The sequence below is a fragment of the Schistocerca americana genome, chromosome 2 (genome assembly GCF_021461395.2).
Source record: "Schistocerca americana isolate TAMUIC-IGC-003095 chromosome 2, iqSchAmer2.1, whole genome shotgun sequence".
NCBI lineage: Eukaryota > Metazoa > Arthropoda > Insecta > Orthoptera > Acrididae > Schistocerca > Schistocerca americana.
Window position 1 is genome coordinate 499,335,693 of NC_060120.1, and position 243,793 is coordinate 499,579,485.

Here is a 243,793-nt window from a genome sequence, read left to right on the forward strand (position 1 = left end):
ACAGGTATGTAGAGTAGGGTAGAAAACAGACATATTAACATAATAATCATAATGTTCGCTAACAGTACTATCAACAAACAAGCAATCTCATAACGTATTTCCCGTCAACGTACATTCTCCATAGATCAGCAGCATTTCTACCATATCTTCATGTGTGTACATTATACTGTACAGTATAAGTTCCACAACACAACGTTTATTCACAATGTGTTCTACCTCCGTGCCGTCACTAGATTACTCTGATGCACGACTACACTGGCAAGCGGTGTACTGCACGCCAAAGCAACAACAAATGGGATGCTCGGAGGGTGGTGGAGTACAGGAGTTTGCATGGGTCGCAAATCATAAACAAGGCGAAGTGGTAACTGTGGCAGTAGTGGGAACTACGTTGGACACTTGACTAGGTAGAGCCAGGCCCTGCGCGACAGGCACAATGGATCATATAACGCATTAGATAAACCTTATTTTGGGTGTGCAGGATAAATAAGACAACCTGACGGGTGTACACCGATCGGTACTGGTTCATATTGTCTACGTAGATACGTAAAACGTGCAAGAGGGAAACCATTATGTGCTTATGACAGTTGATGGCAGCAGACCGTATTATTCGTTTCGGACTTCTTGATAAGTATGGAGGTGTGATTACACATGTCAATCACATCGCGATTACGGGCAGCATGGGGTTCACGCCTGAGCCTCAGGAAGTGCGCTAGCTGCGCATGTCGGGTGTTTCAAGCGTCAACTTCGCGTCTCAATGTCTCGGGATGTAATGGGAATATTGGGATGCAATCAACGCCATTGTGTATGTGCTTTGTCATGCTATGGATTGCTGAAGAAAAAATATAGCAGGTCCATTTAAAAAAACATAAGTTAGTGTTAAAAAACACATACGCTTTCGGTTTAGAATGTTTCCAAATATGTACATTCATGGGCCCCAGCCCTACATTGATACCGGTGAAAGTCGTTTTCCAATAGCTATTATTGTTCCAGAGATATTTTGGGTGGACAAGATAGCTGGGACACCCTGTATAATCATACGATAAAGGATCCTTCTTGCTATGTATTCGCAATACATTACATTTGTCTATATTAAGGGTAAGTTGCCACTCCCTGCACCAAGTGCCTATCCGCTGCAGATTTTCCTGCATTTCGCTACAATTTTCTAATGCTGCAACTTCTCTGTATACTACAGCATCATCAGCGAAAAGCCGCATGGAACTTCCGACACTATCTACTAAGTCATTTATATATATTGTGAAAAGCAATGGTCGCATAACACTCCCCTGTGGCACGCCAGAGATTACTTTAACGTCTGTAGACGTCTCTCCATTGATAACAACATGCTGTGTTCTGTTTGCTAAAAACTCTTCAATCCAGTCACACAGCTGGTCTGATATTCCATAGGCTCTTACTTTGTTTATCAGGCGACAGGCGGAACTGTATCGAACGCCTTCCGGAAATCAAGGAAAATGGCATCTACCTGGGACCTGTATCTAATATTTTCTGGGTCTCATGAACAAATAAAGCTAGTTGGGTCTCACTCGATCGCTGTTTCCGGAATCCATGTTGATTCCTACAGAGTAGATTCTGGGTTTCCCGAAACGACATGATACGTGAGCAAAAAACATGTTCTAAAATTCTACAACACATCGACGCCAGAGATATAGGTCTATAGTTTTGCGCATCTGCTCGACGACCCTTCTTGAAGACCGGGACTACCTGTGCTCTTTTCCAATCATTTGGAACCTCCCGTTCCTCTAGAGACTTGCGGTACACGGCTGTTAGAAGGGGGCAAGTACTTTCGCGTACTCTGTGTAGAATCGAATTGGTATCCCGTCAGGCCCAGTGGACTTTCCTCTATTGAGTGATTCCAGTTGCTTTTCTATTCCTTGGACACTTATTTCGATGTCACCCATTTTTTTCGTTTGTGCGAGGATTTAGAGAAGGAACTGCCTTGCGGTCTTCCTCTGTGAAACAGCTTTGGAAAAAGGTGTTTAGTATTTTAGCTTTACGCGTGTCATCCTCTGTTTCAATGCCATCATCATCCCGGAGTGTCTGGATATGCTGTTTCGATCCACTTACTGATTTAACGTTAAGACCAGAACTTCCTAGGATTTTCTGTCAAGTCGGTACATAGAATTTCACTTTCGAATTCACCGAACGCTTCACGCATTCTGGATAGAAGAATGTTTCTTCTCTCCATTCCCCTATAAAAAAGCCATCCAAATTTGGTTATGGCATATCCTGTTCTCCTTTGCTTTCGTTTAAATTAACATTTCCCAAATCGTTCTTTTTTATTCCATAACTATTTGTTCCACTAACTTTATATGCTAATATGATGAATTGTGTACCATGTTCTTCCTTATTATTATGCAGTTTACTCATCACGAGATAGTATGCCCCATTAATTCTTCTGCATATACTGCATATACTTTTATCAGCAAGATGTTGTTTTCTCCACTTGTACACAAAAAACAGAAAACCAATACTCCGAAGACTCCCTTCATCAGTATGTCCATTTTCAATGTAACTTTGTGAATGTTCTTGCGCAAGAAAGTTTCTTCTGAGATGACAACAAAAATGAACACCTGAAAAAAGATGAACTGCTAAAAGATAGAACAAGAATTAACAGCAAAAAACCATCTAATATAAACAAAAGCGGACAACCGGAAACTGACATTGATTATCAATTGTAATCGATCAAACAAGAAACGAAAACAAAAATTTGAGCTGACCACTGTACCAAAAATGAAACATCCGTAAATCAACGTACTGTTTATTTTCAAAATAAAAGTTTATGTACATTAAAAAGAAGAAGAAGAGGTCCCGTAGGAACTTACCACAACTTTCCAACTTTTACAAGACAACCTTTCATAAAACAAAATCAGTCTGTTACAACAAACTTCCTGTCAGATTAAAACTGTGTGCCGGATCGAGACTTAATTTCATCGAGGCAATCAGTTTTTATGCATGGTCAATTATATGTTGCATCACGTTGCGTTAATTCTTTCGATGGTTCGAAATTTTATATTTCTGAACATAGCGAGAAAGATCGGTTAGCAATTGATGAAAGAATATTTACGAAAAAAATTTTATACTGAAGTTTTGTATCGTTAAATTGTAAAATAATGTAGTTACTTTCCTAATTTGTGTCTTTAATTTATTAATTTTTTTAATATAGCCTGTTGTTTCAATTCAGATACTCAATGAATTCATCCTTACATCACCTCCTCCTTACCCTTACTCTTGGTGTGTAGCGTATACTCTAATTGAAATTTTCCCTAAGCTACTTGTTATATTTGTCAATACAGGCAGCGTCTGTAGATAGCTGAGACTTCTTTACTTTCCTCATTCTCGTATTCCCTCCACTTTCCCTTCTATTACAGCAACGTACAAGAACAAGTGAGGTAGTAAAAATCCGATCCAGCTATTACGTTTATTTTCAATCATTCTCATTAAAGTAAGTACTTCTTCCTTCATTCCTACGTGCGGTTTTGGCTACCGGCATTGTATCTCAAACGCCTCTAGATGTTTATCATCCTCCTTCAGCCATGTCCATGTTTATGATCCCTATGTTGAAAAGTTTAAAACAAGCGATGCTAATGTGGGCGTGTCCTTTACTTCTTCCTTCAGAAGAAATAGAACTTCCTAGTTTATGAATTCGTTTACTTCTGTTATTCTTCCCTTGCAAACAGTTGTTAACACCCTGTTCCTTTTTATATACGTACATTTCATTATTTTTATCTTACTTTCATATAGAATTTACGGTCTGATAAGTCAATCACTTTCTGTAGTGAGGATTCCACATCTTTCTTAATTTCTACTGTTATCGCTGTGGCGGCTGTTAATCTGATAGTGCTGCAGAAGTTTGCGTTAATGTAAACACCATGGATACTTAGGGTCGAAATTCTTTAATCGATTATTCCCGTTACTAGTGATAAATTGTTCTTAATTCGGTTATTTGCACTATGTGATCAAAAGTACCCGGACACCTGGCTGAAAATGACAAACGTTCGTGGCACCCTCCATCGGTATTGCTGGAATTCAATATGGTGTTGGCTCATCCTTAGCCTTGATGACAGCTTCCACTCTCGCAGGCATACGTTCAATCAGGTGCTGGAAGATTTCTTGGGGAATGGCAGCCCATTATTCACGGCGTGCTGCACCGAGGAGAGGTATCGATGTCGGTCGGTGAGGCCTGGCACGAAGTCGGCGTTCCAAAATGTCCCAAAGGTGTTCTATAGGATTCATGTCAGGACCCTGTGCAGTGAGACCATTACAGGGATGTTATTGTCGTGTAACCACTCCGCCACACGGCGTGCATTATGAACAGGTGCTCGCTCGTATTGAAAAATGCAGTCGCCATCCCCGATTTGCTCTTCAACAGTGGGAAGCAAGAAGGTGCTTAAAACATCAATGTAGGTCTATGCTGTGATAGTGCCATGCAAAACAACAACGGGTGCAAGCCCCTTCATGAAACACACGACCACACCATAACACCACCGCCTCCGAATTTTACTGTTGGCACTGCACACTCTGGCAGATGACGTTCACCGGGTATTCGCCATACCGACACCCTGCCATCGGATGGCCACATTGTGTACCGTGATTCGTCACTCCACTCAACGTTTTTCCACTGTTCAATCGTGCAATGTTTACGCTCGTTACACCAAGCGAGGCTTCGTTTGGCGTTTAACGGCGTGATGTGTGGCTTATGAGCAGCCGCTCGACCATGAAATGTCATCTCCCGCCTAACTGTCATAGTACTTGCAGTGGATCCTGATGCAGTTTGGAATTCCTGTGTGATGCTCTTGATAGATGGCTGCCTATTAAACATTAAGACCTTCTTCAACTGTCTGCTGTCTCTTGTCAGTCAACAGACGAGATCGGCTTGTACGCTTTTGTGCTGTACGTGTCCCTTAAGAGGACCACACCACAGAATCATCATTGAAAAACAATGATGATGATTCTCAGTCTTGGTGTGACACCTCACGTCTCTCTTTCCTTGTCAATCCGATTTAGTCCTCAGAGAATGTCAATCCGATTTAGTCCTCAGAGAAGCTTTTCTCAGCTTCTTTCTCCATATGGTGAAACACTGTCCTACGTACACTGCCAGAAAAAAAATTAGTACACCCTTTTAGAGATTTCCAGTTCACTCAAGATTTATTGCTGCAACATGGCATTTGGAGTACATGAAATGTTCACATTTACGGCTCAATGGCACAGCAGTTGTGAGGTACCAGGTATCGACTCTTTCTGAAACATCCATATTAGCACATGGCATAGTCCCCATGGGTGACAATGCAGGCACTGACTATAGCATTCAGTTGATTATGCAGACGGCAAAAATTGCCCTGGGATACGTTATTCCAGGCTTGCTCGACCTGTTCACGAAGTTCTGTAAGAATTGTTGGTTGCTCTGTCGTTCGAGTCACTTCAGAGCCAATCATATCCCACACGTGCTCGACAGGAGACAAGTCTGGAGATTGTGCTGGTTATGGAAGCTGTTGCACGTATTGCAGAGCATGTTCAGTTTCACAGGCAGTGTGTGAGCGAACATTATCCTGAAACTTCCTGGCAGGTGAAAACTGTGTGCCAGACCGAGACTCAAAACTCGGGACTTCGAGACCTCTCCCGAGTTCGAGTCTCGGTCCGGCACACAGTTTTAATCTACCAGGAAGTTTGATATCAGCGCACACTCCGCTGCAGAGTGAAAATCTCATTCTTTGAGTATTATCCTGTTGTAATATCACATCACCTTCCTATTGTATGAACGGCTCTGACAACATCCTGCATCTACTGAGCGCTGGTGGCGTCCTCTCCAGACACATCGAAGGTGAATGAGAGTTGTAGCTTATCATACGTTAGATCATAAGGCCAGGTGTGGGGCCAGCGTGTCTTGGATGAATGCACTCTACGAGACAGCGCTCACCGGGCCTGCGTGGTACTTGCAAACGAACATCACTTGTGTGGAGGCAGAATCTGCTTTCATCGCTAAAGACCAGTGCACCATCCCACCGTCCAAGAGCCTCTGACCGCACCAGAGGAGTCTGCACATCGATGCTGTGGCGTGAGTGGGAGAAGGGCTAGAGGAGTGCATGCCTGTAATCCCACTGCTAATAACCAGTTTGCAACTGTTACTATTGGCACGTCTGATTTCATAAGCCCTTTTCTCTGTGCTGTGGTAGCTGCACTGTCTGCCACTGCTGGCCGTCCAGTGCAGTGACCCTGGCAGACGTCTGTGTTGCCTGGGAGTCCAGATCTCGGGTGTGAGAAGGTTCACTTGACCACTTATTTCAGCATCATTGCACAACTGAAGCAGCATATCCAACCTTATGGCAATTCTCGAAAAAGGACCATCCTGCCATTGGGAAGGCCATAATTTGACTTCATTCAGACTCGCTCATTTGGTTGTAGGAAGTACGAGTGTGTCTCCATGGCATGGTTGCCTGCTTGCTTCACACCTTTGCTCCACACTGAGCCTTCTGGCTGTGAGCATTCCTTATTAAAGAGTAGAGACAGATGACATTCTGTAGCTGGCACTATGTGAGCCGTGGCGGGGTCGCTGGCGTCGCCTTACGAATTCCTGGCGCCATTAGCTCGATCTGTTGTGTGATGTCCCTTTGGTTTAGGCCACTAAGATCTTTGCTGAAAGTTGTTGATCGGGGACGGGGCGTGTTGTGGCGTGTTGGGGAGTGGTAACGGAGCGAGGAGGGCGGTGTGAGATGTCCGCCCGGCAAGTGAGGCGAGCACTTGCGCAAGCGTCTTGGGTACGAAGTCCGGCGAGTGGTCTCTGGGCACATTTGTGGGCTGATTTGAATCCGTGGCTTCGAGTTGCCTGGCCAGCCAGCTCAGGGACACACCGATGAGAAAGTTGAAAACAGTTTCGCTGGGCTGAATTCTGTGCCCCCTTTGGAACTTCAGCTTCGATTCGTGAACTCCAGTTAAGTTTTGAAGTCTTAGCTGTTATTATTAAAGGCCTGCCTGTTTTGCATTTGGTAATTTTACTTAATAGAAGCTCTTGTTATTGAAGGCTGCCTTTTCCCTTTTAATTAAAAGTGAGAGGTTAGCTGAAACTCTTATTAATCAAGGCCTACCTCTTTTATTGCCCTATTATTGAGGCCTGATATCTTACTGAATCTGTGTTGTAATTAACTGAAATTAGTATTTCCAAAGGCCTACCTGTTTCAGAGGAATTTGTGTCAATAAGGTAGTAACAGGAAATGACACATGATGGTACATGGGCTCTCACCTTTCGCCTTACATCTCTTTATCCTTAATTGTAGGTTTCAACTGCTATCAGAACTGGTAGCAGAGCGTGGCTGCATTCTATTGACAAGAGGGTTTTAGAATTGTCTATCTTTTCTCTTTTTCCTTTTTTACAATTCAACAAATTACAGTGCAAAAGCTGCAGAGCAAGGATATGGCCAAGGACACCAGCCATTAACACGTAGCTGACCAGGTTACGCACGTAGACGGCACTCGAAGTCAGCCACGGATTAAAATCGGTCCACAAATATTCCTAGCCACCAGACGCCATGCCCAGGACGCTTGCACAAATGCTCGCCGGGCGAACCTCCCACATCATCTTCCTCCTCGCTCCGTTTCCACTCGCAACTCGCCACGACACCACACGCCCCCGTGCCCCATCAACAGCTTTGAGCAAAGATCTTAGTGGCCTCAAACCAGAGGGTCATCACACGACAGAAGGGGCTAGTGGCGCCAGGAGTTCCGAAGGCGACGCCAGCAACCTCGCCATGGCTCACTACGGTTATCTATTGGTGGACGAAGCTGAAACCATTAGCAATACTTCTACTACTCCCCAGGTGGCATATGCCGTCATAAGATCAAAACCGACGTCATCTTTCCAGGTGTACTATTTTTTTTTCTGTGCAGTGTATTTACTACTGCTAAAGGTTAATATTCTATTATCACCGTTAAGTGTATCCACTGCTACTGTTGCACGACAACCATTTTAATTGACTTTAGTATTACCCACCACGTTACTGAAATCGGTATCAACACTAGTAACACAAGATTTTTGTATGCCACATCTAACAAAGAACCCATGGCTACCGCTCCTTATATGCACCCTGTGTTCGTTGGGTATTACGGAGAGTGTTGTAGTGGAGTCTCCCCCTGCAGCTGTGTTCTGGCTCCCTGGTTGCAGGGGGAACTTCCCTTGCTCGAGAGAACATCGTTGCTGTCTGTGAGGAGTACCACCACATACCAGCTCACGTCTCCGCGGTCCTGGTTCGCGAGTGATAGCCCTACTGCTGCGCTTCTGCTGTAGTGTTGTTGGGTGGGACTATTCGTACGCTCAAGCTGCCGACTTTAGTCTTTGATGCGTTACGTCGTGGTCACTCGTTGGGAAATTGTGTCGGCTATATTATCCAGACCTGCAGTGTGCTCTCTTCTTTACATCAGATATCTTACGCCAAATCTGTTATCAGACAATATCATCCAGATATAGATACAGAGGGCATCTTCGAACAGTATGTACAGATGTAATTTTCTCTCGCAGGAGCGTTGCAAGGATTGTCTTCTCAAAATTTAATATCAGCAGTAACATAAAACATGGGCACCAAAAAGAGTGTCATTCCTCTTGCCGAATTCATGTGCCTCCATCCTTAGTTATATTTTTGTGTTGGCAAGCAATCTGCGCGCCTGTTAGTTTGTAAGATCATCACCCTACCATTCCGGTCACAGGAGGAGTTTGTTTTTCGGCCAAAACATCGTCGACAGATGTATTGGATTCGAAAAACTTTTTAGATTTTCATTGATTCTATTAGGCGTTCAAAAACTTTTTTTTTTTTTTAAGTAGGTGTCTTCTTGATTTAGCAGATGCCACGGTTTTGCTGGCTAAGGGTTCAATGCGTATCAAGAAAGCAGATCTGTCTTCAGTAATTGCTCGAATAAAAGTAAATTCAAACTACGTAAACGTTGTACTTTATTTGCGCTTTTTGTCATGCTAAGACGCAGTGTCTGTAGTTACATCTATGTGCACGTATCTGTTATAGCTCCATTGCCCAGTGCTGCAAGATCTATATCTTCAGTAATTATCTGTTGTCTTGACCTTTCATAAATTTCAGCATGTTTGCATTATTTGATAGTTTTTGCCCCTTAAACAATGATGGCTCTTAGCTCGACATTGTTTTTGTCATTGTACGATATGAACACGAGACTAGATTACATAGAATTGTATGTACCGTGCACTTATCTTCCAAATAGATGAGCACTGTGACTGAAACTAAGCAACTTACTGCATCACCAATCACAAGTCACAGACTGTTACAAACCGTACGGACGCAGACGCTGTAAATGTCATCAGAATTATGAGAAATGTATGGCATACCTAATTTCAGATTATTTGTATGAGATGCAGACTGTGAAGCGATTTTCTATCGCCGTGGAGCGCCGAGCACGTGCTGGCTACCTGCAAACAAAACTTTTCACGACAACGTCGCAGCTTCGAATCTTAAACGTCAAGTGGTAATTAATTTAAATCACTCCGTAGCACGTGAGCACGATTGTTGGAGCGTGACGTGAGTTCCCCATACGCAAGTATTTAAACGTTGGCCAAAGTAGAGATATCACAATGGGCAAACGCCACAACAAACGAACTGGAACGTGTATTATAACTGATGACTGCGAATACAATAAAATATGGGCAAGTGAAACGATAGCTGTAAACTGCAGGTGTTTACTGCTGTTCGTGTTCTAATGCACAATTTTCGAAAGCGAAGGGTAAGATAAAAATTACGAAAAAGGTTTTCTGATCATTCTGTACAACCCCAGGTTATCGCTTTCCTCATTTTGAGAAGCGATGCTCTATATTGTAATGATTGCTGTGTACTTTGGTTGCTGCAGTTATCTATTCTTCATATTCGTTTGTAATATACTGGACTTACTGCCGCGCAAACTCTACGAGACTGCCAAGTGAAGCATACCTGTATCGGATTCGCTCTGCCGACTAATGACGGTTGGTACAGTGAAATGCCATTTATATTCGGCAGTTTCCACGTCGCTTGAGGTAAATGCGGGAACAATACCTAAAAAACGAATACGCTATATACGTAAAGGTAAAGCTACCATCAAACCGAAGGTTTACTCAAATACAATGGTGCTCTACTAGGTATTATCCTATTGGAGGTTGTGTGCCACTGCCTGCCTCCGACTTCTGAAGGGGCATACCCAGGCAGTTAAAAGAGGACGTACAATTTATCGTGGATTGCGAAACACTGCGCAACTCGATATTTTCACCATTAAGAAACGCGAACAAGATGGAAACTGATAAATTATTGTTTAAGTTTCCTTTAAAAGTTAACGCACACGTTTGCTTCGCTTGGAAGCAATTTTCAATTGGTAAACTGCCTTATTGGTACTGCTCCCGGGGAGTACAGAGAAACAAAGGACACAATCAAAACGAATCGCAAAAGTTACTTTCCAACAGTAACTGTCCTCCGAAGCTGACGAGTACAGATCTGTTGTAGCAGAGCGATATAACAACGGTGGGCAGAATAGTATGCGCCACCCACAACTTCCTCCGGTTGTTGTTGTTATGGAGGATGGTAGCTTTCCTGTAAACAAAAAGCTATCAGTCACTGTGTTATTCTGATTTGGCTATAAATTGAGTTGGAAGCCGTGGAATGAAGATCTTACGTTAATCGTTGACTAGCACGTAATTCATTTCTATATGCTGTTGGATATCCACAAGTTTTTTCCGAATTACGTAGGTTTGCGTTTAAGCCTGCGCATAACGCCATCGTTCTCATAGTGAAGAGAGACACCGGCAAACGTTGCACCAGACTACACGGGTCTAGATGGGTAGTGGGGATGACGGGTTTCTTTGAGTACGGCTGCTGGCTTCCTTTCCTGCCGTGGAGCCATTGTCTGTGTGCGTGACAGAGGGCCGCACTGAGTCAAAGGGGCGGGTATCTATTTGGAGCTTCGCGACGTTTCCACGAGGGGAGCCCAGCTGCCCCACGCGGCAGCAGATGGCTGCGGCGGGCACGCGCCAGCTGCGTTTCCGGCGAGAGAGCCCTCTTCCGGAACAGGTGAGGCCGCCATTACACTGCGATGTAGTTCCGGCCAGTGGCGGAAAAGGCCTGGCCGCTCATTACCCAGGCGCCTGGACCGTGTCTGCTGCCGACCCTCTGCTACCGCCTGTACGGCGGACGCTGCGTGTTGCAACTTGGATAAAGATAAATCAGATGTTCTTCTCGGATGTCTGTTGGGACAGTTCCTGTTAGTGTTGTATATTAATGATCTTGCAGAAAATATTAATAGTAACCTCAGACTTTTCACAGATGATTAATAGAAACGCCAGATTTTTTGCAGATGATGGAGTTGTCTGTAATGAAGTTCTGATGAAAAAAAGCTGCACAGTGTCAGATTGAATTGGATCCTGATACAATTTGAGTCGTACAAAGACTGGCGTCTTGCTTTAATGGGGGGGTAGGACGTCAAGCGGGCCGACTTGGAGCAAGAGAGGTATCACAGGACATTTTAATTTCCAGTGTCTATAATTTTACAAATAAATTCAAAAAACTTTGTCATCAACACCAGGAAGGATTCAGGATTCACACTCATTGCAGTGGAAGTTCGAAAACATAACCAAATAAATTTTTTTTTTTTACGTGCGAAATTTCATCATTTTTTCACGTACGAATGGCTGTATTTGTTGCTATAGGTACACTTTTCTTCATAAGTTAGAGAGATTCTTCGATGAATTTTGTACAGCATATATACCATACTCACAGGTGTATGAAACTATAGAATTTATTTAATTTATGAAAAAACGAATGAACTGTTATATTTTAAATTTCATGTTTAGAAAAAACACAAAATTCATCGAAGAATCTCTCTCAGGTATGAAGGAAAGTGTACCTATAGCAACAAATATTGCCATTAGTAAGTGAAAAAAATGATGAAATTTCACATGTAAAAAAAAAAAAAAAAACATTTCGTTATGATTTCGAACTTCCACTCCTATGAGTGAGAGTTCAGAATCCTTCCCGGTCAAGCTGACAAAGTTTTATGGATTTATTTGTAAAAGTATACACAGTGGGGAAAAAAAAGTCCTGTGATGCCTCTCCTGCTCCAAGTCGGCCCGTTTGACATCCTACCCCCCTTAAATGTTCGGAAGAGTAAAACTGTGCACTTCCGCAAAACGAAAATGTGTTACCCCATGACTGCAGTGAATCACAGTAGTAAACGATACCGCGCTGCTGCTACGGTCGCAGGTTCGAATCTTGCCTCTGACATGGACGTGTGTGATGTCCTTAGGTTAGTTAGGTTTAAGTAGTTCTAAGTCTATGGGACTGAGGACCTCATGTTACGTTCCATAGTGCTTAGAGCCATTTGAGCCACCAATCAACACATACAGAGAATTATGCTAAGACCGTTAATATTTTCTATATACATAAATGATCTCGCGGGCAAGGTGGGCAGCAGTCTGTGTTTGTGTGCTGATGATGTGATGTACGGGAAGGTGTCGAAGATGAGCGACTGTACGACGTACAAGTTGAATGGCAGCTGGCTCCGGCTCTAGATGTAGAACAATGTAAATTAATGCAGATGAATAGGAAAAACAAACCCGTGATGTTCGTATACAGTATTAGTGTGCTGCTACGTCACGTCGTTTAAATATACGGGAGTAACGTTGCAAAGCGAGGGTGTGAGAATAGTGGTAGGGAAGGCGAATGGTCGACTTCGGTTTATTGGGAGAATTTTAGAAAAGTGATGTTCATTTCTAAAAGGAGACGGCGTATAGGACACTAGTGCGACCTATTCTTGTGTACTGGTCGAATGGTTGGGGTCCGCACGTGGTCGAATTAATGGAAGATATCGAAGCAATCCAAAGGCAGGCTGCTAGATTTCCTACGCGTATTTTCGTGAATCCAAAAGGGAATTCCTCTAGGAAAGGCGACGTTCTTTTCGAGGACCACTGTTGAGAAAATTTAGAGAACCGGCATTTGAAGCGGACTGCCAAACGATCCTACTGCCGCCAACACATTTCGCGTAGGGACCACGAAGATAAGATACGAGAAATTAGGTATCATACGGAGAGCCGCTTTCCCCCCCCCACCATTTGCGAGTGGAACATGAAAGAAAACAACTAGGAGTGGGACAGGGTACCCTCCGCCACGCACCGTACGGTGGCTTGCGGAGTTTGTATGTGGTTGTACTTGTAGAAATACCATAGTGTAATATGCTTGCGGGTATTCGGAAAGGAACAAAGGAATTAGCTCAGTCGTAAATAAAGCAGGTGTCAGACTTTGGTTCAAAGGTAGTATACTGGGAAAATACAATCATTCTACAAAGGAAACTGCTTACTTGTGCGAGCCATCCTAGAAGATTGTTAAAATTTGTCAGACACTCAACAAATGGGACTGTAATACTAGACCATATAGAATATACATAAAGAACAACAGTACTAACGCTCAGAGGTTTGTTTGAACCATGGAAGAGCGTCATGGAGACGCTGAAAAATTTGAACCGGTAAATGCTCGAGGATAGACACAAACCATTCCGTGACACCATAGTTAACGATTTTTCAAGAACAACCTTTATGTGGTGAATCTTGAAGTGTACTACAACGCACTACCTATTAGTCGCGTAGGGATCGTGAAGACAAGGTTAGACTAACTACAGTGAGCACAGAGATGTTTAAGCAATCATTCTTCCCGTATTCCATCGTAGGTGGAAAGGGAAGACATCTTAGTAACTGTTACAACTGGAAGTACTGTCTGCCAAGCACTTCCGGTGTTTTTTTTGTTTTTCAAACAATAATATTGTCCCCTTCAAAACAGTTTCCTTCGGGGGCTATACTTCGGCGGAGTTGCTCCCAGTCTTCGTGAAATGAAATGATCATATGGCATTTATTGCACAGGATATCCCCTTTAGGGGTTCGGGGGTTAGGCCACCTAGTGCAAGTTTTTTTTAAGTTGACGACACTTTGGCGACTTGCCTGTCAATGATGGTGAAAGACAAACATCCAGTCCCCTGCTGGGAATCGAGCTCGGGCCCCCTTGCGAGGTAAGTGGTAATGCTACCTCTGCGCTATAGAGGCGGACCCATTCTTGGTAGTAGCGCTAAAAGGCTTCAGGTGGTAGGCCCTACAAAATGTCGCTCACATTCTTTTGAATGTTCTCCACAGTCTCAGAATGGCGCCCTTGTAAGACAATTTTCAATTTTGGGAAAAGAAGAAGGTTGCAAGAACTCAGACCAGGTGAATAGTGGGGTTTCGATAGACGAAATTCGTTTCAGAGTATCCACATATCTGCAGTGTCCGATCTCACTCGAATCACCCTTTTCCTGAGCCTTTCAGGAGTATCTTTTTGAAATACTTGGTTGTTCATTGTTAAAAATAGTCTGATGTCTCAAACGCATGCACACGTTTTCGTCGGTTTTTGAGGCTGAAGGTCTCCCGTGATTCATCTTCAACGTTTTTTCGATCTTCCAAATATGATATGTGCCAGCGAAAAAGTTGTGCTGTTGATAAGGAAAGTTCCCCATTGGCCTGTTTCAACTTTTCGAAGATCACACTCGTGGACTCCCAAAGTTTAACACGAAGCTTGATGGCATAACTTTGCTCTAAATTCCGCTGTTCCATTTTCGTAACACACTACAAAAACACAATTTCACTGTTGGCGCTCTCAAAAATCACTGATGGCTGTACGAAGTTAAAAATCGGATTGAGCATCTGGAAGGGATGATTACATCAGTCTCGTAAGTAGAACCACACAGCATGTGGCCGAGCGGTTCAAGGCTCTTCAGTCCCGAACCGCGCTGCTGCTACGGTCGCAGGTTCGAATCCTGCCTCGGGCAGGGATGTGTGTGATGTTCCTAGGATAGTTAGGTTTAAGTAGTTCTAAGTCTAGGGGACTGGTGACCTCAGATGTTAAGTCCCATAGTGCTTAGAGCCATTTTGAACCAGAACCACACAGCGCTGTCAAATCGCTTGCAGTGTTGTTAGTATCTTTACTTTTCTCACACAATTTTCTCGCACCAGAACGAGGTGTGCATGTAAGTTACTGGCTACAAAACATAAAAACGTGGCAATATACACTGTAGCTTCCACACATGAACATCACTATATGTCGAAATGTAAACTCAACATACAGTTATGTTCATGTGTGAACACATCGTTGTATATTGCCACGTTTTTATGTTTTGTGGTCAGTAACTTAAATGTACATCTGGGTGTAATGCGATACCTATGTTCATAGATGATCTGATAATGGACAAGCCGTCCGAAACAAGTCAATAATAAATAAGACTCCCTACGCAACTTAAGAGGATTCCTCTAGCAGTTATGGTAATCACTTGTAAATTGCAGACTTGTTTCAACCCCAGCATACTGGAGACACAGGTATAGATGAAATCTCACCTGCTAATCATTTCAGGTAACAGTGATATCAACGAGAGTAATATCAGCAGAGTTTTTCCATTCTCACCATGAAAAGATGTTAGGACTTCACAGTTTAAGTAACAGCATAGAAAAGTTATACTTTCATAATTTTAACTATTATTAAGAAGTTTATTGTTCAAATGCGTGTGAAATCTTATGGGACTTAACTGCTACGGTCATCAGTTCCTAAGCTTACACACTACTTAACCGAAATATCCTAAGGACACACACACACCCATGCCCGAGGGAGGACTCGAACCTCCGCCGGGACCAGTCGCACAGTCCATGACTGCAGCGCCTAAGACCGTTCGGCTAATCCCGCACGTCAAGAAGTTTATTAGCAACTGATTCGAATGAATTTCACCTCAGTCGTCTCCACAAAAAAAATCTCTCCCGTTATGTATAACGTAACTGCTCAATATTGAACCTGTTTATGTTGTTTCGCTACTCATTTTCCAGGCCTATAACATAGTTTTCCAAACTTCGATTACACGTATAAATTTTATTATGCTAGAAATAAGAACCAACAATGATTAGAGAGTGTAATATTAATTATATCGGACAGTCGTATCAAAACGCAACAAACGGTAAAAAAACTAAGCCAACTGTTTATTATTTCAAAAGTAATCGCTATAACTATTAATATGTTTAACTTATTGTGAGAGAAGACGGTCGTTTCCTTCACGAAAAAACGTTTGCGTTTGCCTAAGGGTCCACGATTGTACCTCTTCGTTCGAAGCAAATCGTCAGCCAGGAATGTCTGTCTTCAGGGTTCCAACAATACGGAAATCGCGTAGGGAGACAACTGTAAGGAGAATGTGAAGGCTTCACTTCGAAACTTCTGCAGCGTACTCGAAACAACCTTGGCAATATGATTGGCGCTTGGGTACAATTCTGGTTGTGTTGTTGTTGTTGTTGTCTTCAGTCTTGAGACTGGTTTGATGCAGCTCTCCATGCTACTCTATCCTGTGCAAGCTTCTTCATCTCCCAGTACCTATTGCAACCTACATCCTTCTGAATCTGCTTAGTGTATTCATCTCTTGGTCTCCCTCTACGATTTTTACCCTCCATGCTGCCCTCCAATGCTAAATTTGTGATCCCTTGATGCCTCAAAACATGTCCTACCAACCGATCCCTTCTTCTAGTCAAGTTGTGCCACAAACTTCTCTTCTCCCCAATCCTATTCAATACCTCCTCATTAGTTACGTGATCTACCCACCTTATCTTCAGCATTCTTCTGTAGCACCACATTTCGAAAGCTTCTATTCTCTTCTTGTCCAAACCAGTTATCGTCCATGTTTCACTTCCATACATGGCTACACTCCATACAAATACTTTCAGAAACGACTTCCTGACACTTAAATCTATACTCGATGTTCACAAATTTCTCTTCTTCAGAAACGCTTTCCTTGCCATTGCCAGTCTACATTTTATATCCTCTCTACTTCGACCATCATCAGTTATTTTACTCCCTAAATAGCAAAACTCCTTTACTACTTTAAGTGTCTCATTTCCTAATCTAATTCCCTCATCACCCGATTTAATTTGACTACATTCCATTATCCTCGTTTTGCTTTTGTTGATGCTCATCTTATATCCTCCTTTCAAGACACTGTCCATTCCGTTCAACTGCTCTTACAAGCCCTTTGCTGTCTCTGACAAAATTAAAATGTCATCAGCGAACCTCAAAGTTTTTACTTCTTCTCCATGAATTTCAATACCTACTCCGAATTTTTCTTTTGTTTCCTTTACTGCTTGCTCAATATACGGATTGAATAACATCGGGGAGAGGCTACAACCCTGTCTCACTCCTTTCCCAACCACTGCTGCCCTTTCATGCCCCTCGACTCTTATAACTGCCATCTGATTTCTGTACAAATTGTAAATAGCCTTTCACTCCCTGTACTGTATACCTGCCACCTTCAGAATTTGAAAGAGAGTATTCCAGTTAACATTGTCAAAAGCTTTCTCTAAGTCCACAAATGCTAGAAACGTAGGTTTGCCTTTTCTTAATCTTTCCTCTAAGATAAGTCGTAAGGTTAGTATTGCCTCACGTGTTCCAACATTTCTACGGAATCCAAACTGATCTTCCCCGAGGTCCGCTTCTACCAGTTTTTCCATTCGTCTGTAAAGAATTCGCGTTAGTATTTTGCAGCTGTGACGTATTAAACTGATAGTTCGGTAATTTTCACATCTGTCAACACCTGCTTTCTTTGGGATTGGAATTATTATATTCTTCTTGAAGTCTGAGGGTATTTCGCCTGTCTCATACATCTTGCTCACCAGATGGTAGAGTTTTGTCATGACTGGCTCTTACAAGGCCATCGGTAGTTCTAATGGAATGTTGTCTACTCCCGGGGCCTTGTTTCGACTCAGGTCTTTCAGTGCTCCGTCAAACTCTTCACGCAGTATCTTATCTCCTATTTCGTCTTCATCTACATCCTCTTCCATTTCCATAATATTGTCCTCAAGTACATCGTCCTTGTATAAACCCTCTATATACTCCTTCCACCTTTCTGCCTTCCCTTCTTTGCTTAGAACTGGGTTGCCATCTGAGCTCTTGATATTCATATAAGTTGTTCTCTTCTCTCCAAAGGTCTCTTTAATTTTCCTGTAGGCAGTATCTATCATACCCCTAGTGAGACAAGCCTCTACATCCTTACATTTGTCCTCTAGCCATCCCTGCTTAGCCATTTTGCACTTCCTGTCGATCTCATTTTTGAGACGTTTGTATTCCTTTTTGCCTGCTTCATTTACTGCAATTTTATATTTTCTCCTTTCATCAATTAAATTCAATATTTCTTCTGTTACCGAAGGATTTCTATTAGCCCACGCCTTTTTACCTACTTGATCGTCTGCTGCCTTCACTACTTCATCTCTCAGAGCTACCCATTCTTCTTCTACTGTATTTCTTTCCCCCATTCCTGTCAATTGTTCCCTTATGCTCTCCCTGAAACTCTCTACAACTTCTGGTTCTTTCAGTTTATCCAGGTCCCATCTCCTTAGATTCCCACATTTTTGCAGTTTCATCAGTTTCAATCAGGATGTGGTAACAATGCTCCGCGCCTCCATGTGCTCCTACCGAAGAGTCCATGCTGAAGTAATTTCGAATAGAGATTACTCTACATTAGTAGTTCCAAATCTGGGGGTAATTACCCCCAGAGGATAAAATAAAATTTTCTGAGGGGTAAAAACCAAACGATTCGAATCTGTTTTCACGAAACTAAATCATTTTCAAACGATTATAACTATTATCACAATTTCGAAAGATTCTAATACTGATTATATAAGTTACCAGTAATTAATTTTTCCTAATTACTAGCATTAATGTGACTGAGGTTACATGTTCCTCACATAGTTCACCCACTACACACATACGTAACAAATGCTAAAAATCTCAAGAAAATATCTTCTCCAAGTTGTAGATAGTAATTGCAAGAGTCCAAAATTGCTTCATTACTCGCTTCGAGACAAATAAATGAATGAATTGACAGCACAACACGGCAGTAACTACAACAGGGCTGCTATAGTGCTGTACACAGTGTTGTTATTATTATTATTATTATTATTATTATTATTATTATTATTACAGTGGTTAGACACAAAGCATAAACAGCTTGAAGTCGTCCAGTTCCTGCCGGTTCAGAAGTAAGGAGTGCAGCAGTCAAGTGATTTAGAAGCAGTAAGTATAGTGCGCATATTATTTGATTGTAAGTGGGGTTGCAGTGTACAGGTGGAGCAAGTGTCGCAATGAGGAGGAGTAATTCAGAGGAAGAACGTTTTGTAACAAGTGTCTACTCTCACTGTGAACATTTAGCTCTCTTATCTGAGGAGGAGTTGCGGGTAGCACTTACGATGCACCACGAATTCCTTTCTGTCGTTCATTCTAACACCCCCGTCCTACGCGCGGGCACACACACACACACACACACACACACACACACACACACACACACACACACACACACTAAATATCATTCATCTTTCATAATTTTAAAAATAAAAGTCTTTCATTTTACAGTTTAGGGAGGTGCTAAATTTACTGTTAATTTGGAGAAGGAAATGGAGCAACAGATGGCTCAGAGGGGAAGGGGGGCAGGAGTGCTATCTCATGTCTGATTGCACTCAATGGTAATGGTCTAAGAAAGGTTGGGAACCACTGCTCTGCATAGAACGGTTGCATCACAAGTTTTTCCCTGTGAGAGAGAGGATGCGTCGTGGGAAGAGGAGAGCACCATTGTAAGATGTCATGGTCTCCTGACCTTCATTGCTTACATATTCCGCCCTCACAATCATATTCCGCACATCAAGACGCTTCATTCGAACCCAAACTCGATAAGATAAAGTCAGTGTTGTATGAATTCATGTTAACGATATGCAATTAACAAGTACACGCACAGTGGTTGAAATACTTGAGGTTGGCGTACACACATACATTCCAGACATGACGGTCACAGAAGCTTTTAGTTTGGGAGAGAAACCGCACAACAGGACACCGGTCCCTTCAGAGGACGACCCAACCTATGTCGGCCGATGACCGCCAGTGTAACTGACAGCTTGGCCCGACTGAAAGGGGGGAACAACCCCTTGTTCGGCTTAAAAGCAAATTCTGCTACAGTGTGTGGGAGCGGCCAGCCTACGCATTCTTTACACATAGCATGCAGTTTCAGAGATTTTCACAGGGAGACAGCAAACGCCAATGCTACGTGCCTTGAGCTGAAGGAATAATGGAAGAGACCGAAAGATACACCCATTCACGGCTGGCGTGGAGAGGCGCCATTCTGTTGTCGCTCTTGGAGTGAGGAACAAGTCTCTCCTCAGTACTTCACTGGGAGAGCACCTCTGTTGAGAGCGAATCGAAGTGCTACTCTATATTGAGTCCTTGCGATTAAGCATGTTCACTGTGTTGGCCGACACAATTATTGTGCGGTGTGAATGGACAGAGTTATAGTTAAATGCCTGCAAGCGAATTTTGAGTGGCATCGCGGTGGACTGGTTTTCTGACCGGTGTACCACGCCAATAGTTATACTAGGGGCGAATAGGAATCCTTGACTTCATCAAGGCATAGGGAGAGTTTGATTGGCGAAGGTCAATCCAGATAAAATGAGAGTTACCTTATTTGTTAGCAGCAAGCGGCGCAGACAGCAGTCATCGCAGCTTACAGTATTGTGCGCTACAGCTATTGTGAGTCCCATATTTCCTCCACAACAGTACACTTCACTGCATTTCACACACGACAGCCTCGACCGTACTTAGCAACATTCTAAAGGATAATATTTCAAGTTGAGTAGGCGCACCTCTCAGCCATTCTGCCAAGTCTACACCATCTTAAACTTTGTATAGAAATTTCATTAGCGAATCCTATCCTTGAGAGGTAACTTCACATTCCGAAAAGAACCAGGATATAACTTGTTCAATTCATAACTAAAAGTGCCAGTGTGATTTATCAGAATTTTTGCAAAATAAATAATAACTTTCGTTAGTTTCATGATTTTCTTACACTAAATAGCACTACTCCAGTACCCAAGTATCCCACTAGTTACGTAAGAAATTTTGTGAATTTTTGTGTCATTTCTTTACAGCGGATGACCCCAGAAGACATTTATTGCTGAAAGTTTTTCAGGCATTTCTCTTTAGAACTTTAGGGGCGCCTGTCTAACTTTTGTAGTGGTGTGGGGGTGGAAATTACATCTTGCAGGAGCCACAGGGTAAAGGGTACATCTCAGATTAATCCGTTGTGCAGAATAACAGATCAACCCCAGACCTCAGACCATGTGCAAATGCGTGATACGAGTGGCAAAATCCTGGCGGCAAACGCCAGCCATGTTGTTTTCAAGAAGTTCCCAAAACAGTTTTCGTAAACCGATTTCTCAATAACGCTTCCGATTCATCGTGTAAACATTCGAAAATGGACTGTGGAAATGCGGTTGCAGCAACCGTTCACTATCTGCTTGTGCTCCCATTTAAACGCTCGGCCATTTTTGGCGCTTAGGTTGTCAGTTTCTTACTTGTTTTAAAAATATCTACTCTGGACGGACTGAGTTTTTGTTCAGCTTAGAAATAGAACAAAATTGGACTGACCAGGAACTTGCTCACCTATATTTAACTGAAGAGAAATAGCCATCGTACTGACCAAATCGCAAACCATTACAGCGTATCTCTGTAGGCCATATGTATAAGACATTGAAAGATCGGAAAATCGATATTCGACTGGTCTACCAAAGTATATTCAGAGCTCATATGTAAACACAGCAGCCAAAAAACGGTTTCCAAAACTGAGTTTTCGTCTTCCAGGAATTGCCACGTGTAAACGTAACGATTTTTGCTGTGGGAAGTGGGGCTAATATTCGTACAGTATTTCAGGCTGCAACGCCGGCGGCAGCGACTTCTGATGCACGTACAGTACATCGAAGCCACAGTACAGTGCGTAGCTGTACAACTGCTAGTAATTCCCTTTTCTACACCGTTCGCAGACGTAACAGGAGAAAATGTATGCCTTAGACGAATAGTAAATGCTCTTATTTGCAAATTTTATGCGACATAAACGCTCGAGGAGCTTGAATCGCTCTGCAGTCTGTCGAAAATGCTTGTTCTTTAAATATCCTCAATAGCTTTTCCCTAAAAATCCGTGTCTTCCCTCCAATGTCATAAGCTCAGGGAGTATTACCGCAACACTACACAGTTATGGTAATGAGGGAACAGCCACCTATATTTTTGTCAAAATATTTGGATAAATGTTTGTTGGCTATAGATCGTTCAAAGCAAAGAATTTCATGATGCTGCAGTTTACACAAGTGAACGAAATACACACATCTGAACAAATAAAACTCTTCAGCAAATCAAGTTGACGTTTGACTTAAGTTATTGCATAAAACGTAGTAATATTATACAGTAAAAATTACATCTGTATCATTTCAGCTATACTTTTCGCTTTGCCATTTTATCTAAAAACTTTATTTTTTAAACACATCAAGGTCACATTTGACCGTAAACACTTTTAATTCATAAAATGCGCTGTTGGAATTCCGGCCGTTTGGCAGTTTTCAAGTGGGATACTGTGAAATGTTTTTGCTTCAATGTGCTTAAAAAATATGACATTTATATATACAACTATGTACATATGAATTTTTAAAAAAATATTTTTTTTTCTTGTACTGAAGCACAAAGTTTCCGCGTTCCTGCACTAGAAAATAGCCAAACTTCCATAGGCGACCGTGACGTCCTTTAAAAAATTTTACATGACTGTGAACCCATACCACGAAAATTTATCAGCATGACTTTTTTTTTTTTTTTTTTTTTTTTTTTAATTTCTACCTGTCTGGACAGTTACGTGCCACTGATTTACATTGTCCTTATTCCATCATACATCTGATGGGTGATGAAATTCGCAACTGCGAATACATTTCGTAACGGCTGTAGTCGCCGCAGTGCCTCTTCATGCGTGCATGTCCGAAGGAACTTCGGAACACAATTCGGAATGCCACAGACACTGCAATATCGTACTTATCTGCCGACATCGGGCAAGCGAGTTTCACGTAAAGTGTTTCTCCTGCACGAGATTGTGCATAATGGATGTATCAATACAAGTTACAGACACATGGTTGTCGACGTAGAGAAGTTTGGGTCTGGCCGTGAGTCGTGCTCGGATAGGCAGGTGCTGAGGCGGCTGCTCGCGATAAGCGGGAAATCCGCGTTCGACTCCCTGTCCGGCGCATTCCCAACATTCCATTGTAAAGCTGGTGATTGAACGTATTCTCAACTGCGAATATATTTGATGTAAGCAGACTAAATGCTGGTCATGTCTCAGCGGTATACCTTAGCTGTAGAGAGTAGAGTATCAGTACGAGAAAACCGATTAAATAAAATAACACGTAGGTACAGAGACAGAGACTGAATCCTTATATTCTCCTGAAAATATTGCATAGCGTGTTACTGATCGTATATAACGCGTATAGTGATTAAAGGTTTGAAAAAGCCTTGACCCATTCACAGGGTATAAGCAATATTCCTAAACCAGGCCCTGTTGCTAGACATGTGACGAAGCAAAGCGTAGAAAAAGCAGCTCATGTTAATCGAAACGCACTTCGCTACTAGAAGAACACGATCTTCTGGGACATTAAATAAAAATCATTTCCTTTCCCAAAACTACTTGGATACTAAGAAGCATTCTTGCAAGTTAACGACTTCAGAGTACAAAAATTAATGCCCCTCAATTGTTAAAACCAGTATCGAGACAGGCAACTACGAAATGAAAGCCGAAATAAATTCCTCGTAGGAACGACAAGTAGTTGTGCCACAGAAGCATTTTGCGAAGTACACAAGAGGTGTTGATAAGAAGCTGAGGTGGACGAAACCTATCAACATTTTGGTGCCCAAAGGAGTGATGCGTTCTGTACCGGAGCTCCGACTGAATTGTATCGGCATTGTAATTACAATTCGCACCTAACTCCTTGCACAGAAAACTATTTCAGGGCTCGGAAGAGGTCTCAGGCCAGACCGTTTGCAGAAAGATTGACAGAATTGAGCCACAGAGCTACCATTCTCTACAACTCTTCATTTATGTGTAGCGCAGTTTGAAAATATTGTTTTTAATTTAACCTAATGATTTGTTTGTAACGGAAATGGCTTCTTCGAACAAGCAGCACGGATTCTTAAAAGAAGTCAAGATCCGACTACAAAAATGCTGTAATATTTTAAGGAAGGTCATTAAAATGTTAAGATGAAAGAAATTAAAAATGCAGGAAAGATAAAACTAAATGTGAAATTGTGAAATGAGAGACAGGATAGCCAGTCAGTGTATAAGATACGTACCATAACCATTAAACTAAATGACAATGTTGTGACACGATAACTCAAGACTTACGAGTCATCTAACGATCAATTTCTAAATGTAGCAGTAAAAATAAGACTAAAAGATTCAGTTAACGACGCAAAAGTGTGTGTTACAAATGTCATGCCATTGAAATAAATATAACTACAAAAATTCTAAAAAAACAAAAGCTCATATGGCACTAATGGAATTTCAAACAGAATTCAGAAACATCGTTCTGACTTAATAAGTAATCTTCGTGTGATGCATCACTGGCACAGAGAATTTTTTCAAAACAGATTAAAATATGCTAGTGTTAAACCTATTTGTAAGAAAGGTCACAGAAAGACTTCAATAATTATCTTCCAATTTTCTTAGTGACATATTTTCCCAAAACATTAAAAAAAGTAATATACCCAAGAGTAACAAAGAGAATGCAAAAAATTGCGCTGAATAATTCAAACAATGTTGAAAGGGTGAAATGCATAGGAGACAAATCACAAAGGGAGTCCCACAGGATTCCATTTTGGATCGACACCTGTTCCTTAAACAGGGTGAACATTAATAAAATTGGCAACTGCAGGGACGGATCCCTGATAGGAAATGGAGGACAAAACGTTCTATGAACGTGTCCTGAAAACCATCGATGCCACTGTGGATGGCGCTGACGAACGAAAGTTTCCTGACCACGTGCCCTGTGTTCCCTGTGTGATGCAGGCTGTGTGGTTGCGGCAGTGTACTGCAAGCAGCACAGTTTGAAGATATTGCTGAGTATGGGCTACCATCTTCCTCAATCAGCTTCTTCTCTTTTGTGTACTAAAGACGTTCGTCTATATAAAGTGATCGTTAACTTCATCAAGAGTACTGGTCACAATCTGTAGGTTTTAATGGTGTACCTCAATTATAAATATGTCTTGCTGATGAAGATATTTCAGAATTGGTGTGAATTGTAAGCCAAGACACTTTTAATTTTTTTTCAGTTCAATTCAATTTTTAAAACTTTAAGTACAAAACTGTAACAGTTAAGCTTTTTATTCTTGTAAATATGCATTTCTGTATTTGTTTATTCAATTATGTGTACATTGTCACTGTGTTGCCGATGGCTAAATTGAGTACACACTCAAAGGCCAAAAAAAAAAAAAAAAGCAGCACAGTGGCCCGGTATTCACGTCGGGAACAAGCCGAGATGGTATATGCGATTGCAGTCTTTCTCGGCGTATTCCACTGATGAATTCTTCTCGGGTTATGAGCCGAGTGGTTGCGTCGTCTTGTCGCAACGTTTCAATGAGTTCCGTACCCATCATCTTCTGGCGAATATGATGGGTACGAAACTCATTGAAACGTTGCGACAAGACGACGCCACCACTCGGCTGATAACCCGAGAAGAATTCATAAAGCCGAGATGGTGTTTGTGTTCGGCCAAGCAGGTGGAAACGGTCGAGAGACAGCGCGGCTGTAGCTAAACAAGTACCCTCACAGACACCAGCCTCATCTCACAACACGGTGTAAGCCAAAGTACGTTTATGTGTATATACATAATCGTACTTTAGCTTACATCATGTTGTTGGACCGTTTTCCTAGAACTTGTACTAGGTGTCGTCTTAATATCCTGTAGAACCCGGTCCCACAGATCTGGTGTGCGCACAGTCCACCACCTCCCTACACGTTCGTCTGTCTGAAAGGACACATAACGACAGAACGCCCAGAAAGGGATTGAAATTTGTGATGCGGTTGGTGTCTGTGAGGATACCTGTTTTGTTATAGCCGAGATGCCTCTCGACCGTTCCCATCAGCTTGGGCGAACACAAACATTATCTCGAGTTGTACCCAACATGAATACCGGACCATTTTGCCGCTTACAGTACGCTGTGTCAATCACACTGCATATAACATGCAGGGAACACACGACACGTGGTCGGAGGGAGTATAATTCATCGGCGCCATCTACCGTGGCAACGATGCATTTCCGGACACTTGTTGATAGTACTTTTTTTCCTCCATTTCCAGTCAGGAATCCGCCCCTGCAGTTTGTCGGTTTTATTAATGTTCACCCTTTATATGTGAATGGCCCTCCACTTAACATTCAGCTGGTACTTTTTGCAGACGATACTTAAGTTATAATGAACCCCATTTGAGAGAAAATCACGCAAGAGATTGTTAATGATGTTTTACACAGAATTATTACGTTGTTCCCTGAAAATGAACTGTCCCTAAAATTCGAGAAAACAAACTATATTCAGTTGTGTACAACAAATAGGCATACCAACAATTGATGTAGCACACGAACAGGACTCATTAAATGGGGAAGGACGCTCCAAATTTTTGGGTGTACGTGGTGATTAAAACTTTTACCCGAAGAAAAATGTTACTGAGTGGAAATATACAAATTATGTTACGAGGTTTAGTCGTCTGTTTCCAAGATTAGCAATTATACTAAGAACAAAAGTAGCTGAACTTAATTTTTTGAGGCGCTCAGTAATACTGCAAAAAGAAAAAAAGGATAATGCTGATACATGGTGAAACAACGCTCTGGTAGCCGGTATGCGGGTTTAAATCACCTCGGGGTATGACCATGCGGTGCATTTGACCCGCGGTCGTCGCACGGTGGCGCTGGCAACAGTCCACATACGCAGAGGTGTGTTGGTGCATGTCAGAGTACGGTGCAGCGAGTAAGTGTGCAGACGTTTTAAGACTGGCTAATGGTGACTCTGTGTTGAAAATGGCTGAGAGAACACATACTGATGACGTCATGAGAGGAAGAACACTAGGGCGATTGGAGGCTGGTCAAACACAGCAGATCGCAGCACGGGCCCTCCGTGTGCCACAAAGTGTGATCTCAAGATAATGGCAACGATTCCAACAGACAGGAAACGAGTCCAAGCGCAAAGTACGGGACGTCCACAGTGTACACCACCACAAGAAGACCGATATCTCAGCATCAGTGCCCGCAGACGGCCACGGAGTACTGCAGGTCGCTTCGCTCGGGACCTTACCGCAGCCACTGGAACAGGTGTCTGCAGACACACAGTCTACAGACGACTGAACAGACATGGTTTATTCGCCCGGAGACCTGCAAGGTGCATTCCACTGATCCCTGCTCACATTAAAGCCCGTAAAGCCTGGTGTCAAGAACACTTACATGGTCACTGGAACAGTGGTCCCAGGTTATGTTCACAGACGAGTCCAGGTATAGTCTGAACAGTGATTCTCGCCGTTTTTTCGTGTGGCATGAACCAGGACCAGATATCAGCCCCTTAATGTCCTTTAAATGGACCTGTTACGGAGGTCGTGGTTGGTGGTGTGGGGTGGGATTATGATTGGTGCACGTACACCCCTGCATGTCTGTGACGGGGGAACCGTAACAGGTCAGGTGTATCGGGACGTCATTTTGCACCAGTATGTCCGCTTTTTCAGGGGTGCAGTGGGTCCCACCTTCCTCCTGATGGATGATAACACTCGGCCACACCAAGCTGCCATCGTGGAGGAGTACCTTGAAGCAGAAGATATCAGGCGAATGGAGTGGCCTGCCTGTTCTCCAGACCTAAACCCCATCGAGCACGTTGGGATGCCCTCGGTCGACGTATCGCTGCACGTCTTCAAACCCCTACGACACTTCAGGAACTCCGACAGGCACTGGTGCAAGAATGGGAGGGCTGTACCCCAGCAGCTGTTAGACCACCTCATCCAGAGTATGGCAACCCGTTGTGCGGCCTGTGTACGTGTGCATGGTGATGATATCCCATATTGATGTCGGGGTACATGCGCAGAAAACAGTGTGCATTTGGTAGCACATGTGTTTCGGGACGGTTTCTCAACTTACCACCAATACCGTGGACTTACAGATCTGTGTCGTGTGTGTTCCCTATGTGCTTAAGCTATTAGCGCCAGTTTTGTGTAGTGCCACGATGTGAGGCACCACATTCTGCAGTTGTCCTTAATTTATGAGTATGAGTGTATATTCTCTAAGGAGATTCATGACAAACAATCCATCATAACTTCAGAACAACAGTGATATCCATATCTACAACACTAGAAGAAAAATTACTTTTATTACCCATTACGAAAGCTGGCAATAGCTCAGAAACGAATTTAATATGCAGCAGCAAAATTTTTATCATTTGCCAGTAACGTAAAATGCGTGACAAGTAGCGAAGCAGGTTTTAAATCTAACCTAAAACCATTTCTCCCGGGAAATTCATTCTATTCCGTGGACGAATTTCAATTTAAAAACTGGGACCATGAAAAAAAATCATGTTTTTAAATGTAGTTACATGAATAAGACTAAAAAGTAATGTGTTCATTAATGTTAGCACTAATAACGTATACATGTTCTGTGAACTGACGCGTTCCACAGCATTTCGATAAGAGAATCATTGAAATGATCTACGAAACATGTAACTGACTAACGAACTAACTTACCAACTATTGATTACGGGAAACCCAACTTCTGCCCTTCGCACATGATATCTGGAGAGCCATGGATGCAGATAAGTGTGGGTTCACTGGTTCTTGACGTTCCCAAAAGCTTTTCGTTCAATGCTGTACACGCTCGTCTCCAGGCAAGTCTTACTGAGAACTAATAAAATAGGTAGAACATAGTATTTTATTGTTCATGGAGAATCATCTACAGCCGTGGAAGTGACATCGACATGTCCCGTGGAACTGTGGTTTCGTGACCGGAGAAAAGATGTCCTATTAAAGATGTAATAATGTCCAGTCAGATCTTGTGCAAATGTCAACCTCAGGCTGAGACGTCGAACTAGCTTGTGGTTTCTCCCCAAATAAAATACAACAACAATTAATGAGTCACAATAGAATCTGGCCTGTCACACAAATACGTGGAACTAACAGTGTCTGGATATACGAAGTAGAACGATGACAGACGTGCAATAAGTCCCAGTCAGCCTTATATAGACATTATAGAGGCTGGGCAAATAAAAGTGGCCCGAAGAACAGAGTTCCAGGGTAGAGAGAAACACAGCATAGGAAAGGAAATACAGTACTAATCTGACTACAGAAGATGACTGTATCAGATGGAACTTTTGGGTCCTGGTCAGCAAATTGCTGAAGGTGGATCGACGCTGGAATTACTGCAGCCTCATCCGAAATGTTGTGCTGCAGTTCGAAGGCTACGAGGGTCGTTGCGATACACCTTAGACTAGAGAGCTCCTCATACAAAGTAATCGCACACTGGCAGACCTGGTGGCCTGGGTGGCCAGCTAGAACGACGACAAATCTTTGCTAACAACTCTGTCAGACGTAAAGACTGTGTAAATGTTCTCTAGTATTTGCAGTTGATCACGTGACGGGCGTGTACGTGGTGTGCGCTTCACAGGGCGTGGTTATCTGCACCCTTTCCAGTCGTCCGATCCCTTTTTATTTGCCCCACCCTGTACAGTGAAACTGCAATGTCTAAAAATCGATTGATTATAAAATCTTTGTTAGACCAAAACTGGATTAACCTACTGCTGTGTGAGACCATTATCAATATCAACATCAATCGTATACAAAGGAGGCCACAACTGTTCGTGTGAGTTAATGAATGCTGAACAGTAACGTTCTTGTGTGGCAAGTTCTAAAGGAAAAATATTTAATAAAGCGCGAATATCCCCTTGGGAAATGACAAGAACCAATTTTCACAGTGAAGGCTATGAATATACTTCTGAGTTTCACATACCATTTCCATAGGGTCTGCGAGTTAAAGGGTACTAAAAATACACCCACAGAAGCATTTAAGTCGCCATTATTACTGCGCCATATCTGCGAAGTGAGTGAGAAGTAATAAATGGTAAAATAAATACTCCTCACTAGATACACACAGAATCTAGAAGTAGATAAGCAGTCGCTTTTGCTCAAGAGACCACAACAGAATGTTATCCATGCAACAAGTTATCCTCTAGTTCGCGTTTATAGTTTGAGTAAAACTCGTTTTTGTATAAACTCGTCAGACGGGTCTCGCAGTGTACAATAACATACTGTCAGTGCAGAAGGGAATAAAATGTCGAAAGTAGATAAAATTCTGATAACTACTTACGAAACTTGCTAACAAATTATAACTGTGTCCAGGCTAGGACTGAAAAAGGCCGAAAGAGGAACTGTGGTTCACATGTCCGAGCATCGTTTATGGAAAGGAAATATCTTGTTGCGAATTATAATGCTACGATCTTTCCGAGTATCATGATATTTCGCTAATAATTTCAGACTGAAATATTCATCTCATCGTAAGTTAATTCTTCAAAGCAAGAAGTATCTCTATTGGCAAGTTCACTGATAAAATGAAGTGACACAATGGAACAAGAATGCACTCGTACTTTCTTTCGTACTGAAGGGATACAAGTTACTCTTCGGGCTCATCAAGTTTAGTTTTACGTTGTTTCCAAATTTAGGGTGTGCGGCAACGACCCATCGGAATGATTGTTGTCATTCCTTTTGTATCCATATTGAAAAAACTTATTGCTTCTGATTTTTACGTATCTTCTTCTCTTTAGCGTTCAAACATGACGTTCGTTTGCAGCAGTACACCATTCCCCTCTTCTCTCTGCCTAAGTAGTACATCTCACATTATTTATGATCTGCTGCATGTTTGACATTCCTTCCTTCTGCTGTTGTTTCATTGATTTTTTTCGATATGCTTCCACAGAGATCTGGCTTCATGTACTCTTCTCGGCAGTTCTTCGTTAGTAACTGTGCCACTTCAGCTGGTCATTATCCTCCTGTAGCGCCAAAGCTCAAGGGCCGCTAACTATCTTGTCTCTTGTTTTCCTATTGTCCAAGTTTCACGCCACTAAAGGGCTACTTTCCAAACAAATACTTTCATGGTCAGTTTCCTTCTTTTCAGACTGCTTGTGATGAAGTCTCTGTTGTCCTGGTGAGTACAGACCTATTTGAAATGTAAGCTTTTCTATCAAGTTCTCATCCAGCTGCGTTGAAATTTCGTTGCATGTTACTGTTTACTGTAGACTCACACCTGTTAAAGGAAGTGTTCACGTGTCATCGCATTTGGATGTAATACTGCATTTGTCTCTCAAGTAAGTAACGAATTCTTTCAAATAACCCCATATCATCCCGTATTCGTGACACTGGGGTACAGCTCCCTGATCCAGATCTTGTGGTCTACTGAAATACCACGCAAAGAGAGTTTGTGACAGTTGGTACCAGAAGTACGGTGGACGTTCGGCTCCAGCTGCTCGCAAACCAATCACGCTTCCCGCGATAATCACGCCCCCTGTTGCGGCAGGAAGAGAGACGCGGGCTTAAGTAACTGTGCGTGAGCAGAAGTTATCATTTGCAAGTTGTAAGTCAGTCCACGTTATGCTAAATCAGTCCAAGTTTCGCTAAGGAATTAGTGCAGAACGTTGGTCGTGTCTTAAAGTCGTCGATTGAGATAGAAGCCGGCCGCGGTGGCCGAGCGGTTCTAGGCACTTCACTCCGGAACCGCGCGACTGCTACGCTTGCAGGTTCGAATCCTGCCTCGGGCATGGTTGTGTGTGATGTCCTTAGGTTAGTTAGGTTTAAGTAGTTCTAAGTTCTAGGGGACTGATAACGTCCGATATTAAGTCCCATAGTGCTCAGAGCCATTTGAACCATTTTTGAGATAGAAACAGTGGCCGATAGAGGGACTGAGGTTAGTCTTCAGTAGAAGCAGAAAATTGAATAGAATTACCGTGTATGGCCGGACACCGCCTTCCTAGAGGTTTAACCGACTACTTGTAGTATGCAGTTGTTTGTCGCATAGTACATCAAGGCAAAAGATTAGTTTTCTTCCGACTTCAGTTCCGAGACCATTGTTTAGTTTGTGTACTGGAACTGTAGTCAGCGTAAGACGGACAGGTTAAACCTGCATTCTACAACTGTTGTAAACAGCGTTACCAAAGTTGAGTAACATATTTTACTATTCCCTATTCTGTATTACTTTCATCGTGTGTGTGCTACCCTAGAACTCACGCATCAATCCTTCCAGGACACCTATATTAGTGGTTTTGAACTGCAGGGAGATTTTGATCAAAGTGGTCGCCCCAGTCCACAACATATTTTCAACCTTATCAGCGGCAGCGCCAGAACGGCTCACTTTTGAGATGAACGCTGATGGAAAGATCCAGAGAACTCTGACGAAGTGGAAGCCAGAGTACAGGACCTGCTTCATCTCATACCAAACTTATCTAATCCAACGCAAATAACGAAAAATTGTGAAAAAAAGAAATCCAGACAAAGAAGAAATTTTGGAAATTTGCGGTAAGGTCTTATGGGATCAAACTGCTGAGGTCATCGGTCCTTAAGCTTACAAACTACTTAATATAACTTAAACTAACTTACGCTAAGGACAACACACAGACTCATGCCCGAGGGAGGACTCGAACCTCCGACGGGTGGGAGCTGTGCGAAACGTAACAAGACCCCCTTAGACGATAGCCAATATCGCCTTACACCTGCACCAAAATGTGTCGCTGCCACATCATGCGTCTACCAGTCTCTAGTTCTGATACATTTGTCCTCACCAGAAAAATATTTCAAACTGGAGTCTGTGGTGGTCTGTAGCTACGCATTCAGAATTATCTCGCCGCGCGGGGTAGCCGTGCGGTCAAGGCGCCTTGCCACGGTTCGCGTGGCTTAAGGCGCATTGTCGCGGTTCGCGCGGCTCCCCCCGCCCCACGTCGGAGGTTCGAGTCCTCTTTGGGGCATGGGTGTGTGTGTTGTCGTTAATGTAGGTTAGTTTAAGTTAGATTAACTAGTGTGTGACCTTAGCAGTTTTAGTTTAAGTTAGATTAAGCAGTGTGTGAGCCTAGGGACCGATGACCTCAGCAGTTTGGTCCCATAAGGGTTCAAATGGCTCTGAGCACTATGGGACTTAACAACTGTGGTCATCAGTCCCCTAGAACTTTTTTTTCTAGGTGATCATCAAAACTTTATGACGACCTCTCGTACATCCCTTCCTGGGTTCCTCAGAAGCTTTACGTTGTGTAGATGGAATCTTAAGCATTTACTGAACAAAAGATCAATAAGAGAATAGTTCATAACTTATCTAATACAACGCAAATAACGAAAAATTATGAATGATAACTTTACAAGCGCAGAAAAAAATAAATCCAGACAAAGAAGAAATTTTGGAAAATTGTGGTAGGGTCTTATGGGACAAACTGCTGAGGTCATCGGTCCCTAAGGTTACAAACTAGTTAATTTAACTTAAACTAACTTACGCTAAGGACAACACACACACACACACACACACACACACCCATGCCCGAGGGAGGTCTCGAACATCCGGCTACCCAACGCGGCAAAGAAGAAAGCCACATACATCGTTCACCCGAAAACCTTGCCTCTAGGACAGGAAGCTGTTCCGCCAGGAGAGAAGCGCCTCCGCTCTCAACGCCTGAGGGCATCCTTCCATCTCGGCACTGCTCGCCATTAGAGCGCCAACTAGAGCGCAGACCGTGAAGGCCCGCCGGTGTCAGTGGCTGGCCACAGCACGCGCCGCCGCGAGACCGTTCATTATGCCCCGGCTTGGTGGTGCCGGAAATACACACACCATTCATCGGCCAGCGGAAGCCGCTTGCGGCGCGCTGGGGAAGGCGCTCAGTTTATAGCTCACTCGTCCCTCCGCCCCAGAACGCGGGTAGCGGGGTGGCCTTGAGGCGATGCTGTTGAAGAAATCGTATGTCCGCTTCCTGGCGCTCGCTAGACATCAAAGAGCGAGACGGTCACGGGGCGTACGCGGCTTCCGGGGCACGCGTCCCCTGGCAGAAGCCAGGCCTCTGGAGGAAGCACGCGTCTTGTCGCCACGTGGCCAGGCCGCCATCAGTTCTGCCAGCTTCACCTCCCTGCTCTACCTAACCACCTGTCCAGTGAAGATTTTCTGACCTTCCGACCAGGCGTCAGCAATGGCATGGCGAATTCCTCATTCAAACCGAACTTCAGTGTTTAGATGACACAACTTTTTTATAGTCATTTAAACTAATTGGTACCTGATGTTAGCCTTAGAACATGGTCTCGTAAATGTAATAGTATGGGATTAGAAATAAGAGGTGGAGTTCACCTACATCATTTATTGTTTGCTGATGATCAAGTAGTCGTAACACAAGATGGGGATGATGCTAACTATATGTGCAATCAAATAGCAGTAGCATACAAAACTTGGGGTTTGGAGATTAATTACCAAAAAAACAGAAAACTTGAGTAATGATTCAGATGAGCTATACATTGAAGGAAAGAAAATCAAAAAGATTAACACTTTCTGTTATTTGGGATCGCCCGCATCTCGTGGTCGTGCGGTAGCGTTCTCGCTTCCCACGCCCGGGTTCCCGGGTTCGATTCCCGGCGGGGTCAGGGATTTTCTCTGCCTCGTGATGGCTGGGTGTTGTGTGCTGTCCTTCGGTTAGTTAGGTTTAAGTAGTTCTAAGTTCTAGGGGACTGATGACCATAGCTGTTAAGTCCCATAGTGCTCAGAGCCATTTGAACCATTTTTTTGTTATTTGGGATCCATTTTAGAAATCGAGGGAAAATCAAAGTCAGAAATCAATAAAATAATTAGTAGCGGACGGAGGGTCATTGGGATGCTTAACTCAGTCTTATGGAGCAGTAATGTAATGAGCAGAACTAAAAAATTAATATACAAATCCCTATTAGAGAGTGTGGTTCTGTATGGAACGGAGACCTGGACAATTAGCATGAAGCACATTAAAAAATTACAAGCTCTAGAGATGGACTTCTGGAGAAGTTCGACAAAAATCTCCAGGAAAGAAAAGATAAGGAACACCGAAATAATAAGGAGAATGGAAATAAAAGAAAGAATATATGACGTAATGGATAGGAAGAAATTACAGTGGTACGGGCATGTGTACGACGAATGGAGAAAACCAGAATACCGAAATTGATACTGGAGTGGGAACCGGATGGGAGAAGAAGAAGACGACCTATGACCACCTGGCTCCAAAATTTACAGCACACAATGAGGAGAATGGGCGCAGAGGAAGAGGACACACAAGATCGAAACACCTGGAGGAATATTTTGAAAATATAGTTTAAGAACGTTTATTGTTTGTATTGTAATTTCCAAGTAAATTATTATGTTGGAGATAAGCCTCTGTAATGAGGAAAAGCTCAAAATAATAATAATAATGTTTAAGGTCCAAAGTTGCGCCAGTGTCGCGACAAGTACTTCCTGCAGGCAACTGCAGTCCTCTCTCCGCATCGATAGAAAATCGCTCTAAAGGCAAAATCTTCTACAAAAATCACGTGAAAAGTCTGAAACCACATACCGTATAGGTATCCGCAATGCCTCTAAGCACGTAAAAGATCAGCTCTTAATTTTGTTTCTTTTTTATATATGTAGTATTAACAAATAGGAATCGAGATTAGATTTTTGCCCGAGGTTACACACGCGTACGCCCATGTCACGTACGTCACGCACATAACGGATTTCCCATGGGGAATGGTCAGTGTTCTGGAACATGAACGAATGGTAAACGTGGGCTCTAAACGCATACCTTACGAGCTATGATCACTACTTCATTTTCGATACTGTGAAACAAATGCAGGGGGCGCTCAGTAAGTAGAGCAACACATTTTTTCTCGACCAGTGTCAGTTGAAAAAATGCAGAATTTATTGTGGGACATGCTGGAATATTCCCGCTTCAGCACCCCCCACCCCCCCTAGTTTCTTGAAGTTCCTATAGATAGCGGAGCAATATGTAGCCTTCAAAATGCCATCTGGAACAAAGGTGCGTTACTAGGTGGGAGTTGTCTTTCAGTTTCTTTTGGCGGAAAACCAGAGCATCGCAGATTTTCATACGTCTACACGGAGACCTGGCAGTGAACAAAAGTGCGGTGAGTCGTTGGGCGAGGCGTCTCTCATCATCGTAAGAAGGTCTCCCAAACCTGTTCGATCTGCGGCTACTGCAATGTTGCAACATGCACACATTATCATTCGTGGTGACTGACAGATCACAAACACTTCACTGCACAACAGGACGTCTGTTGGTAGTGTTAACACACACGTCCACCAGTTGAGGTACTAAAAGGTGTGAGCCTGCTAGGATCCTCACCAGTAACATAGGACCATAAAGAGCAACGAAGCACCATCTGTGCGGAATTGTTTCCACTTTACGAGGCTGATCGTGACAATTTTTTGCCCAAGAACGTTACAGGAGACGAAGCATGGGTTCGTCATTTCGAACTGAAAAAAAAAAAACGGGAATCCATGGAGTGGCGCCACATCAGATCTCCTCCAAAGAAAAAGTTCAAAGCCGCACACTCAGCCGGTAAAGTCATGGCGACTTTCTTCTGGGACTCTAAATGGGGTTATTCTATTTGATATCCTCCCTCGTGGTGCAATAGTCGTCCCTGAAGTGTTGCGTGCTACCCTCAGGAAATTGAAGAAACGACTTCAGCGTGTTCGTCGCCGCAAAAACGCAAACTAACTTCTCATCCTCAGTGACAACACAAGAATTCACTCAAGTCTGCACACCCAAGAGGAGCTCACAAAGCTTCGTCGGACTGCTCTGCCTCATTCACCATACGCTCGGATCTCACACATTCTGACTTCCAGGTTATTGCTGCAGCAAGACTTTGGCTCCGACGTAAACCAGTAGAGTGGTACCATGTGTCTTCCACGGTATGTTCTTTGGTATCCATATTCTGGGAGCTTATGGCCACTTGTTCACTACATGCGTTTTACATTTGCGAAGATAAAAAAGGGCTCAAAGCTCTTAAGATCCCATGTTTACTTTACATTTTTTCTAGTTTTGGACCATACTACCACCTCTCAAACTATTGAAAGCAAAGTGCCTCTTTCACAGCATGAGAGATTTAGTGCTCATAGCTCTTAAGGTGTGCAAACAAATAAGTTGGGCACACACAGCCAAAATAGTTATAGATAAATAGATTACCTCTTTTGCTGTTGCACAAGTCCGATACAACCAGTTTTGAACCATGCAGGTGCGTACTCAGGTATATTTAAGGTCTTATGCCCCATGTTAAGTAAATGGTTTAATATGTGCTTCAAGGCACAATGAGAAGCAGTACTGACGCAACCAAAAACGGAGGTCAAACTTAATAAAGCCAGTTGTCACAAATAATTTACGATCGGAGAACGCCAGTCATCCGTGTCGTAACGTGCAACAGTCTAGACTATTGAACCTCTGAATGTTGAGATGACAACGGAAAATACACCAGTGTCTGCCGCTCCCATTTGGACACCACCTATATGTCATCAGACGTGTTCCTAAAATGAAAGACAGTGATGCTGTTACCAGGACTACACAGTATGTTCGTCACGGAGGCTACCTAATCCTTTAACCCAGGAATCCAATTCTGACGCCCTTACTTCTACTATGCGGAATGAATGACCATTCGTCACACAAATGTATAGTATCGCTCTCTGACTTTCATTTTGGGAGCACACCTAATAATACATAGACGGTAGACACGGATGTATTCTCTTCTGTCATCTCACTATGGCTCCAATATGCCACTGTCTTTCGAACACCCTCCCCCCCCCCCCCCCACCCTCCCCCGCACCTAGAGATGAAAAGTCTTCATGACCAGTAAGTATAGTGACCCCTAAAACAATGGATTTGTTGCTAATATGACCGTTTTCGAATATTTTTATATTTCACATCTTCTCACACCCACTCTTACCCTACGGGAGTTAGAATATTTTACCCTCACAATATTTTTATAGAAATAGTGAGTCGTGTATCTATTAACACAAAATTTGATTGAAATTGCTCCAGATCTTCGTGGGTAAAGCTTCCATGTGGCCCCCTTTTCACCCCCACAATTATAGGTGGTATGTGGTATCTTACCGCCATAGAAGCCTTCCCAGGCGTTAGCACAACAATTCTTCAAAGTTTATCGTAACTGGATAAATGGTACAGGAACGCATAGAAGAAGAAGAAACAAATATTCGTTTTTATGTATTAGGTCTAATGTTAACCAGTTTGGGAACCACAATCGTCTTCCGATGAAGGCTCGAAATGAGTTAAGATGAACTTTCTAATCACAGCAAATTCAATAATACTAGGAGTCCTGGAACCGACATTTAACTTATTACTAGTGTACGCACTTAGCGTTGCTTCTGGCCTTACACATTACTGTACCAAGTCACTGCTCGAACATGATTATGTCAACATGGCCGCTTGGGGGATGAATTTCGTCTAATAGTAATGTGTAAGAGAATGAGCGAAAAAATGGTTCAAATGGCTCTGTCCACTATGGGACTCAACATCTGAGGTCATCATTCCCCTAGAACTTAAACCTAACTAACCTAGGGAATCACACACACATCCAAGCCCGAGGCAGGATTCGAACCTGCGGTGGCCCCTCGTCCACACCGGCCGGCGAGAATGAGCGACACTGAGTCTGTGGACTAATATTGAAACACACGCCAGTGTCAGGCCTCTTAGCAGGTTTTAGCTCGTTGTGATTAGTATGTTTTTGATTGCGGAATGTTCCTGCTTGTGTTCGAACTTTTCACGGGCACTCACACAGGAACGGTACAGAATAAGTGCATCGTTTTAAAACAAGAATACGTCATTAGTACTAAAGTTCACACGCATTCCTAGTAAAAAGCAACTTTTTCAGTTGTTTTTATGTATGGCCTCCTGCACGTAGCGAGAAACTGTTTGTGGCAGCGAGTGAATTAACGACGCCCCGGACGGTTCCTTCTTAAACGCAACATTAATTATTACTGTGTAGTGAGTCCAGGAAAGCTGTTAAACTGGTAACTTTTTCCGGGCGGGAGCTTGCAAGTTGATGAGAATATTTGCTCTTATATGTTAGCATGACGAGACCGATATACTAGGAGTAAAGTACAGTCATCAGCGATCAGCAGGCAAGTCATGATCCAACCAAGAAGGCGAAAGACCGTGAATGTGACCAGGGTCCCAGACACCTGTTTCTGGTTGCTGAGCCTGAACGTAGCTGCTCGTGACGAGGAACAGACACTTATTTTAATAGCAATGTGAAGTTGCTCCAGATGTTCGTGGGTAAAGCTTCCATGTGACCCCCTTTTCACCCCCACCATTATAGGTGGTATGTGGCAAGATTTGTTTTTTTTTTTTTGGGGGGGGGGGGGGAGGGAGGGGGGGGGGGGGCGGGGCGGCGGAGGTTATGTGGCAAGTAATGGATCCAGGTAGTAACCGCGAGAAACGAGCGCCAACATCACACATCAGCGAGAGGCTCATACTTCGATTATTCTGCAGGCTATAATACGAAAGCAGCGCATAACAATAAACCGCCACTAATGCATGTAGACAAAAACTCTTCCCCCCCCCCCCCCCCTCCTCTCCATGGTGGTTAGCACACACTGGGCTCACAGCCGGGAGGACAACAGTTCAATCCCGCGTCTGGCCATCCTGATTTACGTTTTCCGTGGTTTCCCTAAATCGCTTCAGGAAAATGCCGGGATGATTCCTTTGAAAGGGCACGGCCGACGTCCTTCCTCGCCCTTCTATAATCCAATGAAACCGATGACCTCACTATTTGGTCTCTTCCACCAAATCAACCCAACCCCCTCCTCCCATGGACACAGATCGATCTATTAATGTGCCCTCAACTGATGAACACGATTTCATTATTTTATCCAACATTCGGACATAACATTAAATGGTGATCTATTTAGGTCATTAAATCTCAGATTGACATTAACCAGCAACAATAACAGCAGCAGCATCAGTAGCACGAGACAGCACTAGAAATGCCCTAACAGGAGGCAATGCGGAAGGTTACTTGAACAGCAAGTCGTGTTCTGCAGGCTGAACTACGTCATCTGAAGGACTGATTGTGAAAATGAAGCTTATCGCAGCTAACTATAACTAGGTAAACCGGAAACATCAAAAATGGACATCCAAGGCTTCGATCTAGGCGATGGCTTTCGATCCACTTTCGTATACAGTAGTTATACCGGACGCCAGACTTATAACATTACAATTCTATGGGATTTACAAAGTACCTCTTTGCAGATGCACAATGTGTCGTCCTGCATCTTCCGTTGGTGCAAGATGCCATTGCACACTCTATGCACCGTGCGGAACCTGTTGAGCTGCGCACAGATGCTTGGTCAAGCTGAATCCTTCGTACAGGGATCTGTGTCATCTCTCTGTGTAGGGACTCCACTCCCCCCTCTTTTCCCGTTATGTTCCTGCCTTTATGTACAGGGCCAGGCTATAGTGCTAGAGGGACTTCTCGCATATTTCAGTCGGGTTTCCAACCGGTCATGCAGCCATTATCTGCTACATTCACATCCAGACTCTGCAAACCATTGTGGACTGCATGACAAAGGATACTTGCCGTTGTATCACATATTGAGGTCTCATTCCATTCGCCTATGGTGAGCCGAAAGAATGACTACTTTGCTTTCTTTGGTGTGCAGTTAATCTCATCTCCGCCGTCCCTAAGGGAACAATAGTAGGTGGCTGTAAAATATTCCCAGATTCCTTAATACTGCTTGTTGAAACTTTGTAAGTAGGCTTTTGCGGCGTAGTTGGCGTCTGTCTTCAAGCGTCTGTCAGTTCACGTATTTAAGCACACCAGTGACTCTCTCCCGCGGGTCAGATAAGTTGACTGATTCCAGTTGCGATTCATGCCTATTATAGTCATAGGATACCACTTTTTTCAGAGGTGTACAATTTTTACATTTCTGAACACTTAAAGCAGTGTTGTCAGTCTTTGTACCACTTTGGAATGCAATGAAGATAAGACAACTCTTTTTGAGCTTCTGTCATACAGTATTTCGTTATTGATAACTGCATTATCCGAAATGTATACAGACATTTTCGTTTGTTGTGTCCATCGTATTGTGAAGAGCTGATAGGGTACGAGACTGTCGCAGAGCACTGGGAAATCAAAAAAGTTTTAATCATGTAGCGCCGCTTACAACTCACATTGTGACGGTCATAAAGTTTATTGGTACGGATGCTGTTGAGCAATACAGGTAATGGTACTCCGTGGTTCTGTACAGTAACCACAATGTGTAAGAGCTGTCCATCCGCTCCCCACGTCCTCGTGCTCTCTGGTGACCCAGCCCCGCAGTGCCCTTGTGGTCAGGCATTAACGGTGCGCCATGTTTTATTGTCGTGTCCCCGTTTTAGTCAATTTCGTGTTATCCTGTCCCTGCCATCTACCTTACCGGATGTTTTAGCTGATGACGCTCGAGCAGCTGCTCGTCTTCTGCGTTTTATAACTTTAACTGGCTTGACCAAAGACATTTAACCTTTTTACTTATTTAATCTGCATCTTTGTCAGGTCCTTTTGATGTCCCCCCATCCCCTTGAGTTTTAGCAGGTTCCTTGTGCTCTAACACCAGTGACTGGGCGCTAATGACCTCAGCAGTTGAGCGCCCTTAAACCCTACCAAAAAAAAAAAAAAAACCCACGTCCTCGTGGCTGCGATTTTTTTGAACAAGGTCGTACTCTTTCAATGATCGTGAGATTCAGCTGAAATGCGTATGCCTTTTTTAGGTCCAGTGTCGACTGTTCCCCACGCAGAGGCTTGACAGGAGTGAAATAACTGTTCAGTATAGGCGTAAAAATTATCGTTATTAAAAAATATTAAAGCAAACACTAATACCTGCTGAAAGAATTTCCATTTTCTGTGAGGAAAGGTACATTTAGAAGTGTTAATTTGAATGCGTAAAGTAGTTAGCATAATGCTGATTAATGAAATACAAGGTATAAGCTATAGGAGTCTGTAAAAGAAATAACACATCTACAAACCATGGAAACCGGAGACTATTTAAAACCGCCTACTTGTCGCTAGTGTCACGTAGCAGCTGTAGTCGCTGGCTGGCGCCGCGTAGGTACTGACTGCGGCAAAAAAGCAATATAATGTCAAAATAGTATACAATGTAGGGAACAAAATCAAAGCAACGTGTAATGCCATCAAACAGGAGGCAGCGAGAGAGAAACATAAGCGTAATAACATACTGATAAGAGAAGCGGTAAAGTAATAAATTACACAGACCAACGAATGCAAAAACTTATTTTTAAGTTTTTTTAGGGTGGGAAATACAAATATAATACTTAAAAAACTTGATCATCCACCATTTCTTCACATTTTACAGTTAAATTTATTAAATTAAGCGATTTTTAAAGAATTTAACAGCTTTTATATAGTTCAAATAATTTAAAAAGGAGGTGTAATGAATATAGATGGCGTTGGTAGCATTGCTGAAAAACATTTGCTGGCAAAAGAAGGTCGATTCTATTTTTGTGTTAATAGATGGTGTTTTGTTTAATGTCAACCTAACCTCACTGTCCCGTTTCCTGTACGTGTGCCCAGTACAATGCCTAATCGTGGTTGTAAACGCTCTGCTGACAGTTTTTGTTATATTTGTGGTGAGCTTGTGATTAAAAAACACCAAAGAAACATTACAGACTTCGTAAAAAAGGTTTAGCTATCATACTTTGGATCTAAACTTGGTGATTAAGATAAATCGTGGGCGCTGCAAAAGGTATGTTACGTGTGTGTTGAAGATCTGAGAAAATGGTCCAAAAAAGGAGAAAAAAAGCCTGTAGATTTGCTGTACCTGTGATATGGAGGGAGCCAAGAAATCATTCCGATGTTTGCTACTTTTGCAGTGTTGATATTTCTGGTCATAATTCGAAAAAAATCCCCCTGCGGGTTCGGGGGTTAGAATAGGCCCGCGGTATTCCTGCCTGTCGTAAGAGGCGACTAAAAGGAGTCTCACACGTTTCGGCCTTCTGTGATGGTCCCCTCTCGGGTTTGACCTCCATCTATCCAAATTATTCCGAAGAGCGAGCCAATTGGGGAAGGGCACCTTACATGGTGCACTGTATCCTTCGTGCAATTAGACCTATTGCCGTCTTTCTCGTCGTTGCGATGGTGTCCCGCTCGTTTTCGATCTCATGGGCGATTACCACGCTGCACTCTGCAGTGTTTCTTTTAACTGTGACGACGACCTTGGCCATTTTTGCACCTAAGATCCAGCACAGTAGCCAGTCCGTTGTGGTGGGGTCGCCATGTACCCTCTTGGTTGTAGCCCCCTGACAACACAGGGATCGCTCTACTGATGCCTGCGCCGTTCACTCCCCACGTATGCCAAGGAGTAGATGCCCATCTCCCTGGGGCATCGGGACTCCCGGCAATGGCCATCCTGCCAGGTGGCCTTTGCTGTGGCTGGGTGGCGCCCGTGGGGAGGGCCCTTGGTCGGAGTAGGTGGCATCAGGGCGCATGACCCGCAATGAAGCGTGGTACATCATCTCTTGCTGGCGGCCAGCCGTCAGCAGTCTCTAAGCGTTCCAAGGCTCAATTCAAGGCTAATGTGTATGACCCCAAATCGTTCCCCTCCCTGGCCACACCATGGGAGGAACGAAGGGCTATGAATGAGAGCGAAAGATACTCGCCCCGGTATCTCGTCTGTACCAGAGCTGACGGGGAATCTTTTATGTCCGTGAAGCCTCAGTTCTTTGTAGAGCATTTAGAGGACAAGTTTGGGGAGGTGGAGGGCTTGTCTAAAATGCGCTCTGGGTCAGTACTGATACAAACGGCATCCTCCGCCCAGTCCCGCAGGTTACTTGCTTGTGACAAGTTGGGGGATGTTAACGTTTCTATTACGCCACATAAGAGTTTAAATATGGTCCAGGGTGTTATTTTCCATAGGGATCTCCTTTTGCAGTCTGATGACGAGCTGCGCGCCAACTTAGAACGTAGAGGTGTTCATTTCGTCCGGCGCGTTCATCGGGGTCCGAGGGACAATCAGGTTGCTACCGGTGCCTTCATCTTGGCCTTCGAGAGTGATACGTTACCGGAAAAGGTCAAGGTGATGGTCTACCGATGTGACGTCAAGCCCTATATCCCTCCCCCGATGCGGTGCTTCAAGTGCTGGAAGTTCGGCCATATGTCTTCCCGCTGCACTTCCAGCCTCACATGTCGAGATTGCGGACGCCCGTCTCATCCCGATACTCCACGTGCCCCGCCTCCCATCTGCGTCAACTGCGGGGAGCACCATTCACCTTGCTCGCCTGACTGCACAGTCTTTCAGAAAGAGCGCAAAATCATGGAATATAAGACCCTGGACCGGTTGACCTATACTGAGGCCAAACGGAAATATGACAGACTCCATCCTGTGAGAATGACATCTTCGTATGCAGCTGCTACAACAACTGTGCTAGCTCCATCAGTTGCGAGACTTCCAGCCAGCTCGATAAGCAGTACGACTCCTTCTGCCCCCTTGCCCGTGGGGGGCTCTCCCCAACCGGTTGCTCCTGCACCACCTACCTCAGGAGCAACCTCCTCCCACCCGTCGGGGACGTCCGTCCCCGCTTCTCAGCCGGAGAAGCGCCTAACTTCTTCGGCTACTCTCGCCCGTAAGAGTTCCCTTGGGACGCTCCCTTCCCAGGGTTCCCCCAGCGGGAAGGATGACGGCCACCAGTGGCATAAGTCCTCACCAGCAGCCGGGCGTAGGGCTTCACGATCCTCCTCTGTCCCGGAGACTGAATCGGTGAAGCCTTCCCAGCCGGTGAAACCCAAGGTTCAGCGGGAGAAGTCCAAGAGAAAGACCTCTAAGGCTAAAGAACTTGCGGTGGCACCAACCCCACCGCACCTTTCGCGCTCTGCGTCTGAGGATGAAGTCGAGATTCTAGCGTCCGCTGAGGACCTTGATCTCGCTGGTCCCTCAGACGCCATGGATGCCTCTCGTCCGGGTACTGAATCGGTGGCAGTGAGTGAACAAGCGGCGTAAATTGCCTTCCCAGTCCTTTCACGCCTTTCTCAGCCATGGACAATACCATCCTCCAGTGGAACTGCGGCGGTTTTTTCCACCATTTAGCTGAGCTCCGCCGACTTCTCAGCCTTCGCCCTTTCTTCTGCATTGCTCTCCAGGAAACTTGGTTTCCGGCGATGCGAACCCCCGCCCTCCGTGGCTATCGGGGTTATTACAAGAACCGAGCAGCTTATGAAAGGGTGTCTGGTGGCGTCTGCATTTATGTCCTTCACACTCTGCACAGCGAGTCTGTCCCTCTCCAGACGCCTTTAGAGGCTGTCGCTGTACGCGTGTGGACGCCACAGGCTGTTACCGTCTGCAGTCTTTACATTCCACCGGATGGTGATGTCTCGCAGCATGTCCTGGCTGCACTGGTCGCCCAATTGCCGCCACCTTTCTTGCTATTGGGCGACTTCAACGCTCATAACCCTCTGTGGGGTGGGTCAGTGGCAACAGGTCGAGGCGCCATCGTTGAGCATTTATTGTCGCAGCTCGATCTCTCGCTGTTAAATGATGGTGCCTTCACACACTTCAGTGTGGCGCATGGCACCTACTCCGCCATTGACCTTTCAATCTGTAGCCATAGCCTCTTACCGTCTGTCCAATGGAGTGTGCATGACGACCTGTGTGGTAGTGACCATTTTCCGATCTTTTTGTCACTACCACAGCGCCACTCTTCTGGGCGCCCTAGCAGATGGGCTCTGAATAAGGCTGACTGGGACTTGTTCTCCTCCACTGCAGCTTTTGAGCCTCTCTCTACCGATGACATTGATGCGGTGGTTCAATCGGTCACCACCGGCATCGTTACTGCCGCCGAATCTGCCATTCCCCATTCCTGTGGGTCCCCTCGGCGGAAGGCTGTGCCTTGGTGGTCGCCTGAGATCGCTGAAGCGATTAAAGATCGCCGGCGGGCGCTCCAGCGTCACAAGCGCCACCCCTCCCTCGACCACCTTATCGCCTTCAAACGGCTGCGTGCGCGGGCCCGCCTCCTTATCCGCCAAGGCAAGAAGGAGTGCTGGGAGCGGTATGTGTCCACCATTGGCCTCCATGTCACTCCCTCGCAGGTCTGGGCCAAGATTCGACGCGTCTACGGCTATCGGCCACCTGCCAGCGTCCCTGCGCTCTCACTGAATGAAGCAGTTTGTACTGACTCCGACGTCATTGCCAATCGCTTAGCAGAGCATTTTGCTATGAGTTCCGCTTCTGCGAATTACCCCCAGGCCTTCCGCTCCATTAAAGAGCGGATGGAACGTCGGAGCCTTTCGTTTCGCACCAACCACCCAGAATCTTACAATGCTCCATTTAGTGAGTGGGAATTTCGCAGTGCCCTCGCTGCTTGCCCTGATACCGCTCCTGGGCCAGATGGCATCCACTGTCAGATGCTGAAACACCTTTCAGTGGACTGCCAGCGGCGCCTTCTCGATCTTTACAACCGTCTTTGGGTCGAGGGGGAGTTTCCGTCGCAATGGCGGGAAGGCATTGTCATCCCCGTTTTGAAACCTGGAAAGAACCCTCTGGAGGTGGACAGCTACCGTCCCATTAGCCTCACCAACGTTCTTTGCAAGTTGCTTGAACGGATGGTGAGCCGGCGCTTGCATTGGGTACTGGAGTCTCGGGGCCTTCTGGCTCCGTCTCAGGGTGGGTTCCGTAAAGGCCGCTCCGCCACCGACAATCTGGTGAGCCTGGAGTCGGCCATCCGTACTGCCTTTTCCCGCCGTCAGCACCTGGTCGCTGTCTTTTTCGACATGCGGAAGGCGTACGATACGACGTGGCGTCATCACATTCTTTCTACGCTCCATGGATGGGGTCTTCGGGGTCCTCTGCCGATTTTTATCCGCAATTTTCTGTCGTGTCGTACCTTCCGCGTGCAAGTCGCGGCCTCGTATAGTTCCTCCCACGTCCAGGAGAACGGTGTGCCACAGGGCTCTGTTTTAAGTGTCTGTCTGTTTTTTAATAGCCATTAACGGGCTTGCTGCGGCCGTGGGAAATTCTGTCTCCGCTTCCCTGTATGCTGACGACTTCTGCCTTTATTACAGCTCTACTGGCATTGCAGCTGTTGAACGTCAGCTACAGGGCGCTATCCGTAAGGCGCAGTCTTGGGCTGTAGCGCATGGGTTTCAGTTTTCGGCAGCCAAGACCTGCGTTATGCATTTCTGCCGGTGCCGAACAGTCCATCCTGAGCCGCGGCTTTATCTTACCGACGAACTCCTTGCTGTGGTGGAGACGCACAGGTTTTTGGGGGTGGTTTTCGATGCCCGGTTGACTTGGCTGCCTCATATCCGGCAGCTGAAACAGACGTGTTGGCGGCATCTAAACGCTCTGCGATGCTTGAGCAACACCCACTGGGGCGCCGACCGCTCTACACTGTTGCGGCTCTACCAGGCGTTAATCCAGTCCCGTCTGGATTATGGGAGCCTGGCTTATGGCTCAGCATCCCCATCTGCGTTACGGGTGCTGGACCCGATTCTCCACAGCGGGATACGCCTTGCCACTGGTGCTTTCCGCACCAGCCCTGTGGACAGCGTACTAGTGGAGGCAGGTGTACCTCCGCTGCGGTTCCGACGCCAACGTTTGCTGGCCGCTTATGCTGCCCATGTTCTAAGCTCGCCCGGGCATCCAAACTATCGTCTCCTGTTCCCGCGGTCGGTCGTCCGTATGCCAGAACGTCGGCCCCGGTCTGGTTGTACAATAGCGGTCCGCGTCAAGGAGCTTCTCTCTGGGCTCCAGGGTTTCACTGTTCCACCTCCTTTCCGGGCTACTTTGCATACACCCCCATGGTGTGTTCGTCGCCCTAGCCTTCGGCTCGACTTGGCACAGGGCCCTAAGGACTCAGTCCCTCCAGAGGCCTTCCACCGCCGCTTTTATTCTATCCTGGCCACGTATCAGGGCTCTGGTGTTGTTTACACTGACGGTTCGATGGTTGCTGGTCGTGTCGGATATGCGCTCACTCTAGGGGACCTTTCCGAACAACGTTCCTTGCCGGATGGCTGCAGCGTTTACACTGCTGAACTGGTCGCCATCTTTCGTGCCCTAGAGTATATCCGCTCCTGCTCAGGCGAGTCCTTCGTTATCTGTAGCGATTCCCTGAGCGGTTTACGAGCTCTCGACCAGTGTTTCCCTCGTTCTCGTTTGGTAATGGCTATCCACGAGTCTCTGCATACTCTCGCCTGTTGCGGCCGCTCTGTGGTCTTTGTGTGGACCCCCGGTCATGTCGGTATCCCGGGTAACGAACATGTTGACCGCCTGGCGAAAGAGGCCACCAGTCAGCCATCTCTGGACGTTGGCCTCCCAGAGACTGATTTGCGGGCAGTCTTCCGCCGCAAAATCTTGGCGCTATGGGACGATGAATGGCGCGAACTGCCAATGCGCAATAAACTCCGTGCTGTCAAGGAGACGACGGCTGTGTGGCGGTCATCCCTGCGAGCCACTCGCAGGGACTCAGTAGTTCTTTGCCGGCTCCGCATTGGCCACTCCCGGCTGACACACAGTTATTTACTGCGCCGGGAGGACCCTCCTCTCTGTCGCTGTGGGGCAGCTTTGACAGTGGCCCACATTTTGCTGGCCTGCCCCCTTTTAGCAGTGGTCAGGCAGACATTTGCGCTGCCTGCTACGCTCCCTGCCCTTTTAACAGACGACTCCATTATGGCTGACTTAGTTTTACGTTTTCTTCGGGCAGGGGGATTTTATCATTTACTCTGAGTGTTTCTGTTTTATTTTATTGTTTTGTGTTGACTCTGGCCTTTGGCCTATGATTTTCCACTGGTTTTTTAATGTGTTTCTAAGTGGTTGGCTTTTCCTTATTTATTTCTATGGTCGGCCAACCACCGTCACACTCTGTGTGGTTTTAGTTCGTTTTGTCTTGTCCTTGTCTCCGTCTCTCTTGTTCTGTATCGTCTGTGATCTCTTCTGTTCCTCTTTTTTTATTCTCTGTGGGTGTTCTTTGTCTTTGGAAAAAGGGACCGATGACCATGGCAGTCTGGTCCCTTTCATCCCCCAAACCAACCAACCATAATTCGAAAAACAAGAAGGTAATAAGCTACCTTAACCTTCCGTCCGCCATTCGACCAGTAGGACATGGTGTAGATTTGCCGGTTCCTAAACCACCAGATGATTTAAATTCTATTGCAACAGAAGTATTTTCTGATGTACAATCTGATTTACATGAACCAGATGATGATGAATTCTACTGTAATAAAGTAAGTCGAGAGCCCAAATTGTTTACTCCGACCGAGCTTAACGATTTGGTTGGGGATCTGGGCTTAACGAAAGAAAAAGCCGAATTGCTTGCCTCTAGATTAAAAGAAAAGAACTTACATACAGTTGGAACCAGCATATACTTGTGTAGAAAGAGAGAGCAGCAATTTTTCAAGTTTTTTCGACAAGATGGTGATTTAGTGTACTGCTCAGACATTCCCGGTCTGTTGAATGAGTTTGGTATTGAATACAAAAGGCAAGACCGGAGGCTGTTTATTGGTTCATCCAAAACGAGTTTAAAGGCTGTTTTATTACGCAATGGTAATCATGTATGCATCTATACGTGTTGGATATTCCGTACATATGAAAGAAAGCTATGAAAACCTAAAAATAGTGCTAAATAAAATAGGCTATTCTGCTCATGGTTGGATGATATGTGGCGATCTAAAAGTAACATGCATGCTCCTTAGCCAGCAAGCTGGCTTTACCAAATTTCCATGTTTCTTGTGTGAATGGGAGAGTAGGGCTAGGGATCAACACTGCTGCAGAAAGAACTGGCCTGTGAGGGAGTCTTTAAAACCTGGTGAGAACAACATTCTACGCAGAAACCTTGTAGATCCAAAACACGTACTCCTACCACCTCTACATATAAAGTTAGGCCTAATGAAACAGTTTGTAAAGGCTCTGTTTAAAGATGGACCATGTTTTAAGCATCTCTGCCAAAAGTTTCCACACATTTCAGAAGCTAAACTAAAAGAAGGCTTCTTTGTCGGACCTGACATTAGGAAATTGATGTCAGCTTTGAATCCACAATGACTTTAAATGAGAAAGAAGCATGGGTATCATTCCAGCAAGTCGTTGCAAAGTTCTTAGGACATGAAAAAGACCCATAATATGTTTCTGCTATAGCTACGATGTTAAAGAAGTTTAAAACTTTAGGATGTTTCAAGAGCATGAAAGTTCACTTTTTGAACAGTTACTTTGATTACTTCCCGGACATAATGGGAGATGTTAGTGAGGAGCAAGGAGAGCATGTTCACCAGCACATTAAAGTGATGGGAAAACGCTACCAAGGCCGCTGGGATACCATCATGATGGGGGACTACTGTTGGTCAGTTCACCGAGAAGTTCAGCAAGCGACTCATCGTAGAAAAAGCTACACAAGAAGCTTCAATGAAAAAAAGAGAAAGAAAATACAAACCAATTCCATCTGACAAGGGAAATCTTTATTAACACATATCATTGTTTTAAGTAGCTTACTGTATGTACAAACCATGTTTATGTTATAACAAAGCGTTTCATTAATTCCCAGTTTACCGTGTAGCATAGGATTTTTATACTATATAATAAAAAGCATATTGCTCATAAAGTTGGGTGATACAAAAAAACTAAGGCTAGATTTGGATTCAGCTCATAAAAATCTATAAAGATCAGTTTTCAAAAAAAAATAAATAAATAAATAAATAAAAAAAATCGTTGACCTGTGCTATCCACGCCACCTAGTAAACGATGTAAATGGGAATTTTTTCATGTATTGCAGAGAAGTTAAAACAAAAACTCCCGTAAACAAATGTAACACCTGAAAATAATTATGCACTAAATACAATGATATTATCAACCACAGAGCATGAACTCAGTGAAACCGTATAAAACCTAAAATATAAAGTCAGCAAGCTTTGATGGAGTTAAGTACCAATCCATGTGTTGAAACAATGCATACAAAACATACAAGTTCCCTTAACAATCATAATAAATGAGTCATTCGCATCAGAAAACTTTCCGGAGTATTTAGAGCAGGCAAGTGTTGTGCCACTGCTAAAGTAGGCAATGCAAAAGATAGAAAACTACCCGCCCGTTTTCCTGCTGTCATTATTCTCAAAAGTAATAGAATCAATTATGTAAGACGAAGTAATTAATTACGAATGAGTATAACATTCTAAGTGAATCACAAATGTGGTACTTCATGCTCTTCATAACGATACAAGCATATGCTTAAATATTTCCAAGGCTTTTGATATTTTTGGCTATAAGATTTTGCTAAATAAGCTGGAATCGTTAGGAGTAAGAGGCTTGGCCAGTGACTGATTCCGGTCATACCTAGCAGATGTGGTACAAAGATTAGAGATAACACAAACCTTACACGATACTGAACTTTCACTAAAACACTTACTAGAACCAAAATACATTAAAATAGGAGTTCTTCGGGGTAGCATATTAAGACGAATATTGTTCCTGATATACGTCAACGACCTTCCCAGTAGCGCTAGTCGTGCAGGAAAATTTCTCTTAGCTGATGATAGCAGGGAAATCCTTTGCAGAGAAAGCAAATAAAACTCCGAAGGAAGTTTACAGTTGATTAATATGCAGTAAAGTACGAGCACATAAACGTTAAGAAAACAAAATCCACGACAGTTTGAAGAGGTGAAATGATACTCTAAATTAAATATGAGTGACACCTGTACAGACTGCGTAACAAACAGAATTTCTGATGATGGATGTTGATACACCGTCGAAGTGGTGTGAATACACAAAGATACTTGCAAACAATATGATCAGCACGTTATGCTGTTAGACCTCTGTCATCAATAAATAACAGCCAGTGTCTTTGAGTTACCTGCTATTCATACGTACACTCAGTTCTTAGCTATGGAATTCGTTTTTGGGCCACAGATACAAAAAATTGGAAGTTTTCCGACTACAGAAGGTAGCTGAGACGTGGTACTTAGGGAAAGGAAGGATTGGGCGTGTACGGCGTCGTACTCAGTCACCGTTGATTGCTCAGATTTAAAAAAAAAATCACGTACACTTTATTTGAAAACAATCGCAATAAGGTTGACAATAAGCAACAATTATCAAATTTGACTTTTAAGACACAATGTCTATGTTGTTGTTGTGGTCTTCAGTCCGGAGACTGGTTTGATGCAGCTCTCCATGCTACTCTATCCTGTGCAAGCTTCTTCATCTCCCAGTACCTACTGCAACCTACATCCTTCTGAATCTGTTTAGTGTATTCATCTCTTGGTCTCCCTCTACGATTTTTACCCTCCACGCTGCCCTCCAATGCTAAATTGGTGATCCCTTGATGCCTCAGAACATGTCCTACCAACCGATCCCTTCTTCTAGTTAAGTTGTGCCACAAACTTCCTTTCTCCCCAATCCTACTCAATACCTCCTCATTAGTTATATGATGTACCTGTCTAATCTTCAGCATTCTTCTGGGGTACAAAGAAGGAGCCTCCTTGAAGATTGTGAGGCTAAAGACTGAAGACAGGCACAATCGGGCGTACCCTGGAAACGGTGAAAGATTTCACCGGCTAATCCTTTTAACACCAGATCAAGTTAAAGTTCAAAACCAAATTAACATCAAGATGCAACGGCCTTTATCAAGACCACCCCTTGTGAGGAATTCTCAGGTCATAAGAGTGTTTTATTAGCAGACATGTGCTATAAGCATAAATGCGACGTATTGTTGGTGCAGGAAACACACCGGGGAGCCACCAGCCACAGACCTAAAATAGCAGGAATGGATTTGGCCATTGAAAGACCTCACGACAAGTATGGGAGTGCGATTTTCATCAGACCCGGGCTCAATGTAACATCAGCCGCAATGACAGAAGTAAATAACATTGAAGTACTTACCATTCGCGCCCAGAAGTTCTCTGTGACGTCTGTTTACAAACCACCAGATGTGGACTTTGTTTTCCATGAACCAAACAATTTTACATATGACCATATTAACTTTGTCATAGGCGATTTCAACTGCCATGGTGAAGCATGGGGATATAATGAGACTGATGAGAATGGTGTATAGCTTGAATCTTGGGCTGACACTAATGACCTACAACTCATTCACGACCCAAAACAGCCAGCATCGTTCAACAGCAGAAGATGGAGAAGGGGATATAATCCTGAGAACATCTTTGTGAGTAGGAAGTTGGCAGCACAGTGCATGAAGCTTGTTGAAGAACCTATCCCAAGTGCACAACACAGACCCGTCATTTGTGTTGTGACTGCCATGGCTAAACCAGAGGAGGTGCCTTTCCGAAGACGGTTTAATTCCAAAAAGGCAGACTGGCAGAAATTTAAAGAGCAATTGGACGAAGAGATTGAGAAAATCCCTCCTCGACCAGATGAGTATGGTAGATTTATCGAGCTTGTGAAAGGGATCTCAAGGAAAAACATCCCAAGGGGTTGCCGTACCCAGTACATCCAGGGTCTGACCGGCAGCAGCAAGGTCTTACTTGACAGGTACCAAAAGCTGTTCACTCAGGACCCCTTCAGCGAAGATACTATGGAGGCTGGATAGGAACTAATGCAGGCTATTGTTGAGGATAAGAGATCACGGTGGTGCAAACTAGTCGCGAATCTTGACGTGAAACAAAACAGCAGACGTGCATGGAAATTACTGAAAAACTTAAGTGGGGACCCAGCTGACCACCAGCAGAAGAACAAGGGGGTAACAGCAAATCAGATTGCTAACCAACTTCTGAAGAATGGGAAAACCAAAGGGAAAAGAGAAAGGGAAAGAGTTATAGCCCAAGAACGAAAAAATTACGGACTCCTCAATGCTTCATTCACAGCAACCGAACTGGAAGACGCCATTCAGAGTATGAAACTGAATAAGGCCGCTGGAACTGATGACCTTAGAACAGAGCAGATAAAACAGTTTGAGCCCAAAGCTCGAAACTGGTTACTACAAATAATGAACTCCTGTATTAAAGAGCTGAGTATTCCAAAACTATGGCGGCAGGCGAGAGTGGTGGCTTTACTAAAACCAGGCAGAGAGATAAAGGACCCCAAAAGTTACAGACCAGTGTCACTTCTATGCCATCTCTATAAGATACTGGAGCGGATGATTCTCAACCGGGTGGCAGAAACTATAGATGGAAAACTCATAAAGGAACAAGCCGGTTTCAGACCAGGAAGACCTTGTTGTGGCCAAATACTTAATCTGACGCAACATATAGAAGATGGGTTTGAAAAAAAATTAATAACTGGAGCAGCTTTCATAGATCTTACTGCTGCATACGACACGGTAAACCACAGAAAGCTATTGCGCAAATAATATCACCTCACAGGGGACTGTAGGTTGACGATGGTTATTGGTAGTCTTCTGCAGAATCGAAGATTTTATGTCTCCCTAAATGGTAAGAACAGTAGATGGCGACTGCAGAAGAATGGCTTACCACAAGGAAGTGTACTTTCTCCCATCCTTTACAATGTGTACACTACTGACCAACGTATACCTCAAGATGCAAGACTGTTCGTATATGCTGATGACACAGCTGTGGTGGTCCAGCGGTCCAATTTTGATGCAACATCTGGAAATCTCTCTAGAGCGCTTGAAGAAATGGCTCAATACTACGACGCCAATCACCTCAAGCCAAACCCTGACAAAACCTAAGTATGTGCATTCCATCTGCGCAATAGAGATGCTGGAGTTGAGCTCGACGTTACATGGCAAGGTAAGAAGCTAAAGCACTGCCCAACACCTAAATACCTTGGGGTTGTACTTGACAGAACGCTTTCCTTCAAGCAGCATTGCCAAAACACCAAGGCTAAAGTCTGCTCCAGGAATAACATCATCCGCAGGCTGACAAACTATGAATGGGAAGCTCAACCATCAGTACTGAGAACATCAGCACTTGCTCTGTGTGTTTCTGCAGCAGACTATGCAGCGCCAGTATGGGAAGCATCTGCACATGCTCAGCAGGTTGATGTAAGTGTAAATGAGACATTGCGAATTGTTACAGGCTGTCTCAGACCCACACCAACGGGTAATTTGTACCTACTTGCTGGAATTGCCCCATCCAAGATCAGAAGGCAGGTGGCAGCAGACGCTGAGAGAACAAAGAAAGAAAAAGATTCTAGACACCCACTGAATGGGCACGTCACTCAGGCTCGGAGGCTTAAGTCTAGAAATAGCTTTATCGCAAGAACCAAGATCCTTGACAGTTCACAGGAAGATAATAGAGTCCGTAAATCGAAGAATGAACAAACCGCACTGCAGATAATACCAAAAGAGCAAATGGCACCTGGAAACAAACTTCCTTATACAGTGTGGAGAACACTAAATAGGCTGACGGCTGGTGTATCCAGATGCAAAACTAATCTGTGCAAGTGGGGACTGCTGACTAACGATTACGACGTTCTTTGCGGATGCGGAGAGGTACAAGACGAGGCACATCTGCTCATGTGCCGACTACTGCCGGACCCCTGTAGTTTTAGTGACCTGCTACAAGCCAACGACAAAGGCGTAGCGGTGGCTAACTATTGGAAAAATAAACTTTGATCTGGACACGGAAAAGTGAGATAAAGTAAAGCATTCTTCTGTAGCACCGCATTTCGAAAGCTTCTATTCTCTTCTTGTTCAAACTAGTTATCGTCCATGTTTCACTTCCATACATGGCTACGCCCCATACAAATACTTTCAGAAACGACTTCCTGACACTTAAATCAATATTCGATGTTAACAAATTTCTCTTCTTCAGAAACGCTTTCCTTGCCATTGCCAGTCTACATTTTATATCCTCTCTACTTCGACCATCATCAGTTATTTTACTCCCTAAATAGCAAAACTCCTTTACTACTTTAAGTGTCTCATTTCCTAATCTAATTCCCTCAGCATCACCCGACTTAATTCGACTACATTCCATTATCCTCGTTTTGCTTTTGTTGATGTTTATCTTATATCCTCCTTTCAAGACACTGTCAATTCCGTTCAACTGCTCTTCCAAGTCCTTTGCTGTCTCCGACAGAATTACAATGTCATCGGCGAACCTCAAAGTTTTTATTTCTTCTCCATGGATTTTAATACCTACTCCGAATTTTTCTTTTGTTTCCTTCATTGCTTGCTCAATATACAGATTGAATAACATCAGGGATAGGCTAAAACCCTGTCTCACTCCCTTCCCAACCACTGCTTCCCTTTCATGTCCCTCGACTCTTATAACTGGCATCTGGTTTCTGTACAAATTATAAATAGCCTTTCGCTCCCTGTATTTTACCCCTGCCACCTGTAGAATTTGAAAGAGTGTGTTCCAGTGAACATTGTCAAAAGCTTTCTCTAAGTCTACAATGCTAGAAACGTAGGTTTGCCTTTCCTTAATCTAGCTTCTAAGATAAGTCGTAAGGTCAGTATTGCCCCACGTGTTCCAACATTTCTACGGAATCCAAACTGATCTTCCCCGAGGTCAGCTTCTACCAGTTTTTTACATTCGTCTGTAGAGAATACGCGTTAGTATTTTGCATCCGTGACTTATTAAACTGATAGTTCGGTAATTTGACATCTGTCAGCACCAGCTTTCTTTGGGATCGGAATTATTATATTCTTCTTGAAGTCTGAGGGTATTTCGCCTGTCTCATACATCTTGCTCACCAGATGGTAGAGTTCTGTCATGACTGGCTCTCTCAAGGCCGTCAGTAGTTCTAATGGAATGTTGTCTACTCCCGTGGCCTTGTTTCGACTCAGGTCTTCCAGTTCTCTGTCAAACTCTTCACGCAGTATCGTATCTCCCATTTCATCTTCATCTACATCCTCTTCCATTTCCATAATATTGTCCTCAAGTACATTGCCCTTGTATAGGCCCTCTATATACTCGCTCCACCTTTCTGCTTGATAAAAAAAATTCTTAATCAAGTTGCTTTCACGGCTGAAGGCCTTATTGACCAGAAATTCAACTTATTTGACGGCTGAAGGCCTGGTTAGCAAATTCTTAAGAACGAATTAAACTTCTCCAAGAGATACTAAAATATTATTAAAAAAGGACAATCATCAAATTTCACTTTTACGAGACAATATGTAATTAAAAATTCTTAAGACAAATTGTATTCACGGCTGAAGGCCTTATTGACTATCACAATCTGACCAAATCAAGAGAGGTGTGGGCCTCAGACAGTGCTCCAAGGATCGACCTGGGAAAGTCGCTCAACTTCGTAAATGATAAGTAGCCAAAAGTTATATTCACTTAGTTGAATGGCAACTCAAACTAGTGACAGTTTAAACGCAGGCCAACACTCTTGCAACATCTACCCAACGTCTGATAACCAACACAGCGATGGAATAACTCAGGCACGGTGCAACCGGCGAACATCACTGCGTCTTCAGAATCCGGTGTTTAGAACATCCTGAAGCAGAAGGACCCACTACGACCAAAGTAGTCCAAAAGAAACAAATATTCGAACCACAATCAAGGAGGCTGTCGAACTACACTCCTCACCGGACAGCAACGGCAAGGCGAGGAAAGGTACACTGCCACGAAAATACGCTAATCTCCAGGGCAGGTAACTGGGGCGTTAGCGGCCACTTGACAGAGCGATACCCCTGGTTAAACTTCATCAATAACACAAGGAATTGAATGATTAATAATAAAAGGTGGACTACGGCTAATTAATTTCGCTAGCTCCAAACACTCCACTCGTTTCTCTTCTTCTCAGAGACCCTGCGAGCAGTAACGCACGAACAAACGGCGTGATCCCAAAATAGTGGAGTTTTCACTACTGGGTTAATGTTCCCTCAACTCAAACGTTCTGGGTCCGATGGAAAACGAGGTTGTCGCCTCGCAACTACAGCCCCTCTATCCGACAGTGCCTCCATGCCGCCAGCGGTCCCGGCATGTCCTTGCACTGCTTCTCCGTCCCAACCGAACTGCCTAACACACTCCCATCTGGAAAACACTTGACGCCCTTCCAAAGATAGTACTAGGGTACTAGATATCGATAACCGCTGCGGCTGCCACTCTCGGACAGACAACGCTAGCAAACGTAGTGGCGCTAGTAAACACGAGAAGAAAACGAGACGCCACTATCCCTATTACACGATGCCAACCTACCAACACGAGCGGCAACGCGGCTCAGGAGCGGTAAGGATAATAAACAAGAATAGCTATGTATCCCACTGTAAAACTCTGTTTAAAACACTGATGACTTTACCTACACCATGTGAGTATATTTACTAGTGACTTACGCCTATTAAAATTAACATGGATAATTACTACAGAAACAGATTAATCCATGGCCATGCAACAACATCTAGAATGAACTTAATTTACGAAGATAAAATAAACGTACAACTCGAAATGTCCTTTTTTACCAAGTCATAAAATTGAACAGTAAACTGCCCATGAAAATTAGAGCGATTACTAAAACGAACGTATTTAAAAAAACGCAGATTGAGTTTATGAAATTCTACCAAACTCACAGTTCTCAGACTAACCCCAAGTGTTTTACACTGTACCTATCATAGCATCAGTGGACCACCAACTTATTGTCATCGAACATTTGAATGAGATTTGTTCGTACTTATTTTATGTAACAGGAACACACTTTTCACTATTTTATTTAGCTCAACGGCGAAAAGATAGTGTGGGAAACAAATTGCACCTGATGGTGAAACCACAGGAACACAATAAAGCACGAATAGCTATGACTAAAAGCTTTGTTTGTTGTACGTCTCGTGTGTTAAGTAGTCACGAATTGTAACATAAATTTAAAATATGGGAAGGAGAGCTCACCTGCAAAATCATCGTTCCACCGATGCTTGAGGTGTGCCGGCGAACTAAGAGTGAACAGCGTAAGGAGAGACGAAAAACTACCCTCTGTCATATTGCTGCCTTATTTTTATACCTTTGGGTCCTCAGTCGTCTTACTGGTTTGACGCGTCCCGCCATAAACTCCAGTCCTATGCCAACCTCTTCATCTCAAGAGTAACACTTCCACATAACGTCCTCATTTATTTATTGGATATATGCCTGTCGCTGGCTTCCCGTACAGGTTTCACCCTCTGTAACTCCCTCGAGCGACACGAATGTTATTCCCTGATATCTTAACAGACGTACAATCATCCTTTCCCTTCTTCGCGCTTCCACATATTCCTCTCCTCGCCGATTTTGCGGGGAACCCCGTCAATTCCCATCAGTGCACATGATTTTCAACATCCTCCTAGAGCACCATATCTCAGAGTATCTTCTTTTCCAGTTTTCCCACAGGCCTTCATTCACTACCATACAGCACTGTGCCCCAAGCGCACATTCTCAGAAATTTCTTTCTCAAGTGAAGGCTAGCAGATTGCTTTTACCAGGAATGCCCTCTTTGCATGTCCTCCTCACTTCGTCCGTCTTACGTTATTTTGCTTCGAAGATGACAAAATTCCGTCGCTTCGTCCGCTTCCTGGTTCTGAATTTCAATGTTAAGTTTATCGGAGTTGTCGTTTCTGCTACTTCTCATTAGTTTCGCCTTTCTTCGATTTGTTCTCATCCGCATTATTCTGTACCCATTTAGACAATTCCATTCAACGCATCCTGTAATAATTCTTCTTTTTTTTTACTGGGGATAATGTCACCGGCGAATCTTATCATAGGTGTCCTTTCACCCTGAATGTTAATCCCACTCGTCGACCTTTCTTTTATTTCATTGTTTCCTCGATGCACGGAATGAGCAGTAGGGGTGAAAAACTTCTTCCTTGTCTTACATCATTTCTAATCGAAGCGCTTCGTTCTTGATCTTCCCTTCTTTATTCTCTCTTAGTTCCCGTACCTCTTGCATGCACCTATTTTTCTGAGAATTTAGAGCATCTTGCACCAATTTACGTTTTCGAACGCTTTTCAAGGCCGACGGTTCATACAAGCATGTCTTAATTTTTTCTTTCTTAACTGGCGCTTCTATTATCGAGCCCTACGTCAAAACCGTCTCTTTGGTGGCTTTATCTTTGCTAAACCGAAACTGATTCAACAGGTCCTCAATTTTCTTACCGGATTACACTGGAGAAATGGCCAGCAAGTGGTAGACAATTTTTTTATTTATTATTTATCATTAATTACTGAAATAAAAGTAATCTTTTAGAGCTGGCTGTATAGTTTTATTAACTGTGTCGATAAATACTTAAAATCATCCAGCACTGATTGGCCCATTTTGCAGCTGAACTCCGAAAGTCACCGTGTGGTGTGTGGTAGCCCCAGTGTCGCTTTCCCCTGTCCTGTTCGTGATGAGACGCAGGAGGAACGACCGGTGGTATGCCGCTGAGAAGTCATTAGTTAGGTTTGTGATTTCGTAGAGAGAACGGTAATAAATGTATACAGGATGGATGACATATGAAACATAATTTGTTGGTAGTGTCGAATCTATTTAGTTTAATGAGCTGAAGCTACGGCGCAGAAAAGAGAACAGACAGCGTCACATTAGTCGAAAATCATCCTGGGTAGAGATCCAGGAACAATGACCGTCCGCCTTTATCGACTCAGTTGCGAAGTAAGATAAAGTGTGGGATTTGGGGATCCGCCTTGATGGAGGACAGATGTAAAAAATTTATTTCCATCATTTTTTTAATTATTTATTTTATGGCCTTCATTGGACCACTCTAGTCAAAAGTACAAAGTTTTAAATGAGTTGTTACACAGGGATACAATTTGGCTCAACAATAACTTAATATCATATTTAGGTAATATAATTATTAGAGTCTATTCTTATATGAAACGTGCTTTGCTCTTCTGTCTGCCCAATATTTCATCATTAATTACATTTAATTCCGGAAGCACGGCAAATTCAGACGGTGCATAGCGAAAATAAATAGGTAATTTTTTTTGCTAATTATAACCCCCCCCCCCCCCCCCCCCCCCCCCCCCCCCCCACGAACCATGGACCTTGCCGTTGGTGGGGAGGCTTGCGTGCCTCAGCGATACAGATAGCCGTACCGTAGGTGCAACCACAGCGGAGGGGTATCTGTTGAGAGGCCAGACAAACGTGTGGTTCCTGAAGAGGGGCAGCAGCCTTTTCAGTAGTTGCAAGGGCAACAGTCTGGATGATTGACTGATCTGGCCTTGTAACAATAACCAAAACGGCCTTGCTGTGCTGGTACTGCGAACGGCTGAAAGCAAGGGGAAACTACAGCCGTAATTTTTCCCGAGGGCATGAAGCTTTACTGTACGATTAAATGATGGTGGCGTCCTCTTGGGTAAAATATTCCGGAGGTAAAATAGTCCCCCATTCGGATCTCCGGGCGGGGACTACTCAAGAGGATGTCGTTATCAGGAGAAAGAAAACTGGCGTTCTACGGATCGGAGCGTGGAATGTCAGATCCCTTAATCGGGCAGGTAGGTTAGAAAATTTAAAAAGGGAAATGGATAGGTTAAAGTTAGATATAGTGGAAATTAGTGAAGTTCGGTGGCACGAGGAACAAGACTTCTGGTCAGGTGACTACAGGGTTATAAACACAAAATCAAATAGGGGTAATGCAGGAGTAGGTTTAATAATGAATAGGAAAATAGGAATGCGGGTAAGCTACTACAAACAGCATAGTGAACGCATTATTGTGGCCAAGATAGATACGAAGCCCACACCTACTACAGTAGTACAAGTTTATATGCCAACTAGCTCTGCAGATGACGAAGAAATTGAAGAAATGTATGATGAAATAAAAGAAATTATTCAGATAGTGAAGGGAGACGAAAATTTAATAGTCATGGGTGACTGGAATTCGAGTGTAGGAAAAGGGAGAGAAGGAAACGTAGTAGGTGAATATGGATTGGGGCTAAGAAATGAAAGAGGAAGCCGCCTGGTAGAATTTTGCACAGAGCACAACATAATCATAGCCAACACTTGGCTTAAGAATCATGAAAGAAGGTTGTATACATGGAAGAACCCTGGAGATACTAAAAGGTATCAGATAGATTATATAATGGTAAGACAGAGATTTAGGAACCATGTTTTAAATTGTAAGACATTTCCAGAGGCAGATGTGGACTCTGACCACAATCTATTGGTTATGTCTTGTAGATTAAATCTGAAGAAACTGCAAAAAGGTGGGAATTTAAGGAGATGGGACCTGGATAAACTGAAAGAACCAGAGGTTGTACAGAGTTTCAGGGAGAGCATTAGGGAACAATTGACAGGAATGGGGGAAAGAAATACAGTAGAAGAAGAATGGGTGGCTTTGAGGGATGCAGTAGTGAAGGCAGCAGACGATCAAGTAGGTAAAAAGACGAGGGCTAGTAGAAATCCTTGGGTAACAGAAGAAATATTGAATTTAATTGCTGAAAGGAGAAAATATAAAAATGCAGTAAATGAAACAGGCAAAAAGGAATACAAACGTCTCAGAAATGAGATCGACAGGAAGTGCAAAATGGCTAAGTAGGGATGGCTAGAGGACAAATGTGAGGATGTAGAGGCTTATCTCACTAGGGGTAAGATAGATACTGCCTACAGGAAAATTAAAGAGACCTTTGGAGAGAAGAGAACGACTTGTATGAATATCAAGAGCTCAGATGGCAATCCAGTTCTAAGCAAAGAAGGGAAAGCAGAGAGGTGGAAGGAGTATATAGAGGGTCTATACAAGGGCGATGTACTTGAGGACAATATTATGGAAATGGAAAAGGATGTAGATGAAGATGAAATGGGAGATACGATACTGTGTGAAGAGTTTGACAGAGCACTGAAAGACCTGAGTCGAAACAAGGCCCTCGGAGTAGACAACATTCCATTGGAACTACTGACGGCCTTGGGAGAGCCAGTCCTGACAAAACACTACCATCTGGTGAGCAAGATGTATGAAACAGGTGAAATACCCTCAGACTTCAAGAAGAATATAATAATTCCAATCCCAAAGAAAGCAGGTGTTGACAGATGTGGAAATTACCGAACAATCAGTTTAATAAGCCACAACTGCAAAATACTAACACGAATGCTTTACAGACGAATGGAAAAACTAGTAGAAGCCGACCTCGGGGAAGACCAGTTTGGATTCCGTAGAAATGTTGGAACACGTGAGACAATACTGACCTTACGACTTATCTTAGAAGAAAGATTAAGGAAAGGCAAACCTACGTTTCTAGCATTTGTAGACTTAGAGAAAGCTTTTGACAATGTTGACTGGAATACTCTCTTTCAAATTCTAAAGGTGGCTGGGGTAAAATACAGGGAGGGAAAGGCTATTTACAATTTGTACAGAAACCAGATGGCAGTTATAAGAGTCGAGGGACATGAAAGGGAAGCAGTGGTTGAGAAGGGAGTAAGACAGGATTGTAGCCTCTCCCCGATGTTATTCAATCTGTATATTGAGCAAGCAGCAAAGGAAACAAAAGAAAAATTCGGAGTAGGTATTAAAATCCATGGAGAAGAAATAAAAACTTTGAGGTTCGCCGATGACATTGTAATTCTGTCGGAGACAGCAAAGGACTTGGAAGAGCAGTTGAATGGAATGGACAGTGCCTTGAAAGGAGGATTTAAGATGAGCATCAACAAAAGCAAAACGAGGATAATGGAATGTAGTCGAATTAAGTCGGGTGATGCTGAAGGAATTAGATTAGGAAATGAGACACTTAAAGTAGTAAAGGAGTTTTGCTATTTAGGGAGTAAAATAACTGATGATGGTCGAAGTAGAGAGGATATAAAATGTAGACTGGCAATGGCAAGGAAAGAGTTTCTGAAGAAGAGGAATTTGTTAACATCGAGTATAGATTTAAGTGTCAGGAAGTCATTTCTGAAAGTATTTGTATGGAGTGTAGCCATGTATGGAAGTGAAACATGGACGATATATAGTTTGGACAAGAAGAGAATAGAAGCTTTCGAAATGTGGTGCTACAGAAGAATTCTGAAGATTCGATGGGTAGATCACATAACTAATGAGGAAGTATTGAATAGGATTGGGGAGAAGAGAAGTTTGTGGCACAACTTGACCAGAAGAAGGGATCGGTTGGTAGGACATGTTCTGAGGCATCAAGGGATCACCAATTTAGTATTAGAGGGCAGCGTGGAGGGTAAAAATCGTAGAGGGAGACCAAGAGATGAATACACTAAGCAGATTCAGAAGGATGTAGGTTGAAGTAGGTACTGGGAGATGAAGAAGCTTGCACAGGATAGAGTAGCATGGAGAGCTGCATGAAACCAGTCTCAGAACTGAAGACCACAACAACAACAATTATAAGCTCGTTTAATTCAGTACTGTGTCTTTCCTCAAATCCGAATCAACCTACATGAGTAATGCAACTTATTGAACAATAGTTTCGCCTGAATACTCCACTACCTTCGTAATGCTGATTAACGTCGATCGGCACAACAAACAGTCTTGTTACAGATGGCATCCTGTACCATAGAAGACCTTCTGGAACGGATCGGTGACATATGAGAGAAGTTAGATATTGAACTCTTCTAGTATACGTGTAACTATCAACTACAATCATCGTAAATCGGTTTAATATAACTGTTCGCCCCCAAAATCTTTGTCAGTATTATGAACCCAATAATGTTGGTAAACCCATGCTCAACCGAGTATTTCACTTTAGTCCACATTCACAAATGCTACATTGTTTTTATGTATAGTAAGCGAGATAAGAACGGAAAGCCTGTTAGAATGTGACAGAGTTCCACTTTAAAATGTGCCTTGTGGTGAGAATATGATCTGTAGCGCAGCACGAGGTCTGTGTTCGCCCCATATTTAATACACTTTTCCATGTAAATAATGTCTGAAAGTGCTAGTTAATTCAGAACAGCTGTGTTGTATAATCATTACACGAGTGAGATTGGTTTATTGCCTGCCACCAATGTTTATTCTTTGGGAATAGTAAAAGAAACCAAGTAGAAACCTGGACAGGAAAGACAGTTAAAATTCGGGCAGAAAAAATAAAAACTTTGTATACCAGTGACGCTATTATTTCGCTGCAATTTTGTTGAAATAGCGGTTAAAGGGAATGGATACTGTCTTTAAAAGAGGTTATAAGATGGATATCAGCAAACGTAAAAGAAGGCTAATGTAGCGTAGTTGAATTAAATCAGGCTGTGCGGAGGGAATTAGATTAGGAAATCAGCTGTTAACAGTAGAAGATGAGTTGCAACAGAGAATACCAGAGATTAGATGGATAGATCGTATAATTTAGAAGGGATGCTGAATCAAATATAGAAGAAAAGAAATTTATCACACGATAATGGAGGGAAGTGTGGGGGATAAAAATTGTAGAGGGTGGTTACGTTTCCACTGTAGTAAACAGGTTAATATTGCGGTATTTATGCAGAGATGATACTTTTGCATAGGACAGACTAACGTGGAGAGCTGCATCAAACAATTCTTCGTACTGAAGAACAGGGCCGTTGCTAGGTATATTGCCGCCCTAGGCGAGAAATGAAAAATGAAGCTCCCTCTTTTTTTACTACCATCGCTCTCCCCGATGTACCCTCCTCCACCATCAACAACATCCAATGGCTCAAATGTGTAAATCTCCTATTATACTTTTAAATCATTAAACTAGGGTGATAAGACGTCCTCATTTTCTGGGTACAATCCTGAGTTTAATACTTCTTTTTCATTTGCTTTAAAACTGATTGAGGACAACAAATGTCCCCAGTTTCCTATTTTTTGCCCTCAGTTTTTGATATTTCCCAAAATAACTGAAATAGGAAGATTTGGGCTGAACATTCTAGAACTCAAGTGATTATACCAGCGCAACCAAATTTGGCATCTACATCTACATGATGACTCTGCAATTCACATTTAAGTGCTTGGCAGAGGGTTCATCGAACCACAATCGTACTATCTCTCTACCATTCCACTCCCGAACAGCGCGCGGGAAAAACGAACACCTAAACCTTTCTGTTCGAGCTCTGATTTCTCTTATTTTATTTTGATGATCATTCCTACCTGTGTAGGTTGGGCTCAACAAAATATTTTCGCATTCGGAAGAAAAAGTTGGTGACTGAAATTTCGTAAATAGATCTCGCCGCGACGTAAAACGTCTTTGCTTTAATGACTTCCATCCCAACTCGCGTATCATATCTGCCACACTCTCTCCCCTATTACGTGATAATACAAAACGAGCTGCCCTTTTTTTGCACCCTTTCGATGTCCTGCGTCAATCCCACCGGGTAAGGATCCCACACCGCGCAGCAGTATTCTAACAGAGGACGAACGAGTGTAGTGTGAGCTGTCTCTTTAGTGGACTTTTGCGTCTTCTAAGTGTCCTGCCAATGAAACACAACCTTTGGCTCGCCTTCCCCACAATATTATCTATGTGGTCTTTCCAACTGAAGTTGTCCGTAATTTTTACACCCAGGTACTTAGTTGAATTGACAGCCTTGAGAATTGTACTATTTATCGAGTAATCGAATTCCAACGGATTTCTTTTGGAACTCATGTGGATCACTTTTCGTTGTTTAGCGTCAACTGCCACCTGCCACACCATACAGCAATCTTTTCTAAATCGCTTTGCAACTGATACTGGTCTTCGGATGACCTTACTAGACGGTAAATTACAGCATCATCTGCCAACAACCTAAGAGAACTGCTCAGATTGTCATCCAGGCCATTTATATAGATCAGGAACAGCAGAGGTCCCAGGACGCTTCCCTGGGGAACACCTGATATCGCTTCAGTTTTACTCGATGATTTGCCGTCTGTTACTACGAACTGCGACCTTTCTGACAGGAAATCACGAATCCAGTCGCACAACTGAGACGATACCCCATAGGACCGCAGCTTGATTAGAAGTCGCTTGTGAGGAACGGTGTCAAAAGCTTTCCGGGAATCTAGAAATACGGAATCAACTTGAGATCCTCTGTCGATAGCGGCCATTACTTCGTACGAATAAAGAGGTAGCTGCGTTGCACAAGAACGATGTTTCCTGAAACCATACTGATTACGTATCAATAGATCGTTCCCTTCGAGGCGATTCATAATGTTTGAATGCAATATATGCTCCAAAACCCCACTGCAAACCGACGTCAATGATGTAGGTCTGTAGTTCGAATGATTACTCCTACTACCCTTCTCAAACACTGGTGCGACCTGCGCAATTTTCCAGTCTGCAGGTACAGATCTATCGATGAGCGAGCGGTTGTATATAATTGCTAAATAGGGAGCTATTGTATCAGCGTAATCTGAAAGGAACCTAATCGGTATACAATCTGGACCTGAAGACTTGCCCGTATCAAGCGATTTGAGTTGCTTCGCAACCCCTAAGGTGTATACTTCTAAGAAACTCATGCTAGCAGCTGTTCGTGTTTCAAATTCTGGAATATTCCATTCGTCTTTCCTGGTGAAGGAATTTCGGAAAACTGCGTTCAATAACTCCGCTTTAGCGGCACAGTCGTCGGTAACAGTACCATCGGCACTGCCCAGCGAAGGTATTGACTGTGTCTTGTCGCTTGTGTACTTTACATACGACCAGAATTTCTTCGAATTTTGTACCAAATTTCGAGACAATGTTTCGTTGTGGAACCTATTAAGGTTCAAAATGGTTCAAATGGCTCTGAGCACTATGGGACTTAACATCTATGGTCATCAGTCCCCGAGAACTTAGAACTACTTAAACCTAACCAACCTAAGGACATCACACAACACCCAGCCATCACGAGGCAGAGAACCTATTAAGGCATCTCGCATTGAAGTCCGTGCCAAATTTCGCGCGTCTGTAAATTTTATCCAATCTTCGGGATTTCGCGTTCTTACCTCCACCCATAACAATTCGCACGGAGTATCTACTTCGACTTCACTACAAGATAAACCACTACTGACAGACACAAACACTCCACCACCAATTCTGTTACTTATTTAATTGCAAGGAAATAGACTAATAAAGATGTGGAATTATTTTTTGATGCGAATGGATTTTTCCTTGAATTTAGAAATTACGCAATACTGATCGGAGACATGCCGAAGCTTCAGACTAGGTCACCTGGATAATAGTAGCGTTATTTAGTTTCTGTTTTAATTGAAATATTTTTAGAATGAGGAATAAATCTCATCTTTTTCAGCATCAACTTTCCTCAAAGTAACTAAATACTCATTAAGTAACTGTTCGGTATGCTTTTGAAAAAGATTCAGTGTTTTAATTTTTCCTGTATTTCATTTTGCTCCTCATTTGCTCATTATTTCGCTGTTTGATTTGAAATTAATTTTTTCCTCTGTTTGCCGCCCTAGGCGGCCGGCTACTCTTGCCTATTGGTAGAAACGGCACTGCTGAAGAACGTAAACAACATCATAGCAATGCAAGGGACAAACTCTCGTTTGCAATCACGTCCTGTCGAAACTTTCATGGAACGCCCGCCGGGCTTCAAATCTTGCGCGGAGCAGGCGCAGGTGCGCGGTAGCTGGGTGTGCGCATGCGCGGAGTGGGGGTAGCAGCGGGCGGCCTGTTGCACCCGCCAGGTGGGACGCCAGAGACCGGCTCGGCAGCTGCCGCCGCCGACGCCGCCCTGGGGGCTCAGTTGGTGTGGAACATGTGCGCGCGACCGACGTCTCTGCCGCTGCTGCTGGCGTCCCTGGCGCTGCTCACCGGGCCGGCGGCGGCCGCGGCGCAGCACAGCGTCTGGCTGGCGGCCGGCCGCCTCTGGCTCAGCTGGGAGCTCCACCTGTCCGCCGACGCGCCAGCCTCCGCCGCCGTAGAGCTCGAAGTCACTTTCCCTGCGCACTTTCAGGCCGCCGGGGTGGGCTTCTCACCCAAGGGCGGCATGGCAGGAGCCGACATGGCCCTCGTCTGGTTCGACAGCCGCGGGATGCCCTACGTTGCGGTGAGTGGCTACTTACCGCTGCCTCGCCGCCTGTCGGCGATGACTCATAAATAACCATCATATGGTTATATTGGAAAAAATGAAATAATAATTTTGGAGTGACAGCGAAGTAAACCAAGTCACGGGCTTTGGAAGGCCCGAAGGCTTTGAAGTTTCGGGAAACAGACAGCTAGCCAAATTTTTATGGTAATCCTTTTAATATTAAAGCAACACGTAAGAAATAGATTTGTAGATAATATAAATGACAGGAACAGGAAGACGGCATCTTCAGGCGCTGGTTCGCAACATGTACATTTACATGGATACCCTGCAAAACGCTATGAAGTGCATGACAGAGAGTACGGTCTGTTGTACCAGCTATTAAGGTTTCTTCCCTTCCCATTCACGTATAGAGCGCAGGAGGAATGGTTGTTTAGATGCCTCTGTGTGAGCTGTTGTTAATCTAATCTTCTCCTCACAATCCCAGTGTGGCAGTCATCATTGAAAGCCGGTTCTTGAAACTTTGCAAGCAGACTTTGTCGGGATAGTCTTTCTGTCCTCAAGAGTTTGCCAGTTCAGTTTTTTCAGCGTCTCTCTGACACTCTCCCAAGGGTCAGACACACCTGTGACCATTCGCGCTGCCCTTGTCCGTATACGTTCAATGTCTCCTGTTAGTCCAATTCGGTATAGGCCCCACTCACCTGAGCAGTATTCCCAAATGGATCGCACGAGTCATTTGTAAGCAATCTCCTTTGTAGACTGACTGCATTCTTCTAGTGTTCTACTCATATAACGTGGCATACCGCCTGCCTTACCCACAACTGAGCCCATGTGATCATTCGATTTTAAGTCCATACAAAATGTTTCACCCACGTATTTGTAAGAGTTGGCCGATTCCAGCTGTCACTCAATGATATTATAGTCACAGGACACTACGATTTTTCGTTTTGCAAAGTGCACGGTTTTACATTTCTGAACATTTAAAGCAAATTTGTCAGTCTTTGCACCACTTAGAAACAGTGACTGATTATTTATGCAGCTTCTATTAGACAGCATTTCGCTATAGATTACTGCGTCTTCTACAAAAAGTCTGATGTTACTGTTAAGGTCATCAACATACAATAGCATGAACAGCAAAGGTCGCAACATCTCAGCTGGACTCTTTGGATATTGTAAACATACGGTTTTCTATTAAAATCGTGTTGCTGCTACAGTGTTTCATTGTGCAGTGTTTTACATAACATGTACTTGAATTACTTCCAGAATGTTATACAAACGATTAAAGAAGAAAGAACATTGTAAAAATTCAATTCAGAACAGCCAGGACCTACTGATAAATAAACAATTTTAACTACCAGTTTCGAACAGCCGATATCTTCAGGTATCATAAAATTATTTATAACTGCCTGTATGGCAGTGGTCTCACTGTGGTGTCAAAATAAAAAATAAGAGCTGTCTTGTCTGAGTGCCATCAATAACAAATAATATTGTAAATAATTTTATAATACCTACATATGATCAGGCAATGATAGCCTTACAGCCATTCCCATTGCGTCACCAAAGTGCTGTCAGGCTTGCCTAGCAGTTCGACGGGTGACCGTCCGGGTCTGCCGAGCGCTGTTGGCCAGTACGGTTGCTCTCAGCCATTGAGAACAGAGGAGCAACTTGAGTGAAAAGTAGCGGCTCTGGTCGCGGAAACTGACAATGGCCGGGAGAGCAGTGTGCTGACCACATGCCCTCTCCATATCCGTTTCCAATTATACCCACCGTCTGAGGATGACACGGCAGTCGGTCGGCACCGTTGGGTCCTCTGAGGTATGTTCGAATGGAGTGAATATGTTGAGATGAACGAACCCGGTAATTAATAAGTACATATTTATTAACAGCTTCTGGGGCTCTGAATTCCGTTTTATGGCATCACCTGCACAAAGTATGTTGGATTGAACGTAACAGTAAACGTAAACAATAGTTGCGGCATCGCCATTCTGTCTCCCCTAATAGCCTGGTTTTTTTTTTATGGAATTAAATTTGTACTGGCCCGTTTCCCAACTGTTAATTTTTGAGGAACAGCATTTGATTATTTTTATTAAAATGTTCTAAATGGCTATTGAAACATAAAACTGAGGAAATGGACTCCATGTAAGTTTCTGAGCGTCTTATTCAATAACATTTCTTGCTGCTACAAAGTATTTCATGGTCACTGAGTAACTTACACGTATTGGTAAAGGATAAAAGAGACATCGAAAATCATTTTCTGGATACCTTCCCGGAATTAGGCTCATAGTTAGATTTTGGATATTTCCATTTGTTATGGAACAAACGTGAAAAAGTCATTCATTGGTAAAAGGCATTGTGGGAGATGAAATATATCGGAAGCATAAATGAATTGTCTCGTTATTACATTCAGGGAGAAAACAGCGATGGAAGTGGGATATTGCGAAAGAGGTCTCCGTCGTACGGAGAGATTAGGGCAGATAAACAACCAGTTTTCAGCAAAGCTTCCAAATAACAATTCTCTCGAATATAGGTATTCTTTTTGTGTACTTTAATGATCATAGCACGTCAGCGACAGAAACATGAAGACATTATTGTCTTTGAATATTTGCTGTTAATGACTCTCAACGTAATACTCAGATGTTATGTTGACTAAAGTGTTGGGTGATCTTCGTTATGAATAGTTTAACAAGACTGCTTTAACAATTCGAAACGAATTTTTTTATTGAAAAATAATTGTTCTTTACCTAAGCTTTTAACCCACAATGGCTTTTAATCCGCGTCTTCGAGTTAATATGTGTTTTAATGTAATAATTTAATATAATTATTAAAATTTTAATTATTAGATAATATAGCCTCATTTCAACTGAATTGCTGTTTCTGGGCAATTCAGTTATTGTGACGTTCAAAGTTCGTGAACAATTGAATAATTCGTAACAGATGCTTCCTGTAAGATACACCCCTGAACTAATGAATAGTGAAGTACGCCAACAGCAATGCAGCGAAGACTAAACTTACTTTTCATACAACTGTTTAACAAATAGTTGGCTTGTTAAAAAACTGTAAAAGTGTTCAACGCTTACGTTCGATTTTTATTTCTCCGTGATGCAGATATATTCTCCGAAAGAGGAACAATATCGATGTGTCTCACCTACGTAGTGCACATGCTGCGTAATTGTTAAAAAGAGTCAGCTGATGTTGGAATATCAGACTATACTTATTACGTGAAATGTTCGCTGGAGTAATGTACCGTAAATTTCAATGAAAAGATGAGAGAGACGGTGCTTGCAGATGAATCAGCGGAAAGGGTGGCCGAGTCACGGGAACGCTGACTAGCTGGCTACGCCGGTTGCCTCCTGCACTTGGTGTCCTGTTGCAGCTGTGAGTGTAGCAGCTAGACTGCACTTGCAGTGGCGCTGGCGGGAGAGTAGATTTTCATACATTTTTCTCGTGCGAACTGCTGTTGTACACGAAAGAGGTGGTTAGAACTATGGTTGTTGTGATCTTCAGTCCACTTACAACTCCCCCCCCCCCTCTCACACACACACACACACACACACACATACACACACACATACATCCCTGCCGTACAGAACTGACTGTTCCTTGATGCCTGAGTTCCATGTGATTCCGTTCAGTACTTGTTCATCAGTAGTCTGATCTATGAATTCCCTGATTTTTTATGTATCGGTATAATTGTCATTTTGTTTTCGTAACCTGATGTGCGAGTATAGTAGCTTTGTCGATGTTTTACCATCTTACTACCGTAAATGTTTCGCAAAAGGCAAGGAAATTGTTGAGTGAATGTAAATAATAAAGTGTCTTGTTAACTTATTATTGTTTTTGTTGTGATCTTCAGTCGGAAGGCTGGTTTGATGCCACTCTTCACGCTAGTCTATCCTATCCAAGCCTCTCCTTCGAAAAACTGCTACTACTTACATCCATCTGAACCTTTTTACTGTTTTCTACAATTTTTCACTGCAGCACTTCCATCCATCATCAAACTGGTGATCATTTGATGTCTCAGGATGTGTCTTGTCATCCAGTCCATTCTTATATTCAGGTTGTGCCACGGATGTATTTTTTCCCCAGTTAGATTCAGTTCGTCCTCATTAGTTATTCCATGTATTCATTTAATCTTCAGCAGTTTTCCGTAGAATAGCACTTCAGAAACTTCTCGTTTTGTTTGGACTGTCTATCGTCGAAGTTCCACTTCCGTACAAGACTGCTACTTTCCTTCCGTTTTTTCGTACTCATGTGTGGTCCGATACATACCTTCCCTTAGATTTATCCCTTAACCTCGCGTACACAGTCCATCCATTTTCCTCACCAGTCACCTTTCGCTATCATTTCTCCCATTCTCTTGTCAACATAGGACTCATCCTTTCTCATGACGTGTCCAGACCACAGCACACTTCTCTCATTAACTCTACAGAGAACTATTTTCAGAAAATACTCCATAACATTTAAACTGACCTTGGATAACAAATTCATATTTTCCGAAATGCATTTATGATAGGTCATATTTACGACGAAGTACAACACCTTAAAGATGTGTACGGAAATATAAAGGAAAGAGGGACTTACCGTCCAGTCGGCGAACTCAACGTCCAGTCGACGACGAGATCGTTAAGGACGGAGTTCAAGCATTGGGGAAGGATGGGGGAAGGAAATTGACCGTATCCTTGTCAAATCAGCCATTCCAGATTTGCCCGAGTGATTCAGGGTGGCCACAGAATCCTAGAACTGTATGATGGGACGGAGAATTGAACTGGCGTCCTCCGGAATGTAAGTCCAAGTGCCTTACGACACGCAGGATCTAGGGAAAGTTCGCCTTATCCTCTGAAGCTGCCATCTGCGATCATACGCAGTCCCTCGCAGTTTGCAACGTCCTCCGAAATACAGATTATGCTCTCACTCGTTCTGATGGCTACGGCGATATCTCTCGTCAAAGTTAATGCACAATCCGAACTCTGAGTCGAATAAAATACTCTTTCTACAATCTGACGTGTAAAAGATGCATTGTGACGTAAATGTGACGAATAAATGCTTTCGTGTGTACTAAAGAACAGCAATCAACGGAAATCTGTTGTTAGGCGTGAACATATAGATTGTGTGATCAGTAGTTGCGCTAAACTTTAAGTGTAAACATACATACTTCCAGTTTGTTAAGGGATTGGATCAGGGCAAAGTCTGTCCCGAAGGTCAGTTCTCCCCACAACCCTTTTTGGATCATAAATCGTAGCAACTCGTAATCTACAGCTATGCGGCCTATTTTAAAATGTTCAAATGTTCAGCTGCTTCTTATTTTGGTAGGAAGTGACCATGTGTGTTAGAGCTCGTCATCAACCATTACTTTCCTGTGCAACAATGATTATCCAGAATTCTCTTTGGAAGTAGTATTTCAGTCGATAGAATTGCCCTTTCCTCTCTTTTACTTGCATAACTAAAATCTGTGTATTGAAAAACTGGGTTTTCTGAGTACTTTCACACTGACCTCAGTCATAAATACGTCTATACACTTTTCATATGAAATATGCCGTACGATCTCTTTACACGTTGCAATAAAACTTTCACGAGTTTCTTGCGGCATAAGATTGCAGTATAGCGCCGCTACTCTCTCTATCTCTATCTATCTATCTATCTCTGTCTATCTATCTCGAATGACATGCTGAGAAAGTACTGATAAGCACATTTAAACATTTTATCTTATTCCTTGTGCTTTTCCTCTGCTCTTCCTCCTCCTCCTCCTCCTCCTCCATTTCTTCTTCCTCTTCCTCTTCCTCTTTTCCACATGTCTTGTCTCGGTAGCTATTCTGTTTTCTTCTTCTTCTTCTCCTCCTCCTCCTCCTCCTCCTCCTCCTCCTCGTCTTCTATAGTCAGTTTCTTATCTCCCTAACCACTCTACTCTATTTTGTACTGATTTCTTCAGTTAGCGATAAAGAAGTTTTGTTTCCACCGGCAGTCTTCTTTATATTTTACAGTTGCCTGTTTTAACTTTTATTATTATCGAAATTGTTCGTTAAAATATATTTAAGTTATCTCATACGGAAAAGGAAGAATTGGCCAGTTCTTTTGCGTGCACCGTCTGAAGATACGCTTGAAAAGGCTCGAAAACAGGTCTGTGAAGGAAAAATAACACCTATTTTACAAGCGACGGCTAGCAGTTATAATAGTATTACATTAACGTACTGCGTTCTACAGTATCCATAATGGACAAGCTTAATGTTTTAGCAGCATGGCGTGCTCCGACCTGAGAGACGTGTAGTTCGATGCTCGCTGGGGTCAATCGGCCGTAGGCTTCCCACGGTGTGCACAGTCTCAGGCGAGAGCAGCTCGAGATTCCTCAAGAAGTGTGGTTGCCAACTGCTTCGCGAGCCAGATTTGCAGTGGCAGAGGCACTGTGGTGGTGGTACGAACCACACCCATCGGCTGCACCCACACTTCTGTCGTGGTTGCAAGTAGAGTGCGCGGTTAAGTCCAGTCGCTCGTCCTCTCTTTGTCGTCAGTCGTTAAACGATTCGTCAGAACTTGCGAGGGACAGAACACTGTGTCGTTTAAATACCTGACACGCCACGAAACGAGTTGACACTGCCGTAAATCACCGTAAGCTGGCGGATCAGCTAACTGGCTTCTCAGGCACCTGTCTTCCGTTTCGCTACGGATGTCGACTTTGTTTTGTGTCGCCGGGTACAGATGGCAGACCCATTCATCACTTACTTCTGACGTTAGACGGGCGGCTTCTCTGGACTCCATAGCTGGGCAATTCAAAGATCCAAAGCCCGCTTGAAGTCGGCTTTACACACATCCATAAGCGATCTTCTTCTCAAAGAAAAAATTATGGAGCCACCACAAGACGCATACAATTTTGTTTTATTACCGGTTTCGCCCGTCAGCCGCGAACATCTTCAGAAACTGTTAGCAGCCACCGGCCAGACGTTAAATGTGTCTAGCTAATGTACAGCGTCAGTGTCTGACATGAAATGTGTGGCTGCTCCACAGGTTTATTTCTTACAGTCGCTGTTCCCCCTGCAGGCGATGGCTACTCTTGCTACTCTGTGTAAATCCTAATAAGATTTGTTGTTGTGATTGAAATTTGCTGTTGTAGGAAGCTTGTTAGTGTTAGGTGATGATGCCCAGTTGAAAGCTCTCACGCGCTTAACTTTTAATGACTCGACGATTATTGATGGAGAACGCAACCAGTTCCAAATACCGGGTGGTTGTAATTAAAGTGCAGATGCTTATGGAGGTCCAATGTGGACTGTAATTGTCGTATGGCAGGGAAACTATGTAGGTGCAAATCCGACGCTGTGAATCCAAGAAAGACGAATAGAAATGTTACCATATGTGATGGATTGGGAACGGGACGTGTGCAGAAAAGGTCAAACAAGTGAGAAAGGCATCGCTTACACATTTGCTCAATATGAACACTGGAGACGTCGACGAGATGCGAAGATTTGCACTTGGTGGCTAGAATTGGATTTTTTTTTTTTTTTCCTCAACGTAAACCGGTTCCGTATTAACGTTTAGCATATCTACCAAGTTTCACTGCCATAAGATAATTGCAGCCCATGTTGAATCTCCGTGGGTAGCTGCAATGTACTTGTAAGAAGTATGTCAACGCAGTCCTAGAATTGCACATACGAATTGTGGGAACTGCACTTACAAGAAACTTTACAGCTGTGCCGGTGCTATTACGCCCATTTTCAGTTGGCTACACGTGTATTGTAGTTGAATCACAGTCGTCAATAGCACGACGTCTGCTCTTACAATTTATTCTACTGAACGGTGTTTTGTCTCTTTTCGATTCTACCGCATTAATGGAAATAGTACAAACAACGCGCATATATTTTACACAGTTAGCCGCGGCACTCAAATGCATCACAGAATTCTTCTTGACAGTTGCATCTTCGAACATGTATACACACAAACATTATGTGAAAAAGCACGTGTGAAACACAAACATTACTTGTAAAGCACATGTCGGAAGCTGCAAGTGTCGTGTAGAATGGTGTGAAACGTTAATATGCCACTGTTGATTGTGTAGTATGTGTGTGCTGTTTACCCTTACGTGCTCTTTTACGCTTCCTCCCAGAAATGCACGAGGACCGAAATGAGACAAAACTTCGTCCTCTATAACAACTGCAAGAGCGGAATACACTCTACTAACGATTCTGATACTGTGTCAAGTATAGCCATATGAGCATGTTGTTGTTGTCTTCAGTCCTAAGACTGGTTTGACGCAGCTCTCCGTGCTACTCTATCCTGTGCAAGCTTCTTCATCTCCCAGTTCTTACTGCAACCTACATCCTTCTGAATCTGCTTAGTGTATTCATCTCTTGGTCTCCCTCTACGATTTTTACCCTCCACGCTGCCCTCCAATGCTAAATTTGTGATCCCTTGATGCCTCAGAACATGTCCTACCAACTGATCCCTTCTTCTTGTCAAGTTGTGCCACAAACTCCTCTTGTCCCCAATTCTATTCAATACCTCCTCATTAGTTACGTTATCTACCCATCTAATGTTCAGCATTCTTCTGTAGCACCACATTTCAAAAGCCTCTATTCCATATGAGCATATGGCACTAAAATATTCTGTGCCAGTATTCGTGGCCGATTGTGTTCGCCAATCAATCCTCAACTGACTAACATGATTTTAAAACAATCGATAAAATCACCTTTTTTAACTTTTTTAACCAATATGTTGTACAGCTGGACCTTACACACCCGGTTCTTTTTTTTTTTAGTGAAGTGAGATACAAATATGATTTTGCACTGTTGGCTGGTTGTCCCCTTGACATGACCCGCCGAAATCGTCGGAAACGTTTTTCTCTTTCACGCCCAGTAGGCACCTTTTCATTGTGAAGCGTGTGTTTTGTTTTGTCTCAGACGTAATTATTTGGCGTAGCTGAGGTGATGACTGTCTTTAGAGTGCACAGTTGTGTGTGTTTGGGAGGCAAAGGAACTCAGTGTCGGCACCTAATCTATGACCTTCGTGTCACCGTCCGACGGACGGACAACCATCGATTGCCATCAACAGCGCCTTCTGCTTCCGCTGTACGAAACCTCCTTGCAACTCCAGTATTCCGAACATGCGACGGGTCGAGGGAAACGCACTGGCCACCTCGGCTACCCATGCAGATGTTCCTCTTCGTAATGAAAATGCCATGTGTTTTATTGTGACCTTAAACTTTTTGGACCACCGGATAAATAAGGAACGCATTTGAACATGAAAGTACGCCACATTTTGAGGAAGCGTTTACTCATTTGTCATAAGTGGCTCCAAATTGTAAGTTAACTACTATTTTCTTCTTGCGGACCACTATTTCCATTATCTTATAATTATGAAGACTGTAAATTATTCTGTTTGTAATGATCATGGAAGAACCTTCAACGGATAAAATTCAGACAATATGTGATGTAAAGTGTCGCATTAATACTAAGCTACTTGTAAATGGGGATTGTTAATGGAGCAACGTATCACCTCATTGACATGAGATTCATTGTTAATTGAAGCGTAATGCTATTCATCTTACCTAGAGACCTTGCCTTGCAATTCTGCAGAGGTCAGTATTTTACAGAGAATTTACAAAAAATTTTCAGAATCGTTTTTGAGTCCATCACATGTTGAAGTTTTTGAGGGATAGGAAACTAATTTTGTAAGACAAATTTGACACTGTCTGAGCCCATCTTTATTCCAACAATCTTTGTTATCCATCAGGAAGACTCCAAGAACAGACTAATTTTAGGGTTTACCGATCGGCGTATTTAAAACTCATATTTAGATCTTCCACAAAAACTGTAGGCTTGGGAGATCTGATTTTTTAAATTGAAATTAGCAATCGTAGAAAAGCTCTTTATTTATCATCGTCCTGACGAATAATGAATACTTCGGATACTAAGATGATGATGTTGTTGTTGTTTTTGTCGTTGTGCTATGAATAGACTAGCGTGGAGAGCTGCATCAAAACAGCCTTCAGACGGAATATTATATCTCCGCATAACTGTTGCAGCCTATATGCATTGCGGTGTGCGTAACGTATTCAAGCATTGGTCTCCCTCTACAATTTTTATCTGGTCTCCCTCTACAATTTTTATCTCCCCCAGGCTGCCATCCATTATCAAATTCAGTACTTATCAATACATCCTATCAATCTGTCACTTTTATTAGTCAATATGTGGCATGGAGCTCTTTTCTCCCCTATTCTATTCACTACCTCGTCATTACTTATCCAATCTACCCTTCTCATCTCCGCCACTCTACTGTTACTCCACATTTCATAAGCTTTTATTCTTTTCTTGTCTTTCTCGTCCACATTTCAGAAAAGTCTTCGTATCATAAGTTCCTATTAGACGTAAGCACATATTCCTTTATCAGAAAAGCTGCCCAAACAGCAAAACCGTTCTACTACGTTTAGTAACTCATTTCCTAATCTAATTTCACCATTACCACGGGACTTGATTCGACTACACTCCATTGCCCTTGTTTTAAGATAATCGTAATAAATAGTGTTTTTGAATAAACGGAGATCGTGACATTCTTCTCCACTGATCATCCAGAACATTAGAATGCGAAGGCGCGATATCTGATTTTTAACGTGGGCAGACTGTGATGGCCCAGAGGCTCGGCACAAGCATTTCGGAAACTGCACGACTTTTCGGTGTTTGAGGAATGTTGTGACGAGTGTCTTCAACATGGGACGAAACGAGGGTGAAGCGAAGTCCAGACGTCATGAGGTTGGCCCACCACCCCTCATTACAGATGTCAGACGGTAGGCTGGGCAGACTGGCAAAACGTGACACGAGGCAAACTGTGGCGAAATTAAACATCAGACTTTAATTCTGGGCAAGAGTGCCTGTGGGTCTGAATACACAGTAGACTTGTGGCGATTCGTGAATGAGTCGTTCATTTGAACGACTCTAAATAAAGAATCGTAAGTATCGAATCGTGATACGGACGAATCGTCGTTCAAAAGAACCGTAAGAACGATTGCATGTTTCTGAGTCGTGACAATTCCAAGTTCCAACGATTCATCGATTCTTAGTTCGCTATGCTTCGAAGGCACCTTCCGAATCATGCCGAGTCGTGCCGAATGATTACGACCGCCAGATGGCAGTCAAGTGGGGGATGCGTGTGAAAAAAGGAAGCTCGGAACGAACAAACGAAGTTCTTGGGCCGTAATATTACTCGTGAAAAACCAAGCTGACACTTGGCGGTGGCTGACGGGAACGAGCGTGAAGGCATTTCCCATTTACTATCGATACCATCAGCCACCGCGCCGACGTCAGCTTTCATCAATTAAGGCACTACACGTATAAATCGAGAATCACACTTGTAACGTCATATTCATGTTTACTCATAAATAAACTTTTTCTGGCATATCTTATCACGACACAGTTCGATTCTAATCCAATTGACATCTGTGAGTAAGAAGTAGAACTTTTTGCATTCCGTAAGAATCGTGCCATCGCAGACTAGAATGAATCGTGAACGAATCGTAGGAATCGATTCGCAACGTGAGATTGAATCGTAGGAATCGAATCGGGAAAAAGAATCGTGTTGCCCAACTCTAATACACAGTGTACCGAACACTCCTAACAATGGGCCTCCGCAGCCGACGACCCTTGCATGTGCCATTGTTAACACTACGACTGAAATGGGCATGTGACCATCGGCACTGGGCGTTGTCGCAGTGGCAGAGCGTTGCACGATCTGATGAATCCCGATACCTTCTTCATCATGCCCATGGGAGGGCGCGAATCCGTCGTCTTCCAGGGGAACAGCTCCTTTGACGCCTGCACTGCGGGACGAAGACAAGCTGGCGGCAGCACTATTATGCTCTGGGGAAAACTAACGTTGGCATCCATAGGTCAGGTGGAGTTGTGCAAGGCACCATGGCAGCCAAAGAGTAACGTACACTGGTTGCAGACCACGTACACCCCTTCATGACAATCGTTTTACCCGGCGGCAGTTGCAATTTTCAACAAGATAGAGCGCCAAAAGAAGGTTGTATACATGGAAGAATCCCGGAGATATTAAAAGGTATCAGATAGATTATATAATGGTAAGACAGAGATTTAGGAACCAGGTTTTAAATTGTAGGACATTTCCAGGGGCAGATGTGGACTCTGACCACAATCTATTGGTTATGAACTGTAGATTAAAACTGAAGAAATTTCAAAAAGGTGGGAATTTAAGGAGATGGGACCGTAGCTCTGAGGGATGAAGTAGTGAAGGCAGCAGACGATCAAGTAGGTAAAAAGACGAGGGCTATTATAAATCCTTGGGTAATAGAAGAAATATTGAATTTAATTGATGAACGGAGAAAATATAAAAATGCAGTAAATGAAGCAGGCAAAAAGGAATACAAACGTCTCAAAAATGAGATCGACAGGAAGTGCACAATGGCTAAGCAGGCATGGCTAGAGGACAAATGTGAGGATGTAGAGGCTTATCTCACTAGGGGTAAGATAGATACTGCCTACAGGAAAATTAAAGAAACCTTTGGAGATAAGAGAACCACTTGTATGAACATCAAGAGCTCAGATGGCAACCCAGTTCTAAGCAAAGAGGGGAAAGCGGAAAGGTGGAAGGAGTATATAGAGGGTCTATACAAGGGCGATGTACTTGAGGACAATATTATGGAATTGGAAAAGGATGTAGATGAAGATGAAATGGGGGATACGATACTGCGTGAAGAGTTTGACAGAGCACTCAAAGACCTGAGTCGAAACAAGGCCCTCGGAGTAGACAACATTCCATTGGAACTACTGACGGCCTTGGGAGAGCCAGTCCTGACAAAACTCTACCATCTGGTGAGCAAGATGTATGAAACAGGTGAAATACCCTCAGACTTCAAGAAGAATATAATAATTCCAATCCCAAAGAAAGCAGGTGTTGACAGATGTGGAAATTACCGAACTATCAGTTTAATAATAAGCCACAGCTGCAAAATACTAACACGAATGCTTTACAGACGAATGGGAAAACTAGTAGAAGCCGACCTCGGGGAAGACCAGTTTGGATTCCGTAGAAACACTGGAAAACGTGAGGCAATACTGACCTTACGACTTATCTTAGAAGAAAGATTAAGGAAAGGCAAACCTACGTTTCTAGCATTTGTAGACTTAGAGAAAGCTTTTGACAATGTTGACTGGAATACTCTTTCAAATTCTAAAGGTGTCAGGGGTAAAATACAGGGAGCGAAAGGCTATTTACAATTTGTACAGAAACCAGATGGCAGTTATAAGAGTCGAGGGACATGAAAGGGAAGCAGTGGTTGAGAAGGGAGTAAGACAGGGTTGTAGCCTCTCCCCGATGTTATTCAATCTGTATATTGAGCAAGCAGCAAAGGAAACAAAAGAAAAATTCGGAGTACGTATTAAAATCCATGGAGAAGAAATAAAAACTTTGAGGTTCGCCGATGACATTGTAATTCTGTCAGAGACAGCAAAGAACTTGGAAGAGCAGTTGAATGGAATGGACAGTGCCTTGAAAGGAGGATATAAGATGAGAATCAACAAAAGCAAAACGAGGATAATGGAATGTAGTCGAATTAAGTCGGGTGATGCTGAGGGAATTAGATTAGGAAATGAGACACATAAAGTAGTAAAGGAGTTTTGCTATTTAGGGAGTAAAATAACTGATGATGGTCGAAGTAGAGGGGATATAAAATGTAGACTGGCAATGGCAAGGAAAGCGTTTCTGAAGAAGAGGAATTTGTTAACATCGAGTATAGATTTAAGTGTCAGGAAGTCATTTCTGAAAGTATTTGTATGGAGTGTAGCCATGTATAGAAGTGAAACATGGACGATAAATAGTTTGGACAAGAAGATAATAGAAGCTTTCGAAATGTGGTGCTACAGAAGAATGCTGAAGATTAGATGGGTAGATCACATAACTAATGAGGAAGTATTGAATAGGATTGGGGAGAAGAGAAGTTTGTGGCACAACTTGACCAGAAGAAGGGATCGGTTGGTAGGACATGTTCTGAGGCATCAAGGGATCACCAATTTAGCATTGGAGGGCAGCGTGGAGGGTAAAAATCGTAGAGGGAGACCAAGAGATGAATACACTAAGCAGATTCAGAAGGATGTAGGTTGCAGTAGGTACTGGGAGATGAAGAAGCTTGCACAGGATAGAGTAGCATGGAGAGCTGCATCAAACCAGTCTCAGGACTGAAGACCACAACAACAACAGAGCGCCATGTCACAAGGCCAGGCGGTGGATGGGGTGGCCCGAGGCGAGTGGCGAGTTCCAATTGATGTGCTGGCCCCGCATCTCGCCGGATCTGAACCCTATCGAACACATCTGAGATGTGATTGAAAGTGGCGTCAGAGCTCATCGTTCCTGTCGCCGGAATTTACGGAAATTATGTTAATTGTGCGTGCAGGCGTGGTGCTACCTTCCTTCTGCCCCAAAGGCACCTTGCTTCCATGCCACAACGCGTACCCGCTGTTATTCCTGCCAAATGTGGACATACCCGCAATTAGGTTAGTGGTCATAATATTCCGGCGGATCAGTTTAGGCACACTTGATTTTGGGTCGGAATATTAAATAGTATCCAGTGCATTTGCATATGGTCCGCAACTTGTCCGTTGGTAAGGATTCTTCAAAGTTTTTTCGTGTTTTTTAGTTCAGCTAAGGAATGATTAAGAACAGAAGCCAAAACATTGCATTGAAACAAGCGTTCAGTTCATAGTGCTGTGGAATGTGGGGAAAAAGCCGCAAATTGGCATTCATAAGAAGAAGAACAACACCAAAAATGCAAAAGGAGTGTAATATGTAAGAAATTGTCCAGGCAACCTGCCACTGATTATGCATTGCAGAAAATAAAGGCGAAATTCGTATAGCACTAAAACTGTGTTTATTCAGTTGCTGTCAGACGCTCCATAAGTAAAAATTATCAGTATTCCGTAATGATTAAGGAACCTATTTCGTTTCATGAACCGAACCAAAAATGGGATGTAGTGGACAACATAACAAACTGATTAACAGAGCGATAATGTAAAATAGATATCAGTGGAAAGTTAATTTTAAGCTTTAAGACTGTGTTAGGGTCTCAGTTTTTTTAAGGATCTGGTAGTATTTTTATTAACGTTGGTCTTACTCCAACCTCTTAAAAAGGTTACCCAACTGGTCTTGTCGGAAATGAGGAAGCTGAAGGGACCTACTGCATCGTGGTGCATCCTGCGCTACACAGGCTTCAGCTAGACATGAAGTAGGCCTGTTACGTTAAGGATCAGCAAGTGTTTCAGCATCTGCGCTACTGCTCGATTCTATCGGCTATTGAGCAATTTTTTCAGTCACATCCAAATTTTAAAGTACGTCTTGTTGTAACGACCGCTCTAAGTTATGAGTTAATCCTCTCCCGCGCTTTTGAGCTCCAACTTTCTGTGTTGTTTTATAGCACCGTCAGAGACGTTCGTCTTGCGCCAGTGCGTGTCAGTTGCATAGATTTTGAGTTTGTAATTTTTGTTTTCTCACCCTTCCCAAACGCTTATCACCACTACCGAGTTAGAGAGCGATGAACAGTCTGATCGTAAGGTTCATAAATTGTGCCGTGGAAGACGGTTTGCATTGATAATTACGACAGTTTCTTGCTTTACTACTTGAGTTCAACATCCTGCAGGACGGTTACCGGCTACCTGTTAATGGTCGGCGTCTGTCTGGTTTCTCCCAGGCTATGAATACGCGTCTTTGTTCGGCAGTCATTTGGTAGTCACGCATGGAAGCAAACTCTCTGAAGTGCCGCCGCGGATCTGTTGGGACCATGTGGCGACTTGCCGGCGTAAATGCCGATTTCACATCATCTCAATGATTTTTCATGTTCCGAAGTTCAGTGTGTGTCTTTAAACAACTCTAATGTTTGTTAACGATTTCGTCCACGATCAAGCAGGTGTAAGTTCATAATAATGAAAATGTCACTGAACGTTTCATAGTGTAGTAATGATGGCACTGTTTAGTGATTTTACAATATCAGAGGTTGGGATGTGAAAAGAGAGATTGTTAAACATACTGATATGTAAGATGTCCTGTTGAATGGCACTCAACAAACGAATTACCAACAGCATCGTAAACGGTAGGTTACCATTATCGTCTGATAGGCACTGAGAAGACTTTGATGGACACAGGGAGACGGCTTTTCTTTGCTGTCACATCAGATTAGCATCCTGTAAATGCATTGGACGAAATGGAATTCGAAAAAGGGTGATCAGTGTGTATCAGATTATCATTTGATCTTCTGCCGAACGCGTTTTGTGGAAGTCTTAATGTGCTGAGAGACTGTTTCCGGTACCTCAGCGGGCGACGTAAAAATTTCTTCACATGCATAATTTTGTCTACAGGGTGTTCAGAAATTCCCGTTGCAATCGCCCACGACTTGTAGAGGGGAGTGCGTGGGTGCGTGCGTGCGTGCGTGCGTGTGTGTGTGTGTGTGTGTGTGTGTGTGTGTGTGTGTGTGTGTATGTGTCCTTAGCATAATTTAGGTGAAGTAGTGTGTAAGCTTAGGGACTGATGACCTTAGCAGTTAAGTCGCATAAGATTTCACACTCATTTGAACATTTTTTGAATATATTGAGCGAATGGGAAAGAACCAATGAAGATTTTGAATTTTCAGAACACAACCGGAAAAAGCTCTAGGCAGTACAGGCCTAAGAATAAATTGGGTATTACTGTTCTCAACAGCAAGTACTGCGAGTGAATGCTACCAGTTTTGTTTCCAAACAAGACAGCACAGTAAAGATACAAAGATAAACTGGGGTAAGAAATAGAACGAAAATGCTTATTAACGAGGCACCGGAGACCATGGGCCGCTTATACGGAAACACCATCTGCAATTTTGAAACATCCTGACAGATTAAAACTGTGTGTAGAACCGAGACTCGAACTCGGGACCTTTGCCTTTCGCGGGAAAGTGCTCTACCAACTGAGCTACCCAAGCACACCTCCTCACAGCCTTACTTCTGCCAGTACCTCGTCTCCTACCTTCCAAACTTTACAGAAGCTCTCCTGCGAGAATCTGAAATTTTGTCTATGAGTTCTGGTTCACCCTGTATAATAGCATGGAACTGCAGTAAGATTACCTCGGACTGCGTTGCACAGTTTGGTGAGCAGGAATAGCCTTTTCGTTATCAGTCAATTCAGGTGGCGTTTTTTATTTTAGATTTTTCGCTAGCTACGCGCATTGTACCAGTTACGTCCGTGCTGGGCGCCAGCATCAGTTGGTCACCTGGGTCGCGACGGAGGACCCTTTCGTTCGATAAGCAGTCACAAGGTTAGTTTTTTGTGCGTGTGGCGTGCACCTCGGTTGACTGAGTTCCGCCCTAATGAGACGCGCAGCGAGGTGAGGCGACGTTCGTTATGGGATGCCTCCGCGGCGCTCCCGCCACACATCCATCTTGCAGGGCAACAAGTGGCGCTGACCGCCGCCTCCCTTCCACAAATAGCTTACAGCTTTTTGCCGCCTTCCCCGCGGCCTTCATCTCAGGCTTCCCTTTTTATAGTCCCACACAATGACTGATGCTTCCTTTACCGAATCGTTTATACGCTAGATGTTGGAAGATTTAACTGTAAGACAGTTGTATGCTTCGTTTAACTGGCATTCAATAGAAAATTTCTTGCTTTGTCGTCCTGCAGTAGTTCATCCCCAGCCCTCATACTGATCACACAGTAGTCGCATAAACTATAGCAGACGGTAATTAGTTAATAATCTGTGGTGCATTTAATGGACACCGACACTTTCAATAACAAATTTTCGTAAATTGTACGTTGCAGCATTGTTAAGTCTATGACCGTGACCGATGTTGATACCTTTTTTCCGTATCCGATAACAACATTGTCGTCGGTGTGTTATAACCAATCTTCATTTCCTGATGTCTTCTTCTCACTGGAAAACTATTCCGGCCTTAAACTCGTCTGTGTCCGTATATTCATAGAGTTTTGTATTAAACTCTGCCTTTTCTTTCTCAACTATCGTCATCTCCTTTATCTTTATCTCACTATCCCGTGGTATATCGTGAATATTACTACCATTAGTAAAATTATTATTGCTTCTGATTATTTTTATCACCGTCGTTATTGCTATTTATTATTATTATTATTATTATTATTATTATTATTATTATTACTATTAAAATTTTAATTCGATTGTTGTCATACTGTCTTAAATTTTACGTAATCAGTACAATTGATAGAAGCTTGAAAAACTTTATCTTGTAAATGTTTGACATGTATAGTTCGTTGCACGATGTAAGAGAATGAAAGTAATCTAGCTAAATAATCCAATAAGTAAATATATGCGTTATCTAGCTAGATATCTGGCCGCATAATTCTGGTGTTTCGCCGTCAATGCAGTTGCTAAATGGAAGACAAATTGCAGGGGTCTCTATCAGTAATCTCATACAGTCATGAAGCAACGTCCAGATCCAGGCAAGCCCGGCAATTAAAACCGACCTCCTTCGTCCGTTTGATGATAGTTAACATATTTTCATAGCGTATTTCTCCGAAAGCTCTTACGTTAAGAATGTATGCTCTTTAAACAGTAACTAAACAATTACGACACCTCTGAAATTCATTGCTATGGAGAGAGAGAGAGAGAGAGACTCTTTTTTCTGGACAGTTGGCAATGTTATATTCCGCTTTCTTTAAAGAAAAGCAACATAGATGAGTCGTAATTAAAAAAAAAAGTTCATGACACATCTGACAGGAACAAAATAGAGGCAAGTGAGACTGAAATAGCTCAGCAATCGTTCCAGACTAATAATTTGAAGTCACTTCGCCATTAAATCGTGGTGATTTCAGTGCACGAGTAGAACATCAACTCATTCTAAAACAATATTGACTTCACAGTTTTCTCTTGTTAAAAGTATCCTTTTACCCTGTCCAAGTTTAGCTTGATAGCCTTATGAACCCTGCAATTGGAATCATTTGTCTAAATGGTGAAATGTTTCACTGGAATTAAGTGCGCGAATAACGCAAAAAGTGCAGATACCAAAGATAATAAAGCAGCTGCTACCAGTTTCGTTTTATTTCTTCATACTATGGCTGATACTTGACATAACGGCATCTCAGCAAGTTGCAATTCATAATACAATGATTTGAGGCAAATGCTAAAATAATTTTAAGGAATGAAAGATGAATAACACAATCGCACAGCTACAAATAAGAAACTGGGTGAGTAGTTAGAAAACAAAAATCGTAATGGGCTCAAAAGAGTCAACGTGCACAGTTTCAGTTCCGCTGATCAATAATTCCATAGTCTAATAGAGAGCATCACGACAGCTATATACATTTAAATACCTACCTGTACTCTATTAGCCACTGTAGTATGTACGGCAGAGTACTTCGTGCCAACATCAGCGGTTGCCTGCTATATTCTATTCTCGTATCGAGCAAGGGAAGAATGACTGTATGGCTGTGATTCCCTCTAATCTGTTTTTTACTATCCCTATGCGTGGTACACAATGGTGGCAGCAGAATTATCCCACAGTATTTCTCGAAAAAGAAAAATATTAGATTCTAGCGGAGCGAAATCATTAGAACCGGAGCATGAGCTGCGATTGGGGACGAAGACGGCTGTGCTGTTGTTAAGAAACCATCCCAGCATTTGCTTTTAGAGTTTTTCGGAAAGGCTTGATGCCTGTTGTCATGTATAATCGATGAGAACTCCAAAGAATGAAACAGTATCTCGGAAATGGTCACACTAGAATCGTGTTTGCTATTTCCTTGGATACGTAGAAATTTCTCAGACCCTACCAGCAAAGCTAAGTGTTCCGTGCGCCTTTCCCAGTACTGTTTTAGCGTGATCTTCCCATTTCATACCGCAGCTTAGTAATACCACTAAATGCTTTAACAATGTTACGTACTTAAGATTGGAACCATGGGGGAAACAAATATGGCATACTCACTCAGCCAAGATGAATGCAATTCGGAAAGGTATAAAACACCAGTACGGAACTCCAGTTAGGACATCAGACACTCTCCAGTTACTGGAACAACGGAGGCACTGGACCGTAAAGCATGAGTGAAATGGAAGGAATAAACTGGACGGTGTTTGTAGCAAGTCGAAAAGAATGTCATACATTGGAGGAAGAACCAGAGAGAGACAGAAAAAAATGGCTGGATTTTAGCTTTGAAGACAAACCTAAACAGTTGTTTGTCAGTCACTTTTATTTTCTTGCACGACGGGATTCGAGGGCTTTTATCTCATCTTCAGGTGGTCAGCGAAAGTTTCTTTCCCTATACGATACGATACTGCCGTGCCCGTGTTGTTCATAAGTACGGTGCAGTGTTTCTTCGGACACGGATGCTTAAAATGTCTTCTCTGTGCAGGAATATACACAAGGTTGGGCCTGGCCGTGCGGTGTGCTCGGATAGCCTAATGGTAAGCTGTCCGCATTAAGCGGGAAAACCGGGTTCGAGTCTAGGTCCGGCACAAATCTTCACTGTCGTCATTCCATTATAGAGCTCATGGTTGTTCACATTCGCAACTGCCAGTACATTCCATGTGTTTCTTTTCCTGGGTGTGATCAGTTGTGTGCGTTACACTTCATTTCGAACACGATCCTGCTAAAACGACACTGCACAACGTTATGTATACACATTCGAATCACTGAATGTCACACATCAACACCTAATAGAAACAAAAGCAGCGTTGAGCTAGAAACGTCCACTTGAAGATGAACGAGTAGGCCCTCGCAACTAGTCGTGGAAGAGAATTAAAGACACTAACACTGATAACTTAAACAGTTATCTTTACATCATAAACACTTCTTAACCAAAGCCCGTCATGGAATCTGTCATACCCTCTTCTTTCAGTGCCTCGTTTGTCAACGGGTTCTTCGCTCCAACGAAGCGGCGACAGAGAGGATATTTTACCTTCATACTCGACGTTGGTATCAGACGTTCGCTATCGCACGGCACGTAGTGATTCAGTGAGCGGTACAACAAATGACATTTCCGAGTGAATGGCTGGCTAGAAACAGACGAAAACACCGCTACATCGTCGTAAGCGTACAGAATCAGTGGTCAAATAGTTCAGATGGCTAGAACTTAGAACTATTTAAACCTAACTAACATAAGGACATCACACACATCCATGCCCGAGGCAGGATTCGAACCTGCGACCGTAGTGGTCGCGTGGTTCCAGTCTGTAGCGCCTAGAACCGCTCGGCCACACAGGCCGGCAATCAGTGGTGAGCGCGACAGAAAGTCAATCCTACGGGCCCGGGTTCGATTCCCGGCTGGGTCGGATATTTTCTCCGCCCAGGGACTGGGTGTTGTGTTGTTATCATCATCATCATCATCATCATCATCATTTCATCCCCATCGACGCGCAAGTCGCCGAAGTGGAGTCAAATCGAAAGACTTGCACCCGGCGAACGGTCCACCCGACGGGAGGCCCTAGTCACACGAGATTTACATTTTAGTGAAGCCGTGCAATGAGCATTAGGTAAACACTGTACCAAATGGCTCGGACCGACGGCTTCAAGAGACTTTAGACAAATGGCTGTACGTGATTGTGCGGACGTACTTAAAAGAGCAGAACTCCGCTGGAGAGTGCATCCATTGTATCTTCTGCTCGCGCCGTCCACAGATCAGCGAGGTACTACTATTACGTGCTAACCGCAGTATCTCAGACTCTGGTATGGAGGGAAATCAGAATCACTGTCGGATTCAAAAGACCCGTTCTTTCTCCTTTGTCCGTGTCCCCAAGGATATCTCCGCCTTGTAACAGCGCGCTTACGCCGGACGCCCATAGCGTGCCGAGGTGAGGAGATGCTGCGGGCCGGCCGGTACCTCGGCGCGCGCCCCCGCACGTGCCTGGACGCTCAAGCGGATGTGGATGTGGCGTGCCGTGTCGTGGGGCGACGACGCGCCGGCCGTGTGGCTCGCCCGCGCCTGCAGCCGATGGCCTTCGGATAGCGACGCACGGGGTACCTGATAAATTACTCCTACCTCCCGCTCTGCGGGACGCCCGCCGCTCTATTCACGAACCTGTTGGCTGTCGGCCATTAAGAGAAGAGAAGAGAAGTGAACAGACTGCCCACTGGAGGCGGGGTCGTGCCCGCCCCAAAACAGAAGAACACGGCCGCGGAATCCTCCTACCGCTCTTGCCCCTTGTTCTTTCCAGCGAAAAGAAACGAGAAGCCAAATCAGCGTTTTTCTCCCTCCGCCTTTCTGCCCTTTCATTAGCCAACGGCCAGTGACGGAGAAGCGGAGGTAACCGTCGTTGCGAAATATACTGTGCCGAAGTAAATTCTTAGCGTGCTTGGTCAAGCTTGGATAGATACCAAATCAGGCCCACTGGACTTCAAAGAACGCTTCTTTACACCGGAAGACGAAGAGTCAGAATACCGCTTTGTTCAGCACGAACTTCTGGTCTCTCTCTTGCAAGCAGACAAACAAGCACGTACTAACAGCATCGTCTCCGGTGCTGTGAAAATAATTGAGAATCCTGTTTAAAGTTTTATTTATTTATTTTTCAATCGCCGTTGTAGGAGAATTGCATTTTCAAACGACACAGACTTCTTCGCTTCACGTGGTCAAATGTGCACAAATCTGGGCCATTTCAAACTTTTAGAAATAGAAGTCAGTTTAGCTCACCGCGAAAACGTTCCAGAGAAACTTTTTTTCTACAATTTTCTATTCAGGCAAGTAGTTCTATAATGTGTGTGCGTGTATGGGGAGGGGGGGGGGGGGGCGGCGGCAGAGAGATGTGATAATACGAAATGGTTCAAATGGCTCTGAGCACTATGGGACTTAACATTTGAGGTCATCAGTCCCCTAGAACTTAGAACTACTTAAACCTAACTAACCTAAGGACATCACATCACGGTCGCGCGGTTCCAGACTGAAGCGCCTAGAACCGCTCGGCTACACCTTTTGAAAGACTATTCCGTAAACAAGATTGTACTAGAAATAAACCAACTATGCACTGTGACAGCGGAAGTTAACCATTCATCCTCCGAGATTCTTAAAAACATGATTGAGACTCTCGATGATATACTAGATATCAAGAGAGGAAGTGACTGTAGAAATGTGCATTCGGATTCTGATGCTTATACAAAACGAGCGACCATTGCACATGAAGACAACAGAGGTGACATTCTAGTGCAAGACCACTGCAAAATATAGTTGACCACAGCCGCGGGGATTTCACATCAGATATTTTGAATTCGAAACTGGATGATGCAGGAAAAAACGAAAAAAGGAAAGAAACAAAGAGAACGGAAGTAGAAGACGAGAAACGAGAGAAAATCCAAGTGTTTGTATCCACATTCGTAGAAGATCGGTCCCCAGATGTGAAATTTGCAGATGAGCTTTTCTAAAAGCGGATAACGACGGGGGATGTAGACATTTTCAAGATGTTCTGTCTCTCAGATTGTATCCATTGTCAGGTCAGGAACTACTGCTAGTTTTCGTCGATGTAATTCTGGACGAAGCTCTTACGCAATGGGTAAGAGGGGAGAAGCAGGGCTATTGCAGCCAAAACAACTGCGAGAAATCGTTAAACGACGGCGGCTGCTGATTGAGTGGTCCTCCTAGCAGCCGTGTTCGAAGTATTCGTAGTATTGCTGTATTTGTAAAGAAGTGGACTCTACTAAACTGAGAAAGACAGATGCCTTGTAGTCTGCAGATCAGACAAGTGTTTGGTTTTAAAAATAAGTTTGTTTCTAGGTGCTGACTTTATTTTTGTATCATTATTACTTACATATGAAGTAAGAATGAGACCGAGAAAAATGGAATGATGCACATGTATTGGAAGGAAAAACTATATTCTTTTACCACCCCAATATTTATTGGGTTCAGGTGCCAGCCCAATTGGCACCGTAGGAACGCTCCTCCCATAGGAACGACAGTGAATTTGTGTCTACAAAGTTTCGTGGGGAGGTCGATTTTTTGTGAGGTCTGAGGCGGACAGTATCTCTGCCGTCTACGCCGAGTCTGAAATTAGCTGCCTCGCTCTCACTTCCCGTCGCAAGAAGCGGGCATACCACATGATGATGATGATGATGATGATGATGATGATTGGTTTGTGGGGCGCTCAACTGCGCGGCCACCAGCTCCCGCACAGTTTTTACTCAATCCAATCTAGCCACTGTTAGGAATGATGATGATGATGATGACACAAACACCGGTCCCCGGGTCCACAGCTCGTGGTCGTGCGGTAGCGTTCTCGCTTCCCGCGCCCAGGTTCGATTCCCGGCGGGGTCAGGGATTTTCTCTGCCTCGTAATGACTGGTTGCTGTGTGATGTCCTTAGGTTAGTTAGGTTTAAGTACTTCTAAGTTCTAGGGGACTGATGACCATAGATGTTAAGTCCCATAGTGCTCAGAGCCAACCGGTCCCCGGGCAGACAAAATCCCCAACCCGGCCAGGAATCAAACCCGGGATCCCATGATCCAAAGGCAGCAACGCTAGCCACTAGACCAAGAGCAGCAGACGGCTGTTGCACAGATTTCCTCCGAATATCCTATCAAGAGCCATGTGTCGCCAGCGTTTGACATGTTTTTCGTGTGCCATTTCCTTCACCCACGCCATTAACAACATTGACTCACTGTCTCGCGTACAACTTTGTGGCAACGAGTCAAAATAATCGCATCCCTACAATTTCTACAATGATACCCCAACATTTATTCACCGGTGATTGTCGTCAGGCACGCTGATGCCTGAAACCGAGTTTCGTTGTCGTCTTTACATGGTAGGCCTGAGTCGAGTTTTCTAGCCCTATCAAATCACGGTTTCCCAAGCCTCATTTGTTTACAGGAATCGCGTGTAAAACTATTATGATTCCGTCAGCACAGTGAATGCAGGTTATCAGTACCTTCGTAATTTTTTTAATAAGAAAAGTAAGATTTCATTATGGATATCAGTACGCGTAACGAGGAGGAAATTGTTCAAGAAGTTAAGTTTAAAGGTATTATCCTTGGCAAATAATGCATGCGAAAATGTTTTATTGCGCGCTCCTAAAGTACAGAATTAGCTAGTTGTGTACAAGAGCCTTTGCCACTAAAAGGAGGAGTGGTACATAATTTCTCATATTAGCCAGCCAAACAGGCAGTAGAGTTGTTACAAAACTAGACAAATTTGCTAATTGAGTTGATTTATAAGCAGTTATATCTCTGCTTAGTAAAGATAAGGTGTGCTTTTTTTCAGTTAAATAAAGGAAATGCATACCTACTTCGTCAGATCAGTGTGTTTCATATTCTTTCAGTCTACCTTAATAGATTTCGTCTACTTTAAGTGACAAGTCAGGCACTGTTACACGCAGCGAAAATCGATTTAGAAAGCGGAAATACCGCAGCCATACTCGCATTTTTCAGAATCGACATCGGGTTGTTCACATGACCAAGCAGAAGCGATACTGGGAAATCCCTTTAAGGATAATGGGATTCGGGAATCAATGTAAAAGTAGTAATTAATTATCATAATGGAATTGTAAGCTCTTCTCCCGCACTTACAGAAAATAATAATGAATAATGAATCCGCCATCTTGCAAAAACTCAATCTTTGTTCAATCCCCAGATATGTTTCGCCACAGTTGTGGCATCTTCAGTGGACCTTCTCTTTCATTGTTTCTTTTCTACAGTAAGTGTGCCCTGTTGCTGCCAAAGCAAAAATTGCAGTGAAAAGCTCATATAAGCTGGTGCAACGTGATAACATCCAGAATGAGGCGATGTATTAATAGGGACTTATGGCTTACTTCTGTTAGTAACAGGGAACACCTAATGTAAAAAAAAAGGAAACAACCAAAGAAAAAAACTACTGGAAATGCCAAAATTGTCGTGATTCAGGTTTGGGGATTAAACAAAACAAATTTGCTTTCTTACATTAAGGAGGACCCTCTTTAATTCATTATTACGAGTAGTAGATAATGATATTCGACAGAGAGTATGGAGACAACCATGAGCGGTGCGAAACAAGTATTCCGACACATTCCACTCGAATGTTGTGTGCATAACGAGAACCGATACCTGGGACTACGTTTGAGGGGAGACAGGCTGTGCGAGAGGAGGGTTTGGCGCGGCCGGGAAACGCTCCTGTGTCGCCCGCACGCAGGCGGGCGTCGCTGCCCGGTGGACCGGTTTGTGCCCCTGAGGCCGAGCTCCGGCCCTCTCCGGTAGCCGCCGGACTCGTTATTTCCTGCAATTCACGCTAACGGTCCCAAAACTCCACCGCAGCTTCCGTCCGCCACAGCGGGGCTAGGCCACAGTTAAGAGCAGCCAGTTACGCTTCGAAGATTTCTGCATATCGGAAAATTTCAGCCACCGTCTCATGAAGTAACCATGTAGTCATCACTTATGTAAGCATACTTAAACATAATGCAGAAAGTTGTGACCAGGAATCCAATCTCAGAAGGAGATAAAATTTTAGTGACTACGGAGAAATCACGAGGGATATCCCACAGGGCTCAATATTGGGTCCGCTCCTACTCTATTCGTTATATATGTGAATGACCTTTCATCTAGCATCAATCAAGCATAATTAGTTCAAAAATGGTTCAAATGGCTCTGAGCACTATGGGACTTAACTTCTAAGATCATCAGTCCCCTAGAACTTAGAACTACTTAAACCTAACTAACCTAAGGACAGCACACACATCCATGCCCGAGGCAGGATTCGAACCTGCGACCGTAGCGGTCGCGCGGTTCCAGACTGTAGCGCCTAGAACCGCTCGGCCACTCTAGCCGGCAAGCATAATTAGTATTTTTGCGCGTGACACTAGTATTATAACAAATCCCATAGAGAGAAAGCAACTGAAAAAATTGTTGATGCAATTTTTCAAACACTTATTGATTGTCTGAAAATTAACTACCCTTAATTATGAGAAAACACACTATATTTAGTTCTGTACAACAAACTGTTCGTTCTTAGTAAACCTTCACCTCATTGAGAGGCGAAGGGTGGGTTTAAGAGAGACTGAAAATCCCGTGCTCTGATCGACATTCGATCCCACGACCCCTTGGTTTCCACTCACGCACTTTACCACACCATCAGCCCCCACACACATACAATTGATGTAGATCATGGAATCAGTAAACACGATAGAATGCTCCAAGTTTTGATAAAAGCTTGAGGAAACATTGTTACTAAGGTACTCAAACAGTTAAGTTCAACTACTTTTGCTCTGTGTGTGATTACTGGTCTTGAAAATAAACGAATCAACCTCCTAACATTCTTTGCACATGTCCACTCATTAATGTCGTATGGGATAACTTTGTGGGTAACTCATCACTCAGAAATGAAGTGATGATTACACAAAGGGTGCAGATATATTCGCTGATTAAATTCGTAATCAGAAATCCATTATAATTTGAGAAGAATAGTGATGTCCATAATTACAGCGCTAGAAGAAAAATGGCCTTTATTACTCGTTAGTGGTTGAGAAAGGAGTTCGGCGGGCATCAACAAAAGTTTTTGAGAATCTGGCGAATAACACAAAATATCTGATAGGTATTAAAGCAAGTTTTAAATCTAACCTAAAATCATTTTTCCGTACAACTCCTTCTATTGTGTAGACAGTATTTTTCATTTAAAAACTGTTAGCCTGTAAAAGAAATAAATTTCCTCGAAATTTTCATCGCAGTAATGAACCCATTCTCTACCAGCAATACACTGAAACCATTTTATTGGTTGCCCTGATTTTGAATTGGGCTTAGCACATTCAAAACCAGTCATCTTCCTTGACGCATGACCTCACTCGTAGCATATTTTTCTTATACGTCTTTTGTTTCTACCCTTATTTTCTTCATTACTCTGAGAGCGAACTTCATTTTCAGTTACACTTTTTTCTGCTTGAGCATGTAAATCACCCTGTACTGTTGTACCAGCACTCGTAATTTGCTTCCGCTTAAGGAAGCCATCTTTGGCAAAAGGTGGAATGTGTTGCGGGCTAATATGAAATTCTGGCTTCGATGTGGAAGGACCTGATTTTGCAGATGAAGCTGAAAAACAGTGCCACAAAGAGGCCTATCAATAACAGTGTTCTTCCTGTGAAGGACGTCATCTGCGCTTTCAGTCGGTTTTAGACGATTGGTCACGGCTGACGGCAAAAAGCCTATATTATCAACTATGTCTTCATTTAATGCCCAGATACCAGTTGCCATGAATCCATCCATGATGTTCTTTGACGTTACTGTATTCGGCAGTTTTACCACTGTATTTGGCAGTTTTGCGCACTATAGGAATGCCGTAAATAGTAACAGTTTTCTCAGGACTTTCCTTCATCTATGCATTACATGCACTATTGATGAAGCTCTTTAAAGATCCAAACACAGTTCTGCCCAAAGGCTATTATTTATAGGTAGAAACATCAACATTTTTCTTGGCCATGTCAAGTGCTTCTACGTCCAGAAGAGACAGTTAATTGTTCAAAAGAAGCAAACCTGGTCTATGTTTGGTGCCCCTCATGTAGTTCATTTTATGTTTCATGAAACAGTGAAAACCCCGTCCAGTCTTCTAATTAGATCTATTACTCCGCCCCCTAGCGATGCATTTGAAAGGAAGCGCTCTTTAATGTTCTTCTTGGGAAAAATTGGAAATTTTTGGTCAAATCTATGGGACCAAACTGCTGAGGTCATCGGTCCATAAGCTTACACACTACGTAATCTAACTTAAACTAACTTAGGCTAAGGACAACACACACTCGACCCATGCCTGAGGGAGGAGTCGAACCTCCAACGGCGGGAGCCGCGTGGACCGTGCAAGGCGCCTCAGACCCCGCGGTTTCTTCTTGGGAAAACAAAAAAAGAATTTTAGCAGCGAATTAACTCTTGCCCAAAAAGAAAGAGCCGAAGTTACTAAGGTGCCTGTCTCAACACCTGATCAGTGTCTTTACTTGCAATAATCTTCGTCGGCTTTTGAAATGCTGTCACAGCAGTCTTACGAATATTGTAGACATCTTGACTTCGGAATTTGAATCGATCGTAAAAAATATTATGTTGTATGTATGGACAGTGACTTACTATGCATTACGAATGCTAATAGCAAGTCACGTGATGCACTTTTTGTTGCGTTCCAACCACCTGCAATTTTTATTTGGTTTTTGATTACGTAGTGATACGCCAATTTGCTTACATCTTTCGGGTTTGTACACTAATGGATATCATGTTGAAGCTGAGATAGGGCTATATCTGACAACCTAACGACCATTTTATCCAATATGAGGCACAACTCGTTAAGGATTTGATATTGAGAATGACATGGTACCTCATAACATCTCCATTGTGTGACATTATGAGACTCCATAAATATTGTATTTAACGTTCTTTTCGATGTTGATTATCCAATTAAACTGTAATATTATATATAACTATAAATATTATTCCAGAATGAGATTTTCACTCTGCAGCGGAGTGTGCGCTGATATGAAACTTCCTGGCAGATTAAACTGTGTGCCCGACCGAGACTCGAACTCGGGACCTTTGCCTTTCGCGGGCAAGTGCTCTACCATCTGAGCTACCGAAGCACGACTCATGCCCGGTCTCACAGCTTTACTTCTGCCAGTATCTCGTCTCCTACCTTCCAAACTTTACAGAAGCTCTCCTGCGAACCTTGCAGAACTAGCACTCGTGAAAGAAAGGATGTTGCGGAGACATAGCTTAGCCACAGCCTGGGGGATGTTTCCAGAATGAGATTTTCACTCTGCAGCGGAGTGTGCGCTGATATGAAACTTCCTGGCAGATTAAAACTGTGTGCCCGACCGAGACTCGAACTCGGGACCTTTGCGTTTCGCGGGCAAGTGCTCTACCATCTGAGCTACCGAAGCACGACTCACGCCCGGTCTCACAGCCTTACTTCTTGCAGTATCTCGTCTCCTACCTTCCAAACTTTACAGAAACTCTCCTGCGAACCTTTCTTTCAGGAGTGCTAGTTCTGCAAGGTTCGCAGGAGACCTTCTGTAAAGTTTGGAAGGTAGGAGACGAGATGCTGGCAGAAGTAAAGCTGTGAGACCGGGCGTGAGTCGTGCTTCGGTAGCCCAGATGGTAGAGCACTTGCCCGCGAAAGGCAAAGGTCCCGAGTTCGCGTCTCGGTCGGGCACACAGTTTTAATCTGCCAGGAAGTTTCATAAATATTATTGTCTACCACCGTAGTTGAGTGGTCATCGTAGATGGCTGCCATGCGGAGGACCCCTGCCAAGGATTCTTCCTTGACGGGAGGACTTCACATGGCCGAGCTGTAGCGGCTCCACGGTGTGGAAAGTCTGCAAAATGGCCGGGAGAGCTATGTGCTTACCTCATGCGTCCGTACGATATCCGCATGACGCTGAAAGGCAGACGATTACACGGCGGCCGTTAGACAACACTTGGGCCTTCATGGCGTGGAGAGGAATTCGTTTATGAATATTATTACCAGCCAACACAGTTTTCATTTTTCGGTAGAACTGCTGTGGCGTCACGACATTTATTCCATATTTATTAAAGGCCTTCCTCAGTCAATGACCTGCCATCACTTCATTTGCCCATTGTTATACTGCAACAACTATTCCCAACGAAACTGTAACAAATTGCTGCATAGGTCGCCCTTTTAGGCTGTATTCGGGAAGAGATACGCACACATTTTCGTTTGTAGAGAATTTTTAAACTTTTAATCACTCGCCTGAAGGTAAGACTTTCACATGATACGGGACTGACACTGATATAGAGAAATGCTGATGAGTTACCATGAAAACACACTCGCAGACTAAAAATGAACAAGCAGATGAAGAAACAACGTCTCCTCTCTTAATGCTGCCAGTGCGCCCTCCAAAGATCTGCAGGAGAAATGTACTACCAGTTGCCACCATCCAATGGAAGGAATGTTCGTTATTACCAGCGGTTGAGTTCTCATGTAACAAGTTGCCCCATGTAAAACGTAGCCCCGATCTCCTCTACAGTGTAACAGTTAAAACAATTTTTTGTATAAAAACCTCCGCATAATAATAATAATAATAATTTAGATTTACGGGGTGACAAATTCCTGTACACAAACGTGACACTTGAGAGTTTTGGAAACCAGTGCGCACGTAACTTATGGTACTGTAATAGTTTAGTCACGATCGCATACAGAAAAACTACAAGGTGTCTGCAGAAAGTTGTCCAACACAGTTGAAACATCCCGAAACGATGGTTTTTCACCGTTTTTTTTTTTTTTTACGTCAGTTTTGTGTACGCGTAAGTGCTGACTGCAGGCTGCGACCTCTTATCGTCATGAGCATCCGTCTTCCAGTCTCTCTCTCTCTCTCTCTCTCTCTCTCTCTCTCTCTCTCTCTGTCTCTCTCTCTCTCTCTCTCTCTCTCTCTGTGGTCTAGTGGCTAGCGTTGCTGCCTGTAGATCACAGGGTCCCGGGTTCGATTCCCGGCCGGTCGGGGATTTTCTCCCCCGGGGGAATGTGTGTTTGTGTTGTCTTCATCATCTCATCATCATTCGGGTAGTAGCGAAACTGGAAATGGAAAGATTGGAAATTGTACGGGTGCTGATGACCCCGATGTTGAGCGACCCACACACCAACATCCTTATCATCTCTTCTCTCTCTCTCTCTCTCTCTCTCTCTCTCTCTCTCTCTCTCTCTCTCTCTCTCTCTCTCTCCTTCACATACACACACACACACACACACACACACACACAAACAAACAAACAAACAAATACGATACACCTTCAGTTATGATGTCACATGAAGCACAAATTTCTGTACGAATGCAATTTTCATGTGCTTGTCTCTCGTATATGAAATGGCTGTTTTTGCTTCCTAAAAATTCGCTAGCCGTATTTGGGATTGTTGCCGCGAATTAGGTACAGAAGGCTAACATATCAGCAGCTCGTCCATCGGCGACAAAAAAGGTTTCTTTGTTAAAACAATCGGTGCTACGTGTTGGCCGCTACTAGTGACGAAAACAACAGCGGTAATTTAAAAAAAGAAGTGCACAGACTGTAGCTAAACAGGATTTTCCACTCGGAGGGCCGTTTGTTTCAAATAAAGAGTTGAAAGTATGTGTGTTTTTCTTCCGAGGGTTTAACGTCCTTTGAAAAGAGAAGTTTAACGTTGTCTATAGAAAAAGAGATCGTTAGAGGCGGCGGGACTGCTTTTGTGTAAGCTCGGCGAACACATGGCCGTGACTGCAAAGGAGTGCTGGTGTCTCTATAGAGGTGTGCCGTACTCGCCCGCGCCAAGCCAGCCGTGTCCATCAGGTGAGGTGACACAGCATCTCCTGCTGCACAGCAGGGCTGGCCCGCTCTAGAAACGCTGATGACAGCTGGGCCGTTCTCTCGAGCGCACGAGCGGAAACTGACAGCTGGTCGGCCGAGCACGTTCCCGATTCGGCTGAGGCACGGCGCGTGGTTGGACATGGTATGAGCAGTGCTCTTACTGACTAGACGTTCGCTTAAAATTGATGGATAGTTGACACTTCACACGTTGGAGCTGGCTCCCTCCAATCAGAGCGCTCAACGTCACGCCCGAACCGTTCGCCTTCGCCAAACTGCCGCAAGTGATCAGCTCACTTTCAATTCTTTGTCCGACTTTCTTTCTTAAAGTGTATGGATCCCGCATCATGGGTCTGGCTCTTTTATTTCACGCGATAGACACATACGTACACACAACAATGGTAACGGAATACACTCGTTTCATACACAGCACTAACCAAATACTACTGGATATTTCCGCACAAGACGCGACTCAGCGTCACATATACAGTTATCATAATCACAGAAATCGGCTTAGTTGGATAAGCTTCGCACGATATGCGTGAAGCCGACTGTGAGAAGGTTGCAATTCATCGTTGCGACTGGGTCACCACAATAAACCTGACGTGCAGAAGGTCGTGGGTTCGACGAATTATTTTTTATTTCTAAATCTAATCAAAGGACATTTTTATTCAGTTAATTGGCTTAAATGTATTTTTTATTTCTAGTACTCAATCGCGTCATTTTCATCATCGTATCAACTTTATTTGTTCTTATTTTTCTTCCTGCGATTCTTTTTTTGTTTGGAATATGCCAGTGTCACATTTAATCAGCAACAATGTGCGAAGTAGGATTGCTCATCGATTGGTAACACGGAAGCAAGTGCAGCCAGTGTGATGATACTTTCAGGGAACCAGTGATACGAGAAATTGCAGTTTGCTTTTGGCGCTGAAACTCAGTTTTGTCTCGAAATAGCTCGTAGAGGTTAACTTTAATCGCCGTGAACAAAGTGATCGTGATTTTAGTCCTGCCGCAGATTGTTGACCGCCGTTTTCTCGGATATATTGCACGCCAAGATGCTGGGGTTAGCTTAGGACATGAGTTTAAGTGCAGGGCTACAAAACGCGTCGACAGTTTGGTGGCTGGTCACATAAAAGCAACTGTTGACAGAGCGTCTCGTATTTCTGACATACCTCGCGGCGGCCACTTCCACCATCGCTCCGCGTTACACATTAACAGCATTTGTGAAGCGAGCCGCCGTGTTAGTGTGTTACCTATAACCGAGCGGTAGCCGGCAGCCGATGTGGCAGCACTGTAGCGGCAAGTGACAGACATGAAGTATCAAGTAATTTTTTTAAATCAGACTACAATGGGGCATTAGCGAGGAAATCTGCATTTGCACTTCGTATAACCCACTTCAGTAAATCTTATCAAGCAAGCAAGATTCTCTAGAAACGACCTCAGGCTACACCGCATATCAGTATTTAAAGAAAAATTTTCATATCAGCTTGTCTTCTGTCACTAACTAAATCAAATAAACTAGCTAAATCAAACAAAGTAATACATTTGTGAAGAGCAATGCCGTCACCGTATATAGCCTGATCTTCCACCTTAAACTGGAATTATTCCTTAAGGTACTGATCTGTCTATAATGTGACACACTGTTTTGTTAGAGAATAACCTCTGAGCAGGGTGAATGGACAACTGATGATTGACGGAATGTTTCCCTAAGTCAGACAGTTTAGATTCTCTTGTAACACACTACACATATTACTTAGTTTGTTCTGGCGATGCAATCAGTTCGCTCTGTTTAGGTTTTCCGTGATTTCCCTGAATCGCTTACAGCGGGCGAGTGCTAGAATGGTTCCATTAAAAGGACGAGACGTATTTCCTTCTTCAGTCTCAAGCCTGTGCTTCTTCTCTGAAGGCTTCTAAAGTGCCCACACCTGGCGCCAACACTTAATCCGGGACACAAGACCAAGGCTTTCATCAGCGGAGCATTGTATAAACTCTAAGAACATAAGCCAGAAAATCAGTATCCAAATCAGGGTCGATATTCGAATAGCAGCGAGGCAAGATTTAGATTATATGATGCGGCATACCAAACAATGCTGGCCTGTGGTCGTTCGCTTAGCCCCGTGCTGTTATTGGGTTGGCCCACGTGACACTATGGTCGGGCGCCGGACACTTGCCAAATATAGGGCCTCAAATCCGTTGTCGATGTCCTCCACCGGCGGAAATGTTAAAACTTCGTCTACGTCTATAGCCTAATTTTTCTTCCATTTTAAAGGCTGACAGCATTATGAAACTATGCGGCACTATCGTTTTCTTGTGGTGAAATGTAAACATTTTGTTTGGTGCGGAACATCTTTCCTTGATCTTCAATAATGTTCATGTGTTGGAACTTAACAGAATGCGATTCACTGCAGTATTTGTCGACAGAACTGTAAAGAAATCAACGGAATCGTTGATTTAAACACCGAATTTCTTCTGCAGGCTTTGTCGTATTGTAAGGTGTTTCTCTGACAGTTACGGTGAGATGTACATTTCAGAGTAGGATCGAAAGGCAATGAAGTTTTGTATTTATCACGTACACACACCGCCATCAGAAGTGAAATTCAAAAAATGGTTCAAATGGCTCAGAGCACTATGGGACTTAACATCTGAGGTCATCAGTCCCCTAGAACTTAGAACTACTTAAACCTAACCAACCTAAGGACATCACACACATCCATGCCCGAGGCAGGATTCGAACCTGCGACCTTAGTGGTCCCGCGGTTCCAGACTGAAGCGCCTAGAACCGCTCGGCCAAGTGAAATTCGCCAGAGAGAAAGGATGTACCTGAGAAGAAACCACAAACCTTCATATTTCTAATATCTGACACTGTTAGAAAGGCATAGTTGTGAAAATAGGTGTGCTAACCAGTCTTCAAAGTGTCCTGTAGTCCTTATTACTGTCTTTATAAACAGAAAAATCTGCATCAATCATTGTACATGAACAACAAACGATTTCGTTTTTCGTGCATTCTGCAATGCCGGCCGGTGTGGCCAAGCGGTTAAAGGCGCTGCAGTCTGGAACCGCGTGACCGCTACGGTCGCAGGTTCGAATCCTGCCTCGGGCATGGATGTGTGTGATGTCCTTAGGTTGGTTCAGTTTAAGTAGTTCTAAGTTCTAGGGGACTGATGACCTTAGAAGTTAAGTCCCATAGTGCTCAGAGCCATTTGAACCATTTTGACCATTCTGCAATGTTCTGAGTTTCCTTTTGTTGTTTTACTAACTGTTACCCGAGGCTGCGTTCACATACCAGTAGTTTTGTTATGATGAATGATGATAAATAAAATGTTGTATTGCAACAATGTCGGCTATCTTAACGTATCTGCCCGTATAGATAAGCATAGCTAGTGATGTGCGCGCTCCCCTCCTCCCCCTCCCCCCTCCCCTCCCCCTTCCCCCTTCCATTCCACTGCCCGAATGCACGACGAGTGGCATGCCTCAGCGTTGCTGCCGAGCAGTGCCTGCTAGGGGACTCGGGCAAGAGGGTGCATCCATGCATGGCGTTCCTGAAGTGACTGTACACAACACAACGTGGTCATTATGCAACAGATTTAATAATTTTTCAACATGTTCTCCCTTACAGTTCAAGCCATCTCCATACTAAATGTCACCACAGAAGGTTCAGCAGTTTAGCCGTACAAACGTAATACGCAGAGCTACTTTAGCATTTCATAATATCATTATGGGAATAGGCATTAAACATTTTGAGGATTGTATAAGCATTATATTCATTACATTGAATCACATTGCGTAGGACACATCAATAACAGTATGATACTGTTCACGTGTCAAGAACTGAAAACGACTTTTTCAAACAGTAAATATGTTTCCCATATGCTTCAAAGGAGATAAAACTTTAAATTACGATATCATATTTTCCGTGATTCGATCTTGATAAAATAAAGCCAGTATGTTGCCCCAAGGTATGCTGGAGTTACCTGTGAAAACCACATGAAAATTCGTCTAGTAATTTTGGAGATTAGCGTTTTGAAACAAACAGACAGGCAGACAGACACACACGACGGCGTTAGATACAACTTCGAATTTTTGTTGTTGTGGTGGTGGTCTTCAGTCCGAAAACTGGTTTGATGCAACTCTCCATGCTACTCTATCGTGTACAAGCCACCTCATCCCCGAATAACTACTGCAACCGACATCCTTCTGAATGTGCTTACTGTATTCATCTCTTGGTCTCCCTCTATGATTTTTACCCCCTAGACTTTCCTCCAATGCTAAATTGGTGTTATCGGTACTGCAGCAGGACGCCCGCAACACGTACTGTCTAGTGACTATGTGGCACTCTTGTGGCTCAATGATCTTATTGTGGGACGACATGTGTAACTTTCTGAAGTCTCAGTGGACATTTTCAGTGTGAAATCTATACGGAAGCACTATATTTTACAGTTGTTGTAAGTAGCATCTGGTGCAAGAAGATATAGTGTGCAGCAGGAGTGGAAATGCCTACTTCTTCCATAAACTGCTCGTATTTTGACGCTCCGTCTACCGGTGCTCAACCTGGAAGAAACCGCGACGGAGGTCGAAGTATTAAATGCCGTCACGAAAGTATTGTCTTATGCTCTGCGGACGGCAGTCTCTCTTAAGTTTAGTGTGTTTCGTGATTTCTCGGTATTCAATATGGTCTGTCAGGTCGACCCTGCGCACAAGACTGGAAGACGTCATGGGTTTTCAGTATTTCTTCCGAGTGACGCGTTTTTATGTTGAAGCCTGATGAGGGGAAAACTGACCTAGAAGCAAAATACATGATTGAGGCAAACTATTATGTGGCATCATCACAGTCTGTGTTATGGCTCGACTGTAATTCACTGGCTTGTAACAGGAACAAGAGATAACTGAAAGTACACCAATTTCGCTGTTTAAGAAAGGGACCACTGCCTCCTTTTTCTAGAGTTTATCCTGTTTAGCCTACTACAAGGTCCGCTTCCTCAGGATTTGACATATTTTATTGGCTTTCGGGACGTACTCATACAGCTGTTTGAACAGTAGAATGTCATGTCTGACGATACGAGCATAAGGACAACACAATACCGAGGCCGGCCCCGATCGGAGAAAAGCTCGACACGACCGGGAATCGAACCCGGGTCCCTTTGGTTGGCAATTCGCCGCGCTGACTGCGCAGCTGCATCGTCCTGTGTATGATATTTCAGCTGTTTCCTTGTCGTATTCTCACAGGCTGAATATGTAACCAGCGCAGCATTTGCCTATACGACCGTGGGAAACCACTAAAAACCACACTCAGGCAGTCCGATATACAAGCCCACAGTCGTTAATCCGCCACAAGGATTCGACCCGTCTTGGCGTATTTCCCCGACTCGCAAGCTAGCATGCCGTGGATTTCACCAAGCGAGTAAGACAAGAGTGATGTTACTCATAGGTCACATTTCCTTGTGCTCCTGGCCGGACGGGGTGGCCGAGCGGTTCTAGGCGCTACAGTCTGGAACCGCGCGACCGCTACGGTCGCAGAATCGAATCTTGCCTCGGGCGTGGATGTGTGTGATGTCCTTAGGTTAGTTAGGTTTAAGTAGTTCTAAGTTCTAGAGGACTGATGACCTCAGATGTTGAGTCCCATAGTGCTCAGAGCCATTTGAACCTTGTGCTCCTGGATACATAAGATGCTTTTAGTTATGTAATGTTTTTCCCAAGTTTGTCTATTTCACGCTGTGCTTTGCAGTCAGTGAATCGAGAGTGATTCATTAATGCTATTTTTATAGTCAGAACTCGCCATGTTCCAAAGGCAATCAGCCACATGATAACTTCAAAAAAATTAGAATATTTTCGTTTGGGCACATTTTTAAATAAAAAACAACCAATAATTTGAACAGAGAAAAGACCAGAAAATCTGGAGAAATTTTCGGAAGCGAGAGGAGACTGGTGCTACGTCTCACGAAATGTGGTTCTCCCTAAATGGAATCCAAGAGAAACAACACTAATGTGGTTCTCCCTAAATGGAATTCTAAGAGAAACAACAGATATTGCAATTTTATTTGATTGTATTGCATTATCAGTTATCAGTATAACACCAGTGGCAACTCCCTAAGTGGAAGAAAAAAAACATACTCCTTTACAAGAGTCAAATGCAAAACATTAATGCCTCTGTTGTTCCTGTGAGAAGTGGTGAAAGAGTTTATGCATGAACACACCTATTGTTTTCGTAGCGTCAGTGGTGCAACTGGAGATGTTCAGGGAATTACAAAAACACCATCTCACACCTCAGTTTCAATCTCAACTGTTTCTTAAAACATCTGCACCTCATGCATATTATATGATCTGCGCCCAGTGGCTCTGAGCACTATAGGACTTAACATCTGTGGTCATCAGTCCCCTAGAACTTAGAACTACTTAAACCTAACTAACCTAAGGACATCACACACATCCATGCCCGAGGCAGGATTCGAACCTGCGACCGTAGCAGTCGCGCGGTTCCGGACTACGCCCAGTGCATGTGGTAAATAGGACACTAGCCGTTGGTTTCTTCTTCAATGGTAATTCCACAAATGATCTATTTGAAGGTTGCTGAAACTGAGCTACCCGTTACCAACTTCAGTAACATTATTATTACCAGGGAATAACAAAAGGTAACAAAAGACTCCTGTACGTGATTTCAATCAAGGTGAAAGTGGTAACAAATTGCAACTTTATTTGATTGTATTGCATTATTAGTTATCAGTATAATAGCTCTGGCTACTCCCTAAGAGAAAAACATGTTCTTTTACAAGAGTCAAATGTAAAACATTAAAATCTCAGTTGTTACTGTGATTGACCCATGCTGCTACTGTTGTAAATCACCTTATGTCACATACAAACATGATCACTCCCCTTTTGGCCCATTCACAATTGAGGGTAAACTTCTTGTGAAAATAATAGCCCCACACCATAAGAGGACTTGGAGATACGAACACGTAGGTTTACTCCCTGCCATGAGTTCTGTTTTATCATCACCGACGAAACCAAAAATTGCGTCACGTTTCCTACCCTAACGTGGTAACCATAACATACCGTTTTTAGTCTAGTAACGGAATACGAAACAGTGGTACACAAATCACTAGACATGTAATGAAGAGCAAAGTCACTGAGTGTGTATTAGTCCTTAAGCGTTTCTGTATTAAATGTACCCATTTTTATGGTGGTAGACGACTACTTCAGGAGTATCTATCACAGAAGATTCCCGTGGGAATGTTGATCATTCCACAAGAAAAGACTCCAAGACTGAATGACGAACAGAAATCCGTCTGAGCTGTGATGCGGTGACAGAAATATCCTCTCTTCAGCGCAGCCGTAGTGTCGCCAGTGAATAAGAAGAAAAAGGGTGTAGCGAAACTGGTTTGTCCACCGTGACAGGAAGGTATCAAAAATACGACGTGCTCTCAAGTCTCACGCCTGAATGGAAATATAAGCGGCAAAACTGGTCTCCGCCAGCGCCGAGAAGATTTCTGAGTAATAAGTTGCTGCTATAACCGGGGACCCCGCAGCGGGATAGGACGGAGGTCCAGCGTAAGGTCGTAATGAGAGAGCGACGCAGCGGCCGCGCGTTAGAGAGAATGACGCGCTCATTTATCACGGTGAAACCTGCTCCGCGACTAGTTAACAGTATTTCATTCAGGACGGCGGTCTGCGCGATTATTTATCATTAGCGGAGGCGGTCGGCTGACGAGCCGCGGGGACACGTAATTAGAGAGCGCGTTAAGCCCGGACAGGTGCTCGGCGCTCCCGAAATAACACGGCGTGGCACGGCACGGCGTGCGGGCCTGCCCGTCTCCCCCACAGGGGCCATTCGCACGAGTCACGCCGCGCGCCCCTGTCTGCCGTTGCTTCCGCCTGGACTCGCGGCAGCTCTTCTTATCTACCTTCCGAAACGCTTGACAGCTGCATGTCTTATCAGCCGTCGGCGTTTACGTCGCGTAAGAGCACATCCCACACGTGCCAGGGATTAGACAAAAATACGGAAACACCGAAAGCGCGACACAGGAGCATGCGTCATACCGTGGAGTAAACCCTTTAGCTTCCAGTCGACTCGGAATGGATAAATACAGGTTCTGTATTGTTTTCAGGGCAATCTTATACCATCCTCCTTGCAAAAAAATGTTCAAATATGTGTGAAATCTTATGGGACTTAACTGGCTCAAATGGTTCAAATGGCCCTGAGCACTATGGGACTTAACATCTGAGGTCATCAGTCCTCTAGAGCTTAGAACTACTTAAACCTGACTATCCTAAGGACATCACACACATCCATGCCCGAGGCAGGATTCGAACTTGCGACCGTAGCGGTCGCGCGTTTCCAGACTGAAGCGCCTAGAACCGCTCGGCCACACCGGCCGGCAAGGCAGAAGAGACAGATAACATTCCATCAGAATTTCTATCATCTTTGACAAGAATAATATACAGAGAAATGGAAAAGAAAATTGAGGATGTGTTAGGTGACGATCAGTTTGGCCTTAGGAGAGGTAAAGGCACCAGAGAGGCAGTTCTGACGTTGCGGTTGATAATGGAAGCAAGATTGAAGAAAAAACAAGACGTTCATAGGTTTTGTCGACTTGGAAAAAGCGTTCGACAAGTGCAAGATGTTCGACATTCTGAGAAAAATAGGAGTCAGCTATAGGGAAAGGAGGTAATATATAGTATGTACAAGAACCAAGTGGGAAGAAAAAGAGTGGAATATGGAGAAGGAAGTACTCTAATTTAAACGGTTGTACCACAAGGATGTCCCTACTACTCAGTCTATACATCGAAGAAGCATTGTCGGAAATAAAAGAAAGGTTCAGGAGTGGAATTAAAATTCAAGGTGAAAGGGTATCAATGATAGGATTCGCTGATGATGTTGCTATCCTCATTGGAAGTGAAGAAGAATAACATGTTATGTGAGTGGAATGAACAGTCAAACGAGTACAGAATGTGGATTGAGAATAAACCGAATAAAGACGAAAGTAACGAGAAGCGTCAGAAATGAGAAGTGTGAGAAACTAAGCTCCACGCTTGGTGATCACGAAGTAGATAAAGTTAAGGAATTCTGCTACCTAGGCGGAGCAAAGAGGACATAAAAAGCAGACTAGCACTGGCAGAAGGGGCATTCCTGGACACGAAAAGTCTACTAGTTTCAAACATAGGCCTTAATTTGAGGAAAGAATTTGTGAAAACGTATGTCTGGTGCACAGTACTGTGTAGTAGTGATACATGCTCTTTGGAAAAACCGGAACAGAAGAGAATCGAAGTATTTGAGATGTTGTGATGCAGCAGGATGTTGAAAATTAGGTGGACTGATAAAGTAAAGAATGAAAGGTTCTCTGCAGAATTGTCAAGGAAAGGAATACATGGAAAACACTGACAAGAAGAAGGGACATAAGGGAATAACTTGCGTGGTACCAGAGGGATCTGTAGAGAGTAAAATCTGTAGAGGAAGACAGATTGAAATACAGCCAGCTCATAACTGAGAATATAGATTGCAAGTGCTGCCCTGAGATGTAGTGAGGGTGAGGTTTGTGCAAGAGAGGAATTCGTGGGGGGCCTCATGAAACTAGTCAGATGACTCAAATAATTTTTCTTCATGCAAGTACGCGGGTCGACACGGTTACTGTTGGACCTGTTATGATAAGCGATGGCTGAATTCCCTTGTCGCCACCCGTCTACAAGTCTGCGCCCCCCCCCCCCCCTCCCCCGAGGGGGTTTACATGTATCTCAAACTGTCTGCGTGTAGTGTTGTCCATGTGAAATTGTGCGAACATTTTCAAAACGTTTGCAGATCGTGTAACTGAGATGAGACTTTTCACCTCGCCGCTTAAAAACAAAATACAGTCTTTCCGGCACGGCGGTTCTCGTATTCGATCCGGTTCTGGCCCATCTACCAGAATCCCGTAAGCGCCACTCTAACGCGCGCGGCTATCCAGGCCCGTACTTGTAATACCTAAGCTTCCTTTCGTGGCCTAATCCTGTAGTCTCCAGTTTAATGTGTCCTTGACGTTGACCTTCGTAGCCGACCGCTTGTACGGCTACCATGACTGTATGCCCTTACGCTTGTCTTCCAGCGTTACATGGCGTCCCACCGCAGTCCATTAAACTTTATTTTCCCCGAGAGTGTTCAGCTGGCGCCGCAAACTGTGGACCAGCGCTCCGCCGACGAGCCGAGGAGGACGGTCGGAACCTTTCATCCGACGAATTAGGCTGTTCACCCGACCTCGGATCCCATTACACGCGACCGCACAGCACCGCTTTTTATCCAATCCCGTGTTCTGCCCACAAGGTGAGCGCTCATTATTTCCTTGCTCCATTCGTTGCAGCGCCGTTGCCGGTACCTTAAGCAGGTGGACCTACAAGTTCCCGTGCAGCTTCTGATAGTTGGTTGGGCATGACAAATTTTAGGCCGCTGGTGGCGTCTTTCGTTGCAGAGGGAGCGGCGATAACGCACACGAACTCTGGGTTCGTGTCTACCGGCTCTGATCACCCACATTAACCCATCAACTGCTTTTTGTTAATACTGAACGAACTCCACGGTCATTGTGTCTTAAGAGCCGAGTCCTTCTTTGGCTTCCTTCCTACCGGGTGTGCGGGAGCAGACGGATATACTACAGGATTACCAAAAGTAAGTTACACGTGTCGACCCACGCTAAGGGCATTGCTCAAGAAGAATGGAACATAGGGGCTCCTGCAAAGACAGTTTTGCTGCGGTAAGGATAAAAAGGCAATCACAGTGTGCGAGTGAAATAGTGCTCAGAGCCATTTGAACCATTTGAGCCAGTTAAGCCCCATAAGATTTCACACATATTTGAACATTTTTTTTGCAAGGAGGATGGTATAAGATTGACCTGAAAACACGATACCGGTGTTATACGATACGAGTTGCAACTTGTTATATTTTCCGATAGTGACTATAATTTTCAGTCATATTTTAAGTATCAATGGGTGTTTCTGCATCAAAAAACTGTATTTCTTAAAATAGTGCGGACATTGCTAATCTTCAGATCACCATTGAGGCCGTTAGAACATCGAGACTCTTTAGTTCAAGAATATAATGGAAGACTGAGCGATTTAGTTAAAGATGGAATGTAAAGTGTTGCATGTCGGTTATCAGCTGTACGAATTTATTGCTTATTTTCTAACGGTTCCGGGCCTAGCGACCATCTTCACATGAAGAAAAGAAAGCTGTCTACATTAGATGTATATACTACTTCTTCCTGTGAAGATAGTCGCCACGACCGAAATCGGTAGAAACTGAACAATAAATATGTGTAGCCGATGGAAGACATATAGTTCTCCGAATTCCTGACAGATGTATCGAGTCTTCTTATTAAACTGAAGATTGAATATTTCAAGATGACACCAGATAAGATGTCACCAGACTGGGGCCCTTTACGTGTCCTCCATTGTCTCTCGTGGCACAGGAACCTCCTGCCTGATCATTTGCATCCATTTCTTCACCAGCAGCATCCCACATTGTACGTGTATTTCCAAGAAGAAAGTACACCACCCTATCACCCCCGAATCGTGAGTTTGAAGAAGACTCCATAGAAATGAAAATTTTCCAGTGTTTGGGAGAGGCAGTTACATAGAATTCTCTGAATGATAAACAGTTTCGCCATTTGAATTGGTGTCCAAGAAAAAATAAAAGTTCAAGTTTTGTAGATGTTATAATTTAGAAATAAAGATGTATGTGCACCCAACTTCGTCGCCTGACAGTCCTAGTGAGAACACTTGGGACGCCATCGAGATAGTTTTGGGTGTCTTTTAGCCATCTGCGATCGATAACCGTGAGTCGTGGACGGCACTTGAATGGTCACGGGTCAGCGTGGCTCCCGAACTCTTTTGGAGTCTAATTTGTCAGTTACCTGGGTGCAAGTGTGGGCTCGATGTGTCTTCTAGGATTACTCATTGATGTATTTTAGGTAAAATCAATCCAAATTGGTGTACTGTGGTTTGGTAAGGATATAAGCACTCGAAAACCTGTTTTCTATTGTGCAGTGGTGAAAACAGCATGTTGATATCTCTCGATTAAGTAATAACTTTTCCAGCAGTATTTGAAGCTATGGCGGTGGGTGCTGAGGAGAGACGTTGAGTTTGCTAGGGGTGCCCGCAGCTGCTCGGCCCTCCCGCAGCGACCGGCCACCTGGCCGTTTATCAGCATCTGAGGCGGCAGGCGTCCAGACAAGCGGAGTGCGCCCAAGGTCGTGTTGGCGGCGGCTCTGACCACACTGGCAGTCAGCACCCGCAACAGGTGCCTCAGCTCTTCTCATTATGGTCGGCTAGCGCGTCGCTAACACTGTGCCCAGCCCACACGGACCGATTCCCTTGGCGTTAGAAGTATTCAGATTCCGTACTGTTGCTCCCAACAGGAAATGTTAGAGACTACAGTACAATGGTCTGAAACACCAGGGCCGTAACGCATTGCTTAAGTTTATAAGCAGCTAAGAGTTTACGATTTATTAAGATACAACTAGTTAGAGATTACACCTCTGATTCTCAGTTGTCACAAAGATTCCTTCTTGTGGACACATTATATAGAACCATTGAAGCAGAGAGTATGAATATAAAGTGACTTGTGCGGGTGACTGATGACCATAGGTGTTAAGTCCCATAGTGCTCAGAGCCATTTGAACCATTTGAACTTGTGCGGGTACATTAATAATGTGTCCGCACAACCCAGCAACATGGTCGGATGACGTTGCAACTTCCTTCGTACATGTACACATCATCGGCAGGTAGGTAAATAATAACGAGAAGACTCTGTGACAGGTAGAACGGCCAGTGGAAGGCAATAGTGTTGTACATGTTTAATGTTGTTACCCGGCATGGTAGGGTATATGAGGCGTGAACAGCGTCAGAGGTAGAGTGATGACTGTGAATGACGCGGAGATGCTGCGTATTCGTGTGAGACAGCATTATCAGCACTGGCAGAATTTGAATGTGGCCGGACTAGGGAATTGCAGTCCCATACCTAGGCTGTCTTTAACGCCACAACACGAACGGCGCCGTGGGCGGGAAGCATGGACTGCTGATGATTGGCGTCGCATCATGTTCGGAGATGACTCACAGTTCTGCACTACCGCGGATGAACATTGCCGGCGAGTATGGCAGCGACCTGGGCGGAGGTTACGTTCTAGGAATGTTCTGGATAGGCACAGCGACTTTGCTGCTGGCGTCATGGTGTGGGAAACAATCGGGTATTCCGTCTGGTTACGGCTGGTAGTGATTGAGGGAGCTGTGACGACACAGCGGTAGATCACTGACATTGTGAGTCCTCAAGTGTTACTTCCCATGCGACAGAATCGCGGTGCCAGTTTTCAACAGGACAGTGCTCGTCGACACAAGACACGTCAGTATCCATTGTCTGTGTAATGTTGAGGTACTGCCGTGGCCAGCAAGATCCACAGATTTGTCCCAGATAAAACGTGTGGAACCAGCTCTGTCGTCAACTCCGTCCCAGCGCCCGTATAAAGCATCGTTACAAAAGTTGTGGGCCAGCTTGCCTCAGGAGATGGCACAACGGCCATATGACACCCTTCTCAACTGAATCAGTGCAGGCAGTCGGTATGTCAATCGGGCAGAATCGCCGTGAGCATCGAGGCAATCATTCCACCGACGCATCAGGCTGAAGATATCCGTTTGCTAAAACACCGCGTGCTGCTGCGTGAATAAGCCTGTAACTGCATGCTGCGGATCCGCGTCGGATAAGAATCGTTGACTCTTCAAGACCTTTTTATTAAGGAAGGCGTGATAATCTCATGGGGAGGTGGGCGGGTGCTCGAGTGTCTCCCACATGCGTTGCCGTAACTTCTGCGTTACGAAATATGCGATATGGAGACGAGCGTTATCAAGAAGCAGCAGCACGGTTTGTCGCGCACCATACCACAACTGCGGTTTTCGGCAGACATGCTGCCCCGTACGCTTTGCTTATCATCCGGTGGGTGTCCACTGCTGTTTGCCTCTCGCCAGCCAAGAAAAGAATAACAGTATGTTGTTCCTGTTTGGACGCATTTGATAATAATGTCGCCGTAGTTCACGTTTCCGCATTTACCGCACGAACGTAGGAAAGGCACGAATGCCACACTAATCCCGGTCACTATCCATTGATAGTGACCGGGCCAAATATCTCACGAAATAAAGCGTCAAACGAAAAAAAACTACAAGGAACGAAACTCGTCTAGCATGAAAGGGAAATCAGATGGCGCTATGGTTGGCCCGCTAGATGGCGCTGCCATAGGTCAAACGGATATCAACTGCGTTTTTTTTGATAGGAACCCCCATTTTTATTACATATTCGTGTAGTACGTAAAGAAATATGAATGTTTTAGTTGGACCACTTTTTTCGCTTTGTGATAGATGGCACTATAATAGTCACAAACGTACAAGTACGTGGTATCACGTAACATTCCGCCAGTGCGGACGGTATTTGCTTCGAGATACTTTACCCGTGTTAAAATGGACCGTTTACCAATTGTGGAAAAGGTCGATATCGTGTTGATGTATGGCTATTGTGATCAAAATGCCCAACGGGCGTGCGCTATGTATGCTGCTCGGTATCCTGGACGACATCATCCAAGTGTCTGGACCGTTCGCCGGATAGTTATGTTATTTAAGGAAACAGGAAGCGTTCAGCTACATGTGAAACGTCAACCACGACCTACAACAAATGATGATGCCCAAGTAGGTGTTTTAGCTGCTGTTGCGGCTTATCCGCACATCAGTAGCAGAAAAATTGCCCGAGAATCGGAAATCTCAAAAACGTCGGTGTTGAGAATGCTACATCAACATCGATTGCACCCGTACCATATTTCTATGCAACAGGAATTGCATGGCGACGACTTTGAACGTCGTGTACAGTTCTGCCACTGGGCACAAGAGAAATTACGGGACGATGACAGATTTTTTGCACGCGTTCTATTTAGCGACGAAGCGTCATTCACCAACAGCGGTAACGTAAACCGGCATACTATGCACTATTCGGCAACGGAAAATCCACGATGGCTGCGACAAGTGGAACATCAGCGACCTTGGCGGGTTAATGTATGGTGCGGCATTATAGGAGGAAGGATAATTGCCCCCCATTTTATCGATGGCAATCTAAATGGTGCAATGTATGCTGATTTCCTACGTAACGTTCTACCGATGTTATTACAAGAGCCGGCCGCAGTGCCGAGCGGTTCTAGGCGCTACAGTCTGGAACCGTGCGACCGCTGCGGTCGCAGGTTCGAATCCTGCCTCGGGCATGGATGTGTGTGATGTCTTCAGGTTAGTTAGGTTTAATTAGTTCTAAGTTCTAGGGGACCGATGACCTCAGAAGTTGAGTCCCATAGTGCTCAGAGCCATTTGAACTATTTTTTGTTACTACAAGATGTTTCACTGCATGACAGAATGGCGATGTACTTCCACCATGATGGATGTCCAGCACACAGCTCGCGTGCGGTTGAAGCGGTATTGAATAGCATATTTCATGGCAGGTGGATTGGTCGTCGAAGCACCATACCAGGGCCCGCACGTTGACCAGGTCTGACGTCCCCGGATTTCTTTCTGTGGGGAAAGTTGAAGGATATTTGCTTTCGTGATCCACCGACAACGTCTGACAACATGCGTCAGCGCATTGTCAATGCATGTGCGAACATTACGGAAGGCGAAATACTCGCTGTTGAGGGGAATGTCATTACACTTATTGCCAGATGCTTGAGGTTGACGGACATCATTTTGGGCATTTATTGTATTAATATGGTATTTAAAGGTAATCACGCGGTAACAGCATGCGTTCTCAGAAATGATAAGTTCACAAAGGTACATATATCACATTGGAACAACCGAAATAAAATGTTCAAACGTACCTTCGTTCTGTATTTTAATTTAAAAAACCTACCTGTTACCAACTGTTCGTCTAAAATTGTGAGCCATATGTTTGTGACTATTACAGCTCCATCTATCATAAAGCGAAAAAAGTGGTCCAACTAAAACATTCATATTTCTTTACGTACTACACGAATATGTTGCAAAAATGGGGGTTTGTATTTTTTAAAAACGCAGTTGATATCCGTTTTACCTATGGCAGCGTCATCTAGCGGACCAACCATAGCGCCATCTGGTTTCCCCCCCAGACAAGTTTCGTTCTTTGTAGTTTTTTCGTTTGGCGCTTGTTTCGGGAGATATTTGGCCCGGTCACGATCAACGGACCACGCTGTATACACGCATCGTAGTCGTAAGCTCCATATACGCAGCAGCAACGCCCTCAAACGGAAACCTTTTTGATCGTCACTTACAGAAAGTAATTAAGCCAGAAAACAGCCGTCTTTTTACTCGCACGCCACACAGCAGAGAGACAGCCTCCAGTGGAGATCGGACCACGGGTGGCGCACAGCTGTGAGCATCACACGTGTTGCCGCAGAGGAGCGGTAGCAGTAGCTGTATCTGGCCCTGCGACTGGGCGGCCCCTGTGCTGTGGTGGCGCGTGCCGCGGCGCCTCCCGCATCGCTGTAGACGCACACGTGGCCGTTCCGGGCGCACGTGCGCCGAGCGTTCCTTCGCGCAGCCTCCCGTTTTTATGCGAAAGCGCCGGTTGGTTGCACTCGAAGCCTTGCTCTTCCAAATAAGTCGTGATGCGGCAGTTTACAAGCATCTCCGCACCAATATGTCGTCTGGTCGACGTGGTGCTTTGCACAGCCCGGTCGTAGAGGCAGTCAGGTCAGTGACACGTGCCTTCCTGTCCTGCCCTCGTCTCTCTTTCGACTTTTTTTTTTTTGCACCTGCCTCGTTCGAAGGAAGGTCTCGGTGTAGAAGGCGGTAGTATGTTTGAAAAGCTGTTCACTTAATTGTTAAATGTAGACCTGGAGTGCTTGTTCTACGCTGTCGAGTCACGTTATTGCGACTAGTGTACATATGGAGAACAAACTCTATTTACAGCGCTGAGCGGTCAGAGGAACCAGCGTTGATAATTGTGCTGTTAGCTCTCCATGCGTACCTGCAAATATGTTGCCGCTACAGTCGTCCTGTGGGGCACCTATGAGGATACATTTTGCGAACTCGACTACCATGATGGTAGCATAAATCTGTTGATTTAACATCATGGGGACTTGATCGTCGAGATCGTCGAGGGATTATTGCCATTCTAGATCTTCTCATTTCCCGTATAAAAGCAGTATCATCAACATTTGTAAGCTGGGATGATTCTAACCCGGGAACATTGCTGGTTTTGTGATAGGGTCTGAGTCTAATGGTGTTGAAGTTATCAGCATTTCTCTGAGCATTTCCAGTTGCTGATTGATGGAGAGTCACCTTGCACCACAATCTGCACAAAGAAGGGCCGCCTCGTGACTTCCAAAGCGTGAGGAAAACCTCAGTTTGGTTCACTATGAAAAAAAGAATTGGCTGGGAGGAATCAGTTTTCATACATCAGAAGAGAATAAAATATGCAGTGGCGTTTTCCCTATCGTAACTGACGGACAGAAGTTATAAGGCGTTGGTAGCGCTCTTACAGAATGAGACAAAATATCATCATTGGACCGAGAAGAAGGGTTTCTCCAGTAAAGTTTTTTTACATTATGGCGCTGTACGACACTCAGAAAACTTTTGTGTCAACTGGAGTCGGATAGCTTTCGAGAAGGTAAACAATTTAGGTTTTGTATTCTCGTGAGCGGCGACAGAAATGTGCGGAGAACAGATTGCTGTATTGTCATTGCTGGCTGTGGGTTAGGTGACGTGAAGTTCAACTCTGAACGAACTGTGTCATCCTATTTTTTCGTACCTTGTGCTGCCATCCATTCTTGTACGCCTGCATAAACGTTCCACCAGATTTGGGTACTCGGTAATTCTTGTATGCGAATGACGCAGTCAGGCAACGATTTGTCAGCAGTTCTCCAGCAACACATTCCACTTGGTGGCGACCCTTTGATCAGCGCCAAAGCTAAACACTAATCAGATTAGGGGCTGCTGCGGCGGTCTCTGTCTTCCAAGACAGTTCTGTAGAGGAAGCAATGCCACTTATAAGCAACCGGGCAACCAGCAATAAGCTACCGTTGGCGCCTTGCAACATCAGCTGAAGACGGAGTGAAAAACAGCGAAAAGTGCCATCTCAGCGCTCGAAATTCATTAAGAATACAATCACTTGGTTTGACGCCAAGAAGACAGGCTTTATAATACTAACCGCCACCTTATGCTCTACCAGCACTGCTTGAAGTGTGTTAGTCCTCTGATGTTCTTTTATCAGGAACGCTGCCGTTCATCCATACCCTGACAGAGAAGACGTGACTCGAAAGAGAATGCTGTCTTATATTACGACGTGCGTGACCTTTCTGTCCCACAGACCTTCATTCCTCTGACAGAATGACATTTCTCGCAAAAAAAGTAAATAAATAATAAAAAATTAGTCACTAAGCTTGTCTTTGTATCTTCATGTGGACTGTTGCTTTGGGACATCGCCCCGACTGACACTTGTTTCGTCCCCAGCCATCACTCAGGCAGCACCTGTCCGCTTACCCGAGCCCTTTTGATAGAACAGACCGACTGGCGGTGCACAGCTGCAAAGTAAAGTGGAATTCCATGACTGCCGCATCAGAGACACTTGTGTCGGCTGCGGTCATGATACTACATTCAGTTTCAGTTGAATATCCGAAAGCAGATTCATTCTACGGGTAAACGTTAGCCTTTTTTAAGTACTTTATCCTCTTATAAGATGTGTCGGCTGTGCGACCTGCTTTTGCTGTACGCGCTACATATGGTTGCAGCGTAATGACTAAAAGCAAGTTACCGTACTGACGTGCCAAACAATCAAGAATGGCACAGTTGCTACATGGACGTTCGCTTTATTGGAAGGGACGGATGTCGTCTACATCATGCTGAAATTTGTTTTCCGCTGGACTATTTGCTCAGAGAAACTAGCATGCGTAATTAGTAGTTACTGTTTTTTGTAGTAGTCAACAGGTTTTAGAAGACTGCTATGAATCTCGTGCATGCATCGATGACTGATGTACATTTCACTTTATGCAAACCTCAGAAACATTTTTGTGAACAATGTAATTCCCTTTGATCGCACACTAGCGTTGTAGTAATTTTGTGTGCTATTCGCTTGTGCGTCACACATGTCTCTTTGTAACCACCGAAAGGGAGAGCTACACAGAATTTATTGACATCATTCGAGAGAACAGGTTTAAACCAGGCTGTCAGTGACGGAGGTGTTCCCAGTTCGAATGCATTCTAACTAAACCTTTTGTAAATAGAATCAGTCTTAATACTTCCCTGTAATTCGAACGGTCTCCAGAGCATATACGTTCTCAGACGAACGTGATCACCAGTCTTAAAATCCCCCACGGTAAAGTGACTGGTGGTAAAATTGTCCTCTAACGAGCTAGTCTAAACCGTCAGTACTACTGTGGGAAACGCAGCCCGTGCATACATTTACTGACAAGCTAACGGTCAGCCTGTGTGCTCATGTTTGTATTTACGGCACAGTTCACTGTGACAGCGGGGGGCCCTCTATTGTATTCACATATCGGATCTCCCTTTCTGAATATATATGAGCTTTTAAAATACCGTTATCCTTATCCGCCCCCCTCTTTTAGAAGATGGTGAGCATTAAGGGATGGGAATTTTGTTTTCATTACCAATATTTAAATGTAATCACTTTGCGTTACATCGATGTCGCCGTTAGAACAATTGATTCTCACTCACTTTTACCGAATATACATATGCATCCTGATGTTGTTTGTTAACTCAATTTAAATTATCGCGCGATTTGCGCAAAGTAGGCCTATAAACTGATAAAAAATAAATTTTTCTCATATTATGTTTTGTGTCTGCAGTCGATTCCTCAGTCGCTAAAATCAGTTTCGAATTTTCTTTATGTATAATATCCGTCGTTACGAGTCAGAATAAAAAATAAGATGTTAATGAAAATACATGAGTGGAGTTCATATGTATATATGAAGTGCAGTTTTTAGGCTGTTTATACATTGAGTTTTCGTTAACAGTTTTTAGGATTTACTTGAATTTTAACCAACAGATTTTTCTGTTTTGGATGACGTACGATCTGTGTCCCGCCTCGATGTCTTCGACACGTCCCTCATTTGGTGACAACACTTTGCTGGGTTTGTGTAGAACATGCACGCGCATTGCCGGCCGAAGTGGCCGAGCGGTTCTAGGCGCTTCAGTCTGGAACCGCGCGACCGCTACGGTCCCAGGTTCGAATCCTGCCTCGGGCATGGATGTGTGTGATGTCCTTAGGTTAGTTAGGTTTAAGTAGTTCTAGGTTCTAGGCGACTGATGACCTCATAAGTTAAGTCCCATAGTGCTCAGAGCCATTTGAACCATTTTGCACGCGCATTTCATTCATATGTAGATAGAGTATATCGCACCCCGGCAAGAACCTTGACACAATTATTAAATGTAATACTTGAGAAAACTTAACTCAAAGAATTAATTCTATAAAACTTACTTTGGAATAGTATAAGTTTTCTTTAAATTACGAGTAAATATTGTTGACATCTGATCTGAAATTACGTGGTTACGAAACACTCTGCGTACTTCTGCCATTGAAATTTGAGCACAATAACATGTAGCACCATCTTTGCTGAAACGAATAGTCATTTGTAAGAAACTGTCCAAGTTCAGTTGCGAGGAATATTTCCACAATGACAGTATACCGCTGAAATGTGACTGTGGTTGCTCGTCCATGTTCATCCTCAAAAACGAAAGGGCCGGTTATGCCCACTGACTTTCCGGGTGTGTAAGGGGCGTTGATTGAATTCGTGATCGTTATTCTCGCAACAGTAACGGCAGATTTGTTTGTTGACACAACTACAGAGACGAAAAATTGCCTCGTCACTCATCCATAGCAATGCTAAGAAGCCTTCATTGTTCCTGATTTTACTCAACAGTTCAGCTGACAGTCATTCGCTTTTTGTGATCACTTTCATTTAACTATTGCGCAATCTGTATTTTGTGCGGTTCAAAATCATTCCGTGAAATTCTTTGCATACTACGACTGGACTTCCCACTACTTCCGTAATTTGCCTAACAGAATGCTTTGGGCCTGTGGCTCCTTCTTTTTGTTGTCTTTCGCGGGTGCTAAATTTTAGTTTCTTAAGTTGGCGGGTGACGATATCTTCGATCTCCAGGGTCGTGTTCAGTTTTCTTTTTATTTAAAGCTGGGGGGACGATTGACAAACTTCTTTAAAATCTCTTGAAACAGCCATAGCGGACGTAATGTAGCTTAACATCGTCGTAATTTTTTTTATTCACAAGCCTTGTTATTAAGGAAGCTCAGTCTAATTCGGTGAACAAACACTATTTGTTTTTAATTAGAATTAATTTCAATCACTCAGAATTGAAAATCAGTGCCTTGACACATTATATTCATCGTAATTAAGTTTTCATGTCAGATTATACGCTGAAAGTCGGAAAGGTTGCTGCAATGTAGTCGGTGAAATTCTTCAAATAAATGACAGTCAGCCGATCGGTCTGTGCTGCAATTGAAAGTTAACTTTTTCTTGAAAATTGTTTAACTGCTGTTGAATTGAGACTGACTTCAAAATTATAGTAGGTGTATCCAGTATTTTTAAACCAGTCAGCCTCATATTTAAATTCGTAACACTTCAATAACTGCACATTTTAAAATCTATAAATAACGGAGCTGAACCAGAGATTACCTTTGATTGTGTTTTATTCGTAAATGTAACGAAACGAAACTTTCACAAGAAACACTTTTCAACAACAAACATAAATGTAACCGAGATTCTAAATGAGAGAAATTTAACAGAAGATATCGCTACGGCCTAAAACATATACTACAAAAAACGCGAGACTGAACACTATAACACCTACTTGTTATTCTGAAGCCTTTAGCTTTCTTTAAAAAAAATCTAAATTAATGTATTATATTAATAAACATATAAATTTCAAACAAAAATTGACATAACTCACCTAAATAATTCAAATTAAATAAAAATAAATATTTCAATGACTATACTACGGAAGAGTGGCTCCAGGCTGTTGGTTACTTTTCGCACCATCTCAGTTCGTCCCATTTCAGCTTTAGTACACTTCCTATTTCTTCATAGCTTTCGACCCATAGCCTGAGTGCATGTGCCGATGGTACAGAATAATCCCATCAGATGACGGTATTCTCCCGTCTAGCAGCAGCAACAGAGTCACTGTTTTTGTAAAATGCTTTCGCAGCCACAGCACGTTCAGTCGGCTCCAGTGTTCCATTTCAGCAAATGGCGTATCTACGTGAAACATTATACAAACATTCGGTGTTGCCAATAATACCATTCCACTTTTAAAGACTAATTAAAAGAGCCGGTTTTTCGGCCACACCCTGTACTTAGCGTTTCTGAAGTGCGATAGGGAATTGCCCCAGAATTCACCTAACAGGGTGCAGGAAATCATCTAAGAACTATGGCTTGTATTTCAAATTTATTTATTTAATTTTTTTTCTTCAGTAGAAACGCGAGTAATTTTTACAGGTGGTCGGTTTCGACTGTCTCAGATGGCCATCTTCAGGTCCAGTTGCTGCTAGGGAGGACCGGGCAGTGTGTGTGTGTGTGTGTGTGTGTGTGTGTGTGTGTGTGTGTGTGTGTGTGTGTGTGTGTGTCGGTCGAAAATGAACAACCATTTTAACTATTGTAGCAATTACCGTCGTATCCACACGATATAAACATACTGTCGTGCTTTGTAAAATACGTCTTGTGTGGCCAGTGTAACGTGGATTTGATCCGGGTCTGTGTGGCCTGTATGTAACGTACGCTAGCCCTTAACTTGTTACGCTATACGGGGAGGTCGCGTTGCCGTCTACTGTGACATTATAGGGTGTTTGGGGCTTGGATCTATAGCAGGTACTCTGCCGGCGGTTTTTAGGCCAGCGCGCCAGAACGGGAGCAGCAGGTGTCGCGGGCCCAGAGCAGGTGCGCGGGCGGCGGGCGCAGCTTCCCGGAACGCCGGCGGCCACGGTCCTCTCCTGTTCTGTCCCAGTGGCTGGAGGCGACTCCCACGGCTGGCTGCGCACTCAGACAAAGACCACCACCTCAGAATGTCAACAGCGCGCGGCCAGGACCACAGAGCTAAAGGTGCAGCTCTCATCATCCCGAAGGTTGCTTTGAACAACACATCGCCTTACCTGGTATGGTCCTACTTGAGGTGGTGTGCCGCTACCTTTCTTCGACGCTTGGACAGCCATAGGGCACCGTACAGTTTAAAGTGAACTCCGAATCAAATTGGCATTTTTTACTTGAAAAACTATTGCCAGACGTGAAAGTGACAGGTTACTGATCAAAATGGTACGAATGACCCGGTATCGAATCCTAGACTTACTGAAACGTTACTTCCTGTCTGTCGACTCGCAGCGTCTCTAGAGTCCAGCTAAAACCTCTTTCGCAGCCGCGAGCCATTCTATCGCCGTATGGTACTCAAGACAAAGCAAATGACCGAATGCACCGCGAAGACTTCATCCGAACCTTTTTGCGAATTTGGATTAATTCTGTGCCTTGCTGCACATGAACCATCACTCTAAATTAGGGATACCAGCCTCGCTTTGACTTGCGACACAGTCACGTCTTCTGTACGGCTGATCAGCGTCCGGCAACAATCCAGCTACTTTCGAAATACTCCCAAGTCCGACCACTGGATTGGACATGGCCTCGTCCTGCCAGCGGACGTCTCCACGCCCTGCTATGCAGCGTCTTCTTGGGGGCGTCCATTTATTACGTCAGTGTTTTCTTTTAAAATGTTGACACCCCTCCGCCCTGGGTAAGATTTGGTGAAATACGACCTCCCCCTCAAGTGAGATTTACTTCGTAGTCTCGTAAAAATATATATAAACATGAGATTCTTAAAAAAATTGTTTTAAACATTAAAAAATTTGACAAACTCGCGTTTCATTTAGAAAGTGTATTAAACAGTGTTTCTAACACTTGATTAAAACACTGTTCGCCGGCCGTTGTGGCCGAGCGGTTCTAGGCGCTTCAGTCCGTAACCGAGCTGCTGCTGCGGTCGCAGGTTCGCATGCTGCTTCGGGCATGGATGTGTGTGATGTCCTTAGGTTAGTTAGGTTTAAGTAGTTACATGTCTAGGGGACTGATGACTTCAGATGTGCCGGCCGCGGTGGCCGTGCGGTTCTAGGCGCTACAGTCTGGAACCGCGGGACTGCTACGGTCGCAGGTTCGAATCCTGCCTCGGGCATGAATGTTTGTGATGTCCTTAGGTTAGTTAGGTTTAAGTAGTTCTAAGTTCTAGGGGACTGATGACCTAAGATGTTAAGTCCCATAGTGCTCAGAGCCATTTTGAACTTCAGATGTTAAGTCCCGTAGTGCTTAGAGCCATTTTTAAAGCACTGTTTCAAACGTGCCAACGCTGAGTAGTATTCGGACGGACGGACAAACAGAGACAGACTCCACGAACATAGTGTGTTTCGACAGATCCCTAAAAAAAACTGCCCTTTTATTGGAATATTATATACATTAAATGTCATCGAATCATTGCATAGTTTGTAACTTCCTTTGAACTGGATAATTTCGTAGTTTACAGTCTCTTGACTTTTATAATCACTAAGAGAATTCTTGTCGGTTAGCTTCAGCTTGCTTTCCTTCCATAAACGATGAAGGTCTTGCTCGCACGCGTGTTTCGACTTGTCGGCATGCCGCTTTAGACACGCCTTGCAAAAGTTTTGATTGATGTTGAACACATTAACATCGGCTTTTTATGTGCTGCAGATTATCACGAATGACTCTCGGATTGATACCCGGTGATTTCCACCGGCGCAGCAGAGAACTTCTCGTATGAAATCTGACGATTGTACGGCGCTTGTTTAAAATCGGGAAATCTCGGGCATGCACTGTCCGTTGTAACTGTGTATATCCTCCGACTTAAAAAGCTGACGCAAGATTTTCATTGTCCCTCCTTAAATGTGATTTGGCGATATTTTGCCGCAGCCCCCCGTTTTGAGCTCACGTAATTAGTGGACATTCCCTTACATTGTCCATATACGCCAACTAGACAGCAACATCCGCCTTGGAAACGGGCTAACGACTGGATACATCATCTTACGAGGCGCGAAAACGTTCGTGGACGGGGAGATGGTAACGTCACAGCGTAGAATACCACGTTCCATTATTGTGCGAAGCGTGAAAGAAAGACTGTACCATGTCACGGTTTTGCTTCGTGGAGAGGAACGTGGGAGATCAGATGCAGCATCGGTTTTACGTCACAAGCAGAAATTATGAGACGTCATCTTGTGTTAAGGCATACAGAAGTATCAGCGTCATTCTAGGTATGACTTGTTGTAATCAGACGAAAGCAAACTACATATCGGTAGTTAAAGGCTTCCGATATTGATGCTTTTATTGTTGTATTATCTATCGCATCTCTCCTGCCCACCACAGTCACCAAACTTCAATATTATTGAGCCATTGTGGTCTACAATGGAGAGAAGAATGCTTAATCGCTATCAACCTCTGTCATCGTTGCATGGACTTGCCACAGTTTTGTAGAAAGAATAGTGTAAGATCCCTTTGAAAAACCATACAGGTTTTGTATTTATCCATTTCGAGGCGGCTGGAAGCTGTTTTGAATACCAACGGGTTCAAATGGCTCTGAGCACTATGGGACTTAACTTCTAAGGTCATCAGTCCCCTAGAACTTAGAACTACTTAAACCTAACTAACCTAAGGACATCACACACATCCAATATCCCCGATATGCGAAATGTATAACATTGCTGAGATGAAATGATCGTATGGCATTGTTGACCGGGATGTCCCATTCGGCGCCACATGGGCGACTTGCGGCCGATGATGAGGATAAAAGGATGTTGAGGACAACACAGCACCCAGTCCAGGAGCGGAGATAATCTCCGACACGGCCGGGAATCGAACCCGGGCCTAGTGTATGAGAGGCAAGCACGTTACCACTCAATTAAGCAGGCGGACATAACATTACTGTATGAATGTCAATATTATGTCTACAAGCTATAAGTATTTCGTGACGTCGATATACTATTGCCATGACTTAATTTTAATGGCAGCAGCCCCAGGAGCAGCGTCTCCTGCAACGCTGTAACCACGGAGTGACATCGGAGCAGGCCTGCGATGTAACACGAGAAAGAAGGCAGGCGCGGCTGCACCAGTTCGACTCCCGGCAAGGTCACGGGTGCCAGCGCTGTGGGGCGCCCCGCCCTTGTGACGTCACAGCGTGACGCGCGCCCAGCCGAGCGGCGCGGCCTTTGTTTGCGGCGTGGGACCGCCGCAGGCGCGGGCGAGGGAATAGGCGGGCAGGCAGCTAGCTAGTGGCAGCTAGGCAGGCGCTCCCATCCGGACACGGCGGGGGCGGGGCACCGCCGCTGCCGCCCCCTCCGCTGCCACTGCCGCTCTCTCGCCTCTTATACACCGACGGAAAAAAAATAGCAACACAAGAAGTAATTAACGTAGAGTAATGAAATTTCGGGAATACATTTGTCTTGGTAACATATTTAAGTGATTGATACTGCAAGATGAGCACAGGTTAATGTAAGCGCGAGATAAGACATTGCGAATGTGAAATGGTGGCACATTAACAACTGGTGTAACCGCGAGAATGTTGAATACAAGCATGCAAAGGTGCATGCATTGTGTTGTACAGGTACAGGAGTCAGTTTATGGGACAGAGTTCCATGCCTGCTGCAAATGTTTCAAATGGCTCTGAGCACTATGGGACTTAACATCTGAGGTCATCAGTCCCCTACAACTAAGAACTACTTAAACCTAACTAACCTAAGGACATCACACGCATCCATGCCCGAAGCAGGATTCGAACCTGTGACCGTAGCGGTCGCGCGGTTCCAGACTGAAGCGCCTAGAACCGCTCGGCCACGCCGGCCGGCCGCCTGCTGCAGTTAGTCGGTGAGTACAGGAACGGTTAATTATGTTTGTGGATGACGCTGGGGTGCTTGTCCCATGATGTCTCATGTGTTCTTGATTTGAGACGGAGTTGGTGATCGAGCTGGCCAAAGCAACAAGTCGACACTCTGTAGAGCATGTTGGGTTACAACATCGGTATGTGGGCGAGCGTTATCCAGTTGGAAAACACCCCATGGAATGCTGTTCGTGAATGACAGCTCAACAAGCTGAATCACCAGATTTACAGCCAGTGTGCTTGGGACACCCACGAGAGTGCTCCTGCTGCCATACGAAATCGCAAATAGTACCGAGGCAGAAACACCTTTCATTAGAAAACACAACGGCCCTCCACTCATTACTCCATGAGTTATCGCTTGACATCACTGAAGTCGCAGATGACGGTGTTTTGGGGTCAGACGAATGCAAGGTACAGGGCGCCTGGCTCAGAGCTGTCCCGAAGTAACCGATCTGGAACAGTTCGTTGTGCCACTGCGGTGCCAAATGTAGCTCAAATTGCTGCTGCAGATGCAGTACGAAGCCCGGAGCCATATGCCGCACGCCGGCCGAAGTGGCCGTGCGGTTAAAGGCGCTGCAGTCTGGAACCACAAGACCGCCACGGTCGCAGGTTCGAATCCTGCCTCGGGCATGGATGTTTGTGATGTCCTTAGGTTAGTTAGGTTTAACTAGTTCTAAGTTCTAGCGGACTAATGACCTCAGCAGTTGAGTCCCATAGTGCTCAGAGCCATTTGAACCATATGCCGCACACGATGGTCGTTCTTCTCGGCAGTGCCACGAGGCCGTCCCGAGCCCGGTTTTCTTGCGATCGTACATTCTCGAGACTACCGCTGCCAGGAATCGTGTACAGCGCTACATTCCTTCTAAGACTTCCTGCAGTATCGCGAAAGTAACATCCAGCTTCTCGTAGCCATATTACACGACCTCGGCCAAACAGTGCCAAATAGTGCCGTCGTTGTCGCCTTAAAGGCATTCTGACTAACATCAACTCACCACGGCCAATCTGAAAGGTAACTAACGCTCACGATCTTTATAGCATGTATTTAAAGCACGCCTGATTTGCATTCTCATAGTAGCGCTACTCTTATGCGACTGGCGCGAAATTTGGGTAGAAATACGCCTACGAACTTTAGTGTATGTCGCATGATTCCTTCTTGCGATTTTTTGTTCATCGATGTAGTTTCTGCGTCGTAGTCTTAGTATTCCCTCCACACTGCACTCCGTGCACAGCTGATAGACTGCGAGGTACATTTTAGTTGCGACAATGAGTTCATTACAAACCGTCAGCTAGAAAGGAAAATTAAGACCAGTGGCGTACCAACTATTTTATTAGTGTGTGTCTAGGGTGGGGCAAGGGGCAAGCGGACCTGTTACTGATTTGTTTGGGAGGGGCGGGGGGACAAATGGACCTGAGTTTCAGATACGGGGTTGGAACCGGGTGACGTCGTCGACAACCGCCAGTATTTCGACAGCAGCACACCCAGACTCGATTTCGGGTCCTTTGCCTTTCGCGGGCAAGTGCTCTACCATCTGAGCTACCCAAGCACGACTCGCGACCCGTCCTCACAGCTTTACTTCCTCCAGTACCTTGTCTCCTACGTTCCAAACTTCACAGAAGCTCTCCTGCGAAAGTTGCAGAACTAGCAGTATAGGACACTTAATCATCTGATTTCTGCCTTTTGACACATTATCTGACTACGATAGCTCGGAAACCATAGATGTTATACAAAACTTTTAGAATCGTGATTTAAGAATGGCGTAATTATAGTCACTGGGGCTCTCAGCCTTAAGATAATTATGCTTCATCTCTTTGAGAGGATTTCATAGGTTTTTTTGTGCCAAAAATAGAATGTCGAGTGGAGCGTCGTGAGTGTATCCACGCAGATACTATAACTGAAAAGTGTTGTGCTTTATTATCATGATTACAATAATAATAATAATAATAATAATAATAATAATAACTATTATTATTATTATTAGTAGTAGTAGTAGTAGTAGTAGTTGACGATGATGACGATGACGACGACGACGACGACGACGATGCAGTAACAGCAGTCGAAATTGGTACTAATAATAAAGGTTTTTATAGCAGCCTACAATGCTACATCATTCTCGATCAATGTAGTCATAATTGGGCGTAATTACAAAATTAATATTTCGTAATGCAAGTGAAAGCATTTTGAATGTTAGTCTCTCCTGGGTTGCAGAGAAAATACTTAATACTAACTGCTGTATTATATTTATATGTGATTCGTTTTCAACTTGGAACTGCTGTAGTTTATCTTCAGTACCAACTCATTGTATGTACAAGTCGCTCGTGCAAAAGTTGATGGACACAAAAACAGCAGAATATTTTTGTTTCGGTAACAGTTGATACGTTACAAATGGTAATAACGTATTTTGCCTATGTTCAGTAAAATACATAATAACTATCTAGCTAGGTAACGAGGTGTTTAACGCGTTTATAGTCGCACCTGGTGATAAACTGTATTTTGCGCGCGTGTGAGATGAGTACTCTCGTGGGCTACAGCCTTCCGCCCTAGCAGCTCTCCAGGCGGAGTCGTGGTCGTGAGGTTGCCTGCCCGAACCCACGGCCTGCAGCAGCCCGCGCCTCCGCGGGAGAGAAAGTTGCCCACTAGAGCAGAGCCGCCTAGCCGCGATGTCCGATAGAGCGACGCAGGCGTGGGACCCGGAGCAGAGGTCGCTCGCCGCCTGGCACGAGGGTGAGGCGCAGAGTTCTGCATAGGCCAGCGACACGACTCGGGATAAGCGCCGATGTCTTAAAACCCTAAACACACAGTGTCGCATACGCGTTTCAACACACTCGAGTAATCACATTGATTTCCCTTAATCTCTGTAGAGGACGTCACTGCCAAAATGGTTGTTTTGAGCTCGCTCTCTAGATCTTACTGTGGGTGACATAGTATGTAAGAATAAAACTACAGAGGTCCGGGTTCGATCCTCGCCCTGTCTTAGGGATCTTCCTGTCCCTTATCGGTTCTTTCTCCTTCGACAATGATTTGCCAAATCACACTGTGTTTGAATCACCGATAAACTGTAACTCTCCATGTAACAGGCTGATTAGATCAGTTTTAAGGATCAGAACAAGACAGGAGCGTACCACGTCCAATATGGCTATAGCTATTAAAGCAGGACGGTGTTCAACTTTTGGGGGTCGAGAACAGCTTTACTTATAGTAAAGCTACCCCTCTCCCCCCTCAAAAAAGGATATCTTAGTTGTGTGGCTTTGTTTACCGAAAGCTGTTGGTTTTTCTAGCTCCCCAACCTGCCGTGAGTCGCGAATAATTCTAAGACGCGTGCTGCTTTGCCATGGTGATTGCCATCCTGCCTTGCGTTCAAATGTTCGATGTGTCAGATGTGAGACTGTATAACTCTGCTCGTGGCGATGATAAGTACGTATAATGTTGTGTTTGTGATCTTGATGATATCAGCTTTATATACCGGGTGTCCCTGCTAAGAGTCGTCAGGTGCATTTTCCTCTCATGTTTTCGACATATATTTGCTATATTTGCCATTTCGTTTTTGCAATGTTTAGTGGAGTCAGCCAAACAAATACTGCTCATGTTGCTCTGAAATTCATTTTGTTTCTTGGTAAAAACAAAATTATGTTTGAAGCGGGATTTCACGTGCTCGTTCGGCAGAGCGATCCCAATTTAATTAGTGCTATATTCGTTGTATCGGTATGTGTTAACAGCAACAGGAAGAGACGAAAAATAAGCAGTTCTACAGAAGCGACAGCAGCGCTTCTGAATCGTAGTAACAGAGAGCCGCCGGCCGTTGTGGTCGAGCGGTTCTAGCGCCAGTCCGGAACCGCGCTGCTGCTACGGTCGCAGTTTCGAATCCTGCCTCGGGCATGGATGTTTGTTATGTCCTTAGGTTAGTGAGGTTTAAGTAGTTCTAAGTCTAGGGGACTGATGACCTCAGATGTCAAGTCCCATAGTGCTCACAGCCATCTGAACCATTTTTTGAGCAGAGAGCCCTTGCCAAGGCGGAGCTGTGGCTGCTGGAGTACTGGTTGCTCTTCGCGTTTTACTGTCCTTGTTAATGTTTAGATCGCACTAGACTAATTTCGGAGCGCCCTATCGAATGGGCACGTAAAATTCTCCTTTAAAATTGATTTTGTTTGTGACAGGATGCATACTGAACTTTCCGTCTACGATGGACGTCGCATGAAGTATTTGTTTGGATTGATTCCAGCTACGCGTTGCAAAAACGAAATTGCACGTATCTCCTGAAACAACGGGAAAAATGTGCCCAACTACTCTTAGGAGAGACATCCTGTATATGAGCATTTTAGACTTATTTCACTACGACAAAATCCGCTACGGTTGTAGAAATTATTTATTTCTGAAAAGTAAAGCACTACCCAGTTTCAGGACATGTTCCCATCTTCAGTTACATATTTTAATGTAAGTCCACAGGGATGCATAATTAAGATTAGAATAGGTTATTGTTAAAATAGTGCATCCCTTGTATGACATGCAATATTTTAACGTATTTTAACCTTAGTTATGCATCCCTGCGGACTCACTTTTTAATAAGGATCTGAAGATGGGACATACGTCCTGAAACCGGGTAGTGCTTTCCTTTTTAGAAATAATTAATTTTTACAACTGTAGTGGATTTTATCATTCACAGTGAATAACAGTTGTTGATTTCTCGTGAAGAGAATCGTGTCGTTTTAATGTGTTTATCAGTGTTGGAACCGTTCTTATGCTGCTTTGTGTCTGTAGTTGATATTTACTGCAATCACTGCGTACAGATTCGTGTTTTTGCCACAAAGTCAGTGAACTCTAATGTCTAAACGGCGGAAGCAAATTTTTTTTCGACCGGTATTGTTTTGTAGTATGAACAGGAGGGGGAATGTTAAAAATTATTCTTAAATCTTCATGCCCTCTACACTAGTTGGGAGGGATGACTATCAGATTAAATGCAGACAAGAGCAGTTTCCCACGGTTAACAACGTCCGTCTGCCACAATGTCTTTGTGAGATAATAATGAGCCCTCTCTGCTTCTTCTCCGTACTTTGGAGCACCAGCGTGAGACGACTTTTCTGTGTGCTCTATGAACTCTCAGGGGCGCGACACACGCTCGATTGACCGCCGCCGTGTTATAAAATTTGGTGGAGCACAGCGTCTTGAACACAGGCGGCAGCTGCTTATCTGGGCCGGATGTCGTGGCCGTGCCTGCGGGTCCCTCCTGGTTCTGCCTCCGCCTCTGCCCCCGGCTTACCTGCGGACAATGGCGGCGCGCCGTTGCTTCCCGGATGCACCGCTCGCACAGCTGTTGTCGGCCGCGCGCTTCATGGGGACGGCCTTCCCTCCTTGCAGCTCCTCTCCCACACAGAAAAAGCAGCGTCAGAGGGCGCCGTGTCTTCGAATCGTCGACATCTCTAGAGGCAGAACGCCAGCTCAGTGGTACGAGGACGGGGTGGTCTTGTTGAAAGAAATGCCCAGACATTCATCTGAAGTTATTTTGGGGGATGTGGCTGTAGCATTTCGTCATTCATAGATCGCAAATGCACGTAACGCTCCGATCATAGTGGCACCGACGATCTTTTCAGAGCAGTACGTCAGAATGTGCGAGGTCTCAGTGCAACCGATCTCTACGCCCGAATGCAAAAATTTCGGATGATGGTCCACAAAGGTCAAACAGTTTTTTTGCCGTGTCGGTCGACGATGGTTTTTATCGTTATGAGGTGACAAAAATCATGGGATACCTCGTAATATCGTGTCGGACCTCCTAGTGCAGCAACTCGTCGAGGCATGGATTCGAAAAGTCACTGGAAGTCTCCTGTAGGAATATTGAGCTATACTGCCTCTATCGCCGTCCATAATTGCCGGTGCAGGATTTTGTACACGAACTGACCTGTCGATTATGGCCCTTAAATGTCCGATGGTATTCATGTCGGGCGATGTGGGTGGCCAGATCTTTCGCTCGAATTGTCCAAAATGTTCTTCAAACCAGTCGCAAACAATTGTTGCCCGATGACATGGCGCATTGTCATCCATAAAAAATTCCGACGCTGTTTTGGAGGATGAAGTCCATGAACAGCTGCAAATGATTTCCGAGTAGCCGAACACAAACATTTTCAGTCATTCGTTAGGTTCGGTTGGACCAGAGGACCCAGTCCATTCCACGTAAACAGAGCCCACATCAGTAACAAAACCGCCACTTCACTCAACAGTCTTTTATTTGCTGGACGTAGTCCAATCTCTGTCTCAGTTTTTACCCTCTACAGCACCATGTAGAACGATGGAAGTTATACTTTGATGTCGTAAAGAATTTCGTACTATCCTGTCCCTTCTTCTTGTCAGCATTCGGGGTTCCAACTTGGGACCGAGGACTTTTTGACTACTAACCAAACCCGCTGAAATCGGAACTCATGTGACCGTCCCACGCTTTTCCAGTCGTCTAGGGTCCAACCGATACAGTCACGAGCCCAGAAGAGGCCTTGCAGACGATGTCGCCAGCTGCCTAGTCCGTTAAGGCCAAATTTCGCCGCAAAGTCGTAATTCGTCGTACGTTCCACATTGATTTCTGCAGCTATTTCACGCAGAGCTGTTTGTCGGTTAGCACTGAAGACTCTACGCAAACTGCGCTGCTCTCGGTCGTTAAGTGAAGGCCGTCGCCCTCTGCGTTGATCGCCATGGGAGGTAATGCCTGAAATTTGGCGCTGTGGATCTCAAAATACTGAATTCCCTAACGATTTCCGCAATGGAATGTCCCATACGTCTAGCTCCAACCACCATTTTGCGTTCAAAGCCTGTTAATTCCCGTCATGTGGCCATAGTCGCGTCGAAAACCCTTTCACGTGAACCACGTGAATACGAGTGAGAGCTCCGCCAACGAACTGCCCTTTTATACAATACATATTATCCCGTGAGTTTTGTCACCTCATTGTGTAACACAGATATATCTCGGAATCTGTGGTCTGAAGGCATTGGAGGTCATTAATTTCGAACAACTTAAAAATTTAATAATAATTAATTGGACGTTACCTTGTTGTACCATACGCTTGTTCTGTTCCTGTGTAGGCATTTCGGCCTAATGCCTGTACTTAATGCAGCATGTCATCTGCAACGTACGTAAAATCTGCATCGGAAGTTTTAGGCCTGGATTATAACATCAAAAAATTACATGTTCAAGTGATAAACGTACTGCTTGTCAGTTTCGATGCTTAAAGTTATTGTAGTGGATCTTTTTTGGACAGTAGTAGGTGTTATTATTGCTTACTGGCGTTTCTATGCTAGTGGTGTGGTGACTGTTATATGATGTGGCTTGCAAATCTGGTGGATGTATTTCCACTTTTCCACTGCTGTAAGTGTTCGGAGTAGAAAATTTATGTTCGTCTTTTACACTGCACAACATTGCAGGTTAATCGACATATACCTGTTTAACTGAATTTATTTGGCTCTCTGCAACGTGTTATAATCTTGCTTTAGAATGTGATCACGAATCATAGTAGTATGTTTCTCTCTTCATCTCAAATGGTTCAAATGGCTCTGAGCACTATGGGACTTAACATCTGAGGTCCTCAGTCCTCTAGAACATAGAACTACTTAAATGTGACTAACCTAAGGACATCACATACATTCATGCCCGAGGCAGGATTCGAGCCTGCGACCGTAGCGGTCGCGCGGTTCCAAACTGAAGCGCCTAGAACCGCTCGGCCACACCTGCCTGCTTCTTCATCTCATGCATTCGCAGAACTTGCCTTATTATTCCAGTAACTGAGGAACGAATATATGATAGTTGTACAGTTCTTAACGAGACTGATAAAATCGTTCACACGCACTCGCCGTCGTTTTAGTACCACAATCCGTACAGTCGCGGCAGTTATCCCCCCAAAAACTGGCGAATGAAATCGGACGCACTGTGAACAAGCTGCAGGCCGATGTCATCGAGCGACCTATGGCAACGGCGTTTGGCGACAGTTATGCCGCTTTGAATGCAGTCAAATACAATCGAAGGAGCCGCCGAGGGACCTTAACTCTCACCGTGTGTGGAGGATGATGCCTGATAATGCAATAGTCTGGAAAAAAATTGGTTACTCAGAACACATCCACTGGCATTTGGTATTTTTGTGCGGTATCTTGAAAATTTTATCGTTCTTCTGAGTGAGATTAGGCGGTGGAAGGTTAACGCCTTAATCTTGTCTCTGAGATTCACACCGATGTAGGTTGTGCAATAGTTAAGGCGCTGGACGCATTCGGGGGGGAAAGCAGGATTCACATCACTGTCTTGGCCATTGAGAGCTATGTATTACGTGGTTTTCATACTAACCTAAGGCGACGCTTGGGTTCTTTCCTTCCAAACGTCCATGATAGCTTTTCTATATCTTACGTCTCCAATCTAATTTGCGAATTATGTTAGTCGACCGTTCTTCGATGAAAATACGAGAAGCTACAGAAGAAAGTTGTATTGCCTATCCCGATGCTCGAGTGGTATTTCAAGTATGCAGAAACAGGCCATTGGGTCAGGTGACATTCCATTTGAAATTTCAGGTATGTAGAAATGGAGCACTGGTTCAAGTGACACTCCATTTGAAATGTTAGGTATCCAGAAATGAAGCAATGGGCTCTTGGTGACACTCCATTTGACCTGGTACGCCAACAGCGAGCTACTGAACGACCTCGACCGAAATTTACATTCCTTGTTCGCCTGAAAATTCCCAATGCAGCCCCGTAGACTGAGGATAACATTCATAGAACTGCAACTGTGCGTGGTACGAGAAACAGTGTGGTTCAAAATGGCTCTGAGCACTATGCGACTTAACTTCTGAGGTCATCAGTCGCCTAGAACTTAGAACTAATTAAACCTAACTAACCTAAGGACATCACACACATCCATGCCCGAGGCAGGATTCGAACCTGCGACCGTAGCGATCACTCGGCTCCAGACTGTAGCGCCTAGATCCGCACGGCCACTCCGGCCGGCAAACAGTGTGGTCCCTGCAAAAATGCACCAAATGTCAGACAAGACGTCCTCGCTATCTGATAGAATTGCGCAGGTTGTCGCAGGTGCTTTTCAAATTCTACACTTAAACGTCTACATAAGTTGCAGTTGATATCCAGCCACCGGGACTGCTTTCTACAGGCCAACTTTTTCTTTGTAGGTGTATACCACACTTACGTGCACAACGCGCAAACGATATGCAAACTGGTATAAACCTTATGTTGTCTCAACCCATCACAATGCTAATCACGCTGATTCCAGGACCGTTACACATAAATGAGAGCAATTCTCATCAATTGTTATTACATCCATTTGTTTTGGCATGCACGTGTTACGAGCAGCACAGCCACACATAAGCCGTCACAGCGGTGATCTGCTTACAAATATCACAATGGAACGTTAATTCTTTCTTTTTATAAGGGGACAGGAACGTATGCCAGTTTTTCTCAAGGCGGACCGGACCGAAATTGATTGCTAGATAGAGACGTCCGGATAAAAGGATTAATGCGGGTTGGGCGGCGCTGTAATGGGCGGCGAGCGCCCAATTAAAACCAGCAGCGGGGGCAGGGGAGGGGCTGTCTGGCACGCGAGGCCCACGGGTAGTGGCCGCGGGCTGCGGCTCCAGGTCCAGCTCTCCAGCTCCAGGCCCAAGGACGACGGCTCCAGCAAAAAGGCGCCCGGCGAGCATCTCCCGCTGCAGGCTGCTCCTCGCATTCCTGTTGCACTCACCGCCACGGCTCCGCTCTCCTTCACGGTAGCCCGAGTGGCCCATTGTGGGCGAGTATTGCTGTGCAATAGCTGGGTCCTCAGTTCGTTACGTACGAACAATAGTGGGCGAGGGTCTGTGGTCCAAACACTGCTTGGGCTGAATGAATTTCTACTGTCGCACAAGATGATTTAAAGTACCACGACTGCCCTGGCCTTTGTTCAGTGCCCACATGGTGTCCGCATGGTAACGTTCGGAATCGGAAATGTTAGTCGAAGTGAGTGGCCGCATGTCCTTCCTGTCGCCACCCATTTTCCCCCGCGTGACGCAAATTGTTGTATCCCAAATGTCTGTGTCTTTGGTTATCCCATGTGAAAGTAAGCGGACGTTTTCGAAATGTTTGCGAATCGTGCGTTGGGCGGGACGCGGTTACAACCCCAGTATCCATCTACCTCGATGTGAGACACCGCCTGAAATCCACACCACAGGGCGGGGTCGGTCGTGCGGCGGCACGCCTCCCCGAATCCCAGAAGCGACGTAATGACGCCTGCGGTCACCCGGGCGGGTCTACTGGATGTTTCGGAATGACAGTGAAAGACCGCCAGGTATTCTAGAGGGTGCTTGGAGACACTGAGAACAGGAATCAATGTCCAAAGGCACTGTGGATCGTTAATGAGTGTGGTGATGCAGTTCTAAAGACGCTTTACTCTTATTCGGTAGGTGCAAGAATCAGATCCTCTTCAGACATCCTGATTTGGATTTTACTTCGTTCCCTAAATCAGTTAAGGCGAATTCTGAAATGACTTCATGCAGAAAGATGGAGCCAATCGCTAACGGCCTCGTCGTCGATGCGACATTAAGTTCTGATATCCCTCCCTTCCTTTTTTTGCTAAAGATAGTTCAAAATGTGTAGATTAATCTCTATTGGCTCTTTCATTACTTCAACTCGTTTGCATTTGTGTGTGTGTAACGGGTGGTTTCAAAGGACATCGAAACGCCATCAGTCGAGAACGTAGTCGGCAGACTACTGAAATCTACAGCTCGTAAGGTCATTGCTGTGAGGGTGATGTGCCGTGGTTCGGCAATGGAAAGTGCTGTCTGTCTGCCACGCTTACGTGCTCAATGCACAAGCGATATGCAAACTGGTATAAACCTTATGCTGCTTTAACCCATCACATTGATAATCCCAGTAGTTGGAAACGCTCTGATTCCAGGGCCGTTAAATATAAATGAGAGCAATTATCATAAATCGTTTGTCATGTAACTTATTAGCTCTCCTACCCGTAATATATTGTTCCGTCTACGGGCACCTGCTTGACAACAGAACCCGCCACAGTGGGTGCCCAGTGTAATTATACAGAAGAAATCGGTCATATTTATATGTATGGGTCGCCTGACCTAATTTGTTGTAGGACTGAAGGATGATTTTTTGTTTGGCTTGTGGGGTGCTCAATTGCGCAGTCATCAGCGCCCATACAAAACCCCCACCCCCCGTTTTTTTTTTCACAGTCCAATTTTTTACTCAGCCCAATCTAGCCACTGTCACGAATGATAATGAAGCGATAAGCACAATACAAACACCCAGTCCCCGGACAGAGAAAATCTCCAGCCCGGCCGGGAATCGAACCCAGGACCCTGTGTTCCAGAGGCAGCAACGCTAGCCACTTGACCACGAGCTGCGGACGACTGCAAGAAAAAGGGAAAACAAGTCAGTTCTTTTAAAGACTCAATTTATGCTTTCTAAATTGCTTTAACAGTAGAATGGATATTCACTAAAACTGAATCTATGATCAAGTATTCATTAGATGTTAAAATTTAAAAAAAAAAAAAAAAAAAAAAAAAAAACTTTGCAGAAATCTAAAAAATCAATTTCCGCAATAGAATGCACGTCTTATGTCCCCAAAAATGCAATAAATGATCGTTTGAGCGAATGTCACTTGGATTCAGATTATTCTGCTAACAAGCGGTGGATACCTCTAATTGAACAGAAGATTGCTTTGGAAGCGCAGCGCAGTTGGCTTTCCAAAATCTGTGCCTCTCTCTCTCTCTCTCTCTCTCTCTCTCTCTCTCTCTCTCTCTCTGTGTGTGTGTGTGTGTGTGTGTGTGTGTGTGTGTGTGTGTGTGTGTGTGTGTGTGTGTAACCTTTCGGCAACACGTCACCACACCGACTCCACAGTTGATTAACGTTTGTCTCTGCTCCCAGAAAACTCCTGCCTAGAGGTGAGGATTTAGTTTTCGCCATAGTGACGACCAAGAATTCCTCTCAACACAATGAGACGCAGCGGAAGTCTGCTAAAATTTCTCCACTGTCGCTTACAGTATGCCTATTGACTGCCCAGAGATTGGTACATTCTGTATTGATTCAGACATTTCCACTGCAGCGCCTATGCTGATGACGCTTCTGATCGGCTGACATCGTTCCGGAAATTTGTATTCTTGACTTTTCCCACACACGGACCACCGACACGAAATGGGAGAATCGTCACACCAGAAATGCACAGGGCACCTGTAGTGGCCCTGCTGTCTTCTAAGAACGTGCCACCCCGCGAGCGCCGGAAACAGGCCAGCGTGTGGCCACATTACTGCGAAACAGGTGCCCAGCAGGGGAGAGCTCGAGCCGTCCCCGTATTCATAGCGCTGGGACCACCCAAGTCCGTCACTGTACCCTCTCAGGCCTGCCTCAGCGAAAGGAAGTTCACGAATCTTACATCAGAAGCCACTAATTATATAATTATTTCCCTCCAACGGGGTTAAAAAAACATTAAGCTGCCACTTATTATCGCATTATGACCTAGTAGATAGTGTCGGAAGTTCCATGCGGCTTTTCGCGGATGATGCTGTAGTATACAGAGAAGTTGCAGCATTAGAAAATTGTAGCGAAATGCAGGAAGATCTGCAGCGGATAGGCACTTGGTGCAGGGAGTGGAAACTGACCCTTAACATAGACAAATGTAATGTATTGCGAATACATAGAAAGAAGGATCCTTTATTGTATGATTATATGATAGCGGAACAAACACTGGTAGCAGTTACTTCTGTAAAATATCTGGGAGTATGCGTGCGGAACGATTTGAAGTGGAATGATCATACAAAATTAATTGTTGGTAAGGCGGGTACCAGGTTGAGATTCATTGGAAGAGTGCTTAGAAAATGTAGTCCATCAACAAAGGAGGTGGCTTGCAAAACACTCGTTCGACCTATACTTGAGTATTGCTCATCAGTGTGGGATCCGTACCAGATCGGTCTGACGGAGGAGATAGAGAAGATCCAAAGAAGAGCGGCGCGTTTCGTCACAGGGTTATTTGGTAACCGTGATAGCGTTACGGAGATGTTTAATAAACTCAAGTGGCAGACTCTGCAAGAGAGGCGCTCTGCATCGCGGTGTAGCTTGCTCGCCAGGTTTCGAGAGGGTGCGTTTCTGGATGAGGTATCGAATATATTGCTTCCCCCTACTTATACCTCCCGAGGAGATCACGAATGTAAAATTAGAGAGGTTAGAGCGCGCACGGAGGCTTTCAGACAGTCGTTCTTCCCGCGAACCATACGCGACTGGAACAGGAAAGGGAGGTAATGACAGTGGCACGTAAAGTGCCCTCCGCCACACACCGTTGGGTGGCTTGCGGAGTATCAATGTAGATGTAGATGTAGATGTACTGTCACACGAGTCATAAAAGCGTGTGAATGCTAGACATCCTCTGTGACATTTATTTTATTAGGAAATTAAAACAAAAAAACAACTGCATCCCTGTTTTCTGCATGTCTCCGAGACGAGAGTGAGACGGAAATTACTGAACACCGTTCCTTCTGTACAGGGGTAATTTTGGTCCTGGTTAATTTTAAGATAACACCTTTCAAACTATTACTATGGTGGAGACGGGTAGACGAGATCGTTGGCTTGAAGGGCGCTAGGAGCGCAGGGTTGCGTTCGTATGGGGTAGCGATAGGAGTTAACTTGTCAGTTAGGACCAACCTAGTAATATGCGACCTGAAAGTTCTGGAGGGTTCCTTGCGAACTCGCTGTTAAGTCATAGCTTTTTGTAGGAATGGCCGTTGAGGGTGGTAGTAGAAAATAGTAGCTACCCTGACATCTGCTGTTTTGTTGCTGTGGCCAATTTTTTAAACAGGACCCAGCAGGATGAGTGATTTTCATGTTTGTTGGTGTCCTGCAGCAGTAAACACTTAGCGTTCGTGTCCATCACGGAGGGCCTGGTAGACAACACCGCCAGCCGCCATTGGCACAATACAGCGAAATGCTACGGCCTAAAGGCCCGGCCCATCTTGTTCCACTGTTGCTCCTCATCACAAGTGTTTCTCTCTCTCTCTCTCTCTCGCTCGTGTCAGTTTTATAGGGCCTTCATTTGATCACATTTTTGTAATTTTAATTGATGCTTGATAACATGTGAACTTGATAATGAATACCAGTGCACTCTTCCCCTGCGCCCTCACTCCCCTACCCCTGACTTCAGAGCTTAAAAATCGCTTTCTATTGCCCTGTAAATCGTGAATGCAGAATATATAGCTTAAAAAAAAAACACACACATCAGTCTTTTGACTGATTTGGTGTGGCCCGCCACGAATTATTCTCTTACACTAACCTCTTAATCTGAGAGGAGCACTTGCAAAATGGTTCAAATGGCTCTGAGCACTATGGGACTTAACACCTGAGGGCACCAGTCCCCTAGAACTTAGAACTACTTAAACCTAACTAACTTAAAGACATCACATACATCCATGTCCGAGGCAGGAATCGAACCTGCGACTGTAGCGGTCGTGCGGTTCCAGACTGAAGCGCCTAGAACCGCTCGGCCACAACGTCCGGCGTAGCACTTGCACCCTGCCTCCTTAGTTATTCGTTGGATATTTTCCAGACTCTCTCTCATTCCAAGTAACTGACTCATACCTGAAAGTTGGATCGAATCACACGCTTCTAAGAGTACACGGTATTGCGTCACTTTCATTGGGTGCTATTTTGTTAGCTGGAGCGGTGGGCAGGTGATGTATAACAACACAAGCCGATGCAAAGCGAATACTTCCTGTAATCTGGCTTCATTTCTTTTGTCTGGTACTCAGATAATAGTGTCATTTCTTATACCTTTCTTTACGTATTTAACAATCTGCATTAAGTAATTAGTGTTTTCTTTTATTGTATATGTAGTTACCTCTGCGTTGACAATAATGGTACGAAGAATTCAACAAATTTCTTAAGTTATGGCTTTCTGTCAGTTATCTCAGTGTCCAGTGACGGAAATGGCGAGGAGTGCTGTTCACCTGTAGTACAGGGTACTGAAAATACGGCCACCATCCGTTCACCTGCACGCTTAGGGCATGTCTCTCTCAGGTGACATTACAACTTAATCCCAAGAGGTGGCCTGGTACAGTTCTTGGAAACTCTGACTGCATTCGTTGTAGCTATTAATCTATTTCATGTTTGAAATTGTAAGCTGGGGACCATATCTGAATATGAGAATAGTGCCCAAAAGGTCCAGTAAATGATGTCGACACTTGATCTGAATTTGCAAGGACGCGAAGTCATCTGAAATTGAGGCACAGAACGTAAGTAAAATTTAAGATAATGCGTATGCCATTCAGTGATAAATTTGTGAACTGTAACGTTCTGCAGCTTATTATCGGAACTACAGTCTCCTTATCGTAGTCACTAACGTACAACGTCACCAGTGTTCTCAGCAAAAGCCGAGAAGAAACAGGCATTGCTAAGTGCTTTTACTGTTCTTCGTACTTTACGACTTTTGCTGGATTTCGTGAAGGGTAGCTTGATTCATTTCTAGTCCCCATCTGAGACAAGATGGGATAATGAGGTGTCACGGTGCTTGGAGGGAGAAGTTTGCAGTGAGTTGCCGCCTCCGTTCATAAACAAAGATAATGGTAGTCACATTTCGGAGAGCTTAAATGAGTCCCATAGAGGTAATGGATGTTTCCGTTCCTTACAGTTGAGGAACGGGTGTTGCATCCTTCTCCCCCCACCCCTCGCCCCAACACCGACCTCTTAGATTTACAACAACTGAACTGCTGTCGTTACGACCCAACCTGTTTCCTTCTCAGCTTCTCTAACCACATCTTTGTTGTCTTTTTTGGGTTGTAACTGACTGTTTATTCAGTAGGAATTTGGAACTTTCTCATTTAAGATTTTGTTTAATCGACAGTTAACTAAGTTTGATGTTGCCAAGACTTGATGGTAACGGAGATGATTTTCACATAGCTTATTGTAGCAGTAAACTAATGTGAGCAAATTCTCCCGAGTCCGCTGAACACGCGGGAAACACTCGTATCAACGGGCGATGTCGGCTGCATCGTGCCTTCAGGCTGCTTTTGACTCTTGCCCCAAAGGCCGCCAATTAGTTTGGTGAGCATCTGGAGCGGAACTTGCTCTCACCTGGAAGTAAACACTCCGTAGCCCGCTTCCTCGTGACTCACGTGTCCTCGGGCATTAGCTCTATTTCCTCCTGTGCAAAGTTGTTCAACCACGCTCCAGTCTCTTCAAAAATTAACCAAAAACAGAACTGTATCCGCACGTATTATAAAAGAGGATTTGTATATGTATGTTCCACATCTCTTCCTAAACCAAGCCATTGATATCAACCAAACTTCGTAAGCTTTCACCTACTACCTGGAAAGAACGACAGTGTGTGTAAGAACCACCTACCTCTCAAAGGGGTGGAAAGTGAAAAAGCAGCGTAACTCACGACGCGCAGATAGGTAGATTATACTTATCCAATATTTGAGAATGAATCCACTTCGTGATTTGCAACCAACTTTACACATAATTTGAAACTTTTACGAGACCTTTTCTCGATGACACTCCCCCCCCCCCCCCCTCTCTCCCTAAAACGATGAAAGGAAAGAAGTTTAACGCATAACTACATTTTCGCTGTTCGTACCATAAAACTACCGCATCAGGCATAATCTTGTAATTTATGACTTTTTTACTATGAACTCTATTTGCAACACATTTTGCGGACAGCATTCACATATACGACTAATTGTAATTGCAAAAATATGTTATTGTACAACACATATTTCAGAAGATATGACATCATAAGCATTAAGCTGCGTTAAAACGAACTGCAGGGCGAAATTCGGTATGAGATACAGGTGAAATACGTTTACAAACATGTGTGAAATATGTTAAACATGTTGGGTGTATCCACATGGACTGTCCAGCGTGTGGACAAGGAATGGTGTACTACTTGCTACCATCTCGCATGCACGAGACAGTGGTTGGAAAAAGATCCTGACCGACAGAAGAGTGTCACGCCATGTCAATGACAATCGGTTTGAAAACCGATTGGGAATTACTGCTGTCAATGAAGGCAAGTTCATCGCAAACAGTTCGCATGCAATGGAAAGTTGGAGTCGGGGACCTAGCAAATGACCATTTGTCTCAGCGACACGTAAAACTGCACGCCTTCGTTAGGCCACAGAACTAAGAAATATTGCAGTAGCCGCTATAGGCGTGTGATGTCCGACGAGTCACTGTTTTGCCTCTCAAAAGATGCGACGAGTCGATTGCACCAACGGTCCACTGAGGCGCTTAACCTGCAGTGCGTGGAGAATGTAGTTCAGCTAGAGATGATTTGGAGCTTTTTTGCGCCAAGACCTGACCTCACTCATTCATGTTATCGTCAACATGAACCGATGTTTCTTTCAACATTCATAACGATTTTTGCCCTTTCTTCTACATTTACATGACGAGTGTGATGGTGACTTGCCCATCTTCGAACATGAAAACATCCTTGTTCACAGGACTGCACACTTACATTCCTGGTTTGACCAGGAATGCACCACGACTTACCCACCAAATCATCCGACTCTAATCCCGCAGGAAATATTTGCTACCATTTGGAACAGCAGGTGAGACACAGCAATCAACAGCCCCACAATATGGTAACTCTGCAGGATCTAATCATCAATGAGTGGGCTACAGCTGGATATGGCTTACCCGCAGAAAGTTGTCGACTCTCTTCCTCGCCGAATGAAGGCCACTGTCGACGTTAGTGGCAGTGTTACGCGGTATGTACGTGATACCATTAGGACTGACTATTTTAGTGTCCGGTGTGCTCACCAGATCTGCATACATCTCCATCTACATACATACATCGCAAGCCACCATACGGTATGTGGCGGAGCTATTTTGTGTAACAATACCACTTTCCCCGTTTCGTGTTCCAGTCGCGTCTGGTTCACCGGAAGAACGATTGCTCGCAAGCCTCCGTGTGGGCTCGAATCTCTCTAATTTTATCATCACGGTCTTCTCACGAGGTATATGTAGGAGAAAGCAGTGTATTGGTCGACTCTTTTAGCAATGTACTCTTTTGGAACTTTAACAATAGACCGTAACGTGCTGCGGAAGGTCTCACTTGCAGCGTTTGCCACTGGGGTTAGCTGAGTATCTCCGTGACGCTTTCGCCTTACTAAATGAACCTGTAACGAGACGTGTTGCGCTTCTTTGTATCTCCTCTATTTCCTCTGGTACGGATCCCTTACTGACGAGCAGTATTAAAGTATTCGTTGAACCAGCGTTTTGTAAGTCACTTCCATTGTTGATGGAGTACATACCCTAAAGATTCTTCCATTGATGTGGTCGTTACAGTACAAATAGCTCCGTACGCATACTACTAGATATTTTGTGGAAGTAACTACTTCCATTGAGTATTCTGCAATTATACAATCATACAGTAAAGGGTCTTTCTGTCCATTTATTCGCAATACGTTACATTTGTTTTGTGTTGCTTGTCAGTTGCCACTCCATGCCCAAAACTTCGATCCACTGCAGCAGGTCTTCCTGCATTTCGCTACAATTTTCTAGCGTCGCGACTCATCTGTATACAACATCATAGGCGAAAAGCCTCATCGAACTTACGATGCTATCAACTAGGTCATTTATATACCTGTATATTGTCAAAATTAATGATCCTATAACACTCTCGTAGGGTACGCCTCAAGTTACTTTTACGTTGAAGACTTCTCTCCGTTCAAAACAAGATGCAGCGTTTGGTTTGCTACAAACTCTTCTTCAAGTCCAGTCACTTTGTTGATCTGGTATCCAAACGCGCTGATTTTGCTCGTTGGCCGGCAGTACGGAACTGTATCGAATGCCTTTCGAGGGGCAAGGAACGTGGTCCGAACTGGGTTTCACAAGATCGTTGTTTTCGGGACCTATGATGGTTCCTACAGATCAGATGTTCCGTCTCCAGAATAGTCAAAAATGGCTCTGAGCACTATGGGACTCCACTTCTGAGGTCATAAGTCCCCTGGAACGTAGAACTACTTAAACCTAAGTAACCTAAGGACATCACACACATCCATGCCCGAGGCAGGATTCGAACCTGCGACCGTAGCGGTCGCACGGTTGCAGACTGTAGCGCCTAGAACCAGAATAGTCGAGCGTAAAACATGTTCCAGTATTCTACAACTGTCCGACGTTAGAGATGTAGGCCTATAGTTTTGTGCGTGTGTTCGACGGCCTTTCCTGAAAACAGGAACTACCTGTGATGTTTTGCAATCATTAGGAGCTCTTCACTCCTCAAGAGAATTAAGGCACCCTGCTGCTGGAAGAGGTGCAAGTTCCTTCGCACACTCTATGTAGAATCGATTTGGTACCTCGTTAGTTTCAGTGGCCGGCCTTTCCTCTTTTGAGCGATTTCAGTTGGTTTCCTATCTGTAGGCATTAGCACTGTTATTTCCGCTCCTGACTGTCGTTCTTACCTGTTTATTCACTGTGTTTATCTTGTGTGTTGATGGCGATCACTCTTAAGATCGTCGGCTAAAACTACGGGTGGATATAAACGTTTAGTTGGTACATGGAAAAAATAGTTACGTAGCTGATTTTTTGTTTGTTTGCAGGAGTGGTTTTGCGTTCTTGGTGCACGCCACAGTACCGGATGACGCGGTTAGAGAGGGGAAAAAAAGAGAGAGAGAAAGGACACAGTCCATTGATCAAGTGGAGAATGGGTCCGCCTTTTTGTCTTGGCTCCTCTAGCGACGGGTTACGATACTGTTGTTGTTGTTGTTGTTGTTGTGGTCTTCAGTCTTGAGACTGGTTTGATGCAGCTCTCCATGCTACTCTATCCTCTGCAAGCTTCTTCATCTCCCAGTACCTACTGAAACCTACATCCTTCTGAATCTGCTTGGTGTATTCATCTCTTGGTCTCCCTCTACGATTTTTGCCCTCCACGCTGCCCTCCAGTACTAATTTGGTGATCCCTTGATGCCTCAGAACATGTCCTACCAACCGATCCCTTCCTCTAGTCAAGTTGTGCCACAAACTTCTCTTCTCCCCAATCCTGTTCAACACCTCCTCATTAGTTATGTGATCTACCCACCTTATCTTCAGCATTCTTCTGTAGCGCCACATTTCGAAAGCTTCTATTCTCTTCTTGTCTAAACTATTTATCGTCCACGTTTCACTGCCATACATGGCTACACTCCATACAAATACTTTCAGAAACGACTTCCTAACACTTAAATCAATACTCGATGTTAACAAATTTCTCTTCTTCAGAAACGCTTTCCTTGCCATTGCCAGTCTACATTTTATATCCTCTCTACTTCGATCACCATCAGTTATTTTGCTCCCCAAATGGCAAAACTCATTTACTACTTTAAGTGTCTCATTTCCTAATCTAATACCTTCAACATCACCCGACTTAATTCGACTACATTCCATTATCCTCGTTTTGATTTTGTTGCTGTTCATCTTATATCCTCCCTTCAAGACACCATCCATTCCGTTCAACTGCTCTTCCAAGTCCTTTGCTGTCTCTGACACTATTACAATGCAATCGGCGAACCTCAAAGTTTTTATTTCTTCTCCATGGATTTTAATACGTACTCCGAATTTTTCTTTTGTTTCCTTCACTGCCTGCTCAATATACAGGTTGAATAACATCGGGGAGAGGCTACAACCCTGTCTCACTCCCTTTCCAACCACTGCTTCCCTTTCATGCCCCTTAACTCTTATAACTGCCATTTTGTTTCTATAAAAATTGTAAATAGCCTTTCGCTCCCTATATTTTACCCCTGTCACCTTCAGAATTTGAAAGAGAGTATTCCAGTCAACATTGTCAAAAGCTTTCTCTAAGTCTACAAATGCTAGAAATGTAGGTTTGCCTTTCCTTAATCTAGCTTCTAAGATAAGCCGTAGGGTCAGTATTGCCTCACGTGTTCCAACATTTCTACGGAATCCAAACTGATCTTCCCCAAGGTCGGCTTCTACTAGTTTTTCCATTCGTCTGTAAAGAATTCGCGTTAGTATTTTGCAGCCGTGACTTTCTTTGGGATTGGGATTATTATATTCTTCTTGAAGTCTAAGGGTAGTTCGGCTGTCTCATACATCTTGCTCACCAGATGGTAGAGTTTTGTCAGGACTGGCTCTCCCAAGGCCGTCAGTAGTTCGAATGGAATGTTGTCTACTCCCGGGGCCTTGTTTCGACTCAGCTATTTCAGTGCTCTGTCGAACTCTTCACGCAGTATCATATCTCCCGTTTCATCTTCATCTACATCCTATTCCATTTCCATAATATTGTCCTCAAGTACATCGCCCTTGTATAGACCCTCTATGTACTCCTTCCACCCTTCTGCTTTCCCTTCTTTGCTTGTGGCGTGTGAATATTAATATGCATTAGGACCGCAGACACGTACATGAAAACAAACAAAAAATCAGTTGTGTAATGTTTTTTAGGTAGGTGTCAAACCCTGCACCTACAGGGCCATTTGCCGCAGACTCGCTCCGCAGCTCATTAAGCTGAGTACAGAGCGAAGTGTCGCCCGCCAAGGCTGCGGCCGCGGCGACGCCGCATTCCGCCACGCGGCGCCGCTTCTGGGAAGCGGCCCGCCGCTGCCAGGAGACTCGCCTCGCGCCGGACTGGCGCACGCACGCCCCCTCCTCCGTGGCCGGCCGCCAGCGCCGTCAGCATGCGCGCCCTGTTCTTCTGTTGGCCGAGGAAGTCTCGCAGCCGCAGACACCCGCTTCTGTCATTTATTGCTCTTGACGTGGCTGGCAGGCGGCAGCGTTCGCGAGTGTTTAATTCATAGCCCGTTTTCACGATTCTATAAGAAAACGCCCGCAAACGCTACAAAATTCAAATGAAGAGCGAAGATTCCCTCCCAGTGACATCGTAGAATAAGACGATCTTTACAACATTAATCACGTAAATTTCGAAAAGGGGGACAGGTAGAAAAGTGCGGTTTTCGGCATAATGTTCATCCGCCCCCCTCCCCTCCTCTACTAGATGCCACAGTGTGTGGAATGAGTTATAAAGATCAAATCTGACACCCAGGTCCAGTGGAGCTTCTGCCCACGTTACGGAAGCACATCACATCACGCCCAACCGCCAGACAGATGTAAAAGAGATTCGAGGAATCCGCAAGTGTCGTGAGTAGAACGAGTTCTGAGCGTCCGAGCACGGGTGATGCAGAGGTACAACAGGCATTTATTCGGAGCCTTACCAAATCAATCCATCAAGCGTCTCGACATTTGCAGCTACCACCAACAACAGTGCACAGGGTGCTTCACGAGAGACTGTAGCTTCACGCGTAGAAAGTGCAGCAGATGCATGTGCTTCAGCGTGATGACTGACCATAAGCGGAGAGCATTTGCGATTGAGAATCTCAGTCTCAGCGACAATGACCTACACGACCTGAAAAATGTTCATGGACCAAGTTGGTTTCAGGTTTCCGGAAGGTAAACCGACACAATGTGAGGATCTGGGGCTCTGAGAACACCCACTTTAGCATGGAAAATTGTATGCAACAGTCCAAAAGTAGAAGTGTGGCGAGGACTGCTTTATCACCATGTGGTGGGACTGGTTTTCTCTGCCTAGGCGTCAATAACCTGGGCTGTTTATTTGGTCCTGTTCGAACAATTTGTATTTCCACAGGTCGAAGTACATCAACCTGAAATCATTCTGCAGCAGGATGGTGCCCCTCCACAGGCGGTCTCGATGTTTAAGGATGTTACGACACATTTCCAGTTTCCTGGACTGGTAGAGGAGAATTCGCTTCCTCGCACCAAGGGCTCCAAACATAACCATATTAAATTTTTTCTTTGCTTTCTTACATTCCATCCGTTAATGAGGATATAGTAGGCCATATATGAGAGAAACTGGATTATAGCTCAGATATCATGCGTATTACAGATGGTGCAAACATTGAAGTCTGCAAAACGACAGCTAGAACTAAAGGTATCCGTGAACATTATACCACAAACGGCACTTCCCTACCTGTCCCCATTTCTCACATACACGTGACCAAAGTTGTAAAAAGCAATTTGTAACACCGTGTATGCCGCTGTCTTCTTCTCGCGTCTGTTGGAAGTAAAATTAAAATTGACGCCGGCCAATGTCAATACGATCCACTGACGACCACTTTGTCTCTGTTATGAAATTATAATATCCCCTTCTCCCACCGATGTAGAAATAACATTTTCTATCGTCGTGGACATATAACTGGTGACGTGTGAGCACACAGTTTCGCTTCGTGACATAATGACACTCCACAGTTGCTAAAGAAAACATTTGAGTGCAAAATTTTGGAAATTTTTGGTAAGGTCTTACGGGACCAAACTGCTGAGGGCATCGGTCCCTAAGCCTACACACTATTTAATGTAGCTAAAAACTAACTTAGGCTATGGGCAACACACACACACCCATGCCCGAGGGAGGACTCGAACCTCCGCCGGGACCAGCCGCACAGTCCATGACTGCAGCGCCTGAGACCGCTCAGCTAATCCCTCGCGGCCCCATAGTGCTCAGAGCCTCACGAACAGCTCATTTGCGGTGCTATATTTAACCATACGGTTTAGCTTCATATACTTTCACATCTGTCGGTGTGCGCTGTTAAATATGTTACACTCAAGCGCCAAAGAAACTGTTATAGGCATGCATATTCAAATACAGAGATATGTAAACAGGCAGATTACGGCGCTGCGGTCGACAACGTCTATATAAGACAACAAGTGTCCGGCGCAGTTGTTAGATCGGTTACTGCTGCTACAATGGCAGGTTATCAAGATTTAAGTGAGTGTGAACGTGGTGTTATAGTCGGCGCACGAGCGATGGGACACAGCATCTCCGAGGTATCCATGAAGTGGGGCTTTCCCGTACGACCATTTCACTAGTGTACTGTGAATATCAGGAATCCGCTAAAACATCAAATCACCGACATCGCCGCGGCCGGAAAAAAATCCTGCAAGAACGGGACCAACGACGACTGACGAGAATCATTCAGCGTGACGGAAGTGCAATCCTTCCGTAAATTCCAGCAGATTTCAATGCTGGGCTTTCAACAAGTGTCAGCGTGCGAACCATTCAACGGAACATAATAGATATGGACCTTCGGAGCCGAAGGCTCACACGTGTACCCTTGATGACTGCAAGACACAAAACTTTATTCCTCGCCTGGGCCCGTTAACACCGATATTGGACTACTGATGAATGGAAACATGTTGCCTGGTCGGACGAGTCTCGTTTCAAATTTTATCGAGTAGTTGGACTTCTACGGGTACGGAGACAACCTCATGAATCCATGGACCCTGCATGTCAGCAGGGGACTGTTCGTAAGCATCCGTCTGATCACCTGAATCCGTTCATGTCCATTGTGCATTCAAACGGACTTGGGCAATTACAGCAGGACAGTGCGACACCCCACACGTCTAGAATTGCTACAGAGTGGCTTCAGGAACACACTTCTGAGTTTAAACACTTCCACTGGCCACCAAATTCCCCAGGCATCAACATTATTGAGCATATCTGGGATGCTTTGCAACGTGGCTTTCAGAAGAAATCTCCAGCCCCTCGTACTCTTATGGATTTATGAACAGCCCTGCAGCATTACTTCAGACGTGAGTCGACTCCATGCCACGTCGTATTGCGGCACTTCCGCGTGCTCGCGGAGGCCCTACACGATATTAGGCTGTGATGTACCTGTTTCTTTGGCTATTCGGTGTATGTTCATATAGGAAAGGCGTTTATTTTAAACTGTTATCAAATAATAAATTTGACATGATGCTTTGGCGTAGTTTGTAAATTGCGTATTATTGACGGGATGTGACTTCCAAAATACTTAATTTAGTAGATCCCTCTCACTGGGTGGCGAGAAACATAGCCGCCGGAATATTGGCTACTTCATACTACATAAGCTCTCCAGCTTCGAATGCTGCGGGGTGTATGCTGGCGAGTGGAATGGCGGAATGCAGCGAGTGAAGCGCGACCGCAGGCCGGGGAACCTGTGTGTCCAGGAAGGCAGCTGCCCGGCGTTTCCTGTGTGGCGAGGCCGCGCCAGGCCATCCGGCGCCAGCACTGCGAACCGGCCGCGGGCCTCAGCAGCGCAACAAGCACTCACTGCGGGTCTTTTCCGATGACAATTCTACAGCTATACGGACTACTAAATTATTCTTTGGCATTGTGAATGGGCAGGTGATATGCGATATCTCGATTTAAAACTTGTGGCTAAAAGTCCTACATCAAGAACTCAAATTTTCTTTACTGAGTACTGGTTTCGGCTCACTTCCGAACCATTTTCAGATCGTTCTAAAATGTTGTTCAGTGTGTGACACTCATTACTCGTCGTTGTATTTTTTAGAGCTAAGTCGCCCTATTTATATAAAGCATTCTAAAATCTTAGTTATGTAAACTGTCAACATTAATCACTGATGACTTTACGTGACCAACTAAGAGTTTCACTTTAGGATGTTTTATTGAAATAGGGCGACTTAGATCTAAAAAGTACAACGATGTGTAATGAGTGACACACTCTGAACAACAGTTTAGGTTGACCTGAAGATGGCTCGGTAATGAGCCGAAACTGGAAATGACTAAAGAAAATTTTCATTCTTGACATACAATTTTTATCTATTCGTGTTTTAAATTAAAGTCCTCTGCAGCTTTTTTCTGTGGAAGATAATCTCAGGAACTGCTCTAAGAGTTTTGATATGGTTTTCAGTTGGACTGACTTAGACGAGGAAGGCTTGGTATATAATTTTAATTGTAGTAATGAGTGTGTTATGTATGTATTGTTGCCTTTCCTTATTCGGAGTGAATCTTGTCGCAATCGTGGGCGCTACGTACTGATCAGTTAAGGAGCAGGCGGTATCTGGCAGTAAACAGCCGCTTTAACTGTAGAAAGCAGCGAAACCTGACAACACTGTTACCTACATTACTAAATGGTTATCCCGGTTCATGGGTAATGGTGCACTGTCCCATTTGTAGGTTGCCTATCTTGTTCCTGGAGCAACAGAAGTTTAATTTTTATTATTTCGCATAATTATTGACCGAATTTAAAAACTTAAAATTTTGTCATCTATTCATTATGAGGTATAATTTTATTTTAAAGACCAGTATTATAGGTAGAGATTATGTATACGTGTTGTGGCAGTGTAACTCACCACATGCAAATACCCAGACTAAGTTCATACAATATTTGAGAATGAGAGTACTTAATGACTTGTTGCAAACCTTACACATAATTTCAAACTGTTACAAAAACTCTGTTAATTTATCTTCCCAATGGGACCTCAGTGTTAAACTGTCGTCTACATATCTCCAAAATACAACTGGTTCAAAATGGCTCTGAGCACTATGGGACTTAACATCTGTGGTCATCAGTCCCCTAGAACTTAGAACTACTTAAACCTAACTAACCTAAGGACATTACACACATCCATGCCCGAGGCAGGATTCGAACCTGCGACCGTAGCAGTCCCGCGGTTCCGGACTGAGCGCCTGAACCGCTAGACCACCGCGGCCGGCAAAATACAACTGGTTTAAGGGCCTTTGATCCCTGTGCTTTCCCTAAAAGTTAGCCATCAGTGTAGATAGAGGGCTACAAAATAAACAAATAAATAAATTAAATAAAGAAATAGCTCCAAGCATTATGGGACTTAACAGCTGAAGTGATAACTAAAACTTTTGACTACCCCAAATAATACGAACTTGTTTTGCTTAATGTTCGACCCTATTTTATTTTGTAGGTATTCAAATGGTTCAGATGGCTCTGAGCACTATGGGACTTAACATCTGAGGTCATCAGTCCCCTAGAACTTAGAACTACTTAAACCTAACTAACCTAAGGACATCACACACATCCATGCCCGAGGCAGGATTCGAACCTGCGACCGTAGCGGTCGCGCTGTTCCAGACTGAAGCGCCTACAACCGCTCGACCGCAACGGCCGGCTTCAATTTGTTGAAACAATTTCTACAGGGCGCAGACCGCTACTCTAAAAGTTAACAAAACCACGCAATGAAAGCTGAAATTAATGTAGCGCGTTGTCGTACTGTAACAGTTTGCCCATAAAAACACACACAAAGTATGCAACACAAAGTAGGCATCCTCTTACAAACTCCATATGTTTCTTTTAAGGAATTTGAAACATAGTCGTGTAGTTCCCAAACACAGTACCGATGGGAAAAAGTGGCTTTTTACGGTTTTCTTCACACTTTATAAAACTCTTGAGTGAAATATTACTATCTTTTCTCCCCTATTCGAGATTGTATGTTTCTGATACACAGGCTTCGATAATGAACAACATTAAGCACGTTGTATAAACTCCGACCTTGGCTAACAATCGACGTACGCACTCTCTGGACTGGCTAAGTATTCTGTCGCTGAATCACCGTGCCGGGACTGCATGAGTGTGATTAATGCCGAAAAAAAGACCTTTTGTTCAGCGCGTTCCTCAGTGAGCAACGGGGTGCAATGTATAGATGTACCTCTGCTGCACATTGTCAACGTAATTAATATTTCTGAATAAGTTGCAAAGTAAACACTGCTCCAATTTACGACGACATTTTCAAGCAACATACGACCAACAAATTTAGTAACGACATGTTAAGCATCCATCTAATACAAGCACAGAGACACACACACGGTGAACTCGAACCGCCGATAACATTTCTAAGGTCGTGTAGGTATTTTTCCAGAATTCTTTTTAGCAAGAGGACCCGCGGTCTCCAGTGGCTCGCCACAGAGTAATTGAATGTCGGTCGATTCCTTACACACCTCCCCCCCTCCTCCCCCCCCCCCCCAATTCAACTTTGTATCTGTATTGCACTGAAAATATCTGCTCAAAAGTGTAAATGTCAACGGTATTCGCCATGTGTCTTGTTTGGGAATTCCATTCACTCACTGTACATGTTACTGACAACAGTAATGCCCACTTCATCTTCACCATCAAATTTGCATTCAGTACTGTTCGGTTCTGTTTTGGGTTTTTTTCGGTGGAAATGTTAGTTGTGCGCTGGCAGTCACAGCAGTACTAGGCCAAGGTTCACTTATAAGGAAGCGGGCGGGATGCATCTCGTGTGTGGTTTCACCGAATCCAGTGGAAGAGCGGCACATCGAGGCCTTGCTGGCAAGGAAATCTCCCTATCGCCTCCCCCCCCCGCCCCCCCGATTTAGTGGTAACATGGTCCAACGGATAGGCCATCAAAAACTGAACAATCAGCCGTGAAAACAGGAAGAAGATGTACTGAACCGTGAAAAAAGATGTAAAATCGGAATAGTGAATGGTCCAAGTTCAGCATGTGCAACTTCGAGCAACTCTGCATAGCAACGGCTTCGTTGTTATGTGCTCACGGTTTTGGACTGCGACGCGGGAGATCCTGTTCAAATCTCCCACGAGTTCCCCACTTTTTTCCACAATGTTACGAATTCGGTCATTGACGTGTCGTGGTGTAACGTCTGTTTGCAACAGCGAAGTGTAAGGAAGGGACTTCCAGAAGCACATACATCTTATTTGTTTCACACTAGTACCACATGTTATGACTCTTGCGTTCCGTTTAAGAACTTTTGATTCATGAATTCCTTTGTTGTAACGTATTTCACAGTCTATGCATCAAGACCACATTATTCCTCACATTTACTTCGACGGTAATATATTCTTACCAGATGACTCACATACTGCAACCAATGAATGGTATGATAATTGCCAAGATTACAGAAGGAGAACAGACACGTCAATGGCCGGACAAGAAGTTCGTAATTATGTGAAAAAAAAGTAGAATGGGACACATGGGAGATTTGAACAGGATCTCCCGCATCGCAGTCCAACATCAAGACCACTCAACCACGATGTCATAGTTCTGTTACTTCACTAGATGTTGCACATCTTGATCTTGGACTGTTCACTGTTTGTATTTTGCTTTTTTTTTCACAGCTCAGTACACCTTCTTGGTTTCATACTTGGCCTGGGTTCAGTTTTTGACGGGCTATCCAGTGGCCATTTTACCCCAATTTTTGAGACGGATGCGATGGAGAGTTTTCCTTGTGAGCCGATCTCGCAGCGACGTCAACTACACCACAGGACTTTAATGTCCTTCTGAGGGTTGTTGCATTTCGTATCGTACGTGTTTGGTGATTACAAATTACAGGCTTTTTCTCTGTTTTGATGTTATTTTCGCAGAAACAACGGTAGTGGAGGCAACACATCAAATACGTCGTAATCAAGTAATTACAGTTACTTTCTATACAAAAGAAATAGGGTATTGGAATGTAAGTGAGATGGTTAAGCAAATACAGAGCTTGGACAAAAATATAGAAACACCAGAAACACAAAACATTGCCATGGCTAATATGGTGCGGGGAAAATCGTTGGCATTTAAAACAAAATTGGTTCAAATGGCTCTGAGCACTATGGGACTTAACTTCTGAGGTCATCAGTCCCCTAGAACTTAGAACTACTTAAACCTAACTAACCTAAAGACATCACACACATCCATGCCCGAGGCAGGATTCGAATTTGCGACCGCAGCGTAGGCTAAATAATATTGAGACCCGGTGACTCTGATGGCCATGGGAGATGTGACACTGCATCCTCGTGCCCACAAAACTGCTCCTGTACGAAAGGATCTATGTGAGCAGGGACGCTGTTGTTTCGGAGCACAGCATTACCACAGCGGAACAGACATTGTACCATGGGATGGCCTGGCCTGGTCAGCTAAAATTTCTCTAAACGAGGTTCCCTGTCTAAGTCAGCCGTGGACGATGATCTATAACCAAGAGGGCGAGAGCTGCTCTTCTCTCTTCTGAGTAGGCTTCTGTCCGTTATGTTCAAAATGTTCAAATGTGTGTGAAATCTTATGGGACTTAACTGCTAAGGTCATTAGTCCCTATGCTGACACATTACTTAACGTAAATTATCCTAAGGACAAACACACACACCCATGCCCGAGAGAGGACTCGAACCTCCGCCGGGACCAGCCGCACAGTCCATGACTGCAGCGCCTTTAGACCGCTCGGCTAATTCCGCGTGGCAATCGCGATAACACTCATGTGTAGTGAAAATACAACCTTATAAACAAAGTTCATGTTTCTGCAAATATTTTTTAAGTAATTTCATAAATATGTCCTGGTTCAAATGGCTCTGAGCACTATGGGACTTAACAGCTGTGGTCATCAGTCCCCTAGAACTTAGAACTACTTAAACCGAACTAACCTAAGGACATCACACACATCCATGCCCGAGGCAGGATTCGAACCTGCGACCGTAGCAGTCGCGCGGCTCCGGACTGAGCGCCTAGAACCGCGAGACCACCGCGGCCGGCAATATGTCCTGGGTTGTACTCAAAGGAGTATGGTAATAAGTCCTGTGTTGCATCCATATATTGTAAGACTGTAAAGTCTCAGTAGCTGTCTGACAAATTACAGGTGGTTTTACTCCTGAGAATGATTCTCGATGCACAAGGTCGTATTTTGGCTTTACTATGAAATCAAGCGAGAAGCAACTGCAGAACTACTTAATCCTTGAGGACCTAGCTGGCATAACACGTGTTAATGTTGTGTGGCGGAGGGGGAGGGGGAATTGATTGTGATCAAATAAAATCGAATGCTAGGCAGGGACTTCAGGGACTTGAACCCTGACACCTGTCCCTGTTGATTAAAATAGACACTCTCACGATGTCGTACATAGAAACAAACATTCCCAACATCAAAGTAGACGACGTGATCCAGCCGAGCGCTCGTCAAGGAATGAGCGACAGCTAGACTACATGCGTTACCTCGGCGTGTCCCACATAATCGTTCGAGATATGGGTAAATAAAATTTGGGTATAACTCTAGAGCGGAGTGGCACCGTGATGTGGCGATCACGGGGGAGCGCGCCCGGGCCGCCGAATAATGCATGAGGGCGCGCAGGTACTGCCGCGGTGACGCGCCGCGGGAAGCTTGCCAGCGCCGTCACCACTCACCAGTCACCACGGGCAAGCCTGGGAGGCGGCCTTGGCAGCGACGGAACAAAGCCCACCAACTGCTGCTTGGTTAGTCATTGCGCCGTTCACTTGGCGACCTGTCTGTCACAATTGTCTTTCTACGCCCTCATTACGAAGGGGTAGTCGTAAAGTTCTAATTCTTTTGCACGTACATGTCTGCAGTCTTCGTAGAGACCGAAATTCCAGCGCCACTGTACGGTAGCACGCCGTTTGAGGAGCCGTGGCGCAGTTCATTGCTGCTGTATCCATGGGGATTTTATTTCGGATTGTCTAGCGGCGTGATGATGATGTACAGTGATGCTGGAACTTCATTCTGTACAGGACTGCAGATACGAGGTGTGGCTAGAAAAAAACCGGACAAGTACTGGTGAAACAATAAAACGAATGCAATAAGGCTGAAAGTCGCGTGGCCTGTCACGTGATTCTCGCTCCGCCTACTGCTCGAGTTTCATCTGCCTCCTGCACTCAGTCTGCCCGTGGCGTCTGTTTTAAGTAGTTGACGTTTTGTCTGTGCGTCGGAAAATGTTGAGTGTACAGGAAGAACAGCGTGTTAACATCAAATTTTGTTTCAAACTAGGAAAATCTGCAAGTGAAACGTTTGTAATGTTACAACAAGTGTACGGCGATGATTGTTTATCGCGAACACAAGTGTTTGAGTGGTTTAAACGATTTAAAGATGGCCGCGAAGACACCAGTGATGACACTCGCACTGGCAGACCATTGTCAGCAAAAACTGATGCAAACATTGAAAAAATCGGTAAACTTGTTCGACAAGATCGCCGTTTAACAATCAGAAAAAGTGTCTGAGTTAACAGGAGTTGACAAGGAAAGTGTTAGGCTGATTCTTCATGAAAGTTTCAACATGAACAAAGTGTGTTCAAAAATGGTTCCAAAGTGTCTCACAATTGAACAGAAGGAACGCCGAAGAATGATTTGTTCTGACATCCTGGAAAACATTGAAAGTGATCCCACCTTCTTACAAAATGTTATTACTTGCGATGAATCGTGGTTTTTTCTTACGATCCCGAAACTAAACGCCAATCGATGCATTGGAAAACTCCTGGTTCTCCACGACAAAAAAAAGCACGAATGTCAAAATCGAAATTCAAGGCAATGATTGTTTTTTTTGACATCAAAGGGATTGTGCACATTGATTGGGTACCAGAGTGACAAACAGTGAATCAGCATTACTACATTAGCGTCCTGGCTACCCTACGTGAGCGAGTACGGAGAAAACGGAACGATTTGTGGAGAAAAAAGTCATGGATCCTTCACCAAGACAATGCCCCATCTCTCAGTGCGTTGTCAGTGAAGGCGTTTTTGGCAAAACACAACATTCCCATCTTAGATCATCCACCCTACTCACCTGATTTGGCCCCCTGTGACTTTTTTCTTTTCCCTAAAGTCAAGTCAGCTTTGAAAGGAACTAGATTTGAGACTGTTGAAGCAGTAAAAGATAAAGCGACGGAAGTAATGTATGGACTTACCGAAAATGATCTCCAGCATTGCTATGAACAGTGGAAAATTCGTATGGAGCGGTGTAGAGACCGAGGAGGAGAGTACATTGAAGGAGATAACATGAAATTGTAAATAATTGTAAATAAATGTTTTTTCCAGCATCAGTCCGGTTTTTTTCTAGCCGCACCTCGTATGTACCCACAAACAAACAAAAATTAATGGATAACTTTAGTTCTTTCGAAGTGAGAATTAGAAGTTTGTCAACGCCAGTGCCTCGGCGGATACACTGGTTCCTGTCAGATCAGCGAAGTTAAGCACCGTCGGGCGTGATACGTACTTGCGGATGAGTGACCATCTGGGTCTCCATGTGCTGTTCACCTACGTTGGTACAGCTTGCGTAGTGATGCCAATTGAGGAGCTACTTTACTGAGAAGTAGCAGCTCTAGTTCACGAAAACTGACAACGGTCGGGAGACCGGTTTTCTGACCCCCCCCCCCCCCACCCCCACCCCTCCGTATCCACATCCGATGAAGCCAGTAGACTGAGGCTGACACGGCGGACGAATTGAAACTTTGGCTACCCTTCCAAACTTGGTATGTAAGAATCTTGTTGTCCTATATGCTTGTTCTTGCACTTAATTCTCTGAATAGAATTCTGTCTATCGAAGTCGCCACCAGAAAGCTACGAGTAAACAAGAAATGTTCCACATGTTTCTTCTGTTAAGTCAGCGAAAGGTACTGGTGCGAGTTCCATTACTGTTCAGAACCATGTCTGCACTTGTTGGGTAAGAAAATAATTATTACCATGCCAGTGCGTGGAAATCTTTAAATTTCGGGACTCTTATGCAGTTTCTTGCCCCATGAGTGACGTTCAATATTGGTCGCGATTGCTATTAATTATTATTATTATTATTATTATTATTTATATCACGGATTGAGAATCCTCGAAGTCGAGATCTCAAATAAATTTTTAGTTTGATTACTAGTTTCAGGTACGCACGAGCGACCTTCAGATCATAGTAACATTCTCGATTAGTGTAATTACCTTCAAGAATTTTTTATGGTCTGAAAATGGCTCGTGTGTGCCTGAAACTAGTAATCAAAATAAAAATTTGTTTGTAATCTTAACTTCGAGGATTTTCAATCCCAAATATAAAAGTTACGACAGGCCCCTTCCCTCCAACAGTTAGTCCAGCTACGAATCGTACATTAGGTGAAAACCCGATTCTGTAGCAAAATCGTGTGGCCACAGTTGTGCGACGGCGCTGTAGTCGGGACTATGCTGCGACTGTGATGACGGAACAAATTTTCGTCACCAACATTAGATTGAGAACGAGATGGCGAGAGGTTCAGTTCCTGGTCGCTGAACGGTGGACTATTGGCCAAAACTCTAGATATCGCACATGGACTGTGCGTACTGACATTAAGATAATAGTCCATGCGTTGGATGGAAATGCTAGTACTATGGCAGAACGCTTTGTGTATATGTTTTTCGGACATGTCCAAAAGAACGGATACTATTTCCATTCTGCAGTCACTATGAAACAAGACACAAAGGAATTAATGCCAGTGGCATAATTTGTATCAATGAGGCAACTTGAAAACTTGTTCCAGACTGGGTTACGAACCTAGTTCTCCTGCTTACTAACCAGATGCGCTGACCACTACGCCATCCGGACACAGTGGCCACCACAACTGCACGGACTACTCTAGTTGAACCCGAATTTTCGACTTACACCACGCTCTATTGATGTAATGTTCCCGCTCGTTAGCCTCGTTACTCGCGGCAACTCGCCTATTTCCGTAAGAGGGAATTAGGGCGTTGAAGATCAGTGATCTTCTCATTGCAGATGCACACTAAGCTCGAACTCTTACGGCAGTTGCTGAGATGCCGGGAGTAGGGGCACTACATCAGTAGTTTGTGGTATATGTTGAGAACTTGGGTCTGACGGGAGGCGTGCTAGAGTAGTCCGTGCAGTTGTGGTGACCACTGTGTCCGGATGGCTTAGTGGTCAGTGCATCTGATTAGTAAGCAGGAGACCCAGTACACATTTTCAGTTTCCCTAGTTCTTTAATTCTGTTGTGTCGGCGCGAGGTTTCAGTTTCTCCTTTCTCTCTCATCAGTCGTCACTGTAATCAACAGAAGTAGCGGTTGCAGCCGCAGCAGTACCACCAACAACAACAATGAAACAACACATACCGGCACACTACATTATACTTTTTCACCACAGTTACCCACACTAAAACAGCTACGACATTTAGCCGCTAAATGGTGTCACCTAGACAGTACTGTAACAAGCCGAGGAACCAAAGTAATAGTGTTACCAAGTACGCTCACGAAGATTTGATGTGTATGATATCACATCACGGGCCACCTCTGTCTGTTATTTCTAGGTCTCGAAAATTACACTTGTTGCCTGTTCCTATTTCTGAAGCCGGCGTGTCAGTCTACTTTCGGGGGGCCTTTGCCTGCAAATTTGCCTTCGTTCCCTCTGTGCGAGCGACTTCCACACTATTCAGATAACTTGCTTACGCGCGCGGTTATAGTGTCCATTATCTTCAAACCGGCATCACGCTCAGTTGGCTATTGCCGCCTTGCCGGGACGAGACTCCGGTCGTCGCGACCTCCGGTGAGAGGAGGCGGCGGGCATGGTCCAGCAGGCACAGGTCAGCGAGACGTGTTGCATTATGCGCTCTCGAACGGCTGCGCTCGCTGGCGCTTTTTTGTGTGCTTTCCGAATCGGGTGTGACGTCTGGCGGGCGGGCCCGCTGGAACTAGCCCGTGGCAGTCGTCATCTCAGGGCCACACGGGGCTGCCTGTCGGGAATAAAAAAATTGTCCAAATGGCTCTAAGCACTATGGGACTTGTCATGTGAGGCCATCAGCTCCCAAGACTTAGAACTACCTAAACCTAACTAACCTAGGGACATCACACACATCCAAGCCCGAGGCAGGATTCGAACCTGCGACCGTAGCAGCAGGGCGGTTCCTGACTGCAGCGCCTACAACCGCTCGGCCACAACGGCCGGCTGTCTGGAACATCTGGAGCTGATGAGTGTTCTCACTGTGCTGGAGATAGGTGGGACTGATAGCGAGTTTCCGGGAAAGACGTGTCGACTCTGTGTCTCCAAATTTGTTACTACAGTGAATCCGTTTACTATTAAATATGCACATACATACTCTGCAAACAACCCGAACAAATTCTGTCACTTTTGAAAGTCGTTAAGTTCACTAACAAATACCAATCTGGGGTTGTAATAGCAACACTTTTACCTAAATTAACTCTGTCGAAAGTGTACTGTGTTTTATTTACAAAATGACGTTTGAAATAGCTGGCATGTGCATCAGTATCCCAATAAACAGAATCAGTGAGAACACCCAAAAGAAAGCCGTCGACTTAGACCTCAAAAAACCGATCTGCAACGCAGTTGAACAACAGAAGTTTTATTGATTGGCGACTCCATGGAGTGTTCTGTGCACCACGACCAGATAATGGATATAATTGGAAGGAGAAACAGCATTGGTCTTATTTTTTTGTTTTATTATCCGCAAAATCGATTTCAGTCACTTAGTGACCATCCTCAGTGCTGTAATATACAATTAAAATTGGTAGGCACTAGTATCAACAAGCTTATGTGATCGCTCTTAGCTTGTTGACACCAGTGCCTACCAATTTTAATTGTATATTACAGCACTGAGGATGGTCACTAAGTGACCGAAAATCGATTTTTCGGATAATAAAACAAAAAAATACGACCAATGCTGTTTCTCCTTCCAATTATATACAACAGAAGTTGTTGCAGTGGCTGAGGCATTGTTCTCCTTGTTGCTTCCTGCCATTCAGTTCTAATTTTTTTCCCCGAGGCTTGGATAAATAAATGATCATTTAAGGCGATTTTGTTTTCTTTCCTCTAGTGGCATGCAGCGGTATTATGACATGGGTGTTTCAATGAGTACCAGGACTGCAATCATCTACCAGCATACAAAAAAAAGTTACGTAATTTTGTTTTTTCGAAGTCATAACTAAAACTTTGACTACCCCAAATAACACGAACTTGTTTTGCTTAATGTCCGACCCCACTTTATTTTGTAGATATTGTGAATTACTCACCTGGTGCTTTTTTTTTTCTTCCCCGTTCTTTCCAGAATTTCGACTTTATAATCCACTTTACATTGCAAACTTTTTTCTCAGGCCGTTTACTTGAAAGGGCGTTAGACAGCAAGAAGGAAATCACGCGCTTTCGTGGCGAGAGTGAGACGATGCGCGGGGTCCCACTTCGCCGCAAGAGAACACGATTTAATGTGCGGCTGGGAGCTGAAACGGCAGGGCAGCCTGTGTTTGGGTGGTGAGAACGCACAAAGGCGGCAGACGTTGAACCCGAGTCGCACCGGAAACCGCGCGCGCCCCAGCCCGGCGGCCTGCTTCCGGCGCGTCTGCCCGCTTCGTTGTCCGGCTTCTGCTCTCGTTAGCGGCCCTGCGCTGTTACAGATACTCGCCGAGAGTGTCCCGCGCTCTTTGGCTTCGCTGGTGAAATGGATTTGTTGGAGTGATTGTTACTGGGGAGCACATTCTTCCTACTCTCTAAAAAAAACGACACACCACGGAGAATTTATCCGGATGGCGCGGAAATCGGTAGCTGGGATGTACATGAACAGACAAACAAACAAATGATTACAATTTCAGAAAAGTTGGATGATTTATTCACGAGAAGGAGCTTCACAAATTAAGCAAGTCAATAACACGTTCCTCTACATTTGGCCCTTAACGCAAGCAGCTATTCGGCTTCTCGTTGGTTTGATACGCCTTGCTGGGGGGTTCTGGAAAGCAAGGATCAAGAATAGCTGGATAAAGAACTGGGGGAATACCAAGGAGGCTTCAAACCTTCGAGAAGCTGAGCCGAACAAATAATTACTCTGAAATTAGTCGTAGCTTACTACCGCAAACGAAACAGGCTTCTCTCAACTTCATTCATGGATTTTAAGAGAGCATGTAATTCTGTCAATAGACCTTCCTGTTAACAATTTTGAGACATTTCGAACTACATCCAAAATTAATTAAACTGATGGAGATTATCTTAACAAATACAAATTCTAAAATTAAGTTCAGAGGGAAACTTTCTGAATCATTCCTGGTCAAAACTGGTTTAAGGCAGGGAGATGGCCTGTTACCACATCTTTTTAATTGCGCCCTTGATTACATAATGGGGGAAAGGTATAAGTACAATCCAAAGAACAGTAAAATTGGAAAACAAAAAGATGATATAAAGTTGAACTGTTTAGGGTTTGCGGATGACCTCGCTCTTCTCCTCAACAACATTCAAAAAACCAAGCAACAATACGATCATTACAGGAAATTGGCCTTCAAATATCTTCTGAAAAAAAAACAGAAATAATGCTAACAGGACAGCCACTGACAAACAAAATAAGAATTGGAGAACACGACATAAAAATTGTTGAAAAGTTTAAATACTTTGGAGAAGTAATAACACTCAACCTGAAAGAGAAACCATCACAGCAGAGTAGACTAAACAAATTGATTAAAATACATCATGTTACCAAGAACACATATAACAAAAAATGCCTCTCAATAGTCACAAGGCAGAAACACTACAAAATAGTCACACAGCCGCAAATAACGTATGCCAGCGAAACTATATTTGGAACAAGCAACACTGTAGCAATAGACAGATCATTCAAAATAGAAAGCAAGATAGTTAGAATATGTATAAAAAAAATACAAAACGGATCTCTTTCCTAGGACATTTGATGAAGACAATAGAAAATAGAATTAGCAGGAGAATAATTGAAAAGTTATGGAATGGTAAGAGCGGCATTAGATGGAGCGTAGAGTTCATAATATTGACTAAAGCGGTCCAATATAGGCCATGAAATAAAAGAAAATAACATATCGTGTAAAGGTGTTGGGCAGGAATTACTTACATCTGTGTTAAAAGAAAAGAAAAAATACACTGCAGCATGTAACCATGTTTACAAATTAATTTGGGATGTGACTTTAAAATGAGTCGTTCCGAAACATTACGATTTATCGTGAAAAACGATCCATGGAACTTGCAACTAACTGATTAACTAACAAGCTGCTGCAGGCGATTATCAGAAGCAGAGCTCAAAGTCATGCGATTAATATAACCCTGTGTTTCTTTCATCTGTACTCTACCTAAAATCAGAATATGAAACGAAAGAAGTATAGCCAGTTTAAAAGCTATTGTAGCATCCTACAACTGTTCACAATTAAGGTATTGTACACTAGAATTTTTGTAAAGCACGAAGACAAGTAGTAGAAATTGTCGCCCTTTGCGGCCGGGTAATATCTTGCTGAAATATAAGCCCAAGATGGCTTGCCATGAAGGACAACAAAACGAGGCGTAGAACATCGACGACGTACCGCTGCGCTGTAAGGGTGCCCTGGATGACAACCAAAAGGATCATGCTGTGAAAACAATTGGTACCCCAAACCATGACTCCTGATTTTTGGGCCATATGGTGGGCGAAGGTCAAGTTATTATCCCACAACTGTTGTGTCGTCTCCAAGCAAGTCTTCCGTCTGGAGTAGAACTGCCTTCAGAGATGAGCCTCGCGACTTCCGATGGCCAGCGAAGGCCCTTCTGTGGCCAGCAAGGTCCCCGGATCTATCCACAATTGAGAACGTTCGGAGTATTGTGGGCAGGGCCCTCGAAACAGCTAGAGGTTTTGGCAATCTAACCCGCCAATTGGACAGAATTTGGCACGACATCCCTCAGGAGGACATCCAACAAATCCGTCAATTTATGACAAGCTGAATAACTTCCTGCATAAGGGTCAGAGGTGGACCAACACGTTATTGACTTGCTTAATTTTCTGGAACTCTTTCTCTTGGATAAATCGTTCAATTTCTCTGCGATTGGTGTCATTTGTTTGTCTGTACATGTAATTCACATCTACCGATTTCGTCCCATTCGGATAATTGCTTCGTGGTGCGGCATTTTTTTGTGTGTGTATTACGATGACATGACTCCTTTAATATACAGGGTGATTACATGATGATATTAACAAACTTTCAAGCAAGACGGAGTACAGGAACGATCGAGTCCGAAGGTATAAGTGAAAATCTACTCGCACAGACTAAGGGCTCCAACTTGCGAACCTTAACGTACGTAATTTCCACTGAATTCTCCTCAGTGCCCTCAGATATTTTTCTCTGCTGATGGTCTGGTAACGGCGATGGTAAAGTGATCAGAGAGACCGAAACACCTAAGTATACAATATAGTAATAATTAATTCCATTTACCTGCAGAAGTTTCAAAAACTGCTACCGGTACATTAGAATATGTGTTCAAAATGGCGCCGTCACCCAGCGTCATGCAGGCGTGGCATCGGCGCACAGAATTTTGTCGTGCCCGTTTAAGTCATGGAGACGGACAGGCCAGTCCATTCACAGAATATACTCGTTGCATGAGCTCCTTCATCTGCACTATTCGGTGCGGCCGCGCGTTGTCATCCATAAAAATGAAGTCAGGACCGAATGCACCCCTGAAAAGACGCCCATGGGGAAGGAGTACATCGTCACAATAACGGTGACCGGTGAGGGTACCATGTTCAAAGCTTTGGAGGTCAGTACGCCCATCTGACATTGATTTCCCACACCACAACAGCTGGAACAACCAAAACGATCATGTTCGAAGATGTTCCTGGGTGCATCATTTGATTCCACCTCTCGCCATATGAGGGTACGTCCAGCATTGAACTTTTCCACATTATGAATGAGCTGCTCTATATTGTTTTAGTCCTCTAGTGACGCGTTACGTTACTCTGGCATGGTGATTAATATATACCAGGAGACATATACCTGAAAATAACAAAAATTAATCATGTAACTAAAGTTTTCGAGATGACGATTAGAATTTTATCACTATCTCTTGCACAGTATCGTAACTAGCGCATAACGTTGGTGTATTATGCATAATTGCACAATGCAAGCCATACATCCCGCCACTATTCTCGTAGGTGCAAGCCATACATCCCGCCACTATTCTCGTAGGAATATACACTACTGGCCATTAAAATTGCTACACATCGAAGATGACGTGCTACAGACGCGAAATTTAACCGACAGGAAGAAGATGCTGTGATATGCAAATGATTAGCTTTTCAGAGCATTCACACAAGGTTGGCGCCGGTGGCGACACCTACAACGTGCTGACACGAGGAAAGTTTCCAACCGATTTCTCATACACAAACAGCAGTTGACCGGCGTTGCCTAGTGAAACGTTGTTGTGATGCCTCGTTTAAGGAGGAGAAATACGTACCATCACGTTTCCGACTTTGATAAAGGTCGGATTGTAGCCTATCCCGATCGCTGTTTATCGTATCGCGACATTGCTGCTCGCGTTGATCGTGATCCAATGACTGTTAGCAGAATCTGGAATCGGTGGGTGCAGGAGGGTAATACGGAACGCCGTGCTGGATCCCAACGACCTCGTATCACTAGCAGTCGAGATGACAGGCATCTTATCCGCATGGCTGTAACGGATCGTGCAGCCACGTCTCGATCCCTGAGTCAACAGATGGGGACGTTTGCGAGACAACTACTGTCTGCACGAACAGTTAGACGACGTTTGCAGCAGCGTGGATTATCAGCTCGGAGACCATGGCTGCGTTTACCCTTGACACTGTATCACAGACAGGAGCACCTGCGGTGATGTACCCAACGACGAACCTGGGTGCACGAATGGCGAAACGTCATTTTTTCGGATGAATCCAGGTTCTGTTTACAGCATCATGATGGTCGCATCCGTGTTTGGCGACATCGCGGTGAACGCACATTGGAAGATGTATTCGTCATCGCCATACTGGCGTATCACCCGGCGTGATGGTATGGGGTGCCATTGGTTACACGTCTCGGTCACCTCTTGTTCGCATTGACGTCACTTTGAACAGTGGACGTTACATTTCAGATGTGTTACGACCCGTGGCTCTACGCTTCATTCGATCCCTGCGAAACCCTACATTTCAGCAGAATAATGCACGACCGCATGTGCCTGTCCTACACGGGCCTTTTTGGTTACAAAAAATGTTCGACTGCTGCCCTGGCCAGCACATTCTCCAGATCTCTCACCAACTGAAAACGTCTGGTCAATGGTAGCCGAGCAACTGGCTCGTCACAATACGCCAGTCACTACTCTTGATGAACTGTGGTATCGTGTTGAAGCTACATGGGCACCTGTACCTGTACACGCCATCCAAGCTCTGTTTGACTCAATGCCCGGGCATATCAAGGCCATTATTACGGCGAGAGGTGGTTGTTCTGGGTACTGTTTTCTCAGGATGTACGCACCCTAATTGCGTGAAACTGTAATCACATGTCAGTTCTAGTATAATATATTTGTTCAATGAATACCCGTTTATCATCTGCATTTCTTCTTGGTGTAGCAATTTTAATGGCCAGTAGTGTATCTGTGCACTCCCTGTTGAAACGCAGATACCCCGTGAAGATGTTCTGTCGGGTGCCCGTTCCTTTAACCTTCAAGAAACGCGCGAAGCGCGGGCGCACACCTGGCGCCAGAGGAACAAGGCAGCGGAGGGGAGGCGAGGGTCGCGTGCCGCGCAGCTGCTTGCCACGGCAGCTGCTGCTTTGTGCCGAAGATGCCGCGCGCATTGTCACCGGAACGCCTTATAAGACGGAGCCAGTCTTAAAAGACGCTGCCAGGCCTCAAGGCACGCGCCTTGTACTCTCGGGGCCCGTACGGAAGAGGGACACAGCGTGCAAGCGTGTGTAGATCCTGCGTGGGCTACAAGTTCTCAGAAACATCGGCAGCCTCCAATGCATACTATAATGCAAAGAAAGATGTAGGTTTTTAATCAGCATCGGCTAATTTGCTGCGTTAGAAAATGATATTAACACTAATAACACATTCTGAGACTTTCAGACATGAATGACACTGTGGGGTCGTTGATGGCTTGTATAAGGAAGTATTAAATTGTTTTTATTTTATTTTATTTTTATCTTCATTAATCTAGAGCGTTATATAAATACAATTTTATCAAAAAAATTTAAGCAATAGCATCCCACAATAGCAAAAAAGAAGTCTTTTGAGCTTGGTTTCGGCACTGCTATGAGTGCCTTCAAAAGAAGTACAACACTCAAACTGGCGTATAACATAATTACGAAATTATAGGATTTTTTTGAAGTGTAAGTACTGACTAGGACTACAAAAAAGAAACAATACTTACACGTCACGTATAAAAATAAATATCAAGCCATAAAACTTTACTCACAAAATTTTTGAAATCGAATACATAGAAGGCAAGCCACTATGGGCTGCTCACACGTGTCGAGCTAATGTAGCATCAGACTGAGGCGGCCGCGTAAGCAGTTGCGGGCAGGTGAACATTGAGTGCTATACTTCTGATCAAGGCACTCATAGCACTGCCGAAACCTAGGTCAAAAGACTACATTTTTGTGACAGAGGGCTGCTATTGCTTTAATTCTACTTTGCAAACGGTCGCTGACCACGCAGCCATGTTCAAAATTTTAACATTTTTATCATCTATGAGCTTATACACCTGTAATCAATTTAATATAGTACCTTTGCTAGAAATTACAATAAACTGAACCCATGCTTTTAAGCTTTCCTTCTCGTAAATCAGAACTATCTTCATGTATTTTGGTACATATTTTCAAATTTGGAAATGAACTGACGCAAACTAGTTACTTACATTCATGTAATCTTTTGTGGTAGACTAGGCTCCGTCAAAAATGGTTCAAATGGCTCTGAGCACTATGGGACTTAACGGCTGAGGTCATCAGTCCCCTAGAACGTAGAACTACTTAAAGCTAACTAACCTAAGGACATCACACATATCCATGCCCGAGGCAGGATTCGAACCTGCGACCGTAGCAGTCGCGCGGTTCCGGACTGCAGCGCCTAGAACTGTTCGGCCACCGCGGCCGGCTAGGCTCCGTCATCTTCACTTTTACCGTCGGACTCTGCTTCAAACTTGTCCTCGACATCATCATCTTCAATTATGCTCTCATCTTCTTCAACGACATTAGTTTCTTCTAAATCATTGAACCCGCTGTAGTTTGTATTGTCAGTGTCTGCGTAATCATCCAAAATTTTCCTAATTTGTTCTACGAAAATACTGCGGCGCCAGTACGCCATTTTGATTTCTAAAAATATTATAAAATTAGTAGTAAATGGTCTACAGAATATCAGTATTTTTAACAGCTATACATGACATATATTTTAAAAGAAGGCAAGATACCTTGTATGCGATACTGTTGCACGAACCACATTGCACGATCGCATGTACCCAAACACAAAAAAGGTACACAGAAAAATGTAGAACACGCTGGACAGATGCTGGCTCCGTTAGCTACACAAACACTGATGGTAGACAGAAAAAAAACATGTAACAGCAAGTGGTGAAAGCGCAGTTAGAAAATAAAATGGCAGGGTCTCGGGCAATCTCACGTTGTGGTTCTAGGGTTAAGAATGACTATTCAGCTGCAAATTATCTGCTCTGTTGCTTAGTTTATGAAATTCGAAACAGTAAATAAGGCGATGCTGAGGAAATTGGTTTAGAAAATGAGACATTGTTGCCATTTGGCCAGCAAAACAATTGTCGATAACTGAAGTAGAGAGGATATAAAATCCAGCCTGACAAACAAAAAGAATCTTCTGGAAAAAATAAAGTTTTAACATCAAGTATATTCTTTTCTGAAGGTATCCTTGTGCGAAAGTGAAACGTGAAGCATAACAGTTCAGCCAAGAAAAGAACAGAAGATTTTGAAATTTAATGCTGCACAATAACGTTGAAGTGTGGATGGCTAGATCGATTAACTAATGAGGGAGCATCAAGGCATATTGAGTTAGGTAATGGAAGGAAGTGTGAACTACAGTAAGCAGGTTCAAGTGTATGAAGGTAATGGTAGTTAGGCATATATGAAGAGACTCGCGCAAGATACGCTAGGGTGGAGAGCTGTATCAGACCGGCCTTCGAGCTGAAGACCACAACAACAAAATGACGACCTTGAAGATACTTGCGGGTGCGATCTCATAGCTTTAGTGTTCGTAGGTATGTAATCGGGAGTCTGGGCCTTTTCTATTGTTCATAGAAATAGGAAAGGTAGTTTGTGTGTAGCTTATGAATCAGAAGAAAATAAAAAACTTCAAAAATTATAAATTGTTTCATGATATCCGATATTGTTATGTAACTGTAAAATTTACAACGGATGACGACAGAAACGGGCTTCACGATTGCACCTTATCGTAGGCTCGATTCTCGAGATGTGCTAATGCGCCGTGGACGGGACGTTGGCAAATCTATGATTAGTTTGAGATGGATACCTCAAATAACTCTGAAGTCGATAAAGCAATGTTACAAATGAGGTTGTAAACGTGAGGCAATATTCTTCGAGTATATCTTCTAAAATAACGATACCCCATTCGGTTTATCTAACTATTAGGAACGATTTATACATATGATATTAGATCATTAACGAGAGTAATTCTTTTCAAAATATAACTTTCGCAAACATGTACTTCCTCAGCTCGTCAGCCCTTGCACAATGCCCAGGCCACGCACAACGTTACGACATATTACCTGTTGACAGAAGACTTCATTCTCCGAGAACTATTCGTATTCACTACATTTTTGTTGTGTGACATGTTGTTGTCTTTAGTCTGAAGACTGGCTTGATGCAACTCTCCGCGCTAGTCTCTTTTGTGCAAGCTTCTTCATCTCTTCATAACTACTGCAACTTAACACAGATTTGATCTGCTTACTGTAACCAAACATTGGCCACACGCTTGGGGATTGTATCCCCTCTCACCTCCTTCCATTGCCAAATAGACGCGCCATTGACGCTTCATGGTGTGTCCATGACAATTATCCCTTCTTTTAGCCAAGGCATGTCATAAAATTCTTTTTTCCTCAATTTGATTCAATATCTTTTTATTAGTTGTCTGATACGCTCATACGAGGGTTGGAACTTTAAGAATGGCAACTATTTACTTACAGCTCGTACAAGATAGATACGTGTTTCAAAGTTTTACTGACCTTCAAAGTAGTAACCAGCATTGCATATACCCCGTTGCCAGTGATGTGGAAGTCGTAGGATACTCTTAGCAGTGCCAGTTGTGTTTACAGTTCGAGCGGCACGGTCTATTGCCTGATGAATGTGTAGCAGTTCTGAAGCTAATGCCGTGAAGTGTTTCCTTCAGTTTAGAAATCGAGTTGAACTCATGAGGACTTACGTCAGGGGAGTGCGGCAGGTGGTATAGCACCTAGCAGCTCCTCAGGCAAACATATCAGTAACAGCTTGCACTGTACGTGCTTGAGCATTGTCCTGCAAAATGATGGTCAGGTCCTGCAGAAAGTGTCATCACTTCTGTCTCGAAGCTGTCGTAGGTTGTGTGCCAAAAATGAACAGCGCTCCGGGTTCGATTCCCGGCGGGGTCAGGGATTTTCTCTGCCTCGTGATGGCTGGGTGTTGTGTACTGTCCTTAGGTTAGTTAGGTTTAAGTAGTTCTAAGTTCTAGGGGATTTATGACCACAGCAGTTGAGTCCCATAGTGCTCAGAGCCATTTGAACCATTTGAACAGCGCTCCACACTAAGCATAATTTATTCGGTACCAGTCCGCTTCGTGAACCACGTGACGTCATCGCTGCTACGTTGTCTAGCACTTGTTAAAAGCATAGACGCTTCCATTGGTTTCAAGTGCTTCCAAAAGTCCACAGCGGTACTTAGTCATGCTGTTTCAAAGTACATAAACTTTTTTTTTTTTTTTTTCCTTCCTTCAAATCGTCTGTGATGCACGAAGTACGCGATCGGCCACAGACTCTTGAAGAGATCTGGTTTAAGGTCACACCAGGATAATGATATCGTTCCTTATAAGGCGTGGTACATCACCTTTGCATCTGCTTGCTACATGAAACGATGTAGAAGATTGTGGCCCAGTCAGTGCTTTAATACTGCCGCATTACCTGAAGAAGCCGATAGTAGTGTTTATGTCAGCAGCTTAGCTTGCTGTGGCCATCTGGGTAGCGACTCATTCAAAGAGAGTACGCAAGAACCGTGCGCTAAGAACATCTGAAGACGTTAAATTTTCACGAACAGAGCTTGTCGTATTTTGGCAGCAATCGCTGCCGGAAACACAAATGCTGTGCAACTTACAGACTGAAGACAAGTGAAATTCACGGCGTAGCGTATCATTGGCTGGTTGACAGGTCTCGGAAATTGTTATTACGTCCCGACACAAGTCCTTCGAATGTGGTGTCTAATCCAGCCCGCTTTCGATATTCAATAATACCTTTCCTCAAAAGCAACTTGAAGATCAAACTGCATTTTATGCGAACTCATAGTCATTGACACAACACAGCTACACGGCGGACACACAAACGGCCGGAAGACGCAGCAGCCAATGAACCACTTGCAAACTAAAGTAAGCAATAGCGGTGCTTCAGCTGTTTCACAGTGTTGACTTCAGTAAAGAATATTTGTGGAGAGTTTTCACGTAAGAAAGCTCTTCTTTTTGTAGTGTTAATGGTCAGCACCTTTTATCAGTTCAGGTTTTTCTCCTCTCTCTCACATTCTTTGTTTCCGAAAGGCCGTTAGCTCCCTTTTGGTCGGAAGGCTTGCAAATTCCAGCATTGACGAAGTCTCGTCCCGCTTGTTTCAGAGTAGGGTCTTTCAAGTAAAAACTTCGTTTTATGTACTGAAAACTCTCACGGATCTGATTAATACGCCTGCAGGATACCTGCTCTTTTGTGGAATTTACAGTATAGCGGGCTCTTTTTAATCGTTTCTCTTGGTTCCGCCATCTGCGTGAGGCAACTTCTTCATTGCACTCCTAAGCTGGACTGTAAATTCCCGACTCAAAAAGAGTTTTCATGCCACGGGTGCAGTTGCAGCGAGACAATTAACACTGGAGATTCGTTTTGTTGTAGTTGTTTCGGAAAACTAACTTCTTGTTGCATGTGTCGCTCTATAATACCATCGTTATACCATCTGGACACATCAGGAGGAGAATTCTGTGTGTGTGTGTGTGTGTGTGTGTGTGTGTGTGTGTGTGTGTTGTTATTAGCATAAGTTAGTTTAAGTAATGTGTAAGTCTAGGGACCGATGACATCAGCAGTTTGGTCCCTTAGGAATTCTCACATTTGAACAACCACATCAAACTCAGTGCTGTTGCATGCGGCGTTCTAGATATCATGGAAACGAATAGAGCGACCTGATTTTTACAAGACTTGTGTATGTGCAGAATCCGTATTGATTCCTGCACATGCGATTTCTGCTAGCGAACGAATTCGTAATAAGTGAGCTTAAAACAAGTTCCGTAATTCTAAAGCTAATGGCTCAGTATTTTTCATTTTAATGTTCGTTTAGTGACCTGATAGAGAAACCGCATTACGAACTTTCATAGTGGAACAATTCCATAAGACTGTCTTCGCTGTTTAGGCTTTCTGTCATTTTCCGTTTCGGTGCCAATATGGTCACTGAGCGACTGAATAGATGATTTTGATGCGTTTACTGGTTTTACATAAAACCAAAACTTTTCAATAGTTCCGTTAGATCAGTAGACAAATATTTTCGAATTCGTTGAACGCTTCTCTCATTGCTTTCTGTAGGCATATTCTGGCGTCGTTCAGTATTTCTTTGTCAATAGCTCTTTGACTCTGCGTAAATGTGTGGTGAATCTCTCGTTATTTTCGTAACAATTTTTGTGCATTGTGAAGTAGTGGTCATGACGTTTCTCTCCGCCATTGCTTCAAATATGAAGATATCACCTTAGAATTAATATATATTCTTAAAGTTCTTATCTGCTTTATTGTTGTTCGTAAGATATGGCACTTTGGTTCCAGGATAGCCAGCTGTGAATATCAGTGCAATGAGTTTGTCACGCTTACTCGGTTGACATATCAGCGCCTCATAGTTTGGAGAAGCGTTAGCTGCCAGAACCAATCGGTCTCTATTTCGTGGAAGATTTAATTCCGATATACCTATACAGAACGGAGCCATTCCCACCGATGTAACGTAACAAGTAGTTTGCAAATGAGGAGGGGATAACGAAAATACCAGTGCCCAAGAGGATTTGTGACGTTCAGAATGCACACAGTTTTCAGAACATTTATTGCCGCCGCGTATTGAAAATGGTACACGGAAATAACAATACATTTTGGTGTCATCCTATCTTCCTATAGAATGCCAGACACTGTCGTTCTGGAAGCCTTCCACAGTAACAGATCACAGTATTAGAATTACAATGTGTTATATAACAGCAATATAAACTACGAAAATAGAAGCGCAACAAGACTAATTTTAACAGAACGTCGGATTTCCTTCTCCTCTTCCTCTTACTGTCGCTAGGCAATGAAAACCTCGTAACTCCATCTGACAATGAAATCCACGTAACTTCATTACCAAATGTAGACAATTATGCCACATAGCCTGTTGAAACCTTCCTTATCCGAGTTGTACGGTGTCGCCATCTAGGGGCAATAATGAAAAACTCACATCTCCAGCGATATGTAGTTTGTGCTGTAAACCTCGCATCTCCGGAAATCGCCATTGTTAGTGTGCAGGGCGAACGCATGCTGCGAGATTAAAACGATTTTTGATGTGATAGTAACCTTTTTGACTGACAGACCCAACGCTGCTTTATTGCTACAGGTGCGTGTTAGTATCTCTGGGTATTTATGTATTGTATTTTAATATACAGAATTAATAATGACCTCATTAAATACAATGTTGATTTAAGAGTTTTTCATCGTGCGTAAGGCAGACTGCACTCGGTACATATGAGGTTTTAATTTAAGAACTTAATAGAATCCTATACATTCTACAGTAACTACTTTGTTTTCAGCTATGGGTAAAAACAGTAAATTCACTCTTCACCTTGTGAAACAAGCCGACAACGGGTCATATCGTATAAAATCACCGGAAGAAGATTCTAGTTAGGTTCCTCCTTGTCCTGCACCAAAAGAAAGAGTAGGCCTACAAAATGCCACAAAATGTAGGTAAGCTGTAGTTTATATTGTTGTAACTTCGAGTAAGATCCTTGTTTGAAAGTTGAGGTGATTAAATCATTTAAATATTATTGATTACATTATTGTTTACACTACAGATAATGTGGAAAAAGAAGCCAATACAGAGGCGAATTCTACTTCTGAGTGTGAAAGTCTTTTCAAACACAGCAGCGAGGATGATATCTCCAGTGGCAGTAGTGATGTGTATGATCTAGATAAAAACAAAAATGACCATAGCAGTAACAACAGCACGGAAGACGACGATGACGAAGTTGATGTGGGAGTAAAAAGTACTAAGCAGCGCCGTAAAAGGAAAAGCAATCAATCACTTCAAAGTTTGCAGAAAGAAAAACATATGAGGGGACAGGATTATTTAGGAATGCAAAAAGATGAGTTTGCAAAAAGAGGCCAACAATGAGCAGAAGTAGGAGGGAAATAAAACCATGATGTACTTGTAAACATTCTTCCTTAAATCGGATCAGGAATTGCAAGGATATTACAGAAGAGCAGAGACAGCTAATATTTAATCATTTCTGGCAGGATATGTCTCTGGGCTGCACTCCAATAGCTTAGACAAGAAGAGAATAGAAGCTTTCGAAATGTGGTGCTACAGAAGAATGCTGAAGATTAGATGGGTTGATCACATATCTAATGAGGAGGTATTGAGTAGAATTGGGGAGAAGAGGAGCTTGTGGCAGAACTTTACTAGAAGAAGGGATCGGTTGATAGGACATGTTCTTAGACATCGAGGGCTCACCAATTTAGTATTGGAGGGCAGCGTGGAGGGTAAAAATCGTAGAGGGAGACCAAGAGATGAATACACTAAACAGATTCAGAAGGATGTAGGTTGCAGTAGGTACTGGGAGATGAAGAAGTTTGCACAGGATAGATTAGCATGGAGAGCTGCATCAAACCAGTCCAGGACTGAAGACCACAACAACAACATGTCTTGGGGTGAAAGAAAATTTTTTGTTAGAAGCCATGTCTACTACGTTCCAGTTAAAAGACGCAGAAATAATTCAGAATCTAATAAATCTCACCGTTCTAACACACTATATTACAATTTTGTAATAGAAGAACAGAGAAAAACTGTCTGCAAGACTATGTTTCTGAACACTTTGTGCTTAGGCGAATGGAGTGTCGGAACATGGGCATCTAGTGCATCAGGAAGAACGCTTGGAGAAGGGCCTCAAATGCAGGAGAGACCAACGAAAGTTTCAGGTGGACGACAATCAGCATCAGATTTTTTTGCAGAGTTGCCGAAACTGGAATCGCATTACTGCCGTCGTTCTTCCACAAAACTCTACTTGGAACCTAAGTGGCAGAGTAAATCATAACTACATAGGAAATATATAGAATTTTGCAAGAAAAGAAGACAAATCCCATCTGCTTACAAACAGTTCTGCGAGGTATTCGATGAAAATAATCTTAACTTATTTTCGCCTAAAAAGGACCAGTGCGATCTTTGTTGTTCTCACCAGACAGGCAATATCTCAGACAATGAATACTCTTTGCATATGGCCCCGAAAAACTGAGGCAAAGGAAGCGAAAAATAGTGATAAATTAGGACCAGCTAGAGTGTTTACCATGGACCTTCAAGCACTTCTGCTTTCACCCAGACTAAAAGCATCTGCACTGTACTATAAAAGCAAACTAAAGATCCACAACTTTACCATCTATGATTTAAAAAGTAACGATGGTTATTGTTGCCTTTGGCACGAGAGTGAAGGTGAACTAACAGCTTCGGAATTTTCCAGTATACTCGTGCATTTTATAGAAACGTACGTCCAAAATGATTCAGAAGCTATTTTCTATAGCGAAGGATGCACGTACCAGAATCGAAACTCAGTCATGAGTAATGCACTGGCTCATCTCACCAATCAGAAAGGCGTTACAATAGTGCAAAAATTTCTGGAGAAAGGTCACACTCAAATGGAGTGTGATTCTATGCACTCCACCATAGAAAGGAAGTTAATAACAGACACATTTATACTCCTCTCTGGATATGTAGAAGTTTGCACTACTGCAAGACAAACTCCTAGACCTTATGTTGTCAATCCAAACGTTTTTCAAGTCCTATGATAAAATGTCGTTGTATTCGTCTATTCGACCAGGATCCAAAATTGGGGATCCAACAGTGACTGATAATCCGGTGTCTCAAGTATGATCCCTCCGGAAAAATGGAATATAAATTGAAATTCAGCGATACATAGGAACCACTTCCAAGAAGGATGTCAAACATACCCAGCTCATTTACAGTGCCCCCTCTCTACAGTTCACCACTAAAGATCAGTGCAGAAAAGTTTACGCATTTGCAAACAACTAAAGTTGGCCCTTCCTAAGGATGTGCATTCATTTTATGACACACTGCCTCACATTTGTAATGACAGAACTTGTCCGTACCTACAAAAATGCTGCCGAAAATAAACTTATTTACAGCCACCTATGACTGTGATTGTGATAGTAGCAGTAATAGTAACAATAATAAATGTTGATAAACTGCACAAACGTTTACAGTAATGCAAGTTTAATTAAAGCTAACAACATTGTTTCCATGTTTTTTAAACACTGTACTTTATTAACATCCAGATTCTAATATTTTGCTCAATGTGAAATTGTTCATTCCACTTTATATCTGTAACAATGTATCATTACAGGTGTTTCATAATACAAAAATAATGCAAAGTTTAAGTAATTATTTTTTAAAACAAATTAAACATTCATTCATTTTAATTCTTAACCGTACACTCGTTACATGCCTCTTATTTCCATCACTACCAAAAGAATAACTGTGAAAACCTCGTAACTCCAAAAACCGGCAGACAATTTGAAGTGCATAATAAAGTCTTATGTACCAATGACCTGATCCATATCGTGTAGCAGAAACCACTAAATTTGGCTAATCAGGTTCCCATGTGATTTCTATAATTAGTTTTTTGTTTCTCCTGTCAAATCTGACCAATTTGAGTTACGAGGTTTTCATTGCCTAGCGACGTTATTCGACTCCTTACACTAGCCCTCCCCCCTCAGACCTTCCCCACCCCCATACCAAGAAACGTAGCCTTTTGTGTTTATTTAGGCAGCCTTGTCCTCCGTTGTGCCGCGACATTCTACTTACAGCGGGCTGACCCTTTCTAGTCCCTTCCCAGTTGCCTGCTGCGTCCCCTGAAGCACTGACAGAGGATGTGGTGCACCCCTCTGAGTAGGGTCCCTAGGGAACGAGGCATTCTGCGAATGGCTTCCTGCAGGAGCCGTTACCTGGTACACGACCTGCGCAGTAAAAGCTAGCCATGTGAACACGCCGAGCTGTTTCATATACTTGAAGTACAGAGTGACCCAAAAGTCCGTTAACATTTGAAAATGCACTAATTCGTGGAATAATATAGGTAGAGAGGTGAAAGAAAATTGACTCGTGCCTGAAACGACATGGGGTTACATTGAAACCAAAAACGAGTGCGTAAGCCGTCCAACAGATAGCGCTAGGATGGCCGAGCGGTTCTAGGCGCTACAGTCTGGAACCGCGCGACCGCTAGGTCACAGGTTCGAATCCTGCCTCGGGCATGGATGTGTGTGATGTCCTTAGGTTAGTTGGGTTTAATTGGTTCTAAGTTCTAGGGGACTGATGACCTCAGCAGTTAAGTCCCATAGTGCTCAGAGCCATTTGCACTTTTTTCTTTCTCTTTCTCTCTCACTCTCTCTCTTTTTTTTTTTTTTAAAAAATTCCAAACTTAAACACATGGTAATTTTTCTGAGCGAGTTGTGTGTGATGCAAAACCATACTGCAGCGATTTCACCGTAGTGTGAAGCCACTGAGGGTAATCTCTTAGCTCCTTCCTTATCCAAATCCGAGAAATACGTTTCGGTTCTGGAACTATCATCTGCTACGTTGATTTGGAGTCTATCAACAACAGAATCTACAAAGCAACGCATGCGCCGCATTTTCTCCTCTTTTATGACGTGCCGTTCTATATACCGCCAGCAGTGACGTGTGAAAAAGCAACGGACGTTAATTCCAGTACGTCTGGCAGCTTAACAGCCTTGTTTTTTCTCTCGCGACAAATCCCTTAACGTAGCCCCAGATAGTTCTGTTGAGTTCATGTTGTAATGGTACAGTGGCAACTGTAAAGATGCACCATTTATATGGTGTGCTCGATGCTGTAAAAAGCCGGCCGCTGGTGGCCGATCGGTTCTGGCGCTACAGTCTGGAACCGCGCGACCGCTACGGTCGCAGGTTCGAATCCTGCTTCGGGCATGGATGTGTGTGATGTCCTTAGGTTAGTTAGGTTTAAGTAGTTCTAAGTTCTAGGGGACTAATGACCTCAGCAGTTGAGTCCCATAGTGCTCAGAGCCATTTCAACCATTTTTTGCTGTAAAAAGATTGTTTTTCATATTTCTACGACACTTATCTCTCTGGTTCGTGTGAGACTGCATCTGTGGTTTAACAATAGACGTAGTCCAAATAAAGAGTATTTAGTTTTACATTTTTGCTCTGAAAATTAAATTGCTATGTTGTTTTTTTTTAAAATTTAAGCACCCGTTGTTAACAATCTTTCATGAAATATCTATAATTAAGAATTTATATTTGAAATGAAAACAGGACTTCGCGTGAAGTCTGTAATTAAAAACAAGAAGACGTGCATTATTCATAAAAAAAATAATGATGAGTTTTAAAATTACGGGATCTGGATGTTTCAAATTGAACGAAAAACAAAGATTGCCCAAGGAGAGACTTGGAACGAGTAATCCATGAACTGGACCAGAATATCAATCCACAACGCAACTGATTCCGCTATATGTCGAGGGTGCATTTGTATGTCCGCTGTATTAAATAGAAGAGTACCTCGGAAAACTCCAAAGCCGAATCTTTCTTGTAAGCTTATGAAAAACATTAAGATCAACCCTTGTGTCGGCACTTTTTATCGGTGTTTCACCCACGTGTTCCACTACGTCGCACGAAACATCCTCATCCATTTTCATAGTGCATAGTAACAGCACGACAATCAGAGCACTACAGTACAGAAATCTGACTATACACGATTTTAGAAATAAAAACTACGCAGCTAAAGTGTGATTAAGTAAAACGTTGACGGCTGTTTATATAATACATTATCTTAAAGTTTCATTTAAGTAGGACCTACTTCCAAGAGCGTAACAACACCATTGTATGCTTATGGCCAATCATCCCGTTTGTGTTTGTTTACATTAGGTTCATTCTTATGAAGAGCACAGTAAATATAGACGTGCGTCGTGAGGTTGTGGAAGTTTACAGTGCCATGGTGAATAAAGTAAAATCAGAGAACTTCGCCCCGATTAAAAACGTTATGACAATGTCGTGTGCTAGTTTCGTACATCAGTTTCGTGTTTTACAGTCAAACATTCAAAAACATGTTGTAAAAGTGAGCTAAGCCAAATCACCGAGAGATGATATTTTGAGCCGGCCGCTGTGGCCGAGCGGCTCTAGGCGCTTCCGTCCGGAACCGCGCTACTACTACGGTCGCAGGTTCGAATCCTGCCTCGGGCATGGATGTGGGTGATGTCCGTAGGTTAGTTAGAACTAATTAAACCTAAGTCTAGGGGACTGATGACCTCAGATGTTAAGTCCCGTTGTGCTTGGAGCCATTTTTTTTTTTTTTTTTACTCTTCAATTTTTGCAAACAGTAGGCCCATTTATTACTTTTACTGTAAATGTAATGCATTTATATTTCTACTTACAATAAAAAAAACTGGTGTAAAGTAATCGGTAAATTCATTTCGCACTTCCTTGGGTGCTGTGGCCGATTCCAACGGTACATTTGTTTCGTCCCGTCTGTCATGCGCCATTCTCCTTTATAGACACTGTTATATTCGTACCAATATTCAATACAAAAATCGTTCGCAAGTTTCAGAAAAACTTCCAGCACGTACTAACTACTGCAAGCGATTTGCAGAAGTTTACGTGCTAGGTGTAACACGCCTTTGCAGGACCAATGTTTAAACCGATTCCTTCGGGTCCAGTGCATCGCTTTGCTTTGGCGCAAGCTGTCTCAGTACTCTGCGACAACCAGTACGGTAAGAGGCAAGTGGAGTTCATGAGTACGAGTCCAAAGACATTGCGGAGGCAGCAGCCACCTCGGGCGTGCAGATCGTCGCGGCTGTATTGGTAGGCAGGGTGCGGCGATCGTGAGAATGGCGCGGAGCCAAGTGGTCCTGCCGGACAGCGTCCATTGTCCCGCGGCTCACGCATGCTTCCCCGGAGAACACGGTCGTGGGACCCGAGCTGTTTGCACCCCGGCGCCCTTTTGTCAGTTACCTAGGGGTGGATGATAGCGACGATGCCTCCGCTGCTTGCAGGAAAGGCGAGCCCCAAACTATCCCGTCTACCGGTTCCCTTTCCTACCTTCTTTTCTTCGGTAATATCTCTGAATGGACTGATGGGAACTTCTCTCTCTCTCTCTCTCTCTCTCTCTGTGTGTGTGTGTGTGTTGTGTGTGTGTGTGTGTGTGTGTGTGTGTGTGTGTGTGTCGCCTCGCCGTGCATACTCCCACCAACAAGGAGGGAGGCATGCGTGAGCCGCGGGACAATGGACGCTGTCCGGCAGGACCACTTGGCTACGCTCCATTCGCGTAAATAGACCCTTGCCAACAAGGATATCCATACGATAGTTTTGCACGGGGAGGGGGATTACCTGGGGGTATGGTGTATTTTTAATATTTTGGAAAACGAATGGCGATTGTCAAGTAGCCATAAGAAATTTTCAGATCCGACCACGTTAAGAACCTGACTTTTCAATCATTTCCTTGAAAGAACAACACCTGAATGCACAATTTATTTTTCTGAGGTGGGGGGGGGGGGGGGGGCGCTTTGCGGCACCCGTTGCTTTCCGAAGATAATACATAATGACGAAGCAGGCACTTTACATTTACCAAAGCAGCAACAAAAACATGTTCATATGTTTGTTTACTTCTATAGCCCACAAGAATGTGTCCTATCGACCAATTCCTTCTTTTAGTGAAGTTGTGCCACAAAATTTTCCCCACTTTTATTCAGTATCTCCTCATTAGTTACTCAAGCTTACCATTTAATCTTCAGCATTCTTCTATATCATTACATTTCAAAAGCTTCTATTCGTTTCTTGTATGAACTGTTTATTGTCCATGTTTCACTTCTGTACAAGGTTACACTTCAGGTAATAACTTCAGAAAAGACTTCCTAACATTTAAACTTAGATGTTATCAGATTTTTTTCCTTTCAAAAAAGATTTTCCGGATATAATTAGTCTGCATTTTATAACCTACTTCAGACATCATCAGTTTTGCTGCACAAATAATGCAACTAATCTACTGTTTTGGATGTCCCGTTTCCTGATATAATGCCTAGCTGTGTTGACACAAATGGGTGATTCATATGTATTAAACTCCACCAAAATTTCTTTATGACACGCTTTTTGTTACATAGATATCTGACTACCTAATAAAAAAACAGGGGTCAAATTATCCACTCTGAGCTCATTGCCTTTCTCTGCTGACACCTTAAGCTTTAGGCTGGACAGTTAGCAAAATTTTAAATTCATGTTACATTGTTGCTGTTGTCAGATAGGATGGTGGGAAGGTCTCAGCCAAGATGACAGTAGCTCTTGTGTCAGTATAAGAAACACATTTAGGTGTACTGAAAGTGTTATTCAACAAGTTACACACATTGGTGGATCATACATCTCTAGTAGGAAACCACGTGTCAGCGCACAATGTCAATTACATAACCTAATGAGTGTTACTTACTTCTATCAGTGTGGCTTACATGGTGTTCTCTCACTGACTGCAATTTATACTTCATACTCTCCTACCACGTGTCTTCGATAATGAGATGATAGTATACAGAGGGACTACACACACAATCAGAATGTGTTATGTACACTCTTTGGATGCCCTAACAGCTGCATCATTTCCCCATACACTAACATGTACTGGTACAAAAGGTGAATTTGGATCATGTTTCCCTTGAATGCAAATCCAGTAAGTCGCTTAATGTTTAACTACAAGAAGAGAACTGCTGCATGTGACAGTGCTCTTAACACTTGTAAGAAAATATATTTGATGTTGGTGGCAAACAGATTGTGTGAAAACTTAAGTTTTACCTCTGGAGTCTTATGGCATTGTTGGCTGAGAGACCAAGAGAGATCGATTCACTCACCAAATCGAAAAGGGGTTTCTCCCCCTAGATAGAATGGCCCCTTTCCTTGCAGCGTGTATGAGTTGTGTTCTAACTATAGGTACTGTGATGGATGTGTGTATCGTGTGGTGTTGTCATGTTTGGATTTTATCATGATAATGATGATGACAGTGATGGACAAAGGGGTTTCCACTGATCTTAACATCCTTATCCATCAGATGGACCCCTGTCAACAGTGTCACATGACTTTGCTTCATGACATGCTGTAAAGAAGCCTGGAATTTAGTGCAGAATGTTGGCAAAAAATCTGGCTATCAGGAACTTTTGTCACCATCTCACCTTCCCCTTGCTGGACAACTAATGGTAGTGAAAATTTTCCACCCCTAGGATTTGAACCAGCTACCTCTTGAGTCAAGGACCTCTGTGCAGTGTGTGTTAAAACACTCTTCTGCAGAGGTGGGTTTCTGTCTCTAGTAACTGAAGAAAGAACCATTATTCTCTATTCTCTTTGCTTTAGAGTGAAGTCAATCTAATTACATGATACTGCTCTGTGCTGATAGAGTATATATTTATTCTTATTATAAATTTAGTCAAAAGGGGCATATTGTAACATGTATTTCTGTATATTTCTATGTGGTGACTTCAAAAAGTGTTTGGCACAAATGCTGCCAAAATTTCTCTGTGAATCTTTGTGGAGTTTAATTTTGCCCCTAAGAATTATATTGTTCTGCTTACTTCAACTTTGGAGTATGTTTCCAGTTGTTGCACCATTTCACTCCCACGCTGCAATGCACCTGCTATCCACACCACAGCAGAACAATGTCTAAGGGAAACCCAGTCCATGTAATCTCTTCATAAAATGTACCATTCTAGTTGCACAGTTATCTCATGGAGGGACAACTTGTATAACTTCACTGGAAGTCCCTTCAAAAGCCATATAACTCTAGATTAAGTGCTGTTATTTATTTGTGTACTTGTTTTCTCTTCTAGGATCTACATGGGACATCTCGTAACACTGCACCAGATCTGGACTCTTCACAGGACTACTATTTGGTGGGTGGCAGCAGAAATGACACACACTCCACAGTCCGCTATCGCCGCAGGCTTGACACTTGTGATAAGGATGATATGATCCTGGGGGTATGTATTTCTTCTTAATGGTTTTCATATGGCATAGGCATTGGCTGTTAGGAATCTTCATACAAAGTGTTCAATGCATTCTTAAGTATAATGTAGAAAATTAGATAATAGTGACAGGCTGCCTATATCAAATTATTGTACTTGTCTGGGGATAGGACTACTCATCACCTTCATATCTGAAGATACACAGGCTTGTTTTTAGATCCTCTACATTAGAGGAAACGCCTAGATTCCAGATTTAGCTTTAAATTATATTTGTATTTTATTTTAAATGAGCAGTTTATCTACGTGGTATTAGTATACATATTGCTGAGTGTAGTGAGGGACCCTTACTGTTTCACTGTAAATCCAGAATATGAGAATATGGATATGTGCTTGATAATGTAAAGTAGAAATGATTTCTGGTTGAACAAGAAACATTATAAAGTTACAGAGAGAGCCCAAAGATACTATGGGTTAAAAGCAAGACAACAATTTAACTGAGCTGGGAGGACTGTAAGGAAAGGGATTCAAATGCAAAATATATCCGGGAAAATCATTAAAAGCTAAAAATACTTAATTTCATATTTAAAATCTATTAAAGACTGAAGATGAACGTAGTTTTACTCCTTTACTTATTATTCTGCCACAGAGAGGAAAAATAGATTCTGAATTTCATTTTGTAAATTTCTTGAGAGAGTGTTCTAAAGTTTATCACTTTGGATTTTATATGGATGTGAAGATGGGTAATTGTTTGCCCCTAATATAAGCTATGATCACTAGATAACAGAAACTTCCAGATTTCGACTTAGATGAGAGGAAACTGGAGATAACCTCAATTTTCCCGTATGTTTGTTAAACAGGAACTCAATGTAGAAGTCAGGTCGTACTATTTATTTACCATGGATCAGATTTTATCTTCTAATAAGAGAGGAGAGACAAGAAGTTAATTTACCACTATTTAAAAGACAGATTTATTAACTAGCTTTAAAGGCCTACAATTGGAGAGTACATGACTGTGATGTTTGAATATTGACAGTAGAGGACCTGTGTGATCCTCACAGTGTCAATATTAACTAGACTGGACACAACTAAGAGGACAGTTAAACATCTATTCACTCATTGTTCTGACAGTGTGGCTGTGTTGGCCTGAAAACTACTGTTTTTTTCCCCCAAAGTCACAGACATCATGAAGCTTATGCTTCGCAAACGCAAAGGGTGTCATGGTGCAGCATTTTTTTCTTATATGTGAGCCAGTGTAAACAGAAAATTTTATTGTATTTTCATAATTTTACTGAGATTCTAGTGACATAAATTTCCAGCGTGATCTGGTTGAAATAAGTTATTTGTACAGTGTATGTGTGTTGTGAAGATGTTGTACAGGACTGATAAACAACATGCAGAGTATTAATCAGTGGCATTATTATTCGTAACCTTAAACATCAGGGTCAAAGAGGATTGCAATATACAATTTGTATTTTGTTATATTCGACAGATACTGGATATGACTGTCATGTCCTCTTTCATACAAATAATAATGCAAACTACACATCTTTACTGAGTCACAAGTTATTTTTGCTAGACAAACACCGAAGAGGCTATTTAAAGTTCTGTATGCTTTCTACAACATAATGTTGTTTGTTTGATACTGCGAAGTTCCTTATATCCTTCTTACATTAAATTGTACTTACTATAATTACAGTATAAATTACTTTATTGATATTGACTAATGTATCTTTTATTGTAGAGTGACACAGTAAGAGTAATATGGTCACTGCATGAAGAGGCTCCCCAAATGGTGGAAGGAAAGTTAATCAGATTGCAAGGTCACAAAGCCAACAGAGGTACTCGTAGCTTGCATCTCATTGTACCACCAGAGCTGCCACGACCTAATGCACAACAGTGGGATGTCACTCTCAGAGATGTAAGAAATTTTCAGGGGCAACATTTTTCCATAATTTGAAGAAAATGTTTGTTGCTTTCCTTTCTGGTATTTAAATAATTTTGAAAGCATTTTTTCAATAATATTACAAAAAGTTGCATTTATTAACATAGAGTAAAAAATTAATCTGCATGTCTTCATAATTATTTTTAAATCAGTATTGGCTCCATTAATATGTTTGTATTTAATGCCTAATGGTAGTGATAATATGAAATTGTTTTTCAGTTCATTATACCAGACAACATGGATACCATATACCAGTGCAAGATATTTAAAGCTCCACCAGTCAGAACTAAGCATCATATTATTGGAGTGAGTATGCAGCTGTTTTCAGTGTGTGTCTGCCTTTTTTTTTCTTTCTCTCTCCATCGTACTAAGCAAGTAACTGTCTATATTCTTCAGACCCTAGCTGCTGATTATGCCACAATATTTACAACTTTCTGGTGTATTTCTATCTACCTTCTGCCATCCATAGTTACAAGAATATTGTGAGATAATATGCGTTGTATAAGAGTTACATCTTTAAGTCAGAATAGATTAAATTCATTTACAGGGCTATATTATTAATTTTTTTTGCCATTGTCATGGACAGACCTTCACACAACAGATATTCTATGATCCTTTATGGTTATAAGTGGGAGGTATACATATGCTCCAATATTGTCAGATCAAAATACTTGTGGAGTTTTGACACATTGTAGTGGTAAAAATGTCATGAAATCTCTTTTTACCAATGGATTTCTTTCAGTTTGTAGCCAATAAGTCATAGCTAATTCCCACAGCTGGGTACTCTACTATCATTGTTTCATCTATGTGGGAAAACCAAAATCTGCAAATTATTGTTATAGGTAATGTTGATGAAAACATGTTTATGACACTACACAACATAATCACATTGATACCTCGTGCAGACAATTTTTGCTTGGCCATCAGTTACATAAACTTCCAAAATAAGTTTTAATTCTTTTTTGAATGTCCATCCCAGTACTTCTGAATCTGACATTTCTTCCAAAATCATGGGGCATCATATTCAACTTTAGTTTATTTATTAGGCAATAAAATTAATTTGCCCTATCTCGGATACTTGGATCCAGTGTAATACTGGTATGTAGAAAGACAAAATAAATGAAATGTTGTATAAGATTTGTTTCTACAACAGCCAGTCACTTACAAAGATATCTCCTTCATCTCCCAGAAACTTATTAAAAAAATGGTATATATGAAGAAAGCTGTGTATCACCACAGAAATGGACACTCCACTTTTTAGTGGAAATAGATATTTGGAATTTCAGTATCAAAAAACTTAGATATGCGTGTGTTTAAACGGCCAGAATAAACCGAGAAATATATGCAATAACCACACACAAATAAAACCATTAGTGTTAATGAGCAATAACACTTAAAACACTTAAAATTGAAAGCTGTGTTACACATGGCTGAATTATTAGTAATAACGTAAATATTTCAGAATTAGCATTTTCAAAAGCCTTATTACCAGATCTCAAAAATTTTGATTTTACTGTTGTTGTTGTTGCTGCTGCTGCTGCTGCTGCTGCTGCTGCTGCTGCTGCTGTTATCTTCAGTACAAGGACTAGTGACACTTGAACCTGCTTGCTGTAGTCAAGCCTTAGGCTACCTCTATTATTTTTACCCCCCAAAACAGACCTCCATTATCAGATCATCTGGTCTTGATACCTCAGAATGTGGCCTGTCAACCAGTCCTTTTTTTATTCAAATTGTGCAGTGAACTTCTTTTCTTACCAATCCAATTCATACTCTTTATTATGCGTGTTTCACTGCCACATAACTCTATATTACAGACAAATGCTTTCCGAAAATATTTCTTAACACTTAAATTTAAATTAGGTGTTAAAATTCTCTCTCTTTCAGCATTGCTTTTCTTTCTATTGCCAATCTCCCTCTGTACTTCAGCCAATGTTGGTTACACTGCCTGACAAAAAAGTTAAGCATGCAGAAGACATGGTCGTATGTCAATGTAACTTCATACACATACACCTCATTGACAGATATGTAAATGATTGGAGTTACAATTATCTGTGACAGATAGTGACCACCACAGAGCATTAGTGTTGTTCATTATTGGTGTTGTTACCAGGCATGTAAGGGTACATAAGTGGCATAAACAGCATCAGATGTTGAATGGCTACAGTAAAGGACATGAATATGCTGCATACTCATTTGAGACAGCATTATCATCAGTGGCAGAGTTTGAAAGGAGTCTCCTTTTTGTGGCTTGTTGAATCATGCAATATCCAGATTTGTGGAGTATTCAGAGGTGAGAGTTGATCGATGTTAGACTGCATGGGAAAGTGATGGCAGGTGTACTCATAATCAAGGTTACGGTTGACGATATCTGACCACCACAAGGGAAGATCACCCATTATGCACCAAGTACATTGTATCCCCCTTGCTTATGAACCTGCCATCTAAGAACAGTGTTCCCTGCAGCATTCTGTGCCATCCCACCACACTGATCAGAAACTAAGAGCAGCCAGACTATATAATTACTGTTCTATGTGTAGGCTGTGTTAACACAGCAATACAAATATCTGGGTTTGGAGTGGTGCTATGACTGGGAAAATGGACTGCTGATGATGTTACATTGTGTTCAACGACGAACTGCAGTTTGCGCTACACCAGATGATCTTCGTCAGCGAGTATGGTGGTGATTTGATGAGGGAGCATATCCTTCCGTTGTTTTAGAGATGCCCAGCAGTGTTAGTCTTGGTTCCACGGTACAGGACCCATCGGCTACATGGCCCGTAGTGATTGAAGGAACTCCTGGCAGTAAGTCAGGGACATGCTGCATCTTAATGTGTTACCACTTGTGCAACCATATTGTTGTGCCACTTTCCAACAGTACAGTACATGTCTGCTCATGGCACAAGCCTCTATGAACTACTTGCATGATGCTGAAGTTGTCTTGTGACCAGCAAATGCCCCACATCTGTCCTTGATAGAACGTGTGGGGCCAGCTTGGACATGAACTCCATCTCAGTGCCAGTCTGTATTTTACAGATTATGATGCTACGGACTATAAGATTCACCTTAATTTCCAAACAGTTTTTTAATTACCATTTTTACCATTTTTATTATTCGATTACAAAGCCAGGCTAAAAAACTCTTAGTTTATAAAAGCAGAGTGACTCTTAAAATCCCTGAAAATCATCATCTAGTTTTGGCTACTTTGCCTTCAGTCCTCTATTTGTACATTTAGTCTTCATTTTTTTCAGTTCTTCTTTGCTGGCCCACCAATCACAAATGGTTTTTTCAGTTGGTGGAGGGCCAAAATGCCATTCATCTGCTCTGTTTCCATGTTCTGCTGCATATGCTGTTACGTTCAATTTACAGCTCACACTGTATGAATACCTTTTATTTTTTCCTCTACGAAACTACCTGCTAACAGAAATATTGTAATGTTACCAATAACTCAAATCAGTTTCAGTTCAAGTTCACTGGTACCGTAGACTGCAGTGACACATGATAGGCTAGACAGTGGGGGATTTGTGATGACGGAATGGGAGGCAGGCAGTGTTAGCAACTCATGTTCGTCACATCAGTGCACTGATGCTGCCAGTTGAATTCATTGTTGACAGATATGGATAGGTTTCACATGGCATTGAATATATAGCCATTTTTAACACTAGCAGGAATTTTAAATCAAGCACTGGACATTTTTATATCGGTTTTGACTACAAGACTCACCTGAATTTTGGATGCAATTTTTCGAAGAAAATAGTGTGTCTTATTGTCCATAAATTACGGTATCCACAATATCAATGGTTATGGACCAACTTGCCTCAGTAGAGGATACAATGGCGTTACGACACTGCGTTACTGTGTTACCAGCCAAATCCGTGCATGCATCCAGACCAGAGGGGTTGTCACTTCATGCAGACAATGGGCTTATACTGCCAAGTTCTTTGTAAATTTCACTTAATTTTGCAATCACTGAAATAGCATCGCCTAACCTCTCAACCCCTGAAATTTCATTTTGTTTCCTCTTCCCCTTCTGTGTGCTTAACTTGTTTTGTCATTACTACACTCCATTAACATTGTTTTACTTTAGTTGCTTTTTTTATAACCTCTTTTTAAGACATTACCCATTTTCTTCAACTGATCTTCCTAGAAGTCTTTTGCTGTCTGATGTAACTTAACTGTTTTTGACAAACAATACATTTTTATTTCTTCTTCTAGAGCTTTAATTCACTTCCCAAATATCTTCTCGGTTTCCTTTACTGCTCACTTAATGTACATATTGAATAATATGGGGGATAAAAACATTCTGCAGTACATGTATCTGTTTGAATGTGTCAGCTTTTTTTTGTATTTCTCTCCTTCAATGTCTCAAGATATCAAAGGGTATGCATAGTACATACAGATATATATCCCTCTGATATGCTGTAACACACAATAAGTGCTAGTATAGGAAACCAAATGCAGATGTAGTTCCCTGGTAAGTAGTTTGCAAGAAATATAAGTTATGGGAAAAGATGTGGGAGTTAATTAAGATTCAGACAGCATCTAAAGTGTGAACAAAAAACTTTAGTGTACTGACTGCATTAATATGTAAACACTTTGTTCTCAAGTAAGAAATATTGTGTGCCTTGAGATTTTTCAAATGTGTCTAACTGATTTACAATTACTGTTTCAGTATGAACCTATTCTGACTCCTGGTACTGAGCATTTGGTGCATCATATGCTTTTATATGAGTGTGGAGTTAAGGCTGGAAATTTGGATGCATATGTCCACCAGAAGGGTGCTCCATGTTATGGACCTGAAATGCCTCGTCCGTGGGAACACTGCCTTACACCAATTGTAACATGGGCAATAGGATCAACAGGTACAGATGGTGTTGATTAAGCTGCAGAAAAACTGTTCATTTTTCTATATTTGTAATTATACTTAATCATGCTGAACCAACTACTACCGATTTGTAATTACATTCCACCAGTAGTAATAAAGCATATCACATTGGAATGTGGCCCACTTTTAAACCATTCTGGAGATTCCCAACTATCAACACCTAGCAGAAAATAACATTCATTCTTCCTGGGCATGCCTTGCTGTGAAGCTGTGAACACCAATGGACAGTGATAAATGTTCTCCTCCAGATCTCGGTGGTCATACTTCAGTGCCAAACCAGTTTCATTCAGTACTGTCTATACTTTGTATGGCTTGGCAGTGTAGAAAGTGTTTACCTCCTTAGTCCTGTTATGTGCAAGCCAACTGCATCCCCTCCACACTTCTCTGTCATCCTCTCTGTACATGCAGAGGTGCCTTCTAACATAATGTGATTTGTGTAGCATTGTGGTTTTGATAACAAATTATTGTGATGTCATCATGAGAAAGACATTACTACAAAGGATGTGACAACACTTTGGAGATGGCGTTCCTTTGGGACTATCATTGTTGCATATAAATCAAATACCTTATCTACCCGATTATAAGACAAGGGTTTTTCCCAAATTCATCAACTGAAAAATACAGGGTCAATCTATATTCGCACATAAAACTGTTGTTGCTGGAGTAAACGTTTTTACACTGTTTAATAGTTTAATATAGGGTCGTCTTACTTTGAAAGATGAAGCCTTGTCTATTGAGGTTTCATAAAAATTTATTTTGAAGATTTCTGAAGGGTAGAGCTTAGCAGACAATACTTCTGTTTGAATAGGCCTGAGTTTTCCTGATACGCAGAAGTGCTTGATATTGTGTCGATCTTGTTTGATCAATCACGTGACATTTGACTCACAGCACTAGTGCAGTGGATGGATATGTAAGAAACTGTGAACTAGGCATTACAACAATCTAATACTCTACTCAAAACATTGACAGTTTTGTGGAACACAGGAGGAAATAGCATTAAATTCTATCAACTTACAGATTTTGTTGTGTTTGAATAGGTTTGTAGTAGAATTTCTCATACGTGTGTGGCTACTGTACATATACATTTATGCTGCGTTTTAAGTAAAGGTAACATTCAAAGGTGAAAATCTTGTTCTTCAAAAACTGTTACTCAATTCTTAACTCAAATCAGTGTTTTATTTGGTTACGAGAAACTAATGATTTAAGAAGTGTGTTGCAAATGAAAATTCAGTAGCTGTTCACGTATTAGAATAATGAAAGAAAGTGTTACCAGCTTTTAATCAGCTTTAGAACAAAAAGGTGACATTCAGTTGAAACGAAAAAGACTATTAATCCAGAACTAAGTGTCTAAAAAATGAAACATATCACATTAAACTGACTGCAGTTGATATTGCAAGAATAGATTATACCAGAAAGACCCATTGTGGAGATAGTACTAACAGACGGCACTAGTGTGGGATGAGCAAAAGTTTGAAAATTGGACTGCATCATGATTGTAATCCTTTATTTACATATTAGCTGCTGCTGTTACGTATGACCTGCACCCAAGAAGATATTGCCATACATATTTCACTATTGCTCAAGCACAGCACCACGGAAAGTTGGTGGAGGAACAGTGACCTAGCTTGGCTGAGAACTGTGATGAGTGTGGGGAGGGGAGTGGTGAGTGGGCAGCAAATTTTGTCATGCAACCAACTGTGGAAATGTATACTGTGTACTTTGGCTTTTTACAAACATGCACCAAGTTTAGACTGCAATCTGCGTGAACCCAAAAATGTATTCTGTGTACTAAGTTTAAACTGCAATTTGCCTGAATCCATTTGTACTTGGAATTGAAATGTCTTTAAAATGGGCCAAATATTCAACAATAGCATACATTCCTTCAGGAGTTGCTAAAAGTCTAGACTGGGGACAGTGGCATACTTGTGTGTTTCATGAAGTAACGTTGTCGATGCCCACTGTAAGGGGTGACACAAATGATAGGGAGTGTGTCAGCTGCTGGCCCTACACCGCCGATGAGAGAGCAGTGGACAGTTGATATGTTTTGGTAGCAAAGGACATAACATTCTCACTTCGGAGTAGAAGCAAAATTCTCTATGTGGTAAAAAAACTAAATCATAATATTTTCAAAAGAAATAGCCAAATATTTATGACAATGAAGATATAAGTTTCACAGCTGCCCTGTTAGGATGATGACAATGATAATAGTTAAAAGTAATGGTGCCACAGAGGACAGGCTAAGCAAAAGAGGCAGTGAAGATAAAAATTAATGTAAACAATTTCTTTTTGTTTATATTATTTCTTCTTGTAGTTTCAGCCGTAGACATCAAATAAAAGAGATGAGTTTAGGATAGGTGTAGTGGTAACTTCTTAGGTAGACAAGTTATTTCAATAAAAGTTTGTAATTTTAATTAGTTAGAATATATTAAAAAAATACATTTTTCTCAAGGATATTATTAAAAAAAAAGGGTGTCATTTATATCCAGGATCATCATATACTCAGGTAAATATGGTACATTCATGCAATATTCTGTTGAAGAAGATACCCATTTGAAATGGTTTTCAGTTTAAAATAGTTGACTGGCACACATTTTGTACTTCGACTGATATTCAGCTTCAACCTCAAGCTATAGGCAAATTCAAGATGACAGAGCATTACACATGAAACAGACAGCAGAAAATAATAATTTTAAAAATGGCCTGCTTAAATTTGAGCCTCAAGTACTTCTAAAGAAAAATATAGCAGGGTTTATCTTTTGATGTATTTGAGTCTGTTAGTTTTATATGAGACTGTTAGTAATTACAAAATTAATTTATTTCTCCACTTATGACTTTTAGTATGAAACTGGACTGGTCAGTTTAATGTACGGAAGAGCTTAGTCATATTTAAAAAAATATAAATACTTAAATATGTGTTTAATGAGGATATAAAATCTGTTAAATCTGAGCTCAAGAGGGTAATCAGTAAGCCAAAAATTGATTATTTTAGGACACTCCTCAGAGACATTCACTGGACTGATGTTTACAGTGCTCATGGCATGAATGAAAAATATAACATTTTTGCTAATAAAGTGCTTACCTTATTTGAACACTGCTTTCCCCCAAAACTTACCAAGGTTAGAGCAAAGTCTACAAAGAAGCCATGGATTACTCGAGGAATAGGGGTATCTTGTAAAACAAAAAGAAAACTGTATCTGTCAATCCGAAACATTTCCAATGTTGATGCTATAGCACATTATAAGAAATACTGCAAAATATTAAAGACTGTAATACGGATGTCAAAGCAAATATATTACAAGGAAAAGATAGTCATATCAGATAACAAAATAAAGACAATATGGGATATAGTGAAGGAGGAGACCGGTAGAACCAGACATGAAGAGGAACAAATAGCATTAAGAGTAAATGATGCATTGGTGACAGATGTGTATAGTGTTGCAGAACTTTTTAACAAACATTTTATAACTGTTACTGAAAAGATGGGGTTGTCAGGTTCGGTAGATGCTGCTATGGATTACCTTAGACCAGACATTTCAAGTAACTTCCATAATATGAATTTGACCCTCACTACCCCAACAGAAATAATGTCCATCATAAAATCTTTAAAATCAAAAACATCTAGTGGGTATGATGAAATATCAACAAAGTTAATTAAAGAATGTGATTCTGAGCTAAGTAACATATTAAGCTATCTGTGTAACCAGTCGTTTATCAGTGGAATATTTCCCGAATGGCTGAAATATGCTGAAGTTAAGCCACTGTTTAAGAAGGGAGATAAAGAAATAGCATCAAATTTCCGTCCAATTTCACTGTTGCCAGCATTCTCAAAAATTTTCGAAAAAGTTATGTACAGTCGTCTTTATAACCATCTTATCTCAAATAACATACTGTCAAAGTCACAGTTTGGATTTCTAAAAGGTTCTGATATTGAGAAGGCTATCTACACTTACAGTGAAAATGTACTTAATTCATTAGACAAAAAATTGCAGGCAACTGGTATATTTTGTGATCTGTCAAAGGCATTTGACTGTGTAAATCACAATATCCTTTTAAGTAAACTAGAATATTATAGTGTAACAGGAAATGCTGCAAAATGGTTCAAATCTTATATCTCTGGCAGGAAACAAAGGGTGTTATTAGGAAAGAGACATGTATCAAGCTATCAGGCATCATCCAACTGGGAACTAATTACATGTGGGGTCCCACAAGGTTCCATTTTGGGGCCCTTACTTTTTCTTGTGTATATCAATGACCTTTCATCAGTAACATTACCAGATGCCAAGTTTGTTTTGTTTGCTGATGATACAAACATTGCAATAAATAGCAAATCAAGTGTAGTCTTAGAAAGATCAGCCAATAAAATATTTGTAGACATTAATCACTGGTTCCTAGCCAATTCTTTGTCACTAAACTTTGAAAAAACACACTACATGCAGTTCAGAACTTGTAAGGGGTGTCCCAAGAGTATATGTCTAACATATGATGACAAGAAGATAGAAGAAGTGGACGGTGTTAAATTCTTGGGATTACAGCTTGATAATAAATTCAACTGGGAGGAGCACACCACAGAACTGCTGAAGCGTCTTAACAAATCTCTGTTTGCAATGCGAATTTTGTCAGACATAGGGGATATAAAAATGAAAAAGCTGGCATACTATGCTTACTTTCATTCCATAATGTCATATGGGATTATTTTCTGGGGTAATTCATCAAGCCAAGCTAAAGTTTTCCGGGCACAAAAACGTGCAGTAAGAATTATATGTGGTGTGAACTCAAGAACATCCTGCAGAAGCCTGTTTAGGGAACTAGGGATACTAACTACAGCTTCCCAATATATTTATTCCTTAATGAAATTTGTCATTAAAAATATATCACTTTTTCAAACCAACAGCTCAATTCATGGAATCAATACTAGAAATAAGAATAATCTTCACAAGGATTTAAAGTCACTTAGTCTTGTACAAAAAGGTGTGCATTATTCAGGAACACACATTTTCAATAACTTGCCAGCAGCCATAAAAAGCTTAACAACCAATGAAATTCAGTTTAAGAGAAGCCTAAAGGATTTATTGGTGGCCAACTCCTTCTACTCCATTGATGAATTTCTGAGGAAAACCAACTGATTTGTATATAAGTACAACATAACTTCTGCACAATTTCAGTGCAGTAATGTGTTCACTGAAAATTTGTGTGTGTGTGTGTGTGTGTGTGTGTGTGTGTGTGTGTGTAAGTATAATCTAACTTCTGCACCATTTCAGTGCAGTAATGTGTTCATTGTAAATAAGTATTACAGTAGTTGTATTACATGTTTCTTACCTTATAAATAAATATAAAACTTTTTTATTTTAAATTCAGTGCAATAGTATTTGTAAAATGACTCTTAGTGTTCATTAAAAAATGACGATCATTCCACTTGGGACCTGTGGAATGGTACATTAGCTTATTTGTTTTAGTTTAAATATTTGTCATGTATTGTTGTTTTTCTGACATGTTCCACATCCTGGAGGACCTCCTCACTACGGATCAATTGGAATGAAAGTAAATCTAATCTAATCTAAAGAACAGATGACCAGCTATGACATTGTTTAAGAATCTTTCTGGCATTTACCCTAAATGATGTGGGAAGAGGACATTCACAGTGTCCTGACACTTTTGTCAGAAGATGATGAGTGTGATATATGTTGAAACATCATGGTTTTTCAACGTTATCACTTGGTTGCTAACCTGAAAGCTTTTCATCAAGCATGAAGTATTTTCCAAAATCTGTGTTAGTGATGTTTCCTGATTACATGCCTTATTTTTCTGTTGTTACTTTGTTTCAAAATTACAATTAAACACCTTTATTTTTTTTAGGAGAGCTACTACCACAACATGTTGGTTTGCCACTTTCTGATTCTTCTTATTTTATGCTTGAGGTCCACTATGACAACCCGTCATTCCATACAGGTTAGTATATAAAACAAATAAAACTATAAATTTATCATTTGCTAGTGATGACTTTTACCATTTCAGTTTATTCAGTCACAAGAGTTTGGCTTAACATGTGTAATGGATAAAATTAAATTTTATTCTTCATGGTTTAGATTATAATGAATAACAAATGATGCCTAGAAAGGGTGTAACAAAAAGGTATGGCCATACTTTCAGGAAACATTCCTCACACATAGAGGAATAAAATGTGTTATATGAACACAAGTCCAGAAATGCCTTATTTCCATGTTAGAGATAATTTTCAATTTTGCTTCGTAATCACATTAATCATGGGAAACACAGAAACAGAACGTACTAGCATTACATGAAAAAAGTTTCTTACACGTATTGTTCCAAATACTGTCTCAATTACATTATGTTAGTTTGTACATTGAGTTGTAATTCTTAGATGCACTACCAAGTTTATTGTTCCAATGGAACATGTGACTCCTTTCATTGCGTGAAGTGTAAACGTGTTGTGGCATCAGAGGAAATTCCATTGTGGGCCTTACTTCATCCCAGGGGAATTAAATGGAAACCAATATGCACTTTCTTATTAGCATTCCACCTCTTCTTCTAGAAGAAGTACCACTGGATAAGCTATGGTGTATGTAGTTCCTACATGATTGTTGCCCCCCTCACTCTTCCAGTGTTGTACCACAAATATCAAACAAAAAGTTTCCTGGCCATTGGATAGGAAGGACTGGTGCACTACAGTGGCTAACCATGTCCCCTAATTAGACTCCTCGTGATTTCCTTCTGTGGGGAGTACTGAAAGATGTAGTCTATCATGAAGCCCCCACCGTACCAGATGATATGTGCTGTTGTTTTGCTACAGCATGCAGTGGTATATCATCCAAAGTATTTTCATCTATCTCCCGAATGGCGATTGCTAATGTGCTTTACAGATAATGGTAAACAATTTGAGCAAATGCTTAAGTAAAGTGTGAAACTACAATTCATTAAAAAAAGTATATATTTTGTGGATGCCCTGTTGTCAGTCATTCTGTTTAAGATGTTTCGTTTATTTAGAGTGTATTCCATCTATTTACAATGTTGAGTTGTATCTATAGATGCATTTTTTCGACAGCAGGTGTTTTACCTTTAAGAAGCCTTCAGGCAAAGACACGTCAGGTATTATTATTATTATTGTTATTATTATTATTATTATTATTATTATTATTATTATTATTATTTTCAAATCTATGAAAGTGAATATTGTAGTTTCTATTTTTCTGTGAATAGGACTGTTTATCATTGTGAATGTTTCTGTTTGGGCTTTGACAAGTAAGTAGTGACGGGGAGGGTTAAATGGAAAAATGCCTGACAAAACTGTAGTTGTTTCCACAGAAACCTGGAAATGTACATACATTTGAAACAATTTTCAGAAGCCCCATCTGATACACAAGAAGCTAGCATATGTCATAGTTCCACATAAAAAAATTGTGGCTGACCCTGTCTCTGTGTCATAAAGGAGATGAGTTTTTATCTTAGTAGCAAAGTCATCTCTTGCTGCATATAATGGTGTGTTTCAGCATACTATCAATTGTGGAAGACCTCATTTCAGTGTTTGGAACCATTTAAGAAATAAAAGGGGTATCGTATCTTACATAACTCACCTTGTATATCTTAATATTTTGGTACAACAAAGAAACAAACAATTATTGACAAAATTATTTAATTTGATGGATTAAAAAATCTACTTACCATGTGGTGGCAGAAGACGCACATAAAAGACTGTTGTAATGGGTAAGTTTTTGGAGCCAGTGGTTCCTTCTTCTGCCAGAAGGGTTGAAGGGGAAGGAAGAAGGGTGAAGGAAAAGAAAAGGTGAAGGGAGAAAATTATTTTCTTAGAAATGCTGTTAGCCACGGATAGGAAAAGTAATAATACATTTTCATTCCTGAGTTACTTTAACGTAATCTTTGCAGCAATAACCTTTTTGGAACAGTACTCTCTTTAATCATTCAGCAGAATTTGTCTTATTGTGTCCTGCTGTTGGTATGAACTCGTTTATTCCCCTCTTCTATGTATCATTAATTGTACTTCTGCCAAACATTCTGACCATGGCAGCTCGTTAGTATACATTTTTGGTGTTCACAAATTTTTACATTAAAATTGGCATGGAAGTGTGAAATATCATATGCAGTATAACAGTTATGATTTGAACAATTTTATACAACTGCAGCTACTTAAAATAATAATAATAATAATAATAGTGTAACTTCTCTGACAAAAGAAAGAATTGGTTTTGTGGAGTTTTGTTGTTTTGTGCACAGTAAAGTACAGTTTAGGGCAAGAATGACATAATGTGAAGCTTTTGCTACTCTGTCTCATCAGCCAAATATTAACATTGTATTGCTAAAGTATTATCTCTCACCAAGTCTCATTTTCTGAGGCAGGAAAATAACATAATTTCCCCTTATGAAATATTCTGTCCTTCCCTGTAGTCCACATAAAAGTTAACGTTAATACATGTTACACTGCAATGTAGGTACACCTTAAATAGAGGAAGCTATACTGCAGCATGATTAACACTTTATAAAGAAAAGCCATTCACCTATTTTTAAATTGTGCAAATGTTGCGATCATACTATGATTGAAGTATTTAGTATCATTCCAATCTCACTCTCAACTGCAAGCATTGCCAGTGCGAAGAGCCTACTCTCCATAATTGTATTTCAAAGAAAGGTTTTTATCCTTTTCATTGTTGAGAAACAATATATAATAAAATCCACAAGTTAAATATACTATAACACATTCAGAAATCCACAAAATAGGTGTTGGTTTTTCCATCTATGATGTACACTGATGTCTGATCTAATTTTATGATATAATGAGTGAATTGGTGTCCCTGAGGAATGTGCTATCAGCTAGTGGCATTTATGCCAAGCAAACGGGGATATACGTCTTGCAAACTGTGCACAAAGTGTATCAAATCCATATATATTTGACCCATAAGGCAATTACATTATGCCAGTAGTGCATGCGCAAAAGTGCCTTAAAACATGCACAACTGAAGGTGTGCTTGCGATCCTGATGCCAAGTTTCATGTAGTCTAGAGGGGTAACAGTGCAGCACAGCATGGTAGATTTAAGTGCCCTATATTTCAGATTACTGCATCTACATTACATTTAACAACATTCAGAGAAAAATAATGAATAAATCTGCAAATGTCCGAAGTTAGAGTGTTCACATGCTCTTGTGCTCTTGCACAGCAGCTGCCACTGCATTTTAGCAAGGGCACAGTGATTAGCTTCCTCCTGTGAGATGACCCATACAGGTCATATAAAAAGGTATGCGACATGATATGAAGCAAATACTAGTTGTTATGGATAGAACAGAATCATTTGCTTATTCAGTGTGCAAAGAGTGATGAAACCTTTTCTGATTTAAGTGACTTCGACAAAGAGGTATTGGTTTGGACCAGTAGATGTAAAAGAGTGCCCAGATAAAGTGCTATTTATTTAATACCAATGCTCAGAAATTCCTATTGATAGTGCACAAATGATGGTGGGACCATTAAAGGACACACCCATCATCCAAGAATACACATGTTGGAGGCATGCCTGCTCTATAAGACTGAATAGATGGCAATGTATGGTGAGACTGACACTGGAGTACAGTTCTGTGAAAGCTCAAAGTATTTTAGAATGGGCAATTCATTGCATGTTATTGCAAAAGTAACAGTGCAACATAATGGCCTGTATATGTATTGTCACAGATTTAGACACATCATCAACTATATTCACAGAAACATTATGATTGAATCATGGACAGTGGAAATGATTCACACTTTCTGTTCCCTCTTGCCATTAGTGGTCAAGCTACTCTACCTTACAAGGAGATGGTTGTTCAGTATCTTTACAGCCTAATGATCACAATATTTTTTCTAGAATGACCTGTTACTGTTACAAGAAACAGCACGAAAGTTGTGGCCTATGTTGGTATTGTTACTAATTGCTTGCATTGATTATAGGCACTTCCCCATATACAAAGGGATTTGTAACTTGTGCTTAGCCATGGGCATTCATATAACATATACTTTTGGTCTCATATCGAAGATGTGTCATAATTATAACTGTGCTGAAGGTGCATACATGCCATTAGGCTTGTAGTATTAATGTGGTGGTTGACCAGTGACTGAACATTTTTCTTATTTGTTTCTATGTGTAATTTGACATTTTGGAAAAAAAGAAATACACCACAAAGTTAATTGCAATCACTGGTTCTGAATTGCAGGTCGTGACAGTTCTGGAGTTCGTGTTTTCCACACTGACCAGTTACGCCATTATGATGGTGGAATTCTTGTAAGTGGTATTACAATAACACCACTTCATGTTATACCACCTGGACAGCCAGCGTATAGAACAGCTGGTTACTGCAGTGGAGCATGCACCAACAAGGTGAGTACACATGTGCACCTGTCTACATAATTTTCGTTTGAGAAGATGCTTCTTGTCTTACCGTTCACAATTTGAAAATATCATTGCACTGTTTCTGTTCATACCCATTCACAAGACATTTGATATTAAAAGAACAAATGACTTTCCTCAGTGAATAATTGTTTAAAATGTTGGTGCCACCGTAACTCATCTTTTTCAGCAGTGAACCTCCAGAAAGGTTTGAAGCATTTTGCATTGATGTTTGACATATGATATCTGGAGAATAAGATAATAACCAATGAGATTCCACAAAAAATAAATAATGAATAAACTGGTATTGCTCACCTGACTGGCGGTTCATCATTGTCATGCCTGATGATAAAGTTTAACCCTTAGCTTTTCATTTATGTCAGTTAATTATTCTCATTCAGAGCTCAGTAATAATCTTGTATAAACACAGTAAACATGATTTGGTTAACTTAACACTCATTTGTGCTGCTAAAAAACAGTAACATTGTATGTATAGTATGAGAATGCAGTGGAACTTCGATTTTACGTTCTGCGATATTACGTTTTTCACGGTTCTACTCCATAAATTCATAGCCCCTGTGAAAGAGCCAAATAAGATCAATGCTAAAAATTCCCTGATTTTACATTTCTTCCTAGTACGGTTTACGTCAATTCTAAGTTGTTACTTGATGTCTCGCTTGACTTTGTTGCATTTTCTTGCTATTGATATTTGATGTGACTGAACAAGTTATAAGTGGCACAAAAGACGGATGGTTCACACCACGGGTGGTGGCAGAGTTAAGGGAATATTTTAGGCCATTGTGGAGAGGGGATGTGTGAGAGAGGATCCATGACTGTTGTTGCCAACACAACTTGCAACAATTAGCTTCACTGCGCAGTTGTGATAAAACTACTGCTAGGTTGCAGCGGTAATGGAAAAAACAAGACAGTCGACATGAAGTTTTCCAGACTGAGCCAATATGTGATGAAGGGGCCCAGACACCACATTTTCTTGTGCCACTTGTAAGTCAGTCTCATCTTTTTGTATGTATTTTCAATGTACTATGTTCAGCAACAATATCAATTGTCAACCTTTTAAATTCAAACATCGAGCCTAAAAGATACTCAAGGAAACATCACCTATTTCCGGCTAGTGAACTCTTATTGGCTGGTGACTTGTTAGCAAGCCAGCAAACCACTCTAACGCATGTAAAATGAGCTCGTCTACTGGATGTGTGGAGAGGGAGAGAGGCTCTTCAGTGACGGGAGTGGAGGTAGAGGTGAAAGCATTTTGTGAAATGCTGGAAATGTACTTTTCATGCAGATGATGTGCTGTGACAGAGATGTCACACAAAAATAGAACTAGGGTTTTGCAGTAGCACATTTCAAATAAAGCCTTTCATTTTCAAATCTGACATGATATAGTTGCAACAACTACATACATTACTCTTGTATATACTTTGCACCGCACACACCATGCACTGTAAATCGTGAAGATTGGCAACATTGATAGAGGGCATGAAGCAGAACTGTAGTGCCTGAGCTTTCTTTCATATTTATGTTTTACACAGTGTACAGAAATTCACTGAGCCAACTTCTAATAAGCTTGTAATGTCATCCGGGAAAGTAAACTCATTTTTTCACATCTCGTTCTCTTATGAAGCCTAAAATAACACTTTAGCATTGGTGAGCATATTAAGTATGGCGTGTAAGGAAAGCTTGAAACAAAAACAGCCATGTTGACAAAGTGTGTCATTAAGATGATGTCCGCAGTTGTGCTTATGGTTTAACCTGTTAGCTGCTGTGATGTTTTTGGTTTAATACAACATGTTCATCAATTTTTGCTTTTTCCTGGGTGAGCGCAAAGGATGATCTCTAAAAAATACTTGTTTTGAACATATAATTTGTGGTTGTGGCATATCGGAAAACAGCACTATTGCCTTGTACCCAGACATCAATTTGAATTTTTTGATGAGCTTTTGCTTGCTGTTACACATCTATGATTTTTTAAGACTGATGAAGTCCATACCACAAATTATTCTATAAACATTGTATTGTACATTTAATTTCCTTCACTTAGACAAATCTTATACAAAGTATTGAAGGGTATTGCGATTTTCATCATATATGCCAGTTACATGGATTTTTGCTAATATTTTGAGGGGTTTTAACTTTTCCCTCGATTCAGCATTTTCCTCAGTTTTGCATTTTTCAAGTCTGGACTGCACAAAAATGTAAAACAGGTGTTTTACTGTATTTCAGAAATTTTTTTTAGAGAAATAAGTATGATCATAACTGAAATACAGCAAAGAAAAATGGACACTTTTGCATGTTGATGAAAACTTTCCCATCTGGTATAGAAATGTATAAATGCTCATTGTCAGTAAACCATGGTAGGATTATAATGCCATTACCTTTAAGAATGACTGACAAGTTTAGAAATTCCAGGTGGCTTTTCCTCTGAAACAGAGGTGAAATGTTATTTCCTCTAAGTTCCATTCATTGACCACTGAAAAGATTATACAGATGGAGTTGAGCTTCAGAGGGCACATGTTGCCCTTCATATTTAAAAAAAAGTAGAAAAGGCTTTCAGTTTTTAAACCTAACAATACCATACAATACATTTTAAAGAAAAAAATAACATCATTGCCTTTTTGTGTGAAGATTTTGTTAAATTAAATGCTGAAAATTGCAAATGTTACATAGAATGGGGAGAAAAGACCTTCTATTCTGAAATGACGGAACACACAAGCAGGTGCTATGAAAACTTTGCTGCCAATTTTAGGCAATAAACTACAGCATATCAAGTTGGTGTCGATGTAAAGTATGTTCAGAGTGGGATTTCATCGTGAGTCTGCGGAATTGAAAGGCTCTGATACAAATTAGCCTTTCAACAAAGTTTGAAGGAAAGATTATGTTCGTATCTTTCACTGCTAAAACAATGCTAGAGAAACTATAAGTGCATCATTGTAAAGAAGTAGGAATCTAAATTTATAAAAGTAAAATGAAATAGACATATAGCTGAAAGTTAGGACAAAAGCATAATTTAAGCATGCACCATTATAGTGGTGTGTCAGTAAAATGGTGGATGCATATGTATTCTATGCTGAGAGGAACAGAGCATACTTTACAGCATCATCATTGTGCTCTCTGTGGCTGTCCCATGACACACTCTTCAGCTGTAGCCTACCCTGGTAACTGACAGCACTGTTGTAAGCACCACAATGGGCTACTGTATAACTTATGACTCTGCCTAGATACATTTGTGCTCTTAGAAAACTGTCACTGTCACTTCTAACATAATATTTCATATGGTTGCATTATGCCAACCATAATGAACACCAAAGTGGTTAAGTATCTTAACCATACCTACTCTAAAATGAAAATCAATGATAAATGTTCAATCCTCACCCCAAAGTGTTTACTGCAGTCAGATGAGGAAGAATGCCAGTGCTGCCTGGAGTGTCATTTGGTACACTGTCCATTTTCACTCCACATCATCCCACCAGCTGTTTGCTTATGTGCATACCCTTGTAATATCCTTCTCAGTGCTGATGTCTGGGTGGCCTCAGTGCAATGTGAGAGGTACACATTTTGTTAGTATGTGTGCTTGAATAAAAAATGTACTTACCTGAGAGAGAGGCCGAAAGGAAAGAAAGAAGGGTGAAAGAAAAGGACTGCCAACATTTAAGAAATGGGTAGAGTTATGGGAAAGTTGTCCAGAACCCTGATTGTAGGTGCTGCACTGGGTGACATTTGAAAACTTGAAGGTGGAAGATAGGGTATTATGCAAGACGAGCATTATGAAAAAAAACATCACACACAAGTCAATAAGAGCAGAAAGATAAGTGCATTATTTATGACAGACAGGTGAGGGGGAGATGGGGAAAATTAGACATGTCAGAAAATAAAAGATCTAGAAGAATAAAAGGGAACAAAGAAAAGAAGCTGTAACTAAAAAGAAATGCAGAGACCACAGAAGTTAATGTAAATTTGGGCCAGGTGGATGATGAAAACCAAGCAGTTCCACTCTGCAGAGTTCTGAAAAAATGGTATCAGGACGGATAATGCAGGTGATATGTGGGATGGAACGGGCATTGAGGTCACAACTGTCTTGTTGCAGAACATGTTCTGCAACAGGATACTGTGTTACAAAGCATACATTCTCTGTGTATGTCCATTCATCCTAACTGATAACTTAGTGGTAATCTTACCAATGAAAAGTACAAACGTATGTACAGAACAGCTGGTACACGGCATGCCATTTCAGAGGTGACTCTCCTTTTGGTATGTTTTGTCAGTTACAGGGCTGATATAGGTAGTAGGAAGTTGTCACAGGCACATCACAGTGGGAACGATCGCAGGGGCATACAGGGGGAAGCCATAGGGTAGGAAAATAGGTGCAGAAAGAGCCTAGGGTCTGACTGGTTATTAAAGAGATTCTCTTTTTTGGATTTTTTTTTTTGGGGGGGGGGGGGGGGGAGGGAGGCGATAAGCTATTCTAAATGTGGCGGGCAAAATGTCAGACAGAATGGACCTAATTTCAAAGCGTGATTTTAGGAAGTCAAAGCCTTGTGGCAAGTAGCTAATTATTACATTAAAGACTAGGATTGTACTGAATAACAAGAGGTGTAGTACTAAATTGTTTTTTAGAGGGATCAGCATTGCCAGAATTGGATGTGATGGAGTGGAAAATATGCTTTTGAACTCGGCTGATGGGATATTTATGTGCAGGGAAGGTTGAGGTGAGAATGGTGGTGTATTGTTCTAAAGAGTCTGCCTTGAATGTCAAATCTGTAAATGAGTGAATGTTTGATTTGAAAGAATGTCAACTGTCAAAATGTAATTTCTGTTGTTTGTGGGTTTAATGTGAACAGAAATGTTTAGCTGACATTCAGTGAGGATTAGGTCAACATCAAGGAAGGTGGCATGAGATCTGAAATAGAGCCAGGTGAAATTTAACTTGGGTAATGTATTTAGAGATTCCAAAAATTTCAAGAGGTCAACTTCACCATGGGTCTATATGGAAAAGGTGTCATTAATGCTTTCAAACCAAACCAGGGGCTGAAGGCACTTGCTAACTGGACCTCTGCCTTGATTGATCGACACCTGCTGCCTATAATTCAAAGACTCCCCTCCAATATTGAAGATACCAACCATTACCTAGATCATCTGAAATCTGCCCATCGCACTCCCACCATACATGTTTCTTGTCACCATTGATGCCAGCTCCCTGTGTACCACCATTCCACTCAAATGGTCCATCTGTTGCTGAGTATTGCCACAACCAGCACCCACTTGATCCCAAACCTGTGACATACTTCCTGCTCAACTTAATCAACTTCACTTATAAACAGCTACTCTACCTTTAAGGGGCAGACATATAAACAGATCAGGAGTAATCCCATGGGAACCTGGACGGCTCCTTCCTGTGCCAACCTTTCCATGGGCCACTAGGAGGGGTTTCCCCGGGATGCAACAGGCTTCAGCCTCTGGTTTGGTTTAGATACATTGATGACATCTTTGCCAAATGGACTGTTGGCGAGGCAGACTTGCTGAAATTTTTGGAATGTCTAAATACATTCTCCTGATTAAATTTCACATTGTACTGTTCCAAATCTTATGCCATTTTGCAAGATGTTACCTAAGCCTCACAAGGGCCAGCTCCACACCCCTTTCACATTAAACCTAAAAACTGACTAAACAGATAGTATCAAAGGGAGAGCCACCAGTAAATTGGCACATGTTGTGTACTGGCAGTTGTGTAAACACACAGTATCCTGTTACAGAGTATGCTCTACAGCATGACAATTGTACCTCAGTGCCTGTTTCATCCCACACGTCATCTGGATTCTCTGTCCTGATTACAGTTTCTCGGAACTCTGCAGGATGAAACTGGCATTTCAACATCTGCTTGGTTCTTGCCACCTACCTGTCCAAAATTTACATTAATTTCTGTGATCCCCACATTTGTTTTCAGTAACTGTTCTTTTCTTTGTTGACTTTAATTTTTCTATATATATATTTTTTTATTTGCTAACCAGTCTATTTTTCTCCACTTCCCCCTCACATGTGTATCACATTTAGTGCACTTAACTTTGTGTTCGTATTGACTGTTGCACTTGTTTTTCCAGTAAGCCTGTCTTGGTTATAACCCATCACCCACCTTTAAGTTCTAAGCTATTCAAATCTCATCTGGTGCAGGGACCAACAATAAGATCTTCCTTCTTATTCCATCCAGTGCAGTCTTTTTCCTTCATCCCTCTTCCTTTCCCTTCATTTGTTCTGCCAAAAGAAGGAGCCAATAGCTCCAAAAGCTTGCACATTTCCGTATCTTTTATATCTGTTTTCTCTTGCCACCAGTAGGCGAGAAGATTTTTTTATCTGCCAAATTATATTTTCGAACATGGATTCTTTTTGTTTATATGGAAAGAAACTTGACAACAAGTATGCCTGCCATCGCTTTCCCATGCAGTCCAAAGTAGAGCCACTGTAAAATCCAAATGTCCCAGAAATCATGGTATTGCATGATTTGACCAGCTGGTCAAGTGGAGACCCACAATGAGGCCCCTTTCAAACTCTGTCAGGTGCTGATAATCTTGTCTCACATGACAGTGCGGCATCTCTGTGTCCTTCATGGTGATCGCTCAACACTTTACACTGTTCACACCCCTCATATATTCTACCAGTGTATGCACTCTGCAGGCCATTCTACTTGTCAGAGAGCATAGCACTACTGATAATTATGATGAATGTTATATAAGGTTATATTTACGTTTGACTGCATCTTCTGGATGCGTCACTTGTTTTGTCAGGCAATGTATAAAAAAATTTTGCACCATAGATCCATGACCAGCCATAAGTGCCCTTACTTCATTCATGTCTGTTACTTTGCATCTGACAGATAGAAAAGGATTTTGAGAAGTGAAATGAAGTTTATTTAAAAGGTCACGTATCTGGAGTTCTTTCTGAAATATTTCATCACGTGGCTTTGTACATGTGGTCTTACATGAACTTCAGTTTGATTGTTCTTAAAAAGAAAAAAGAAAAAGACTGTTCTGTATAGCCTATAAGAATGCTTACTCTTTCCTTTTGTAGGTGAAAATAAATGAAAAAAAAAAACAATGTCTTCAATAGCAAAGGAGTATATAAAAGCAGCACTTTGCACTATTAAATGTTACAGCTGCTGCCGCAATCAGGTGTGAAACTAGTTTCGGTACTCCTGCACTCTCATTTGGCTGGGAAGGCCTTACGTCTCAGACATGTGCGTGACAAGAAGGAGCTAAAACCAATTGTTAGAGATGATAGTTATGACTTCAACTACCAGCAGGCTCGCAGACTTCAGGAGGAAGTTGAATTCCTTCCTGGAGATGAGCTTGTCACTGAATGTGTGTACCAGACGTCCAAAAGGAAGCAACCAACTTATGTGAGTACAGCTATAATGAAAATATCATTATCAACACACAGTGTCATCTCATAAATACCATGTTCTACTTTTAGACACACAGGAAAGTAGTGACTGTATTGACATTATTGAATTCTGTTATGAAGTATAGTCATGTTAGATATCTACAAGAAATGAAATTATAAGCACAGTGGGAAAATCACACAACTATTACAGTTTTCATTCTATAGGCTTAACCACTTTCTGCGATCCTCAGTTCCTTTGATCTGTTATATATTACATTGTAAATATTAACAATATTATGAGGATAGACTCATCATAAAGATGACACATTGAGTTGCAGAGAGGTACACTGTAAGACTGTTGTTGCACGTTGAGCTTTCAGCCAAAGCCTTCTTGAGAAAAAAAAGAGAATTCATCCAAGCAAGCATACCTCATGCGCACGTGACTGCTATCTCCAGCTGCTCCAGCCAGAATGTTTAGTAAATATTAGTGACACTGTAGTAAACGTTAGTGATTACTACTCTGTATTATTTATTACTTGTGCAGTAATATATTGCCCATAGACAAGATGATGAATCACATTGAAATTATTCACATCAATCTTCTTCTTCTTCTTCTTCTTCTTCTACTTCTTTACCATATGTAGCCTTGATGTTATATCTGTTATGGTCCAGTGCTTCATAATTTCTGTCTCTTTCGACTAATATTTCTCATTACTTGTTGAGAAATTATTTATGTATGCCTGGCTATCTTTGTTCTCTTAATTTTTGAGGCTTCTATTTTAGTTCTTCCCCCTTTTTTCTGGTAGTTTGATGATGGTTGCCATTGTTTTGACATGTTCTTCACTGATCACAGATAAACTTTTAATGGCATACATCCATATTAATATTTTTATATCAGTAACATGCAAATTCTTTTTTTGTACTGCATCTCCTCTTGTCTACATTATTGTAGACCAGGCACTGTTCATACAGATTGTCATCTTCATCTTAACAGATATTCTTGTATCTCATAGAAATCTAGAATTTCTCATCTATGTTATCCCTTGTGTCACTACTCTGTTATAATCAGCTAAGGAGTTATTGTCTTACTGTTAAACTATTCTTCAAGTTTATATGTGTGCTGGTTTTGTCAAGGCAGCTCTGACCACACTGCTGTGGTGCATAAGGTAATGGGTTTTCTTTTCTCTCTCCGTCGGTTTATAGATAAACATTTCTTGCTTTAAAATAAATTCTGGCTTGTGATGCTGACAAAGTCGTTTGTTTTGTGATTTTCAAAAGCTTAACATTACGTCAGCTTCTAGGTTTATTGGCTGGATAACTGAATCATCTTGAAAAAATTCATAATCATCAGCAACCAAAGTGTAGTCTGTCAAAAAATTATGAGTAGGAAACTTCTAAAGAATATGACATAATTATTCATATGATAAGCAGTGACATTGACCAAGGAATTCTGCTTTCTCAGCAAGTGTGAAGCTTTATTCAGATTTGATGGGACAGTAGAATCTTGAAGATTTCATACGAGACTGCTGCGATACAGTGCTTTATAATAATGCAGACCAATGTTTCGAGTGATTCTTTAGATTATTCACTGCAGTATACATGTCATCAAGAGGTATTGAAGATTTGGCAGTCCATCACATCTTTGGTATATAATTTTTGTGAATGAAGGTCAGGTGGCTTAACATAAGAGGAGGAGGAGATTAGTGTTTTAATGACCCGTCGACAACGAGGTCATTAGAGATGGACCACAAGCTCAGATAAGGGAGGGATTGGGAAGGAAATTGGCTGTACACATTCAAAGGAACCATCCTGGCAATTGCCTGAAATGATTTAGAAAAATCACAGAAAACCTATATCAGGATGGCTGGAGATGGGTTTGAACTGTCATCCTCCCAAATGCAAGTCCAGTGTGCTAACCACTGTGCCACCCCACTCGGTGGCCTAGCATAAGACACCTGAGGAACTTAACATTTGGTGTTCCTCCAGTTTGAATGTATATATACTCCTATCTGTAAAAATAGCCTACTTTCTGTAGCTTGTATAAGATTTCAACCATGCAAATTGTGGTACTAACAGAAAATTTGAACAACTCATTTTGTTCCAAACATTAATTTTCATGTACTTGTGTATATGTGCTACAGTGTGTATTAATGAATGAGACCACAAATAGAATGATAACTGGAGCTGATTACATTTAGCAACATGGTTCTGGGAAGTTCTGAATAGAATATAGTTAATCAAAGAGTTGAGATGTAGAGCAGTCAACAGGTACATAAACAAGATTGAAATCACAGCTAGTGCTCAGATAATATTCTTCCTCAGAACAAACTTTAGATGGAAAAAAGTATGGGAAGATTGTACTGGCTAGCTATATTGTCCGGCTGCTGCAGGCTTTGTTGGGCCGAGTGGATGAAAGAAATAAGTAGGAGGAAAAGAAGGCTGACAGCTGGGGGAGAGAGACACAGCAAGGGAATGAGACAGCAATGTGGCATTGGTGAGGCTGCCCTGTCTCAGACGGGGGAGTTGCATGTGGTACATGAGGAAGTGGTGAGGGGGGGGGGGGGGGGAGAGAGAGAGAGAGAGAGAGAGAGAGAGAGAGAGATATGAAGTGGGGGGGGGGGGGGGAGGAGGTTGACTGATGGAACAGTGTGTGAATGTAGATTGTGGAGTGGAGTGTACACAGTATAGAGATGATTGTGGGACAGGGGTAGCAGAGATTAAGGCCAGGGGGATTGTGCTATCAAAGGATATGTTGGAAGGACAGTTCCCATCTACATAATTAAGATACGGTGGTATTGTGAGATAGGATATAGATGGCACGGGCTTTGAAAGAGCTATTGAAGTTGATCATGTTGTGCTCAGTGGCATGTTCTGCCATTAGTTAGTCACTTAATTTTGGGGAACTGTGGTGGTGGCCATTCATCAGGTGGACAGCAGGTTGATGGTATTTCCCATATAAAAGGCTGTGCAGAAATTAAAGCAGAGTTGAAATGTAACATACTCTTTCACAGGTTGCCTTGCCTCTGATATGGTAATGGAAATGGAAATGATCATATGGCATTGTTGGCCGGGAGGCCCCATGCGGGAGAGTTTGGCTGCCGTATTGCAAGTCCGTTTTAGTTGATGCCACTTTGGCGACTTGAGGGTCAACAATGATGAAGGACACAAAACACCCAGTCCCCTGCCGGGAATAGAATCCTAGCCCCTTGTGTGGTAGGTGGAAACGCTACCACTATGCAATGGTGGCAGATTGATAGGGTAATGCATCGCAGTGATGTGGCAGGAATAGTTGTGCTGATTGGGTCTGTAGGCTAGGTCTTGCTCTTGGGTCTTCACAGGTGACTAATGAAGTGAGGGGTGGAGCAGGTATGGCATCCAGATGGATCTCTCTCTCTCTCTCTCTCTCTCTCTCTCTCTCTCTCTCTCTCTCTCTCTCTCTCTCTTTCCCTCTTTCCCTGCTAGTTATCTCCAAGGAAGAACTATGCCCGCAAGACTAGTAATGAATAGAGTCTTAACTCAACTACACAATGGCTCAACTACATGGTCACTGGTTAATTTTACTCTGTATGTTGGAAGTATTTGTATTGTTGGGTTGTTATGATATAAGTGATCAGTAAACAGCTGCAGTTAATTTTGAAACATGTACAGGTTGTATATGTAAAACTACTGACTTGTAACATGTCTGGTAAAATGTTAATATATACAGGCAGTTTGTGTGTGTTTCTCACTGAATAGTGATACCTTTACTTTTCCACATGATCCACACAATAATGATTTTGTTCTAGAAATGCATTCTGCAGAATGTCAGTGCTTCATTTTATAATGTGAATGTGATTTTCGTGATTGCAGGGTGGATTCTCAACAAAACAAGAAATGTGTCTAGCATTTGTTCTCTATTATCCAAAAACAAATTTGGCTGCCTGTTACAGTATGACACCAGTAAAATATTTTTTTGAGACCTTCAATGTGAAGGAATTCTATGATGTGGATATGGATACTGTGGAAAGGATGTTTCTTAAAATTGACCAACCTGAAAATAGGTGAGTAAAATTTTAGACAGTAGTATAATTCAGAATGATAAATATCATAGGAGAGAGACAACCTAAGAACTTAAATGATAAGTAGAAAGTGACAAATGGAGTATATAAGTGAAGTACATTAAAAACACATCATATTAGGAATTAAAGACTGTACAAACAATTTGGATGTTTCCAAAATAATATTAAACTAGTATAATCTAGTATAATCTCCTGACATGTTTGTGTAGTCTCCTTAAATAACTTTCAGAAAGTGCCAGAATGGTTCTTTCAACAAATTCTATCAGAGTTCTTCCCTCACCCCTGGCCATTAAGAGTTTATTCCATCTCAAATGAATGCAGGCACATGTCCATTCAAGAGAATTCTTGACAGTAGCTCTTAAGAGGGACTCTTAAGCACTTCTCCACAAGGTAGTCAATGACAGTGAGATTTACCATTGAGAGTGGCTTATGAGTTGCTCCTAAGAAGGGCAATGTGAGGGTTATTCACATATTGTCTGATAGGCAGTTTCCACAGTTGCCATTGGAAAATGCGTAGCATGACTTTGTGCAAGTGGAAATTTGCTGCTGCTGTACAGATTGAAACTATTTGCAACAAAAGGAAATAGATTGATGAAAATGAATTCTGGGTTGAAGTGTGGACTGCTTAGAGAATTGAATTAGAGGATGCCCATAGATTAAATTGAGAACTGAAAAATTGAAAATGTGCAGCAATTTTCAATATGATTTGCAATTTGCTGTGAAATATGTTGCATGAACAATCGTTGTAGAGAATACTGAAATGAGAAAATCAGAATCAGTAGATGAATGGGCCGATGTGGCTGAGCAGTTCTAGGCGCTTCAGTCTGGAACCATCCGACTGCTACGGTCGCAGGTTCGAATCCTGCCTCGGGCATGGTTGTGTGTGATGTCCTAGGTTAGTTAGGTTTAAGTAGTTCTACGTTCTAGGGGACTGATGACCTCAGATGTTAAGTTCCATAGTGCTCAGAGCCATTTGAACCATTTTTTGATGAATGAGTGAAAGCAATGTCAAGATTCTTTGTAGTAGGTGATCCATTTTGGCATTCAAATGAATTATTTTTTCCACCTAACAGCAATTTATGCTTTATGTAAGCTACTTCTCACTTTTACTCAACTAACATATTTTCAAGTGATTCATACAGCCAACTTCAGTACCTCTTTCACCTCACTGTATGCACTGTTAGCAGGATAATGAAATAAGCAATGGACTTGAAGGAAGATACGGCAAAGGTATGAAGACAGAGCAAATGTGGCACTGACATTCTGTGACCTCAGCAAGGCATTTGACTGTGTCTCGCACAAAATATTGCATAGTAAATTAAAGTGTTATAGTATTGGAGGTGTTGTTCTGGCTACTCTTCAATCCTATCTTGAAAACTGAAAGCTAGTAGTATCAGTTCAGGGTGCAATCTCCCAAGAACAAAAACTGGAGCATGGCATACTGCAGGGGTCCATCATAGGACCTCTCGTGTTCCTTATTTACATCAACAATCTCAGTTGTAACAACCACAAATTACAATTTGCTGATGACACCACACTTTTCGCGAAAGGCAGAGTTGCTGCATAAGCTCTGCAAGCAACAAATGTGCTCTTTGAAAACATGAAAGAGTGTTTACCTTGACAATAAAATGAAAATTAATGAATAAAAAACACATCATCTGATATCCAGCCTTAACAGCATTGGATACCATGATAACATGGAGGCTGTCAAACTGCTGGGATCCATGAGTGACTGAAAACTGTTAATGAATGAGCACACAGAGAGTAGCCACGTAAATTATGGACTACTGTTATGGGGACACTTTGCAGATTGCAGTACCTATTAATGCTACAAAAGAAAGCAGTCTATACCATTGCATCAAGCAAAAGATAGGAGCACTGCAAGCTTATATTCACCCAGATAGAAATAATGACAGTATTCAGCCAGTACATGTTTTTGTGCCTCTTCAGTGAAAATGAAAACCAACGGGTTTTCACCATGAGGCAAGACATACATAATCATGACACCAGCAACAAGAGGATCATTGATATACCAAACTGTCACCTGTGTGTAACACTAGATAGTTTTCCAATTGTTGCTTTAAAAATGTTGCCATGAATCACTGCCATCAGGACCATTCAAAAGGAAAACTGCACAGGACCTAAAAGAGTACTCATCATACTCGAATTCTTCAATAGTGACCAAAGTAAATGGCCAAAATAGTACTGTTTTGCCTTTTATGCACATGTTGTGAATATTTTTCTTTATGTATATGAAAAATCGTAAACAATTCAAATGTATGTATCAAACTTTGGAAACTCCAGGTTAGATTATCAACAATGTAGGGAAAGATAGATTGCTACTTACCATAAATTAAGCAGCAGTCTATCTTTTCCTACATTGTTCATATGTATTTATCTTCCTGAGCTGCTGGAGTTGGCAGTCATGTTTGCGTGAGGTGTGCTTGCTTGTGTGTGAATGGTATGGGTTTCTCTTTTGCTTATGAATGCTGTGGGTGAAAGCTCTGTGTAAGTATCTTCTAATTGTATTTGTCTGCAGCTTAATGTGTCTTCTTTACAGTAATTAGCAGTGTATCTTTTCCTACATTGTTGAGTGGTTCTGGGTGCTTTAGTCTGGAACCGCATGACCGCTACGGTCGCAGGTTCGAATCCTGCCTTGGGCATGGGTGTGTGTGATGTCCTTAGGTTGGTTAAGTTTAAGTAGTTCTAAGGGACTGATGACCGCAGATGATGTTGTTAACCAAGCGACAATCCGTTGCATCGTGGAGTGCCATTAAATAGTCAGGCTTTGGAATTGCTACAGAGGACATGTGAGTTTTACGAGCAAGAAAAAGAATTTGTTTCTGTTGATGTGTATGCGTTGATTCCTGTCAGTAAAGTTTTAGAGCATACCTCGAAAACTCTAGGACTCAGTGAAAGAACAATTACAAGGAAAGGGGTGCTACTTCAAGACTTACAAGACAGTGAAGTAAACAGTGTGGAAGAAAGCCCCTGTGGAAGAAACTGTGTTTATAAGTACTCCGGGCAAGAAAAAAAAGCAGCCTCGTCCTGTCGACAGGTATTGATTCTTTCCAAACTGATGCAATTTGTCAGCACATATACGGATACTATATAAAGAAAGAATACCCCACAATAGTGAAGTTGCTAATTTCTTTAAAAGAAAGTGAACTTTTCTTAGGGGGAAAAGTCACTTAAAATGATATTAAAAGATGGGCTTCCTTTTTAAAAAGTTAGATGGACAGAAACTGTTCCTTGAAAAAGCTCATGTCATTGCAGCTCGTACCATTTTCTTACACAAAATTGTAGGAAAGGACATACACTCAGTCATATGGTTAGACGAAACCTTGGTCAACGCTGGAGAATCAGTCGAGAAATGCTGCACAGACGATACTGTGAAAAGCAGCGGTCATCAACCAACAGGAAGAGGATCCCGATTAATTGTGGCCCATGCAGGATCATCAAACAGCTTTGTGCCTGAAGGACTTCTAGTTTTTCGATCGGGGGGGGGGGGGGGGGGGGGACTGTCATGTGGATATGGACCATTCTTGGTTTCTACAGTGGTTTAAAAATTTGTTGCTCCACTTTAGTGTTCCGATAGTTTTTGTGATGGACAATGCACCATACCATTCTGTGATTTTAGATAAAACTCCCACCACTAGTGACCATAAAGAAACTGTGGTGCAGTGGTAGCAGGCGAGACACATTGCTGCAGACATGAGCATGACAAAGTTGCTGTTATACTCGCTCATGAAACAAAATAAGCCTGTGATACCTAAATACATTTTAGATGAAATTGCAAGTGAAAAGGGTCACTCGGTAATTAGGCTACCACCTTATCACTGTCATTTTAATCCATTTGAATTGGTTTGGAGTGAAGACAAGGCATACATTAGAAGTAACAACAAGTTAGTAAAATATAACAGAAGTGGAAAGACGGCTACGTGAAGGTCTTGCTACTGTAGACGTTGTGTCATGGAGGAAAAAAAGTAGACCATGTTGCTAAACTAATAAGAGAAGCACAGACTATAGATGTCATTATAAATGAAAATGAACAGTTAATGATTTCTCTTAATGATAATGATGATGATGACGACGACGAAGACAACAGTTTTGGCGCCAATTCCGATGACAATGAAGGAGAACTGGATGGAATTGTGCCATTGACATCGTAAATTGCTGAGTGTATGTGTATACAGAATTAATTCTTTTTCTCTCTGCAGTCAGGTAGGCTATGCATGTTTTGCTTTATTTCTTTCTATGAGTGTGGATAGCGTGTTTTTGGTATGCTTAGATTGCATTATTATATTTGGAACAACTTTTCATAGATATTGTCATTAACTTCGGGTGTTTTTATTGTCCTGTTTAATGTACTATCAAATGCTTAGTCTCCGTCGTCATTCGTACTTTGTTGCACTTACGTATAAACATTGATTGTAGCTTACATTTGCAAAATGTACTTTGGAGTTGTGGGCGTGTGTGGTGGCAGCTGTTGCAACCTCGCAATTGCTGTGTAGCCAACCACACGTGAGCTGTCAAGTGACATGTTTCACCGGCCCGGGTATTGTTACAAAGGGATAGTAAGTAATATAGTTACCTAAGCAGTTTGTGCCATAAACCAATACCTGGACCCTGGTTTATGGAGTGAAGAAAAGAGCAAACTGAATTTATTATTTCCATCTGAATGAGGTGAAAAGAATAACACTGCAGTATCATACAAAGATGTGAGGTATGAGTATAAAGATTATTTAGTGACTACTGGAGGAGAAGGGACATGGGAAGATTAACATATCACAACCTGGCTGTCGAGATAACTTTACAAAATTATTTTAAGTTGTACTTATATAGATAGTCCGGGAATTACAAATCATAAATGCACTAAAATATGAACAATTGGTATGGAAATTTGCAAATGCACTGCTTACACTTTTATGAATCAGTACAAAGAAGTGAGTGTATATTACAAATTTTCAAATTAAGTCAGTTTAACACCTCAGAATGAAAGTGTAATGGTTATTCTCTTTACTTTATTCTTACACTGTAAAATCATATTTGATTCTCCTCCTACACACACACACACACACACACACACACACACACACACACACCAGTGTCTACTTTTTTCTTCTCCCGGTAACCCACAACATTTACCTTGCTTCGTACTGTGAGCTGTGGGAAAGCACTGTGGTACGAACTGGTCATTGACTTTGAACCATATGCAGTGCATTTTTCTCTGTACTATAGTGGTAGTAATGGGTTTCTGACTTCCCACATACAAACTAGCAGCAATCTGACTCTCAGTAGACCATCATTAAATACTTGTGGTTGTCCTGTGTGGTGGTTTTGCATGTGGAAACATTGCCTCTGCAATTTAAAAGATTTACTCTTGGTCCTGTTGACCTTGCAGCATGATTTCTTGTATAATTTCCTATGTGCTATCTCACACGTTTTGCACCAAAGATGGTAACTCCTGACATGTTTCTGTGTTCTTTAAATGCCTGTCTGTAGCAAACACTTCATGTACTATGACTACAAACTTGCACAATATGCAGTATATAGCCCCAACATTTAAACCTCTTGTTTAGTACATATACAAATGGGACAATCCTTTCCTTAACTTTTGCCCATTCTGATTAAAATTCAATCATTTATCATTTTAACGGAATCAACTGTGGGTTCTTGATGAAACATTGTAAATTAACTAAAAAAACTGTTTTTTGTCCTGAAACCTGTATAGTAATAAAACTGTGGAAAAAAAACAGTGTTTGTTCAGTCAATCATTTATGTCATTTAATCTACAAACAAAATTATTGAAGGCATTGCTGTTAGAAATGAGGTACAAATCATGAGCATTGCTTTCGCAGTTTGAAACTGTGCTAGTTCTGTTGTGTGGCTGTGTTTGAGAGCTGCCATGTGTCCACTCTCTGATTTATCTCTCGGAGACTGGGTATAATCGTCACACATGTAACTGATAGGTTTGTGTACATGGGTGAGTTATGTGTTACAAGGCCTGTTGAGAGGTATTCAAGACATTTACCCTTGCATGGACACACACACTGTCAGCAGAATATCGTAGTCCAACCTTCTTACCACGCAGCACTAGAACTTCAGATGTGACTTCAGCAGCTGAGTGACTGCAGTAGACATCAAAGACATTGAAGATTTTGAAACCTACAAGTGGTTTTACATAGAAAGGAATACTAGATAAGGGGGGCTGACTCGAATGATTTGTATGTGGTAAAAAAAAAATATATAGAAACTGTGCCTGTTTTCGGCTTTCTCTTGCATTTCTCAAGCCATGAGAAAGAAAATCAACAGGTTGTATCATCTAATCTGTCAGTCAAACGCTATTGTCTGTCTGTGAACTGAAAGTGAGCAGGCGAATCCCCCCTCTCTCTACCCAACCATGTCACATGGAGCAAATACAGTCTGTTTTCCAGGGTTATAATGGTCCTTCCAAAGTGTGCCTTTCACATGAATAGCAACATGGAGCTCAAACACACCTGGGAGTGTTTATTTTACAATAAATCTGCTAACCGTATGCAAAACACAGAAATTAGTAACTAATACTGTTAATACAAGAAATGCACATCAGAGTCTCTGTAAATCACCACACACTGCACTGCACTGCTAGGTGGGAAACTGATTCTTAGTCATCTTGTATGGTAGGTGTGGTTTCCTTCCATGAAAGACCACTTCCCCCACCAAAAGTGCTGCTTACTCTTCAGTTTACAGACAGGCTATACTTGTATGCTATCTTAATGATTATAAAGAATCTGCCTCGACTGCAAATAGAAACCAGATGTTGACCTAGATTTCGGGCCGGATAACCACACCTTCTTCAGAACACACTAAACTACAAACTGCCTAAAGAGGCATGGTCCAACATTAATACAGAATGTCCAAAAGGGCAAAATACTTGCATAAAATGTAAAATAAACGATATGTGAGTACCATGTCAATAGCTGTACTTAGCTCAAACATCAGAAGTGTGCTTCCTCACCCCAGCCAATGTTCGGTGGGCCGCGGGCTCTCAGGTAAACTGAGGTGGCGCTGGCAGCTAGGCTGTGAGAATATCAGAAAGGGACATGCATGCGCAAATTGAGATATCGTCTTCTTCCATGTGACTGACATAAAATGTGTTATGAAAGTGATCCGATGACTGGGTCAAAGGCGCAGGAAGTTAGGCTAAAACTATATATGTGGGATAGCAAATTCCATGGATGGTCAAAATGCATGCACGCAGGACAGACAAAATACCATCAGCTAGAAGCAGGCTAAAAATATGGGGGATGAATAACCCATTTTTCAATTACTTGGGGTCGGTGATAGTATTTGATGATGCTTGGAGAAGTGTGTAAAGTTACTTTATTAAATTCTAAGCACTATTGACCAGAAAAGGGTCAGATTAGTATGACAGGCTTAATGTAATTGCGTGAAAGGATGTACAATGTCGCCTTCATCGCCCTTAATATCTAATGACCGACAGAGGTCATTTTGAATAGTGCTATCAGATATGTACCAAAATAGTGTAAAAAGAACCTAAAGCTAAATTAGTTTCTTGAAATCAGGTACTTGAGGTACTGAACCATGAAGCTTAATCAGGTGAGGTGTGTGAACGCATATAGTGTGGAACAGACAGACTACCTTTATGTTCTAATAGCTGTTGACGTGAAAGGTCAAATAATGTAACAGGCTTAATATACATGTGTGATAGGATGTACAACGTCACTTTCATCGCCCTTATTATCCATTGACTGACAGAGGTCAAAGTGATTAGTGCTATCAGGTGTTACCAAAATGGTATGCAAAGTTATGTGTATATGCGTGAAGAGACGCACAATGTCACTTCAACGTTTTTAAAAAAAGGTTATGGATTTATTTCCTAATTTTATGCCAGAGCTCGGACTTGGAATGAATATGACTAGAAACATCCTTGCAACACCATATTCAACTTGGATAATTATAACTAAATGGGAATGGCTATTTGGACCATATTAGCAATGTTTGAGCTTGTAAGAAGTGCGAATACTGTGAACATGTACAAGACTCATTCATTATAAGGCGTTCAATTAAAGAAAAAAGCATGTGTATTGTATTAGTGTGCCCACGTTTGTAAGGGCAGCTGTCATAACTAGAATTGAGGGAAGTAGAGCGTGACTGAACAAATTGACCATCCGTGACACCAAGCGACCGCATGAATGCATCGGCTATCTTCTATGTCGTATGGTAGAATGTGAAGCACTGAGCCAGGGGATAAAACCTTCAAATTTTTGTTTTTTGTTTTTTAACTGGACTTGGTTGTTGAGGATGCAGTCTTTATCATACCATAGATTTTTAAAAATCTCCATTTCTTCTAATGTGTACAATTACATACCCTTAATTTTAGAATGAAGCAGCTAGGTACTGACCGCGGGATTAGGCGCGTGAGCCATTTGTACAAGATGTTCAGCGAAGGTGGAACCTCGCGTACTGTCACCACTTCTGGTGGGATTATGTTCCTTATATCTAATAGCTAGAGCTTGACCTGTTTGACCGATATAATATTTCGGACAGTCACTGCAGGTAATTTTGTAAACCCCAGACTGAGAAAGTTTATCACCAGCGAATTGTAAAGAGTGGATTAGGTTCTTCTTCAAATTATTATTAGTGGAGAAGGCTACTCTAAATCCATATGGATTTACAGTCCTTTAGGATTTTATGGATTTAGAGACCTTTGACCCGGTCATCGGATCACTTTCGTAACACATTTTATGCCAATCACATGGAAGAAGATGATTTCTCAATTTGCGCATGCGCGTTCCTTTCTGACATTCTCACAGCCTATCTGCTGGCGCCACCTCAGTTTACTAGAGAGCTCGCAGTCCACCGAACGTTGGCTGGGGTGAGGAAGCATGCTTCTGACGTTTGAGCTAAGTACAGCTATTGACATGGTACTCACATACCGTTTATTTTACATTTTATGCAAGTCTTTTGCCCGTTTGGACGTTCTGTATTAATGTTTCCTCTTTAGGCAGTTTGTAGTTTTAGTGTGTTCTGAAGAATGTGTGGTTATCTACATCGAGACCTAGGTCAACATCCGGTTTCTATTTGCAATGAAGGGGGATTCTTTATAATCATTAAATTATTCATAATTACTGAAGCGCTGCAATGTTAAAAGTTCTCATGTATACTATCTGTCTAATCAACTACGGTATGGGTCAGATTGCTCTCCTTCACTGTTTTACTTCCACCACCATACTGAAAACAGCGGGAATTGGATAACAATTTTAAAGTTGCACTGACAGTTACAGCATACCGTAGTCCCTCTAATTTCGATGAAAGATTTTTAACTATGTTTAAAAATATGTCACTAGTTACCATAAAGACCACCATTCAGTTGTAGATAGGCCCAATGAAAAGACTGTTACACACTGAGGTTTCAGCCAAAGACTTCTTCAGAAAAGAAAGGAAAACACACACAAATTGACTCAAACAGGCATGCCTCATGCACACATGACCACTGTCTTTGGCCACTCAGGCCAGTTTGGTCAGAGTGGCCAGAGATAGCTATCATGTGTGTGTAAGGTGTGCCTGATTGAATGAGTGTGTGTTTTCCTTTCTTGTCTGAAGGAAACTTTGACTGAAAGCTCAGGGTATAATAGTCATTTTTATGCCTGTCTGCAACTCAATGTATCATCTTTATGGGGTGTGGCAGTCTATCCTTTCTGTAATTGTTGACATTCCAACCAGGACTTCACATTGTTTAAAAACATGTCTACTTTTACAGTGTGTCACAACTCCGAATGAGGGCTTCAACTACAACAACTACCACTACTACAGCACCAACATTCCCCGTCTTGGAATCTGATGTTGAGCTGGATGATGAAGCTAATGCTCAAGCAATATCTGTACTGAAACGTATGCGTGGCTTTACAGAAGAAGGTGTTACAGAGGGTGCAGATGAAGGTACAGGTGGACTTTTTGGAGAGCTCGTTATCCGTGAACCTGAAGAGTTTCGCAATCGGTCACTTGTTGCACATCTTCAAGATTTGCCATGGTCTGATCCACTTTTAGCCAGTCCTGTTGAGCAGCGGCTGTATGCTGGTAAACACATGGTCTTTTGTCGCACCAGAGAAGATGATCTTGCTATTGTAAGTATTAATGAGATTATGTCCTATTTGAAGCAAATACCATACAAAAATATATTACCAAAACTGACTGCTTGCATTAAATGTTTAGCCTTTAATTGTAATAACTAACCAAAAATTGGATAGATATGTACCCAGTGGAACCATTTTTGAGGGGAGGATCCTCCATGATGTATAGTCTCTGGAAAGAAACAGCAACTTTTACACAATGTACAGAAAACAGCGTAGGAATATGGATAGAAAGATGATAAATAAAATGTATTTGTCTATCAAAAGAGCAAAGCATAGAGCCTTAAGCAGAGCAAAGCATAGAGCCTTCAACAAGTACCATACCAGAATCTTATCAAAATACCTTTCGTGAAAACCAAAACAATTATGTTCATATGTAAGGGCTGCTTTTGAAGCATTAAAAAAGTCTCGTAAGTGATGGGAGCCACAGGAACCAGAATTCAGTATAGCAAAGCAGAAGCAGAAATCCCCAATTCTGCTTTCAGGTGTTCTATTACAAAGAGCCAGGAGTACTGTCCCTGTTTAATTCTCACGCCCCTGCAGAGATTAGTGCCACAGATTTTAAAGTCAGTGACATTGAGAAAAAACTAAAATAACTAATAATGAATTATGCATCAGGTCCTTATGGAATCCCTATCAGGTTGTATACACTATATTCACCTTACTTAGCACCTCACCAAATCAATAATATACCATAGTTCCATCAGATAAAAAAATCTGGCCAGAGATTGAAAAAAATACAGGTGTTAAGCATCTATAAGAAGGATATCAGAAGTGACCCCAATATCACTGACACACATCTGTTGCAGAATCTCAGGACAAATTCTGAGTTCATATCAAATTAGTCTTGAACAAAATGACCTCTCCCATGCCAACCAGCAAGGATTTCAAAAACATATCTTGTGAAACTCTATTCCTGCTCTTCTTGTGTGACATCCTGAAAGCCATGAGTCAAGCCAGTCAGGAAGATGTAGTATTTTTTGGCTTCCGTAAGGCATCTGACACAGCAGCACATATTAATTGACGTTTGATGATGTGGGAGAATCAAAATAACTTGACTGGAGAGCACATTATCTTGAATGGAGAGTCATGAACAAAAGAGAGGCATGAATGATCACAGATTTCTTTGACCCATAGCAGAGAGTCGTGCTTCGGTAGCTCAGATGGTAGAGCACTTGCCCGCGAAAGGCAAAGGTCCCGAGTTCGAGTCTCGGTCGGGCACACAGTTTTAATCTGCCAGGAAGTTTCATATCAGCGCACACTCCGCTGCAGAGTGAAAATCTCATTCTGTATCACAGAGACGCTGGAAAACCTGAATGATCAGATGCTTAAGATTAGGTGTCAGCCATTCCACAAAAGCCTTGTTACAAAGTTTGAAGAGTCAGTATAATGTGAGGAATCTGGGAATAAACAACAGCCTCTTATTAAATGTCATGAAGGTAAGAATAGACTACAGACCAAATCCAATCTCTTAGGCTACCTGTATCTCATAGCCATAACATGAAAGCAAATTACAGTAGACCTTTTCAAATATGAGAAATATTTCACAATAGATACAGAAGATGTGTAATAAATATGTAGTGTAAGAGAAGACTTTGTCTGAATACAACAAGAGAAAAGAGCAGTAACGTACTAACTAGAGCTAAACATTGTGTGTGTGTGTGGGGGGGGGGGGGGGGGGGGTGCTTACTTTGTTGGGGGGAAAGAAAGGTGGAGGGAAACTCTCATAAGTGAAAAGAAAGGGCCGATAGAAAAATTATAATCAGTTTTCGAAAATATGATGTAATTGGATAGATAAAACACATAGCTTTTGGAGTCAGTGGTTCCTTGATCTGGCATAAGGGTTGAAGGGGGAGGAGAAGGGGTGAAGGAAAAAGGCTGGTGAGGTTTAGGAAATGGCAAGATTTCAGAAAAGCCACCCAGAACCAGGTCAGGGGAGACTTACAGGACTGGATGAGAAGGAAAGACTGATTGTTGGGGACTGCACCAGACATGATTTGAAAACCTGAGAGCTTAAAGGTGGAAGGTAGGATAATATGCGAGACGGATAATATTGACAAAACATTGTGCATGAGTCAATAAGAGTGGAAAGCTAAATGCATGGTTTGTGGTAAAGGTGGGGGGAAATAGATGTATTTATTTTCTGATATGTCTCTCTTTTCTGCCCCCTCCCCCCCCCCCCCCCCCCCCCCCCCACTCCAAATCTCTAACACATACTGGTGCACAATTTTTTTCAGTAATCTCTGTTTTGTGTATTACCCTATCTTCTACCTTTAAGGTCTCAGGTTTTCAAATCTCATCTGGTGCAGTCCACAACAATCAGTCTTTCCTTCTCATCCTGTCCAGTAAATCTTCCCTGTCTGTGGTTTGGGGTGACTTCTTTGAAATCTTGCGATTTCCTAAACTTCACCAGTCCTTTTCCGTCACCTCTCTTCCTTCCATTCACCGCTGCTGCCAGGAGGAGGAGCCTGCAAATTTTAATACTTATATATGTGTTTTCTCATGACACTGCTTGGTGAGTAGCTTTTATATCTGTCCATCTACAAAATATAGAGAAAATATCAGAAGTAAAGGCAGAGCCAAGATTAAGATCAAATTCTGTAGACATCTCTTGCAAATCAATGAGAACAGGCTAACAAACCAAATATTCTTGTATTTTTGGAAAAAGAAATCAATCGTAGCTTGGATAATAGAAATAAGGAAAGAAATAAATTATGTTTACAAACATTGTAACTTCTTCAAAACTGATAGTCAGTTCAAGTCTGATGATGGTGTAGGAGACAAAAGCCAGTTAACCTCATTTAATTAATCATGTAGAACATAGGCGATATAGTGCTTTTCATTTATTATTATGTTATTCTGCCAAGAAGTGAGAGAAGAATCAGTTAATATGAACTAAAAAGAAAGAACATATAAGAGCCAGAGAAAGCATAAAGAAACCTCTTTTCAGCAAAAAATACTCTATTCAGAAGGCTTTCAAGGCAGAAGAAATAATTATTAGAAACAATGTGGCAGAAGAAAAGAAACTGGGAGAAGGTGAAGGAGTAGTGGGAAAATAGCAAACAACAAATAAAGAAGTGAAATTGAAGTTGTTATGTGATCATAGTTGATGAAAATAAAAATAAGAATAAGAAAAATGTGGAGGTTGGGGGGGGGGGGTGTGGGGGGGGGAGGTCAGTTACAATCTTGGATCAGGAGAAAAAATGAAGCAAGTAAAGAGACCAAATGACTGTATGACGTCAGGATTAAATTTATGATGTACTATTAATAATCCACAGACAACAAGTAGGTCAAGGAGTAGAGCTAAAAACTGAAAGGAAGTAAAGAGGGAATTATTTTTAAAATGTTACATTTGCATCTGCTGTCGATGACTTCATTTTCATCTTTTATTTGCAATATTTATCTTTTGCTCCTATTTTCAAAATATAATGTACTTCCAGTTTTAAAATTCTAATCATTCACCATTAAGTCGAATTATGGCATGAAACTTCTTGTTGGTGCACTGGTATTTAAAGCAAAACTGTTATGGTCCACTACCATTTTCAAATTCTTTATCTGCAGTTGTGTGCCAATTGAGGGTGACAATTGGAGAGAATTTACCCGAGTATAAGACAGCCCTAAAATAAGGTGCCCCTCTCACCCACCCCCTTTTTTTAAGAGGCTCCATGAGAAAAATTTATTTTTAATGTATTATCACTAATCAGAATTACACACTTTTATGGGTGTAAGGTGTCTGCCTAAAAAGTTAACCATGCATCTATTTTCAACTTCCACCATTTATTAATTGGCTCCATTTTGATAATACAAGGAGAAATAAAATAAACAAAAAGAAATGGTTTACATTAATTTTTATTCTCACTGTCTTTATTATTCACTGTCCTCTGTACTGTCACTATATTCGTCATCATCATCCTAACAGGACAGCTGTCTTCCGAATATATTGACATTTCTGATGTTGTGGTTATGGTGGAAGCAGAGAACATAGTTTTTTTCGAATGTTAAAATTTCTTTTGCTTCCAAACATATTAGCTGCATAAAACCAGCAACCCCCACACCTCTTATCTGTCCCATCATATCTCACAATGAGTGCTGACAGTATTGCTGCGAAAATATGTAATTACAGCACTGGCCCCAATCTAGACTTTTAGTATCTCCTACAAAAATGTGTGGTATTATTGAATATTTGTCCAATTCCTATTACAAATGGATTCTTCACTGCACTCGTTGTAATTTTAGGCCAGATGGTGTCACTGTTACCACTCCAACTCATCTGTACTGCTGTGCTTCAATGGTAGTGAAACATGGATGACAATATCTTCTAGGTGCTGGCCATATGTATCAATGGCAACTACCATAATACATAAATAAAATATCACAATCACAATTCAGTCCAATTCTTGAGCTTTTGCTCTTCTTTTAATGTAGTGATGACTGTTGCTACTAACTCCACAATGGATCTTTCTGCTGCTCAAGTACAAGAAAAATTTGTAAGTTGGTGGAATTTAATGCTATTTCCTCCTTGATTTCACAGAATTGTCAATTTTTAAGCAGAGCACTAGATTTTTGTAGGGGCTAGTTCATTGCTTCTTGCGTATCCCTTGCACTAATGCCATGAGTCAATTGTGTGATTGTTCGTGCAAGATCAGTACTGTATCAAGTGCTTCAGTGTATTGGGAAATCTCCTGTCTATTCAAACGAAAGCATTGCTATGCCCTAATCTTTGAAATTCTTCAAAATAAATTTGTACAGAATCTCAATAGCCAAAGTATCATTTGTAAATTTAAGGTAACCTCTAACAATATTAGAGAAGGGAAGTTGCTACTCACCTTATAGCGGAGACACTGAGTCACGATAGGCACAACAAAAAGATTCACACAATTATAGCTTTTGGCCATTAAAGCCTTTGTCAACAATAACCACACACACACACACACACACACACACACACACACACACACACACACACAAATGCAAACGCAACTTGCACACACGCCTGCAGTCTGAGGCACCTGAAACCACACTGCGAGCAGCAGCACCAGTGCATGGGACTGGCAACTGGATGGGGGTAAGGAGAAGGATGGGGTGGGGAGGGGGGGGGGGGGGGGATAGTATGGTGGAGGTGGCAGACACTGAAGTGAAGTGTTGCAGTTTAGATGGAGGGCAGGAGAGAAGGTGGCGGGGGGTAAGTAGTGGAAAGGAGAGAAATTAAAAGAGTGGGTGTGGCGGTGAAATGACGGCTGTGTAGTACTGGAATAGAAACAGGGAGGGGGCTGGATTCCACAATGGTTCCATCACTTCTAAATGGCACAGGGCAGTCATCTACAATGTCACTAATGAAGATTGAGGCCAGGAGGGTTATGGGAACATAGGATGTATTACAGGGAAAGTTCCCGCCTGTGCAGTTCAGTAAAGCTGTTATTGGTGGGAAGGATCCATATGGCACAGGCTGTGAAGCAGTCATTGAAATGAGGGATATCATGTTTGGCAGCATGTTCAGCAACAGGGTGGTCCTCTTGTTTCTTGGACACAGTTTGTCGGTGGCCATTCGTACGGACAGACAGCTTGTTGGTTGTCATGTCTACATAGAATGCAGCACAGTGGTTGCAGCTTAGTTTGTAAATCACATGACTGGTTTCACAGATAGCCGTGCCTTTGAGGGGATAGGTGATGTTAGTGACTGGTGGTGGTAGGAGGATGTATGGGACAGGTCTAAGGGATTGGGAGCAGGGGTTCTGTAAGGATGGATGAGTATGTTGTGTAGGTTTGGTGGATGGTGGAATATCACTGTAAGAGGGGTGGGAAGAGTAGTGGGCAGGACATTTCTCATTTCAGGGCATGATGAGAGGTAATCAAAACCCTGGTGGTGAATGTAATTCAGTTGCTCCAGTCCTGGATGGTACTGAGTTACGAGGGGAATGCTCCTCTGTGGCTGGACTGTGGGCTTGGGAGGTGGTGGTAGGCTGGAAAGATAAGGCATGGCAGATTTGTTTTTGTACAATGTTGGGAGGATAATTACAGTCAGCGAAGGCTTCAGTGAGACCCTCGGTATATTCCGAGAGGGACTGCTCGTCACTGCAGCTGCGATGACCACGGGTGGCTAGGCTGTACGGAAGGGACTTCTTTGCATGGAAGGGGTGGCAGCTGTCGAAGTGGAGGTATGTCTTCAAAGGAGAATTAATTCCCATGACCAATTATATCCTCACCCAGAATTACTTCTCCTTTGAAGGCATTACCTACTAACAAATCCAGGGTACAGCTTCGAGCACCCGCATGGCACCATCCTATGCCAACCTATTCATGGGACATCTGGAGGAATCCAGCACTACACAGCCGTCATTTCACCACCACACCCAGTCTTCTAATTTCTTTTTATTTCTCTCCTTTCCTCTAATTACCTCCCCTCCCTCTCCACCTTCTCTTCTGCCCTCCGTCTAAACTGCAGTACTTCACTGTCCACTAACCCCACCACACAATCCCCCCCCCCCCCCTCCTCCCCGCCCCAGCCTCCTCCTTACCCTCACCCAGTCGCCACTCCCATCATGCACTGGTGCTGCTTCTCGCAGTGTGGTTTCAGTTGCCTGAGACTGCAGACGGGTATGCAAGTTGCGTTTGCGTGAGTGTTTGTGTGCGTGTGCGTATGTGTGTCTATTGTTGACAAAGACCTCAATGGCCTAAAGCTATAAATGTGTGAATGTTTTTGTTGTGCCTATCGTGACTCAGCATCTCCGCTACATGATGAGTAGCAACTTTCCTTCTCTAATAAGGTAACCTCTGTATTAATCTAATAAACAATGTAAAAAGATGATGTGACTTACCAAATGAAAGTGCTGGCAGGTCGACAGACACACAGACAAACACAAACATACACACAAAATTCAAGCTTTCGCAACAAACTGTTGCCTCATCAGGAAAGAGGGAAGGAGAGGGAAAGACGAAAGGATGTGGGTTTTAAGGGAGAGGGTAAGGAGTCATTCCAATCCCGGGAGCGGAAAGACTTACCTTAGGGGGAAAAAAGGACGGGTATACAGTCGCACACACACACATATCCATCCACACATATACAGACACAAGCAGACATATTTAAAGACCTCACCAACAGTAGTATAAATCAGCCCGTATTTTTCAAATGGGAAAAAACCTCATCTTACAATCAGGTAAATACAGTACTTTCATTACCTCATCACTTTTCTGTCTATTATTTCCTTCAACAAAAGATTTATGCTTAAAATTCCAAAATCCTGAAATGTATCATCTGTTTTTCCTCAGTTTTTGGATCTTTGCCTGCTTCTGACTGCTCGCCATACAGCGATCAGTATACAGATCCTCCTCTCCTGTTCTTCTTGTTTTCTTAGAACATAGAAGATATTTGTTATTAAATAATAATAAATTAAAGTTTGTTTATTTTTTTATACTTAGTACCTTCATTTTGCAAGTATTGTTATGTATTAAATAACTGCTATCTGAATTATAACTTCAAATTTTTTGACAGCCAGCTGATGTGTTCTCGTTTCCTAACCTGACGGATCTTCCATCTGCATCTGCGAGGTCGCTAACACTATGTCATGGGAGTACCAGACATCCCTTGCAGTCAGAGCAACCTAGAGGAATTGCTGCACAACATATCCCATTGTCTATAATGATGCTGTTGCTTTTTATTTGTGCTCTACACACAACATGAGGTCGCCATTAAAAAAAAAAAAATCTTAAAGCTATGCACCAAAGCTAATTGATGACAAATATTGTATAGTCACACTTTATTTCTCTTCATGCAAAATGTATTCCTATGGGATGCTGTGTTCCTGTGTTGTTTGATATGCAATTATTTGCAGAAACAGTTTTGTACTTTTGAGTTGTTTTTAAAGTGAAACATAAGTATGTTCCTTGATGTCTGTGGTTTCATGAAGAAGACTGGATGTAACCAAAAGTGAAGAACTCTGACCAAATTGCTGTTTGCGTACAGATCAAATAAAGAATCATGTAATTAAAGTAGCAGTGTCGCTACCACAAGCTTGGCATTCGAATTACTTTTTTATGTATTTTTACAAAATCAGTGGATTTATATATGTAAATTTGTTTGTGAAACACTGAAGACACTCAAGATGAGATTATCTTTGTGTGATTCAGCATTGCTAGAGAGAAATAATGTCAGAAGAACCAGTTACACTAAAATAATGTTAAAGAATGTGATTGAGATGGAATGAAAAGCCGTCTGCCTTATGGGTGTGAAACATGAGTTCCTAAAAGTGCACCAAAGCTAAGTTGCATTAAAGGAATTAAAAAGTTGATTCTAAGCCCATGGAACATTAGCATTTGGTTGTCATTACATGTCACAGAAAGGAATCAGTCAAATTTAATTATGTTCTGAAAATATGAAAGTCAAGGCAAAAAAAAAACAATATCTGTAAAACTGTATTATCAGTTGTTTCATAGCTTAGAATGTATAGCTTGTCTATTTTCAGTTGATTTCATTCTGGTGCAAAATTGGAATATCATAGTCAGAAAGTAAGGTAAAGAGTACATATAGTTTAAATGTAGTAGACCACCAAAACCAAGGAAAAAAGTTTGAATTTCTTCTTAAGAATTTGAGGGTGAAGAGCTTCCATTTTTACTGAGGAGGGTGCAAATATTAGGATGGCTCCTATGTAGAGGACACAGGTGATTTCATCTCCATCCTTGTTGAACATTGTGACATCATCACTGGCAGGACACTGAACTCTTCTGTCTTTTTAGAAAAGAGACTAAAAAAAAGAAAAAAAACCAGGATGTGTAAAAAATTATAAATGGATTTAAAGCCATGAAGCTCCTCAAGTTTTTTGCTTGGGGTCTTGTGAAACATATGGTTTCCTGTGTGCTTTTCTTTATCTTTTCCTCCCTTTTATGGGTCATGGTTATTTTGCATTCCTGTTGTGCAAGCCCCTACCATATAGCTCTTAGAAGTTAAGGGCAGTATTGACTTTTTTCTGATAATTTGTTATTTGTACCACCTTCTAAAGCTTTTTGTTTTATCCTTAGTTTATCTTTAACTCCTGAGAAATGAACTGTTGGTTCCCAAATTTTGAGATTCATTATACTGAGTTTTTATCTGTTACTGCAAAGAATTATGTTGGAGAGAATGTTAAGTTTGTACTGCCCTTGTCCTCATATATTTATATTATACTGACTTGGGTACATATAATCCATACCTCCTCTTTTTCTTCATAATTTAGAAAATATGAAGTTCTGTTGTCTGCATTACAACAAACAATTTCTGCCAGGACAACTGTTACAACTAGTTTGATGGATGGATGTATGGATGGATGGGTGGCTAGTTTGAAGCAATGTTAAAATGATTTTCCAGTTGGTGACAAAGTCATGCCTTTCTTTTGTTCTTTTGGTTAACAGTTTCTTAGTTATATAAACATTGGATTTACCTAACACCACATTTTTTGAGGTGACAGAACTTTATGACCATCTCCTCTTACCATGCTAATTAAACCATTCTGCCAGTGCTGAGCTCATGTTTTATAATTACATTTTATTTTCAAAAAAGTTTTTATTGTAGAGTGATGTTCTTACTTTTCAGAATGTCCATATTTATTTTCTATTACACAAATGAAAATCATTTTTCCCCGTACAATTTTGAAGTATGATTGTTTAAAATACTGCCAACTAATTATATACTACCAGAAAAATATAATTTTGTATTCATGAAATTCTTGTGCTGTTATGCTAAGCAGTGTTAACTACAAAACATGTTCTCACCTGTGGTGATACTACAGAAGAAAAAGAAAAGTAGTTTTCTGTTGTACAGAAGCAAAGTAGTACACTGTACTGTATATTATTAGGACTGTCTATTAATTTTTCAAATATGACTGTAATGGAACGTATTTTTGATTTCAATGCAAGGCTGTCCTCTAGCCAGTTTGTCATTGAGGAATAACTGTGATAAAACCTATTTGAAATGAATACCTCTGTAGTTATACTTTGTAAATAGCAAAAAAAATATTTATATTATATACATTTCCACAGCTTTGAGAAAATAAAGTTTTAAAAAAATTATTATTTGTGTGTAAATGTTTTGTAATATTACTTTATATGTAATAAATATTTTTAACTATTCGAGACTACTGTTTTTCAGTAACATTACAAGCATTCCAAACACGTACACATTTTACACATTTCACTGGTGCAGGCTGCAATCCTCTCTGAGATGTAGTTGTGAAATAACATCATTTTCAAACATAATGTGTTTTGATTACACTACTACAAGTTGTTAGGTGACACAAAATTTTTGATTTTATATGTTGCATGCTTTCAGTTCTTAGCCAGTTTTGGAGGTAGTAATAAACTGGAATTAAGATCATAATATAATTTACACAACATACAGCCTAGGAAAAGTATGTGCCTGTGTATCACAATCTTTCACTAAGTACCCAAAACTATGCCATTAGAAACAACATTGATTCTTATTGTGCCTACATTCACTATTTTTTAGTAGCAAGAAGCACTACAGATATTTTCAGATTTATCACTGTAAAAAGTAAATGTAGAAAACAGCAGCTTTGGAAACAATGTTCAGTATATGAAAGTAGATTCCACTGGAACTTTTAAGTACAATGCAAGATGGCATAAGAACACTTCTAAATGTGTATTCTGACATGAGTACATTGACAAGAAAATTTGTTGAATATTCATCAGGTAAACTGCATTTATTTTGCTTTGGTTGGTGTCCAGTATTCATGAAAGAATTCATGAATATATATCTTTATGTATGCTCACAATTGAATGAGTAAAGATAACCATTAATAAAGAGGTATAAATTAATAGAAAGGCAACCACTCATTCACAGTGGACTGTTTGTGTGATGCTTGGAAGCATGCAATAAAAAGCAGTATTCACACTAGCATTTGAGCTCTTTCTCTAACAGAAGTACAAACATTCGCACACCCAAACACACATTTCCTTGGCTGCAGTGCATTTCACCATTGATGAACTGTAACAGTTGGTAATACCCGAGAAAGTTGGCACCAATTATGGGCTCCATGACATCGTCTACAGCAAAATTTCAGATGAAGGCATGATGCAGCTCCAAGCCCAGCTCAATACATTGTGTATCATAAGTAGCTATTGATGAGTTGTTAGTGGCAGAAAGGCAGAGCAAATTTGGTGGCTGCCAATTATACAGGAAACTTGTTGGGAAAATGACAAATTTGAGCCTGTGTCCAAAAGGAATTTCTGTCTGGTCTTCCAGTCACTAATATAGAGATGCTATTAGAGATTGTTTGGCAGTCAGATGTGCCTATGTCCAATTGCTGCTTCTGATTGGGTAGTTGCAAGGTGAGTTGCACTTATGCATTTGATCACCAAACTTCCGGTGAAACCAGCACATTGTAGATGACTGCCCTGTGCCATTTACAAGTGATGGAACCATTGTGGAATGACTGCAGGATTTTCTGCAGCAATGACCTGTATCCTTGTCATAACTGCAATGAGTCAGCAATTCACAGGCTTGACTAACCAGAGGATCCACTTCGCCTGCGTCACTGCCGATGGCACACTGTTGGACGGCTCCACTACATTGGTGGCATTATTGCATCCTGAATCCTGTCAGCCAGGTCTGTGACGGTGTCCAAGAGTGGTTCTTTCTGAGATGCTGTTATGGCTTTAACTTTAGCTGAAAGACGACTACTCCAGAGCGTGCAATGTTGTGTGTCGGGCACAGATCCCACATCAGCCGTACTACGCAGGTGCCCAAGGTACTGTGAGGGCTTCGTGTCTCCGATGCTTTCTTATGTTAACACTTGGCGTATATGCTCCTCTTGTGATAGGGATATTTGGCAAATCAACTCTGTCTTCAGTGTACCATATGAATCTTAAACAAGAGATGTTGTGATTGTGTCTTCAACTTCAGTCTCATAGTGATGGTCGACCTGATTTACTGCTAGAGTAAACTTTATAGAAACTGTGATTATTCCTGTGTAATGGAAACTGCCTTTAAATTGCACATACCAAAGTGCCAGACTGTGAGGCCAGAATGGTAGTACTCACATGACAAGTTGTAACACTGTCAGACCTTCCGTGTCTATAGGCTCTTGCATTTTCATAGTTTGAAAATTCTGTGGTCAGTCACAACAGTTTGTACTTCTTTGTATAGCATCTGCAGGCTTGTCTCATTAGGACCACGAAAGTGCAAAGTGGCTATGGCAATATCCCCTGTGCTGGCATCTTGCAACTTCTGTGGCACACTGTACAGCTGTGCACGCAGATCCTGGGTGTAGACTCCACAGGTCACTATAGACATAAATGTAAATTTTGCCAAGATCCTGGGTGTGGACTCCGCAGGTCACTATAGACATAAATGTTAATTTTGCCATTGTACCACAAAATTTATGTGCTGTAAACATCCGTGTAGCAATGCTTAATATGGAAAATTTTATCCACTAAAAAACTTCCATCTCCAGGGGCCCTATTGACAGAGTTTTTATTGAAAATAATTTCTCTGCTATTACTAATATAGGTAAAGGACTCGGGAGACCATCTGAAGAGCCATCTTCAATTGTTTCCAGATGATGCCATCATTTAAGTCATCAGAAGATCACACTAGTTGCAAAATGATTTAGACAAAATATTTGCATGGTGAGAAAATTGGCAACTGACCCTAAATAATGGATAGTGTGAGGTCATCCATGTGAATACTAAAAGGAGTACATTGAATTCTGATTGCACGGTGAATCACACAAATTTAAAGACTCAATTACAACTCAAATTGGATAACAGTTAAAACAACTCGAATTGGAACAATCACATAGATAATGTTGTGGGAATGGCAAGTCAAAGACTGTATTTTATTGGTTGAACACTTAGAGAAGGTGCAACAAATCCACTAAACTGCCTACACTATGCTTGTCTGTCCTCTGTTAGAGTATAGCTGTGCCATACAGGATCCTTATGAGATAGGATCGACTGAGGATATTGAGAAAATTCAAAGAACTCCTTCTTGTTTTATGTTATCACAAAATAGGGGATAGAGTGTTATGGATATGATATGTGAGCCGGATTTGCAATAATTAATACAATGGCATTCTTTATTGTGGTGAGATATTTTCACAAAATTTCAATCTCCAACTTTCATGAATGAAAAAATATTTTGTTGACGCTCACCTACATAGGGAGAATTGATCATCATCATAAAATAAGAGAAATCATAGTTCACAGGGAAAGATTTCAGTGTTCGTTTTCCTGCGTGCTATTCAATAGTGGAAATGGTGTGAAAGTGGTTCAATAAACTCTCTGCCAGGCACTTAAGTGTGAATTGCAGAGTAGTCATGTAGATGTAGATGTAACGATCAGGTTCTTTGTGGGCATTCAGGTCTCAGTAATTGCCACACAGTCTGTACAATCCATCTTTCTTAGGAACTAAATGCATGGGTAAGGTCCTGGACTGTCTGATGGCCTGACTATGCCTGCGTGCAGCAATTTGTCGGTAGTGGTTTTAGTCACACGTAGTCTGCCTGGTGCCAGCCTGTGTGCTTTATGATAGACTGGTGGGCCTGGCATGGTATTAATTTTGTGCACTGTGTTGTGTTTATGCCTTTCCATTTATATGACACACACATTGTGTGGGGAACATAGAATGTGCACATGGTGGTTGCCTGTACTCTATTAGAACTGTTAACTGGAGTGACCTGCATTTTTGGTTTGGCTTCACTGCAGCAAGCACTTACTATCCTTAGGTGAAGTGTGTTGATAGCTTGGCAGGTGCTGTTTTGTTTGTGCCAGAAATTTGAAGATGGTGGTGCTGTTCCCACTTTAAATGCCTTAGATAAGATTGCTTAGCATCATCCAGTACCCTTATTTACAAACATTCTGGAGCTGGCAACTTGAAATTCGTGTTGTTTAGCCCGAGTCCTTCCTTTTTTCTTCTCTAAATCTTTGTTGCTGCTTGTAGTTCGGACTCAGAAGCCCAGTGGTCATTAAGCAGTAGTCTAGGCAGATATAATATGTAAGGCTTGAAAGGGGTTGTACTGGAATAGTCCCCTCCAATGTTGGATTGGAATGCGCTGGCAGGCAGCCAGTAATACTGAGTACTGACTCTCCACTGCTGGTTTGCCTGAGGATCCCTAGTGTTAGGTCAGGAGAGAGGTGAAATCAGTGGAGGAACTCCATGCGCAAGATCGGTTTGTGAATGTCTGTGATCACAAACTGCCACATAAATTTCTTGTGCAAACCAAGGTCCACAGTGTACTTGAAGGTTGCAAATAGCCTGAAATGAGTGTTGTTTGCAGCATGCAGTTAGATGACAGATATTGTATGTTCCATTTGTGGTGATTCCCCAGGCAGATAGTCACTTTAGACCCAGTGTCTATAAGTCTATAAGGACATGGTTATAATAGAGGGAAACATTCCACGTAGGAAAAATATATCTAAAAACAAAGATGATGTGACTTACCAAATGAAAGTGCTGGCAGGTCGACAGACACACAAGCAAACTATAGCGTCCCCAGTGCCATATTACGAAAAGACAATATTTATAAAGAAGACATTCATAATTTGTAAGAGATTTTTTTTTTATCATGTAGCCGTAAAATAATAATTTCTCTGTGTAGGTTTAGATTGCAAAGAAATAATTTATGACAGAATGATCTAAAGAGACGACAAGATACGCTCTTTTGTTAATTTTTTAGTCGACTTTACTTCCTCTTTTGTCTTGAATGTGTCTAGAGGGACATCTTGCGTGTGCTGACGAATGTAAGCATATTTGTATGAGTTAAGCATATAATATACTGATTTAAATTTATTGTGCACTTTTAATTTGTAAGAGGTGATCCCGATTTCATGTCCGCCTTCCTTGAATTAACCTGCATTCAAGTAATTTACAGCTCAACAATCGCAGCGGCCGATGCAGCCAACGACGCCATTACGTGGCGATATTAACTTATGAAAAATCAGCGGAAGCGGAAAACTCGCCCGCTATTAGCATAATATTAATTTTTCTCCACAGCCGCACGAAGTTGCAGAAATACTTAGCTTTAAGATTCTTATTTTCAGTAGCATAGCCGAGACCCAGAGCCAGGACTCTGACTACAATACAATGGTTAACGGAGGTAAGAAAATACTCGCGCGTGTGTGGGCCGCAATTGTAATTAATAACTAAAGATCTTTTGCTTTAACGTCAACTGACTAGCCGAGGAAATTTATATGAAAAGTTTATTACATTGTTCAACTTAAATATCATTTTTATGAAGGCCCACCACGTAAGTCGGCAACAATCAAAAAATAATAATAGCAATAATAATATATATATTAAGTTACGACGGCCGACGGACGCGAGATTGGCGCCCAGCGTGGGGCCCGATTAATATGATTCTATTGTAATGAATGTAATTATGTATGTGTCTAATTGTTGTAAAATATTAATGCTTGTATGAATTCTTTTACATGTACAACAACAAAACCACACCCTGAGGAGATCTGGAGAGGAAAAAGTGTAGAAAAGAAAAAGGATTGCGAGAAAGAAAAATAAGTAAGGTAAGGCCTATTGTGCAAGCATCCTGTGTAGCTCTGTGCGGAATATCGAACACATGTGCACATGAGATACCTTCGGTGTTTTGTGTATTTATGTGTTCATTTTTGGAGGGATAATTATTCGTTTTGTGTATTTATGTGTTTATTTTTGGAGGGGATAATTAATCGTGTGTGTATCAGTGTTAAAGATTCGTCAGTGGCTTAAAGTGAATTTAGTATGGGTAAGATAGGACAACCTAAAGCATCCGTACCAAAAGAACAAAATTCTGTTAATATGGAAAGTGAGGATCATTTGCAATATGTAAACGAGTCCCAAGCCACCGCCTCGGATAACATAATTTCCGGAGCGGGGGGCGAGGATCTGTGGACGGTGAATGACGCTCCACAGCAGAATGGGAATAGAGTAACAACTCCACTGCCTGGGCAGGGGGGCCAATCGAGTGCTAGATTAAGCGGGGCACCAGTATGCTCACCGATTGCAGACCCATTTGCAGAATTTCTGCGCAGGTTAGAAGAAAGAGATAGGGAAAGAGATCAGAAACTGGCTCAGATGCTCCATGAGCAAGAGCAACAAAGAGAACTGAAAGAAAGGGAAAAGGAAAGAATGTCAGAACAGAGGGAAAAACAAAGAGACGAAAAACTGGCTCAGATGTTCCATGAGCAGGAGAAAAAATTAACGCAAAAGCTCATTGAGCAAGAGCAGCGCAGTGAAGCAAAACTCGACAGTATCCAAAGCGAACTTGCCGAGATGCGGGACGCGTGCAAAGAAATACCCGATCTTGTGCAAAGCTTAGCCGGAGAGATGCAAAAATTACAGATATCGCAGGCTAGGCTTGAAGACAATGTCCAGACTTTAACCAACCGCGTGGATAATGTGGAGATAGATGCACGGAAAAGTATTGACGCATATTTGGAAGTGCAAGCTCAAAAAGTAGAAAAAGAATTAAATGAATGGCTAGAAGTAAAGGATCGCGAGATATCTGCAAAGATTGAAAGCGATGTAAAAACAGCTGTAGAACAAGCGACTGCGGCCGCGAGTGTAAATATTGACGCTAGCGCTGCCGCACTACGTGCCGAATTAACACAGATCAAATCCCGTGTGACAGCGGAGTTGCCAAATTGGCAACAGGAGGTCGCGCGGAGACTGTCTGCGTTGGAAAGCAATGTAAACAGTGGCGGACAGATCATGAATCCGACTTCGCGCACTGATTACTATAATAACGCTGACGGTAGCCAGGGTGCGAGTGCGCAACCGCAACCTAATGCGAATTATGAGCACGAACAACATGCGATACCGTGCAGCGCACATCACGAAGTGATGAATGTCCCAGAATGTAGCAATCAGACATGCAAAAAAGAGGACAATGTAATAAAACACAGGACATTCCAACCCTTCAATAGCGAAAAACGAAATGTCCACCCTGTTGTATTTATTAAGAGCTTCAGGAATGTGTTTCCCAGGACATGGACGGAAAGACAAAGAATACAGTTCGTGGTCTCCTTTATTCAAGGTGACGCGGCACTGTGGGCCACCGACGTGTCCGAAAAATGTCTAACGATGCAACAGTTTGAAGGTGCATTCTTGCAAAAATTCTGGTCCGATAGCGTCCAAGAAAGATTACGAAAGGAGTTGTACAGTCCAGAAATGTACAATCCTAAGATGGGAACGTTACGCAAATATTTCGAAAAGTATATAAACAAAACCAGGTACTGGGACGAGCCAATGTCCGATCGTGACATAATCAGATTGATAAAAATGAAGTTGCCCAGTGAAATTAAAAGATATTTCATCAATGTACCGGAATACGATATAGAACAATTCATGGAAATAGTGGATTCTGTTGATCTATTGATTGAAGATATGAAAACCGAAAACAAGTGGAACCATGCAGGCTATAATCAACACAAAGCCGATTACAATAGCAGCCATAGTAACGGTAGTAACTTAGTACCAAATGGTAACGGGAATAGGCAAGAGCACCGGCAACAGAATCGAGGCACAAACAATGGCAATGGTTATAACGGCAACGGTTATAATCGTCAAAATCGAAAGAGACATCATGATGGACGCATGAGTGTTGGATATAATGGTAACGGCAATCCGCAATGGCGGAACAACCGAAACCAGTGGCGTGGTCGTAACGAACCGACACCACAGTGGCAACAAAACACAGCGCCACAATGGAACGCCAACCCAGGTCCGTCACAGAACATGTCAGGGAGTTACAACCGACCACCACAAAACCAGAGCCATACACAATATCAAAATACACCATCGCGGAGGCAGGGTGGCCAACTCAACAGTAGCAACACCAACAACCAGAACCACAATGTGAGGTTAGTGGAAGTGACAGACAACTGTCAACCCACTGATGCTCATCCGTTAAACTAAAGACAGCCACAATACGCTCTCCGTTGTTGGCTGCAGGATGGTGTAGTGAGGGCACATTCACGGATGACAGCCATAAACTTTGTATGCTGAGATACAATGAAGGAACAAAAATAGAAAAGGAACTTGTAGACATACCGTAGAAATGTAACCGAACCGACAAAAGTGTTGTGCAGGCTATATTGCAAGCAGATATGTATGGAGCACCAATACAGATAATAGTCGATACCGGTGCGTCAACCAATGTCATGAGTGCAAATTTTTACAAGTACTTGAGTCAAAATAATAGAATACCAGTATTGCCAGTGAAGAATTGTCGTGTAACAGGTGCAATAGGTGCACAATCTCATATCATAAAGCACCAGGTGCAAGTCGAGTTTACGGTAGGAAATGAAGCAATGAAAAGCTCGTTCCTAGTAGTTAAGGGATTAGGTGTTGCTTGCATCCTGGGCATGGAATTTTTACGCCAGAGGGACGCAAAAATCGACCTCTTGTGCGGGGAAGTAAGCCTTATGAATGAGGATAGACGTGTAATTTTGCCGTTGTTGAGGACACGGGAAGTGCACGGTAAATATTGCCGGAGCTTTCAAACGAGATTCGAAGGAATACAGGTAATGAATTTATATTCTGACTTAAGTACAAGACAAGCATGTTATAAGGAGTTTATTACTGAAGACAGAGAGGAAAAAAGGAAACTGATAGCCATGAAAGTTAGTGAGTCAGAACATTTGACTGAAGCACAACAAAACGAATTGACTCAGCTACTTACAGATTATGA

General features: G+C 42.6%; 1 protein-coding gene across 1 annotated transcript; it reads left to right on the plus strand.

Moving 5' to 3' along the window:
* The first annotated feature begins 68,294 nt into the window (after positions 1–68,294).
* Positions 68,295–235,225, plus strand: LOC124595068 (MOXD1 homolog 1-like). Its single transcript, XM_047133649.1, has 11 exons — positions 68,295–68,626; positions 186,198–186,347; positions 188,074–188,250; positions 188,494–188,580; positions 192,944–193,133; positions 199,010–199,102; positions 203,367–203,530; positions 210,702–210,944; positions 214,778–214,968; positions 224,753–225,116; positions 232,612–235,225. Exons 1-11 carry the CDS (start codon positions 68,336–68,338, stop codon positions 232,798–232,800), a joined length of 2,139 nt encoding a protein of 712 aa, XP_046989605.1. The 5' UTR covers positions 68,295–68,335; the 3' UTR covers positions 232,801–235,225.
* Positions 235,226–243,793: the final 8,568 nt, after the last annotated feature.

Coding starts and splice junctions, on each gene's coding strand:
- LOC124595068 (XM_047133649.1), top strand. CDS start 68,336: ATGTGCGCGCGACCGACGTCTCTGCCGCTGCTGCTGGCGTCCCTGGCG. Junction 210,945..214,777: donor AAAGGAAGCAACCAACTTAT/GTGAGTACAGCT, acceptor TCGTGATTGCAG/GGTGGATTCTCAACAAAACA. Junction 214,969..224,752: donor ATTGACCAACCTGAAAATAG/GTGAGTAAAATT, acceptor CTACTTTTACAG/TGTGTCACAACTCCGAATGA.